At 43.9% G+C, this 264,687-nt stretch overlaps 6 protein-coding genes and 1 long non-coding RNA gene across 29 annotated transcripts; 2 read left to right on the top strand and 5 right to left on the bottom strand.

Moving 5' to 3' along the window:
• The first annotated feature begins 1,870 nt into the window (after positions 1-1,870).
• LOC139538060 (proline-rich protein 7-like) lies at positions 1,871-25,492 on the top strand. The gene is made up of 3 exons (XM_071340006.1): positions 1,871-3,210; positions 8,725-10,806; positions 18,785-25,492. The coding sequence occupies exons 1-2, from the start codon at positions 2,898-2,900 to the stop codon at positions 9,183-9,185; spliced, it is 774 nt and encodes a 257-aa protein (XP_071196107.1). The 5' UTR covers positions 1,871-2,897; the 3' UTR covers positions 9,186-10,806; positions 18,785-25,492.
• Positions 25,493-25,547: 55 nt separating this feature from the next.
• Positions 25,548-151,406, bottom strand: LOC139538059 (drebrin-like). 3 transcript variants are annotated; one of them, XM_071340003.1, is made up of 15 exons: positions 151,182-151,400; positions 55,771-55,826; positions 53,631-53,743; positions 51,387-51,461; positions 42,983-43,132; positions 41,680-41,757; positions 41,028-41,179; positions 40,883-40,940; positions 40,166-40,219; positions 39,659-39,773; positions 38,430-38,558; positions 34,770-34,883; positions 30,998-31,446; positions 28,574-28,664; positions 25,548-27,701 (listed from the first exon to the last, which is right to left on the bottom strand). In XM_071340003.1, exons 1-15 carry the CDS (start codon positions 151,262-151,264, stop codon positions 27,649-27,651), a joined length of 1,770 nt encoding a protein of 589 aa, XP_071196104.1. In that variant the 5' UTR covers positions 151,265-151,400; the 3' UTR covers positions 25,548-27,648. The 3 variants fall into 3 exon arrangements, with proteins under 3 accessions (XP_071196104.1, XP_071196106.1, XP_071196105.1); XM_071340005.1 differs by having other exon boundaries at positions 51,372-51,461; positions 151,182-151,375; XM_071340004.1 differs by lacking the exon at positions 38,430-38,558 and having other exon boundaries at positions 51,372-51,461; positions 151,182-151,406.
• A 14,296-nt stretch (positions 151,407-165,702) lies between these two features.
• On the bottom strand, positions 165,703-188,342 carry LOC139537496 (AT-rich interactive domain-containing protein 5B-like). Of its 4 annotated transcripts, none has more exons than XM_071338877.1 (17): positions 188,212-188,342; positions 187,972-188,041; positions 185,464-185,619; positions 182,118-182,222; positions 181,750-181,840; positions 181,491-181,571; positions 180,692-180,725; positions 178,359-179,717; positions 173,157-173,309; positions 172,770-172,877; positions 171,469-171,874; positions 171,070-171,188; positions 170,596-170,743; positions 170,322-170,374; positions 170,074-170,171; positions 169,608-169,773; positions 165,703-169,410 (listed from the first exon to the last, which is right to left on the bottom strand). In XM_071338877.1, exons 8-17 carry the CDS (start codon positions 178,377-178,379, stop codon positions 167,758-167,760), a joined length of 2,925 nt encoding a protein of 974 aa, XP_071194978.1. In that variant the 5' UTR covers positions 178,380-179,717; positions 180,692-180,725; positions 181,491-181,571; positions 181,750-181,840; positions 182,118-182,222; positions 185,464-185,619; positions 187,972-188,041; positions 188,212-188,342; the 3' UTR covers positions 165,703-167,757. The 4 variants fall into 4 exon arrangements, with proteins under 4 accessions (XP_071194978.1, XP_071194980.1, XP_071194979.1 ...); XM_071338879.1 differs by lacking the exons at positions 185,464-185,619; positions 187,972-188,041; positions 188,212-188,342 and adding exons at positions 183,537-183,747; positions 183,993-184,198; positions 185,132-185,457; XM_071338878.1 differs by lacking the exons at positions 187,972-188,041; positions 188,212-188,342 and having other exon boundaries at positions 185,464-187,965.
• A 787-nt stretch (positions 188,343-189,129) lies between these two features.
• LOC139537493 (BRCA1-A complex subunit RAP80-like) lies at positions 189,130-206,219 on the bottom strand. 13 transcript variants are annotated; one of them, XR_011667553.1, is made up of 18 exons: positions 198,970-199,283; positions 198,707-198,832; positions 198,264-198,342; positions 197,906-198,036; positions 197,444-197,767; positions 196,279-197,131; positions 195,969-196,096; positions 195,419-195,853; positions 194,821-195,171; positions 194,432-194,487; positions 194,116-194,294; positions 193,928-193,983; positions 192,695-193,016; positions 192,422-192,505; positions 192,097-192,220; positions 191,815-191,863; positions 191,647-191,695; positions 189,130-189,473 (listed from the first exon to the last, which is right to left on the bottom strand). XR_011667553.1 is itself a non-coding variant. In XM_071338866.1 (18 exons), exons 2-18 carry the CDS (start codon positions 198,809-198,811, stop codon positions 189,335-189,337), a joined length of 3,498 nt encoding a protein of 1,165 aa, XP_071194967.1. In that variant the 5' UTR covers positions 198,812-198,832; positions 206,198-206,219; the 3' UTR covers positions 189,130-189,334. The 13 variants fall into 13 exon arrangements, 12 of the variants coding, with proteins under 12 accessions (XP_071194967.1, XP_071194969.1, XP_071194965.1 ...); XM_071338866.1 differs by lacking the exon at positions 198,970-199,283 and adding an exon at positions 206,198-206,219 and having other exon boundaries at positions 191,815-191,899; positions 192,430-192,511; XM_071338868.1 differs by having other exon boundaries at positions 191,815-191,899; positions 192,430-192,511; positions 197,912-198,036; positions 198,970-199,284.
• Positions 200,133-204,257, bottom strand: LOC139537497 (putative nuclease HARBI1). Of its 5 annotated transcripts, XM_071338885.1 has the most exons (11): positions 203,117-204,257; positions 202,853-203,029; positions 202,701-202,762; positions 202,532-202,618; positions 202,403-202,444; positions 202,161-202,334; positions 202,046-202,081; positions 201,393-201,947; positions 201,208-201,323; positions 201,000-201,111; positions 200,133-200,905 (listed from the first exon to the last, which is right to left on the bottom strand). In XM_071338885.1, exons 8-11 carry the CDS (start codon positions 201,862-201,864, stop codon positions 200,535-200,537), a joined length of 1,071 nt encoding a protein of 356 aa, XP_071194986.1. In that variant the 5' UTR covers positions 201,865-201,947; positions 202,046-202,081; positions 202,161-202,334; positions 202,403-202,444; positions 202,532-202,618; positions 202,701-202,762; positions 202,853-203,029; positions 203,117-204,257; the 3' UTR covers positions 200,133-200,534. The 5 variants fall into 5 exon arrangements, with proteins under 5 accessions (XP_071194986.1, XP_071194984.1, XP_071194983.1 ...); XM_071338883.1 differs by having other exon boundaries at positions 202,046-202,444; XM_071338882.1 differs by having other exon boundaries at positions 202,161-202,618.
• A 15,890-nt stretch (positions 206,220-222,109) lies between the features above and the next one.
• On the top strand, positions 222,110-232,088 carry LOC139537498 (zinc finger protein 346-like). Of its 2 annotated transcripts, none has more exons than XM_071338888.1 (7): positions 222,110-222,296; positions 223,846-223,949; positions 224,048-224,143; positions 224,450-224,597; positions 224,804-225,049; positions 228,541-228,640; positions 228,858-230,942. In XM_071338888.1, the coding sequence occupies exons 1-7, from the start codon at positions 222,239-222,241 to the stop codon at positions 229,006-229,008; spliced, it is 903 nt and encodes a 300-aa protein (XP_071194989.1). In that variant the 5' UTR covers positions 222,110-222,238; the 3' UTR covers positions 229,009-230,942. The 2 variants fall into 2 exon arrangements, with proteins under 2 accessions (XP_071194989.1, XP_071194988.1); XM_071338887.1 differs by having other exon boundaries at positions 222,122-222,296; positions 224,801-225,049; positions 228,858-232,088.
• Positions 232,089-242,321: 10,233 nt separating this feature from the next.
• Positions 242,322-254,730, bottom strand: LOC139537499 (uncharacterized). Its single transcript, XR_011667555.1, has 3 exons — positions 254,604-254,730; positions 253,958-254,067; positions 242,322-242,784 (listed from the first exon to the last, which is right to left on the bottom strand). It is a non-coding gene; the product is annotated as an uncharacterized lncRNA (long non-coding RNA).
• Between the last annotated feature and the right edge of the window lie 9,957 nt (positions 254,731-264,687).

The raw sequence follows: 264,687 nt of genomic DNA on the forward strand, positions 1-264,687 counted from the left end.
TAAAAACTGTGCGATGTGCGCATCGAGCTCACAGAAAAAGACTAAACGAAATGGAATTCAAATAATTGAACCGACATTGGTTAATTAGTTGTTTAAAAAAAACAAAAAATAACCAACATTTTGGTTAATCGCTCAGCACTAGCTATCTGGGAAGGATTAGCAGGATTGGGTCCCATTTAGCACCCATATAAAGGGCCCTGTTTTCCCAAAGAGATCTATGTACTGTTCTGATCCATCCTCTCTGATGTGTGAAACTGATACTCACCCCTTGAGGTCACCATCATAATGATGCTTGAACAGCTGAGATCACTTACTAGAGAGACCCGTGTCCATGTTTCTGATATTGCAGCTGATATCTGATATCGTGTTTTGAAAATATTGCCTCTTTCATAATTGATAATGATGGTCACCTCCACCCTCTCTCCTCTCTCTGTTTGTTAAGCAGCGTAACATCGGTAGTACCCCATAAAGGTGCTAGAATCCATCGTCTGGGGTTCAGCGCACCAGAGGGGGGACTCGGAACGCGTCGGAACCTCGCGGAACTCAGCGTGAGTGTGTGGAACCCCTGGGTCTGGCCCTGTGTCCTGGAGGAGGCAGCTGTGGGACAGACTGGCGCGTCACGTGGCGCTGCTCTGCCTGACCCCCTATCCAGGACTCACCCCTCAGAGGGCCCACTCAGTCTGCCTGGTGGGGAGAGGAGCAGGCCCTCAACCTCAGTGGGAAGGAGGAGTAGTGCTCTGTGTTTTTTTGTGATCAGAGTTTTCTTAAGCGGTGATTTTTCAGGATACCTGGACGGTGGATGTGATTTAGACTGAGTTTTGCAGTGAGACTGGAGTGAGAATGTAGAAGATCACCTTGTTTTACCTCTGAAGAACCACAGGACAACTGATTTGAAGTGACCTGCAGGCTGGAAAACAACTGATCATACCTGGCCTTTGGACTAGAGAAGAGCCTCTGAGACAGTGCTGTTGTTGTGTGTGTGTGTAAGCACACTAGACACCCGGTCCACTAAACAGAATCAGGGCTGTTGTTGTGTGTGTGTGTAAGCACACTAGACACCCGGTCCACTAAACAGAATCAGGGCTGTTGTTGTGTGTGTGTGTAAGCACACTAGACACCCGGTCCACTAAACAGAATCAGGGCTGTTGTTGTGTGTGTGTGTAAGCACACTAGACACCCGGTCCACTAAACAGAATCAGGGCTGTTGTTGTGTGTGTGTGTAAGCACACTAGACACCCGGTCCACTAAACAGAATCAGGGCTGTTGTTGTGTGTGTGTGTAAGCACACTAGACACCCGGTCCACTAAACAGAATCAGGGCTGTTGTTGTGTGTGTGTGTAAGCACACTAGACACCCGGTCCACTAAACAGAATCAGGGCTGTTGTTGTGTGTGTGTGTGTAAGCACACTAGACACCCGGTCCTCTTAACAGAATCAGGGCTGTTGTTGTGTGTGTGTGTAAGCACACTAGACACCCGGTCCACTAAACAGAATCAGGGCTGTTGTTGTGTGTGTGTGTAAGCACACTAGACACCCGGTCCACTAAACAGAATCAGGGCTGTTGTTGTGTGTGTGTGTAAGCACACTAGACACCCGGTCCACTAAACAGAATCAGGGCTGTTGTTGTGTGTGTGTGTAAGCACACTAGACACCCGGTCCACTAAACAGAATCAGGGCTGTTGTTGTGTGTGTGTGTAAGCACACTAGACACCCGGTCCACTAAACAGAATCAGGGCTGTTGTTGTGTGTGTGTGTAAGCACACTAGACACCCGGTCCACTAAACAGAATCAGGGCTGTTGTTGTGTGTGGGTGTAAGCACACTAGACACCCGGTCCACTAAACAGAATCAGGGCTGTTGTTGTGTGTGTGTGTAAGCACACTAGACACCCGGTCCACTAAACAGAATCAGGGCTGTTGTTGTGTGTGTGTGTAAGCACACTAGACACCCGGTCCACTAAACAGAATCAGGGCTGTTGTTGTGTGTGTGTGTAAGCACACTAGACACCCGGTCCACTAAACAGAATCAGGGCTGTTGTTGTGTGTGTGTGTAAGCACACTAGACACCCGGTCCACTAAACAGAATCAGGGCTGTTGTTGTGTGTGTGTGTAAGCACACTAGACACCCGGTCCACTAAACAGAATCAGGGCTGTTGTTGTGTGTGTGTGTAAGCACACTAGACACCCGGTCCACTAAACAGAATCAGGGCTGTTGTTGTGTGTGTGTGTAAGCACACTAGACACCCGGTCCACTAAACAGAATCAGGGCTGTTGTTGTGTGTGTGTGTAAGCACACTAGACACCCGGTCCACTAAACAGAATCAGGGCTGTTGTTGTGTGTGTGTGTAAGCACACTAGACACCCGGTCCACTAAACAGAATCAGGGCTGTTGTTGTGTGTGTGTGTAAGCACACTAGACACCCGGTCCACTAAACAGAATCAGGGCTGTTGTTGTGTGTGTGTGTAAGCACACTAGACACCCGGTCCACTAAACAGAATCAGGGCTGTTGTTGTGTGTGTGTGTAAGCACACTAGACACCCGGTCCACTAAACAGAATCAGGGCTGTTGTTGTGTGTGTGTGTAAGCACACTAGACACCCGGTCCACTAAACAGAATCAGGGCTGTTGTTGTGTGTGTGTGTAAGCACACTAGACACCCGGTCCACTAAACAGAATCAGGGCTGTTCTGTCACACTGATATAAGAGGATTACAACTCAACAGAAGACTACACATTCAACCAAACTCCTCAGGAGACTGGAGCCCTATCTTTCTCTTGAATGTTTTCCCTTGTCTCCTCAGTGGCAGCCAGTGCTATTTGATTTAACGTATCTTCCCAAGTCCAGTTGGCTCCTCATTTCACGCACCTCGGTAGTTCCAAGTCAACTAGTTCCTCATCACCATGGTGATGTCCCAGGGCACGTACACCTTCCTGGCCTGTTTCGCTGGGTTCTGGTTGGTGTGGGCTCTCATCGTCATGCTGTGCTGCTTCTGTAGCTTTGTCCAGCGTCATCTGAAGAGGAGGAGGGAGGAGAGGCTGAGGGAGCAGTGTCTAAGGGCCCTGGAGATGGAGTCACTGGAGTGCCTGGGCACAGCGGGGTTGGCTGGGTACCCTCCATCCAGAGAGCCCCTCCAGTTCTGCCCCCCGCTGACCCTCTCCCCACCGCTGCACATTCCCCGATCCCTCCCTGAGGGCAGCTGGGCGTCCCCACAAGGTAAGGTACTCATTCTGTAACACTACTTTTTTACTTGAATGTTCTATCACACGAACGCACGCACGCACACACACACACACACACTATGACAAAGTAAGATCGCTATTAGACTACAGTACCTTCAATTCTTTGGCTCGTTCTTGCTTAAGTGTACCTACACTCTTATAAAAAAAGGGGTTCTTTATATTGGATGAGATTAAAGAAACCCTTTACTAAAAAAAGGTTCTATATAGAAAAGGAGTGACCTACGCTACTTTGAGTGTGGTATGATCGTCGGTGCCAGGCGAGCTGGATCCAGTATCTCAGAAACGGCCACCCTCCAGTGGTGTGCAGAATGGCATCTATGAATGTCGCTCCTTTTCACAGATGGGCTATTGCAGCAGACGACCACACCGGGTTCAACTCCTATCAGCTAAAAACAAGAAGAAGCGGCTCCAGTGGGCCTGCGATCACCAACACTGGACAATTGAGGAGTGGAAAAACATTGTCTGGAACATGACAGCGAGTTCAGTTTACTTGAGTGTCCTGGTCAGTCCCCAGATCTCAACCCAATAGAGCATCTTTGGGATGAGATGGAACGGGCTATTCACAACATGAATGTACTGCCTTCCAATCTGCAGCAACTGCATGATGCCATTGCGTCAGCATCGACCAACATCCCTGTGGAACATTTCCTACACTTTGTAGAATGACCTGAAGAATTTAGTCGGTTCTGGAGGCAAAAGGGGGTCCGACCCGGTACTAGATGGGTGTACCTATTAAACTGGCTGGTGAGTATATATCCATATTAATGATGTTGCATGATTTCACCTGGTCAGAAGAATAGCTGACGTCCGACACTGTTAGCTCTCTATGGCAAGATGAAGATAAACAACATTGTTGCTGAAGTCTGAGTGGCAAACATCAAAGTTCATAGAAATCTGTGCTGTTGCAAACTAACTGCTAGCTAAACGCAAGAGGAAATCATGTGTTTAATAAAAGCATACACTTAAGTGATAATGCACTCGAAGCCGGTGTTTGGAAGCTACTGTATATTGGCACTGGTGTTGTTAGCAAACCTTGCCAATATATCCTCCAAACACCGGCTTCGAGGGCATTATCACTTTTACACAACAGGTTACCAACATATTAAAATAATGATTTACATATTTTAATTTAAAACTTTATTTTGATTAATTTATTCACACTATTTCATCCTACCACATGATATAGTCCCAGCACAACTGTAGGGTTGCTACCCAAGGCTGGTCGTTCGTTCTATCGGTTCGGTTGTCAGCCGTTCAGTCTTTTTGTTCTGTATCTATGGACACGACATTTAACACACTGTTTTTCTCAGTCTGGCAGTAACCCAGAACTATTGGAGGCAGAGGATCTCTCTTTCGGCTGCTGCTGACAACAAAGGCAGTTGTTCTTCTACATCATAATAATTATATGGCTGCATAGCATTTTGTCTTAATTTTGTCAGATTAACTCATGCTTATTTGTGGAACCAGCCAAGCAGGTAGCCCAGCGGCTAAGGAGTTGGACCTGTGGCAGAAGTTGGACCTGTTGCCGAAAGGTGGCCGGTTTGAATCCCGGGCTGGGCGATGGAAAGAAACAGGAGAAATTGATCTGACAACTAGGGGCTGCTGGGTTCACATCCTCAAAACATTCCCCTACCATTGGGCCCTTGAGCAAGGCCCTTAACCCCACAACATGCTCTCCATCCAAGGCTTGAACCTGTGCTCATCTCAACTGTATGTTTGAGGTCTGCTGGGGGGGTGAGATGAGAGCAGAAGACACTTTTGTTGTTCACTGTAACTAATGGACAAAGTATATTGTATTGCATTGTATTGTAGAGAAGTCAGCCAGAGTTGACGTGGGCCATCATTCAAACAAACAGAGACCTCCCTGGCCACCAGTGCATATGTCCAAACTATGTTACTATATATTGACAATAAATTCAAAAAACTATGTTGGTACTCTTTTGTCCATTATTTAATAGTTAATTCAATTATATTCTTAGCTCAAAATATTACTATTCAATAGTAGTGGTCATTCATAAAGTGCACCATGCAGGGTTCAATATGTAACCATTTTAGTTCAGTCAAGAAGAACCTCTAGGGTTCTGATCAAAGATTTGGGTTCAATATAGAACTTTTATGGGTTCCATATATGAAGCAAGCAATAGAAGCCTTTTTGGTTCTATAAGGAACCTTTTTCTCTAAGAGTGTATGCAACTCTTTACAGCTTTCACATATTGTCCCTTTCCAGTTCAATATGAAAGCAACATAAATATACAAAGAGCATAACTCAGGAGACACCTGCAGTTTTCTGTACATTACAAGCTACAGCAGTGACAGCAGGGACTCTAAACGCTTTTTTCTGTAGGCTTTCATTGTAGCTTTCTGCGTTCCTTTGTGGGTGACATGGTGACAGTTAGCGCTGTAGCATAGGCAGTGCGTGGGCAGAGCAGTGACAGAGTTAGCAGCACAGCAGCCAGCGCAATGACAGACTGCTAGCAGCTCGACATTTAGTAGGCGCCAACAGCATAGCAGTCAGTCAGTGGAGTGAAAGGTAAGCTAGCAGCAACCATTGAAATAGACAGAGAGCGAGCAAGCACAAAAGCCAGATAGAGGAACTCAGTACCAGAGCAGCAGGACAGGGTGGTTAAGGTGAACACCTTAAAGTAGGAGGAATCTGCTCATTGGGAAGACAGCCGCTTATAAAGGGAAAGAAAATGTAGATTTTTATTTATCCAGGCAAGTAAGTTAAGAACAAATTGTTATCTACAATGACGGCCTACCCCAGCTAAACCCTAACCCAGACGACGCTGGGCCAATTGTGTGCCCCCCTATGGGACTCCCAATCACAGCTGGTTGTGATACAGCCTGGAATCAAACCAGGGTCTCTAGTAATGCCTCTAGCACTGAGATGCAGTGCCTTAGACCGCTGCGCCACTTGGGATCCCCTCCCCCAAATGACATAGCGCCAAGACATAAAATGGCCACAAAATGATTGATATTCAAGGCACAGCTTGTGTTCAGAAATGTAATTGAACAAGCTTCATTTACATTTTTAATTGCCATTTTCTCATGCTGAGATCCATCGGCCTCCAGCAGTGGAGAGGGCTTGTTCCAATAATACCTCCCACCCTGCAGCTGCTGCTGTGCTTACGTCATAGGGGCTGTCCTTGGCGACAGTGGTGGGCCCCGGAGCCCCAGGGCCACTGAGGCTGAGATTAGCAATCATGTCCCTAGGGGAGGTGGCTCCGCTCTGGGCTGTCCCTGAGCCGTGTCCCCCCTTCCACCACCCTCCACAGCCCTGCCACCCCTCTGCACTTGTTGGCCCTCTTTGTCCAGAGGCATTGCTGACACGGGAAACGAACATGACCACCTGGCTCATGAAACATTCCTTTCATCTCCCAGTGGAAATAGCTCCAGTGCTCTGGGCCTCTATTGTTACTGTATGGAAGCTTGCTTAGTGTTTATTTATCCATATAGAGGCTGGGGCTAAAATTACAAAGGGGGCCAGAGCAGGGCGTTATGAACATGTGGTGGAAAAAGGGATCATAACATTAATGTAATTGGTTGTGGAGATGTAGACATACACAGACATGTACATACAGCAGATCTAAACATTAGTGCCACCATGATGACACTTCCAACACATGCTGTGGAGGATTTCCATATCAGACGTTCTATATCCTCAACATCAATTGGTTGTTGTGTTTTTAGTGAGCAGCAACATTTCTTCCAGTGGAAAAACACTCAAGTGCAAAGTGGTATGGCTCACTGCCTGGAATAAATAGTAGTATAGACAGACTGTGGGTGTGCTTTGAAAGAAATGTAGGCTGGGAAATGGAGTTTATGATTAACCATGTTATCCATGTTATGACCATGTCTAAGCGCACACCACGCTGGGTTTCCACACATTACTAGAGAAATGATAACACTAGAGGAAGTACCAGGTGTGGTCAGAGGCTCTGAGACAATCATGTCTCGGAGCTCTAAATCAAATCACATTTTATTTGTCTCATACACGTGTTTAGCAGATGTTATTGTGGGTGTAGTGAAATGCTTGTCTACGGACAATTCCTTCGACCTCATGACTTGATTTTTGCTCTGACATGCACTGTCAATTGTGGGACCTTATATAGACAGGTGTGTGCCTTTCCAAATCATGTACAATCAATTGAATTTACCACAGGTGGACTCCAATTAAGTTGTAGAAACATCTCAAGGATGAGCAATGGAAACAGGATGCACCTGAGCAAAATGTAGAGTCTGAAAGCAAAGGGTCTGAATAATTATGTAAATAAGGTATTTCTGTTTTTATTTGTAATAAATTTGCCAACATTTCTAAAAACCTGTTTTCACTTTGTCATTATGGGGTATTGCGTGTAGATTGATGAGGAACATGTTTTATTTAATCAATTTTAGAATAAGGCTGTAACGTAACAAAATATGGAAAAAGGGAAAGGGTCTGAATACTTTCCAAATGCACTGCATATGAGATGATCAATAGCCCAAAACAATGAGATCATCTCTTGATGATATATTCATTACAATCGACATGATTTGTTTCCCCTGAAGAGAAATGTCTGATTCACTCTAGGGCAGGGGCACCCCGAACAGTATTGTCTGATTCACTCTAGGGCAGGGGCACCCCGAACAGTATTGTCTGATTCACTCTAGGGCAGGGGCACCCCAAACAGTATTGTCTGATTCACTCTAGGGCAGGGGCACCCCAAACAGTATTGTCTGATTCACTCTAGGGCAGGGGCACCCCAAACAGTATTGTCTGATTCACTCTAGGGCAGGGGCACCCCAAACAGTATTGGCTGATTCACTCTAGGGCAGGGGCACCCCAAACAGTATTGGCTGATTCACTCTAGGGCAGGGGCACCCCGAACAGTATTGGCTGATTCACTTCGGCACTACATTGTGAATCAGGCACAAGTCCACTACCCATCTACCCGCTCTCTTGTAATCTCCTCTACTCCCACCTTTTCTGTTCCTCTGGGTTTTCTCTCTGTGAGCTGTAAAGGGATTGAAGACAGATGATTGTGTTTTAATACATCAGTAAATTAGCCTCCCACTTGTGGCTTGAGTGTTCCTGTCAGACAAATATCCCATTAATCTCTTCACACCGTGTGTGTGTGTGTGCGCGTGTGCACGCTTGTGTGTGAAGCCATTTAGCACTATAAAAAAACTGTCCGAATTGAGTCATCAAAGAAGCCTTTACTGTAGGCCACTGTAGTAATCAATGGAATGCTCACCGCTCAACCTATGTTGATTCACAGTTTAAAGGCAAAGCTGTAAGTGTAGGACTTGGCAGTGGTATCAGTAACTCCAGATGTAAAGTCAGTCATTTGGGCTGGCTGAGGCGTCAAAGGAGTTACATTAACATTATGTAATAGCCGGTCAGTTTACCAATGATGATCTCCCACACAACCCTGTCCACAGGAACCCTTAGGTCTACTGTGTCGATGGGAAAGGGGGAACTAACATACGAGTGTCTGTTTCTCCCCAGAGACGGACGTGTTTGGGAAGCCCCCCTGCTACGAGGAGGCTGTTCTGATGGAGGACCCCCCTCCCCCCTACTGTGAGGTGCTGGCTGACAGCCGGGGGGGCACCTACACCAAGCCCACCCCCCAGACCTCCAGGCTGGAGCAGCAGGAGCCTGAGACCTCCAAGACTCCCCCTGTCACAGTGTTCTCTGAGCGGGGCTACTCCTCCTTGATCCGCCTGCCCACCGCCCGACGCTGGGACTCCCTGGGTCACCTGCTCTCCACAATGGACCTCAACCACAACACCCTCCCCACGGAGCCCCTCTCTCTGCAGGCCCAGGCTACCGTCACCATACCCCGCGAAGGCCGGACTCACACACACCCAGAGCTGGGGCTGAGAAGTATCCATGGGCTCAGGGGGCTAGAGCAGAGCTGTGGCTTTCCCACAGCCTTCCCTCTGCTGGGTCGCAGCACAGCCGTGTAGGCCTGACTAACCCTCCTGGAGGTGGGGGTCAGACTGGAGCTAACGACACTTGGTTGAGGTGGAGAGGCGTTGGGTTGGGTTTGAGGAGTTGCATCTGGGTGGTAGAGTTGGACTGATGATGAAGGGGATAGACGAGAAATATCCTTCAGACTCCCAGCAGCCAGAGGTGTTGACAGAGTGAGATGGGACACCCTTTCTAAAGATGGTCCCTCTTCCCAGCCTTCCTCTCATCCTCCCTCCATTATCTGTCTCTCTCTCTACCTCCAATTCTTTCTATTCTCTTTATCTCTTTAGTTGGATTGATCTCTCTATTCTCTGCAGTGTTGCAGCCTGATGCAGAGCAGCTATTATATGAGTCTGCTGTTGCCATAGCTCCCTGGAACTGTCTGTTGCCCATGACACCTTGGGCCCCTAGCGACCTCTCCTCCTCGCCGAGTTTCGAAAGACATTTTCATAGGCTTTCTTTGTATGACTGCAGGTTGAAAGAGGGGGAAATCTTTAATGACCTGCAGTAGCTCTGTGTTGCTGTTTCTCTTGATGTATAGTATGTACAGTGAAGGACCAAGAAAGACATGTTGGGGCATTCAGCCCAAGTAACTATCGCCCTGCTCGGAGCATTGCAATGTGCAATGGAAACTTTGTTTTGTATTGAAAAAGCTCTTCTTCAGCATTACTGTCATATCTTCAAGATGTTATGAAGTGGACTATGAATATCAATTTGATAACCCCCAGCTGGGGATTGTTGCTCCTCAGTGTACAGCGACTGCGTGTGTGCGTATGTGTGTGCCTGCGTGTGTCTGTCTGTGTGTGTGTGTATGTGGTTGCTATCTTTCCACGAGGGAAGTGTTTTATCAAGATTGTGAATCCATTTCTTTCTTTCTCTCCCTCCGTCATTATCCCTCTGTCTTCCTCTCAAGCTACTCATCAGGCTAGATGTGACTGTGAGACACTCTCCTTCACATTGCCATGGGGGTGCTACAGTACGTACATATAGCAGACACCATCACAAAAAATGTAATCTGTCATGGTAGAAAAACAAAGCTATCACCATGCACCCACCAAGCAATTGCAGAGATGGGATTTCTGTTCCTTTTCCTGATTTAAAAAAAAGTTTATTCAGCTATGAAATACTTTTGCAGAGGGAAATTAATCTATCCAATCCTGACCTCCCTTACTACCCCGGTAAGCCTATTAGGAACAGTGTTACCACCAAGGTCCACCGCATTGTTATTAGCTGTTATGTAACCCAATTCAATCACATTACATAATCCACTGAAATTAATGGAGTATTTGATGGCCTGGGCTTACTTGGCAGTACCCTTGAGATGCTCGGACAAATTAGGAAGCTTGTCAGTGCAAAGCTGAGGTGCTGTCCTCAAGGAGCTTATATAAATGTAGAGATAGGGAACATACAGTACCCAATGCCAGGAGAGAGAGAGATGAGAGGGAGAGAGAGAATGAGAGAACTACTTGAGGCTATTCCTGCAGATAGAGATAATGTAATTACTAAGAGGTAAAAAGTATTTCAGTTTGAATCTATACAGACAATGTCACAGTTTGTCCTTGGTTCTATTGATATATTATGGTAGTTTGTTGTTCTGTGTAACATAGCATTGAGACGGTCCTGTAACGGTTTTCTTCCAGGGGTGAAGGAGAGGACCAAAGTGCAGCGCGGCTAGTGTTAAACATGTTTAATAAAGAACAAGTAAAACACTACAAACAACAATACAAAATAACAAATGTGCAAAAACCGAGACAGACCTATCTGGTGCAGACAATCACAGAGACAGGAAACAAACACCCACAAAATCCCAACACAAAACAAGCCTCCTATATATGATTCTCAATCAGGGACAACGATTACCATCTGCCTCTGATTGAGAACCATATTAGGCTGGACATAGAAACAGACAAACTAGACACACAACATAGAATTCCCACCCAGCTCACGTCCTGACCAACTAAACACATACAAAACAACAGAAAACAGGTCAGGAACGTGACAGAACCCCCCCCTCAAGGTGCGAACTCCGGGCGCACCCCTAAAACTCAAGGGGAGGGTCTGGGTGGGCATCTGTCCGCGGTGGCGGCTCCGGCGCAGGACGAGGACACCACTCCACCACTGTCTTTGTCCCCCTCCTTAGCGTCCTTTGAGTGGCGACCCTCGCCCACGACCTTGGCCTAAGAATCCTCCCCAAGTCCCCCACATGATTTTGGAGGTAGCTCAGGACAGAGAGGTAGCTCAGGACAGAGAGGTAGCTCAGGACAGAGAGGTAGCTCAGGACAGAGAGGTAGCTCAGGACAGAGAGGTAGCTCAGGAAAGAGAGGTAGCTCACGACAGAGAGGCAGCTCCGGACTAATGGAAGCTCCGGACTGAATGGCAGCTCCGGACTGAGTGGCAGCTCCGGACTGAGTGGCAGCTCCGGACTGAGGGGCAGCTCCGGACTGAGGGGCAGCTCCGGACTGAGGGGCAGCTCCGGACTGAGGGGCAGCTCCGGACTGTGGGGCAGCTTGTTATGGGTGTAAGATGGCACAGTGATGCCATCTGTTGGTAAATGTTCATTACTGCAACTCGTGTATTTATACCGGGGTGCTTGAGATACCCGGGAGTGTCATGATGTACAGAACAAGGCTGGTTACTCGCATGAATGTCTCTGTCTCGTCATTTAACCTTCAAACATGGTGTCAGAAGAGGGATCACTAACCCTGCTTTCCGCAAATTAGAGAAACCTGTTCTGGTTTACCAAACAATTGTTTATTTGAGTAAAATTTCACCGGAATTGGATTAAGCTAGAGTGAGTTTGCTAGTTAGCTTCAGTGTTGTTAGCACCGGTTAGACATGGCAGCGAACATCCCCCCTCCCGCCGGTATGAAGCTCAGCGGGGATTGGAGCACCAACTGGGATACGTTTAGAGGTGAATGGGAGGACTATGCGCTAGCAACGGGACTTCTGGAAAAGGACGAAGAGGTAGTGGCTGCCACTTTGAGGACTATAATGGGAACTGAATGCCGACACGTATACAAACACAACCTGAACCTAACAGCACCTCAGCAAGGTAACGCTATAACTATTCTTGATGCTCTTGAACATTACTTTAAGCCAGCAAAGAACGTCATCTACGAGCGTTATGTTTTCGGTTGTTGCAAACAGGAGAACGGGGAGTCCATTGACAGTTTTGTCACTAGGTTAAGGGAAAAGGCAGCTACATGTGACTATGGGGCTTTAAGAGATGAACTGATCAGAGATAAGATTGTGCTTGGCATAACTGATGAGGGCACCCGCAGACGTTTGCTGAGAGAACGTGACCTGACTCTGGTCTTGGCAGTGGAGACATGCCGTGCAGCAGAGCTTACTGATATACGGATAAGGTCCATGGAGCTAGAAAGGCAACATATGGACAATGTCAATGCTACATTCAGGCAGCCAGTAAAGAAATTCCCCTTTGCTACAGCTAATGCTAATACTACAGCCAACTCTGCAGTAGACAACCCCAAGACATGCCGATATTGTGGCATTTCTCATGGACAAGGAAAAGAACACTGCCCAGCCTATGGAAAAATATGCAAATCCTGTGGTACAGCTAATCACTTTGCAAGGGTCTGCATGAAAAGCAAGAGAAAGGAGGGTAAGGTGCACTCCATTGAAACAAACACAGATGAAGGGAACAACAGCACAGAGGATGTATATGCTAGTGAGTGCATAGGGGCAGTGAAGGCAAAAGGAAAAAAGTGGTTTGTCACTCTGCTACTTAATAATAAACCACAGCAATGCCAGATAGATTCAGGGGCCACATGCAACGTTATGAGCCTTAAAGATAAAAGGAGGCTCGCGCCCAGAGACAATCTCACACAGAGTAGCACCAAGCTAAAACTGTATTCAGGCCAGTTCATGACCTCTTTAGGCCTGTTTGTGACAGAGTGTGTTTTACGTGGCCAGAAACACACCCTTGAGTTTGAAATAGTTGAGGCTAGTCAACAGCCATTACTGTCAGGTTCTACATGTGAGCGCCTTGGGCTTATTAACTTTACCATCCCAGCTGATCTTAACATTATAGACAAAGTCCAGGCTGGGCCCCTGAGCAAGGAGACACTCCTAAGCAAGTACCATGATGTCTTCAACGCACCGGTTGAGTCAGTTCCCGGGGAAGTCCACTTTGAGTTGGACGCAGCAATCCAGCCTGTCCAGTGTGCACCCCGCAATGTACCAGTGGCCATGAAAGCAGCTACGAAGGCTCAGCTTGACAAATACGAAGCAGATGGCCACATGATATCCGTCACTGAGCCTACAGACTGGATAAGTAATATGGTTATCATTAAGAAACCAGACAAGCTACGGATATGCATTGATCCTAAACACCTCAACCGGGCTCTGCGACGTTCACATTACATTATGCCCACGTTGGAGGATGTTCTTTACAAGCTCCCAAAGGCCAGAGTCTTCACGCTCGTGGACGCTAGAGATGCCTTCCTGCAGTGCAAGCTCGACGAGCCCAGCAGCTATATGACCACCTTCTGGACACCCTGGGGCAGGAAGAGGTGGTTGAAGCTTCCGTTTGGTGTCTCCGTGGCTCCAGAGGTGTATCAGCGGAAACAGCACGAGCTGTTGATGGGACTCAGTGGCGTGGAACCCATAGCAGATGACATCCTCGTAGTGGGCTGTGGGGACAGTGATGAGGAGGCAGAATGTGACCATGACGCCAAGCTGCTGGCCCTGATGGTCAGATGCAGACAGGTCAAGCTAAGGCTAAGCATAAAAAAGCTTCAGTTTAAAGTGCCAGAGGTCCGCTTTCATGGGCACATCTTGTCCTCCACCGGATTGAAGGCGGATCCTGAAAAAGTGAAGGCTGTCTTGGAAATGCCCCACCCATCTGACGTGAAGGGAGTGCAGCGCTTCGTCGGATTCGTCACTTACCTGGCCAAATTCCTACCGCGGCTCTCTGAAGTGTGTGAGCCACTAAGGAGGCTCATGGACAAGGACGCCATCTGGCATTGGCTCCCAAAACATGACGCAGCGGTGAGGGAAATAAAAAAACTGGTCACCCAGACACCTGTACTGCGTTACTACAATGTGTCAAAACCTGTCACGATTCAGAGTGACTCAAGCCAGTATGGACTTGGCTGTTGCCTCATGCAGGAGAGCCAGCCTGTGGCATTCGCCTCTAGGGCACTCACCCTAACAGAGCAGAACTATGCCCAGATAGAGAAGGAGTGCCTCAGCATTGTGTTTGCATGCCAACGCTTCCACCACTACCTGTACGGGCGTGACAATATTACCGCAGAGACAGATCACAAGCCCCTTATTGCTATATTCAGCAAGCCTCTTCTGAATGCCCCAAAACGACTGCAGAGCATGCTACTGGCCCTACAAAACTACAACCTTAAGGTGGTGTATAAGCCAGGGCCAGAGATGTATGTGAGTGACACGCTCAGCAGGGCTACTGCATCAGGCATTTACACACGCTCCATGCATGAACAACACGCAGTGTGCAGCTTACAAACAGAGCAAGTGGATGTTGAACACATTAACCAGGCTGACTACCTCAATGTTACGGACCAGCGCCTTATACAAATCAGACAGCACACAGACAGGGACGGACAACTCCAGGCATTGAGGTCTGTGATTATGATGGGCTGGCCCGACTGCAAGGAAGAAACTGCTTTAGCCGTCAGAGAATATTGGCCAGTCAAAGAGGAGCTCAGTGTTCAAAACGGAGTAATATTCATGTGTCAGAGAGTCGTTATTCCCCGGTCTCTGCGCCATGAGATGTTGGCGCGTGTGCACTCAAGTCACATAGGAGGTGAGGCCTGTTACAGACAAGCACGTGACACACTGTATTGGCCAGGAATGCAGAGTGAAATCAAAGACTATGTCAGTAAATGTTCAATCTGTAATGAATATGCCATTGAGCAACAGAGAGAGACGATGACGTCCCACGAGCTACCGATGCGCCCCTGGCAGATAGTAAGTCTAGATCTCTTCCAGCACAGTGGCAAAGACTTTCTGCTGGTAGTCGATCATTACTCAGACTTTTGGGAGATTGACCTCCTCCCCGACCTCTCAGCAGAGACAACGATCAAACGCTGCAAGGCTCAGTTTGCCCGCTATGGCCAGCCAGATAGGGTAATTTCAGACAATGGACCCCAATTCTCCGGAGCTGAGTTCCGAAAATTTGCTGCAGGATGGGAATTTGAGCACGTCACTTCATCACCACGATACCCAAAAGCTAATGGGAAGGCGGAGTCCGCAGTAAAAATCGCAAAGAACCTCTGCAAAAAGGCTCTGCGAGAGGGCAAAGATGCCTGGAAAGCAATCCTGCAGTGGCGCAATACCCCGACAGAAGGCATGGATAGCAGCCCGGCCCAGCGCCTCATGGCACGGCGCTTAAAAGCAGCTCTGCCAGTAGCCAACACTCTCCTGGAGCCCTGTGTGGTGACTGACGTGCTGGTGAAGCTACGTCACAGAAGACAGGTCTCCAAGTTCATCTACGACAAATCAGCAAAAGACTTACCTGAGCTCAGGGTGGGTGAAACGGTGCGAATGAAGCCACTACCAGGGGACCGGACGGGCCTCTGGAGACTCGGATCCTGTGTACAGAAAGTGGCACCACGCTCCTACTTGGTCGAAGTGAATGGATCTCTGTACCGTCGCAACAGAGTTGACCTTCGGATTGCTGAGCCAGCACCTACTCAGAACCCTGATGGTCAAAGGGGTCGCATGACAAAAGACGGAACTCCAGCAATGGGGCCTGAGGCACTGGGCGAAGAGCCAGGTGATCACAGGTCAAGTCACATGGGGCCTGAGGCACTGGGCGAAGAGTCAGGGGATCACAGGTCGGCTGCTCCCTCGCCCATCAATACTCCCCTTAGACAGTCAGGTGACACGCCTGTGCGGGAACCCGCAGTCCTCGCAGACAAGCCCCCTGTCTTTTCACGCTACGGGCGTTTGTCTCAGCCACCAAAAAGACTTAATCTGTAGGTTGCCCATCAGGGTTGACAGAAAGAGATAAAAAAATGTTTTAAGTTGTTACCTGAGAAAGAAAAAAAAAAAAAAAAAAAATACTAAGTTGTTCATGTTGGAAATTATTACTAGGTTTGTTTTGTTAATGAATTGACACCTGTCCTATTTTATTAAAGGGAAGATGTTATGGGTGTAAGATGGCACAGTGATGCCATCTGTTGGTAAATGTTCATTACTGCAACTCGTGTATTTATACCGGGGTGCTTGAGATACCCGGGAGTGTCATGATGTACAGAACAAGGCTGGTTACTCGCATGAATGTCTCTGTCTCGTCATTTAACCTTCAAACACAGCTCCGGACTGTGGGGCAGCTCCGGACTGTGGGGCAGCTCCGGACTGTGGGGCAGCTCCGGACTGTGGGGCAGCTCCGGACTGTAGGGCAGCTCCGGACTGTAGGGCAGCTCATGACTGTAGGGCAGCTCATGACTGTAGGGCAGCTCATGACTGGCTGGCGGCTCATGACTGGCTGGCGGCTCTGGACGCTCATGGCTGGCTGACGGCTCCGGCAGATCCTGTCTGGTTGGCGGTTCTGGCAGATCCTGTCTGGTTGGCGGCTCTGGCAGATCCTGTCTGGTTGGCGGCTCTGGCAGATCCTGTCTGGTTGGCGGCTCTGGCAGATCCTGTCTGGTTGGCGGCCCTGGCAGATCCTGACTGACGAATGGCTCTAGCGGCTCCTGACTGACGAACGGCTCTGACGGCTCGGGACAGACGGGCGGCTCTAACGGCTCGGGACAGACGGGCGGCTCTAACGGCTCGGGACAGACGGATGGCTCTAACGGCGCTGGGGAGACGGATGGCTCAGATGGCGCTGGGGAGCTGGATGGCTCAGATGGCGCTGGGGAGACGGATGGCTCAGATGGCGCTGGGGAGACGGATGGCTCAGATGGCGCTGGGGAGACGGATGGCTCAGATGGCGCTGGGGAGACGGATGGCTCAGATGGCGCTGGGGAGACGGATGGCTCCGATGGCGCTTGGCAGACGGATGGCTCCGATGGCGCTTGGCAGACGGATGGCTCCGATGGCGCTTGGCAGACGGCCAGCTCAGACGGCGCTTGGCAGACGGCCAGCTCAGACGGCGTTGAGCAGACGGGCAGTTCAGACGGCGTTGAGCAGACGGGCAGTTCAGGCGCCGCTGGGCAGACGGGCAGTTCAGACGGCGTTGAGCAGACGGGCAGTTCAGGCGCCGCTGGGCAGACGGGCAGTTCAGGCGCCGCTGGGCAGACGGCAGACTCTGGCCGGCTGAGACGCACTATAGGCCTGATGCGTGGTGCCGGAACTGGAGGTACCGGGCTGAGGGCACGCACATCAGGGCGAGTGCGGGGAGAAGGAACAGTGCGTACAGGGCTCTGGAGACGCACAGGAGGCTTGATGCGTGGTGCCGGAACTGGAGGCACTGAGCTGGAGACACGCACCATAGGAAGAGTGCGTGGAGGAGGAACAGGGCTCTGGAAACGCACTGGAAGCCTGGTGCGTGGTGTAGGCACTGGTGGTACTGGGCTGGGGCGGGGAGGTAGCGCCGGAAATACCGGACCGTGCAGGCGTACTGGCTCCCTTGAGCATTGAGCCTGCCCAACCTTACCTGGTTGAATATTCCCCGTCGCCCGACCAGTGCGGGGAGGTGGAATAACCCGCACCGGGCTATGTAGGCGAACCGGGGACACCATGCGTAAGGCTGGTGCCATGTAAGCCGGCCCAAGGAGACGTACTGGTGGCCAGATATGTAGAGCCGGCTTCATGGCACTTGGCTCAATGCTCAATCTAGCCCTACCAGTGCGGGGAGGTGGAATAACCCGCACCGGGCTATGCACACGTACAGGAGACACCGTGCGCTCTACTGCGTAACACGGTGTCTGCCCGTACTCCCGCTCTCCACTGTTAGCCTGGGAAGTGGGCGCAGGTCTCCTACCTGCCCTTGGCCCACTACCTCTTAGCCCCCCCCCAAGAAATTTTTGGGGTTTCTTCTCGGGCTTCCTTGCTAGCCGCGTACCTTCATAGCTTCGGTTCCTTTCTCCGGTAGCCTCTGCTCTCCTCAATGCCTCCAGCTGTTCCCATGGGAGGCGATCCTTTCCAGCCAGGATCTCCTCCCATGTGTAGCAACCCTTGCCGTTTAAGACATCTTCCCATGTCCATTCCTCTGTCTGTCTCTGCTGCTGTCGCTGCCCGTTGCCACGCTGCTTGGTCCGGGTTTGGTGGGTGTTTCTGTAACGGTTTTCTTCCAGGGGTGAAGGAGAGGACCAAAGTGCAGCGCGGCTAGTGTTAAACATGTTTAATAAAGAACAAGTAAAACACTACAAACAACAATACAAAATAACAAATGTGCAAAAACCGAGACAGACCTATCTGGTGCAGACAATCACAGAGACAGGAAACAAACACCCACAAAATCCCAACACAAAACAAGCCTCCTATATATGATTCTCAATCAGGGACAACGATTACCATCTGCCTCTGATTGAGAACCATATTAGGCTGGACATAGAAACAGACAAACTAGACACACAACATAGAATTCCCACCCAGCTCACGTCCTGACCAACTAAACACATACAAAACAACAGAAAACAGGTCAGGAACGTGACAGGTCCATTAAGTTTATTTCGGATGCTGATATTTAAGTTATTTTTTACCAAAAGTATAGTCTACAGCAGGTATTCCCAAACTGGGGCAATGTTGTCGGGGGTACGTGATTCGCATTCTATTTAAATACATTTTAAAAATACAATTTTCTTCACATTTTCAAACAGTCCATTTATATTTTCCAACTTGGCTATATATTTGGGTGAGTTTTTTTTTTTTTTAATCGCCTGAGTAGCCTCGTTACACTGTCAAAAATAAAATGTAACCATCTAGTGTTAAGCGAAATAACAACACAATGTCAAATACAGGTAGCCTAGTCAAATAATTAACATCTAATCACATTAACCATTACTCTCTCCCGGAAATTCCACTAACAGTCCGTATGTAGCCAAACGTAGCTGCTGCTCATTCCGTTTGCTCGAAAATGTATAAATGGTTAAAAAAAGTAAGGCTTCCACAAGCACATCCAATGCTAGCGTCAGTCATTCTACATTTTGTTGTTAGCCCATCTAGCATGGACACTGACAGTTGTGAATCTGATGCAGCCGAAGAGCTACTGTCCCCTTACCCGGGAAAGCACCGAACAACAGTTGGACGTTGGACCATCAAAGAGGTGCAAATATGATGAGAACTACATTGATTTGGGGTTCACTTATATTGAGAGTAGCCACAGTGTGTTATATGTGCAAAAGTACTATCTCACAACTCGATTAAACCTTCACTCTTGCGCAGACAAACAAAACAAGAAACAAAACATGCCAATTTTAAAAATAAGCCACAGGAGTTTTTTTGAGCGAGAATTAAGATGACTTTTAAGTAGTAAGACATGTATAAAAGCAACAGATACCATTAATAAGAAGGGGCTAGAAGCATCTTAAATGGTGAGCTACCGAGTGGCTAGGACAGGCAAGCCCCATACTATTGTGGAGGACTTAATTCTTCCTGCTGCCGCAGATATGGCTGGGACAATTCTGGGGGAAAAGGCCCAAAAAACTATAGAGACAAGGTCTTCATCAAACAATATTGTTTCACGACGCATCAGTGACATGGCAGGAGATGTTCTGAAATAATTACTGCTTTGCATACAAGCCAGTGAATTCTATGCATTACAGCTGGATGAGTCAACAGACGTGGCGGGCCTGGCACAGCTCCTGGTATGTGTCCGTTACGTTTATGGGGGTTCAATAAAGGAAGATATCCTCTTCTGCCAACCACTGGAAATCAGGACAACAGGAGAGGATATTTTTAAAGTACTGGACAGCTTTGTGACACAAATGGACTTTGGTGGTCGAGATGTGTTGGTATCTGTAATGATGGCGCAAAAGCTATGACAGGGAGACATAGTGGAGTGGTAATGCGCGTGCAAGCAGTGGCTCCCGACGCCACTTGGATACAATGCAGCATCCACCGAGAGGCTCTTGCTGCCAAGGGAATGCCTGACAGCTTGAAATACGTTTTGGACACTACAGTGAAAATGGTTAACTTTGTTAAAGCAAAGCCCCTGAACTCCTGCACTATGCAATTATATGGGCAGCAACCATATAACGCTTTTACAACATACAGAAGTGCACTGGTTATCAAGGGGCAAACTATTGACACGTTTTTTTGAATTGAGAGACAAGCTTAAAGTTTTCTTTACTGACCATAATTTTCACTTGTCTGACCACTTGCATTCTCACAGGACTGGCCTATCTAGGTGATGTTTTTTCTCGCCTGAATGATCTGAATCTAGGATTACAGGAACTTTCCGCAACTATAATCAATGTGCGGGACAAAATTGAGGCTATGATTAAGAAGTTGGAGCTCTTCTCTGTCTGCATTAACAAGGACAACACACAGGTCTTTCCATCATTGTATGATTTTTTGTGTGCAAATGAACTCAAGTTTACAGACAATGTCAAATTTGATATAGCGAAGCACCTGAGTGAGTTAGGTGCACAATTACGCAGGTACTTTCCCGAAATGGATGACACAAACAACTAGATTCATTATCCCTTTCATGCCCTGCCTCCAGTCCACTTACCGATATCTGAACAAGAGAGCCTCATCGAAAATGCAACAAGCGGTTCTGTGAAAATTGAATAGAATCAGAAGCCACTGCCAGATTTCTGGATTGGACTGCACTCAGAGTATCCGGCCTTGGCAAATCACACTGTTAAGACATTAATGCCCTTTGCAACCATGTACATGTGAGATTGGATTTTCGGCCCTCACTAGCATGAAAACTAAATACAGGCACAGACTGTGTGTGGAAAAAGCCTGAGACGCTTTCCAATACAATCCAACATTGCAGAGTTATGTGCATCCTTTCAAGCACACCCTTCTCATTAACCTGTGGTGAGTTATTCACAATTTTTTATGAACAAATAAGGTTTTATATGTCAGATGGCTAAGTAAAGAGCAAAATGATTAATTATTATTATATTATTATTTGTGCCCTGGTCCTATAAGAGCTCTTTGTCACTTCCTATGAGCCGTGTTGTGACAAACTCACACTCATTCTTATGTTTAATAAATGTATCGTATAGTGTGTGTATCAGGCTTACAATGATGACAAAAAACAACGTTTGAGAGTGCGCTGACCCTGGTGCTAGAGAGGGTACGCAGCTGGAGGTTGAATGTTTGAAGGGGTACGGGACTATAACAAGTTTGGGAACCACTGATCTACAGTATATAGAAAATTGCATTGAGACAATCATTTGAAAAACTTACAGGCTTTTCTTTTTCAGAACAATCAAAACAAACAAGTGAAGCTGATTATCATGGCTCCTGAATGTACTAATTCATGTTTTAAGTGTAACTGAAAATGAACACTATTTAATTTGATGTGTTTCTATCCATGCTTGAAGTAATGTTGAATATTATTTTGACAAAGGTTTTGTCTGTTTAATCACACAACTTGTCACATACAGTACTCTTGATTAACTGACAATTGCCTCCCTGAGTTGTCATGCATTGATTCCAGTTTATTTCATTGTACCACGTTTGTTTTGTTTGTGCTGTTTTTATGTTCTGTCTTTCCTCTCCCCCGCAACAGGAGAAGGAAAAGACAGAGGTGTATGCCACTGTCCTCCATCCTCCAGTGGCATACGTGTTGCTAGGTAACCACCAGGCCAGAGCACTAGCTAGAGTCTGTTTAGAATGCAAGGGAACATCAGCTGTGTGGCCAGTCAGAGCATACTCATTCAGAGCACATTGCGGATGGTGCACATGGCTAGGATACATGGCTTATATCTACTAGTGTAGGGCTGGGACTGTCAGTAGTGTCTGACGACTGACATCCACAGGGTTTCCCATCCCAGGGCTCGCTAAACACAGTTGGAACTGGAACTTTCTGTCTAGCTGTCAATGTGACAGCCATTTTGAGGAAATCGATAAAATGCCCTGATGGAGTGGACCGTTCCTGCAATATTGGATTGACATCACTGTGGGAGATCCATCATTTGAGGATATATCCAAATACCATCCAAGGGAGCATATCTGTCCAGATAGGCTACAGATTGATTTGGCCTAAAGCAGGAAATGGCCATGCTATAGTATGGACTATGTGACTGACATCCCACACATACTGTGAATATACAAACTGTTTTGCTGTGAATGAATGTACATACAACATGTAGCATGCAAAGTATTCGCTATACGTCTGACTGCAGGAGCTGTTCTCTGTTAGTCACTCCTACATCTGCTGCTACTACTGTACTGTATGGATGTGTAAATAATTGCACTCTATTCCCAATATAGTGCACTGCTTTTGATCAGGGCCCATATAGGCATTACGGTGCCTCCCGAAAGTATTCATACCCCTTGACTTATTCCACAATTTGTTGTGTTACAGCCTGAATTCAAACCAGATGAAATAAATAAAATCTCACCCATCTACACACAATACCCCATGATAATGACAAAGTGAAGACATGTTTTTCGAAATGTATTGAAAATAAAATACAGAAATATCAAATCTACATAAGTATTCAAAACTTTGTAGAAGCAAATTTGGCATCGATTGCAGCTGTGAGTCTGTCTGGGTAAGTCTCTAAGAGCTTTGCACACCTGGATTGTACAATATTTGCACATTATTCCTTAAAATATTCAAGTCAATCATTGCTAGACAGCCATTTTCAAGTCTTGCCATAGATTTTCAAGCCGATTTAAGTCAGCGCTGTAACTACTGTAGGCTACAAAGTAGTCACAGCTTTATTTGCACATTATAAACATGTCTTCAAGCTCTGTCAAGTTGGTTATTGATAACTGTTAAACAGCCATTTTCAAGTCTTTCCATAGATTTTCAAGCCGATTTAAGTCAAAAGTGTAACTAAACCACTCGGGAACATTCAATGTCGTCTTGGTAAGAAACTCCGGTATATATTTGGCCTTGTGTTTTAGGTTATTGTCTCGCTAAAATGTGAATTTATCTCCCACTGTCTGTTGGAAAGCAGACTGAGACAGGTTTTCCTCTAGGATTTTGCCTGTGCTTAGCTCTATTTAGTTTATTTTTATTTTTGAAAAACTCCCTAGTCATTGCCATTGACAAGCATACCCATAACATGATGCAACCACCATGCTTGAAAATATGAAGACTGGTACTCAGTGATGTGTTGTGTTGGATTTGCTCCAAACATAATGCTTTGTATTCAGGACATAAAGTTCATTTCTTTGCCACATTTATATTGTTTTACTTTAGTGCCTTGCAAACAAGATGCATATTTTGTAATATTTTTATTCTGTACAGGCTTCCTTCTTTTCAGTTTGTCATTTAGGTTGGTATTGTGGAGTAACTACAATGTTGTTGATCCATCCTCAGTTTTCTCCTATCACAGCCATGAAACTCTGTAACTGTTTTAAAGACACCATTGACCTCATGGTGAAATAACTGAGTGGTTTCCTTCCTCCCCGGCAACTGAGTTAGGAAGGATGCATGTATCATTGTAGTGACTGGGTATATTAACTACTTCACCATGCTCAAAGTGATATTCAATGTCTGCTTTTTAAAAATCCATCTACCAATAGGTGCCCTTTTTTGCGTGGCATTGTCACGCCCTGACCATAGTTTGCTTTGTATGTTTATATGTTTTGTTTGATCAGGGTGTGATCTGAGTGGGCATTCTATGTTGTATGTCTAGTTTGTCTGTTTCTGTGTTTGGCCTGATATGGTTCTCAATCAGAGGCAGGTGTTAGTCGTTGTCTCTGATTGGGAACCATATTTAGGTAGCCTGTTTTGTCATTGTGGGTTGTGGGTGATTGTCTAAGTGTAGTGTTTTTGTGTCAGCACTATTATTCATTAGCTTCACGTTCGTTAGTTTGTTATTTTTGTATAGTTTCGTTAAGCGTTCTCTGTGTTAATAAATATCAAGATGAACACTTACCAAGCTGCATATTGGTCCTCCGATCCTTCAAACTTCTCCTCCTCAGATGAGGAGGACGACGAGCGTGACAGGCATTGGAAAAACCTCCCTGGTCTTTGTAGCTGAATCTGTGTTTGAAAGTCACTGCTCAACTGAGGTACCTTACAGATAATTGTAGGTATGAGGTTGTATCGATGTGCACTGAGAGTCGGGAAGCAAGTTCAGGGAGTGAGTGTTTTAATCAAATAAATGGAACATAATCCAAAACAAGAAACACTAACAGCACACAGACATGAAACAGAAACAATGATGCCTGGGGAAAGAACCAAAGGGAGTGACATATAAAGGGAAGGTAATCAGGGAAGTGATGTAGTCCAGGTGAGTCTGACGACGCACAGGTGCGCGTAACGATAGTGACAGGTGTGTGCCATAAAGAGCAGCCTGGTGACCTAGAAGCCGGAGAGGGAGCACACGTGACAGAGGTACAGAGATGTAGGTAGTTATTCAAAAATCATGTTAAACACTATTATTGCACACAGTGTGAGTCCATTGCAACTTATGTGACTTGTTAAGCAAATTAATTGAATATTTATTGACAAATGTTTTATTAATTTGTAGGAATTTCTAAAAGCACAATTCCACTTTGACATTATGGGGCATTGTGTGTAGGCCAGTGACACAGCATCTCAATTGAATCCATTTTAAATTCAGGCTGTAACACAACAAAATGTGGATAAAGTCAAGGGGTGTGAATACTTTTTGAAGGCATAGGGTGCCTTTGGGATGCAGCCTATGTGTTCCATGTATACCTGTGAGGAGAAAGGGTCTTTACAGAACATTTCACATTTTATGTACAGTAGTGAGTGCATACATTTTCATACTGGTCCCCTGTGGGAATCAATCCCACAACCCTGGCATTGCTAGCACCATGCTCTGCCAACTGAGCCACACAGGACCATACCTGGATTATTACTAAGTCAACAGTGCCAACATCTCTTGAATAAAATGCAGTTGAATAAAATATAGATTTAAAACAAACATGACAAGTGGCAGTGACAGACTTTTAAGGTTGTTGGATGTTTTGTGTTCATTTCTGCTTTGAATGACTGAGATATTTTTTTGCAGAGAAAGCTTTGAAATGCATCAGTGAGCGGCCTGGAGCAATCCAGTACTTCAAGATGATAAATGATATGATCAATATAAAAAAAAGTGCACTTCTACCCTACAATATAATGATATGAGATTCTCTGACCAAGATGGCTGTCATTTTAGTCATGTTGCCAGGATGTCAATGTTCATTTTAGTGTTCTATTTAACTCTATGATGCTAGCACTTCAGCATACTATTGAAGTATTCAAGGATGCATTAGATTGGGGTGATACAGCCAAAAGAAAAGCTGTCAAATCAAAAACACTCAAGTCATCATTTGGAGGTTTTTAAGTCTTTTATTAACATACATCAGCACTTAGCATGTCACAAAAGATCTTGTGCTTATTTAAAAAACAGAGCGTGTGAGAAGCGGATGGGAAGATAAATAAAATATATTTTAAATGAAAAGAGAGATAAGACAAGGAACAGCTAAGCCTTGCTTTGGGGCAAAGAGGGTAGTAGTAGTAGAGTAGTAGTAGTAGTCTCCTAGTAGTGTGATCGGGAGAGAATAATAATTCCTACCCAGGAGGTTATCAGGGTGAAGAAGTATACATTGAAATCATGTAGAAAGGGTGTCAGTTATTGCTAAAGATGCAGGTTGGTCGGCTCTTACTAAGCATTCTTTCATTCTCATATACAGAAAAAGGCTGGTAGGGATATGGAATCACATTTCATATTTCGCTTCAAAGAAACTTTATTTAAACATCTCATTCAATCCCACAACAAGCCTAAATTCAAAGTGTCATAATCATAAGGGCCACAATGACAAAGTGTTAGACGTTCATTAGTTGTAGTTGTGTATTTCTAAAAAACAAACGCTATTTACAGGACAAAATACTAGATTGGTTAATTTTCTTATTGCTTGTTGGTTCCCACTCAGAATTGTGTGGTAAGAGCACATAGCTATAACAACATATAGCTGCTATAGAAGTGGTCTATATCTATGGGTAAGAATGCCTGGATTGATATAGAATCAGATCTAAGGAGTGGCATCTCAGGAATGAAACTATAACCTTGAAGAGTAATGATAAGAAACCTCCTGTAGATGAAATAATGGAAGACTGGTCTATAAGCCATGTGCAGAGGGATGCATCAAGAAGCTAGAACCTGTTTCTAAACATTAGAGCAATAATACCGTTGAAAACCAGGCTTGATGATCAAAAGCATTTAGAAGGGCACCTGGCAAAACTAATCCACCGGAATGGTTCTCATTTAGACTGTTAACAGTGAAATCAGAAACGAGATAACTGGGTGAGAGAATGATATCTGTGCAAAAACAACACAGAGGTAGTCCAACAATAGAATTACAATAGTATACAAAACGGTGCTGAGGCCATCTAGGGACGTGCATGTGAACTACATCATTTTAAAAGAAGGACAAGGGAAATAAATACACATGGAAAGCAAAAGGGTGCATTTGTGTCATCTACTGCAAAGAAGGTGTAGTGTTACAAAGCAGAGACTACTGCAGCAGCTCTAGAACCACCTTAGCACAAGACACACTGCTCCGTTCATAGTGCCACAATGTGTGATGAACGTCCTCATTCCCATCTGAGTGCTCTAGATACAGTCATTGCCTAGACAAAACAAGAGACTACCGCTATTGCCATGATTCAAAGATCCTGAATGTCAATTTATAGAACACTTCTAATAGGTAGAAAAATCATACTTATTTTCCCCATGTCAGATTTTCTGCTGGGAGAGATGCCAACCAACACAACGATAACAAACTACAATAGATATTCCTTTTCAAAGTGACTTGGTACAGCACAAAACAAGTATTTCGTTATACCTCCCTTATATGTATCAGGGTTTTACTATGGGGTAGTACAATGGTACTGCTATCCCAGCCTGTAGTCTGATGTTCGCCACGCCTTCATCTGCCCCCACCCTCCCATTGCCCCATGGCCAAACTGAAACATCAAAGACTACAGGATTACACTAGGCACCACTCCTCTCTGATCCCCAACTACTGTAGCTACCCAGAACGAGGGAGAACGGAGGGGGAGGGTTGCTATACATTCTAATAGGCTACCTGTCTGGTACAGGGTGTTTAGTCTGCTGTAGAAGACACATACATTCTCAAGAAAGTATTCCCCACCCCCCACTATTTACTCTGCATAGCAAAAAAAGGAGAAATCAAAGAAAAAGAAAAAAACACAAAACCAAGAGCTCATTATTAACGCATTAGCATCTTTAACAATAACTCAAAAACCTTTTCTGTGGCTAACATCAGTTTTTTCCCCTTCTAGAACATTATACCGATTTTTTTTATGCAAGACTTGTTGTTATTATTACTTTAAAAAAAAGTCTGTTTCGTTGTTGATGATGCGTTGTTTCTGCTTTCCACCGCCGGACCGGACTACTTCGCCATGGTCTAGTCGCTGTCTTCCATTACAGGGTCTGTGTCCCAGCATGTGATGTCAATCTCTGTACACACGCACAGGGCATAGATAAACATCCATAAATCCACTTGGTCAATGTTTGAAAAAACAAACAAACACACACACAAACTTTAATCTTTTTATCCAGGGTGTCTTACAATATGTCAAATAAATGGGCAGAAACAACCACATACTATAACAATCAGCAGCATAAGTCAGACTGTCTTCAAAAATAAGTGTGACAGCAGTTCTTGAATAAAATAGTAACAACATGATTAGCCAAGCTGGTGATTGTTAAGGTACCATTTGTAAAGGGTTTATAAAGAGTTTATAATGATGTCGTTAATGGTTATTAAATTACTTGTAAATGCACTATAAACCATTCATTAATGGGTTATAACGCATTGGTCAAAATAGTGCGATGTTGACCATTGGTCTGAAAACCAACCTGTTCTGTTCCTGGAGAGCACTAATGCATCACACCCAAGAAGGAGAAAATAACTATTGTTTAACTGTTCAACCATTGAAAATAAGGTTGCATGATTATACACAAGGGTGCATATTATAAGTGCATTTGTAAACGGATAATAACAGAAGGTAAATATTGGCTCACTTTTTGGTAAGCACTGACCAGTTAATTGCTCTATTTAGACCAAAGCGATATAAGTGTTTATTAATGGTTTATAATGCATTTAGAAATGATTAAATAACCCTCAATGATGTGATTATAAACTATTCAAACACTTTACAAATGGTACCTTATTTTACAGTGTTACTACTTTTTCAAATATTGATGTATTTCCAACAGAATAATCCTCACAGCTTTCAGGCAAAAAGGTTATTTTGATGTTTAATCCTGACATGACACGCTTTCTCTCTCTATCGCTCTCTCTCTCTCTATCGCTCTCTCTCTCTCACCTGGTGGCTTGTTATAAAACACTGATGTTGGGGTCATTTTAGCAGAGCATTTCTCCTCCTCCTGCGATTGGCTGAAGTAACCCTCGTTCGCCTGCAGGAAGGCAGGCAGGCAGGCAGAAACATTAGTTGATAACAGTATTGTTTCTATGCATGGAGACATATAGACACACTATGCTACTGCTGCAGTGCCTTCAGAAAGTAATCACACCCTTTGACTTTTTTCACATTTTGTTGTGTGACGAAGTGGGATTACAATTTATTTAATTGTCATTTTTAGTCAACAATCTACACAATACTCTAATGTCAAAGTAGAATATATATATATATATATTCTTTTGATTAAAATAAAATACTAATATATCTTAATTTGAAAAGTATTCAACCCCGAGTCAATACAATCACCTTTAGCAGTGATTACAGCTGAATACAGTCTTTCTGAGTAAGTCTCTAAGAGCTTTTCAAACATGGATTGTACAATATTTGCACATTATTCTTAAAAAATGTCTTCCAGCTCTGTCAAGTTGGTTATTGATCACTGCTAAACAGCCATTTTCAAGTCTTTCCATAGATTTTCAAGCCAATTTAAGTCAAAAGTGTAACGACGACAATGTCGTCTTGGTAAGAAACTCCGGTATATATTTGGCCTTGTGTTTTAGGAAATTATCCTGCTGAAAGCTGAATTTGTCTACCAGTATCTGTTGGAAAGCAGACTGAAACAGGTTTTCCTCTAGTATTTTGCCTGTGCTTAGCACTATTCAGTTTATTTTTATCCTAAAAAACTCCCTAGTCCTTGCCGATGACGAGCATACCCATAACATGATGCAGCCATCACCATGCTTGAAAATATGAAGAGGCGTACTCAGCGATGTGTTGGATTTGCCCCAAACATAACACGTTTTATCCAATATATATATATTTTTTTTTTTAAATCTTTGCCACATTTTTGCAGTATTACTTTAGTGTCTCATTGCAAACTGCATGCATGTTTTGGAATATTTTTTATTATGTACAGGCTTCCTTCTTTTCACTCTTCTTTTCACTCTATTTATGTTGGTATTGTAGTGTGACTACAATGTTGTTGATCCATCCCCAGTTATCTCCTATCACAGCCATTAAACTCTAACTGTTTTAAAATTACCATTAGCCTCATGGTGAAATCCCTGAGTGGTTTCCTTCCTCTCCGGCAACTGCGTTGGGAAGGGCGCCTGTAGCTTTGCAGTGACTGGATGTATTGATACACCATCCATTACTAACTGCACCATGCTCAAAGGGATATCCAATGTGTGCTCTTTCTCTTTGCGAACCATTGGAAAACCTCCCTGGTCTTTGTGGTTGAATCTCTGCTTAAAATTCACTGCTTGACTGAGGGACCTTACAGATAATTCACCCCCGCACATTGACTGGGTTCCGGTACCCACTGTACATAGCCTCGTTATTGTTATGTAAATGTATTGTGTTACATTTTGATTGATTTGATTTATTTTACTATATCTACTAAATATTTTATGAACTCTATTTCTTGAACTGCATTGTTGGTTAAGGGCTTGTAAGTAAGAATTTCACTGTAAGGTCTACACTTTATTTTATTCGGCGCATGTGACATTTTTTATTTTATTTGTATGTGTAGGGTACAAATATGGCGTACTCATTTAAAAATCATATTAAACACTATTATTGCACACAGAGTGATTCCATGCAACTTTGTATGTGACTTGTTAAGCACATTTATACTCCTGAACTTATTTAAGCTTGCCATAACAAAGGGGTTTAATATTTATTGATTGAAGACATTTCAGGTTTTCATTTTTAATTTGTAAACATTTCAAAAAACAAAATTCCACTTTGACATTATGGGGTGTTGTGTGTAGATCACAAAAATCTAAATTTGATACATTTTAAATTCAGTCTTTAAAGACATCAACATGTGGAAAAAGTCAAGGGGTGTGAATACTTTCTGAAGGCACTGTATATCACCGAGCCACTCTGTCCAAACAAATGCTACATGTACAGTACAGCCAAGGTTATCTGGGGGCAATTTGTACCATAGATCATTCAGTACTATACTATCTGTTTATGTGTTGTTCATCTTTGTTCCAGATCAGGAACACAGAACAAACTTCCATCCTCTCTCTCCCAGGTAACCAGTGGCACCCACTAGTGCTGATGTAGAATGCATTTACTGCCATCTTGTGGCACATAATATAATACTTATTATTTTATAAGGAATGATACAATACAGATAGTGCAGACAACATACCTTTGTTGTTGTGCAGCTGAGAAATTACATGCTGTATTGCTGTATTGGCAAAACGTCAACTTAATGGCATAAGTATAAGGGCAACTCCATGCATGTAAAGTACTGCCAAGTAATTTTGCTCAATATACTGTAATATGAGATAACATGACTACTGCTCCTCTCCTGACCTGAGTCCCTTCTTTGAGCAGGGTCTCCCCGTTGGTCATCAGCTGAGTATCATCTGAAGCGTGCTGCAGTGCTTGCTGGTAGCTCAGGGTCATATCGTGGGTCCCGGCCACATCCACTAGGCTGGAGGGCTCTTCCTCGACCCCCTCAGGACCCCCCGGGCAGAATGGTACATCCCCCATCTCGTCAAAGCTCAGCAGGGGCTGGGGTTGCCCTCCAGGGTGTGGGGCCTGAGAGGGGGCGATGCCGGTTGCAGGGCTGCTGTCCCATAGCTCCACCAGGGGGTCTGCGGCGGTGGGGGCAGGCAGGGGCCTGAAGCCTGAGAAAGGGTCATAGTCGTCCGGGGTAGAAGATGGGGGTTTGGAGTCTGTGCGGGTCTGGGGTGCCACGCTCTGAATGGGCTTGGTGGGGGTGGAGTCCTGGACTGGGCCTGGCTGTTGCTTGGGCTCACCTGGAGGGGAGGAAGGTAGAGAGAGAGGGAGGGGGACTGTTATTGATAACAGTCAAAACTTGTTATCAATAAGACCTGATAGGACACAAAGCGAAACAGTCAGAAGATCATCAGTATGCCCTGTTATTCTAGTCACACAGTTCACAGATAATAAACTCCACTTACACATCGTTGCAGCAATAGAAAGACCACACTGTTTATTGATGATCTTACAGTATACCTACAGTCCAAGATCTCTTAGGTCCACAACATGGTGGGCTGGTACAGCTTAAACTTCAGACAACACCACATGGACTCCTACACAGTGATCCCCTTGTGTTGTGTTCCTGTTACACTCATTGGTGTTCAGGTGGTGTACTTTAACACTGTCCACAGTACCAGAGTGCCACTGGGGACTAGAGACATGAGCAGGGGAAGCCCAGCAATCTATGAAGGCAAATTAGGCCTGGGAAAATACACACAGTCCCAGGTTGTGTGTGTGTGCATGCGTGTCACTGGCATAGCACACACCGCCGCAGCCCACGCACGACAGGGGACCAATGAGCTTTGGGGGCCCCCAAATGTTACATTTAATTTTGTTTTAGAGTCCTAAATTAACTGAGGGAAAACTAAATTGCTACTGTGTATACAGTGGCTTGCGAAAGTATTCACCCCCTTGGCATTTTTCCTATTTTGTTGCCTTACAACCTGGAATTAAAATCGATTTGATTTACACAACATGCCTACCACTTTGAAGATGCAAGATATTTTTTATTGTGAAACAAACAAGAAATAAGACAAAAAAACTTTGTAGAGCCACCTTTTGCAGCAATTACAGCTGATGTATCTTGGGGTTTATGTCTCTATTAGCTTGGCACATCTAGCCACTGGGATTTTTGCCCATTCTTCAAGGCAAAACTGCTCCAGCTCATTCAAGTTGGATGGGTTCCGCTGGTGTACAGCAATCTTTAAGTTATACCACAGATTCTCAATTGGATTGAGGTCTGAGCTTTGACTAGGCCATTCCAAGACATTTAAATGTTTTCCCCTTAAACCACTCGAGTGTTGCTTTAGCAGTATGCTTAGGGTCACTGTCCTGCTGGAAGGTGAACCTCCATCCCAGTCTCAAATCTCTGGAAGACTGCAACAGGTTTCCTTCAAGTATTTTCCTGTATTTAGCGCCATCCATCATTCCTTCAATTCTGACCACTTTCCCAGTCCCTGCCGATGAAAAACATCCCACAGCATGATGCAGCCACAACCATGCTTCACTGTGGGGATGGTGTTCTCGGGATGATGAAAGGTGTTGGGTTTGCGCCAGACATAGCGTTTTCCTTGATGGCCAAAAAGCTCAATTTTAGTCTCATATGACCAGTGTACCTTCCTCCATATGTTTGGGGAGTCACTCACTTGGCTCTTGGCAAACACCAAACATGTTTGTTTATTCTTTCTTTAAGCAATGGCTTTTTTCTGGCCACTCTTCCATAAAGTCCAGCTCTGTGGAGTTTACGGCTTAAAGTGGTACATACACTTAGGTTGGAGTCATTAAAAGTAGTTTTTCAACCACTCCACAAATTTCTTGTTGACAAACAATAGTTTTGGCAAGTCGGTTAGGTCATCTACTTTGTGCATGACACAAGTCATTTTTCCAACAATTGTTTACAGACAGATTCTTTCAGTTATAATTCACTGTATCATAATTCCAGTGGGTCAAAAGTTTACATACACTAAGTTGACTGTGCCTTTAAACAGCTTGGAAAATGATGTCATGGCTTTAGAAGCTTCTGATAAGCTAATTGACATAATTTGAGTCAATTGGAGGTGTACCTGTGGATGTATTTCAAGGCCTACCTTCAAACTCATCATGCTTGACATCATGGGAAAATCCAAAGAAATCAGCCAGGACCTCAGAAAAAAAATTGTAGACCTCAACAAGTCTAGTTCATCCTTGAGAGCAATTTCCAAACGCCTGAAGGTACCATGTTCATCTGTACAAACAATAGTATGCAAGTATAAACACCATGGGACCACACAGCCGTCATACCGCTCAGGAAGGAGACACGTTCTGTCTCCTATAGAGATGAACGTACTTTGGTGTGAAAAGTGCAAATCAATCCCAGAACAACAGTACAAAAGTATCTATATCCACAGTAAAACGAGTCCTATATAGACATAACCTGAAAGTCCGCTCAGCAAGGAAGAAGCCACCGCTTCAAAACGGCCATAAAAAAGCCAGACTACGGTTTACAACTGCACATGGGGACAAAGATCGTGCTTTTTGGAGAAATGTCCTTTGGTCTGATGAAACAAAAATAGAACTGTTTGGTCATAATGATCATCGTTATGTTTGGAGGGAAAAGAGGGAGGCATGCAAGCCGAAGAACTGTCACGCCCTGACCATAGAGAGCTGTTTATTCTCTATGGTGGTTGGAGCGTGACAATGACTAGGGTGGGTTATCTAGGTGTTTAATCATCTATGTTGGCCAGGTATGTTTCCCAATCAGAGGCAGCTGTTTATCGTTGTCTCTGATTGGGGATCATATTTAGGCAGCCATTTCCCCTTTGTGCTTTGTGGGATCTTGTGTTTGTGTAGCTGCCTGTGAGCAGCCCAGAAGGTCACGTTTCGTTTGTGCTTGTTTGGTGAGTTTCTATTTATTAAAATATGTGGAACTCTACGCACGCTGCGCCTTGGTCCATTCATTATGACGAGCGTGACAAGAACACCATCCCAACCGTGAAGCACGGGAATGGCAGCATCATGTTGTGGGGGTGCTTTGCTGCAGGAGGAACTGGTGCACTTCACAAAATAGATGGCATCATGAGGCAGGAAAATTATGTGGATATATTGAAGCAACATCTCAAGACATCAGTCAGGAAGTTAAAGCTTGGTCACAAATGGGTCTTCCAGATGGACAATGACTTCATGACAACAAAGTCAAGGTATTGGAGTGGCCATCACAAAGCACTGACCTCAATCCCATAGAACATTTGTGGGCAGAACTGAAAAAGCGTGTACGAGCAAGGAGGCCTTCAAACCTGACTCAGTAGGATGTTGTTCCTTTACATGGTGTAATAGCTGATACTTTGGTCTATCAAAATGTATATTTCAAATGTTGTTAATATTAAGACAAAATAAAAATGCTTGTGAATATGTGTGCCCGCTGTCTTTGTTTGTCTGGGATGAATGATATCCAACAGAGTAAGTGCTCTCAATGACTTTCAATGCTAACATTAGCCATGTACAAAGTAGCCTATAGCAACATAATCAAACAGAATTCAAGGATTTAAGTCCTCATAAGACCCTCAGGCTTACCCCAGTATTACCCAACTCTGCCTAATCTTACCCCACTCGTTCCGGCTGTCATCCTCCGCCTCCTGGATGGGTGTGGTGACTATTTTGGGGATTGGCGTTGAGGACGTTCCCATACTGTGATCTAAGCTCCCTTCATCATCGCCATCTGGAGGAATATCAGAAAGTGTACACCATAACAACTTCAAACCATCACCATCATAACATCACAATCATATCAATCCCAATCAAAATGGCACCAAACAATTAAATCACTAACAGAATGAAAATACTGTACCACCCAACAATCAAATCATCAACACATTCAAAATGTTACCAAACACAGACAAAATGCCACCACATAATCACATGAACACAATTAAAATAACACCATTGGTCACAATCAGCAGTCAGGCTAGCCTGAACACTGCATTCAATTTCACACTGATGACAATGGCGTGGTTATTTGTTTTCAGGATTGACTTGAATGGTGCAACAGCAACTGTAACAGAGTATTTCTGCTAAAGCTCAAATGTAGCTGGGGATGAGATCATGTGACGTAACATCACTGGTGATGGTGAAGCGTGGGTCCTTTCCATCAGGCATTTCAGCAAATACACTACATGACCAAAAGTACGTGGACACGTGCTCGTCGAACATCTCATTCCAAAATCATGGGCATTAATATGGAGTTGGTCCCCCCTTTGCTGCTATAACAGCTTCCACTCTTCTGGGAAGGCTTTCCACTAGATAATGGAACAATGTCTGTGGGGACTTGCTTCCATTAAGCCACAAGAACATTAGTGAGGTCGGGCACTGATGTTGGGCAATTAGGCCTGGCTCGCAGTCCGCGTTCCAATTCATCCCAAAGGTGTTTGATGGGGTTGAGGTCAGGGCTCTGTGGAGGCCAGTCAAGTTCTACCATACCGATCTCAACAAACCATTTCTGTATGGACCTCACTTTGTGCACGGGGGCGTTGTCATGCTGAAACAGGAAAGGGCCTTCCCCAAACTGTTGCCACAAAGTCGGACTGCCAGATGGTGAAGTGTGATTCATCACTCCAGAGAACGCGTTTCCACTGCTCCAGAGTCCAACGGCGGCGAGCTTTTCACCACTCCAGCAGACTGTTGGGACTTGGGACTTGTGTGTGGCTGCACGGCCATGGAAACCCATTTCATGAAGCTCCCGACGAACAGTTTTTGTGCTGACGTTGCTTCCAGAGGCAGTTTGGTACTCGGTAGTGAGTGTTGTGACCGAAGACAGGTGATTTTTATGCAATACGCGCTTCAGCAATTGGCGGCCCTGTTCTGTGAGCTTGTGTGGTCTACCACTTGCTCCTAGACATTTCCACTTCACAATGACTGCACTTACAGTTGACCGGGGCAGCTCTAGCAGGGCAGAAATTTGACAAACTGACTTGTTGGAAAGGTGGCATCCTATGACAGTGCAACGTTGAAAGTCACTGAGTTCTTCAGTAAGGCCATTCTACTGCCAATGTTTGTCTTTGGAGTTTGCATGGCTGTGTGCTCGATTTTATACACCTGTCAGCAATGGGTGTGGCTGAAATAGTTGAATCCACTAATTTGAAGGGGTGTCCACATACTTTTGTATATATAGTGTAGAAGTAACACAGTAGAGCAGTAGCAGCAGTAGTGTCAATCCCATGCATGAGCTGCAGCAACAGTTACTCCATATGGGCTATATCAGCTCTCCACTACAATACAGTACATGGACTTCAATAAGTACTGTAGCTAGAACTTGCCCCTAACCACTGATACAGGATCAGATATCCAATGATTATGGTTAGGAATGGTAAAGTAATCTGATCTGTGATTTGTGGTTCGGGGAATCTTCAGCACCTCAAGCAATACTACACTCTGATAAAGATCTTCACGGTGATGCTGTTTGTCTTGATTTAAACAGCGAATTCACTTTTGGGTGCAGCAATATTCAGTGCAGGATTCCTTCTGTTTATATGTCTTGACTGATTTAATCCTGCCTCAGTATACATTTTGGGTGTGTGTAAAGTCCAATAAAAGTTCTGGAGGCAGCTGAGGATTCTCTGCTGTCTGTACGTACTTTGCAAAGAATGAGGGCACATCTGGATGAGAAACAATGAATATCCACTCAACAAATAAACCCCAGCAAACACATTATACAGGCTGATTCACCAAACACAATTCCCTTCAATTCAATTCAATTAGGACCAGGAACTACAAACACAATAACAGAACATGCTCTAGTAATTACTAAGAGCCAAGGCATGAACAAGCAAACCAACGATAATGACCAACATCACTGTGACTGGAAACAACAGGACATAGAGATGAATGACCCTACGTGACTGCTCATTATATATATTGACAGCAGCATCTTGCTTGGGTGGACTTGCCATTTCCTTTCTAATCGAGGGGTCTTTAAATACTAAAGAGAATAGAGGAGGATAGAATATTTCCCCCTGTCCTCATCAACGCTGAACAATTTATAAACAGTTTCAATTTAAGGGGTCAATACACCGAGGTGAAAGGTCATGATGGTGGTATAGGAATCAATTTTAATTTAAACTAATTTCATGACTTAGCTGATGGATGGAACTACTAGGACCTGGTTGGATCTAGTAGGAGCTGGTTAGAACTAGCTGGAACTGGTTGGCCACCCTTACACAGACACAGACACAACATTAGGAAATAACCAGTACAGTTACAGTAACATTTTTAGTACAATACCCTACATAGGTTAGGGGTAACATCCATTTACTGTATGGACACACAGGGCCCATAACACAGTTCCTGAGATCACGGGCAGCTCGATAACGACGGCACACACACTCACAGGTCATTCGTCAGAAGCTACGCAAGGTGTGTGTGCGGACGGAGAAACGGTGCAGATGGGTAGATGGGGTAAAGGTGGATACGAAGTAAGATTGGCAAAACAAATAATGGAGCATGGAACCTATGCAGGTTTCTATTATTCTCCTTCTCTCCTCCAGGTGAAAACCTGCCCTATAGGGTTCACTATGACATTTCCCCTAACCATCCTACCCTCATCTCCACAACCCTGGATAAAAGTTCAGACTGATAAATATGGTGACCGAGAGGGATCATGGAGTTAACATCATTGGCGTGTGGAAGACTGAAGGCGGTTGACAAGATAGTGTGTTAGTAAGTTAGGGTAGTTAGTACACAGATGAATTTGTAAAAGGAGATATAAGAGGCACTAAGTAGTAGGCAGAACTAAGGGTCATGATCAACTCCGCTCTTTGATATAAGCTGCCATCATCAGCAAGACAACTAAAAGCAAACTGCATCAGAGTGGGAGTGTAGAGAGAGAGGCCAAACCAGGAGAGTGCTGACTGACTGAGACACAGGATCTGTCATCACACCGGAAGTGCTTTTAGCACACTGTACAGCCACCCATCTCCTACAGACAGTACCAATCTGGTCTACTTTACCATGGAGATATCTAATTCAGGCTCTACAAGGACTCAAAATAAAATAGAGCACGTCAAGCCCGGGTTAGCTAACAATAGGTAGCCACAGTTGTGCTCTAAGCTAGTGGGGGGTGGGGAGGGTGGTATGGTGCAGGAGAGGGGGCTGAGTTTGTTACAGCAGCTTCAGGGGATGATTTGGGGTGACAGGGGGCGTGTCCTCTACTGTGGTAATGTGAGGGTGGGTGGGGGAGGCCTCCCTGCTCCTCCTCCTGTCCAGTACCTACCGGGTGCAGTGGGCTGCAGCCTCGCGTGAGGTGGGGTGCGGAGGGGGGGCGGACTGGGCTCGCTGGGACTGTGCTGCTGCTTCAAAAACGGGCTGTCCAAACGGCCTGGTAACGGGCTGTCCAAACGGCCTGACAAGAGACAGGGCCCAGGGTGGTGACACACACACACACATAGATACAGACGCGGGGAGGACAGGGAAAGACGAGAGAGCGAGAGAGTGATAGAGGGACACAGAGAAAAGAGAGACAGGGGAGAGTAGAAGGAAGACAGGAAGGAGAAAGTCAAGATAAAACGAGGCAAGGCCCAGGAGGATCCCCGGTGAGAAGTGAAGGGTTGTGGGAGAATGGGTATGGTCCCATAGAAACCCAATAGTGAGGACAGAATAGAAGAAGAGACGCTCAAGAGAGGATCCAAAGAACAGAGGGAGACACCGGAGGAATAAAACGAACGGATGGATGGATGAATGGAGAGACGGACGACAAGACAAATGGATGCACAACCATGAATCAAATCAAAGAGACAGAGAGAAAGAGACATATAAAGAAGAGGGAGAGTTGTTAGTGTGGTAATGACACTGTGGACAAAGCAGGCAGTAGTAGAAGCACTGCACCAAGCTCATTAATGATGGAGGAAGGAACATGGATTCAGTTCAGTATGTTAAGATGGAATGAACACAGAGACTTTCTCCAATAGTGAAAATATCCTGTTGCTTCTAGACAAAAACAGATATTGTTTCAGGGAGATTCTTTGGGTTTGCAGGTGGAGAGGAGAGACAGTGTGTTGTCTTGTTCAGAGATCCTCACTGAGTCAGGCACTTGTTCCAATCTCCATCCACTCCAACTGGCTCCTTGGAGCCACTTGTTTTCTGTATCTATGTAGCCTGCAAGGGATAACTGCTACAGCTTCTGTCTCTCTTCTTCCATCTTCATCTTCCTCTGTCTTCAACTGGATTACTTCTCATCTTAGTCTGAATTCTACTCCAACTGTCTCCTGCCTTCCCTATCGCTGTGGAATACCCAGGTGTCTAGGTCCAACAGGCTCTGTCCACTCATACACAGTGATGACAGACACACTGGTGACGTACAGTAGAGTACAGGGACTGAGGCCTGTGAGGAGGTGAATGACAGGACAAATGGTGGTCAGATGACCCAAACCCTCTCTTCATCCCTCTCTTCCTCCCTCTGTCCCTCCCTCCCTCCTTCCATCTCCTCCGTCTTCCTGGTCTTACCGGTCCTGTGGCTAGAGACAGGGGAGATGTCCAAACCAGTAGCTACAGCCTTCTCCTTCTGCTTAAAGAACTCCCTGGGGTTGTCCGCCCGCTGGGCAATGAGGGCTTTCGCCTCCTGTCAACAAACATATATACAGTACAATGTTAGACACGTAGAGCACCACCCCCCGCCCCCCACACACGAGATACTCATCGCACATAGGTAATACACACACCACAAATGCACGTAAGAGCACACACACTCTTTCAGACAGAATTGACCTTACACACAGATAGCCAGAGACAAATATCCCAGTGTAGCCTGACTAGTCCCACTACCACAGATCCAAAGCCCAGGAGTGCTACTGTCACAATGACACATATACTGTATACAGGTCAGGAGTCTGGGCTACACTCTACTTTACTCTCTCAGTCTACTAACACTAGAGAGGCACAGAATATGATATACAGAGTTGATTTTCTGCATGCAATGAATCCCCCCATTGGGACTGATGGTCTGAAACCCACCTCCACTTCAGACTCCTTCTCCTTCTCCAGGTCCTCATAGCTAGGTTCTGCTGTCTGCAGAGAGAGAGAGAGAGAGAGAGATGGGTACAAGGAAACAGCCTACAAAGTAATTACATTCTCACAGCATGGCACCCATTACAAAATCACAGATGTACAAGCTGGCATTTTCAAAGTGATCTGAAAGCAGAAGTATTGTTTTCGAAGGAAGTGAGAGTCTTAAAATAACGATGGCTCTTGTGGAATGGTAAAAGGAAAGAGAGAAGTGAAAACATTGTGGGGTCCAATATTTGGAGAATAAATCTTCTTGTGTCATGTCGTGCCAGGGCTGAAATTATTAATGTTGATGCTACTATTGAATTAAAGTTGGATTTTTAAAAACAGGATAATGAAATAGAACTCTTGTTTCTTCTTAATATTTATTCCCAGACAATATCAATGATGCATTGTGACTAGTCTTGAAATGAGATCAGAAATGTTCTCTAAAAGCAGACTGCCTCTTTCAGTGGTGGCAAGACCCTCTTTGGCATGGAACAGAGAATACACATAATGCTCTGGCGCGCGCGCGTGCACACACACACACACACACACACACACACACACACACACACACACACACACACACACACACACACACACACACACACACACACACACACACACACACACACACACACACACACACACACACACACACTCTGAACACACACACCCACTTACTATGAGGGGCTGGTTCCGTGTCCTCTCTTTGGCCTCCTCTTCCTCCTGTATCTTCTTTCTGCTCCACACACACTGAGTTACCACATGGACTAAGCACCAGAGTTTATGTGATACAACACACTACCCATAAGTCACTGCGGCCCACCTGTGTTCCTCGATCTGCCTCTCCCTCTCGCGGTACCTCTTCTCTCTATCCTCCTGCTCTTTCCTTTCCAGCTCCATCCTCTCCTCCTCGAAGCGTTGCCTCTCCTCCGCAACCTTCTTCCTCTCCTCCTCCTTTCTCAACTCTTCCTCACGCTGGTACACACAAAAGACAGAAATATATTTCAATATTTGTTCAATACTTCAATAACCAATTAGTCACAACACAAAACATCAATGACTAAAATGCAAAACAGAACATCTGGCTTTGGTCCTTCCATTGAGCAAAATCAACACAAACTAACATGTAGAGGGCAAAGCAGCCCACTCACAATGATTCAAATTCAAATAACCTCAAGGACAGAGAGCAGTGGATGTCATATCTCATTTGAGTCTGTCTCATTGGCTTGTGGCGTTGCGTCTGGAAGACGGGGGACATGTTTTGACTTTGTTTTGATCCTACTCCTACACACTCCACTTGAAACCACTATTCATGCTATCATTCCTAGTCTGAGGAAAAGGTAGAGGGAAAAGATAACAGTGCTGCTCTTCTTGTCTCCAGAGTCCTTGTCCCAGTCAACCCCCCCCCCCTCCCGCCTCCTTACATCCCTTCTTCCCTCCCTCCTGACGTTAGCGGGAATCATGTTCATTCCTACCTTGGCTTGTTCCCAGAATTCCTCTCTATTGATCTTCTTCATCTCAATCTCTGCGTTGGTTTTGGTGTACACGGTGCCCTGGACATCCGCCCAATAGGGAAAGAGGAAAGGAGAGAGGAGAGAGGAAGTGGTTGGTTACAACCATTAGCCAGAGAACCATGGCACACACACACACACACACACACACACACACACACACACACACACACACACACACACACACACACACACACACACACACACACACACACACACACACACACACACACACACACACACACAGCTCAGGGTCAGCGTCTGCTATAGTACAATTACTGTGCCCTCCAAATCCTATTGCACCACACCACCCGTAACCAACAGGGTCAGACTAGACATATAGTGTCTGTTCATATTTCTGTTCGACACACAATTACTGTATCACTTATTGTGCACCATTGCCTGGATATGATTTATATGGAGTTATATAACTTTAACTTCTATATTATGAACAGCTTGTACTTGAACCCTTTAGGTGCGGGCCTTAAAGATAGATGTTATCCACAAGGTAGCCTGTTCAAAAGTGCCAGTGTGACATTGTAAAACCCTGTGACGCAATACATTTTATTAGTTTGTTAATCTACAGTATATATCATTCTTTAAACTCAAGGAATTTACCTCAGCTTAATGTCGTCATGTTTTGGTAGCAATACACTGTAGACGATCTATCAGAATGTAATGTACCTTTAGCGCAGCGGCTAGCCTAACGTCCTGGTTCAGTTGTGTCCAGATACGCAGAGAGAGAATGAGGAAGGAGCCTGCTAGCTGTTCAGCTGAGAGACTCATTTCTTATGGACCATCTGATACATAGTAAGGCCCATTGTTGAAGTTCCTAAACATTAACAATGCCTCGCTCTCAGAGGGCCTCTCCAACGCTCTCTCTTTCTCCCTCTCCCCCTCTCTTGTCCTCTCCCTTTATCTCTGTCGTCGTCTCTCTCCCTCTCTCTCCTCTAAAACAGTCACATGGCTGTGGCCTTGTGTCACACATCACACTAATAGAGAGCTCTTTCACAGACTACTTGTTTTGACCTCTGTCGTAAAGCCCCCTTCTCTCCTGCCAGGCTCCATCTCGCTGTCCCTTTAACCTTTCTCTCAAGGCATCTCTCTATCCCCCTCCACCTCCTTCTCCGTCATTGTATCCCTTCTCTGGTTCCATCTCTCTACTCCTTCCAATCCCCTCTCTCCATCTTATCCTCCATCTCTCCCCCTCCACCTCACACCCCCTCCATCTCTTCTATCCCTCCCCCCATCTGCCCCTCTCTCTTACCACTCCATCCTCTCCATTCTCCTCCTCTCTGGTTCTCAGCCGGCTGAGGACGGGGCTGGCCACCGAAGCCATCCCATTTGTCAGTCTCTGTCCAATGGCAGATGGTTCGATGTCCTCCATGGTGCTGGCGTTGATGATGACGTTGACTCCCTGCGGGCAAAAAAGCAAAACACGCACCTTCAATGGAAGTATACCTTTCCCTTTAAATGGCTTGTGTGAGATGGTATCCCAGGGTAAAGGGAGCAGGCTCCCAGAGGTTATGTGGAGGTTATATTTGTGTCAGACTGCAGGGCACACGGAGCACAAGCCTCCTCAAACTACTTTTGATTGGGGCAATGTGCACACACATCACTCACTAGCTTTAGACCCACAGAACACATGGCTGGAAAGAGAAAAGTGGTTATGTCATGTTCAGAGAGGAGGGAGAGGAGGGAAGAGAGAGAGGGACAGACAGATGGCCTAAAGGGATGCAAGAGAGAGAGAGAGAGAGACCTGCCTCACACAGCAGAGGAGCCCAGCTCAACCAGCCAGACTTCCCCAGCCCTGCCTGCTGCACCCCTCCTCCCCAACCCACAGAACAGCCTCCCACTGACAGTGGCACCGACACAGACCAGCCACACCCCAGCTCCAACACCCACCAGCCCCCCCTCTACCCCCCCCAGTCCAGAAGAAACACTGGCTGACATCGTCCTGTTAATGGACTCAAATGGGAAGTATGTTCAGGAGAAGAAACTTTTCCCTAGACACAAAACGAGAAAGGTGTGGTGCCCAACAACGCAGAGTGCCATGGAGCTGCTTGATAAGGCCCATCTCGGGTCGCCAAGCCACATAATCATACATACCAGAAGCAACGACCTGCGTGCTCAGCAGGAGAGGGTGGCGACTTCACTACGGGGAGTGATTGAGAAGGCCTCCGCAATCTTCCCCAACTCAAGAATCATAGTGTCAACCCTTCTACAGAGGAGGGACTTCCACCCTGCCACAATCCAAAGAATAAACGCCAGCCTATCCCGGGACTGTGCCCTGCGACCCAATGTACACCTGGCCCACCATCCCACCCTCGATCTGGACTGTCTCTATGACCATGTTCACCTGTACAGGGAGACCGTCCCCATCCTTGCCAAGACTCTCAAGGACGTCACTTTAAACCGCAGCCCGACCTCTCCACCCAGGAACAGCGGAGCAATCTCCACCCCGCCGAGATCACCGAGACAACACCCTGGACCAGCATCCTGGCCACGACCAGCCACGACCACAGCACCACCAACCTCAATGCCCACCACAGCCAGCGCAGCACAGACCACCCCAGCCCAGCTTCAGAGCCACCCAGACGAGGCCTCCCACCCCCCTGCCCCCCACCGCAGACCCACACTTGGAGGAGCCACAGCCCAGCAGGCAGAGCTACGCACAGGCTGTGAGAGGAGCAACTGGCACATCCCCCACCAACCAAATGAGTGACATTAAAAAAATGTCACACTACATCCACCCAAGTGGCATGACACGAATTCTATCTTAAATGATAAACAAATCACATTTGCAAAATAAGAGTTTACTTTAATTGAAAAATCCTATTTTAATAGTTCTTGTTGGATTGTGAGTGTTTGTCTCATTTTGAAGGTAAAGAGAAAAGAAAAGAAAAAGTTATGAAATCTTTTTACGTTGCATGTTGGAATTTACAAGGATTGAAGTCCTCTGCTTTTGGGCTAAAGAGTAGAAACCCAGACTTCCTGAAAGAAATTGATGATGTTGATATTGTAGTACTACAGGAAACATGGTGCAGAGGTGATGTTTCCACTGGCTGTCCACTAGGTTATAGGGAGATAATCATACCATCCACTAAATTAAAAGGAATCAAACAGGGCAGAGACTCAGGGGGAATGCTAATATGGTATACATCTGAACTAATTAATTCAATCGAATTGATCAAAACAGGAGAATTCTTTATCTGGTTAAAAATCAACAAGGAGGCTATCTTGACAGATAAAAACGTCTTCCTCTGTGCCATATACATTCCCCCCTCAGAATCACCCTACTTCAACGAAGAGAGCTTCTCCATTCTAGAGGGGGAGATTAGTCACTGTCAGGCCCAAGGCAACGTACTGGTCTGTGGAGACCTGAATGCTAGAACAGCAGAGGTACAAGACACTATTAACAGTCATGGGGATAAACACCTACCAGGAAGCAACAACCTTTCCCTCCCCACATACCCCCACAGCAACAACTATGACAAAGTGAAAAACAAAAGCTTCAGGAGTACAGCTCCTGAAGCTCTGTCGAACACTGGGTCTGTACATAGTCAATGGCAGGCTGAGAGGAGACTCTTTTGGTAGGTACACCTACAGCTCATCCCTTGGCAGCAGCACTGTAGACTACTTCCTCACCGACCTAAACCCAGAGTCTCTCAGAGCCTTCACAGTCAGCCCACTAACACCTCTCTCAGACCACAGTAAAATCACAGTGTATCTGAGAAGAGCCGAACCCAACCATGAAGCATCACGGCCCAATAAATTACATGGTACTAAACAGGCCTATAGATGGAGTGCAAAGAGTACAGACATCTACCAAAAAGCAATTAGTAGCCAAAAAAATACAATCTCTCCTGGACAACTTTTTAGCCTTAACATTCTCCTTCAGCAATGAAGGTGTAAATTTGGCCATTAGGAACATAAACTTTATATTTGACAAATTAGCCTCCTTGGCTAATCTACAGAAGCATAAGAGCAAACCAAAAATAACAGATAATGAAAAATTGATTGATAATGATTGCAAAAATATAAGAAAGTAATTGAGAAATATATCTAATCAAAAACACAGAGAACCAGACAACAGAAATATACGCCTACAATATGGGGAAACACTGAAGCAATACAAACGCACCCTAAGAACAAAAAAGGAACAGCACATTAGAAATCAGCTGGATGGAATTGAGGAATCCATAGAATCAAACCACTTCTGGGAGAATTGGAATAAATTAAACAAACCTCATCATGAGGAATTGGCTATCCAAAATGGGGATATGTGGAGAAATCACTTTGCAAACCTCTACAGCAATATAACAAAGAGCCCAGAACAAAAAGATATACAAGAAAAATTACAAATCCTTGAATTAGCAGTCAAAGACTATCAGAATCCTGTGGATACCCCAATTACAGAAGAAGAATTATTGGAAAAACTATGCACTCTCCAACCCAAAAAGGCCTGTGGTGCTGATGGTATTTTAAATGAAATGATCAAATATACAGACCACAAATTCAAATTGGCTATACTCAAACTCTTCAACATTATTCTCACTGCAGGTATTTTCCCCGATATTTGGAACCAGGGATTGATCACACCAATCTATAAAAATGGAGACAAATTTGACCCAAATAATTACAGAGGAATTTGCGTTAACAGCAACTTGGGGAAAATTTTCTGCAGTATTATAAATAGCAGACTACATAATTTCATTGATGAACACAACGTCCTGAGCAGAAGCCAGATTGTATTTCTAAAAAATTATCGTACAACAGACCACATTTACACCCTCCACACTCTAATTGATAAACAAGTTAACCAAAACAAAGGCAAAATCTACTCGTGTTTTGTAGATTTCAAGAAAGCATTTGATTCAATTTGGCACGAAGGTCTTTTTTATAAACTAATAGAAAGTGGTATTGGAGGGAAAACATATGATTTTATTAAATCAATGTACACTAAAAACAAATGTGCAGTTAAAATTGGCAACAAGCAAACAGACTTCTTCTCTCAGGGGCGGGGAGTGAAACAGGGCTGCCCAATAAGTCCAACATTATTTAACATCTACATTAATGAATTGGCAAAAACATTAGAAGAATCGTCAGCAACTGGTATCACCCTACACAACACTGAAATCAAGTGTCTGCTGTACGCAGATGACCTGGTGCTGCTGTCTCCCACTAAAGAGGGGTTACAGCAGCACCTAGATCGTCTTCACAGGTTCTGTCAGACCTGGGCTCTGACCGTTAACCTAAAAAAAACAAATATAATGATATTCCAAAAAAGGTCCGGAAATAAAGATGACAAATATAAATTCTGTTTGGACACAGTTCTATTAGAACACACCAAAAACGACACATATCTAGGACTAAATATCAGCAACACAGGTAGCTTTCACATGGTTGTGAATGAGCTGAGAGACAAAGCAAGAAGTGCATTCTATGCCATTAAAAGGAACATCAAAATCGAAATTCCAATTAGAATCTGGCTCAAAATTTTTCAAGCAGTTATAGAACCAATTGCTCTATATGGCAGTGAAGTATGGGGTCCACTCTCTAATAATGAATTTACTAAATGGGACAAACATCCAATTGAAATATTGCATGCAGAGTTTTGCAAGACTGTATTGGGCCAATACCCCCTCCTCATTCGAATAGAAAAAAGAGCCATCAAATTTTACAACCATCTAAAAACAAGTGACCCCAAAACATTCCATCACACAGCTCTACAATGTCAAGAGATGAAACCAGAGAAGAGTCCCCTCAGCCAGCTGGTTCTGAGGCTCAGTTCACCAACCCAAACCAACCCCATAGAGCCTCAGGACAGCCCTCAGAAAATCTGGCCCAACCAAATCATCACAAAACAAAAAGAAAAATATATCACCTATTGGAAAGACAACACAAAAAATCTAAGTAAACTTCAATGCTATTTGGCTCTAAACAGACAGTACATGGTGGCAGAATATCTGACCATTGTGACTGATAGAACACTGAGGAAAACATTGACTAGGTACAGACTCAGTGAGCACAGTCTGGCTATAGAGACCGGTCGTCACAGACAAACCTGGCTGCCCAGAGAGGACAGGCTGTGCTCACTCTGCTCCAGGGGAGAGGTAGAGACAGAGCTGCATTTCCTATTACACTGTGACAAATACTCAGACCTAAGAGAATATTTATTTCCCAAAATTATAATTCAATACAAAGAATTTGAAACTATAAAAGATGAAGAAAAAATCTAATATTTATTGGGTGAAAAGCCAAAATGTGCAGTTTTGGCAGCCAAATATGTGTCCTCCTGCCACAACCTGAGGGACAGCCAGTGAAAAGTGCAAAGTAATGTTGATAATATTTCCCATCTTGTTTTGTTTTGTCTTTCATACCAGGTCATGTGTCTTCTTAGTCATGTTGAGACTGGTCTACTACTGTTGCTTTACTGTATTGTTGTTCTGATTAATATTGTTGTTGTAGTTGTTGTTAATGGTAATCCCATGTCCACTACTACTATTATTATTGCTGTTGGTCCCATCATTTATTTATATATAAATATATATACACTGCTCAAAAAAATAAAGGGAACACTAAAATAACACATCCTAGATCTGAATGAATTAAATATTATTATTAAATACTTTTTTCTTTACATAGTTGAATGTGCTGACAACAAAATCACACAAAAATTATCAATGGAAATCAAATTTATCAACCCATGGAGGTCTGGATTTGGAGTCACACTCAAAATTAAAGTGGAAAACCACACTACAGTAGGCTGATCCAACTTTGATGTAATGTCCTTAAAACAAGTCAAAATGAGGCTCAGTAGTGTGTGTGGCCTCCACGTGCCTGTATGACCTCCCTACAACGCCTGGGCATGCTCCTGATGAGGTGGCGGATGGTCTCCTGAGGGATCTCCTCCCAGACCTGGACTAAAGCAGACATGATGTCCCAGATGTGCTCAAATGGATTCAGGTCTGGGGAACGGGCGGGCCAGTCCATAGCATCAATGCCTTCCTCTTGCAGGAACTGCTGACACACTCCAGCCACATGAGGTCTAGCATTGTCTTGCATTAGGAGGAACCCAGGGCCAACCGCACCAGCATATGGTCTCACAAGGGGTCTGAGGATCTCATCTCGGTACCTAATGGCAGTCAGGCTACCTCTGGTGAGCACATGGAGGGCTGTGCGGCCCCCCAAAGAAATGCCACCCCACACCATGACTGACCCACCGCCAAACCGGTCATGCTGGAGGATGTTGCAGGCAGCAGAACGTTCTCCACGGCGTCTCCAGACTCTGTCACGTCTGTCACATGTGCTCAGTGTGAACCTGCTTTCATCTGTGAAGAGCACAGGGCGCCAGTGGCGAATTTGCCAATCTTGGTGTTCTCTGGCAAATGCCAAACGTCCTGCACGGTGTTGGGCTGTAAGCACAACCACCACCTGTGGACGTCGGGCCCTCATACCACCCTCATGGAGTCTGTTCCTGACCGTTTGAGCAGACACATGCACATTTGTGGCCTGCTGGAGGTCATTTAGCAGGGCTCTGGCAGTGCTCCTCCTTGCACAAAGGCGGAGGTAGCGGTCCTGCTGCTGGGTTGTTGCCCTCCTACGGCCTCCTCCACGTCTCCTGATGTACTGGCCTGTCTCCTGGTAGCGCCTCCATGCTCTGGACACTACGCTGACAGACACAGCAAACCTTCTTGCAACAGCTCGCAGGATGTGCCATCCTGGATGAGCTGCACTCCCTGAGCCACTTGTGTGGTTTGTAGACTCCGTCTCATGCTACCACTAGAGTGAAAGCACCGCCAGCATTCAAAAGTGACCAAAACATCAGCCAGGAAGCATAGGAACTGAGAAGTGGTCTGTGGTCACCACCTGCAGAACCACTCCTTTATTGGGGGTGTCTTGCTAATTGCCTATAATTTCCACCTGTTGTCTATTCCATTTGCACAACAGCATGTGAAATTTATTGTCAATCAGTGTTGCTTCCTAAGTGGCCAGTTTGATTTCACAGAAGTGTGATTGACTTGGAGTTACATTGTGTTGTTTAAGTGTTCCCTTTATTTTTTTGAGCAGTGTATATATTTTGTATATATACATATATATTTGATTTGTATTTTTCGATATGTATACTTTGACAATGTAAGTAATAATGAACTTGCCATGTCAATAAAGTCAATTGAATTGAATTGAGAGAGAGAGAGAGAGATGAAAAGAGAGCGGGTGGATGGAGAGAAGGAGTCTGTAGAGAAATGAGGATGTAAAGATGTAGAGATATGAGGATTTAAAGATGCAGTGATATGAGGATGTAAATATATACAGATTAAGATATAATGATGTAGAGATATGATGTACAGATAACTAAAGGAGAAATATGTAGCTCTCCTGTGTCTATATTATATCTTATTACTGTGGATAGAAGCTATAAGGCATCCAAACATCAAAATGATAGTGTTGAATTAATTACAGGATTAATAACATATGTATATTCACTGTGGGAATCCTGTTGTGTGTGTAGGAATGATCTCTGAGACAGGACAAGCCATACACTGATTCATCTTCAAACACAAAGAAAACAAAGATAGAGAGAGAGAGAGAGAGAGAGAGAGAGAGAGAGAGAGAGAGAGAGAGAGAGAGAGAGAGAGAGAGAGAGAGAGAGAGAGAGAGAGAGAGAGAGAGAGAGAGAGAACTCCCAGCTCGATAGAGTATTCTCAACCAGCTAACCCCACATTAAATCCAAGGCCAGAGCCGACAGTGTGAGCAAGCAGATCAGTCTGATGGCCAGTGAAAAGAGCTGTTATGGAGAAGTTACTTGACACTTCACATCAATTGATTGAAGGAATCTGTCTAGAGATTCCTTAAGCTCCATGGCCTTCACAGTCAGGAGAAAAACTCTTCTCTTTATCTCCATCTCCCCCCCCCCCACACACACCCACACACACCCACACCCACACCCACCCCACACACATTCAGGAGATATCATAGATAAAAGGCAGAGAGGATTTTTATTCAGCTCGCAACTACTGCCGAGCGCCTTGTTCACAATAACCATAGAGAGTGCTGTGTTAGTCATACATACATATACACACGTGCATGCACACACACATAGACAAACACACACACACACACTACAGTACAAACACAGACACCGTGCATCATCAGCTGACTGCCAGGTAATGTACGCAGGCATGCGCACACACACTATCTCTACTGACCCTGTGGGCAGATCATTGGAATCACTCCTATACCCAGAGACCACTGAGGTGAATCTCAAGAGGAAGCTAGAAGCTAATGGCCTTATGGATGCTGCTCTGGTTTGGCTGGTAGAGGACAATACTGAGTCTTTCACTCTAGGTTGTAGATCCGCCATGTCACCCAAATGAATCACTGACATACCCTGAATGACAATCTGGGCCAATATTCATAAAACCTCTCAGAGTAGGGAATCAGTTTGGCTTTTTAGATCAGAATGAATAAGATAATGGACAGAGGGGAACTGATCCGAGATCAGCACTCTTCCCCTGAGATACTTTAAGAATACGGGCCCAGAGGGGCAGATAGCATTCATCAGACAACATCAAATATGTTTTAATTTAGCTAGTCATCCAGGCTAGTTTTAATAAACGTTTCAAAAGTCTTAGAGTAGCAGTTGGGTTTACCTCAGTGAGACTGACCTGGAAAAACTCTGCAATGTTAGCCACATGGCTGGCACACTGACACTTCCTGGCATCAGGCACATCCTCACCAACCTGGGAGAGGAGAGAGGGAGAGAAGAGAGGGAGAGGAGAGGGGGAGTGGAGGGAGAGGAGAGAGGGAGAGGAGAGGGAGAAAGAGAGGGAGAGGAGAAGGGGAGTGGAGGGAGAGGAGACAGAGATAGAAGAGAGGGAGACGAGAGGGGGAGTGGGGGAGGGAGAAGAGAGAGGGAGAGAAGAAAGGGAGAGGAGAGGGGGAGTGGAGGGAGGGAGAAGAGAGAGGGAGAGAGAGAAGCGGGAGGGAGGAGACTGGGTTAGAGCTACTGTGTGTTTCCGACTTCAAGAATACAGTAGTAGTGTCATCATCGCCGTCGACATCATCATCCTCAATCAAAGTAACCACATTGAAAGGATTGGATGTGCTCTTTGTATTCTATTCAAAATGTTGTCTTTGTGTCCAGTTTAACAGTAGTAATTATGAGTGAATGAAGCATTGTGTCTCAACAGGAACATTCCTGGTAGCATTACATTACCATGACCTATTCAAAACAACACAATGGCCACTGATTACATGAAAGGAATAGTGGAATAGTAATCAACCATAAAAACACATGGCTACTGAACTGGTACTGCTGCTACGGAATTATAAAATAATACAAATAATATCAATTCCAGGGCCATTCACCTCCTAGTTAATAACACATCTCTGGAGAACTTTTGTATTGAATCACATTAGAACTTATAATGAGGACCACAGGAAACATATATTTTCTGTTTTCTTTTTGAGAGGGGAGTTGATGGGCGACTGCAGTGCCTAAGAATTACAATAAACCCAAAATGGAGGTTTGTAATAATGGACAAGAGACACCAAATCTCACTCTAGAGCCATCCTCAACTGTGACAGAGACCAGTAGCCAGAGGGGATGCCTGTCACAACGATAGAGACAGTAAGCCCATTAGACTGTCTCAGACTGCCTGAGTTTCACTGGGCTGAATGGACACACACTGACAGGAGGGAGGGAGGGCTGAATGGACACACACTGACAGGAGGGAGGGAGGGCTGAATGGATACACACTGACAGGAGGGAGGGAGGGCTGAATGGACACACACTGACAGGAGGGAGGGAGGGCTGTATGGACACACACTGACAGGAGGGAGGGAGGGCTGAATGGACACACACTGACAGGAGGGAGTGAGGGCTGTATGGACACACACTGACAGGAGGGAGGGAGGGCTGTATGGACACACACAGACAGGAGGGAGGGAGGGCTGAATGGACACACACTGACAGGAGGGAGGGATGAGTGGACACACACTGACAGGAGGGAGGGATGAGTGGACACACACTGACAGGAGGGAGGGAGGGCTGAGTGGACACACACTGACAGGAGGGAGGGATGAGTGGACACACACTGACAGGAGGGAGGGATGAGTGGACACACACTGACAGGAGGGAGGGAGGGCTGAGTGGACACACACTGACAGGAGGCTGAATGGACACACTGACAGGAGGGAGGGCTGAGTGGACACACACTGACAGGAGGGAGGGAGGGCTGAGTGGACACACACTGACAGGAGGCTGAATGGACACACTGACAGGAGGGAGGGCTGAGTGGACACACACTGACAGGAGGCTGAATGGACACACTGACAGGAGGGAAGGCTGAGTGGACACACACTGACAGGAGGCTGAATGGACACACACTGACAGGAGGCTGACTGGACACACACTGACAGGAGGGAGGGCTGAGTGGACACACACTGACAGGAGGCTGAATGGACACACACTGACAGGAGGCTGACTGGACACACACTGACAGGAGGGAGGGCTGAGTGGACACACACTGACAGGAGGGAGGGCTGAGTGGACACACACTGACAGGAGGGAGGGCTGAGTGGATACTGACAGGAGGGAGGGCTGAGTGGACACTGACAGGAGGGAGGGAGGGCTGAGTGGACACTGACAGGAGGGAGGGAGGGCTGAGTGGACACACACAAACAGTTTACCTATAGAGGCATACAGATCTAGTTACACATGTACTGTACACACACATTTGTAGACGTACATATACTGTACTAACACACACACACACACACACACACACACACACACACACACACACACACACACACACACACACACACACACACACACACACACACACACACACACACACACACACACACACACACACACACACACACACACACACACACAGTCTCACCCAATTGATGAGGACGTAGCGCGGCAGTGCGGCCGTGGGCTCCTTCAGGCTGCAGAAGCCGTACATGACCCGGCCATTATCGAAGGTCACTGTGATCTCTGGTAGACCTCCAGCTAGAGGAGGAGGGGAACAGGGAGAAGGAGAGGAAGAGGGGGAGAGAGAGGAGGGGTAAGGAGAGTAGGAGGGGTAAGGAGAGTAGGAGGGGAGGAGGAAGACGAGGAGAGGGAGAGGAGGGTGGAATAGGAGGAAGGGAGAAAAAACTGATGAGAAGATTGAGAGGTAGAGTGTTTACAGAAAAAGACATCACTACCACTCTCAAGGCTGATCTGACCGTTCCACACTGACACAGTCTCTGTCCTCCTCCACATTATGTGGCCCAGTGCTCTTCAGTGACTCACAGTTCAATGCTCCTACTGTTCCAGGCACAAACTAGCCTGGTGGAACCAGCCAGGTTGTATGATAGCTCACATTCTATTACACTTCACGTCTCACCATAGGCAGCTCTATGCCCTATATGATCCTTACCGTTACCATCCAATATAATCATTCAATAGCTTGATAATGATAGTTCTGGCTGGTTGGTGGGCCGATGCATTTCCTTCATGACTTGCTGCAGTCTGGTAGCATTGCAGGCTTACGTCCAATGAAAATAGGCAACTTCCAATGAGCTGTTGTCAACTGTAACAATGAGCTGTTGAAACATTAAAATCTCATCGATGGTAAAGGTATTGAGATGGAGAGACCGCTGACTGTGGTTGGGTCAAGTAGGAGGGGGACTAGAGTGCAGACACATAAACACACACTTGCGTCCTAAACAGGGTTATGATGACCCCTGAGACAGACGCCCACACTCACACCTGACTGCTCCAACGCAACTGAACAGAGCTGACACCAATGCCATCACACACTCACAAACACACTCCAAACCCCATCTGTCCAATCAGAGTCAGGTCTCACTGGTCCAGCCCGTCCACTCCACCTACTCTACACCAATAGGATGACTGATAGGTCTGCCTCACCACAATCATAGGCATGGCAATAAATCATGCTTTGTGTGTGGGATGCTGTGTATCCCAGAGCTTTTCCAGGTTCCAACCCTCCACTAATAGTGGATCACACAAGACCAGGCCAAGCTGGTCTCCCAGACATGATTAACAGAGCAGTGAGAGGAGCAGCATGCACTGCTATGAGATCTGGATCACTGTTATTAACAGGCATACCACCCTGCATACCACTGCTGGCTTGCTTCTGAAGCTAAGCAGGGTTGGTCCTGGTCAGGCCCTGGATGGGAGACCAGATGCTGCTGGAAGTGGTGTTGGAGGGCCAGTAGGAGGCACTCTTTCCTCTGGTCTAAACAAAGATCCCAATGCCCCAGGGCAGTGATTGGGGACACTGCTCTGTGTAGGGTGCCGTCTTTCGGATGGGACGTTAAACGGGTGTCCTGACTCTCTGAGGTCATTAAAGATCCCATGGCACTTATCGTAAGAGTAGGGGTGTTAACCCCGGTGTCCTGGCTAAATTCCCAATCTGGCCCTCAACCATCACGGTCACCTAATAATCCCCAGTTTACAATTGGCTCATTCATCCCCCTCCTCTCCCCTGTAACTATTCCCCAGGTCGTTGCTGCAAATGAGAACGTGTTCTCAGTCAACTTACCTGGTAAAATAACGGATAAATAAAAAATAATAATCAACTTTGCGTAGCAGTTTAGAGGGTTGGACCAGCAACCGAAAGATCACTGGTTTAAATCCTCGAGCCGACTAGGTAAAAAACTTAACCCTAATTGCTCCTGTAAATGACTTAATGACTAAAATGTCAAATGTACAAAAATGTAATAATGATTATGCCTTCCTAATGAAATAGTTAGCATCTTAACAAAACATAATTTCCTTTTCATGTGATTGTTAACACCGACAACAATGGCTGGCTGTCACCTTCAATGGAGGCCTCAAAGCTAATGAGTATGCCCTCTACTGACACATTTCCCCTCCAGACAAACAGTCATTATTAGTCAGTTGCAGGCTCTTTACCCTCATCTCAATACATGTTATCAATGCAAGAGGCACAGAGAGTACAGTTGAAACAAATGAACCAGAACAACAGTCAATCATCTTCAGATTTCATGGGGGAGTTTGCTTACCTCCTGATGATGCCAGGGTCAAATCATTGCTGTTGCCCTCATATGAGAACAAGGCCCTGCATGAGAGAAACACAGAGAGCGAGAGAGACCGTCAGACATTTAGACTCCAGAACAACACAGCGTCCAAGCATAACAGCCATACTGTCTGTTACCATACAGTGGTAACTATATGAGCAAGGGGAGGAAGAGGGAGGGTACGGGTTGGAACACGCTCCACTCAAGGCCAATACTCTACACACCAGTTCACGGGTGCTGTTAGTCCTGAGGAGTGGATAGGAAAGAGAATGGCATCATCTATTCACTTAGCTGTGTAAGAAGGTAATGCCTGGAGCGATTAACTAGCTTTAGAAAAAAAATCCCATTTCAATTCATACTGCTGGTTTTACAGCATTAGATAGATATGTACTCAGGCTAAACTGCCGGTATTATTGTTCCCATTCTGAAGACAATGAGAGGAGATAGAGATATATAATTATTATCTGAATAGAGCAATGCAGTGAGACTCTATTACCCAGAATTCTATACACACAAAGAGAGAGAGAGAGACAGAGAGACAGAGAGAGAGATAGAGATGTGTGTGTGTGTAGGTAGATATGTGCGCACGAGCGTGTGAGACAATAAGCAGATTATAAACATGTTTCATTAATGACTGTGGGAATACAGTCTCTCTTCCGCCTGGATTATAGCGGGACCATCGTATACCAGCACTCTAGTAATAATGCACACACAGGCAAGGGGTGAATGAAGGTGAGTGGGATTACTGTATGCCAGGCAGCAACAGACATCCTACATTTCCAGATTAATCTGGTTGACCTTCCTCTATACTGTACTGTCTTTTCAGCCAGCCATGAGGCTTCTATCAGAAGGACTGGCTCAATCCCTCTCTGTTTCTCTTCATCACCTTGTGTCTCCAATCTCCTTCCCTCTCACTCCCTCCTTCTCCAATAGGTCTGGCAGGCCTTAATGGTCCTATCTCTCAGTCCGGCTGTCCTTTCTCTCCTCGTCTCCGCAGGCTCTCACTCACTCACTCACTCACTCACTCACTCACTCACTCACTCACTCACTCACTCACTCACTCACTCACTCAAAGTGATTGAAATAAATAATAAACAAAAGTAAAATAAACAATAAAAATTATCAGTAAACATTACAATCACAGAAGTCCCAAAAGAATAAAAACATTTCAAATGTCATATTATGTTTTATATATACAGTGTCGTAACGATTTGCAAATATTTAAAGTACAAAAGGGAAAATAAATAAACATAAATATGGGTTGTATTTACAATGGTGTTTGTTCTTCACTGGTTGCCCTTTTCTTGTGGCAACAGGTCACAAATCTTGCTGCTGTGATGGCACACTGTGGTATTTCACCCAGTAGATATGGGAGTTGATCAAAATTGGGTTTGTTTTCGAATTCTTTGTCGATTTGTGTAATCTGAGGAAAATATGTGTCTCTAATATGGTCATACATTTGGCAGGAGGTTAGAAAGTGCAGCTCAGTTTCCACCTCATTTTGTGGGCAATGTGAACATAGCCTGTCTTCTCTTGAGAGCCAGGTCTGCCTACGGCGGCCTTTCTCAATAGCAAGGCTATGCTCACTGAGTCTGTACATAGTCAAAGCTTTCCTTAAGTTTGGGTCAGTCACAGTGGTCAGGTATTCTGCCACTGAGTACTCTCTGTTTAGGGCCAAATAGCATTCTAGTTTGCTCTGTTTTTTTGTTTATGATTTCCAATGTGTCAAGTAATTATCTTTTTGTTTTCTCATGATTTGGTTGGGTCTAATTGTGTTGCTATCCTGGGGCTCTGTGGGGTGTGTTTGTGTTTGTGAACAGAGGCCCAGGACCAGCTTGCTTAGGGGACTCTTCTCCACGTTCTTCTCTCTGGGGGGTGATGGCTTTGTTATGGAAGGTTTGGGAATCGCTTTCTTTTAGGTGCTCTTTTCTGGATATTGATAATTAGCGGGTATCGGCCTAATTCTGTTCTGCATGCATTATTTGGTGTTCTACGTTGTACACGGAGGATATTTTTGCAGAATTCTGCATGCATAGTCTCAATTTTGTGTTTGACCCATTTTGTGAAATCTTGGTTGGTGAGCGGACCCCAGACCTCACAACCATAAAGGGCAATGGGTTCTATAACTGATTAAAGTATTTTTGGCCAGATCCTAATTGGTATGTCGAATTTTCTGTTCCTTTTGATGGCATAGAATGCCCTTCTTGCCTTGTCTCTCAGCTCGTTCACAGCTTTGTGGAAGTTACCTGTGGCGCTGATGTTTAGGCTGAGGTATGTATAGTTTTTTGTGTTCTCTAGGGCAACGGTGTCTAGATGGAATTTGTATTTGTGGTCCTGGCGACTTGTATTTGTGGTCCTGGCGACCCCTACACTTTTCCCTCTTACATTATTGAAGCCATACAAGTACTGTTTAAGGATCACTTAAAGCCTGTTGTATTCAAGCCATCCTTCAGTCTCTTTACTTTGTATCAACTTCCATCCACAGAAGGCAGCTATAGCAGAGCAGGGATATTTTTAAGCAGGCCTCTCTCTGGCTGGCCTAACCCTCCCTCCCCATCCCCCTCTCCTCTCCCCACCCCACCACACCCAGTAGCTCATCTACAGTCTGTCTGGGACACACCCAGGCCAATGAGCTGAGAAAAGACTGGGATGCAGGGTGACAATGGAGAGAGAGAGAATATAAGAGAGATAAGGGGAGAGAGAGAGAGAGAGAGAGAGAGAGAGAGAGTGGGGGGAGGAAGAAAGAGAAAGATAGGGGTGAAAAAGAAGGATAGACATGGAGACAGAGAGAGCGAAAGAAAGATAGAGACAGAAATTGGAGGTAGAGAAAGCGAGAGAGAGAATGTGTGAGCTAGTTCACGTGTAGCACTATAAATAATTCCCTTTAAAGCAGACTCCTTATATTATTCATAAAAGAATGGCATGACCTAGAAAAAGCTCTGCTCTGTGGAGCCTATGTCACTGGGCCTGGAGAGAGAGACTGCATGGCATACAGCAGGCATGGAGCTACTGCTGAGGGGGAGAGAGATGGAGAGAGCGACACGTGGGGGAGGGGTGAATAGGAGGGAGGGGTTAATATGAGAGAGGGGGGTGAGAGAGGGGGGTAAGCAGATGTAGAGGAAAGGGGAGAGAGGGGGAGGGTCAAAGTATATGAGTGGATGCATGGGAGCTGGAGTGAGGGTGTGAGGGAATGCAGGGGAGCGGGGGTGAGGGTGTGAGAGAATGCAGGGGAGCGGGGGTGAGGGTGTGAGAGAATGCAGGGGAGCGGGGGTGAGGGTGTGAGAGAATGCAGGGGAGCGGGGGTGAGGGTGTGAGAGAATGCAGGGGAGCGGGGGTGAGGGTGTGAGAGAATGCAGGGGAGCGGGGGTGAGGGTGTGAGAGAATGCAGGGGAGCGGGGGTGAGGGTGTGAGAGAATGCAGGAGAGCGGGGGTGAGGGTGTGAGAGAATGCAGGGGAGCGGGGGTGAGGGTGTGAGAGAATGCAGGGGAGCGGGGGTGAGGGTGTGAGAGAATGCAGGGGAGCGGGGGTGAGGGTGTGAGAGAACGCAGGGGAATGGGGGTGAGGGTGTGAGAGAATGCAGGGGAGCGGGGGTGAGGATGTGAGAGAATGCAGGGGAGCGGGGGGGAGGGTGTGAGAGAATGCAGGGGAGCGGGGGTGAGGGTGTGAGAGAATGCAGGGGAGCGGGGGTGAGGGTGTGAGAGAATGCAGGAGAGCGGGGGTGAGGGTGTGAGAGAACGCAGGGGAATGGGGGTGAGGGTGTGAGAGAACGCAGGGGAATGGGGGTGAGGGTGTGAGAGAATGCAGGGGAGCGGGGGTGAGGGTGTGAGAGAACACAGGGGAGCGGGGGTGAGGGTGTGAGAGAACGCAGGGGAATGGGGGTGAGAGAATGCAGGGGAGCGGGGGTGAAGGAGATAGAGAATGCAGGTGAGAGGGGTGAGGGAGTGAGGGTGCTGGGGCCCTCCTCTATTGTCTCCCAGGGTGGGAAAGAGGGAATGTTCGGGCTGGGACTGAGAGTCCCTCACTATAGACCAATTACACTTTAATATCAGAGAGGAGGACTAAAAACAAGAAAACAAGACTCCAGGGGGGAGAGGGGGCAGAGAATGTGAGCAAGAAATAGAAACAGAGAAAGGGATACGATGAAGATGGGGTAGAGACAGGAAATTAGAAACTAATAGAGAGGGTAGATAGAGAGCTGAAACACTGTGGAAAACCCAGCAGATAGCCTATTAGTGTGAGTCTCTCAGTCTCCTCTCTGCTAATAGTGCTGTAGATGGAGGGAGAGAGAGAGATGGAGAGATGGAGCGAGAGATCAATGGTATCAGAGGAGAAGAAGAGAGGAAGACAGACCAATCAGGCCGTCAGCAGTCAAATAGGTTTCATTCGAACCTCCCGCAACTCATTTCAGAACCATGTCATCGATGATCAAGCTGACGCTCGCCCCAGCACAAACAACTAATCTGATTGGCTCTCGGAGGGTCATGGTGTCCAATCAGGGCTGTTTGTCATGGCAAAGCTATTCCCTTCTAGGAAGGTGAGTCAACGTTTCCTAAACACCACCCGAAGCGGCCGGCAGAGACTAAAGAATCCAATACAGACGCCACATCTTGCTTTAATAAAAGGTTTCGTATGTTGAAAGCTGCTCTAATGTCCACACATGCGGACACGCACACACACACACACACACAATAACCTAAAAGGGGACTGAGCCAGGTTGTTTTTCCCAAAACGAGGTTGGGATACAGTGGGTCCGCTCTACAGCTCCCTGTCTCTCCCACAGAGAGGGAGAGGGGTGAAGTTGGCCGTTTTATGACGGTCCTAAATACCTTGTAGAAACTCTGCTTCATGGCTCTGCAGGATGGAGGGGAAAGAAACATTTTGTTACAAGGAGATTCCTCCCATCAAAACTCCAACATCAAAAGGCTGGATAATGAAACAATATTTCTATAATCCAAACATTGGGAATAATAACCATGTCCAACAGTTATTGTTTTGTGACATCATGAAGGACGGTATAACTAAATAACTGTACCTCTACAAATGTATACGTCCCAGTTATCAGATTCACATCTAAATGTTGTGGAACTTATATGATTAAATATGAAACTATTTGTGAGAAGACGTAATGTGATGTTAGCCTTCCAAATTAGAGAATTGTTTTTCATATAACGTCTTAACCAGTCAGTGACCACACCCACGTGAGCACAGACATTATGTTGGCGTCATGGAACGCCACTTTTGCCAGAGTGCATAAAACCCCTCGTGAAGAATTAACATATTAGACCAAGCAGGCGGACGGTGTTGAACCGGACGTCACGAATGGCTAGAATCAACGAGACCAGAAAAACGTGGAGTGTGGCTGCACGTTGAAATGGTAGGAATTTAAATCTCTAGAGGCCAGTACATTGCCTGTTTGCTACGGTTGTGTAAAATGGTTCAAGCTCTATATTAGACCAACGTGACCGACAGCGTGAGCTAAAAGGTACGAAATGGTTAGAAACTCTGAACCTCTCTTGAGCAGAAGAAGACTACACAGGAACATCCAGTCTGCAGCTGTTTAAGTACTTTAGTCTAGTAAACTCGACAGAGAACCACCGGTTGGTACTCTGAAAGATCCATTCTAACAAACACTTCCTCTGGAAGATTTGGTCTAACAGACACTCCGAGACAGAGAAGCTACAGCTACAAAGGACATGGTGACCTCTGTTGGACAACCACAAACTTACACAACCAGAGACTTTCTGTCTAATTACTCCTCGTAGATGGGTCGAGTGTTGTCAACAGAGAGACAGCAAAGACATACAGACGTAAATATGCACACTGCAATTATTTCGAATGAGCGGCCGTTCATGTGCAAAGTATTCACATTTCCATGAGCATAGTTATCAGCTGTATGTACGATAGTGGAATTCCTTTGGCTCTACCTTTCCCTCTCTTTTGAATCTGCCAATTTGTGTTCAGGCCGTCATATCGGTTTAGTCCACTAGGGACTTTTCATTGCATTGTGTAGTAATCAATGTGTAAGCTATCCTGTTTGTGTGTTTATGTAATTCTGTGTGATTATTTAGTTAGTTACTAAATAAATAATTACGCCAATTTGTATATCGCTGATTCATCATTTATTCTAGGGTTTGTGCAGATATCCAAGAGTTTTGCGACATTCAGAATGAGACTGATAATGTAAAAAAGAATGAATGAATTGACTGTGACTGACGTAAGAGATATTTATATCTTAGAGTTTAGTCGGGAGATAGTAACTTGTTAAATAACTTTTCCCGTGGTGACCCAGATTACTATTTAATTAATTGTTATATGATTAATTTAATCACGTAATAATTGAACGTGGAATGTAATTATTTTATAAAATAACAGTCAAACACATTAATGATAGTCATGACACGACACTCCCATTGGTGACAGATGGGTCATATAGGTGGAGGAGTTCTAACTGTGTGGCTGACTAGCACTGGCTCAGCGAGTTCATATCCTTTTGGATGGGGAGGAATTTTGAGATTGGAACACTGATTGTGTGTATTAACAGGTTGACCCCAGGGGCACCTTAGCTGTCAATCACAGTCAATGGGTCTCTATGGGAGGGCTTTACATTAACAGTTGAAGTCGGGAGTTTACATACACTTAGATTGGAGTCATTAAAACTATTTTTTCAACAACTTCACACATTTTTTAATTTGTATTTTTTTTCATTTATTTTACCCCCCCTTTCTCCCCAATTTTCGTGGTATCCAATCGCTAGTAATTACTATCTTGTCTCATCGCTACAACTCCCGTACGGGCTCGGGAGAGACGAAGGTCGAAAGCCATGCGTCCTCCGAAGCACAACCCAACCAAGCCACACTGCTTCTTAACACAGCGCGCCTCCAACCCGGAAGCCAGCCGCACCAATGTGCCGGAGGAAACACCGTGCACCTGGCCCCCTTGGTTAGCGCGCACTGCGCCCGGCCCGCCACAGGAGTCGCTGGAGCGCGATGAGACAAGGATATCCCTACCGGCCAAACCCTCCCTAACCCGGACGACGCTAGGCCAATTGTGCGTCGCCTCATGGACCTCCCGGTCGCGGCCGGCTGCGACAGAGCCTGAACTCCACACATTTCTTGTTAACAAAATATAGTTTTGGCAAGTCAGATAAGAAAACATCTACTATGTGCATGACACAAGTAATTATTCCAACAATTGTTTACAGACAGATTATTTAAATTATAATTCACTGTATCACAATTCCAGTGGGTCACACGTTTACATACACTAAGTTGACTGTGCCTTTAACTTCTCTAGGGTAGGGGGCAGCATTTTCACGTTTGGATGAAAAGTATACCCAAATTCGACTGCCAGCTACTCATCCACAGGAGATAAGATATGCATATTATTAGTAGATTTGGATAGAAAGCACTCTGAAGTTTCTAAAACTGTTTGAATCATGTCCGTGAGTATAACAGAACTTATTTAGCAGGCGAAACCCCGAGGACAAACTATTCAGATTTTTTTGAGGTCACTGTCTTTTCAATGAGTTTTCATTGAATAGGCACTCACCTAACATAATCGTTTGGTTTGCTTTCGTTGTAAAGCCTTTTTGAAATCGGACAGTGTGGCTGGATTTACAACAAGTGTATCTTTAAAATGGTGTAAAATACATGTATGTTTGAGGAATGTTAATTATGGGATTTCTGTTGTTTTGAATTTGGCGCCCTGCAGTTTCACTGGCTGTTGAAGAGGTGGGACGCTAACGTCTCACGTACCCTAGAGAGGTTAAAGCTTGGTCACAAATGGGTCTTCCAAATGGACAATGACCCCAAGCATACTTCCAAAGTTGTGGCAAAATGGCTTCAGGACAACAAAGTTAAGGTATTGGAGTGGCCATCACAAATCTCTGACCTCAATCCCATAGAACATTTGTGGGCAGAACTGAAAAAGCGTGTGCAAGCAAGGAGGCCTACAAACCTGACTCAATTAGGAGGAATGGGCCAAAATTCACCCAACTTATTGTGGAAAGCTTGTGGAAGGCTACCCGAAACCTTTGACCCAAGTTAAACAATTTAAAGGCAATGCTACCAAATACTAATTGAGTGTATGTAATCTTCTGACCCACTGGGAATGTGATGAAATAAATAAAAGCTTAAATAAATCCCTCTATCTACTATTATTCTGACATTTAATATTCTTAAAATAAAGTGGAGATCCTAACTGACAAAGACCGGGCATTTTTACTAGGATTAAATGTCAGGAATTGTGAAAAACTGAGTTTAAATGTATTTGGCTAAGGTTTATGTAAACTTCCGACTTCAACTGTATGTCGAATCTTCCTGAGGCAGAGGGGACATTAGGGCAAGTGTTAGTGTTAAAGTTCCTCCCTGGTTCCTCCCCTCAGGGAAGAGCTACAATGTCCTCAAGGGTGTGTTGGAGACTGCTGGTTCAATGACACACAAACACACTTGCGTGCACATATGTTCACACACACGCACGCACACGAGCACAGATGCACACACACACACACACACACACACACACACACACACACACACACACACACACACACACACACACACACACACACACACACACACACACACACACACACACACACACACACACACACACACACACACACACAATCTGACCCTCTTCAAAACAAGCACATGTACAGTAAAGCCACACAGCCACACTCAGGCTGCCCCATATTCAGATCAAGCACACCAACTATTTTGTTTCAGCAAAACAGAGCCAGTAAAAAAGACTGCTGAACAGCTAGTCAAATGGCTACCCAGACTGTCTGCACTGCGCCCCCCCCCCTTTACACTGCTGCTACTCTCTGTTATTATCTATGCATAGTCACTTTAACTTTACCTACATGTACATATTACCTCAATTACTTCGACTAACCTGTACCCCCACACCTTGACTCTGTACTGGTACCCCCCTGTATATAGCCTCGCTATTGTTATTTAACTGCTGCTCTTTAATTATTTGTTACTATTCTTTCATTCTTTTTTAATGGTATTTTTCTTAAAACTAAATCGTTGGGGGGCGCCATTTCGACTTTGTAAAAAAACGTTCCCAAATTAAACTGCCTCGTACTCAATTCTTGCTCATACAATATGCATATTATTACTATTGGATAGAAAACACTCTCTAGTTTCTAAAACCGTTTGAATTATATCTGTGAGTAAAACAGAACTCATTTTGCAGCAAACTTCCTGTCAGGAAGTGAGAAATCTGAAATCGGGCACTCTGTTCCAGGGTCAGTTTATTAATTTGCATGTAATCTATGGGTCGACATGCACTGCATACGCCTTCCCCTAGATGTCAGTAAGCAGTGAGAATTGGAATGGGGTGTCTAGGTAGATCTGAGGCCGTACAAAAGCTCTTGGAACCGGGTGTGCAGTCTTTTCAACGTTCGTCATGACGCAAGACAGACCTCAGGATTGCATTCTGAAAAGCTCTCGTTATAGGCGTTAGATATATCCGGCTCTGATTTTATTCGATATAGGTGTTAAAAACATCATAATGTAGTTATTTTAAACCGAGTTATATCAGTTTATATCAGTATATTGCGATTTTCGGTATTTTATTTGTGCTGCGTTATAGTGAGCTGGACACGTCTTCGCCACATGGCTAATGTTTGCTGCTAATTCCAAAGTTGAAGACGACAATCTACAACCGAGCAACGATTATTCTGGACAAAGGACAACTTGCACAAGATTCTGATGGAAGCTCATCAAATAGTAAGAACTATTTATGATGTTAATTCGTTGTTCTGTTGAAAAATGTTAAACTATTATTCCGCCATTAATTTCGGTGCGGTCTCGCTTTAACGCACGCTGTATGTCGTAGTAACGTTAATTTTAAAAATCTAAAACAGCGGTTGCATTAAGAACTAATGTATCTTTCATTTGCTGTCCAACCTGTATTTTTTAGTCAAGTTTATGATTAGTTATTGATTAGATTAGGTGCCTCTCCCAAGATTTCTCCCGACATTTTGTTAGCATTTTGGCTACTATTCATATTGTATAACCACGATTTGTGCCGCTAAATATGCACATTTTCGAACAAACCATATATCTATTGTGTAATTTGATGTTATAGGACTGTCATCTGAAGAAGTTTGAGAAGGTTAGTGAATAATTTTATATCTTTTGCTGGTTTATTCGTTATCGCTACTGTTGGCTTGAATCAATGCTGTTGTGTGGTTGGCTATTGTAGTAAGCTAATATAATGCTATATTGTGTTTTCGCTGTAAAACACTTAAAAAATCTGAAATATTGGCTGGATTCACAAGATCTTTGTCTTTCATTTGCTGTACACTGTGTATTTTTCATAAATGTTTTATGATGAGTATTTAGGTAATTCACGTTGCTCTCTGTAGTTATTCTAGTTGCTTTGGTGAGAGTTGTGATGGTGGCTGCAATGTAAAACTATGATTTATACCTGAAATATGCACATTTTTCGAACAAAACATATGCTATACAATAAATATGTTATCAGACTATCATCTGATGAAGTTGTTTCTTGGTTAGTGACTATTTATATCTTTATTTGGTCGAATTTGTGATAGCTACCTATGCAGTAAAAAAATGGTGGAGAAAAAAAAAGTTGTGTCTTTTGCTATCGTGGTTAGCTAATAGAAATACATGTTGTGTCTTCCCTGTAAAACATTTTAAAAATCAGAAATGATGGCTGGATTCACAAGATGTGTATCTTTCATCTGGTGTCTTGGACTTGTGATTTCATGATATTTAGATGCTAGTATTTACTTGTGGCACTATGCTAGGCTATGCTAGTCAGCTTTTTTACTGATGAGGGTGCTCCCGGATCCGGGATGAGTACAGTCAAATGGCTACCCAGACTGTCTGCACTGCGCCCCCCCCCCCCCCCCCCCTTTACACTGCTGCTACTCTCTGTTATTATCTATGCATAGTCACTTTAACTTTACCTACATGTACATATTACCTCAATTACTTCGACTAACCTGTACCCCCACACCTTGACTCTGTACTGGTACCCCCCTGTATATAGCCTCGCTATTGTTATTTAACTGCTGCTCTTTAATTATTTGTTACTATTCTTTCATTCTTTTTTTATGGTATTTTTCTTAAAACTAGATCGTTGGTTAAGAGCTTATAAGTAAGCATTTCACTATTCACTGTTCACTGTTCAATTCGGCACATGTGACAAATAAAATTTGATTTGATTTAACCCCTTCCTCAACTCCCCACTCTGGCTCTGAATCCTAATGGCCAAAGCAAACACAACATTACCGTCCATGGCTTGGAGAGATATTGGGAGTCCAAACAAAGAGTTTTTCCATAAGTACAGAGTGTCAAATATTTCATGACTATATAGGTAGCTAACTTTTTTGCCATAAACATAAGACCAAAGCACAAGCCTGGTCCAGTCTAAATATATTTACTCAACATACCAACAATCCAAGAAGACTTCTTCACACCAGCTAAGCATACTTTATTAATTGCATCTTGAGAGAAATGCGTGTTGGGAACTAAAATCATTCATATGTATGTCCGTCAAAATCATTAGCTTTGCTGTCTACTTGCTGATGGCAGTGGAAGAAGTTCTCAGGCTGTACTGTACCACAATGAGAGGTCAGCAGTCAGACCAGAACATATTCTACATATCAACGCTTTGCTTTCTCAGAACCAAGATTAAAAAGCACACTCGCACACACATACTGCTTGTAAATGAGCTTGCACAGCAGAACAGGCTGTCCCAGCAGATCTAGGCTACAGTAATTACATTACAGATATGAGAGATGGAGACTGGGAAGGAGGTAGAGGTATATGATGCTCATAGAGACAGGAGTGGTTTGTCAGGATTTATAGGTATCTGGTATAGTAAGCATTATGGCAGACAGACTGACAGGCAGACAGACGCGTGCGTACAAACACACACACACACACACACACACACACACACACACACACACACACACACACACACACACACACACACACACACACACACACACACACACACACACACACACACACACACACACACACACACACACACACACACACACACACACACACACAGAGATAGCACAGGTGGTTGAGAGAGAAGAGGATAGAGAACAAGCCTGGATTCTACCACCATATAATTATGTTGCTTTATAAAGTGGCCTTACATGGGCATACAGAGCTTTAGTTGCCCTACATGGGCATACAGAGCTTTAGTGGCCCTACATGGGCATACAGAGCTTTAGTGGCCCTACATGGGCATACAGAGCTTTAGTGGCCCTACATGGGCATACAGAGCTTTAGTGGCCCTACATGGGCATACAGAGCTTTAGTGGCCCTACAGATCTTTTAATTAGTGTGTGTGTGTGTGAGCGTGTGTGTGTGTATGGCCTGCATTTGACGTATGGAAGAACATAGATGGGTTTTTAATTGGAACACAGACCGATATGAGAGAAACCCTTAACATTTTGATTCTATTCTCTACAACACTGGTCTCCAGCAGCAGTGCAAGAAATCAAAATGGCCGTGTCATTGTGATCTTTGTGTTCAACCCCAAACTGTAGGGCTGCACAATTCACATCGGAATCACAATATTACATGTTACGTCCGTTTCTATACTTTACTCAGTTTGTCATCTCTCTCCCTGTCTTCTCTTGCGGCTCCCACCCATACCAAGCCCTGCACCGGTCACTCAAGTTCCTCCTCTGTTAGATTCACTATAAGTTTGCATGTTGTTCTGTTCGATCAAATGCAGTCACCAGTTGTTCCAAACAAAAACTATGCTGCTTTCCACTTTGCCTCTTAATATAAATCATTCTATTTCTGTGATTCTAACAGATCACCCAAGTATTTTGATCTATATTGCAAAGGGGGGGGGGGGGGGGTATTAGCATATGCATGTGTATTTGTGTATGTATGTATCTGTGTGTGTCTGACTGTGTGTGTGTGCTGTGTCTGCGTGTGTGAGGAAAAAGGGAATGAAAGAAGAAAATATGTCAGAGAGGGAGAGAGAGAGAAAGAGAGAGGGAGAGAGAGAAAAAGAGAGAGGCAGTAGAGAGAGATAGAGGGAGAGAGAGGGTGTAGAGAAAGAGAGAGGGAGTAGAGAGAGAAAAGGAGAGAAGGAGAGAGTGAGAGAGAGAGAGAGAGAGAGGGAGTAGAGAAAGAGAGAGGGGGAGAGAGAAAGAGAGAGGGGGTAGAGAGAGAAAAGGAGAGAGTGAGAGAGAGGGAGAGAGAGGGAGAGAGAGAGGGAGAGCGGGTGTAGAGAAAGAGAGAGGGAGAGAGAGAGAGAGAGATGGTGCAATCCTGATATGAGGAAATTGAGCTGAGAAACCTGGTGATAAAATCTGTCTTATGTTTCTGTTCTGGCTCCATAGTGAGGAGTACGGGTAGATAGCCTGAGTACTGAAGTCAGATACAACCAGCACGGTACTACTGAGACCTAGGGCTATATTCTCTTCTCACCCTGTACTTGTCCTTTTTATACTAAACCATTTTCTATATTTCTCTCCATTCTGGCCCTCTTGTCTTTCTCAAAATCCCTTCTCCCCTGCAGAGATCTTGACAATCTCCTGGACCCTGCTGTGTGTGTGTGTGTGTGTGTGTGTGTGTGTGTGTGTGTGTGTGTGTGTGTGTGTGTGTGTGTGTGTGTGTGTGTGTGTGTGTGTGTGTGTGTGTGTGTGTGTGTGTGTGTGTGTGTGTGTGTGTGTGTGTGTGTTACATCTCAATGACATTGAAATGAGGGCTTGGGGATTGTGGGCAGTGGCCTCACTGTGGGCTGCTGTCAAGGATGACAAAGACATTTCCCAAAGAGCCAGCCCCTGATGTGATGGTGTTTCACCCCATTCCAAAACCTAACTCTGTTGTGATGTAGGTGGTGAAAACAACCCCAGTTTTCCTCCATCATGGCCCCCAAACCACTAATTCACTTCATTCATTTTTCAAACGTCCAGATACTGCTGATCCTACAGACAGACATGGAGTAGAGGGAAAGAGGAAGAGGGGGAAAAAGAAGAGAGAGAGAGAGAGAGAGAGAGAGAGAGAGAGAGAGAGAGAGAGAGAGAGAGAGAGAGAGAGAGAGAGAGAGAGAGAGAGAGAGAGAGAGAGAGAGAGAGAGAGAGAGAGAGAGAGAGGAAAGAAACACAGGGTTTAAGGATGGAGAAAGAGAGAGATAGTGAGGGAAAGCAAAAGAGAGAGCGAGAGAGTGAGAGAGGAAGAGAAGGAGAGAGAAAGAAAGGGAACGAGGGAGAGCCCAGGATCCCTGACTTACTCATGACAGAAAGAGCCCATCTCTCTATTCTACACATCAGAGGCCAAATGGAAATCAATTCCACACTAATGCAAAGGTGCTGTGTCAGTCTCTGAACTGTGCCATAGTGGTAAACTGTCTAAAGAACCTGCACACACAAAAAACAGAATGTAGTGCATACATACACAAACACAACCCTTACAAAATACACAGACATACAGAACTGTACATGCATGAGTATGCAAACAGGCACACTGAAGTATATTCTCTACATACAAGTTCTTTCTCTCTCCCCTTCTACCTACATCATTTTCTTGTAGGGCAGTAAAACCTTGCTCACTGGTCTACTCCCCATGGTGCATCACCATGACAACCAACAGTATCCCCGCCGTTGCCTAGGCAACAACACTTCTTTCCCCGGAGGTGGGAAGTTGGGGGGTTGGGGTGTGTCAGGGGTGTGTATGTGTGCTGCTTAGCTGAAGCAGAGCAAGAGGAAACACAGTGGGATGCAGTGTGTGTGTGTGCTGCGTAGCTGAAGCAGAGCAAGAGGAAACACAGTGGGATGCAGTGTGTGTGTGTGTACCAGATAAGAAAGCCAAAAGAGCCTGTGGAACGGATGGACACAAACCACTTCAAAAAGCTGCACCACAGATCCAGCTGCCTTAGCCTCTCTCTGTCTGCTGAGAATATTCTCTTAGAAAACCAACCTTCTGTTCAGGTCAGTACATAATGACACAATATCACTGAGACAGCTTGTCTTCACACCTAATAAAATGACTTAGTGAGGCCCTTCCAGAGGACTCTATGACTAAGTAGAATAACCACTAGCTATAACTCATGTGTTAAAAGCTGAAATAGGCCTAATAGTCCTAAATATGGTCTCAGAATCTCAGCCTCATCCTGGGTCATTTGGCCTAATTACAGACTGAACCAGTGGACTAAAGTGCCCTCAGTGTATGTGTGTGTGTGTGTGTCGTCTAGCAGGGAGGGTTCCGGGCACGCTCACTGGAGGGCCATGATGATGTCCAGTCTACCACGCTGTCACTTCTCTTGAGCAGGTCCACATGGAGACAAAGACAAGGACTGGGCCTGTAAGGACACTAAGGAACAGTGTCAACACATACAACACCATCTGAGAGGCGGGGAGCCCGGCGAGCGTGTCTGGTACCTGGGAGACCCCCCCCCACACACACACACAAATGAACACACACACCCCATCCTGTACCAAATAGATGCCCCACTTCACCTTGACAATATCTCTTAAAATCTGACTTTAGAATCTGATTTTAAACCTAACCCTAGCCACACTGCTAACCTTATGCCTAACCTTAAATGAAATATGCATTTTTACAATATAGCCATGATATACTCTCCAGCTTTACTTCAACACTGGGAATGACTTGGCCTTTTTATAAGACTGCCTCTCTACTCAGAAGGGATGGAGGGCCAGAGGCTGAACATTATTCATATGTGTGGGGGAATTACAGTACAGTAGATTCAAGGGATGTACAGTATACATTTCATTTGCCTCCCAGTTGCCATGGCAACCTGAGCTACGCCTCCTCTTCTCTGTGAGTACGTGTGTGTATGCCTGCATTCATGCGTGACTATGTGTGTGTGTATCAAAGACTGAGAATGAAGTTAGCAAAAATGGTAGTTGTAAAGCCTCCAGTGTAATACCATAGAGATTACATATTGATTGAGTGTCAGATGAGATGTGATGTCATGTCATGGGGTGGGGGTGCAAATAAAGGTCAAAGAGGAGCAATTATAACTGAGCCATCTGTGCCACTATCTCGCATCACACCTCCAGTGATGTGGTGGTCGTCACTCACAAAATGGTATCTCACCTAATCTTCTTAGACCAGCTCCCAAACTGTAGCCTCCTCAACGGTGCATTGTGCAACATCAAACGTGGCTTTATTTCCCTGAATTCCATGAATAGAACAGGATGGGTGAGTGTCGGGGCGTTAATCCCATAGTTTAATATGATGAATTATCTTTCTTCGCATAACACTACATCATTCCTCCCTGGCTGTGTGTGTGTGTGTGTGTGTGTGTGTGTGTGTGTGTGTGTGTGTGTGTGTGTGTGTGTGTGTGTGTGTGTGTGTGTGTGTGTGTGTCGTGTGTGTCACCTGTGAGTAGCTTCTGTTTCCGTGACAGTGGTTGTCTTGGTGTCTTGACTGTAAGAGTGACAGTTGTCATGGGGGACTGGAGACCTACAATTTGTCACATGTAACACATGCAGCCTCTCGTGCTAGCAGAGACTGCCTTGATGCTAGAGCATCTGTGTTTGTATAAATAAGATTTGACTGTGAGCTAAAAGAGAGAGTGTGCCAAAAAGACAGTCACAGTGTATGTGTGTGTGTGTGTGTACGGTGCGGTCTGCTCAATGCATCACCAGGGGCCTGCCCTCCAGGACACCTACAGCACCCGATGTCACAGGAAGGCCAAAAAGATCATCAAGGTCATTAACCACCTGAGCAACGGCCTGTTCACCCTACTATCATCCAGAAGGGGAGGTCAGTACAGGTACATCAAAGCTGGGACCCGAGAGACTGAAAAACAGCTTCTATCTCAAGGCCATTAAACTGTTAAATAGCCATCACTAGCCGGCCTCCACCCAGTTACTCAACCATGCACTTTAGAGGCTGCTGCCCTATGTACATAGACATGGAATCACTGGTCACTTTAATAATAATGGAACACTAGTCACTTTAATAATGTTTATATACTGTTTTACTCATTTCATGTGTATATACTGTATTCTGCTGTATTCTAGTCAACGCCACTCAGACATTGCTCGTCCTAATATTTATATATTTCTTAATTGCATTATTTTACTTTTAGATTTGTGTGTATTGTTCTGAATTGTTAGATACTACGGCACTGTTGGAGCTAGGAACACAAGCATTTTGCTACACCTGCAATAACATCTGCTAATTATGTGTATGCGACAAATAACATTTGATTTGATTTCATACAACCTTTGGGGGAGAGGAGGGGTTGAGATGGAAATGGAGAGGGATGTTAAGAGGAGGAGGGAGAGGGGTGAGGACAGGGTAGGGTGTAGTCAAAACTATTTCTCTGGTCTCGGAATGCATTGTGAGTAAGGGAGTGAGCTGAGTAAGTATGCTGAGAAAACAAGCTGGGAAAATAGCCTTATATAGTCATGGGTACTGAGAGGTGCGTTAGTGTTGGGCTAAACGGGGTACTGAGAGTGGCTAGGCTAAACGGTGCACAAATCACAAATAAAGTGACTAATTTCAATGAGGACAGAGTGAGTGAGAGAGTGTGTGTGTGTGTGTGTGTGTGTGTGTGTGTGTGTGTGTGTGTGTGTGTGTGTGTGTGTGTGTGTGTGTGTGTGTGTGTGTGTGTGTGTGTGTGTGTGTGTGTGTGTGTGTGTGTGTGTGTGTGTGTGTGTGTGTGTGTCAGTGAAGGCTCCTTGGAGGAGGAAGGGGAAAATAGTGAAACATTCAAGAAGTTATTATTTTTAGACAAAACTATCCTAAATATATTCACATCACCAAAAAACAAATTAAAACACAGTTTTGCAATGAAAAAACCATATCCAGCTTATCCAACATCCTGACTCAAACAGAGAGGAATGCTATTTATGTTAGCTAGCTGGCTAAGGCTATCCAACACTGCAACTCTTCCAAGGTAAACTTTCGGTTTTACAAATTTATTGCCACTGTGGCCCACCGGTGTAACTGCTAAACTACTTATTGTACACACTGTACTGTGTGATTGTACACATGGATTGGAATGTGGGTTTATTAATGCGTTAGTTCTAGTTTGTTGACTATAACGTTAATATGGTGACAACGACATAGGCTGTGTAACGGTGATGGTATGAAGGTTTAGCTTGAAGAAGTTTTTACACTGCTGTTGTGTTGTGCACTGAAGTCCACAAGCGAAGGGAAAAGTTGAGAAGAGGAGAGCGGACAGATGCGAGAAGGAATTATACAACAACCAAAGTGATGATGCTGTATGTGGCCGCTATGAAAGTTAACTGTGTGTGTGCGGGTGATGAGGGGTGTATTCATTCCACGGATTCTGTTGCAAAACATTTCTTAAACAGAAGCAAACGGAACATGTATTAAGGGATGGAGGGAGTGACAGGGTGGGGGACATGGGCAGGCACAGATGAGGCTAGGACTAGCACAAGGGCTGGGGTAGGGTTCAGGCATGTGTGATTTTCTGCAACAGCAAGTAGCACAGCTGAAGCTGGATTTGTGACACCCCTAGGGAGTAGAGTGGCTCGTGGCAGCCGGGGCCGGGACATCTGTGACTCTGAGGAAGGGGGTCACACAAACACACACAGAAAAACATACACACATAAATAGGCCTACGCAAAGACACAGAGATGACACGCACACACACACACACAAAATACACACAGTAGACAAAAATATTAGCACACACACACAAACACATTACCCACACATTACCAGAAAAACCCTTTCTGGGAAAGAGGTCACACACACCCACTCTTTGCTCTTTGACTGCAGGTCACATCTCAACAAGAATAAGTGTCACCCCATCACACAGCTGTACTCCGCAAGCCACACATGTCCTTTACTATGCTGTACACACAAACACACACTAGTGATGTGCGGTTTGTCTCATAACCGGCGGTCCTCACAGTTATATCCACGGGGCGGCTGGTTTAGAGTCATGCAATATTGTGTGGATGAGAGGATGGAATAAAGAGAAAACAATGTAATAAAATCCCTAACTGTATCATTCCTGTGTATTTCATACTGCAGAGCCCCCGAAGCCTAGAACTTAGGGCTCAACTGTATCATTCCTGTGTACTTCATACTGCAGAGCCCCCGAAGCCTAGAACTTAGGGCTCAACTGTATCATTCCTGTGTACTTCATACTGCAGAGCCCCCGAAGCCTAGAACTTAGGGCTCAACTGTATCATTCCTGTGTACTTCATACTGCAGAGCCCCCGAAGCCTAGAACTTAGGGCTCAACTGTATCATTCCTGTGTACTTCATACTGCAGAGCCCCCGAAGCCTAGAACTTAGGGCTCAACTGTATCATTCCTGTGTACTTCATACTGCAGAGCCCCCGAAGCCTACAACTTAGGGCTCAACTGTATCATTCCTGTGTACTTCATACTGCAGAGCCCCCGAAGCCTAGAACTTAGGGCTCAACTGTATCATTCCTGTGTACTTCATACTGCAGAGCCCCCGAAGCCTAGAACTTAGGGCTCAACTGTATCATTCCTGTGTACTTCATACTGCAGAGCCCCCGAAGCCTAGAACTTAGGGCTCAACTGTATCATTCCTGTGTACTTCATACTGCAGAGCCCCCGAAGCCTACAACTTAGGGCTCAACTGTAGTGTGACAAATACACGCCAATTGCCAAATGCTTTTGGGAACTGGGGCAGAAAAAGTTAACATTGAGGCAAAAAGGACAATGTCGGGAGTTGAATTCAATAATAGAACATCGATGAAATGGAGAGTTGAAAATAAATCGAATCGAAGACCAGAACAGTAGCTTAATGTTTGGGAAAGATTTGGTGAAGTGGTAAAAGAAGATGATATGTTATGTGTGATGATTGTGAGGTGTTATACAAATTTCACAGTCACAAGATGGGGGCTTCAAGGTAACTGTACTGTTCCGATGGGTTAAATGGAATAGTAGCCTAACTGAAATCTGGACACTGACTTTAGGTCTATAACCTATCACATAGCCTAATTTAATATTAACTCCAGCAGAATTAAGCTTTTATTGCAGTAAAATTATACACCAAATGTAAAATTTGACTCGGGAACAGGAGTGGAGAAATATATTTTATTTCTTTCAGCATCCTGAGAGAATGAATGTAGGGTTAGGGACCATCTGTAAAGGTGCTATCTTTATCAGCATCATAAAAGCTGATTGTATTTCAACCACATAAAATATGCATCCAAGCTGAACTAAAATCTTATTAGAAAGATGTTGGGTCATTTTAATTGCTTTTTATTTCCTTAAAACCAGGGGGTGGGTTATTGCATTTTCTCCCCAGTCCCTAAAAGTCTTTGCAGAGCTAGAGAAGCAGAGATGAAAGAGGAAAGAGAAAACAAACTTTAACGTTGTCAACTAGATTGAAACATTAATTATATCGATTTATGGCACTCTGTTGAGCGGGATCGATATGACAACAGCCAGTGAAAGTGCAGGGTGCCAAATTCAAAACAACAGAAATCTCATAATTAAAATTTCTCAAACATACAAGTATTTCACACCATTTTAAAGATACACTTCTTGTTAATCCCACCACAGTGTCCGATTTCAAATAGGCTTTTCGGCGAAAGCACCACAAACGATTATGTTAGGTCAGAGCCAAGTCACAGAAAAACACAGCCATTTTTCCAGCCAAAGAGAGGAGTCACAAAAATCTGAAATAGAGATAGAATTAATCCCTAACCTTTGATGATCTTCATCAGATGACACTCATAGGACTTCATGTTACACAATACATGTATGTTTTGTTCGATAAAGTTCATATTTATATCAAAACATCTCACTATACATTGGCGCAATATGTTCAGTAGTTCCAAAACATCCGGTGATTTTGCAGAGAGCCACACCAATTTACAGAAATACTCAACATAAATGTTGATGAAAATACAAGTGTTATACATGGAACTTTAGATACACTTCTCCTTAATGCAACCACAGTGTCAGATTTCATTTTTTTTAACGAAAAAAGCAAACCATGCAATAATCTGAGTGCGGCGCTCAGAGCCCAAAACAACCATAAAGATATCCGCCATGTTGGAGTCAGAAGTCAGAAATAACATTATAAATATTCACTTACCTTTGATGATCTTCATCAAAATGCACTCCCAGGAATCCCAGTTCCACAATAAATGTTTGTTTTGTTCGATAAAGTTAATAATTTATGTCCAAATAGCTCCTTTTGTTAGCGCGTTCAATTCACAAATCAAAATTCATGATGCGCGTTCACTAGGAGCAGACTGTCACACCCTGGCCTTAGTATTCTTTGTTTCCTTTATTATTTTAGTTAGGTCAGGGTGTGACATGGGGAATGTATGTGTTTTTGTATTGTCTAGGGTGGTTGTATGGTTTAGGGGGTTAAGTAGAGTAGATGGGTTTGTGTTTAGTGTAGGTGTCTAGCTGTGTCTATGGTTGCCTGAAAGGTTCTCAATCAGAGACAGATGTCATTAATTGTCTCTGATTGGGAGCCATATTTAAGACAGCCATAGGCACTAGGTTAATGTGGGTAATTGTCTATGTTGTACGTTTGTAGCTTGTGTGCACTTACGTATTTAGCTTCACGATCGTTTGTTGTTTTGGTTTCAGTTTGCTAAAGTGTTCGTTGCGTGTTTTTCCTTTTTTTTCCTTTTAAAATAAAAGAGAATGTATTTTGCACACGCTGCGCCTTGGTCCACTCTCTCTCAGCAAGACGATCGTGACACAGACGAAAAGTCAAAAAGTTCCGTTACAGTCCGTAGAAACATGTCAAACAAAGTATAGAATCAATCTTTAGGATGTTTTTAACATAAATCTTCAATAATGTTCCAACTGGAGAATTCCTTTGTCTGTAGAAATGCAATGGAACAGAGCTCGCTCTCACGTGAACGAGCGTCATGAGCTCATGGCACTCTGCCAGACACCTGGCTCAAACAGCCCTTATGAGCCCCCACTTCACAGTAGCATCAAACAAGGTTCTAAAGACTGTTGACATCTAGTGGAAGCCTTAGGAAGTGGAACATGACCAATATCCCACTGTATCTTCAATAGGGAATGAGTTGAAAAACAACCAACCTCAGATTTCCCACTTCCTGGTTGAATTTTTTCTCAGGTTTTTGCCTGCCATATGAGTTCTGTTATACTCACAGACATCATTCAAACAGTTTTAGAAATGTCAGAGTGTTTTCAATCCAAATATACTAATAATATGCATATCTTAGCTTCTGGGACTGAGTAGCAGGCAGTTTACTCTGGGCACCTCTGGGCACCTTATTCATCCAAGCTACTCAATACTGCCCCCAGCTATAAGAAGTTAACCAACAATATCGTTTTAAGAAAATACAAAAAAAAGTAAGAGATAATAACAAATAATTAAAGAGCAGCAGTAAATAACAATAGCGGGGCTATATACAGGGGGTACCGGTACAAAGTCAATGTGCGGGGGCACCGGTGTCGAGGTAATTTAGGTAGTATGTACATGTAGGTAGAGTTATTAAAGTGACTATGCATAGATAATAACAGAGAGTAGCAGCAGTGTAGAAGAGCGTGGGGGGGGGGGGGGGGGGAGCAATGCAAATAGTCTGGGTTGCCATTTGATTAGCTGTTCAGGAGTCTTATGACTTGGGGGTAGAAGCTGTTTAGAAGCCTCTTGGACCTAGACTTGGTGCTCCGGTACCGCTTGCCGTGCGGTACCGGAGAGAACAGTTTATGACAAGGGTGGCTGGAGTCTTTGACAATTTTAGGGCCTTCCTCTGACACCGCCTGGTATAGAGGTCCTGGATGGCAGGAAGCTTGACCCCAGTGATGTACTGGGCCGTACGCACTACCCTCTGTAGTGCCTTGCGGTCGGAAGCCGAGCATTTGCAGTACCAGGCAGTGATGCAACCCGTCAGGATGCTCTCGATGATGCAGCTGTAAAAACCTTTTGAATATCTGAGGACCCATGCCAAATCTTTTCAGTCTCCTGAGGGGGAATAGGTTTTGTCGTGCCCTCTTCACAACTGTCTTGGTGTGCTGGGACCATGTTAGTTTGTTGGTGATGTTGACGCCCAGGAACTTGAAGCTCTCAACCTGCTCCACTACAGCCCTGTCGATGAGAATGGGGGCGTGCTCGGTTCTCCTTTTCCAGTAGTCCACGATCAAGTCCTTTGTCTTGATCACGTTGAGGGAGAGGTTGTTGTCCTTGCACCACACGGTCAGGTCTCTGACCTCCTCCCTATAGGCTGTCTCATCATTGTCGGTGATCAGGCCTACCACTGTTGTGTCACCTGCAAACTTAATGATGGTGTTGGAGTTGTGCCTGGCCGTGCAGCCATGAGTGAACAGGGAGAACAGGAGGGGACTGAGCACGGACCCCTGAGGGGCCCCCCATGTTGAGGAGCAGCGTTGCGGATGTGTTGTTACCTACCCTTACCACCTGGGGGCGGCCCGTCAGGAAATCCAGGATCCAGTTGCAGAGGGAGGTGTTTAGTCCCAGGGTCCTTAGCTTAATGATGAGCTTTGAGGGCACTGTGGTGTTGAACGCTGAGCTGTAGTCAATGAATAGCATTCTCACATAGGTGTTCCCTTTGTCCAGGTGTGAAAGGGCAGTGTGGAGTGCAATAGAGATTGCATCATCTGTGGATCTGTTAGTGCGGTATGCAAATTGGAGTCGGTCTCGGGTTTCTGGGATAATGGTGTTGATGTGAGCCATGACCAGCCTTTCAAAGCATTTCATGGCCACAGACGTAAGTTCTACGGGTCGGTAGTTATTTAGGCAGGTTACCTTAGTGTTCTTGGGCACAGGGACTATGGTGGTCTGCTTGAAACATGTTGGTATTACAGATTCAGACAGGGAGTGGTTGAAAATGTCAGTGAAGACTCTTGCCAATTGGTCAGCGCATGCTCAGAGTACACGTCCTGGTAATCTGTCTGGCCCTACGGCCTTGTGAATGTTGACCTGTTTTAAGGTCTTACTCACATCGGCTGCGGAGAGCGTGATCACACAGTCGTCCGGAACAGCTGATGCTCTCATCACATATAGTCGAGCAGTTGCGGATGGGTTATTAGCAATTGCGGGAGGGTGCGGGTGAACAAACAGCTGGCCCGTAAATCACTAACACTCTAACGTTCATATGCCCCATTTTTAATTGATCTAAATATAAAGTTACATCTATTTCATTCACCCCGTCACAGTAAGAGAGATGGACCAGGGCTTAAAAATAACTCAAGAGTACAGATGTTTCTATTCTAAGGTATAGCATCAGTAGCTACTGTACAGCTCCATGTCTCAGTAGACACATGAAACAAGCTGCATCTGTCTGAGGAATACAAGCCATAGTAAGGGCAAAAAATACTGTAGAAAGGCATCCTACTTAACAGTCTTCCTTCCCTCCTTAGTTCCTTCCCTGTTCTTGTTTAAGGTATTCACTGATCTGACATGGTACCTTGCTAGAACTCATCCAATCTCTAATACATCATTGAATATCTAAAGGAATAGGTAGGAAATAATCCTTTATATACATTCTACTACAGCCTAATACCAATATTATGTACACCTCCAAGGCAGATATCAGCCAGGTATCAGGTATTCCCCTGGTCTAGACTACATCTGCAGGCAAGAGAATCACTTTTCTGTTTTAATCAGTCTCTTCTTACCACTGCTAGAGACGGAGACAAAGGAGAGAGAGAAGGAGAGAGTGGGAGAACCATTTTTGGGATTCCAATCTTTTGAGGCTTTGTGGTTAGCTAGCGAGAAGAACATCATTCTTGTGAGTCATGCTCTATTTCTGAGAGCTGCTGATCCCTCTCTGTAAGAATGTGACACTGAGATTATTGAAATCCCTATGTTTGTCTCTGTCTGACATTTCTGTCTAACATCTCATGAGGCATATCTAAGCTTTCGATTCAGACTAAAGGCCACAGCTCAAAAGATAGAAATCTACTAGTGGTTTTGGAAAGCCACTGACCATTTTATTTTCTCTTTGTGAAACAACCACTACTGAATAGTGAATACTCCTGTGAATTCTCCTCTATAGCCCCAAAACACTTTGGGAAGTTTTCCAGAGCTTGTCCATGTCAAGGATCCAAAAGCACATTTCAAGTGTTCTATTCAGATGCAAGGCTACAGTTCTGGAATTGTCAAGATGCTTCAGTGCTTTTGGACTATTTCAGTTCTGTGAAACTACTTATGTCTTCAGTTTGTAATTGCAAACTACCTATTGTACTAAAGAAACCTGTCCATATCCAGGTTGGGTCAAACTCAGTGCTGGCCCATTCTGAGCCACCGTTCCATCTGTCCCACGCTCCACATTGCTAACATGCTAATGGATAATGGCTGATAGCTATAGCAGATGGAAAATTGCTGCCTGCCAAACCAGCGGTTGCTGAGGCAGGGAAATTGCTGGATGAACATTTCCACAGATAATGACTAGGGAATTTGGCCAGGGAAGCATGCTGCAAACGTCCCGCTGTACATCACTAAGCTCAGGACCCTTGGACTGAACACCTCCCTATGCAACTGGATTTCCACACGGGCTGCCCCCAGGTGGTAAGGGTAGGTATTGACAAGGGGGCCCCTCGGGGGTGTGTGCTTAGTCCTCTCCTGTGCTCCCTGTTCACCCACGAATGCTTGGCCGCACACGACTCCAACACCATCATTAAGTTTGCTGACGACAGAACGGTGGTAGGCCTGATCTCTGACGACGATGCGACAGCCTATAGGGAGGTCAGTGACCTAGCAGCAAGGAGGTCAGCCAATGTCAGTGAACGTCAGCAAGACAAAGAATCTGATTGTGGAATACAGGAAACGGAAGGGCGAGCACATCGACAGAGCTGTAGTGGAGCGGGTCAAGTTTTTCGGTGTCCACATCACTAAGGAAATAACATAGCCCACACACACCAACACAGTCATGAAGAAGGCACGCCTCTTTCCCCTCAGGAGGCTGAAAAGATTTGGCATGGGCCCTCAGATCTTCAAAATGTTTTACAGCTGCACCATTGAGAGCATCTTGACTGGCTGCATCACCGCTTGGTATGGCAACTACTATCCAAAAGCAAAGCGCTACAGGGGGTACTGCGTACTGCCCAATACATCCCTGGGGCCAAGCTCCCTGCCATCCAGGACCTCTATACCAGGCAGTGTCAGAAGAAGGCCCTAAATTGTCAAAGACTCCAGCCACCCAAGTCATAGAGTGTTCTCTCTACTACCGCACGTCAAGCGGTACCTATGCACCAAGTCTGGAACCAACAAGACCCTGAACAGCTTCTACCCCCAAGCCATAAGACTGCTAAATAGTTAGTTACATAGTTAACCAAATAGCTACACGGACTATCTGCATTGATCCCCCCCCCCTCCCCCCTTTGCACTAACTCTTTTGGCTCATCACATACAGTGTACGCTGCTGCTACTGCTTATCATCTATCCTATTGCCTAGTCACTTTACCCTTAACTATATGTACAGACTGTATCTACCTCAATTACCTCATACCCCTGCCCATCCACTCGTTACTCATACCCTGTGTATATAGCCAAGTCATCTTAACTCATTGTGTATTTATTCCTTGTGTGATTATCTTTATATTTTTATAGTTGGTGGTTGAAGATATCCCTCTAGTGGTGTGGGGGCTGTGCTTTGGCAAAGTGGGTGGGGTTATATCCTTCCTGTTTGGCCCTGTCCGGGGGTATCATCGGATGGGGCCACAGTGTCTCCTGACCCCTCCTGTCTCAGCCTCCAGTATTTATGCTGCAGTAGTTTATGTGCCGGGGGGCTAGGGTCAGTTTGTTATATTTTGAGTACTTCTCCTGTCTTATCCGGTGTCCTGTGTGAATTTAAGTATGCTCTCTCTAATTCTCTCTTTCTCTCTTTCTTTCTCTCTCTCGGAGGACCTGAGCCCTAGGACCATGCCTCAGGACTACCTGGCATGATGACTCCTTGCTGTCCCCAGTCCACCTGGCCGTGCTGCTGCTCCAGTTTCAACTGTTCTGCCTGCGGCTATGGAACCCTGACCTGTTCACCGGACGTGCTACCTGTCCCAGACCTGCTGTTTTCAACTCTCTAGAGACAGCAGGAGCGGTAGAGATACTCTTAATGATCGGCTATGAAAAGCCAACTGACATTTACTCCTGAGGTGCTGACTTGCTGCACCCTCGACAACTACTGTGATTATTATTATTTGACCATGCTGGTCATTTATGAACATTCGAACATCTTGGCCATGTTCTGTTATAATCTCCACCCGGCACAGCCAGAAGAGGACTGGCCACCCCTCATAGCCTGGTTCCTCTCTAGGTTTCTTCCTAGGTTTTGGCCTTTCTAGGGAGTTTTTCCTAGCCACCGTACTTCTACACCTGCATTGCTTGCTGTTTGGGGTTTTAGGCTGGGTTTCTGTACAGCACTTTGAGATATCAGCTGATGTAAGAAGGTCTATGTAAATACATTTGATTTGATTTGATATATATTTGATTGATTTGATGTTCATTGGGTTTCTTTCTTGTGAAGACTAAACACAAAACTATTGTCCCGTGTGGCTCAGTTGGTAGAGCATGGCGCTTGCAACGTCAGGGTTGTGGGTTCATTCCCCACGGGGGGACCAGGATGAATATGTATGAACTTTCCAATTTGTAAGTCGCTCTGGATAAGAGCGTCTGCTAAATGACTTAAATGTAAATGTAAATGTATGTAGAAGACAGCTTCAAGGTTCTATGTACAGGCACTGATGCTACTGTAGGTACTGATGCTAGGTACAGGCATTGATGCCAGGTACAGTACTGATGCTAGGTACAGGCATTGATACTAGGTTGCTGTTGCTAGGTACAGGTACTGATGCTAGATTTCTGATGCTAGGTACAGGCATTGATGCTAGATACTGATACTAGGTAGACTACTAATGCTAGGTACAGGCATTGATGCTAGATAATGATGCTATGTACAGGCATTGATGCTAGATAATGATGCTATGTACAGGCATTGATGCTAGGTACAGGCATTGATGCTAGATAATGATGCTATGTACAGGCATTGATGCTAGATAATAATGCTATGTACAGGCATTGATGCTAGGTACATGCATTGATGCTAGATAATGTTGCTATGTACAGGCATTGATGCTAGATAATGATGCTATGTACAGGCATTGATGCTAGGTACAGGCATTGATGCTAGATAATGATGCTAGGTACATGCATTGATGCTAGATAATGATGCTATGTACAGGCATTGATGCTAGGTACAGGCATTGATGCTAGATAATGATGCTATGTACAGGCATTGATGCTAGATAATAATGCTATGTACAGGCATTGATGCTAGATAATAATGCTATGTACAGGCATTGATGCTAGATAATGATGCTATGTACAGGCATTGATGCTAGATAATGATGCTATGTACAGGCATTGATGCTATGTACAGGCATTGATGCTAGATAATGATGCTATGTACAGGCATTGATGCTAGATAATGATGCTATGTACAGGAATTGATGCTAGATAATGATGCTATGTACAGGCATTGATGCTAGGTACAGGCATTGATGCTAGATAATAATGCTATGTACAGGCATTGATGCTAGATAATGATTCTATGTACAGGCATTGATGCTAGGTACAGGCATTGATACTAGATAATGACGCTATGTACAGGCATTGATGCTAGATAATGATGCTATGTACAGGCATTGATGCTAGGTACAGGCATTGATGCTAGATAATGATGCTAGGTACAAGCATTGATGCTAGATAATGATGCTATGTACAGGCATTGATGCTAGATAATGATGCTAGGTACAGGCATTGATGCTAGATAATGATGCTATGTACAGGCATTGATGATAGATAATGATGCTATGTACAGGCATTGATGCTAGGTACAGGCATTGATGCTAGATAATGATGCTATGTACAGGCATTGATGCTAGATAATGATGCTAGGTACAGGTACTGATGCTAGATAATGATGCTATGTACAGGCATTGATGCTAGATAATGATGCTATGTACAGGCATTGATGCTAGATAATGATGCTATGTACAGGGATTGATGCTAGGTACAGGCATTGATGCTAGATAATGATGCTAGGTACAGGCATTGATGCTAGGTACAGGCATTGATGCTAGATAATGATGCTATGTACAGGCATTGATGCTAGATAATGATGCTATGTACAGGCATTGATGCTAGGTACAGGCATTGATGCTAGATAATAATGCTATGTACAGGCATTGATGCTAGGTACAGGCATTGATGCTAGATAATGATGCTATGTACAGGCATTGATGCTAGGTACAGGCATTGATGCTAGATAATAATGCTATGTACAGGCATTGATGCTAGATAATGATGCTATGTACAGGCATTGATGCTAGGTACAGGCATTGATGCTAGATAATAATGCTAGGTACAGGCATTGATGCTAGATAATAATGCTATGTACAGGCATTGATGCTAGGTACAGGCATTGATGCTAGATAATGATGCTATGTACAGGCATTGATGCTAGGTACAGGCATTGATGCTAGATAATAATGCTATGTACAGGCATTGATGCTAGATAATGATGCTATGTACAGGCATTGATGCTAGGTACAGGCATTGATGCTAGATAATAATGCTAGGTACAGGCATTGATGCTAGATAATGATGCTATGTACAGGCATTGATGCTAAGTACAGGCATTGATGCTAGATAATAATGCTAGGTACAGGCATTGATGCTAGATAATAATGCTAGGTACAGGCATTGATGCTAGATAATGATGCTATGTACAGGCATTGATGATGCAATATAGAGATGATAAAAGTCAATAATAAGAGAAATGTGCTCTATTATGACAAGCTGAGCTCAGACTAGCACCCTGTGGGATTTAGCCTTTCCCAATCAGAGCATGTTTCTGTAGATTCTGAGTGACCTCAGTGTGCCAGTCTGTCAGAGCCACTATGTCAACACCAGCTAGGCAGCTACCCAGAGCACGTCGTCACCTCCAGGCTACCTCCCAAAACTCCTCAATCAGCACAGAGGGGCAGTGTCACTCTCTCTCCTCAACAGATTCTGTCTCAAAGGACACAACCAGCACAGCCACCGAGGCTGCCAAGTTTCAGTCTGACCTCACACCCAGACAGACAGACAGAGGTTAGATAGTGTACAACCAACTACTGTACTTAATAAGGGAATTCAGGTCCATTTTAGGTGACACAACTCGTTTTCATTGTCATTCTACAGCTATGAAACCAATGTGTTAGTCAAGTTAGACAGTAATAGCCCAAGCACTGCCAATATGAAAGAGTGGGAAGACTGAGGAACAAAGGGAGAAGCTGTGCTATTGTAAATACAGTATCTTATGCATTCTAAATTACGGCCCATTTGGAAAAGGAAAATGCAATAAATATTTACTCTGAGCTGCGCTTCGGTAGGTTGGTCGTAGATGCTGGCCGTGTTGGCCAACAGAGATCTTCCTGTCCTCGGAAGAATGTCACTGGTGGTAAATTGGATACGTTGTGGTATCGTCGTTGTGTGTTACGTCGTCCTTTCCTAGCCCACGTTTACAGCTGATGTTGCTAACTCAACGGCTAAGATGTCTTACTTCTTTAGTGAATAAGAGTTCAAAGTTTATACCATTCACAACCAAAGCTCACGCTGAGGTTGGCTTAGTTCTGTAGTTGACATGTTAGTCCTTTTCAACGTATGGACCGTCGTCCTATCGTCCTCGGAACAGATAGTTACGTTTTCGTCAAGGGCTTATATAGTGGAGGGAGAGAAGGGTGTGTTTCATAGTTTATAACCCTAGTCTCTTCACAGGGGCGGGCCACTGATTGAGCAGAGCTCTAACTTTATGAAAACCCAAATCTCTCATTTGGAAGATAAAATTACATTTAATCTTTTCACAAATAGTGTCATATTTAAACATTTAAATTGCACAACAATTCCATGTGAATCTAGAATGTGTAGACTTTCCCAGATACAGTTTATGTCGTCCTGTCATCAGTCATAATGTCTCAGATGACAACCGAACTGACTGGTTCTATTACCGAAATATGGTTCCTTTCCCCCCACTTGTTTGATGTTCCCAGACTCTCTATGTTTAACAAAGGCTATTCAAGAGTCCTTCAGTAGAGTCAAGAGAGAGAGAGGAGAGAAAGGTATTTATGGGGGGGTCATAAACCTTACCCACATGCCAACGTCATGACACTAGTGATCCATTTATTAAAGTGGCCAATGATATGAGTCTCTACTGTATGTAGGCAGCAGCCTCTCTGAGTTAGTGATGGCTGTTTAACAGTTTGATGGCCTTGAGATAGAAGCTGTTTTTCAGTCTCTCGGTCCCAACTTTGATGCACCTGTACTGACCTCGCCTTCTGGATGATAGCGAGGTGAACAGGCAGTGGCTCGGGTGGTTGTTGTCCTTGATGATCTTTATGGCCTTCCTGACATCGGGTGTCCTGGAGGGACACCGACACCTATAATCAATTCCAAGGTCTTAAAGGTATTCAGGTGACACATCCACTCTCAATGTGTAATCTGCAGTTTTGAAAGGTACTATAAACTGCTCCTGGCTGCAGAGAGGAGAGTGGAGAGAATGCTATCATCAGACTGTTCTGTCTGTATTTATATAATCCCATGGATATTTCTGGATCTGCCTCAGTCAGAACATTTCACATTAATGACAAATCCTCATATTTACCACAAGACAGAAAATCTGTTTCTGAATTCAGTATCATTGTACCAATGGAACATCCCTACATCATGTAAAATGAGGGTGAAGGAATAAAACAGAGGCAGATTTCTGGTCATGTTCTATACCTAAAATATTATGAGCACTTAAGTAAGTTAGTAATCTGAAAAATTGTAGTATGCAGTACCATAACACTGGAAAAATGAAGGCGTGTTATTTAAACACAATGCCCCAAGACCCAGTCCAGTCTCCATGGTGGTCTGGCCAGCAACAGGACTCCATTGTGCCCTAGATGTATATCACAGCCTTCCCATGGTGCCAGAGCCACTGCCCTGGCCATTTTCCTCCTCCTTCTGTTCCAATCAGATCTTGCGGTTGACCGCTGGAACACACACACACAATACACTGTTGCCATGCCAACTGTAAACAAAAGTTTGGGGGAAGGAAAGGAGAAGCAGAAGCCCAGAGTGGACAGGCTTGTCCCCACTATCGCAGGCCTGCCAAGAGGCTGTCACAGAGCTAATCTGAGTCTTCCCCTTCCCTTCGCCTTGGAGCCAGTCCCGTCGGCCAGCCAGCCACGCATGCACGCACGCACATGCACACACCGAGAAGGCCTGGGGAGGCCTCAGCTCACATTAACATCTCCATCGTAGCATCATAATCGAATTGAGACAGTAAAACACCAGCCTGCTGAACACAGCAACAATGTCCTCGCCTCTGTCTATGTTCCCGTGCTGGTCCTCCACCTCACCCCAACTACAGGACATGACATTGGGCCTTACAGACAAATTATTTAGGAGGGCATTATTTCTTTTATTCACTTGATTTGAACCATGATACAACAGTAATGTCATTACCAAATGTTATACACATTAACTGGTATATGAATGTCTTTAGGTATACTACATTATTGTTGGTAATCTAGTTCCAAATGGAATCTAATTGAACATTTCCCCAGTCATATCCTCTGGCTGTATAGTGTGTAGTTTCTACAGCATGTATTGGTGGAGGCTGGGCTGGCGTGCAAACAAAATGGATGTGGATCAAAGAGGAGCCTCCTCACACACTCGCTGCCCTTGGTGAGCTGAGTGGCAAGCGCTTCGGTCAGTTGGTCAGAGTGGGCAGTGTGCCAGTGAGCCTGAGACGTGGCTCCTCTCTCCCTTCACCCAGTTTCTTGTGATAGTGCATGGGCGTTGGACAACGTGCTAAACCTCACCACACATCACTACAATCCAGATCGCATTGCAAATTACAATACACTACAATCCACACATCACACTGTACAATAGCCCAGGCTATTACTAACATCCAGGCAATATCACACTGTACTGTTAAGTTCATGTTTTAAGTATCCCTATATTTCTGTTATTACGGGGCTATCACTCTGTTAAGAGTGCGCCTGCGCGGGAAGTTTGGCTGTTGATGGACCTAGCCTTGAGTGGAATGGCTACCTTGTAGTGTGTTCATACGGTATAATAAACTTTGTTAAACTGGAACCTTGTCGTTGTGACATTTCGAGTTAACAGTACAACAGTCCAGGCTACTACTACCCTCCAGGCTATATCAGACATCACACTGTACTACAATTTGAACAACAAGTCATGGAGCGGAGTAGGATAGTACTATATATCAACCACCAAGAGTCTCAAGGCCTTTGTGCCAACAGCATGCTGATCTGTAGGAGGATGGTGTCAGATACAATCCACCTATCTCTCCTCAATGTCCTCCCCCTCTCGCTGTTCTCTCTCTTCTTCTCTCATTTCCTCCCTCCGACTGCACCACTATGAACCAGTGTGTTGATGTCATCCCTCAAGAAGGCATTACAACAAACACACACACACACACACACACACACACACACACACACACACACACACACACACACACAAACAGATTTGTAGCTGTTCTGGACAGAGAAAGACTGCTAAACCCCACCAACACTCTCTTAGGACAGCTCCAACAACCAACACTGAATAATCTTTTTCTTTCTGTTAATTTTCCCCCTTTTACTAAGATTTGTTTTAGGACAGAAAGGCGATCTGTAGCTAGATCTCTATTCTCCAGAGACGAGGGTTTTCTACTAGCATTTCCAGGACTCCATCTGAAATGGCTCAGTCTGTGTTGATCATTTGGCTGCTGCTCCAGTGTCTCTGAAGAGCTTTAGATCACAGAGCTGAGTGCTTGGTGTGACTAACACAGCCACGGCTGCTGCTGCCTCTCGCCTCTCTCCCATGGGGAAGAATAACCCTTCTAGCAGCAGACAAGAGAGAAGAGAGAGACGTCATCCCAAAAGGTCACCATCCAGACAAAGGCGTAGAGTTCTGCTACTCCATACACCATCAAGAGCAGATATGATCTTCGGCTAATCTTGACACTGGAGTGCTTTAATGTCCGTGTCTTGAAATCTAAACACATCTTTTAAACAGATACGTCTGAGGAAAGCTACAGCGCCAGCCAGATGTCCAATGGAACTGGCTTGGATGGAGAAAAAAAATGAAAAATACATTTGTTTTATCTGTAATACAGCTCAACATACTGTATATCTGTAGGATGTCACAGCTGCGAGGGCTGAGTGGATGGCTGGTGAGGAGAGGGAGTGTGTGATTTAGCATGTGAAGGGGGAAATGGAATATGTGAAGGTAGAGAGAGAGAGAGCGAGAGAGCGAGAGAGCGAGAGAGCGAGAGAGAGAGAGAGAGAGAGAGAGAGAGAGAGAGAGAGAGAGAGAGAGACAGACAGACAGACAGACAGACAGACAGACAGACAGACAGACAGACAGACAGACAGACAGACAGACAGACAGAGACAGACAGACAGACAGACAGACAGACAGACAGACAGCAACAGAGAGAGAGAAAGAGAGACAGACACACCGAGAGAGAGACAGAGAGAGAAAGAGACAGAGAGAGAAAGAGAGAGAGACAGACACACAGAGAGAGAGACGTAGAGAGAGAGAGAAATAGAGAGACAGACACACAGAGAGAGAGACGTAGAGAGAGAGAGAGAGAGAGACAGAGAGAGAGAGAGAGTTTTTTGAGTTTTAAATGATCTGTATTGGGTCTGGGAGCCCACCACACAATAAATACTCATACAAAACCACAGTTACACATCAATTAAAAACAATTAACTCCAATTCCTCCTCCACAGTAACTAAACACAACAGCCTCTGAATACCCCATATACTCAAAAACAGATCAATATTGTTGACAAGTTTATAATAGGCAAACTCAACCCTCAGTCTCGCTGCCAACATTACCTCCAGCATTCCCACCACATCCACAGACCCTTGTCCCCGAATACTGTTCTTTCGGGTCTTCCATATCGCTAATTTTGCTGCCCCTAACACAAAATTAAGCAACACAACGACACCCTTTTGACTGAACCTGTACTTTGGCCCAAATATATACAGTTGGGAAGAGAAAACCTCTCCCAACGTTGAGAACCAGTCAGTGATCAGGTCAATCATCCTGACCAACCTGGGACACAGTAAAAACAGATTTAGACTCAGCACAGAATGGACACCCCTCCCCAACAGTAGGGTCCAGGTGTACCAGATGCATGTTGGTGGCTATAGCTCCATGTATTATCCTCCATTGGAGGTCAGCTGTCCTCTTATCAATCGGCAGTTTGTATAATGAGCGGCAAAAGTCTTTTGGGGAAGCACCTGGACCAAGCACACCCGCCCACCTCGTCGATTTGACCCCTTCCATGGAAGAGGCATGGGACACCCTTACACATATTCTGTACATGGCCTTCTTTCCCACCTCCTTGAACTCCCCCAGTTCCGGGGTATGGAAGGAAAGCAGCATCCCCACGTCCTCCTCGAATGCCCCCACCGCAGCACTAACAATCAGTGCAGGGAACACATAATCCAGACCGTCCTTCCACCGATCAGAACTGGAAGTGTCAGTCACATACTGACGATGAAGCACTGGCAAGGAGTCACAGACCTCAGCGACGACCTTCCTCAGTAGGCGAGATGATCGGATCCCTGCTCTTTCTCCCAGCTCCTCCAACGATCTGCTCCTGCTCCGCATCAGATGACCCAGCTTGGTGCACCCCACACCTAACAGGCATGAACGCAGGCTGGCTGAACCCAGAGCACGGGACTGGATGGTAGTGTTATAAAAAAGAGGCTCTTCAAAATGCCACATCCCTGGTGGCGTGCAGGCCTTACGGGACTTGACAAGAACCCTCCAAGCCTGCATAACAGACTCATAAAATGGAGTCAGGCCATTCAACTCACCCCCCTCCAGCTTTAAGAGGAAAAGATGCTTGTCTAAGCTCAAACAGCCCGCTCTCCTCATCAATGTGTAGGCTGTGTCAACCCAGCTAGAACCGTCACTGTACAACAGTCTCTGGGCTGCTTGAAGCCGGAAAGCCATGATCCTAGAGGAAATGTCCACCAGTCCTTGCCCACCCTCGTGCAGTGGCAGGTACAGGGCTGCAGCTTTGATCCACTGTTGTCCAGACCAGAAGAAATTGACAAGGGTCCTCTGAAGCTCTTGTATCAGACCCTTTGGTGGCTGCAAAATCATTAGTCTGTGCCACAGGGTAGAGGCAGCAAGATTATTAATTACCAGTACCCTTCCCCTATAAGACAACTGGGGTAGCACCCATTTCCATCTTGACAGTCTGGCACACACTTTCTCCACTACACCCTCCCAGTTCTTTTTCTGAAAGACATCAGAACCTAGAAAAACACCCAATGTCTTCATCCCATCTCTGCCCCACTGAAGCCCCCCATGTAACTGTGGAGCGGACCCTGTCTGAAGCCCCCCTGGTAACCGTGGAGCGGACCCTGTCTGAAGCCCCCCTGGTAACCGTGGAGCGGACCCCATCTGAAGCTGACCTGCCCACAGCGCTTCACTCTTTCCCCAATTGACTCTAGCTGAAGAGGCACCCTCATAAACCTTTAACCTTTTGTCAATAGGGGGAGCTGTTAGCATTATTTTTTTTTTTACATTTCCAAATTAAACTGCCTCGTACTCAATTCTTGATCGTACAATATGCATATTATTGTTATTATTGGATAGAAAACAGTCTATAGTTTCTATAGGAGTTGAAATTTTGTCTCTGAGTGGTACAGAACAATTTCTACAGCACTTTTCATGACAGGGTTCAGATTTCAGAAATTTTTACCTCTGATCTGGGGTCTGTTTATAAGGCCACAGTGAATGCTATGAAGAAACCGACACTACCTACGTCTTCCTCTGGGTGTCTGTACGTCATCACGTTTTCAATGAAGTCTATGGGACGTTCACAGCCATTATAAATGACAAAAATGTACAGAGACCCCTCTTTCTCAACGTGCGCCTCAAGCGTGAAGGCCATCGGACCTGCCTCGTTCCAAATCGTTTTCTAACCAGCAGTATTTCTCCGGTCATGTTTTCAGTCGTTATAGTTGTTAAAAACATCATAATGTAGTGAATTTGAACCGTTTTATATCAATTTATATCCGTTTAGTGCGATTTTGAGGAATTTCTTTGTCGTGCACTCTGAAAGTTTGGACACGCTTTAGGGTGTCGGTCGTTGGTGATGGACATTTCGAAGGACAGAGGACATCTATCGACCAAAAGACGTTTATAACATAGAAAGGATACATTGCCCAAGAATATGATGGAAGATCAGCTCAAAGTAAGCAATATTTAATATGATAAACCGTGTTTCTGTCGAAATATTTTAAACGCATACATCGCCATTTTGTTTGGTATAGCTTCACTTGGCCAACCCTGTATTGAAAAGTAAGGATAATTTTAAAAATGTAAATCAGCGGTTGCATTAAGAACTAATTTGTCTTTCGATTCCTGTCAACCCTGTATTTTTTAGTCAAGTATATGATTAGCTTTTAATTAAACTAGATCACTCTGATAGATGACGTCAGACATATTGAGGCTTGATTTCCTAGTATTTTCATTGTGTAACCACGGTTTTGTATGGCTAAATATGCACCTTTTCGAACAAACTGTATATGTATGTTGTAAAATGATGTTACAGGAGTGTCATCGGAAGAATTCTGAGAAGGTTAGTGAAAAAATTAATATCTTTTGGCGGTGGTTACGTTATAGCGCTCTTTGGCTGGAATCGATGCTCTGGTAACGTTGGAACATGTAGTATGCTAACTTATCGATTTATTGTGTTTTCGCTGAAAAACGCTTAGAAAATCTGAAATATGGTCTGAAATCACAAGAACTGGGTCTTTCCATTGCTATGCTTTGTCTATTTTTATGAAATGTTTTATGATGAGTAAATTGGTCATACACGTTGCTCTATCTAGTAATTCTAGTGGATTTGTGATGGTCGGTGCAATTGTAAACTGTGATTTCTACCTGAAATATGCACTTTTTTCTAACAAAAACTATCCTATACCATGAATATGTTATCAGACTGTCATCTGATGGTTTTTTTTATAGGTTATTGGCTATCAATATCTTAGTTGAGCCGAATTGGTGATAGCACCTGAAGGAGTAAGAAACTGATGGAGTTAGAATAGTGGTGTATTTTGCTAACGTGTTTAGCTAATAGATTTACATATTTTGTCTTCCCTGTAAAACATTTTAAAAATCTGAAATGGTGGCTTTATTCACAAGATCTGTATCTTTCATCTGGTGTCTTGGACTTGTGATTTAATGATATTTAGATGCTACTATCTACTTCTGAAGCTATGCTATCTATGCTAATCAGTGTGTGGGGGGTGGGGGGTGCTCCCGGATCCGGGTTTCTGAGGCAGTAAAAGTTAAAGCGTTTGAGAGAACCTTAACATCCTCAGCCCCTGTAATAAAAACTGTCACGTCATCTGCATACGCAGACAGTGCTATCATGGGACCCTTCATTACACCTGGCACAGAGAAACCAGTAAGCTTCGCTCTTAAAAAACAAAGCATTGGTTCAATCGCCAGACTATATAACTGCCCTGAAATTGGGCATCCCTGCCTGATGCCCCTTTGGACAGGGATGGGGCAACTCAAACCACCCCCCACCTTCACCATACATGAGGCCCCAGCATACAGTAAATTCATCCAAGACAAAAAACCATCCCCAAACCCAAAGGTTTTCATCGTTTTAAACAAGTACTGGTGGTCCACGCGGTCAAAAGCCTTCTCCTGATCCAAAGAAAGTAAACCCACATTTACATCAGACAGTTTACAAATGTCTAAAACATCTCTTATCAGAAACAGGTTGTCAACAATAGAGCGATCAGGTACACAGTAAGACTGGTCCTTGTGGACCAACAATCCCAGATACTCTTTCAACCTGTTTGAGAGACATTTAGAAACAATTTTGTATTCTGCGCACAGCAAAGCAACAGGTCTCCAATTTTTTATGAGAGCCAAATCCCCCTTTTTTGGCAACAGTGAAAGCCCCGCACGTTGACAGGATACAGGAAGAGAACCCTCATGAAAAGATTCACACACCACTTCATAAAAATCCTCCCCAATAGACCCCCAAAAGTGCTTATAAAACTCAGATGGTAAACCATCAATGCCAGGGGCTCGGCCTGCTGAGAGCTGCATAACTGCTGTGGACAGCTCTTGCAGTGTAATGTCAGAGTCCAATGCGACTCTCTGCTCAGGTCCCAATTGAGGAAGACCGTGTAACAACTGTTCAGTACACAGAGAGTCACAATCCTCCGCCTTATAGAGGGCAGAGTAGAAATCCATGACATGTTGACACATTTCACTGTCATCCGTGGTCACCTTCCCATCAGGGAGACAAAGGCAGACCATCTGTTTACGTTGTAATGTCGACTGTCCAAGTTTTTTTTTTAAAGCGCTAGGAGCATCCATATCCTTGAGGGAAGCGAAACCTAATCAAGGCACCCTTCACTCTTTCATGCAGAAACGACCTCAGTTCATGTCTCTTGTCCTGTAAGTTCATGACTAGTCCAGGGTCGTTCTGAGAGAGCAGCTTCAATTCAATTGATTTGATGTCCTTTTCAAGGGCCTTGATAGTCTCTTTAACTTCAATTTGAGACAGAGCAGTATACTGTTGACAAAATAATCGTATTTGGGCCTTCCCAACATCCCACCATTGTCTCAAGGACTCAAAATTCCCTTTTGTGACCCTCCATTTTTCCCAAAACAACAAAAACCTTTCACAAAACTTGACATCATGTAACAATTTAACATTAAAATACCAGTAAGGTGATGACCTTCGTGGACAGGACAAGTGAATATCAACAGTAACAATATGATGATCAGAGAAACCCACAGGAGTAATGGCACACCTTCCAACCCTACTAGATTAGTGATCAGATACGTATAACCTGTCTAACCTTGCTGCACTGACACCACCTTCATTAACTTTTAGCCATGTGTACTGCCTAAATGTTGCATTCCTTACTCTCCACACATCAGAAAGCTCAAACTCAGTTAATAGACCAGACAGGCAAGTGGCTGACCGCAGGTGAGGTTCTTCAGCAGTGCGATCAACAGTAAAATCCACTGTACAGTTCCAGTCCCCCCCTAAAACCATACTCCCCTTTTGGTCACACTGTCTTAAGGTTTATTTTATTTTATCAAACACAACAAGACGCTCTGTACCCTCATTAGGAGCATAAACATAAAAAATAAAAAAACATAACATCCACCTTGACCAATAAAACACGACCCTTGACAATCTCTGTTGTAGATACCACAGTCACCCCTAAACCTGAGGAAAACAAGATGGCCACCCCAGCACTGAAATTAGTACCATAACTGAGTATATGCTGCCCCTCCCACCACATACCCCAGTCAACCTCATTTTCCTCATCACTATGTGTCTCCTGTAGGAAAACTACATTAAGCCTTTTCTGTTTTATTACTTCTAATACCCAAGCCCTCTTATTCCTGTCCCTTCCCACATTAATATTGAGAGAACCTACCCTTAGTACCTCCATACAGAAAAGAGAAAAGAAAAGCAGAAGAAACCACAGAGAAACCAAAGAGAAAAAAGACACCCTATGAAGCATGATCATCATCAATATTTAATTTTTCTCTTATTAACCTGACCACGTTTCCCACCACCTTTTGCTGCTGCAACAGCAGTAACAAATTTCCTCAAGCGAAACCGCTTCTTCTCACTCAACTGGTCTAACCCCACCGTCTTCTGTAACATCACAGCTGACCTCACAAACTTATCAACATCAAAATAATCTGCCAATTTGACAGATTTCCCAAAAGTCTGATCCAGAAAACCATTTACCTCCTCTAGATCATAAATTGAGTCCTCACCAGCTGCTATCATATCAAAAGAGATATCCATTTCCTTCTCCTGATCCTCCTCAGCTGAGGCCACAGACCACCGACTCCCCTCTACCACATCCCTTTCAACACTCCCCACTTGCACCCCATCACTCGTGGTGGGCATCTCCTCCACTACCTGGGAGACTAGCCCCACCTGAACCCCATTACTCGTGGTGGGCATCTCCTCCACTACCTGAGAGCCTAGCTCCACATGAACCCCCTCCTGTACCCCATTACTCGTAGTGGGCATCTCATCCACTACCTGGGAGCCTAGCTCCACATGAACCCCCTCCTGTACTCCTCGTACTGGGCACCTCCTCACCAGTCTGAGGAACTGGCTCTTCAGATCCATCCTTACCTTCTACAACAATATTTTTCTGCTGCATAACATTTCCCTCTAATAAAAGTTGCAAACCCGTGCCCTCAACACGGATAACTTGTTCCTCAGCAACAGGTGCTTGTGGCTGCTCAACCACTGTCGGCCCACCTCTCCCTACATCAGTGGGCCCAGGCGTTACAATGACCACCTGCGCCCCTCCCTCTGCCTTCTCCCTTTTCGGGCAAGCATGGCCAACATCCCCACACTCAAAACACGTTGACTACCCGTACTAGCATAAGCCATATACAGTCTATTGTCATACTTGACTTTAAACGATAACTCTAAAGTCTGCTCCGGTGAGTCCAAAAACATAAACGCCTGTCGCCGAAACGACATAACCTGTTTCAACGCCGGGTGTTTGCAACCCAACGGGACAACGTTAATTGAACTTGCAAACTTCCCAAATCGCAATAACTCGCGCTCCAATAGCTCATTTGGAATAAACGGCGGTACATTTGAAATCGTCACCCTTGTTGACGGAGAAAAAAGCGGCGTAACTTGAATAAACATTCATTTAAGAAGTACGCCATGCTCAACCATACGATCTACAAGGCGCTCTTCTTTAAGAAATACACCCTGCTCAACCATACGATCTACAAGGCGCTCTTCTTTAAGAAATACGCCTTGCTCAACCATACGATCTACAAGGCGCTCTTCTTTAAGAAATACCACCACCGCTTTATTCATCCGTGACGCATAAGCAACATTCTCATATCCTACCTTCTCTCCTACGGCGACCAGAAACTCCTCCACCGTGACAGTAGCTTCAGTAACACACCTAAAGCCATGCCGAAGTGACAGGGACGGCATCCCCATTCGGGCTGCCATCCCCGCCAAAATCAGGGTAATTTCGATACGAAAAAAACAAAATACTTAATTCTACCACACAAAAAGAATAATAATAATCTTAATCATGCACAGAAGAAAACAATGAATGCCACCAAGAAAGAGAAAACCGAAAGAAAGTTCTGAATATCTAACTCTACACAACACACGCACTCCCTCGATCATACAATTCCCAGCATGCACCAAACACTCCCAGCATGCAGAGAGAGAGAGAGAGAGAGAGAGAGAGAGAGAGAGAGAGAGAGAGAGAGAGAGAGAGAGAGAGAGAGAGAGAGAGAGAGAGAGAGAGAGAGAGAGAGAGAGAGAGAATCAAACCTGTTCTACTAACACACTGAAGCCTCAGGACCAGAACATCCAATCAATCAGGATAAACCAAATTACAACACAGTCAAAACAAAACGATATTGCTTATTTGGGAAACACAAGCACAAAGCAAAATGCAGTGCTATCTGGCCCTAAATCGACAGTACACTGTGGCTAAATATTTGACCATGGTTACTGATCAAAACCTTAGAAAAACCTTGACAAAGTACAGGCTCAGTGAGCACAGCCTTGCCATTGAGAAGGGTAGACACAGGAAAACCTGGCTCCCTGTAGAGGAAAGGCTGTGCAACCACTGCACAACAGCAGAACCTGAGACGGAGCTGCATTTCCTGACAAAATGTAAAAAATATAAAACAATTAGAGAGTGTCATTTCCCCAAATTTGAAACTCTTATTCAAGGTTTCAAAGACCTCTCTGATGAGAGTAGGCTACCCGTCCTGTTGGGGGAGGACGCAGAGAGCTGTGGGCTGGCAGCGCACTACATTGCTGCCTGCCATAAGTTGAGGGACAGTGTCTGACAGACCAATCAACCTGCACATGTACTCTACTGTATGCTTATTGTTATTGTTGAATGTATGGTTATTTTGACACTTGGTTATAGATGTCACTGTTGTCCCATTGACAATTTTGATTCTCATTTTTTTATATTTTTATATTGTAAATATCCAAAATAAGCTTTGACAATATGTACATTGTTACGTCATGCCAATAAAGCAAACTGAATTGAATTGAGAGAAAGAGAGAGACAGACACACATAGAGAGAGACAGAGAGAGAGAGAAAGAGAGAGACAGACACACAAAGAGAGAGACAGAGAGAGAAAGAAAGAGAGAGAGAGAGAGAGAAAGAGAGAGACAGACACACAAAGAGAGAGACAGAGAGAGAAAGAAAGAGAGAGAGAGAGAAAGAGAGAGACAGACACACAAAGAGAGAGAAACTTAGAGAGAGAGCGTATAAATCCATGTCATGTATCCAGCCCCTCTCTCTCATGCACACCTGCACCATGCACCCAGTCACCCAGTCACCCAGTCACCCAGTCACCTGCTTCCTCCACCTTCAATTAGAACCTATCCAGTGTGTGGGTGTGCGTGCGTGCGTGCGTGCGTGCGTGCGTGCGTGCGTGCGTGCGTGCGTGCGTGTGCGTGCGTGCGTGTGTGTGTGTGTGTGCGTGTGTGCGTGCGTGCGTAGCCAGTTCCTCCAGTAGGGTAGCAGCCAGGTCTGTCTGTCTGTGTGCTGAGCAGTTCCATGGCATGGATACATACAGACATGCATATCAGAGACCTAACAGAACAACAAGATACAGGTGATGCAATATGCCATATTGGAGGTGTGATTGAGATTTACAGTGGATACCTTCGTGTTCCTTCTTTCTATTCCTTCTATGCCCCACTGATGGAGGAGGAGGCGCCTGTATTAAAATGAATTGTAAATGTGAGCATCCGTGCTTGGTGTCATCATCTTGACATCTGAAGAAGAGGTGGGTGGAGAAGCTTTCTGCTCCATTTTTCACAGGATGTATAAAGTCAAAATAATTAGGGGAGGGCATCTTAGGAGACAGAAATAGAAAAGAAGCTGAGACCTGACATTTTGACATTACATAATCACAGGAACAATTTATCAAACGCACTATGACTATATTACATCACTGAATGATATCTTCACAGCAGACTTTGATGCAAACCAAGGGCCCATTTCAGATCCCAGGTTCCCTGTTTGGCTTTCTCCTTGTTATTTCACTCTCAAGAAGTGGAACCATTGTGCCGGTCACTTCCCCTCCTGCAACGCGGAGGGAAGTGGCGACACACAGAGACTCTATGTTCCTCTGTGTGAAACGCACACACACAGAGCGGAGGCGACGGAAGGCCCCAGGAAGAAGAGGAGGTGTGAAAGCTTTCAAGCTGAACTCTGCTCCATATGGCCACTGAGAAGCTCCAAGAACAGAGAAAACAGGGCTCTGAGCCTCGATGCTACTGCTGGGGGACATTTAGCCCAGAGGACCTGCCAGGACAGAGCAGGCACAGCCACCAACTGGGCTGGGAGAATATGGTCTCCATTTTGGGTTTAAAAGAAATCTAGCTCTCTGTGGCGTGTCCATTCAAGCATTTTAGTTAACTGCTACCAAGACCAGGGACAATTATAGTCAGTGGATGTGGTACCATGGCTAACACAGTTGGAGTTAAAGCCTTTTGATTGAAAGCCAATGTAAAAGGTATAACTAGCCGCCATCCACTACTACACCAATATAACTAATAATGAGTGAAAGTCATAACTGACTACTTCCTGCACCAGAGGCCAATCTCTTTAACATATGAAATGCAACTCTCCATCAATCATTTCAATTGACTACTATGGATCAAGGTTTCCAGCTGATGCCCCATTGTGTCTGTCTCTGCCTCCCTGGTTCCCTCCCCTACAGATAGCGCCTAGGCTACAGCCGTAGCCCCCTCGCTCCCTAGAGCTTAGAGTGCACACTATAGATTAGCCCCTCAATATGGGCAGCCTTTAAACTCAATAAGCTATATTTATGGCAAAAATCAGACTACAGTTCCCAAAAATTGGGCACTAGAATTGCTGATGTTATTTTTTAAATTACTTACTTATATATTTCACACAATTTTATGAGTCAGAATACAAAACTCTCGACATTCCTAGGAGCTTCTAAAGCCCTGGTGTTGAATAAACATAATGTTGGCTCCAAGGGTTGGAAACGGTTCAGGGAACAGAACCAAAAACCAGAAAATAATGACATTTTTCAATGAAGAGAAACGGAACCTGGAACAAAAGTGATCCATACTGTTCTGGAACAGAAGCATGGGAACAGGTTAATAACATTATTTTACATTCCAGGCATTTTTTCCCCAGTCCCACACAAAAACACAACAAAGCGCCTAAGTAAAGCCCTCACTCTGTCACTCAGAAACTTATTCCAGTGTCTGCCTGCAAGCTGAAAATCTTTGACACTATGTGTGTTCAGGCTACCTGCCCCTCCCCCCTTCGAAGCACAGGCTACTGTACTGACGTTACAATCATGATTCAGAAGATAGTGGGATATATTTATAATTGGCTAGAGAAGAATGAATAAACTTTTTCAATGCTAGTTAAGGATACTTTAGGCCTAGTTATCACGTTTCACTATGGATTTATTAACTACAAAACGGTATAACGTGTTTTTAATTCTGGTGACGCTCTGCACACAACAAGCTTGTCAGCTAACTAGCTGAAAGGACATTCAAATTTTCTCCATAGAAGCCGCTCCTTCTAGGTAGCTATAATTCTGTGGACCTAACTCAGATAATGCATGTCATAACAAGTCTCTCTCTCTCTCTCTCTCCAGTTGAAGTCATACATTTACATACACTTCGGTTGGAGTCATTAAAAGTAATTTTTCAACCACTCCACACATTTCTTGTTAACAAAATATAGTTTTGACAAGTCAGTTAGGACATCTACTTTGTGCATGACACAAGCAATTTTTCCAACAATTGTTTACAGACAGATTATTTCACTTATAATTCACTGTATCACAATTCCAGTGGGTCACAAGTTTACATACACTAAGTTGACAGTGCCTTCGAAAATGATGTCATGGCTTTAGAAGCTTCTGATAGGCTAATTGACATAATTTGAGTCAATTGGAGGTTTAACTGTGGACGTATTTCAAGGCCTACCTTCAAACTCAGTGCCTCTTTGCTTGACATCATGGGGAAATCAAAAGAAATCAGCCAAGACCTCAGAAAAAAATGGTTCAATTTTCAAACGCCTGAAGGTACCACGTTCATCTGTACAAACAATAGTACGTAAGTACAAACACCATGGGACCACGCAGCCATCATACCGCTCAGGAAGGAGACGCGTTCTGTCTCATAGAGATGAACGTACTTTGTTGCGAAAAGTGCAAATCAATCCCAGAACAACAGCAAAGGACCTTGTGAAGATGCTGGAGGAAACAGGGTCAAAGGTATCTATATCCACAGTAAAACGAGTCCTATATCGACATAACCTGAAAGGCCGCTCAGCAAGGAAGAAGCCACTGCTCCAAAACCGCCATTAAAAAAAGCCAGACTACGGTTTGCAACTGCACATGGGGACAAAGATTGTACCTTTTGGAGAAATGTCCTCTGGTCTTATGAAACAAAAATAGAACTGTTTGGCCATAATGACCATCGTTGTGTTTGGAGGAAAAAGGGGTAGGCTTGCAAGCCGAAGAACACCATCCCAACCGTGAAGCACGGGGGTGGCAGCATCATGTTGTGGTGGTGCTTTGCTGCAGGAGGGACTGGTGCACTTCACAAAATAGATGGCATCATGAGGTAGGACAATTATGTGGATATATTGAAGCAACATCTCAAAACATCAATCAGGAAGTTAAAGCTTGGGTCTTCCAAATGGGTCTTCCAAATGGAATAACCCCAAGCATACTTCCAAAGTTGTGGCAAAATGGCTTAAGGACAACAAAGTCAAGGTATTGGAGTGGCCATCACAAAGCCCTGACCTCAATCCTATATAACATTTGTGGGCAGAACTGAAAAAGTGTGTGCGAGCAAGGAGGCCTACAAACCTGACCCAGTTACACCAGCTCTGTCAGGACGAATGGGCCAAAATTCACCCAACTTATTGTGGGAAGCTTGTGGAAGGCTACCCAATACGTTTGACCCAAGTTAAACAATTTAAAGGCAATGCTACCAAATACTAATTGGGTGTATGTAAACTTCTGACCAACTGGGAATGTGATGAAAGAAATAAAAGCTGAAATAAATCATGCTCTCTACTATTATTCTGACATTTCACATTCTTAAAATAAAGAGGTGATCCTAACTGACTTAAGACAGGGAATTTTTACTAGGATTAAATGTCAGGAATTGTGAAAAACTGAGTTTAAATGTATTTGGCTAAGGTGTATGTAAAATTCCTACTTCAGCTGTATATATGCATAACTTATATAGCTCTACCATAAAGAATGACACCTACAGACTTCCTTAACCTAAAATAAGTAGAGAAGGAATTTTGTGTCGTTGGCTCGACACATGGCATATGCTCAGAAGAAGGTTTCTCACAGGGCTTCTCCTCTTGTTGATACGGAGGACGCACACATTTTAACTATCCCTAATGTCATGATATGTTTGGTAAAGTACAAAAGCTGAAAAACATATGCATATCCAGTATTTTTTGCAGGTGCTGGAGTTATAGGTGACCTCTTGAAAAATAAACTACTGCTACATTATTCAAAATATTGCCTACTTGCTAGATTGATGAATTCAGCCATAGCGAAACAGTGCATAAGTGCTGTCAGCTCAATTAAGCAGCCTGTTATTGCGAGGGCATTTAAGGAGGGCATTTAAGTAGCCTGGGAAAGGGACAGAAAGGGACACAGGGTTCTGTTCTGTTCCAGGGACTTGATCAGTGACATAGTCTGCCAACGGCTTATGATGAAGACGCAACCAAAAGCAATAAATTTGTTAAAAGCCCAAATGGCCTAAAGATGTTATCGTTTAAGGGCCTAAAGATGTTATCGTTTAAAGGCCTAAAGATGTTATCATTTAAGGGCCTAAAGATGTTATCGTTTAAGGGCCTAAAGATGTTATCGTTTAAGGGCCTAAATATGTTATCGTTTAAGGGCCTAAAGATGTTATCGTTTAAGGGCCTAAAGATGTTATCGTTTAAAGGCCTGAAGATGTTATCGTTTAAGGGCCTAAAGATGTTATCGTTTAAAGGCCTAAAGATGTTATCGTTTAAGTGCCTAAAGATGTTATCGTTTAAGGGCCTAAAGATGTTATCGTTTAAAGGCCTGAAGATATGATTGTTTTTGGAATTATTGGTATAATATGTCCCGGGAAGGTATCATAACAAGGAAATCATCATATTGTTTTATATCAGCTGTTGGAAACAAGCTCTTAGTAATACAATCATGCCTCTCAAAGTCTGCAGTTAGTATAAATGTTTGCAGGAATAAAACCCAAGCCTTTTAGATACGGTTGATAACAGCCAGTTTATTCTCTCTGCTGTTGTTGCTGAGTTTCCAGTCTCAATCCATTTTCATGACTCTTCCCTCTGAGTGGTTCTGTCAATATATTCCCTCTCCATGTCACATCCAACAGTATAAACGCCATCCTCAATTTCACAGTAATCACTTCCTCTCTCGCAACAAGGGTCAACTTTTCCTACGCAGAAGACAAATTTGCAGTGCGGCTAAGTAGGGCTGCTTTGACAACTGTAATCATGTGGTGATCGCTCAGTGTCTGTGAATATCTCCAACCAGCAAAATCCCCAGGGACCTGCAGTGGGGTGATCGCTCAGTGTCTGTGAATATCTCCAACCAGCAAAATCCACAGGGACCTGCAGAGGGGTGGTCGCTCAGTGTCTGTGAATATCTCCAACCAGCAAAATTACCAGGGACCTGCAGTGGGGTGGTCGCTCAGTGTCTGTGAATATCTCCAACCAGCAAAATCCCCAGGGACCTGCAGTGGGGTGGTCGCTCAGTGTCTGTGAATATCTCCAACCAGCAAAATCCCCAGGGACCTGCAGTGGGGTGGTCGCTCAGTGTCTGTGAATATCTCCAACGAGCAAAATCCCCAGGGACCTGCAGTGGGGTGGTCGCTCAGTGTCTGTGAATATCTCCAACCAGCAAAATCCCCAGGGACCTGCAGTGGGGTGGTCGCTCAGAGTCTGTGAATATCTCCAACCAGCAAAATCCCCAGGGACCTGCAGTGGGGTGGTCGCTCAGTGTCTGTGAATATCTCCAACCAGCAAAATCCCCAGGGACCTGCAGTGGGGTGGTCGCTCAGTGTCTGTGAATATCTCCAACCAGCAAAATCCCCAGGGACCTGCAGTGGGGTGGTCGGTCTATCGCTGGGGCCCAGTCAGTAGTAGTGCTCGAACAGACGGCCGGGCAAAATAATAATGATTTATTATTATTCCCCGAAACACTGCAAACCAAACGACGTACGGCAGACCATTCTTTCATGAATGTACCATCTCATATTAATTCAAGGAGGAAATGGATTTTGGTTGCTTTACGCATGTACTGTATGTTTGAATGTGTGCATGCATATGTGAGTGTGTGTGGTAGTAATTTGGCCCTGTGAAAAGGGCTCAGGGTTGTGGGGTGGTTGATTCTATGTAACAGTTTAGCTTCCGTCCCTCTCCTCGCCCCAACCTGGGCTTGAACCAGGGACCCTCTGCACACATCGACAACAGCCACCCTCGAAGCATCGTTACCCATCGCTCCACAAAAGCCGCAGCCCTTGCAGAGCAGGGGGAACAACTACTTCAAGGTCTCAGAGCGAGTGACGTCACCAATTGAAACACTATTAGCGCGCACCCCGCTAACTAGCTAGCCATTTCACATCGGTTACATCTGCCCCTATGATGTACAATATTCCTGTAACAGAAACTGCCAACACTTCACTGGGTGTAAATGTGTTATCGGCTCTATTATCTTCGGCATTAAGAACATGACATGATGAAAGACAGGGGCCTGGCAGAAACATTGAACCCAGCTAATATGTTTTCTGCTTCCAAGCTGTTCCTCCAGCTATACCATCGTGCACCATCTCATTTAATTCAAGGCTTACATTTAGTATCGACACTGAGGAGAAATGCTCGATAAACACCTTCCCACTGAAACATCTCAAAACAGCTGTCACTGATTGTGACAGCTACCCACAGACATACTGTGTGTCACCTACACAAAACAGCAATAACACTTATGTGAACGGCCACACCAGCAACAACAGAAGGTAGGATGGTAATTGGATGCTAATTGGTTGACACAAAATCTAAGCCAAGAGCTAGTTCTTACATATAGGGACTGTGGCGAGATCTGCCTCTACTTTGTCTCCAACAACTGTACAGGAACTATGTGTAACTTTGTTAACCATGGTATGCATGTAACACAGCCACTGCTGTCTCATGGCTGTACTACTAACTACCATTTAAACAGTTTCCACCCATCTGATGTCTCTCAATGGTTTCCTGCTATGAAAAGGCCATCTGTGGAGTTCTGTCAGGGGAGTGGTCAGTGGTAGGGAGAGGTGGCCAGTCCAGATGTCCAGTGTAAGTAGACAGGGAGGGGGTCCCTCCCACCCCATCAATGAGGTCCTAAAAATGGGCAGTGAGGAACAATGAGGTAGAGATGGCAGATGTACTACCAGACACACATGCATGCATGCACACACACTTTATGGATTCTGCCAGGGCCTAGCTGACCCCATCAGTCTACAGCTCGGGTCACATCTGTCTTCTGTCTGTGTTAACTGTTTACAGCCTCTCAGAGCAGCAGCACAACAATACCACAACTACACAGCAACAATACTAACATGCTCTTTGATGAAGTGCCTACCAATAAGGACCCATCTGAACAGCTCAGTAGGCCTATACTCCTGTCAGTGCTGCTCTCTCTGGCACAGCACACTCAAAGAGACTGTTCTAGGTTCTCAGACAGGGGTGGAAACTGGGAAAATGTGACTAATTTTTTATCTCTTGTAAAATCAACATTTTTCAAAAATCCCCCCATTATTTCTTGACCTGAAATAACATATACAGTGGGGAGAACAAGTATTTGATACACTGACGATTTTGCAGGTTTTCCTACTTACAAAGCATGTAGAGGTCTGTAATTTTTATCATAGGTACACTTCAACTGTGAGAGAAGGAATCTAAAACAAAAATCCAGAAAATCACATTGTATGATTTTTAAGTAATTAATTTGCATTTTATTGCATGACATAAGTATTTGATACATCAGAAAAGCAGAACTTAATATTTGGTACAGAAACCTTAGTTTGCAATTACAGAGATCATACGTTTCCTGTAGTTCTTGACCAGGTTTGCACACACTGCAGCAGGGATTTTGGCCCACTCCTCCATACAGACCTTCTCCAGATCCTTCAGGTTTCGGGGCTGTCGCTGGGCAATACGGACTTTCGGCTCCCTCCAAAGATTTTCTATTGGGTTCAGGTCTGGAGACTGGCTAGGCCACTCCAGGACCTTGAGATGCTTCTTACGGAGCCACTCCTTAGTTGCCCTGGCTGTGTGTTTCGGGTCGTTGTCATGCTGGAAGACCCAGCCACGACCCATCATCAATGCTCTTACTGAGGGAAGGAGGTTGTTGGTCAAGATCTCGCGATACATGGCCCCATCCATCCTCCCCTCAATACGGTGCAGTCGTCCTGTCCCCTTTGCAGAAAAGCATCCCCAAAGAATGATGTTTCCACCTCCATGCTTCACGGTTGGGATGGTGTTCTTGGGGTTGTACTCATCCTTCTTCTTCCTCCAAACACGGCGAGTGGAGTTTAGACCAAAAAGCTCTATTTTTGTCTCATCAGACCACATGACCTTCTCCCATTCCTCCTCTGGATCATCCAGATGGTCATTGGCAAACTTCAGACGGGCCTGGACATGCGCTGGCTTGAGCAGGGGGACCTTGCGTGCGCTGCAGGATTTTAATCCATGACGGCGTAGTGTGTTACTAATGGTTTTCTTTGAGACTGTGGTCCCAGCTCTCTTCAGGTCATTGACCAGGTCCTGCCGTGTAGTTCTGGGCTGATCCCTCACATTCCTCATGATCATTGATGCCCCACGAGGTGAGATCTTGCATGGAGCCCCAGACCGAGGGTGATTGACCGTCATCTTGAACTTCTTCCATTTTCTAATAATTGTGCCAACAGTTGTTGCCTTCTCACCAAGCTGCTTGCCTATTGTCCTGTAGCCCATCCCAGCCTTGTACAGGTCTACAATTTATCCCTGATGTCCTTACACAGCTCTCTGGTCTTGGCCATTGTGGAGAGGTTGGAGTCTGTTTGATTGAGTGTGTGGACAGGTGTCTTTTATACAGGTAACGAGTTCAAACAGGTGCAGTTAATACAGGTAATGAGTGGAGAACAGGAGGGCTTCTTAAAGAAAAACTAACAGGTCTGTGAGAGCCGGAATTCTTACTGGTTGGTAGGTGATCAAATACTTATGTCATGCAATAAAATGCAAATTAATTACTTAAAAATCATACAATGTGATTTTCTGGATTTTTGTTTTAGATTCCGTCTCTCACAGTTGAAGTGTACCTATGATAAAAATGACAGACCTCTACATGCTTTGTAAGTAGGAAAACCTTCAAAATCGGCAGTGTATCAAATACTTGTTCTCCCCACTGTATGTTCAAATGTATAAATAGCACAGTGAAGGAGCCCAATCAGTGCATACCAAGGGCTATAGAGGGCATTTGTTGCCGGGATTCATGTATGTAATGATGTTCTCTGAACATGGGTGTGTTAAATAGACCACTACTACACTGTACACCTTCTGAAGTAGGCTAAAGACCAGCCATTGGCGGTGAATATCTGTGTGAGAACAAGAGTGGAATTGAAAGCTGTTAACGGAGTCCTTCAAGGTGATTTAGAAGACAGTTCTGAAGCTGCCTGGCAAGCAAATCTAATCAAGCTCAGAATTTCCATTAAAATATTCATATTTAGTACTAATCAGAAATGTCAATGTTTCATATACCCAACTCAAAACAATTGTTGACTGGGCTATAGGGCTTATTTAAAAAAAGATCCATAGGCTATCTGCATTCTCAAAACAGCTTTAGGTTATCATTAAAGATGACAGTAAATAATGAGGGAAAAACAAGAGTTCGCTGAATATGTGTGCATTATACAGGACATCTGACCTGGGCCATACTAAAGGGGAGGTTTTCTGCTGGGATGGACTTTTGCCAATGGCTCCCCAATTGATTTAGTCAGTGTCAGCAATAACAATTGTAATGGCTCAAAACAAACACGATTTGTACCACCCCTTCATAAGGAACAGAAAGTGAGAGGCCATCTGTTGTAGGAAAAACAACATGTTGAGACCTCATACAACTTGGCTCTAAGGGAAGAAATGCCTTTGCTATGTGTATGAGCGTGCTAACCGCTAATATCAAGGACAAACTGGCACACATATGGCAAGGGCCAAGCTATGTTTGAAAATGGCAAAAATGGAAGCAATAGTAACATTAGGCTATGTGGAAAGTGCAGACTGCCATACTGCCAAACATATGTCTAAAATCTAAAATGGCAGCTACAGTATGCTATTTCTTAAACTCCATGTCAAGTGCATGCAGACTGCCATCCACATGGCAGTTGCAAGCTACAGTAAATATAAAATGATGGCTACAGTATACAGTACAGGCCCTCCAAAGAGGCTGAAGGACACACATACAGTTGAAGTCGAAATTTTACATACACCTTAGCCAAATACATTTAAACTCAGTTTTTCACAATTCCTGACATTTAATCCTAGTAAAAACTCCCCGTCTTAATTCGGTTAGGATTACCACTTTATTTTAAGAATGTGAAATGTCAGAATAATAGTAGAGAGAAGGATTTATTTCAGCTTTTATTTCTTTCATCACATTCCCAGTGGGTCAGAAGTTTACATACACTCAAATAGTATTTGGTAGCATTGCCTTTAAATTGTTTAACTTGGGTCAAACATTTTGGGTAGCCTTCCACAAGCTTCCCACAATAAGTTGGGTGAATTTTGGCCTATTCGTCCTGACAGAGCTGGTGTAACTGGGTCAGGTTTGTAGGCCTCCTTGCTCGCACACGCTTTTTCAGTTCTGCCCACAAATGTTCTATGGGATTGAGGTCAGGGCTTTGTGATGGCCACTCCAATGACTTTGTTGTCCTTAAGCCATTTTGCCACAACTTTGGAACATGCTTGGGGACATTGTCCATTTGGAAGACCATTTGCGACCAAGCTTTAACTTCCTGACTGATGACTTGTGATTTTGCTTCAATATATCCACATAATTGTCCTACCTCATGATGCCATCTATTTTGTGAGGTGCACCAGTCCCTCCTGCAGCAAAGCACCCGCACAACATGATGCTGCCACTCCTGTGCTTCACGGTTGGGATGGTGTTCTTCAGTCTGCAAGCCTTCCCCTTTTTCCTCCAAACATAACGATGGTCATTATGGCCAAACAGTTCTATTTTTGTTTCATCAGACCAGAGGACATTTCTCCAAAAAATACGATCTTTGTCCCCATGTGCAGTTGCAAACCGTAGTCTGGCTCTTTTATGGCCGTTTTGGAGCAGTGGCTTCTTCCTTGCTGAGCGGCCTTTCAGGTTATGTCGATATAGGACTCGTTTTACTGTGGATATAGATACTTTTGTACCTGTTTCCTCCAGCATCTTCACAAGGTCCTTTGCTGTTGTTCTGGGATTGATTTGCACTTCTCGCACCAAAGTACATTAATCTCTAGGAGACAGAACGCATCTCCTTCCTGAGCGGTATGACGGCTGTGTGGTCCCATGGTGTTTATACTTGCGTACTATTGTTTGTTCAGATGAACGTGGTACCTTCAGGAGTTTGGAAATTGCTCCCAAGGATGAACCAGACTTGTGGAGGGTTACAATTTATTTTCTGAGGTCCTGGATGATTTCTTTTGATTTTCCCACGATGTCAAGCAAAAAGGCACTGAGTTTGAAGGTAGGCCTTGATATATATCCACATGTACACCTCCAATTGACTCAAATCATGTCAATTAGCCTATCAGAAGCTTCTAAAGCCATCATTTTCTGGAATTTTCCAAGCTGTTTAAAGGCACAGTCAACTTAGTGTATGTAAACTTGTGACCCACTGGAATTGTGATACAGTGAATTAGAAGTGAAATAATCTGTCAAGAAATTTATGGAGTGGTTGAAAAACGACTTTTAATGACCAAATGTATGTAACCTAAGTGTATGTAAACTTCCGACTTCAACTGTATCTCTCCACTTCCAGAGGTAATGGAGTCTCCAGTGACTTTTCCAGAACAGTCCGGGGGGGTAGATAAAAGGCTAGAGTCGTGTCTGAGTCAGCGACACAGATTCACTTTCTGGTCACCGAGTTCCCTGCAGCGCAGCTATAGGAATATGGGAAAAGAAAGGGGGATTCCTAAATTTCCTCAGAGATATTCCTTATTCATGTCTGAAATTCCGGCTAATTTCACAGCTGAAACACAGCTCATAACCGAGACGGGTGAGGGAAGGGGAAGGCATCGGACAGTTTCAATCCAAATGGCTCAAATTGGATTCTCTGAAGCCAAGTATTTACTTTGGCTATTAGATGCATATAAACTGCTTAAGTTCATTTCAGGGTCATTGCGCACGTGAAACAAGGCCAGTTCTTGTTTTGAAAAGCAGCTGTGAAATGCACCGTAATTTAGCCTGGGCCTCAGCTCAGTCTACTTAGCCTAGCCTAGCCATATCCATACAGTATATGGTGTGAGTGAAGCATGCCCACATCTTTACATTGACACCTATACCATGCATATGCCACTTTTCTTTGCACAGGCCTACACCTCCCATTCAAACCACATAGGGAGAATACCCGGCTATCCCATGTGCAGACAACAACGACAACAACACATTGTTTGTGGGGAGAGGGCTTTGGGTTAAGGCACATTTATCAATAAAAGGGCTTTAAGTCAAGAGAGGGAGCGAGGGTGTGTGGTTTGGCCTCAGCAGAGGTGAGGGTTGGTCAGCAAGCCACGTCAATCCCCCAAGTCCTCCAACAGCACAGTGACACAACCATCAGCCTGTCAACCCTAATGCCATTATGACAAGGACATTTATATTTCATATGAAGGGGCGGTCGGACAATGTATATTTCATATACTGGGAAGCAATGTGGTGGTGTACATAACTCTGCATCCTAAAAATGCAATGCAAGTGTGCTGGGTTTGCAGAAAATGCTGAATGTTGGGTTTGCTGCAAATGCTGGAGAGGAGAGAAATGGGAGAGATGAGAACAGGAGAAAGAAAACTTGGACAGAGAGGATAAGAGAATCTTATCCATCCCCATGCCTGCTAGCTAGTATACCTCAGATGCCATAAGGACTTCACGCTCAGTGGCTTGTCAACTCCAACGTGTTCATCATTCTGAGCAGTGAACAATAACTGGGGCATCAGCCCAGCCTCAGACCGACAGAACAGCACAGAACAGAATGGCTCCTGACGGCAATACTATGATGCCATATAACTATATCAAACAGCCACTACAGCAGCCTCCACAGAGGCCATAGAGAACGCAACAAAGCAGGATGAGATGAGGGGGAGGAGGAGGAGGACTAGCAGCTATAACATACAGCATCTACCCACCAATGTCCACTGGTACCATTTTCCCTTATCCAAGCCCGGAGTGTCCCGGGCTTGTGGCTGTCTAAAGCCATGCTGTTTGTTGCTGTTTCCATCTGCCCTACGGCCTGCCCTGTCTGGAACTGTGTGGACTAACAGCGTTAGCCTACGTTGCTACCATGTCATCCAAAGCCAAAGCCGGTAGGAGTAACGGAGAGGACTCTTTTTCTCTATCACAGGTGAAGGATCTTAGCAAAAACTCTTAGCAAAAACATTTTTTAAATGGTGTTTGACCAGATACAATGCTATTTCTTTGTAAACAAATTAACAACAGACTTTCAGCATGCTTATAGGGGGGCACTCAACATGAACTGCACTGACACAAATGACCGATGATTGGTTGAAAGAAATTGATAATAAGAAGATTGTGCAGCCTTTGATATAATAGACCATAACTTGTTGTTGAATTTTTTTTAATGTGTTATGGCTTTTCGACCTCATATCGTGGATTCAGAACTATCTATCTAATAGCACACAGTCGGTTTTCTTTAATGGAAGCTTCTCTAATGTTAAATGTGAAGTGTAGTGTACCGCAGGGCAGTTCTCTTGGCCCTCTACTCTTTTCTAGTTTTACCAATGACCTGCCACTGACATTAAACAAAGCCTGTGTGTCTATGTATCCTGATGATTCAACCCTTTACGCTTCAGCAACCACAGCTAGGGAAATCACTGCAACCCTAAACAGAGAGTTGCAGTCAGTTTTAGAATGGGTGGCTAGTAATAAACTAGCCCTGAACATCTCTAAAACTAAGAGCATTGTATTTGGTACAAATTATTCCCTAAATTATAGACCTCAGCTGAATCTGATTAGGAATAATGTGGCTGATTAGGAATAATGTCGCCTCCCTGCGGACCTGGCATCCTTTCACTCCCTCCTCTCTACATTCTCCTCTTCTGTCTCTGCTGCTAAAGCCACTTTCTACCACTCTAAATTCCAAGCATCTGCCTCTAACCCTAGGAAGCTCTTTGCCACCTTCTCCTCCCTCCTGAATCCTCCTCCCCCTCCCCCCCCCTCCTCCCTCTCTGCGGATGACTTCGTCAACCATTTTGAAAAGAAGGTCGACGACATCCGATCCTCGTTTGCTAAGTCAAACGACACCGCTGGTTCTGCTCACACTGCCCTACCCTGTGCTTTGACCTCTTTCTCCCCTCTCTCTCCAGATGAAATCTCGCGTCTTGTGACGGCCGGCCGCCCAACAACCTGCCCGCTTGACCCTATCCCCTCCTCTCTTCTCCAGACCATTTCCGGAGACCTTCTCCCCTACCTTACCTCGCTCATCAACTCATCCTTGACCGCTGGCTACGTCCCTTCCGCCTTCAAGAGAGCGAGAGTTGCACCCCTTCTGAAAAAACCTACACTCGATCCCTCTGATGTCAACAACTACAGACCAGTATCCCTTCTTTCTTTTCTCTCCAAAACTCTTGAACGTGCCGTCCTTGGCCAGCTCTCCTGCTATCTCTCTCAGAATGACCTTCTTGATCCAAATCAGTCAGGTTTCAAGACTAGTCATTCAACTGAGACTGCTCTTCTCTGTGTCACGGAGGCGCTCCGCACTGCTAAAGCTAACTCTCTCTCCTCTGCTCTCATCCTTCTAGACCTATCGGCTGCCTTTGATACTGTGAACCATCAGATCCTCCTCTCCACCCTCTCCGAGTTGGGCATCTCCGGCGCGGCCCACGCTTAACTTCCGGCGCCGAACAGGATGGCTGCCTCGCTTCGCGTTCCTTGGAAAATATGCAGTATTTTGTTTTTCTATGTGTTATTTCTTACATTGGTACCCCGGGTGATCTTAAGTTTCATTACATACAGCCGGGAGGAACTACTGAATATACGATTAACGTCAACTAACCACCCTTCCTACCAGGAATATGACTTTCCCGAAACGGATCCAGTGTCTTGCCTTCCACCCAATACAATGGACCTGATCCCAGCCGGCGAAGCTACACGACGCCGAAAAAGGGGCAAACGTAGCGGTCTCCTGGTCAGGCTTCGGAGACGAGCACATCGCGCTCCACTCCCTAGCATACTACTCGCCAATGTCCAGTCTCTTGAGAATAAGGTCGATGAAATCCGAGCACGGGTAACATTCGAGAGAGACATCAGGGATTGCAACGTGCTCTGCTTCACGGAAACATGGCTAACTGAAAAGACGCTAACGGAGTCGGTGCAGCCAGCTGGTTTCTTCACGCATCGCGCAGACAGAAACATACATCTTTCTGGTAAGAAGAGGGGCGGGGGGGTATGCCTCATGATTAACGAGACGTGGTGTGACCATCATAACAACACTCAGGAACTAAAGTCATTCTGTTCACCTGATCTAGAACTCCTCACAATCAAATGTAGACCGCATTATCTACCAAGGGAATTCACTTCGGTCATAATCACAGCCGTATATATTCCCCCCCAAGCAGACACATCGATGGCCCTGAACGAACTCTATCTGACTCTCTGTAAACTGGAAACCACACACCCTGAGGCTGCATTCATCGTAGCTGGGGATTTTAACAAGGCTAATCTAAAAACAAAACTCCCTAAATTCTATCAGCACATCGATTGTCCGACCAGGGCTGGCAGAACTCTGGACCATTGTTATACTAACTTCCGCGACGCATATAAGGCCCTCCCCCGCCCTCCTTTCGGAAAAGCTGACCACGACTCCATTTTGTTGATTCCAGCCTACAAACAGAAATTAAAACTACAAGCTCCCGCGCTCAGGTCTGTTCAACGCTGGTCCGACCAATCTGAATCCACGCTTCAAGACTGCTTTGATCACGCGGATTGGAATATGTTCCGCACGGCGTCCAACAACAACAATGATGAATATGCAGATTCGGTGAGCGAGTTCATTAGGAAGTGCATTGACGATGTCGTACCCAGAGCAACGATTAAAACATTCCCAAACCAGAAACCGTGGATTAACGGCAGCATTCGCGTGAAACTGAAAGCGCGAACCACTGCTTTTAACCAGGGCAAGGTGACCGGAAACATGACCGAATACACACAGTGTAGCTATTCTCTCCGCAAGGCTATCAAACAGGCTAAGTCCCAGTACAGAGACAAAATTGAATCGCAATTCAACAGCTCAGACACAAGGGGTATGTGGCAGGGTCTACAGTCTATCACGGATTACAAAAAGAAAAGCAGCCCCGTCGCGGATCAGGATGTCTTGCTCCCAGACAGGCTAAATACCTTTTTTGCCCGCTTTGAGGATAATACAGTGCCACTGACACGGCCCACTACCAAAACCTGCGGGCTCTCCTTCACTGCAGCCGAGGTGAGTAAAACATTTAAACGTGTTAACCCTCGCAAGGCTGCAGGCCCAGACGGCATTCCCAGCCGCGTCCTCAGAGCATGCGCAGACCAGCTGGCTGGTGTGTTTACGGACATATTCAATCAATCCTTAGCCCAGTCTGCTGTTCCCACGTGCTTCAAGAGGGCCACCATTGTTCCTGTTCCCAAGAAAGCTAAGGTAACTGAGCTAAACGACTACCGCCCCGTAGCACTCACTTCCGTCATCATGAAGTGCTTTGAGAGACTAGTCAAGGACCATATCACCTCCACCCTACCGGACACCCTAGACCCACTCCAATTTGCTTACCGACCCAATAGGTCCACAGACGACGCAATCGCAACCACACTGCACACTGCCCTAACCCATCTGGACAAGAGGAATACCTATGTGAGAATGCTGTTCATCGACTACAGCTCAGCATTCAACACCATAGTACCCTCCAAACTCGTCATCAAGCTCGAGACCCTGGGCCTCGACCCCGCCCTGTGCAACTGGGTCCTGGACTTCCTGACGGGCCGCCCCCAGGTGGTGAGGGTAGGTAACAACATCTCCACCCCGCTGATCCTCAACACTGGGGCCCCACAAGGGTGCGTTCTGAGCCCTCTCCTGTACTCCCTGTTCACCCACGACTGCGTGGCCATGCACGCCTCCAACTCAATCATCAAGTTTGCGGACGACACTACAGTGGTAGGCTTGATTACCAACAACGACGAGACGGCCTACAGGGAGGAGGTGAGGGCCCTCGGAGTGTGGTGTCAGGAAAATAACCTCACACTCAACGTCAACAAAACAAAGGAGATGATTGTGGACTTCAGGAAACAGCAGAGGGAGCTCCCCCCTATCCACATCGACGGGTCAGTAGTGGAGAAGGTGGAAAGTTTTAAGTTCCTCGGTGTACACATCACGGACAAACTGAATTGGTCCACCCACACAGACAGCGTTGTGAAGAAGGCGCAGCAGCGCCTCTTCAACCTCAGGAGGCTGAAGAAATTCGGCTTGTCACCAAAAGCACTCACAAACTTCTACAGATGCACAATCGAGAGCATCCTGTCGGGCTGTATCACCGCCTGGTACGGCAACTGCTCCGCACACAACCGTAAGGCTCTCCAGAGGGTAGTGAGGTCGGCAGAACGCATCACCCGGGGCAAACTACCTGCCCTCCAGGACACCTACACCACCCGATGTCACAGGAAGGCCATAAAGATCATCAAGGACAACAACCACCCAAGCCACTACCTGTTCACCCCGCTATCATCCAGAAGGCGAGGTCAGTACAGGTGCATCCAAGCAGGGACCGAGAGACTGAAAAACAGCTTCTATCTCAAGGCCATCAGACTGTTAAACAGCCACCACTAACATTTAGCGGCCGCTGCCAACAAACTGACTCAGCTCCAGCCACCTTAAAAATGGGAATTGATGGAAATTATGTAAAAATGTACCACCAGCCACTTTAAACAATGCCACCTAATATAATGTTTACATACCCTACATTACACATCTCTTATGTATATGTATATACTGTACTCTATATCATCTACTGCATCTTGCCATCTTATGTAATACATGGACCACTAGCCACTTTAAACTATGCCACTTTATGTTTACATACCCTACAGTACTCATCTCATAGGTATATACCGTACTCTATACCATCTACTGCACCTTGCCTATGCCGTCTGTACCATCACTCATTCATATATCTTTATGTACATATTCTTTATCCCTTTACACTTGCGTGTATAAGGTAGTAGTTGCGGAATTGTTAGGTTAGATTACTTGTTGTTATTACTGCATTGTCGGAACTAGAAGCACAAGCATTTCGCTACACTCGCATTAACATCTGCTAACCATGTGTATGTGACTAATAAATTTGATTTGATTTGATTTGATTTGGATTGCGTCCTACCTGACAGGTCGCTCCTACCAGGTGGCGTGGCGAGAATCTGTCTCCGCACCACGTGCTCTCACCACTGGTGTCCCCCAGGGCTCTGTTCTAGGCCCTCTCCTATTCTCGCTATACACCAAGTCACTTGGCTCTGTCATATCCTCACATGGTCTCTCCTATCATTGCTATGCAGACGACACACAATTAATCTTCTCCTTTCCCCCTTCTGATAACCAGGTGGCGAATCGCATCTCTGCATGTCTGGCAGACATATCAGTGTGGATGACGGATCACCACCTCAAGCTGAACCTCGGCAAGACGGAGCTGCTCTTCCTCCCGGGGAAGGACTGCCCGTTCCATGATCTTGCCATCACGCTTGACAACTCCATTGTGTCCTCCTCCCAGAGCGCTAAGAACCTTGGCGTGATCCTGGACAACACCCTGTCGTTCTCAACCAACATCAAGGCGGTGACCCGTTCCTGTAGGTTCATGCTCTACAACATTCGCAGAGTACGACCCTGCCTCACACAGGAAGCGGCGCAGGTCCTAATCCAGGCACTTGTCATCTCCCGTCTGGATTACTGCAACTCGCTGTTGGCTGGGCTCCCTGCCTGTGCGATTAAACCCCTACAACTCATCCAGAACGCCGCAGCCCGTCTGGTCTTCAACCTTCCCAAGTTCTCTCACGTCACCCCGCTCCTCCGCTCTCTCCACTGGCTTCCAGTTGAAGCTCGCATCCGCTACAAGACCATGGTGCTTGCCTACAGAGCTGTGAGGGGAACGGCACCTCCGTACCTTCAGGCTCTGATCAGGCCCTACACCCAAACAAGGGCACTGCGTTCATCCACCTCTGGCCTGCTCGCCTCCCTACCTCTGAGGAAGTACAGCTCCCGCTCAGCCCAGTCAAAACTGTTCGCTGCTCTGGCACCCCAATGGTGGAACAAACTCCCCCACGACGCCAGGTCAGCGGAATCAATCACCACCTTCCGGAGACACCTGAAACCCCACCTCTTTAAGGAATACCTAGGATAGGATAAAGTAATCCTTCTAACCCCCCCCTTAGAGTTAGATGCACTATTGTAAAGTGGTTGTTCCACTGGACATCATAAGGTGAATGCACCAACTTGTAAGTTGCTCTGGATAAGAGCGTCTGCTAAATGACTTAAATGTAAATGTAAATGCTGTTGAGCAAATTGAGGAGACTAAAATACTTGGATTCTAAACTGTCATGGTCAAAACATGTTGATTCAATGGTTGTGAAGATGGGGAGAGGTCTGTCCGTGAAGAAGAGATGCTCTGCTTTTTTGACACCACACTCCACAAAGTAAGTCCTGCAGATTCTAGTTTTATCTTATATTGATTATTACCCAGGCATATGGTCAGGTGCTGCAAGGAAGGACCTAGAAAAACTGCTGCTGGCACAAAACAGAGCGGCACTTCTTGCTCTTTACTGTAATCAGAGGGCTAATATCAATACTACCCATGACAGTCTCTCTTGGCTAAAAGTAGAGACTGACTGCATCACCTCTTGTTTTTATAATAAACATTAATGTGTTGAAAATTCTTTGCATAGTCAACTTACACACACACTTAACCCACCAGACATGCCACCAGGGGTCTTTTCACAGTCCCCAAATTTAGAACAATTTCAAGAAAACGTACACTATTATGTAGCCATGATTGCATAGAACTCCCTTCCATCAAAGATTGCTCAAGTGAACAGCAAACCTGGTTTCAAAAACCAGATCAAGTAACACCTCACTGCACAATGCCTCTCCCCTATCTATTTGACCTAGATGATGTGTGTATGTACTGATATGTAGGCGAGGTGAAACGTTTAAAATTAAGTAATTTTGTCCTTGGGCTGTTCTTGTCTATTAATGTTCTGTATTATTTAATGTTTCGTGTTTTGTGTGGACCCCAGGAAGAGTAGCTGCTGCTACCGCAATAGGTAAATGGGATCCTAATAAAATACAAAGAATGTCCCAATCTGGTTAACACTGTCGTAAAACACACACACTTGTGCACTAGCTCCTGAAAGGCGCAGCGGTCTAAGGCACTGCATCTCAGTGCAAGAGGCGTCACTGCAGTCCCTGGTTCGAATCCAGGCTGCATCACATCCGGCCATAGGGTGGCGCACAATTGGACCAGCGTCGTCCATTTCAGTATTTATTTCTCTCCTTATTTCAGTTTATATTTCTCTTTTTATTTCAGTATACATTTCTCCCTTTATTTCAGTATATATTTCTCTCTTTATTTCAGTATATATTTCTCTCTTTATTTCAGTATACTTTTCTCTCTTTATTTCAGTATACTTTTCTCTCTTTATTTCAGTATATATTTCTCTCTTGATTTCAGTATATATTTCTCTCTTTATTTCAATATATATATTTCTCTCCTTATTTCAGTATATATATTTCTCTCCTTATTTCAGTTTATATTTCTCTTTATTTCAGTTTATATTTCTCTTTATTTCAGAATATATTTCTCTCCTTATTTCAGTATATATTTCTCTTTTTATTTCAGTATATATTTGTCTATTTATTTCAGTATATATTTCTCTTTATTTCAGTATATATTTCTCTCCTTATTTCAGTATATATTTCTCTCTCTCCCTCTGTGTTTCTGTCTCCTTCATACCATTTATAACATTCAGGAGCAGAGCGTGCTCTCACAAACATGTTGTGAACACAACTAACAAGGGAAGAGTGTGTTTGTGTGTGTTTGTAATTTTGTGTGGGAGATGTCATCCTTCACACGCTCTTTCTCTCTCCTTCTCAACTCAATCACCACCTCGCCCATCACTGATGACATTCCTGCTCAGAACATTTCAACCTCTCTCTCTATCCCATAATAATCCCCTTGTGGAGGGGCACAGGGACACAGCCATGCCATGCCAAGCCTTGTTAGCATCCACTGCATAACAGCTATTGAGAGCTAATCCTAGAAATTATGAGATTTTCATTTGATAATGAGATTTATGGCCTAAAGCCGTAACTTCTGTTGTTCTAAGCTGCAGAAGTCGTCGAACAGGGCATTGAAGGCTGGCCAGGTCACTTCAGAACATGGCTACAGGAATATGTTTTGGGGTGGGAGTAATAAAGGCCTAGTGCAATTTCTTTATGAAAAAAAATATGAATCATTTTTTTATTGTGATTTATAAAGGGGGTGCTGGCTACGCTTCAGAACCAAACACAATACATTTGTTGCAGAATTTCACAATTCTAGGCCCTCTATGGATCCATAGCTACTGTAATGTTGATTCTAATAAAAGTCAACCTAATGGTTTTTTGCAGAGGTGGGACCAAGTCATTGTTTTACAAGTCAGTCTCAAGTCTTAGTACTCAAGTCCCAAGTCAAGACCGACAAGTCTCAAGTCAAGTCTCGAGTCCTAAACTTTGAGTTTCGAGTCCTAAACAAGTCATAATGTGCTCTTCACCAAATGTAATACCATTTCATATTTTTAACCATAGTAATAGTTAGTATATTACATTTACGCAAATCATGAATGCTTTAAAAAATATATATATTTATTACTTTCCAAATAAACTTTATATTTCCATGGAAATACATGGGTAGCCATGAGAAAGAACCCCCATAGCGATCGACTATCGAGGATCACTATGGGGGCAATCGTGCAATGTAGGCTTGTACACAATCACCCAACCTTAACACACACACACCCTCTCTGTGTGTGGTTACAGTAGGCTAACGTATGTCAATGGTTTTAGGAACAGCAGTAACATCAGGCAGGATTTAGGCTACCAACTGCCTAGCCAGTTGTAGCTCAATCTTGGGTGCAATGATCACGTTCCTGCACTGACTGACTGTGTGGAGGCTCATTGATTTAACGTTACGTTAGCCTACATGCTACACTGGCAAAGTTATATATAGCTGTTGGCTATATTAGCTACGACTTACCGTTCTTTGTGAAGCTTCAAATGTCGAACAAAGTCGGAAGTGGTTTCGCTTTGGAAGTTGTTGCGTTTTTTGTTGACTACGGCGTAGTCTTTATATCCGAAAATAATAATTTGGGGTATCATCTTTCCAAGGGCTCCATCTGAATTCACCCACCGACGTTCCTCTGCACTGCCATGCACAACTTTTTCTCAGCTGGCACAATTTGATTGACGGCTGTCTGAATCAAACTGTAATCTGTTAAATGAAGAGTTGATGCGCTGCACACTTTTTTTAATAGCATGATTTTTTTTTTTTTTGGGCTTGAGGGTATCAAGTCAGTTCGAGTCATAAGGTTCAAGTCCAAGTTAAGTCACGAGTCATTGGTGTTAAAGTCAAAGTTGAGTTGCATGTCATCATATTTGTCACTCGAGTCTGACTCGAGTTCAAGTCATGTGACTTGAGTCCACACCTCTGGTTTTATGTATTTCCTAATGAAAGAAGACACACTCAGTGTCAGACTAATGGGATGAACAGACATCTTAGCACACTCAGAACAAAACAAAAAAACAGCTGGGTGGTGTTCAGTAAAGTGAAACTGAGAAGTACTGCCAAAATGTGTCCAGTGAGAACACAGATATTAGTTTTGGTTGCAAAACCTTTTGTTATGTTGTGCCCTACTGAACGTGGCCCTGATAGTACATCTATGATGTAACCACCTCTCCTCCTTGGCAGGACCGTTTTACCTGGATTAGCACCTGTCATGAAGTTGGCCTGTTGGGGGAGGTTTATGGCCCCATAAATACCTTTCCCCTTTTCTCTCTCTCTACTTTATAGAGTTGACTCTTGTAATGACTTTGTAGCATAGAGTCTGGTAACATCAAAAGGTGGGAAACGGAACCATATTTCGGAAATCCAACCAGTTGTATATATGCGTTGGTACTTAATGAATATGATCTCAGATCAGTTGTTGTCTGAGACATTACTACTAATGACAGGATGACAAACTGTATCTTGGAAAATCGACACATTCTAATTATTAGATTCACATGAAATGGTTGTGCAATTTAAATGTTGAAACATGAAACTATTTGTGAAAAGATTAAATGTAATTTTAGCTTCTTAAATGAATGAACGGTTTGTCATAGAGAAACTCTGCTCACTCAGAGGCCCCTCCCAAGTGAACAGACATTGGTTGTAAACTATGAAACACGCCCTTCTTTCACCACTATATAAACCCGTTGACGAAAATTCTACTCCCTGTTCCAAGGACGAGAGGACGGCGGTCCCCACGTTAAAAGGACAAGATCACCAACAGAACTAAGCCAACCTCAGCGTAAGCTCTGGTTGAACGACAAGAACCTAACGAAATTAGCATAGAATTTCAACGTGAAGATGACGATCAACACGCCGAAAGGATGAATTTCGACTATACCAGCCAGAATATAGCATGAGCTTGAAGTATGGCAACTTGGTATGAACTTTGAACTCTTATTCACTAAAGAAGTGATACCTCCTAGCCATTGCGTTAGCAACAGCAGCTGTAAACGTGGGCTAGGAGAGGACGGACAGTGTATCCATTCTACCACGCTCCAGTTCACCACTAGACATTCTTCAGAGGACAAGAGATCCATGCTGGACAACCCGGCCTTCTATCTACGACCAATCTACCGAAGCGCAGCTCAGAGTAAATATTTATTGCATTTTCCTTTTTCAAATGTGAGGTTATTTAGAATGCATAAGATACTGTATTTACGATAGCATAGCTGCCTACGGCCCGATAGAGACACAAAATATTTTTGTTCCTCAGTCTTCCCGCTCTTTCATTCAAAACCCAACCCCCTGTGTAACCAGCCGTCCTATCTGTTCCGTCTGCTAGGGACGTTTTCCTTTATGACATAATTTGTAATCAATGTATGATCCATTCTGTGTAGATGTAATTCTGTGTGATTATTTAGGTATTTAGTAAATAAATAATTAAACCCAATTTTGTATTGCTGATTCAACTTGTTAGCCAGGGTTCGTGAAGATAATCAAGAATTTACAACTTTCAGATGAGACTGAATAAGGTGAGGATTGAATATTGACTGCTACTGATGTAAAAGATTACTAGGTCTTTAAGAGTTTATTCGGAAGATAACAGCTCTATAAACATTATTTCGTGGTGCCCCGACTTTCTAGTTAATTACATTTACCTGATTAGCTTAATCAGGTGATATTAATTACAGAGAAATTATTTTATAGAATAGCATGTCATATCACTTAATCCGGTATAGCCAAAGACACGACACATCTTACTACCCAGCAGTTGACAGACAATGGGAGACTGGACCCATTTTACTCTTTACCTTGGAGAGCCATCTGTCTGTTACTTGCTCACTCTCTCCACTTCTCTCACCCCCCCCCCCCCCCCTCATTTACTCTCTACTTCTCTCTCTCTCTGTTTGTTTCTGAGTCTTTATTTTGGGCATGCCTTTTTGTATTTTTCCTTTTTTTACATATTTTGTTTTATCACCATGTGAACAAATAATTATCTGCTTGGACTGGCCGACCGAGAGGTCAAGAAAGAGCTGGCCCTGGACCTAAGGTAAGGAGTCTGTCTCCTGGGTACATACAGTACATTCAACACCTAGTCACACATGCTTACTTCCCTATGTACCAAATGTTACACATACAGGCCTATCTAAATGAGCCTAAAGTGAAAAACCTCATGTGATTAGCATGACGTTGTAAGTAACAAGAACATTTCCCAGGACATAGACATATCTGATATGGGCAGAAAGCTTAAATTATTGTTAATCTAACTGTGCTGTCCAATTTACAGTAGCTATTACAGTGAAATAATACCATGTTATTGTTTGAGGAGAGTGCACAGTTATGAACTTGAAAATGTATTAACAAAACAATTAGACACATTTTGGCAGACTTGATACAACATTTTGAACAGAAATGCAATAGTTCATAGGATCAGTCTAAAACGTTGCACATACACTGCTGCCATCTAGTGGGCAAAATCTAACTTGTGCCTAAACTGGATAATACATTGTGGCCTTTCTTTTGCATTTCAAAGATGATGGAACAAAAATTTCTCCTACGTTAATTTCGCATTTCCACAAACTTCAAAGTGTTTCCTTTGAAATGGTATCAAGAATATTCATATCCTTGCTTCAGGTCCTGAGCTACAGGCAGTTAGATTTGGGTATGTCATTTTAGGCAAAAATTGAAAAAAAGGTTCCGATCCTTAAGAGGTTTTTTAAGTAGTTAAGTAGTTAATCAGTTCAAAGGGGAACACATACTTCACGGTGAGATCAATATTTTTTCCTTGCTATTTTTGATGCCACACAAATATTTATTTACCTTTTAAGGCTGGTGAAGTTTTCCTTTTTGCTGGATTATAAATTACTTTGAGTCTTGCGATCGTGTCACTGACGGATCGGATTACTATTGGACTGAGTGGCATGTTAGGCGGATTTGGACAATTATTGGTTGATTTAGTTACGGACTAATATGGTTGGGACTATTGTGAAAAGAACGTGTTTTCGGTTTTCCTTATCTGATCTTTGAGACAATATTATTTTGAGTGTTGCTTTGTACTATTGCTGTGTGATTATTTTGTTCCAATTTCATACATAAGGTATACAAAGAAATAGCAAAGGCTTCAGTTAGTCTATAGTTATTTTCCGTTTTTTATATTTTGAACACGTTTTATCTAGCATCTTATTGCTGTGAATCAGTGTGAACGTTACTCCACATTTATGCACACATCACATTAGGTTACAGACCATGTAGCTAAGCCTAAGACCCCTATACATAACGAGTGCAGCAAAATCAGTAGGCTAGTTATTGGTTTCTTAACACAACAGAATACGGAAACATGGAAAGGAGAGGAAGACAGCAGGAGAGAAAGACAACCTCTTCTGTGACCTACCACTTCCGTTTTAGATCACAGTCCCCCATCCTCTGTGCTTAAATTTAGCCTGGCTAGATATCTATAACCCCTCTGGAGCATCCATCACTGATGCTCACCTCACTGTCTCAGTCAGAAACCACAGCCCTGTCAGCTCAAAACCAGAAACGGGGATGTCTTTTACCTAGCATTGTCTAAAAGGCAGATGCAGGAAGACAGAAGATGATTCTTGATGAGAATATTATCAGGGTTTTACATATTACATAATTATTAGTATTTGCCTGGATCAGATCCCTCAGATTGATTTATATTTTCTTACCAAATAATAATCCCTAACATGCAGGTAAAGAGAGAGGAGAGAATGGAGATATGATGATAGAGAATGAGAGAGAAAAAGACAGAGAGGGAAACCAAAAACAGCAAGAGGCGTACAGAAAAAAGAAACAGAGAGAAATGGAAAGAGGAGGAGAGCCAGGAAAGAAAAATAAATAGCAAGAGAATGAGTGTGAACAAGAAAAAGGTACAGAGAGCAAGAGAGAGCAAAAGAGAGAGGGAGTGAAAGAACAAGCGAGAGAGAGAGAGAGAGAGAGAGAGAGAGAGAGAGAGAGAGAGAGAGAGAGAGAGAGAGAGAGAGAGAGAGAGAGAGAGAGAGAGAGAGAGAGAGAGAGAGAGAGAGAGAGAGAGAGAGAACACACAGAGGAAAGGCAGCAAGGGGATTGAAGCCGAGCCCATTCAGACTGATTGATGTCTGCATGGTATTAAAATTCCAGTGCTGTTCTGCAGTCTGCCTGGCCTCCCAGAACACAACACAGCCCTACCAGGACCTTGCCAAGAGTGACGTGAAAAGGACCCGGCCACTAGCTGCATATAGATCTACATCTCCTATAGCAACAGCAACAAAAACAAGGAAATCAAACCACAATCTGCATCACTATCATAGGTTACCTCATAGACATGGGAACTCCCTAAGCACCATTTAACATGACTTCTCATCTTCTGATATGCATAGAGGGCAGAGCAGATTGACACTGTGTATAATGGGCATTGGGTAAAATCCTACCCAAACAGACTGGTAGGAGGCAGGGACTTGTTAAGTCAATAGCAGCAGGATTTGTTTGGTATTAAACACAGCCTGAATAGAGCCAGCATCAAATCTAATGCTGCATAGAGCACTAGCATCCATTCTATCCTATAGTCAACAGCCCAGAACTGGCATCCACTCTGGTACTGCCCTGGATGCTGTAGTGTATGTATGTATTGAGAGAGAGAACAAACGCACGCACTCACAAACACTTACATGACACACACGTAGTAACACTCTGTTGGTACACAAAGCCTAACCCGAATCAGATATCTATATTGATCTACTACTGCAGCTATAGGCCCTGGAGCCATCCCCTGTCTGCAAAATAACACCACTAATCCACTGCACTTACCCTACTGTACTTTTAACAATTGACCTCCATTCAACCGGAAAACACACACAAGTGCGCATGCACACACACGCGCTGCCTTTCCTCCCTGTCCTCCACAAGGCTGCTGCGTCATCATGTGACTTACAGTCAACACAGAAGTAGTCATGACTGTATCAAACAGGAATCAAATCCAGAACTGTGGTGATGTAAAGCATTACGCCCCACCAACACAGCTAAATCCACTACGTTCGTCACAGTAACATAAATCCTCTTTTAAGTGTACAGCTGCTGTACCTTCCTCCTCGCATATCAGTAAGAACCAAATGAGGAGTACAGATAGGGGTGCTTCAGGAATAATGTAATATTTTATAAGTGGTGAGTCAAAGCATGTGTTGCTACGAGATCAAATACACCCTGGTTAAAACAACCTGGGAGAACCACTGTAAAGAACGACAATACAACATTCCTATACTTTTCACTTGACCCAATTGATATACCGGTAACAGTGAATCAAGGCCCGGTTTGAGTGCTGCTACAGTGGTCCTCCTAGTCTCTAGGTTTTGGTTCTCCTCCAACTGAGCCCATTAGAGATGCAGCAGGCAGGGAAAGGAGAGGACATCAAACACTGGCCATGCTCTGCAGCTCAGACAACCCATGGGCACAGGGATGGAGATGGGCAAGGAAATGAGCCTGGCTCCGGATCACAAACAGCCCTCTGTTCCAGTGAGATTGAGAAGTGTATAGAATGGAACTAGCCCAGGGGAGAGAGAACTATATAAAACCATATGGACTGAACTGTCCAGAGGCATAGAGAGAAAACCAGACCCAGGGAGTGAAACAGTCGATTTATAATCTGCTGTATCGCTTCCACACATCCATGTGATGACTTTCAAAGCGCTGGGCTTAATACTCTAAAATGGACTTATACCACAGCGATTGGACAGGAATTTGGGCTGCCCCTCAAACAGAAGGATAAGGAGTGAGGACACTAGGGACACACACTCTCATGCCAACAATAGTGGTATATAAAGAGGGGACGGGCACTCAGTCACTGATAGACACTGGTCATAACGTCAACTGGAGAGCTAGTGCTATACTACACTGTACATAAACAGATCTGATACAATCATACAGCCTAGAGTCCTCTCCTCCCTCCCTCTAGTCTGCCTCCCCAGTAATAGGGTACCCAGAGCCTGTGCTGCCAAAGTTGCCTCTAACCACTGATACAGGACCAGATATTTTCTCAATCCCCTAATGATTACATTTAGGATTGTGTCTTGAGCAATCTGATCCTAGATCTGTGTTTAAGGGCTGCTGTGACCGACTATAAGCCCTCGATTTTGTGCACCTGGCACCATGTTAGACAAACTGACAGACAGAGATATGAAAGCAGGACTAATGGAATGAGTTCTGCCCTGGGCATCAAACGATCTTTACAGTGGCCAGTGGCACCGTGCACCTGCACCTACCCACACTCTGATCACAAGTCTCACCAAGACAAATCTCTAAACTCTAACTAAGCATTATGTTCATCTAGATTGGGACATAGTCAGATAATCTATGTGCTCATATCTGTATATGGTAATGACAGAAGAGGAGCCATCTTGGAAAAATACACTGTGCGGATGTGATGCAAAATCTGAACGGTAACACACAAATTCAGGTCATGTTTTCTCTTCGTGACAGCTAAAGCTTAATCGTGCAGAGAGAACCTAGACAGCACGAGAGAGAACAATCCTGTCTATGTACAGTATGTGCCTGGTATATTTACATCTGATTTATATCTGAAAGCTATGGTCCTATTGTCAGAAAATATGAATTGTACTAAGACAAAGTAATACATACAGTAATACTAAGTACATTACATTAATACATAAAACAGCTGCATATTGTCACTCTGCCACAAATATTTCTCTCTCTCTCGGCAGTATTGTGTGTTTTGTGTTTGGTGCGGGAGAGGAGAGGAGAGGACTCTATGAGCTCATCCTTAATCTCCTACATCAGCTGACAGCAGAGCAGTCTCCTCTCTGCTCCTGGGATTGGGAATTAATGAGAGCGAATGGTGTTTATGAGAGAGAGAGAAGGGGATGAGGGGAGAGAGAGAGAAGGGGGAGGGAAAGGGAGAGAGCGGGCAAGAGAGGAAAAGAGTGTTAAAGGGAGCAAGGAAAATGGGAGGTATAGCAAGGGAGGTAGAGGAGACGGAGAGAGAGAGGTGGGCGAAGCAGGACGCCAGATGGAGAGGAGTGTGGGGCCCTTACTGTGCCCGTAGAATTCCATCAACAGAGTTATAGACAAGCAGCAGTTACCAAAAGATTACCCTCACAGCATGGGAGGAGAAACCCAGACAATTACTGTGCTGTACAGTCAAACTCCTTGAGGATGGAGGAAGGCCCATTGGGGCCATAGTGAAGCCTACACTCACCCCCCTCTCGTCTTAGCTGGGCCTAAGCTCTACCCCTCTCCTCCCCTGACACTGTTCTGCAAATCATTTCATATTTTCCACAAATCCCTAATCTTCATCCTCCATGCATCATATGAGATGCAGGCAGGTCTCGGCATCGCCGCTATTGGTTGGATATAAATACAATTTTATTCAAGGGATTATAACTTGATTTTCCACAAGGTTTTCATTTTGTGATGTGCCAAGTGGAGCCTTGACTTAAAACATGATATTTCTGGGGAGAATATGAGTAAGGCGGCCTAGTACAGGCCTTTCACATTCATCGAACCAAGCTGAGAGGAAACATACACTGTGCTGGATCTTTATACTGTCTGCAGCTCTCTCGTAAATCAATTGAAACATATTTTAATCTGACAGAGAGGAGAAAACGAAAAAGAGAGAAAGGAGATGGAGAAAATAACAAATAAAGGGAGAGCAAAAGAGAAGGAAGAAAGAAAGCAAGATCGATAGAAGAACGAAAGAGACAGCAAAATAGAGACAGAGGGAGAGATAAAACAGTTTGAGCTAGCTCAAAGGAACACAACAAAATTAGACAATTCTTGTTAAAAAGGCGGCATTCAAAGAATGCAATTAGCAATGTGCATACCCCGCCCACCTGAGGATCTGTTTTTTTCAGCCATCTATTTCCTGTGTTTGAAGGGCGCAAAATCCACTTGTCACTTAAATCTCACTGGATTGATTGCGTTCATTTTCCTCATGTGACTCTTTCATACTCCTGCTTGTGCCTGTCCTTTTCCCCCGTTAACGTTACGGACGCAGAAATGTTTGTAATCACCTGTCAAACACAACCTGGCAATGGCTGAAATTGGCTCAATGGAATACATTGTCTTTAAAAATCAACAGTCAGATTATAGTGATATTATGTCTGATCTCACAAACAATGTAAAGTATGTATAAATAGGTGTAACCTAGATCCAATCGTGTTGGATTTTTTTATCCGAGGGTATCCTGCTATTAACACACTTGAATGAGACAGTCTAGACAGCATAGTTGAGTGCAGGTAGGCCTAGACAGACAGAGCAAGTGTTTTGGTGGTTGCAGCCCTGTTCCACCCCTTTATGTTAATGTATTCATATATGCAAATACACCCAGTGTATTTATGCAAATGAGGCATATATATTTTTATTTGAATTACCTGATACCATTACAAAATGTATATATGAGTGCATTTTAAGATTTAAAAAAAAAAAAGTGAAATTTTACAATAAATACCTGAATTCCTACCATAATCCCTGAAATCTATTAGAATTGTTTTTAAAACCTTTTAACAATTGATAACTGTTGCTAGTGCTATGGTTTCATCTGTGTTGTCAATTCTGCTAATATCCCGGAACACCTCAACGAACTCTCACAATCACAACAACAGATAGCAGAATCAGATGGAGAGACTCTTTGGGAAATAAACAGCCCTATTATAATTGCTCTCCTCTATCTTTCTCTCTCCCAGAGTCTGGGCAAAGGGCCCAAAGTGCTGGTAGCAGTAGGGTTACAAATGCAGCATGCACAGGCAGGGGAGAGAGCAGAGCGCAGTGAGCAGATCTCAATACCCCGGTCACTACAACATGTGATGGATAGAACTGTTTTGGGAAAAACAACACTATGGACATTTCAACCTTGGTGGGTCAGACGGACCATTTACATTTACAGTGCAGCTCAATAGGAATGCCCTGAGAGCACCCCAGAGCATGGTCGTCATGATAAACGACCTGAATATGATTTAAATAAATCCCCTCGGCAACAACAACTCCCCCCTGCTCTCACATTGGTTGATTTAATGATCCCTTGTTAGAGGTGGGGGACTGCAAGGGGGGCCAATGGCGTGTGGGGGAAGCATTCCAATAAAAAAAAACATAATTCCAGCACTGAGGTGGTTGAGAATGGGTAAATTTTGCCTATGTAAGGCCATTTTTTGAATATTTTTTGGGGCTTTCGGATGTATCAATATATTTTTGGGTTTGTTGCAGTTTTACACTTTTGCCTTAGGGCAACGCTGTGCCAAAAGGGTACTAAAAACACCAAGTAAAATCGGATATATTTAAAACATTTATTATGTGAAATATAGTAGAAACAAGCACTCTTTTCATAAGAAAATACAATATGGGCATAAACTTGTATTTCACTGCCTCTCAAACCTGCTTCTGGTATCCATTCTTCCTTGCGGTCACTGTCCTCAAGCACACTGTCGTCACTATCAGAAGGGGAAAAGGGTTTTCTGTTGCATGAGAGCAACAATGTGCAGTAGAGGGTTTAAAAGGATAAATAAGGAGACACGGAACGCTAGCTTCTCTGTTCTTTCACAGGGTTTCTTCCAGCGGTCACTGACCAACGTATGAAGACATGCGCGTAATAAATCATTATTTTTAAGACACTTGAATTATGATACTTATGTAGGTCATGTTACTTTTTTACAGAGTGGTATTACAGAGTTTGTAATTCCATATGTGGAAACATTGTTACTGCAACATGTTAACACCACCATTTCACATGTGAGGAGAATAAAACTATTTCACCAACACATGTGAACTTGCAATTCCACATGTGAACATGAAAGTTTTAACACGTGAAACCTCCAATTTCACATGTGCAACTGCATTTCCCATGTGAGGTGAAAACATGTCTTTCCTCTCACCTGAAAAGGTGGTGTTAACATGTGAACTCTACATTTAAAACATGTGAAAATATGGTTTCACATGTGAAATGTAAGTTCAACAGTTATATTACACTTAAAAAATACGATTTCAAAATTTTTACAATTTTGTTGTTGTTGTAAGGGCTCCCTGTGCTTTTCTGCTTCTCAGTGCTTTTATCAAGTGTTCTGATGGTACAAAGGAATGGAATATATAACTATTTGAAAAACAAACCCTGCAAACAGTAAAGAAGAAAAAGAACAGCAGGTTCACATATAATGTAACCAAAGAAGGTTAATAATACATATGAATGGATGCATGTGGGTACCATTGGAAGGGTGAAAAGAATGCTACTAGTACTTACAATGTAGAACAAACAGACAAACTGCAGTTACTAGTGATAATTTAGCAATTCATAATTTAATGGTCATAAATACTGTATGTAACATCAAATGTATTTTAAAAGACCCCAACCCACTTCTTCATTGTGTCTTGGAACCCTGTTCTCTCCACTCGTCATCACTGGTGTAGCTATCACCACTAACATACCATGACTACATTTCATCATCATGACCTACAAAATACTACATCCATTGAATTTGTGGCAAACCATATAAACGCAGAATAAATAATTCACTTCAGGCTAGTGAACAGAACCGTCATGATTTAAATGAATAATTCAGCTTTGATTGTGTTCTTTAAGTTGCTTGGAGATAGGATTGCTTTTTTCTAGTGCAGGTCCACGTGATTGGGAGTCCCATAGGGCGGCGCACAATTGGCCCGGGTTTGGCCGGGGTAGGCCGTCATGGTAAAGAAGAATTTGTTCTTAACTGACTTGTCTAGTTAAATTAAGGTTAAATTTTTTAAAAAATGGCTCTGGAGCAGCATGTGTAGGCCTAGAGTACATGCTGTGTCTGTGTGGAGTCTGGAGTCTCTAGGGCAACGGGCCTGCCTGTTTGGTTAGTGCTACATGGGGTCCTTGGCTAATCCCTAACCAACCATTTTAAAATGTCAATGTCAATTGGGTAGGGACGTCCCAAGGATCCCCGATAGCATGGACCCTGCATGCGCTGCTCGTAGAAGACGGGGGAAGAGCAGACGGGCCGAGAATGGAGAGGAGAGAAACACAATCAACAGCCAGTACTGTACAAATAACTCATCCAAAGGGCTTTGACTTCTCAAAGCTAACACAATATGATACCCCATCACCTTATTAATTCAGCCACTTAACGTTACTTAGATAACTAGCAAGTTAAACGTATGGCTCGGGTTAACTCAGAATTATGCGCTTTTCACGCAGGAAAAAAATATTAAACGCAGATCTAAAATGCTTTTTCTGTAATTTCTGCACGGCATCACACAATTGTTGTGCTTCAGTTGCATTTCTCCACTCAGATGAGAATTCACATCAGCACACAACGCTCCGACTGATGTGTAGCTAGTTTGCTCCGACACTTTTCTCGGTGTAGCCAGCTTTCTTTTCTCAGGTAAAATGAAAGATTAACTTTAAGCAAAACATTAGGAAATGTAGCTGGCTAAATTTTTTCTTGTCACGCCCTGGCCTTAGTATTCTTTGTTTTCTTTATTATTTTAGTTAGGTCAGGGTGTGACATGGGGTATGTTTGTGTTTTTGTCTTGTCTTGGGTGGTTGTAGTGTCTAGGGGGATTTGTTAGAGTGTATGGGTTTGTGTTGAGTGAATGTTTCTAGGGAAGTCTATGGTTGAGTGTATGTGTCTAGTTATGTCTATGGTTGCCTGAGTGGTTCTCAATCAGAGACAGATGTTTTTCATTTGTCTCTGATTGGGAGCCATATTTAAGGTGGCCATAGGCATCATGTATTTGTGGGTAATTGTCTATGTTGAACGTTTGTTGCTTGTCCATGCACTTACGTCATTTAGCTTCAGTTTTGTTTTGTGTATAGTGTTCGTTTTCGTGTTTTTTCCTTTCTTCTAATAAAAGAAGATGTATTTTGCACACGCTGCGCCTTGGTCATCTCTCTCTCCACAAGACGATCGTGACATTTCTATGATAAACATTAGACATATATATGATGGCCATGCATCGTTTTTGCAAAAAAAGACATTGCTTTTTCATTGTGAACTCATATAAATGTGTGGCTGCCAGCCAAATAGCAAAGCTATTTTCTGCCAAATGTTTTGCACTAATGTATTTTATGTGAAGGAAAACATTAGTTGCACGTCCCTGATCACTCTATTGAACCAAAAAAACACTTGACTTTCAATATAAAACACAACCCCTGTCAATAGGCTACACTGCTGGACTCACCTGCTCCCTCCTGCCTTCTCCTGTTGTGCTATTTACAAACAAACACGTGACTGGCTCAACTGTTCTGAGGAACCACAGTAAGTTTCAAAATGTAAAATAATGTGATGTGTGAAATGAAGAACGCAATCTGCTTCATCTCCTAACGTATTGCACAAGTTGACTGCAAGTATGTACTTAAAGTAGCTACACACATTTATTGAAAAACTTCAAATAAATAGTCTCAATGGTATTGACAGTATTAAAAAAACATCCAGTGGCTATTTCCAAATACCCTGTTATACAGTATATATGGTATACCGCCCAAGTCTAGAGCACAGACAAAGACCCTGAAACTAAACTGAACACAGGAAATAGTTGTTACAGTAAAGAGTAGAAAGGGCCAAGCCACTGAATAGCCTTGACTGGATAGCCTTCAAATCCCTGCTAAGCAGTCTTCTGTTCTTCCTTTCTGAAGGAAAGATATGCAGGAGGGAAGGAGTAGTGCCAGGAGAAACAGGGCTGGAGACAAAGAACATAGTAACACAGAGGTTGCCAGAGCCACCACCTGGGGTAAGCTTTTAGCTGCCGGACCTATTTTAGAAGGAGTGTTTCCTCATAGGAAGTCCCATTGGGATAGAGAGCGAGCAGTGGGATCCACCTGAAACAGCGTAAGAGAGGACACGGAAACACACACAGATCAAACAGCATTACACACACACACTTCAAACCACCGCCAAACAAAGTACACAAAGGCCAGTCTTCTGCTTTGGTTTCACCACCTTGTAGTATTTTTCAGAAAAGGCCTAAATAAAGCCTTTTTGTTCATATTTCATCAAATGCTATTTTTCATACAACTTCATATAACTTCCGGTGCCGACCGAGATGGCCGCCTCGCTTCGCGTTCCTAGGAAAATATGCAGTACAGTAATCCCTCGTTTATCGCGGGGGTTACGTTCCGAAAATGACCCGCGATAAGTGAAATCCGCGAAATAGAAAACTTTTTTTTTTTTACAATTAGCAACTATTACATGTATACAAATACAGTGACTCACGTGTAGGCCGTTTCGTCGACATTATGGGTTTAGGAGATGTTCGAAATTACAAGATAATTTGGCCAATTTAATGTAAATTTGCCAAGCTGTTTTATGTACGTACACATAACTGCACGAGACGACAAAATGATAGCACAATTCGTAGCATGTTTTGATACAAGAAGCGGGAGTGAGTTTTTAGCGAATCAGAATGCAGAGCACAATGCACCAAAAAAAAAAAAAAAATGCATTATGAAAATCCGCGAAATAGCGAATCCGCGATAAGTGAACCGCGAAGTGGCGAGGGATCACTGTATTTTGTTTTTTTATGTGTTATTCCTTACATTGGTACCCCAGGTAATCTTAGGTTTCATTACATACAGTCGGGAGGAACTACTGAATATAAGAGCAACGTCAACTCACCATCGTTACAACCAGGAATATGACTTTCCCGAAGCGGATCCAGTGTTTTGCCTTCCACCCAATACAATGGATCTGATCCCAGCCGGCGACCCTAAGCGACGCCGTAAAAGGGGCAAACGAAGCGGTCTCCTGGTCAGGCTTCGGAGATGGGCACATCGCGCTCCACTCCCTAGCATACTACTCGCCAATGTCCAGTCTCTTGACAATAAGGTTGATGAAATCCGAGCAAGGGTAACATTCCAGAGAGACATCAGAGATTGTAACGTTCTCTGCTTCACGGAAACATGGCTCACTCAAGAGACGCTAACGGAGTCGGTGCAGCCAGCTGGTTTCTTCACGCATTGCGCCGACAGAAACAAACATCTTTCTGGTAAGAAGAGGGGCGGGGGTGTATGCCTTATGATTAACGAGACGTGGTGTGATCATAACAACATACAGGAACTCAAGTCATTCTGTTCACCTGATCTAGAATTCCTCACAATCAAATGTCGATCGCATTATCTACCAAGGGAATTCTCTTCGATTATAATCACAGCCGTATATATTCCCCCCCAAGCAGACACATCGATGGCCCTGAACGAACTTTATCTGACTCTTTGTAAACTGGAAACCACACACCCTGAGGCTGCATTCATCGTAGCTGGGGATTTTAACAAGGCTAATCTGAAAACAAAACTCCCTAAATTCTATCAGCATATCGATTGTGCTACCAGGGCTGGTAAAACCTTGGATCATTGTTATACTAACTTCCGCGACGCATATAAGGCCCTCCCCCGCCCTCCTTTCGGAAAAGCTGACCACGACTCCATTTTGTTGCTTCCAGCCTACAAACAGAAACTAAAACAACAAGCTCCCTCGCTCAGGTCTGTTCAACGTTGGTCCGACCAATCTGATTCCACGCTTCAAGACTGCTTCGATCACGTGGATTGGGATATGTTCCGCATTGCATCCAACAACAATATTGACGAATACGCTGATTCGGTGAGCGAGTTCATTAGAAAGTGCATTGACGATGTCGTACCCACAGCAACGATTAAAACATTCCCAAACCAGAAACCGTGGATTGATGGCAGCATTCGCGTGAAACTGAAAGCGCGAACCACTGCTTTTAACCAGGGCAAGGTGACCGGAAACATGACCGAATACAAACAGTGTAGCTATTCTCTCCGCAAGGCAATCAAACAAGCTAAGTCCCAGTATAGAGACAAAGTAGAGTCGCAATTCAACAGCTCAGACACAAGAGGTATGTGGCAGGGTCTACAGTCAATCACGGATTACAAAAAGAAAACCAGCCCCGTCGCGGACCAGGATGTCTTGCTCCCAGACAGGCTAAATAACTTTTTTGCTGGCTTTGAGGACAATACAGTGCCACTGACACGGCCCGCTACCAAAACCTGCGGGCTCTCCTTCACTGCAGCCGAGGTGAGTAAAACATTTAAACGTGTTAACCCTCGCAAGGCTGCAGGCCCAGACGGCATTCCCAGCCGCGTCCTCAGAGCATGCGCAGACCAGCTGGCTGGTGTGTTTAAGGACATATTCAATCAATCCTTATCCCAGTCTGATGTTCCCACATGCTTCAAGAGGGCCACCATTGTTCCTGTTCCCAAGAAAGCTAAGGTAACTGAGCTAAACGACTACCGCCCCGTAGCACTCACTTCCGTCATCATGAAGTGCTTTGAGAGACTAGTCAAGGACCATATCACCTCCACCCTACCTGACACCCTAGACCCACTCCAATTTGCTTACCGACCCAATAGGTCCACAGACGACGCAATCGCAACCACACTGCACACTGCCCTAACCCATCTGGACAAGAGGAATACCTATGTGAGAATGCTGTTCATTGACTACAGCTCAGCATTTAACACCATAGTACCCTCCAAACTCGTCATCAAGCTCGAGACCCTGGGTCTCGACCCCGCCCTGTGCAACTGGGTCCTGGACTTCCTGACGGGCCGCCACCAGGTGGTGAGGGTAGGTAACAACATCTCCACCCCGCTGATCCTCAACACCGGGGCCCCACAAGGGTGCGTTCTGAGCCCTCTCCTGTACTCCCTGTTCACCCACGACTGCGTGGCCATGCACGCCTCCAACTCAATCATCAAGTTTGCGGACGACACTACAGTGGTAGGCTTGATTACCAACAACGACGAGACGGCCTACAGGGAGGAGGTGAGGGCCCTCGGAGTGTGGTGTCAGGAAAATAACCTCACACTCAACGTCAACAAAACAAAGGAGATGATTGTGGACTTCAGGAAACAGCAGAGGGAGCACCCCCCTATCCACATCGACGGGACAGTAGTGGAGAAGGTGGAAAGTTTTAAGTTCCTCGGGGTACACATCACGGACAAACTGAATTGGTCCACCCACACAGACAGCGTTGTGAAGAAGGCGCAGCAGCGCCTCTTCAACCTCAGGAGGCTGAAGAAATTTGGCTTGTCACCAAAAGCACTCACAAACTTCTACAGATGCACAATCGAGAGCATCCTGTCGGGCTGTATCACTGCCTGGTACGGCAACTGCTCCGCCCACAACCGTAAGGCTCTCCAGAGGGTAGTGAGGTCTGCACAACGCATCACCAGGGGAAAACTACCTGCCCTCCAGGACACCTACACCACCCGATGTCACAGGAAGGCCATAAAGATCATCAAGGACAACAACCACCCAAGCCACTGCCTGTTCACCCCGCTATCATCCAGAAGGCGAGGTCAGTACAGGTGCATCAAAGCAGGGACCGAGAGACTGAAAAACAGCTTCTATCTCAAGGCCATCAGACTGTTAAACAGCCACCACTAACATTTAGTGGCCGCTGCCAACATACTGACTCAACTCCAGCCACTTTAATAATGGGAATTGATGGAAATTATGTAAAAATGTACCACTAGCCACTTTAAACAATGCCACTTAATATAATGTTTACATGCCCTACATTACTCATCTCATATGTATATGTATATATTGTACTCTATATCATCTACTGCATCTTGCCATCTTTATGTAATACATGTATCACTAGCCACTTTAAACTATGCCACTTTATGTTTACATACCCTACATTACTCATCTCATATGTATATACTGTACTCTATACCATCTACTGCATCTTGCCTATGCCGTTCTGTACCATCACTCATTCATATATCTTTATGTACATATTCTTTATCCCTTTACACTTGTGTGTATAAGGTAGTAGTTGTGGAATTGTTAGGTTAGATTACTTGTTGGTTATTACTGCATTGTCGGAACTAGAAGCACAAGCATTTCGCTACACTCGCATTAACATCTGCTAACCATGTGTATGTGACAAATAAAATTTGATTTGATTTGATAAGGTCAACTCAGCAGGGCCACTCTGAGGCCTGGGGCGAGGCCTGCTGTATTTTGTCAGGCAGGGGAAGCAGCGCTCTGATAAGACCACACTGCTGTCTGTTTTTGTTATCACCAAAACTACTGGCACAGCCAGACTTATCTAGGAGGTGAGATGTTTAAAATTGGAGATATGCTGTTTACTGTTGGGGGATTAGCAGGCCGATTACTTCCACAGAGCTGATTATCAAGTCCAACTGAAGCCCAGTCCGGAGGGTAGGGGGGGGGGGGGGGTAGGAACTAAAGCAGGATGGGGACATCAGTAGTGGTTGTAAGGGGCTGGGGGGAAGATGAACTCACAAGGAGTTGAAGCAGAGTAGGGTCATTGGGGGTGGATTGGGTGGAGGGTAATGGGTGAAGAGGGATGACAACACTGAAGAAGGGTTGGGATGAAGTGTAGGAACTGAATCAGAGTGGGGGACGGTGTTAGCTAGCGAACCTCTCCCTCTAAGCTGCACCCAACTCCTGCACCCATAATCCTCAGTGGCTTGTTAGCAGTGGCATCATCTGTAGGCACTCAGGCCTGACCTGGACAGAATGCCTACCTCTTCCCAACCTCCACCCCTTCATCTGCCCCACACGCCTATCTTTGCTCCCAAGTCAGCGAGAGCATGCTGGGCTGGTGTTGGATAGAGATGCTAGCTTGTCGATACACTATTTATGCTAATGCCCGTTAGAATCAGAAATAGCCACGGCTGCCTGAAGCGAGAGAGCGGGCACTGCCAGATGTGCTTTAATGGGCAACTGAGCCGACTGCTGCTACTGTAGCTGCTGCTGTGTTCAGCACACAAGATGCTTGAGAGGAGGAATTCCATTTGCTACGGGTAATGCTAGCTGGCGCAAACGGTTAGCCTAACATTTCCCACAGCAAGATGAAAGGTCCTGTTGATGCTGAAAGCAAATAGTGTTTATTTTAACACTTTAGAGGGGACCAGAATCCTTTGTATACTTTCCTTTGGGACAAAACTGTGCATTTATTATCAGATACTGACAAACTAATACACCTTTCAAACCAAGACGTCTTTATGCCAACTTTAGCATCCCAACAACTTTTTTCAGACTTTTCTTTATATATGAAAGGTAACGTAAACTCATGTAAACTCGTACATCGCCTTGGTCCGTACAATTGCCCTTATTTTAGCGCCCCAAAAACGTAATACTTCCAGATCAACTGTAATGTCAATACCATTGTAAAGCACAATTTCTCCCCTTTCCAACAAAATCAATTACATGACCTAAACACTGCCTGTTTCTGCATAATTCAAGCAGGCAATGAGCCCCGTCGGGTCTTTTTAAAAATGGCGGGTGGGGAAGCGAAACTAATGCGCGATAGTGAGAAGGACAGATGTCGTGTGGGAAAATTGCTTTTTTCACTCAATCTGTCCAACTTATCACCTTATCGCCTCTAAAATGTAAATAAAACACTATAAAGAGTTTATATAATGTGTCATTACATACCTATTTGAAGGTTTGTGTCGAATTTGAATCGGGTTTTTAGGGTGGTGCTAAAGTGATCTTAGAAGTAAACAGCGGCTTTGAGAATGATGATCGCATGCAATGACGACGCAAAAAATTACTAGGTATCCCCCTTACCCCGTCACTGTCCATTTCTTGTTTTTAAACGATGAGAGAAGTGCTACACCTGGTGGAGAGATTGTAAGACAGAAATAGTTGCTTTATGCCTGCTGTACGTTACGACATGACACGTCAAGATGTAACGGAGGGTCAGTTTTTTCAACTTTTCTCCAATACTATAGAGCCATTACCATGTCGATCAACGCTTGAATAGAAACCTAGTTCACACCCCCGATTTTGAAGTCAACACAGTCGCTACAGTTTCATTAGTTTTCTTTGTAGCCTCGTTTGAATGTCGCGGTTACGCACATTTGTACGGAATGGGGTGAGTTTACGTTATTGCAGGAGACAAAGCCTCTACTTTTATTTCCGCCAACCGACCTAGTCATGATTGCGGTAAAGTTCTGCCTACAGCTTAGTATAAAATGTAGCCGTAATGCTGAGGAGGCATTGGCACGCACTACGCTAGGCAGCACCCATTACTATTATCCACACAGACCTAGCCCCGCCCCTTGTCACTCAAGGAGCGCATTTGTTGTTCCTCCTTGACCTGGAGATACTTGAGTTGAGTCTCTGCATGGTCAATGCAGCACATGCAACAATGTTGATGACAAAGATACTTAAAAAAATATTTTACCTTTATTTAACTAGGCAAGTCAGTTAAGAACAAATTCTTATTTACAATGACGGCCTACCCCGGCAAAACCCTAACCTGGACGACGCTGGGCCAATTGTGCGCCGCCCTATGGGACTTCCAACCACGGCCGGTTGTGATACAGCCTGGAATCAAACCAGGGTCTGTAGTGACGCCTCCAGCACTGAGATGCAGTGCCTTAGACCGCTGCACCACTCGTGAGACAATGCTGTTTTCACATTGCTTCCTAATATAAATCGACTAGCTCTCTATAATTACACTATTAGTTTGTGTTTCTTACATCTGCAAACAGCTAGTCTTAGCCGTTAATGCTATGTTAGCCGCTAAAGCTAATCGCTAGCTAGCTAATAAATGTGCTGAGTCAGAGCAAACGTAACTAGAAATACAGCCTGATAATAACAGTTTTGGTGTAGACCTACATCTGCATGTTTTTTGTGCAACAGTATATTCTAAATCAAAGGAATACGCAACGCAAAAATATGTTAGCTACATCAAGTAGCTAAGATAACATTCAATGTAGCCAAAGATTATAGGGTCCCTTAGAAAACACTTGTCAACATTTTGGTTCCTACCCTGTCACAATGACAACTCCCTGGCACTTTATTTTGTTGTCATGTCAAACACTGTATTCAAAGTGCCCACTTTTATATTCTAACTGTAGAATTAGAATAATCATTCTATTTCCATGATTCCAACAATTCACTGTTTCAAAATATCACTTGTTTTATACATGGGCGTAGCCAGAAATGTTAGCATTTTTGTAATAATAATGTATTAATATATCATTTTTTCTCTCAATCTGATTGGGTTGGCCTGGCAGGGCCTGGCTTCCCAGTATGCCTACGCCTCTAGTTTTATATGACAGCGGTTCCACACGTTGCTGTGACGCAAGTTTTGTGGGAGAAATATTATTTGAATTGACTGCCTAAGTGTGTCTTGTCTGTTAAATTAACAAAATAACTATTGATTTCATGTGCATGGCGCAGCCATGTAGCATATAGGCTGCAAAAACCAGTAACATAATTCAAATCAATATCTGCCATTCTATTATTTGGAAAATACATTTTCAAAGTGTTTTCAAATGTTTCTTAGGGCCTGCCTATAACAAATTAATAATGGATTTCTTTGTGATGGTGTATATTCAATGGGTTTATTAAAATGCTTGTCCACCCACATCGGCCCATGTCTACTCCCACTCCTAAATTTGCCGGCATCTGCACAGGAAATATAAAAGGCTTAAACTGGCAAGAATGTGGTAAAAATGGGACTGTATGAATTGGGCTCTAAAAAACATGCCAGATTTGTTTTAAAGGCAACATACCGTAAAGTCTGTCTGTAAAGGGCATAAGAAACCTGATAAATGTTCAAAGGTCACTCATAAACCCATTCTGAAGGATTGTCAAGCACTGTGACGTGTTCATAATCACAATAAGCAGCAGAAGGCTGAGCTCCAGACAGAATAACAGTCCAGTTCCTACAACTGAGGCTATGCCAAAACACACAATACAATGACAGGATTATTGTTACTGTCTCACACACTCTGGTCTGTGTCTGACGCTGATCTGCTAACTGACAGTATACCCAAGTGCCAAATAATCAGCATTTTCATCACAGTGTTGTTCCGAAAGAAGGGAAGGAATTATTTGACTTATTATACAGGCATCCATTTCCACAGTGAGGATTATTTTCTCTGTCCTCTCCTAGGGTCCAGAGGTAGCAGAGGGAATGTGATGTGGAGGAGCGAGGAGAGGAATATTTGCTATGACTATGAATCTTTGCTAGAGACTCCCCGAAGAGGATCTGTTTCAATGCAACATACTGGGCTGTAGAAGTCATTAAAACAACACACAGGGACAAACACTTACAGATTGTATGTACAAACAAACTTCATGGCCACCATCTGTAAAATACTAGTCAGTAAATTAGACTCAAGGTCAGAATGGAAAGGGTGGGAATGAAGAAGAGAATAACAGTATCAGGATTTTTTTTGCATTGAATTCCAATTCAAATCAAGTCAATGTTTAGTTGGTAAGGCATTGTGCCTCTACCACATAGGACCTCTCCAAATAGCACATCACTCAGTGGTATTAAAGCCAATGGAGTCCGAACTCAGTTTGGGGAGGTTGTCATGCTTGTGATTTGGTCAATACCAGTAATCAGAGGCTGAGAGGAGCTGATGGGATGAGTCCTGTCTGTCTGTCTGGCCTAGAGGCCCCCCCACCAATACCCCCCCCCCCCCCCCCACACACACACACACAAGGCCCAGACTTCCCAGTCTCTCTATCAGACTTCCATTCAACCAGCGACCTTGGAACTGTGAATAGGGAGCCGAACGCCACGTTGTCCTTCACAATATGCCTCTGTCTCCCCGCACACAGTGTGACAACAGACACACTGTCAGCCACGACCAGTCCGTGAAACCACTTCATATAATAAACATTTTCCCAGAATACATCACCGTCCCTGTACTGTACAGTAAACCTGTGACGGCATAGCAGATTTCTTCTTCAACCTGCTCAAGCCGTTTGTATAAATTAAAGTCATGTCTCCGGGTTTATGAGCAAAGAGAACTCTCCCCGGGGCTCCCGACCGGTTTGGAGAGCGATCAAGAGCCGAGTGAATCCAGGAGTGAGGTCTGAGTGAATTAATGAGACTAGTAATTCAATGGGTTTGGATTTTACACAAAAAAATCGCTTCAAAACTGTGTTTTTTTTTAAGTGACTTGCCTATCGGTCACATGACTTTCCAGATTCTTACTGCTCTCGCTGGTTTCCAGGTCATTTCTTGGCAGCAGAGAGCAAACAGTAGAGTTTCCAGTCTCGGCTGGTGTTTCTCTGCCTTCCTTTTTGATTCGACTGACTGACTGTTTGAAGGAGCTGAGCAAACCAAAACCGTCTTTTCAAGGTCTACTTTCTAGCTTTGGGCTCCATAAACAAAGGATAACTTCTTTCTCAGAGGGAAGTATCAGCTCTGCCAAGGGCCAATGAAAGCTTTTCTGTCCTCCATTTGCAGAGCATGCTAGATGGATGTTTTTATACTGTTTTGTCTTTGTGATCTTGGAGCAGTCAAAACGCAAGACCATGAAAAAGTCAGTGAAGGAAACTCATCCATGACTTCAGGCAGACAGTGTCCAATCCATCATTTTATTTGTGCTGATCACCTTAAAATAAGTTATCTAGCATGGAAAATGACAGAGTAGACAGCCTTACACGGAACCCAAACCGGCTGCACCATCGTGCATACATTTATTTTGTCCCCCTACACCAAACGCGATCACGACACGCAGGTTAAAATATCAAAACAAACTCTGAACCAATGACATTAATTTGGGGACAGGTCGAAAAGTATTAAACAGGTATGGCAATTTAGCTAGTTAGCTTGCACTTGCTAGCTAATTTGTCCTGGGATATAAACATTGAGTTGTTATTTTACCTGAAATGCACAAGGTCCTCTACTACGACAATCAATCCACACATAAAATGGCCAACCGAATCATTTCTCTCCTCCATCCAGGCTTTTTCATCTTTGAACTTATATGGTGATCGGCATCTAAACTTTCATAGTATTACCACGACAACCGGCAAAACAGTTCGTCTTTCAATCACACACGTGGGTATAACCAATGAGGAAATGGCACGTGGGTACCTGCTTCTATAAACCAATGAGATGGGAGAGGCAGGACTTCCAGCGCGATCTGCGTCAGAAATAGAAAGGAGTTCTATTTTAGCCCTTGGCATCGCAGACACTCATTGGCGCACGCGAGCAGTGTGGGTGCAATAATTGAATAACATGGATATCGACGTGTCCGGTCTGGTCAGCATGTTAGGTCTAGTTGTGCGACTTATTGTTAGACAGCTGTTCTGCCGATTGACTGCATGGCTTGTCTTTTCTATCCAATTGAATCTTCATCCCCATGGCATGAAAGTGCAAGTGGAGTGCAAATGATTTCCCAAACCAAATTTTGACATTTTGTCTTAACTGGAGGGTTATATAGCATTTATTGTAGTACAGTGCTCTCATAGTCAACTCGAAACCCCAGAACACCTGGACCAGAACAGAATTCTTGCATAATAACGTTATTGAATTTAAAATTAGCAGTTTGTGGATTTTTCTTGCTAATTACATGAATGAGGCCAATTCAACTACACTATGCGAGCTCTTCCTGCCTTTTCCCAGACCACTATTGCCCAATATACAGTGTTGGAATTGATTCCCATTCTCTCAATGACACAAGAGTGTAAAATAAGTTGTAGCTATACCTCTCTTTCTCTATCTGTGTGTTTGCATGCATGTGTGTGTGTGTTGTCCCCAGGACCATGTGTGGTTGACTTGGAGGGGGATGGGCATTTTTTATTTAACTAGACAAGTTAATTAAGAACAAATTCTTATTTACAATGACGGCCAACCTCGGATGACGCTGGGCCAATTGTGCACCGCCCTATGGGACTCCCAATCACGGCCGGTTGTGATACAGCCTGGAATCGAACCAGGGTCTGTAGTGACACCTCTAGCACTGAGATGCAGTACCTTAGACCACTGCGCCACTTGAGTAGGAGTGGGAGGAGGAGGCAAGAGATTGAGGGAGGGGGAGGGAAAGGAGAGAAGAGGTCAGGCTACTTACACACAAAATGCAGTGAAATAGTGAAATAGCATTGCAACAAAGTCAATAACAGTCGAGACACAGAAACACAAAGATTGACACCTTAACTCATGTTGTACTTTTGAAATGCACAATAATCCTGATTTATGTAGCCTAACTGAAATAACTGAAAATACGGGGTGAAATGAAAAACTAAGACAAATTTGAGATTTATTGCACATTTTGTTATTGTTTGGATGGAGCATGCTTTTAGCGGGCTAGCAGCTTTTAGCAGGCTAGCAGCCAGAGGTGGCCATGCAACCAGGTGACTGACACACTGATGACTTCCAGGAGAATCCTCTCTCCTGAGACAGACAGGAAGTCAGGGGCCAAACCTGCTGCTGATTGGACAGAGAGGAGTCTGGCTGTCTGTCTGAGAACTACAATATTCCTTCCTGTTCAGAATATGATCTATACCGGTGATGACAGACGGAGAGCAAAAAAATCTGACTGAGCAAATTAGAAGAACATTGTTTTTAATTTTTATGGACAACTGATTGCAAAGGACAGAAAAAATTATATTTTTGTCTTCAGATACTAAGTTATTACACTTGTAACAAAGCCTTTCTGCTGAAGCAACCAACCAGGACCTATCTAATCCAAGTAAAAGGATTGCCTTTTACCTGCCCTGTCTGTCTAGTTGATAACCCAATCAATGCAGCCTGATGGGTAAAGGAACAGATCATCAGGACCAATAGGAAACATGTCAGGTAATGACTTTCTGAGAGAGCTAGGGGTCAAAGGGTCAAACTTATAGCTCCCGGTGAATCAGCAACAGCCACCAGCCACCGCTCTACATGGAACATTCCAGATGTCGGTGTGTGTTTGATATTGGATAACCCTTGTGACATTCTGGCTCGTGCATCACGTCTTCATGGTGGAGTTCAAAAAGCCTACATTTTCTCTTGCAGGCACTGAAGGAGAGCCTCTCAAGAGTCCTCTAGGCTCTAGCCATAAATGTCACTGAGGCTCTGGCTGGCCCTCATTGAATCGAAGGACACTATAATATAATTCATCATTCACCTGGATTCTTTCTGCAATAGTTATTACTGGCTTTGTCTGCCTTTTCTGAACCGTTTTGAAAAATGTCTCGTCATGCCATGATCAGACAGGTAGTGTATGAGGTATTTGCCACCAGCGTTTGATTGTTATAGCTCCCACAATGCAGAACTAGCTTTGTATTCAGGTTTCAGAGACATGGTTGGAAAGATTAAAAAGGCATGATGGGAGGGGTAGGAATATATACTGAACAAAAATATAAGCTCAACATGTAAAGTGTTGGTCCCATGTTTCATGAGCTGAAATAAAAGATCACAGATTTTTTTTCATAACCACAACAAGATTATTTTTCTCACATTGTGTGCACAAATTTGTTTGCATTCCTGTTAGTGAGCATTTTTTCCTTTGCCAGGTGTGGCATATCAAGTAACTGATTAAACAGCATGATCATTACACAGGTGCACCTTGTGCTGAGGACAATAAAAGGCCACTCTAAAATGTGCAGCTTTGTCACACAACTCAATGCCACAGATGTCTCAAGTTTTGAGGGAGCCTCCAATTGGCATGCTGACTGCAGGAATATCCACCAAAGCTGTTGCCAGAGAATTAAATGTTGAATTTCTCCACCATAAGCCACCTCCAACGTTGTTTTAGAGAATGCAGCAGTACGTCCAACCGGCTTCACAACCGCAGACCACCTGTAACCATGTCAGCACAAGACCTCCACATCCGGCTTCTTCACCTGCAGGATCGTCTGAGACCAGCCACCTGGACAACTGATGAAAGTGTGGGTTTGCACAACAAAATAATTTCTGCACATACAGTACTGTCAGAAACCATCTCAGGGAAGCTCATCTGCGTGTTCGTCATCCTCACCAGGGTCTTGACCTGACTGCAGTTCGGCGTCGTAACCGACTTCAGTGGACAAATGCTCACCTTCTATGGCCACTGGCACGCTGGAGAAGTGTGCTCTTCATGGATGAATCCCGGTTTCAACTGTACTGGGCAGATGGCAGACGGAGTGTATGGCATCGCGTGGGCCAGCGGATCGCTGATGTCAATTTTGTGAACAGAGTGCCCCACGGTGGCGGTGGGGTTATGGTATGGGCAGGAATAAGCTACGGACAACGAACACAATTGTATTTTATCAATGGCAATTTGAATGCACAGAGACACCATGACGATGACCTGAGGCCCATTGTCGTGCCATTCATCTGCCTCCATCACCTTGTGTGTGTGTGTACATATTTTCCTACCTTATCAGGACCGCAATGTCCTGACAAGTCACCAGAATGTCCCGACAAGGTAGAAGAAAAAAAAACATTTTAGAAAAGTCTGGACATTTTCAATGTCCTGAATTTGTTCAAATGCTATTTTAGGTTTAAGGGTTAGGTTTACGGTTAAGGTTAGGTTTAGAGTTAAGGTTAGGTTTAGGGGTTAAGGTTAGGTTTAGGGGTTAGGGATGGGAATACATTTTTACTCCACAAAAAGTCCTGAAAAATGCATGACAAGGACAGTGGTGCTCAGTGAAGAAGGAAGGTCAGTTATGTGAACAGAAAGCCCACAATGAATCCACCACTTACTGCTATTAGGGGAAAGACACCTGTGTGTCAGAGGCATTGAGGGCCCATGAAGAGGGCTCATATTTTTGAGGGGGTATGATGGGGTATGATACATTTGCGGTATGTGCATGTGTGTGTGTGTGTGTGTGTGTGTTGGGGTGTGTGGGTCCCATGTGGCTCAGTGGGTAGAGCATGGCACCACAGGGGACCAGTACGAAGAAGTATGAAAATGTATGCACTCACTACTGTAAGTCGCTCTGGATAAGAGCGTATGCTACATGATTAAAATGCAAATTAAATAAAGTGCCAGTGCGTGTGTGTAAGTGCGTGCATGCGCACTTGTGTGTCAGGGGGCAAGGCAGCCATGATGTTATAGATGATGAGGTATTATATGGACAGGGAAAGAGGGGGTTAGATTGAGGTTGTTTAGGGTCAGAGATGGTTGAAAGCCCTGTCTTTGTTCAGCTCAGTTCAAGTGCGAGTAATGGGGGCAAGCCTGAGGCCCTTGCATTATCAAGCTATTCTTTGCTATAATCTGATAAATAAGTAAATAAAATGGGCCCTTGCAACATTTAAACACAGCCTAAGGAAATATTAACCTTTGTGAATTATATGGGTGCAACCCACTTGAACAAAAAGCAGAGAGTGATATTCAACTTCAGGTACGAATTTCTCTAGTAGTGTGGCTACTGACTAACAGGCAGGTTGAGGGTGGATGCCTCCTCTCAAAAGACTAGGCTAGCCTTCTATCATTTAACAATATAATGTTTACAACACGATTATAATAAAACAGCATGGTAACACGTCTCATCATCACACATACAAGCTGTATCTTCATAAATTCTTAATATAGAATATGTCATTTCTATGTACAGGAAAATCTCACTTTGCTTTGCATCCATTTTGTGGCTTTTGTGAACCTGTTCCAAGCAGACACGGGCTGAAATGGGGGTTAGTGGGGCTCTACAGGGCATGGGCAATCCAACAGGCTGAAATGGGGGTTAGTGGGGCTCTACAGGGCATGGGCAATCCAACAGGCTGAAATGGGGGTTAGTGGGGCTCTACAGGGCATGGGCAATCCAACAGGCTGAAATGGGGGTTAGTGGGGCTCTACAGGGCATGGGCAATCCAACAGGCTGAAATGGGGGTTAGTGGGGCTCTACAGGGCATGGGCAATCCAACAGGCTGAAATGGGGGTTAGTGGGGCCCTACAGGGCATGGGCAATCCAATAGGCTGAAATGGGGGTTAGTGGGGCTCTACAGGGCATGGGCAATCCAACAGGCTGGTGGTAGACCACTGAAGCCCAGTCACGACATGCAGATAATGCCATTTAGGCATCATTAAAAGGCTACATCAGTATTGAAAAATAAACAAAACAATGGTGACAGACTGATAAAATATATTGTTTCTTGGATTATGGCATCTTTTATTATTAAAGAGACATTACAATAGTGATGTTGTAGATGATTCAATAATTCAATCAGATCAACTCTATAGGCCTATAAGGCTATAAAGATAAACTCCAAAGGATAACACATGCTCTAAAAATATATTTTTTATATTGTCTTGAAAGATAGCAATTGGTTATCTTTAGTTGGAAAAATATGATAATTTAAGCTGTTTAGCATAGAGTCAAAGGCCTATCCATCTTCAAAACAGAGAAGTGATCATCAGTGGACTTCAATGGATGCAGCCTTTCAGAATGTCTCACTCTCTCTTAAGGCTTAAGGCCAGATGGTTTTGTAGGTGAACAGATATTCCACTGACCCTGTGTATCCATTTCCACACAAAGGGAAGAGAAACGCCTCCACATTGACACAAGGCCCGATGGAATGTGTGGATAACTCGAATGGGACCATCACATTTGCAACTTTTCCCCTCCCAACAGGCCAAAACAGCAGTTACATCGCGAATTTGTAAGTCGCTCTGGATAAGAGCGTCTGCTAAATGACTTAAATGTAAATGTAATGAGAGGAAGAGGGAAGAGGGAGCAGAAGAGAACAGGGCCGGTCACATTGAGCGTTTTTAGATTGACACTACTCGCCTCGCCCATATCATCTCAGCCCTCGCTAGTCGGGATGCGAGAACGCTACATGTAAATGTTTTTATTTAAAATTAGGAAAACGAGCGGTATGCTATTGCAAAGGGGGAAACGTACGTAAATTCTCTCAATATTCAAACCTTTTCAGGGGCTCCCCACTACGTACACTGGCTATGACAGACAGAAACACAGTGGTCGGTGGTCCAAAGTAAAAACTCGCTCTGAGCAAACAATGAATCACCCTTCTTCTTTCTCAATATTTGATCAATGCGCACATTGCCTGCTGCTTTTCTGGACTAGGAGCAGCCAGTGACCGGTGTGTCAGTCGGTCTGCTGTGAAGAGCCGCACATTTCAGCACTTTTAACAAGTGGGATTTTATTGTATGAAAAAAAATCCCCCTGTGGGCTGAACGCCCTGCATCTGACAGCTTTGGATTGGAACCGTTACATTTGATGCATTTATGAGTAGATCATCCCGCATCATGGATCGTTACATAGGAGCCTATAGTATCTATGATTTCCCTGCGATTTTTGCCACAGTGCTTTTTGCACTTTCATTTGTAGGCTTACTTCGTCATTTCTCCCATCCTGTTCCTCCTGCAAAAGACCAGGGGGGTGCTGCGTAGCCTATCACAAAAAACAGCCTGCAGACGGTACTGCAGGGGGGATGTGCATATCCCGTCCTGTGCATCCATCCGCATCCCCAACAACCGTACCCCCCCCCCCCCCACACACACACAGACACACACACTCTCTCAACGATTAAACCCTGCAATATATCCACTTAATGCCAATGAGCCATGATAGATAAGGGAAGTTCAATTGACTTACCAGTCAGTGGACGAGGTCTCGTTGATAACATCCTGGTAGGCTGTTAGAAGGGCCAGTCTGTTCTTGCCGAGATTCACAGCCATGTTGCTGTCTCTGCAATCATCCAGACCGGTGTAATACTGTAATGGAAGTAAAGGAGAGTATAGAGAGAGAGGGGGAGAGAGACACTGCGGAGTAGAAAGTGAGAGGGGGAGAGATTCTGAGTGGAGGAACAAAGACAGTGCAGCGCTACAGCCCCACAAACTGCGTGGTCCTAGTGCGAAAAATTCACAGGCCTCTTAAGAACACTGCTGGGTCCTAGCGCCTTATAGAACGTCACCGTCAGCAGTCAGCACTAAACATGGAATGACTCGTCAAACCAGCACCTGACAAAGACCAGGGAGATTAAAAATAATTTATTTAGAATTTATTTCGTCTGTACTGTATGCAGATTGGGCAGAGAGAGAACAGTTTTGTTGCCTGATAATTGGGATAAAGATCATAGAGCCCAGTTTGGGTCTACAGTGTATTTTTTAGTATAGAGTAAGAATAAATTACTCAGGCTAAGGTCAGTTTTGTTATTTTTTTCTCCTTATGGTTATAGTTACAGTTTGGGAAGGGCAAACTGATCCTGAATCTGTGCCTACAGCAGACCCAACTCCTACCCAAACAGTGTTGGATGGAGCCTCAGGGGCAGCCTCAGTGCCGTGCACCCAGGCTTCATTGGCTCAACACCCACATACACCATATATACAAAAGTACGTGTACACCCCTTCAAATTAGTGGATTCGGTTATTTCAGCCACACCCGTTGCTGACAGGTGTATAAAATCGAGCACACAGCCATTCAATCTCCATAGACACACATTGGCAGTAGAATGGCCTTACTAAAGAGCTCCTTGACTTTCAACGTGGCACCGTCATAGGATGCCGCCTTTCCAATAAGTCAGTTTGTCAAATTTCTGACCTGTTAGAGCTGCTCCGGTCAACTGTAAGTGCTGTTATTGTGAAGTGGAAACTTCTAGGAGCAACAACAGCACAGCCACGAAGTGGTAGGCCACACAAGCTCCAAACTGCCTCTGGAAGCAAGGTCAGCACAATAACTGTTCGTCAGGAGCTTAATGAAATGGGTTTCCATGGCTGAGCAGCCGCACACACACAAGACTAAGATCAACATGCGCAATGCCAAGCGTCGGCTGGAGTGGTGTAAATCTTGACGCCATTGGCAGCATGCTTCACCATCTGGCAGGCTGACAGACGAATCTGGGTTTGGAGGATGCCAGGAGAGCGCTACCTGCCCGAATGCATAGTGCCAAGTGTAACGTTTGGTGGAGGAGGAATAATGGTCTGGGGCTGTTTTTCATGGTTTGGGCTAGGCCCCTTAGTTCCAATGAATGGAAATCTTAACGCTACAGCATACAATGACATTCTAGACAATTCTGTGCTTCCAACTTTGCGAGCCATGCCTAATCGCCCAACATCAGTGCCCAACCTCACTAATCCTCTTGTGGCTGAATGGAAGCAAGTACCTGCAGAAATGTTCCAACATCTAGTGGAAAGCCTTCCCAGAAGAGTGGAGGCTGTTATAGCTGCGAAGGGGGGACCAACTACATACTAATACCCATGATTTTGGAATGAGATGTTCGACGAGCAGGTGTCCACATACCTTTGGTCATGTAGTGTACGTCTGCCAGCCCTACCATTGCCAGGGAACTGTCACTCAGAACACAACACGAGACAGGCCATGTTTCTAGCATCCATGAGAGAAAGTGCTATGGATAGTGCCACTTTACATTACAGCATAAACTAAACTGGTAATAACATGGTAATAGAATGTCTCTTGTGTACATTTAAGGTTTCATAATGCTTTATTTTCAGGAGGGGGAAGAGCAGTAATCCTTCATCAGTCTAACTGACACAAATCACAGCAAGCCACTAATGTAGAAATAGATATGAGTGTCAATCATTCCCCCCAACACACACACACAATACACACCTCTACACTTACATATGCTCTTATTCTCTTTATCTAACAATATTCCATCTCCACATCAATGACCCCCCCACACTCACCCCTCCTTCCTTGCTGTCTCATCCAATGAGGATCTGTGTTTGGCCCAGAGCAGCCCTCCTCCCTGTTAAGTGGGTTAACATGAATTATTCTCCTCATCCATCCGGTCTTCAGCGTCTCCTGCAGATGGCTAAGGTACCAATTAATTTCACTGGTGATGGTGATTGTTCTCAGGGAAGACATCTGTCCAGCAAAGAATGGGCTGGGATCCAATGTCCAGGATTCTCCAGCAGTGGCATGCATACATGGGGGGTGGGTGTGTGTTTGTTTGGGTGGGGTGGAATCGTGGTATGTGTGTGTGTTGGCTTCAGTGCCCAAAACTCACACCCTGTCTTAAATGGAGCGGCAGGGGATTGAGCCAGTAGCTCCATATAGGACTCTGACACCAGGCTCTCAGTCTTTCAGTGGCCAAATTACTCTACTGGGGCTGAAGGGAGGAGAATACAGCAGCTTTTGCATCAAGCTCAAACTGAATTACACAACACAAACTAGTTCCTATAATCTGTCAGTAGGGTCGAAAGTAGACCAAAACACCATAGCATTAGAATGAGGAATTGGAATTAATTTCTCGTATTTGAACAAAGTAACATGATTTCTTAGTCATTCAGAGTACTTTCAAACTGGGCTGGAGAAACAGAGGGAGACGGAGGACAATGAGCAGCTTGTTCTGAGTTCATAAAAGAGTAGTATTGATTTATTGATCTGGTTCTATTTTAGGAAGTCTGTGGGGTGAAGGGGAGTGAAGGCAGGTGGACAAAGACAAAAGGCTTTCGTTCCAACTCACATCTTCACTCTAGTACTCTGGTCCCAGAACTGCACTACTCAGAATGGGGCTGCAATGGACAGCTGGTGTTTTACAGGCTCCGCCTCTCCCCTCCATTCTATTGGCGAACATACAATCACTGGAGAACAAACTGAACGAGCTCCATTCGAGACTATCCTATCAATGGGACCTGAAGAACTGTAATATCCTATGTTTCTCGGAGTCATATCTGAACAAGGACATGGATAATATACATCTAGCTGGTTTTTCTATGCATCGGCAGGATCGAACAGCGGCCTCGGGTAAGCTCAAGGGGGAGGTGTGTGTCTCTTTGTTAACAACAGCTGGTGTGGGATCTCTAATATTAAGGAAGTCTCGAGGTTCTGCTCGTAAGAATTAGAATACCTCATGATAAGCCGTAGACCATACTATTTACCAAGAGTTTATCTATATTTTTCGTAGCTTTCCATTTACCACTCCAAACCGATGCTGGCACTAAGACCGCACTCAACGAGCTGTATAGGGTCATAAGCAACAAGAAAATGCTCATCCAGAGGCGGCGCTCCTAGTGGCCGGGGATTTTAAATGCAGGGAAACTGAAATCCATTTAATCTAATTTCTACCAGCATGTCACCTGTGCAACTAGAGGAGGCAAAACTCTAGATCACCTTTACTCCACACACAGAGACACATAAGAAGCTCTCCCTAGGCATCCATTTGTCAAACCAGAATTCTACCAGAATTCTATTCTATCCCCCGATTCCTGCTTACAAGCAAAAACTCTAACAGAAAGTACCAGTGACGCGCTCAATAAAAAAGTGGTCCAATGAAGCGGATGCTAGACTACAGGACTGTTTCGCTAGAACAGACTGGAATATTTTCCGGGATTCATCCGATGGCGTTGAGGTCACCGGCTTTCCTAATAAGTGCATTAACGACGTCGTCCCCACAGTGACCATACGTATACAGTACCAGCAAAAGGGGTTTTCTTTATTTTTACTATTTTCTACATTGTAGAGTAATAGTGAATATATCAAAACTATGAAATAACACTCATGGAATCATGTAGTAACCAAAAAGGGTTAAACAAATCAAAATATGTTTGAGATTCTTCAAAGTAGCCACCCTTTACCTTGATGACAGCTTAGTACACTCTTGGCATTCTCTCAACCAGCTTCATGAGGAATGCTTTTCCAACAGTCTTGAAGGAGTTCCCAAATATGCTGAGCATTTGTTGGCTTTTCATAGTTTTGGTGTCTTCACTATTATTCTACAATGTTGTCACGCCCTGGCCTTAGTATTCTTTGTTTTCTTTATTATTTTAGTTAGGTCAGGGTGTGACATGGGGTATGTTTGTGTTTTTGTCTTGTCTTGGGTGGTTGTAGTGTCTAGGGGGATTTGTTAGAGTGTATGGGTTTGTGTTGAGTGAATGTTTCTAGGGAAGTCTATGGTTGAGTGTATGTGTCTAGTTATGTCTATGGTTGCCTGAGTGGTTCTCAATCAGAGACAGATGTTTTTCATTTGTCTCTGATTGGGAGCCATATTTAAGGTGGCCATAGGCATCATGTATTTGTGGGTAATTGTCTATGTTGAACGTTTGTTGCTTGTCCATGCACTTACGTCATTTAGCTTCACGGTCGTTTGTTGTTTTTGTTTTGTTTTGTGTATAGTGTTCGTCTTCGTGTTTTTCCTCTTCTAAATAAAAGAAGATGTTCTTTTCACGCGCTGCGCCTTGGTCCTCACTCTCTACCTTTGACGATCGTGACAAATGTAGAAAATAGTAGAAGTAATGAAAAACCCTGGAATGAGTAGGTGTGTCCAAACTTTTGACTGGTACTGTTTCTCCCAACCAGAAGCCATAGATTAGAGGCAACATCGGCACTGAGCTAAAGGCTAGAGCTGCCACTTTTAAGAAACGGGACACTAATCTGGACGATTATAAGAAATCCCGCTAAGACCCCCGACGAGCCATCAAACAGCTAAAGCGTCAATACAGGACTAAGATCGAATCCTACTACGCCGGCTCTGACGCTCGTCGGATGTGGCAGGGCTTGCAAACTATCACGGATTACAAAGGGAAACCTAGCCACAAGCTGCCCAGTGACGTGAACCTGCTGGATGAGCTAAATGCCATCCATGTTCGCTTCGAGACAAGCAACACTGAACCATGCATGAGAGCACCAGCTGTTCCGGGCAGCTGTGTCATCACGCTTTCTGTAGCCATTGTAAGACATTTAAACAGGTTACCTTTCACAAGGCCGCAGGGCCAGACGGATTACCAGGATGCGTACTCAAAGCATGCGCTGACCAGGTGGTTAGTGCCTTCAGTGACATTTTCAATCTCTCCCTGACCCAGTCTGTAATATTTACAAGCAGGACCACCATAGTCCCTTTGCCCAAGAACACTAAGGTAACCTGTCTAAATGACTATCGCCCAGTAGCACTCACATCTGTAGCCATGAAATGCTTTGAAAGGCTGGCCGTGGCTCACATCCACACCATCATCCTAGAAACCCTGGACCCACTCCAATTTGCATACCGCATCAACAGATCCACAGATGACACAATCTCTATTGCACTCCACACTGCCCTTTCCCACCTGGACTAGAGGAACACCTGTGAGAATGCTGTTCATTGACAACAGCTCTGCGCTCAACACGATAGTGCCCTCCAAGCTCATCACTAAGCTAAGGACCCTGGGACTAACACCTCCCTTTGCAACTTGATCCTGGATTTCCTAACTTCAGATGGTGAGGGTAGGCAACAATACATCCGCAACACTGACCCTCAACACGGGGGCCCCTCAGGGGTGCGTACTTAGTTCACTCCTGTACTCCCTGTTCACCCACGACTGCGTGGCCGCACACGACTTCAACACCATCATTAAGTTTGCTGACGACACGATGGTGGTAGGCCTGATCACCAACGACGAGACAGCCTATAGGGAGGAGGTCAGAGACCTGGCCATTTGGTGCAAGGACAACAACCTCTCCCTCAACGTCAGCAAGACAAATGAGCTGATCGTGGACTACAGAAAACTGAGGGCAAAGCATGCCCCCATTCATATCGACTGGGCTGTAGTGGAGTGGGTTGAAAGCTTTGTTCCTCTGTGTCCACATCACTAAGGATCTATCATGGTCCACACACACCAACTCAGTCGTGAAGAGGGCACGACAATGCCTCTTCCCCATTAGGAGGCTGAAAAAATTTGGCATGGGCCCTCAGATCCTCAACAAGTTCTACAGCTGCACCATTGAGAGCATCTTGACTGGCTGCATCAACACTTGGCATGGCAACTGCATGGCATCTGACCACAAGGGGCTACAGAGGGTAGTGCATAGTGCCCAGTACATCATTGGGGCCAAGACTCCATCCACCCAAGTCATAGACTGTTCTCTCTGCTACCGCATGGCAAGCGGTACCGGAGCGCCAAGTCTAGGTCCAAAAGGCTCCTTAACAGCTTCTACCCCAAAGCCATAAGACTGCTATACAGTTAATCAAATGGCTACCCGGACTATTTGCATCGACCCAGTTTATTATCTATGCATAGTCACTTTACCTCTATCTACCGGTACCCCCTGTATATAGCCTCGCTATTGTTATTTTATTGTGTTATTTTTATTGTATTTTTTAATTTAAGTCTGGAATCAACAGGACCCTGAACAGCTTCTACCCCCAAGCCATAAGACTGCTAAATACACTGAATACGTACTGCCAAATTCTCGAAAACCAAGTTGGAGACGACATATGGTAGAGAAATGATCATTCAAATGTCTGGCAACAGCTCTGGTGGACATTCCTGCAGTCTGTAACGGATTTCCTCTTCGTCTGAGGAGTAGCAAGGATCGGACCAATGTGCAGCATGGTAAGTGTCCATAATGAGATATTTAATAACTCAACAGAACACTGAACAAAATAACAAAAGTACAAACAAACAACCGAAACAGTCCCGTATGGTGAAAACAATAACACAGGAAACAACCACCCACAAAACACAATAGAAAACAGGCTACCTAAATATGGCTCCCAATCAGAGACAACGACTGACACCTGCCTCTGATTGAGAACCATACTAGGCCAAACACATAGAAATATAACAACAGAACAAAACATAGAAAAACAACATAGAATGCCCACCCCAACTCACGCCCTGACCAACTAAAATAAAGACATAAAAAAGGAACTAAGGTCAGAAAGGGACAGTACCCCCCCCCCCCCACCAAAGGTGCGGACTCCGGCCGAAAAACCTGAACCTATAGGGGAGGGTCTGGGTGGGCATTTCACCGCGGTGGCGGCTCTGGTGCGGGACGTGGACCCTACCATAGTCTTGGCCCACTTATGTGGCGCCTTTGGAGCGGCGACCCTCGCCGCCGACCTCGGACTGGGGACCCTTTTAGCGGGCCCCAAATAGACGGGTGACTCTGGCTGCTCCGGACTAGAGGGAGACTCTGGCTGCTCCGGACTAGAGGGAGACTCTGGCGGCTCCGGACTAGAGGGAGACTCTGGCGGCTCCGGACTAGAGGGAGACTCTGGCGGCTCCGGACTAGAGGGAGACTCTGGCGGCTCCGGACTAGAGGGCGACGCTGGAGGCTCCGGACTGACATCCTTCGTTGGAGGCCTCATGCCATGGATCCTCACTGGAGGCTTCGTGCCATGGATCCTCACTGGAGGCTTCGTGCCATGGATCCTCACTGGAGGCTTTGTGCCATGGATCCTCACTGGAGGCTTCGTGCCATGGATCCTCACTGGAGGCTTCGTGCCATGGATCATCACTGGAGGCTTCGTGCCATGGATTATCACTGGAGGCTTCTTGCCATGGATTATCACTGGAGGCTTTGTGCCATGGATTATCACTGGATTGGAGAGACACACAGAAGGCCTGGCTCTGGGAGAAGGCACAGGACTCACCAGGCTGGGGAGACATGCAGGAGGCCTTGTCCTTGGCCGAGGCACCGGATGCACTGGACCGTGGAGGCGCACTGGTGGTCTCGAGCGCAGAGCTAGCACCACTCGTCCTGGCTGGATCCCCCCTGTAGCCCGGCAAGTGCGGGGAGTTGGAACAGGCCGCACTGGGCTGTGCTGGCGAACTGGAGACACCGTGCGTAGGGCTGGTGCAATATACCCCGGGCCGAGGAGATGCACTGGAGACCAGATGCGCTGAGCCGGCATCATCCCTCCTGGCTCGATGCCCACTCTAGCCCGGCCGATTCGAGGAGCTGCGATGTAACGCACCGGGCTATGCGTGCGCACTGGGGACATCGTGCGCTCCCCCGCATAACACGGTGCCTGCCCAGTCACTCTCTCGCCACGGTAAGCATGGGGAGTTGGCTCAGGTCTCCTACCTGAGACCGCCAATCTACCCGTGTGCCCCCCCCCAAAAAAAATTCTGGGGCTGCCTCTCGTGCCCGTTACCTCACGCCAATTCCTCGTAGTGGCACCGCTCCGCTCTAGCTGCCTCCAGCTCCTCATTCGGACGGCGATACTCCCCCGGCTGTGCCCAGGGTCCTTTGCCGTCCAAATTTCCCCCCATGTCCAGGAGTCCAGAACCCTCTGCTCCTGGTTACCATGCTGCTTGGTCCTTTTCTGGTGGGTGGTTCTGTAACGGATTTCCTCTTCGTCTGAGGAGGAGTAGCAAAGATCGGACCAATGTGCAGCGTGGTAAGTGTCCATAATGAGATATTTAATAACTCAACAGAACACTGAATAAAATAACAAAAGTACAAACAAACAACCGAAACAGTCCCGTATGGTGCAAACAATAACACAGGAAACAACCACCCACAAAACACAATAGAAAACAGGCTACCTAAATATGGCTCCCAATCAGAGACAACGACTGACACTTGCCTCTGATTGAGAACCATACTAGGCCAAACACATAGAAATATAACAACAGAACAAAACATAGAAAAACAACATAGAATGCCCACCCCAACTCACGCCCTGACCAACTAAAATAAAGACATAAAAAAGGAACTAAGGTCAGAACGTGACACAGTCAGCATGCCAATTGCACACTCCCTCAAAATTTGAGACATCTGTGGCATTGGGTTGTGTGATAAAACTGCACATTTTAGTGGCCTTTTAACGTCCTTATCACAAGGTGCACTTGTGTAATGATCATGCTGTTTAATCAGCTTCTTCATATGACACACCTGTCAGGATTATCTTGGTAAAGGAGAAATGCTCACTAACAGGGATGTAAACAAATTTGTGCACAATGTTTTTGAGAAATAAGCTTTTTGTGCGAATGGAACATTTCTGGGATCGTTTATTTCAGCTCATGAAACATGGGACCAACACTTTACATGTTGTGTTTATATTTTTGTTCAGTATAGTTAGTCAAATTGCTACCTGGATTATCTGCATTGACCCTTTTTGCACAACTTTGTTGACTCATCACATAAACAGTTGCAACAGTGTATCTATCCTGTTGCCTCGTCACTTTATTCCTAGTTATATGTAAATATCTACCTCAATCACCTCGTACCCCTGCACATCGACTCAGTACTGGTACCCAATGTCTATAGCCAAGTTATCGTTACTCATTATGTATTTCTTTATTTCTGCATTGTTGGTAAGGGCCCGTAAGTAAGCATTTCACAGAGTTTGCACCTGTTGTTTACAAAGCATGTGACAAATAAAATGCAATTTATTTATGCTTTAGCCAACTTCTCTGTCTATGAGGGATGAGGACCACATCCTTGGAAAGGACACATACGCAGGCATGCACAAACGGCTGTATCCTATCTCTGAGTTAGCCTCACATCTGACTGTGTTCGTTTCCAAAAGGAAAACAATTGTGTGGTGTCCTAAAGTCTTACTCAGACACAGGCCCCCTGAACACGCACTCTCTTTCTGCTGCCATGGGGAACAGACAGATGGTTGATGTGCTGAAAAACAAAACACACCAAATAAGCACTTAAGGGCCATTGTTGCAACCCCCTGGAGAAAAAACAAAACACTTCATTTTAGTGAGACATTCATTCTTCTGTGCTTTATTTTTCACATAATGAACAAAGACTAACATCAAAAGGAGAGGATAAAAGGCAAACTTTTTGTGAGTTCATTTGACACACTCTTTTTAGAGGGAGGCAAGGTGCTCTGATCTTAAGTGGGTTCAAGGTGCAAGAGTTAACATGTAAATCTCACACTACCTCTTAACGCACTTAATAAAGCATTTAGTGTTTACTTTAGTCAACACAACCTTGGTCAAGTGTGGAGGAAATACGTGCGGTTTGAGTGTCTCACTCTGAGACAAGGCGGCCAGACTTACAGAAAAAATATTTATGACTCCCAAAGGGTTAACTTCTTGCTGTGCAGAAAAAAATACTATCCACATACCAGACCAGTGAAGCCTGGACCCATGGAGAGCTTTTTAAGTTGGAAAACAGAATCGGACCACCGATAGCAGCTGAATGACAGGAATTTCAGTACTTTACAAAAACGTGTCCAAAAATGCAGGTCAACCAGGCTCTCTGCATGCAATCCCGGTCACAGAAAGAAAGACAAAGTGTGACCCCAGTCCATGACATGGCTAAACAGACAATAACACATCTCTGCCCCGACCTGAACCACAGTTACCTCTTCACTGAGCGGCGACCAGCACAACAAAGCAATGTTCTGGTGGCTTCTGGAATGTGTTAATTTCCTCTTTGGTGTGATTGTTCAACTAATTGTCAGGCCTGGCTAAAGCATTGAATACAGGAGCTGCTTCCATCAACAAGAAACCAGTGTGTTTGATATGTAAAAGTATGTAAGTATTTGTGTGCTTGTGGGATATTGAATGAATTCACAGGGGTGGATGAACAATACAATAAAGCAAGACTAGGCTACTGAAAGCACATTTTATATGTTTAATAAGATTGACTTGTCCCCCAAACACACATCCATTTATCTGGAAGGTCTCAGTAAATGGTTTGTGATTCCTGACACATGTAGGCCTAGCAGTTACCATAACACTTTCTCAAATTATAGCTGAAGGTCGGCATTTTGACACATGCCCAAGTGCATGGCCCACTGAAGCTCATATCTATTCAAGATCTCTGGGCTGTTAAATGATGGAATGTATCTGCACGGATCTGTTTAGCTCTGAAGCAAACTCAGCACTTACTTCTGTAGGCTAGTGTAGAGTATCCTTCCTCCCCTTTAGAACTGTAGAATGCCTTGCCAGGCCTGTCATAGGACAGTGCTGGTGTTTTGTCTCCATCTAGTAGTCATTTTAGGAAACTGCAGGTCTCTATACATCATGCCCCGTGAAAGAGACTTATTTCACCTTTATTTAACCAGGTAGGCTAGTTGAGAACAAGTTCTCATTTACAACTGCGACCTGGCCAAGATAAAGCATAGCAGTGTGAACAGACAACAACACAGAGTTACACATGGAGTAAACAATAAACAAGTCAATAACACAGTAGGAAAAAACCCAAAATGAGTCTATATACATTGTGTGCAAAAGGCATGAGGTAGGCAATAAATAGGCCATAGGAGCGAATAATTACAATTTAGCAGATTAACACTGGAGTGATAAATCATCAGATGATCATGAGCAAGTAGAGATACTGGTGTGCAAAAGAGCAGAAAAATAAATAAATAAAGGGGATGAGGTAGGTAAATTGGGTGGGTTGTTTACAGATGGACTATGTACAGCTGCAGCGATCGGTTAGCTGCTCAGATAGCAGATGTTTAAAGTTGGTGAGGGAAATAAAAGTCTCCAACTTCAGCGATTTTTGAAATTCGTTCCAGTCACAGGCAGCAGAGAACTGGAAGGACAGGCGGCCAAATGAGGTGTTGGCTTTTGGGATGATCAGTGAGATATACCTGCTGGAGCGCGTGCTACGGGTGGGTGTTGATATCGTGACCAGTGAACTGAGATAAGGCGGAGCTTTACCTAGCATGGACTTATAGATGACCTGGAGCCAGTGGGTCTGGCAACGAATATGTAGCGAGGGCCAGCCGACTAGAGCATACAGGTCGCAGTGGTGAGTGGTATAAGGTGTTTTAGTAACAAAACGGATGGCACTATGATAAACTGCATCTAGTTTGCTGAGTAGAGTATTGGAAGCTATTTTGTAGATGACATCGCCGAAGTCGAGGATCGGTAGGATAGTCAGTTTTACTAGGGTGAGTTTGGCGGCGTGAGTGAAGGAGGCTTTGTTGCGAAATAGAAAGCCGATTCTTGATTTGATTTTGGATTGGAGATGTTTAATATGAGTCTGGAAGGAGAGTTTACAGTCTAGCCAGACACCTAGGTATTTATAGATGTCCACATATTCTAGGTCGGAACCGTCCAGGGTGGTGATGCTATTCGGGCGGGCGGGTGCAGGCAGGGAACGGTTGAAAAGCATGCATTTGGTTTTACTAGCGTTTAAGAGCAGTTGGAGGCCACGGAAGGAGTGCTGTATGGCATTGAAGCTCGTTTGGAGGTTAGATAGCACAGTGTCCAAGGAAGGGCCAGAAGTATACAGAATGGTGTCGTCTGCGTAGAGGTGGATCATCGAATCGCCCGCAGCAAGAGCAACATCATTGATATATACAGAGAAAAGAGTCGGCCCGAGAATTGAACCCTGTGGTACCCCCATAGAGACTGCCAGAGGACCGGACAACATGCCCTCCGATTTGACACACTGAACTCTGTCTGCAAAGTAGTTGGTGAACCAGGCAAGGCAGTCATCAGAAAAACCGAGGCTACTGAGTCTGCCGATAAGAATATGGTGATTGACAGAGTCGAAAGCCTTGGCCAGGTCGATGAAGACGGCTGCACAGTACTGTCTTTTATCAATGGCGGTTATGATATCGTTTAGTACCTTGAGCGTGGCTGAGGTGCACCCGTGACCGGCTCGGAAACCGGATTGCACAGCGGAGAAGGTACGATGGGATTCGAGATGGTCAGTGATCTGTTTATTAACTTGGCTTTCGAAGATCTTAGATAGGCAGGGCAGGATGGATATAGGTCTGTAACAGTTTGGATCCAGGGTGTCTCCCCCTTTGAAGAGGGGGATGACCGCGGCAGCTTTCCAATCCTTGGGGATCTCAGACGATATGAAAGACAGGTTGAACAGGCTGGTAATAGGGGTTGCGACAATGGCGGCGGATAGTTTCAGAAATAGAGGGTCTAGATTGTCAAGCCCAGCTGATTTGTATGGGTCCAGGTTTTGCAGCTCTTTCAGGACATCTGCTATCTGGATTTGGGTAAAGGAGAAGCTGGGGACGCTTGGGCGAGTAGCTGCGGGGGGGGAGGGGGCGGAGCTGTTGGCCGAGGTTGGAATAGCCAGGTGGAATGCATGGCCAGCCGTTGAGAAATGCTTGTTGAAGTTTTCGATTATCATGGATTTATCGGTGGTGACCGTGTTACCTAGCTTCAGTGCAGTGGGCAGCTGGGAGGAAGTGCTCTTGTTCTCCATGGACTTTACAGTGTCCCAGAACTTTTTGGAGTTAGAGCTACAGGATGCAAATTTCTGCTCGAAAAAGCTAGCCTTTGCTTTCCTGACTGACTGCGTGTATTGGTTCCTGTCTTCCCTGAACAGTTGCATATCGCGGGGACTATTCGATGCTATTGCAGTCCGCCACAGGATGTTTTTTTGCTGGTCGAGGGCAGTCAGGTCTGGAGTGAACCAAGGGCTATATCTGTTCTTAGTTCTGCGTTTTTTGAACAGGGCATGCTTATCTAAGATGGTGAGGAAGTTACTTTTAAAGAATGACCAGGCATCCTCAACTGACGGGATGAGGTCAATATCCTTCCAGGATACCCGGGCCAGGTCAATTAGAAAGGCCTGCTAGCAGAAGTGTTTTAGGGAGCGTTTGACAGTGATGAGGGGTGGTCGTTTGACCGCGGACCCGTAGCGGATACAGGCAATGAGGCAGTGGTCGCTGAGATCTTGATTGAAGACAGAAGAGGTGTATTTGGAGGGCAAGTTGGTCAGGATAATGTCTATGAGGGTGCCCATGTTTACGGATTTAGGGTTGTACCTGGTGGGTTCCTTGATGATTTGTGTAAGATTGAGGGCATCTAGCTTAGATTGTAGGACTGCCGGGGTATTGAGCATATCCCAGTTTAGGTCACCTAGCAGAACAAACTCTGAAGCTAGATGGGGGGGCGATCAATTCACAAATGGTGTCCAGGGCACAGCTGGGAGCTGAGGGGGGTCGGTAGCAGGCGGCAACAGTGAGAGACTTATTTCTGGAGAGATACATTTTTTTAATTAGAAGTTCCAACTGTTTGGGAATGGACCTGGAAAGTATGACATTACTTTGCAGGCTATCTCTGCAGTAGATTGCAACTCCTCCCCCTTTGGCAATTCTATCTTGACGGAAAATGTTATAGTTGGGTATGGAAATCTCAGAATTTTTGGTGGCCTTCCTAAGCCAGGATTCAGACACGGCAAGGACATCAGGGTTGGCAGAGTGTGCTAAAGCAGTGAGTAAAACAAACTTAGGGAGGAGGCTTCTGATGTTGACATGCATGAAACCAAGGCTTTTTCGATCACAGAAGTCAACAAATGAGGGTGCCTGGGGACATGCAGGGACTGACACATTTTCATACACCAGGGGTGGTTCCCAGATAGACTAAACCTAGTCCTGGACTAAAACACAAGCTCAATGGAAAATCTCCAAGAAACAGATTTTAGTACAGGATTAAGTCTAATCTGTGTCTGAAATTTAAAAAAGCCCCTAAAAGACATATACACTCATACAAAAATCTGCAACCCCCACCTTTTAACAGATACATCTTTAATATAAATATACAGTGTTAAAACAAAAATGGTTGAAATTACCATATAATCAATTGTCAGAGTACAGGAGTCAAGATGTGCATGGCACTGGTCTTACTCTCACAAACAGCAAAAGGAATACCAGAGACAGATGTCTGCCATGAGCAAGATGAGCTCAACTGATACACAGGTTTAAATAGATATATAACTACATGACATTAACTCTGTAGCAGTTGTTCAAGTAATAAAAGGGGGAAAATAAGAGACAGTAGATCGGAGTCAACTGCAAATCAATTCCATATGCTATTTCTTCTTTTTCTAAGAATATTTTAAAGACATTCTCTGGTACTTTGGCAACTAAGAAAGTATTTTGTAATCCTTCCGCTTTGGGATGGATGTGTCAATGTGTAGTTCATACATGCATAATTTATGAGCAGAATTACTGTTTTACCTCAATTAGCCACAAAATCTCTAGTGGGCCAGCCCCTTAGCAATGTGACAGCTAGCAATAGGCCTGCCCAGTGTTCTCCAATGAGGTTGCAGGGCGGGTCCAACAGCTCAGTGAGTGAGAGAGATTAATAGAGAGAGTGAGTGCGAGCAATGAAGTGGCGCAAATATCTGCATATGTGACGTAGTACGCAATCTTCCGGGACTACTTTTGGCTCATAAGTGCTACTTTCAGAACTACTGGCTAAAAAGTATAAAAAAGTAGCAGAGAATCTTTTTAAGTCCACCATAGTTGAATGAAGATAGACTCTTGTTCCCATTCCAGAAGTAGGAATACTGTGAACCAACTCTAATACAGTACCAGTCTGACCATCTGCAAAGCACTAAAGATACAAAATCAACTTAATATTACTGTTGCATTATTGAATGTAAACATTTGATTTTAAACTCTAAATGATCAAAATAACATCAAAAAGCTACACAAACAATAATTTAACTAAATACCTAAACCCTATTCAACTCGATGAGGAACTTATCAAACCAAAATTATGTGTAGCTCAACTAGAACATTTTGCCCACTCACCCAATGTGGCCCTTTCACCAAAGGTACGCTGCCCCTTTTATACATAAAGAAATACATCAGGCTGCAATGAGGATAGACACTCAACACTAACAGGATGAACCACAAATAGCTCCAATTTTTGATCTAGATATATAAGATATATCAACAGGGATATATCTTTAAAATTATTTAGAAAAATCTATAAAGCACAACTGAAAACTTGTACTCTCTCTATTGAACGAGTTATGAAAGGCCTTTGGTTCTTGTAGTCAATAGAATTCCCCTGCTACTCTAAATCAGATCGGAGTACACCCCAGGTCCATACACAAGATACAACATACCAACTGTCTGACAGACTTACTGGGGTCAAACTCTGATCAAGGCACCAAGGACTAAAAACCTCAAGTGGTGTCAGCATTGTTTCTCTAAACTAGACACAAACATTAAAATACCACAAAATTGGCATCAGAGGAAATATTCATAAATGACTGCCTCATAAAAGAAAGAAAAAAAGGAACAAGTACAGTAGGTGTGCAAATCCTGTCAGTGTTTAAGACTCGCAAACAGGAAGTACATATAGGACTCAAACACTGTTTCCTGGGGTGTATTCATTGGTGCACATTGTAGCAAAGCATTTCGCAATGGAAAAATGGTTTGCAATGACAACTACAGTTGCTATTGTACAAATTCAGATAGGTCCCTTCCCATTTTGTTCCATTTGGCAATGAATACACCCCTGGCTGTTGTACTGTGTGAATGACTAGAAATCAGAGCGCAACAGATTTAAGGCACATCTTTTATCCAATCCTTTTCAGGAAATTGGTGGATTGTTGTAAGCACTCTAATTTTTGTGTAATAAAGTTAGAAGCACGAAAGTTGTATGATGCATACAGAACAATATAATGGTGTCATCTAAAGGCAATGGCAGTGTTTCAAAGTGTGTGTGTGTGGGAGTCGTTACGGAGTTTATAGGATTAGTCTTTGATTGTGTGTTTGAGAGTATCCTCCCATAAGGTAGAGTGGTGTAGTGATTGTTGGTGTTGGTCATGAGTCTGTTATGTGCAGTTGAGGTTGTGTGCAGGTGTTCAGGCAGCTTGGCTGGGCCTGGGTTGGGGGTAGGATAGGACTGGGCAGCCCTTTGATAGATGCCCCAATATCACATTCCATCTCCTCATCATCCATTGGCACTTGCTGGCCCCCAGAGTCACTGGCAGAGTGGGCTAAGGAATCCTCAGTCCCCTTCACCCTCTCTGATATGCCGTCGCCCATCTTTATGGTATTACACTGTTTTTCTATCCTCTCTAGTTTCCTCCCCTCCATCTCATCTTTCTCTGATTGCGTTTGTACACCATCCTCAATGATAACGGTTTCAACCTCCTCCCTCTTCTCTTCTTCCCTATCCATCTTTACAGTTTCTCTCTCTTCCACTTTCGCCTGCTTTGTCCTTACAGAGCAGTCTTCCTCAGGCTCCACCAAGCTGCTCTCCCTCAGGTCCTCTTCCACCTTCACCTGGATTGCTGGCTCAGAGTCAGACGTCCTGCCCTGGTTTTCCAGGAGGGTGTCTCCCCAGGCCTCCCCAGACTTGGTGAGGAAAAGCTGGGTAGGTGTAGTAGAGGTGTCTGGGCTGGTGGTGGTTGTGATGTGCTGGGGCAGCTCCAGGAGGAAAGCCCTGGCCCTGCTGGGTGAGCTCAAGTCCTCAGCCTCATCACACGACTCCACTCTACGACTTTTAGCTAAGGGGAGTGTGGAGTCACCATTATCCTGATCCCCTGAAGACATCCTGTAGTCAGTTTCATCAAAGGCAGATCTTTTGGTGGTGTAGCACTTGCTGAGGTTGAGGGGCAGGGCCTGCTCTGGGGGAGGGGTGACAGGCAGATGTGGCTTGCTACTCAGGTCCTGGGCTAAGACCTCCGACAGCCGCTTGGTGAAAGAGTGGAGCTGGGCCGAGCCCAACCGCGTACGCATCAGCTGGCGCACCTGCAGGCTGCAGTCCAGGTCCAGGGGGAGGACCCGGAGAGGGGGCAGGGAAGGTCTACTGCTACGGACCTCCCTGGTGCTGCTGCTACCCCCCCTCTGGGCTTCCTCATCCAGCCCGCACCCCCAGCACTGGTGGTGGGACTGATGGTGAGACTGGGGGTGGGGCTGGTTCCCATTGAGAAGGGTGGTGTTTGGGCTCCCTGTCTTGGCCTGGAGGTAAAGGCTGGAGGGCTGGTGGGAGGCAGGGTTCTGGGGGGTTAGACCAGGGGTGTCCAGGCTAGTGAGGCCCAGTCGGCTCCTAAAGAGATCAAGGGTACAGAGGCCTTTAGTGGGGCTGAACCCTCCGAAGGACCCCCCTGTGTGGAGCCTGGGGAAAGCAGGCAAGAAAGTGGCAGGAGACAGAGTGGGTGATGGTGCTGGAGAATCCCCGTTCTCCATCTTTACCTCCCTTTCGGTTTTGGGCAGGAGGAAGGGGGCAGACATGGGAGACAGGTCTGGGGTTAGTGGCAGGTTGGCCAGGTTTAGTCCCTGGAGCACAGACAGGGACTCGAGAGAGGGGGCCTGGAGAGGGGGCTGGGCCACAAGGTCCAGGCTAGGTTTAGCTGGGGGAGACAGTACCACTGGACTGGCCTTGGAGACTAGGAGTTTGACCTGGTTCTTTTTGCCTGGAGGTCTACCACGGCCTCTCTTCACTACCACCACACCGTCTGGAGAAATAGTCTAGTGAGAGAGATGCCATACATGAGGAATTCTCATTTTAGTCTCTATAACATCATAGAATACACTCATTTACATCAGATTCAGATCAAGACATAACGAGTGATGACTGCATATTAAATATCAAATGACTGACATGTACTGAGCAAGTCAAAAATGATGAACTGTATGTAGAGTGAGAGATTAGCAGACAGACTCACTGGAGGGGTAGGGGTTACAATCTTCTCCTGGTTGGTCTCTGCTCCTCTCCCCTTCACCAGCGGTCTCCTCCCACTCATCCCCCTAACCCGGGTAGGCCCAGAGGATGCTGGGAGTTTTAGTTCTGCACCACCTCCGTTTCTGTGCTCCTCGTAAGGAAGAATCAGCCTGAGGGAAAAACACAAAGCCAAAAGTTTCAGAATAAAAAACAAGTTTTGTAAGGAAACACCAAGGCCAAGAAGCCTCAACTGCTGGTGATTCCCATCAAGTACATTAACGGCATCATTCTAGAACTACAATCTTTTGAAAACTTTTAATGAATAGTTTCAGCCCTGACTCAGTGTTTCTCACAGCTGAAGCACGGGTAATAGTTGTGCACATGGTTATCTTTTGTCACAAGAAGAATATACATACTTTAGGTGGGGCACAATGTAAACTAGTCTGGCACCAGCAGTGTTCCTGCCTTACCTCTCATAGTGCCTCCTGGTGCAGGTGGCAGCGCTGGTGCTGCCCGGGCATCCTCCTAGTTCATTATACACTTTCTTCCACAGACGCTGGGACGTCACCTACAGGAGAGATGGTAAAGAGTTTAAAAGCATTTTTTAGACAATTACATTTTTTATAAATGGTTCTAAGTAATTTGCTCAGACATTGCGATCTATCCACTATTGTATAAGATATGTGGCTGATAAAGAACGACGGCTTTCACTACTCACCCTCTCATGGCCCCCCAACTGTTTGACTACAGAGTACATGACAAACAAGTCAACTGTGGACACACACAGGTAAGAGTGTTAAAGCATACTATAGGTCCTAAGAGCTGTGACTGACTGTCTGGTTTACATCACTGACAGATAAACAGCTTGTTCAAAGACATAACCACATGGTGGGAACATTTTATTTAGTTCCGTAGGGAAAACGCACTTTATATTCAAAGTCTTTGGTATGAATGTTAATGGTTGTTGATGTAGTCATCAGTGAGTGACTCACTCTTCTTGAAGCCGAGGTTGGGCACCTTGCTGATGGGTGAGCCGCAGCGCTCCATGTAGCAGTAGAGTTGATCCAGGAACATCTGCTCCTCAGGGTGGGGGAGACAGCCCCCCTCTCGTTGCATCTCCACACTGCCCATCACATTTTCCTACAGGATACATAATGTTTTCACCATACTACATGTGGTAATGCTGTACAGTCCCATTTCTTTTCCCCCCCCTTTTTTTTTTAACAGTCCCATTTCAGTTGGTGTCCATTAACAAATTATGTGGAATTTTCATTTCTAAGAATAGTAACTACTTGGCATAAATAGTGTGTTGTGATGCATTTCATAACAGGAAAACCTCAAGGTAATTACTAGGATATAAAGTGATTTTTAAGTGAATATGAGGTTAATAATAAGACATATGAAAGTAACTGGAAGAAGTTGGTATGTAGCCATAGCAAAACTTTATAGAACAAAACAAATTGTACCGTTATTCTTTCTATCCAGGACTCTGATTGGTTGAGGGCTGGTGGCTCCACAGCTTTCTGGCCTTCTGGCCTTCCTCTTCTCTTGAGGGGTCGCCCCTTCAAGTTGAGGGAGGTGCATCCTGGGAACGAGACAGAGAGGCATGTGCCTCAAAAAAATATTGTATTTTTGTATATCCCATAACTTCAGCACATTATGTCCACAACATACAGTAAATTAGTCAGTCAATAAGATAACAGTTTAATATGGCATTAATTAATTAAAATGTCTTTGTCATCACATTTTAGATGCCATTGCCCAATTAGATTTATAAAATCAAATCACTTTGGCAATGGCCACACAATGGCCACATTTACAGTTCATCAACATAGAGAGATCAAGTTCCCCAGCCAGCCACTCACCCAGCTGTGTCCAGACACTGGTGTTGCTATCCAGGGTGGGGTGGTTGAAGGTGTCCCTGCAGTAGAGGACCCGGGTGTTGTGTTGGGCCACCCTGATCCCCCCCAGGGCCAGCAGATGGGGATCCTGCATCCCCAACACCATCCCGTCCTGAATGCGTCTCTGCAGGGAGCGGAAGCGGCAGTACTGGGGGTAGCTGAGCACCTTGACTCCCAGACGCGCACTCTCACCCTTCTCTTTGAGTGATGCTGGGGGTCCATTGGTAATGATGGGGGTAGGTTTGTGATGACTGTTAGTCTCGCTGGACTTCTGGCTTCCTCCTTTCCATCCTGGAGGTTCAGGACAGGTCCACCTCACCAGATCCTCCACCCGCACCACTATCTTCTTAGAGACGGCCAACACCTCATCCTGAGGAACACACACACGCACTCTTTAAATTGGTGCATAACGTAAAAGAAAGGGCCACCAAACATTTTAAGAATCAAGGAAATACTTCACATGATATAAGTCAGAGTGTCAATAGCCTGTGGCACATGAGGAGCCATCAGACCCCCTACTCCTCCCAACGCATTGTTATTAACATAGGACTGTAGCGAAATAGGAATCAACTTTGGAAAATCTGGGATTCATAACAACTCATTATTTACATCACAGCAACAACCACCTGGGAAAATAAATACATCTCATGTAACTAGTCTTTGCCATACTTGTGCATTATTAAAACTGAAAGTTTAAAAAACCGACTTGAATGAAAATACATTTAACTACACATGAATTGTCTAGGTTAATAACAAAATGTTTCACTTGAATGAGGGGAGAAGTGACACAACAATCTAAGGATTCCTGCTCAAAGTTATCGGTGGTTAAACAAGTCGGCTAAATGCCAGGCACACACAATCCATTATTACGTCAACCCAAGCCACATTTTTCCTAAGCAAGGAATGATCTTGCACAATACAGTATGTCCTTTCATGAGTTATGCTGTGTATGATCTACTAGTCTAGCAATGACAGATATGGACTGTAATTTTGTGTGATTCTAAGTACTTCTACGTTGAACAGAGAAAATGACACCCACATTCAGTGTTTACAGTAATGTAGATTTGAATAGCAGAGTTGTGAAAATTATTGAAAATTCCTAAACGATGAAAACGATATACATTCATTCTTTCTACAAAAATAAATATTTTGAATGTATCTATCAGAACCCCCCCCCCAAAAACTTGTGAGGAAACACCAGACCCACACCCCTTGGTTGCCCCCAAATTATGTCTACATTATAGAGCTCAGTGGCCCCCCCTAACCTCTCCATGCTCTCTGGTCCTGCCCTTGGGAGTATCCTCAGGGAGGAAGTAAAGTCTGGAGCTGGCCAGTAGATGGCGTTGGGCCTGGTCCTCCCACAGTAAAGTCACCTGAAATAAGAAATACAGTTATTTAGCAGATTATTTTATCCAGAGCGACTTACAATTAATACGTAATCAGTACATGTGACAAGAAGGAATGAAACTCAAAACTCTGGGTCTTGTTTAGGAGGTTGCAACGTTACAGACTGCTCAAAATCAGGTAGAAATCCTCAGTGAAGAACAAATGATTATGTATCCATCTGCAACGTTTTGCACATTTCACCACCCTGAATACACCCTGGTATGGAAGTATCATGCGCTAACTAACGGAGCTATGGGAAGTCGTACCTCAGCAATGCACACAGGTTCTTGGGGGCCACAGCGGACATAGTAGAACTCCCCCAGTTTCCAGACCAGTGCAGGGGCCCCAGCCAAGGCCTCACAGCTCACTGACTTATAGAAGGCAAAGGATCCACGCAGGCAGGAGGGAGCACCTAACCACTGAGAGCAATTTTCACAAAAAAAGAAAGAGCGGTTAGTCATTTAACCATTCCCGTCTGTTCAATGTAACTAGGCATGTGATTTGAGTCAACCTCGGACCATAATGTACACTGAACAAAAATATGAACGCAAAATGTAAAGTGTTGGTTTCATGAGCTGAAATAAAAGATCCCTGAAATGTTTCATATGCACAAAAAGCTTATTTCTCTCAAATTTGTGCACACATTTTTTACACCCTTGTTAGTGAGCATTTCTGCTTTGAAAAAGATAATCCATCCACCGGACAGGAGTGGCATATCAAGAAGCATGATCATTACACAGGTGCATCTTGTGCGGGGGACAATAAAAGGCCACTAAATGTGCACTTGTGTCACACAACACAATGCCACAGATGTCTCAAGTTGAGGGAGTGTGCAATTCAAATAAAATGTTTGTCACATGCGCCGAATACAACAGGTATTGTGAAATGCTTACTTACAAGCCATAACCAACAATGCAGTAAAAACTACAAAAAATAAGAAATAAAAGTAACAAATAATTAAAGAGCAGCAGTAAAATAACAATAGCAAGGCTATATAAAGGGGGCATGCTGACTGCAGGAATGTCCACCAGAGCTGTATGTTAATTTCTCTATTATAAGCTGCTTTCATTTAACAGCAAAACCATGTGTACTGTCCCCATTTATTTTCCGCAATAATCCTGTGACTATGTCTTGTACAGCCCAACTGACATCTGCTATATAAATCAACTTAATTTAAACAGAAAATACTTAATTTGATTAGTACAACTAACTTGTGCCCCTCACAAATGTCTGTAACAGACAAGGAAAGCATAATTTACATTTCAAAACGCAAACTTTTTTCAAGTTTGAATTAAATATAGATGTTATTTATCCCATCAATGTGTACATTCTGACTATCAAACACAACTCCTTACACACAGACACCCCTTCACATCACACAAATTATTAATTTGGCCATGAACATACACCTTCAGATTCTACCCAATGTTCTTGGCAAAGGCCTGCATTACTCCCCATTTATCAACATTAGTTAATATGTACAGCGCATTTGGAATGTATTCAGACCCCTTCCCTTTTTCCAAATTTTGTTATGTTACAGCCTTATCCTCAAACTGATTAAATATATATAAAAAATGTCATTAATCTATACACAATACCCCATAATGACAAAGTGAAAACCGTTTTCAGAAATTTTAGCAAATTTATAAAAAGTAAAAAACAGAAATTGCTTATTTAGATAAGTATTCAGATCCTTTGCTATGAGACTCGAAATTGAGCTCAGGTGCATCCGGTTTCCATTGATTATCCTTGAAATGTTTATACAACTTGATTGGTGCCCACCAGTGGTAAATTCAATTGATTGGACAGGATTTGGAAAGGTACACACCTGTCTATATAAAAGGTCCCACAGTTGACAGTGGATGTCAGAGCAAAATCGAAGGAATTGTCCGTAGAGCTCCGGGACAGGATTGTGTCGAGGCACAGATTCGAGGTAGGGTACCACAACATTTCTACTCTATTGAAGGTCCCCAAGAACACAGTGGCCTCCATCATTCTTAAATGGAAGAAGTCTGGAACCACCAAGACTCTTCCTAGAGATGGCCACAAGGCCAAACTGAGCAATCAGAGGAGAATGGCCTTGGTCAGGAAGGTGACCAAGAACCTGAAGGTCACTCTGACAGAGGGGAGAACTTTCCAGAAGGACAAACATCTCTGCAACACTACACCAATCAGGCATTTATGGTAGAGTGGTCAGACGGAAGCCACTCCTCAGTAAAAGGCACATGACAACCCGCTTGGAGTTTGCCAAAAGGCACCTAAAGGAGAAACAAGATTCTCTGGTCTGATGAAGCCAATACTGAACTCTTTGGCCTGAATGCCAAGCATCACGTCTGGAGGAAATCTGGTACCATCCCTACTGTGAAGCATGGTGGTGGCAGCATCATTCTGTGGGGATGTTTTTCAGCTGCAGGGGCTGGGAGACTAGTCAGGATTGAGGGAAAGATGAATGGAGAAAAGCACAGAGATCCTTGATGAAAACCTGCTCCAGAGAGCTCAGGACTGCAGACTGGGGTGAAGGTTCACCTTCCAACAGGACATCGACCCTAAGCACACAGCCAAGACAATGCAGGAGTGGCTTCGGAAGCTTGCAGCGTCATACCCAAGAAGACTCGAGACTGTAATCGCTGCCAAAGGTGTTTCAACAAAGTACTGAGTGAAAGGTCTGAAAACTTATGTAAATGTGATATTTCAAAAAAATATATATACATTTGCAAAAATGACTACAAACCTGTTTTTCCTTTGTCATTAAGGGGTATTGTGTGTATATTGACATGGATTTTTTTTTTTAAATCCCTTTTAGAATAAGGCTGTAACGTAACAAAATGTGGAAAAAGTCAAGGGGTCTGAATACTTTCCAAATGCACTTTACAAAAATAAATGCAACATGCAACAATTTCAATAATTTTACTGAGTTACAGTTCATATAAGGAAATCAGTCAATTGAAATAAATGTATTAGGCCCTAATCTATGGATTTCTGGACAGGGATGTAGCCATGGGTGGGCTGGGGAGGGCACAGGCCCACCCACTAGGGAGGCAGGCCCAGCCAATCAGTATGAGTTTTTCCCCCACGAAAGAGCTTTATTACAGACGTGAAACTGAGGAGTATTTCTCAGCTGTCAGGGTGGCTGGTCTCAGACGATCCTGCAGGCTTAGAAGCCGGATGTGGAGGTCCTGTGTGTTTAGATTTGGTCTGCGGTTGTGAGGTCGTTTGGACGTACTGCCAAATTCTCTAAAACGACATTGGAGGTGGCCTATGGTAGAGAAATTAACATTCAATTCTCTGTTGGACATTCCTGCAGTCAGCATGCCAATTGCAAGCTCCCTCAAAACTTGAGACATCTATGGCATTGTGTTGTGTGACAAAACTGCACATTTTACAGTGGCCTTTTATTGTCTCCAGCACAAAGGGCACCTGTGTAATGATCATGCTGTTTAATCAGCTTCTTGATATGTCACATCTGTCAGGTGGATAGATTATCTTGGCAAAGGAGAAATGCTCACAAACAGGGATGTAAACAAATTTGTGCAAAACATTTGAGAGAAATAAGCTAATTGTGCTTATGGAAAATTTCTGGGACCTTTTATTTCAGCTCATGAAATATGGGACCAACAATTTACATGTTGCATTTATATTGTTGTTCAGTATAGTTTGCACAGTCTATGTCTCTATGTGTGAGTGACCTCGCTGCAAGTGGCCATAAATTACAATGGCTAAATACAGTGCCCTTCTGCTCGCCACTCTATCATCATGCCACTTTAGCATTACCATGCACCAAAACAAATTCCAAAGTATTCATCTACTTAGTAGGCAACTCATAGATATGGGCCTCCATGCATATTCTATAGTTTTTTTGGATGGGTATAAAATAAAAATTATACAATTTATCTATGCAAAAAAAACTTTTTGGGGTGTTTCATCCAAACTATGAAGAAACGTGCTGTAATAATGTTTAATTTATATAAAGTTTTTTTTTTTTTTTAAATTGTTTAACTTTGAAGGCCTAATCTAAAAAATAGAATAAGTTGGTCCATTATCTTTGTTCAGGATCTTCTAAAATTAACACCACTGTAGGCCTATTATAGGGCCTAGCCCAGATGCCTAAATGCGGAAATGTTTCAAATTCGCACCCTTCGTCCTCACCCCACCCCACCCCCTCTTGTGGGCAACCCCGTCCCCTACCTAGTGTAGCAGGAACAGAACACGTTGATCACTTGGCCAACTAGTGGTGAAAATTAAGTAAGGTTGATTCTACAGTAAAGGCACAAAATATAAAAGACTGGGTTTTCAATTTTTAGAGTGGATTTTTAAGTAGAAACACTAACCAACAGATAGGATTACGTCAATGCTCGTGATGAAATTAGAATGGCACTGCTGTTCCAGGAAGAGAGGAACTAATAGAAAATGTGTTCTATCTGCAAAAGAACATTATGTGACCTTGGATATCATAATATACAAATGATCGTTTACACAATATTACAACATTCTAAGGGGTACAAAAGTACATTATTGGATTTATTTAGAACAGAGGAGGATCCGAGGGACATATAATATTAATGTAGAGAAAACTATGCTTGCTAGGCCTATAACTTAAATACCATCATTAATGATATAGCTTTAATATTTCTGATATTAAATATAAAACCAATGTAGGTTTATTGTTATTGAAGTCTTTCAATTCGACAAACAAAATCATCCTGTGCGTTTTTGTAGGCCTGGTATGATACAATAAAAAATAATCCTCACAATTTCAAGTAAAAAGTACAGCGATTTCCATCACGAAAATCCTCATTCCATTTTGAGCAATACCAAATACACACGAGACATAACGTCTGCGTTTTCTTTTCTATCCATATGTTGGCTATTTGTTCGATAAATAAATTGCTCCACCTAGTTGCATCGATGATGTTGTAATCTTTAATATCACGACACTGTAAATTTAAGATATTTGTTTTCGAATTACTCAAGACAAGGTTAAACTACACCATTGATTTAGTTGAAAAACAAAATAATCTTAATATTGTCGAATCGTCAGATAAAAACGTCCTTTAATGTGGGGGTGGGGGTAGAAAACGTAGGTAGTCGACACGACACAAAGAAATTAATCATTAACAGGAAGAAAATATAGAAATATTGAAGTTGAATTACATTGCAAACGCTGGTAAATAAAATCGTAAAATCCTGTTAGCGAAATTTGGGGCTTTCAAATATCATAGCGATCTATTTTCTTCACTGGAAAGTTGTGACTCATTCAGCTAAGTTGCAATTGCAAAATACTTGTTAGCTTGATAGGACAATCAAGTCTACATTCTAAACAAAATTACAGACTTGAAAACCGCCAAACTGATATCAAAATAAGACCGAAATAGTCGGCTTATTCCCGATGTCAACATGTAAAAGTGGCATGTGTGCGCATAGAAAAATTAGTATTTATCTCTAAACAATATAGTGAGTGTCGGTTTTACCTGTATTGCATTCTGCTCCATTGCAGCCCCACATTCCCTTATTCCCTCTCGAAGCCCCCTATCAAGTTACACAGCCGGGTACTCACCGGCACACAACAAATGCACAAGAAAAGGCTCCTCATTTTTATGAAAATAGGACAGGATCTAGGTGTGGCCAAAACTGTTTGCGAGTGGCCTAACTTATTGTTAATATGAAAGTGGATATTTTTAATGGGAGGACATTTTTCCATTCTGAAATCATTGTTGTTCATGCTTACAAATGTCCTTATTTTATTTTTCACGATGGTGTTGAAATTAAGTTGACAAGTTGAAATTTGTAAGTGTAGCCTAATATCAATCTTTGAGCTGGTCAGTCCGGCTCCTCGGGTATAACCATGGTACCTACATGTGCCTGATGATCATTTTAAGTAATCGTGACTTGTATTTTACACTATACCACACTGGGAGAAAAGGTGAGCAAAGACGTGATAAGTGTTATGGCTTAAGAAGTGCAACATAACTACTAGCCTACTGCGGGTGCAGGGAAATGTACAGTGCAACATTGTATCAATATCAAATGCTAGCCATCTTTCATTTGCAATAAATTTTGAACAACATAACACGTGTTCAAAAAGGTGTCTGTTGTTTAAGAGTGACTGAATATTCTAAAGTTGTATAATTTTGCTGAAAACATTGATTTAATGACCTGATGTTCCTCTGTAGTTTCTCCAACAGGGGGGGTGAGCATGTGTCTCTTTCCATTCTGTGGAACTTGGCTTGACCATGATATTCATAGATTTTTACTTCAAGACTAATTGTATCACCAAGCTGCCATTCAAATATAGCTGCAGTGATGTCCAAGTATCAAATATCTGGTCTCTAAATATACAGCGAGACTTTACCCATTAAAAGTTTTCATTCTAGTATAAAATAATGTAACATTTCTTATACATAATACATATTTCACACAGAAGTTTCAGAAAAAAGGTAATTTCCTCACTGAAAGTTAACCATGTACAATAGAACATTTATTTTTAACGGTAGCCTACGGTAAAAAAGTTCATTCATCACTTTCCACACAGTAGGAGAAAGTGAGTGAGCTGTTTAGCATGTACCGTACAACAAAAGCATTTGAGGGGGACATTTTTATGGTGCTGCATTTCAAGTAGTCTTTCCAGTGTGCCTCCTCTGGCCTAACATTAATTTCCATCTTCCTCATCCTCCTCTGCTGTCCTCTAACAGTCGGGGCTTCATGGCCAGCTTGTGCCACCGCCGTTACCATGGCAGTGCCCTTTTCCGCTGCCATGCTCCGTGACGAGGAAAGTGATGTCACACTTAGGGACCAGGATTCTTACGGTCTCCTGGAGCTGCTTACTGAAGCTGGAGGGAAGAGAAACAGGGGGATAACAATGTTGAGAGAGACAGGGAGATAGCCATACATTGATTTGACTACCTGCACACCTGATACTGACATTGGTCCTCCTGACAGTGCAAAGGAGTGAATAAGAGAGATACAACCTCCATGGACAATTGGAAAATAAGTATTCTATGAAATAATATTCCATCATGTGAAATTCCTGCATTTAGACAAACATAGTGGAAAGGCAGGGATAAGGTTGAGGGAGGGGTGTAATTAACTTTAGGATAGTGGTTAGACCGACATATTACTGAGATTCAGTGACTTGTGAATACACTGAGGAAACAAAGGCAGGAAATCCACATTGTTATTATGGCAGCACAAGAGGATATTCTCCATTCAATCAAGTGACAAGAATATAAAAAGCAGGATTTATCTGTAACTTTCCACTTAAACTGAAATAACCCTGTGGACCATTTCATAACATTTCTATCTGAGGTGAACATGTTTTTACGATATATCGTATCGACATTATCACAATATAGTTTTTGCGCTAGTTGCCTGTACCAAAATTCCAGTATTTTTCCTTCTTCAGCTTCTTTTTAATAAGGGAGCTAATTTGTTTTCAGCACTAACAATATTTCTATGACTGATCAAAACGCATTTTCTCATGTCCCTTTGCAGCAGACATATGGTGAGCAATGTTTAGAACGTTAAATTGCCAAAAAATCCCAGTATCGAATTGCAATACATCATATCGGCACCTAAGTATTGTGATAATATCATATCACAAGGTCCCTGGCAATTCCCAGCCCTTCCATTTCTAGTCGATTTTACAATATATAGTTGTAAAGACAGTTGCGCTCATTTCTCTCAATCTTACCCAGTAGTAGCTTCTGTATTATGTAGCACATTGATAAAAAAAAATAACTGCTATATTTAGGATCTGTGTAACTAGAGATATGACACATAAGAGCATGGTGTGTCAGTCACTTACTCCTCTACCTCCAGAGATGAATCTGGTCTCAAAGCTGTCCTGGACAAAGTCACAAAAGAACAGAGTTAAGTACACAGATAAATTGACCAGGGTGAATGAGGTTTGGCCTGTATTCGGCAAATGAAAGTCAAGAGAGTCAAACATAGAAGTTATGTATTTTTATGTACTTTAGCTATGTACTTTTGACTGCTCATTAATTTGATGGAGAAACACATACGCATGCACGCCTGGGTTGAGTAAATCTCGATCCACCACCAGGTCAAACTCAGTTTGGATGTCCCATCGTCTACAACACCCCCCAACCCTTGTCGGTCACCTTTCGGTTACTGACCTAACGCTCCTACCTGCTAGGCTACCTGCAAATACATACATCCTCCCCGCCCACTCTCTTCACGTTATTTATCTAATCCACGTAATATGCGTTTGTCCCCGTCCCTGGGGAGGCAGAGAATCTTACACAGAAATGAATGCAACATATTGCATGCGCACACAAAAACACAAACAAAACCCCGTTTCTATCATCTCCAGCAGAGGGAGCCATTGCATTGTGGAAGTGCTAGAAATGGCCCTAAACTACATGATATGTTTCAAGATAGGACTCCATGGTTATCATTAACATCCCTAACATTGTGGCAAGCAATTTGTAATAACATGATAATATGACTTATATATGGTTACTACAGTCACCCTCTCCTTCACTTGCTAGGCTAAATGGGGCATCTTATGCCTTTATTTGTGTTCTTTCCTCTAATGCTATGTTTGCAGTAGTGTGGCTGCAGTACAGATAGGTACTACCTACCAATGATCATGTCAATCTCACAGCTCTGGTCCCTGTATTCACAGCTCATCATGGTCCTCACAGTGTCATTCACCATTGCAACTGAACCAATGTCATAGTCCAAGGGGGGGAGAAAGACAGAAATAAATAAACTGGTATAACAACTTATTTTATAGGCTCTACTAATGTAGTAATAACATTCCAAATGCATATCCCATCAAAATAACTGGTTATTAGAAAGTGGTGGTAGTCGGATGGTAAAAGAGGCCTACAGACTCACCTCTCTGCTGTGGATGGCTTCTCTCAGTAGCCTGACCACATCCACTCCTAAACAGTTAAAGAAAGCCTTTGGTCCAACGGATCAGGAGACTCTGGAAGTCGAGGTCAGACAATGAGTGAGATTTGACCATCACTTACTATTAGCCCTTGACTCTTTCTGACAGGGTTGTCAAATAGACTGTCCAAACAAGTGTAAAGACAATTAAATGTTCAAACGTCATGACTCTGAATTAGTCCAATGTTGAGAAGTAACCTGGGCTTGGTATTTTCTACTAATATCAGTCCTGGCTGCATGAATGGATCCTTTGTGTATTCATGTGTGTGTGCCTGCGCATGTGTTTGTGTGTGTGTTGGCTGACTGTGACGAACCTTGTCGATGTCTTTCTGCTCGAAGGAGAAGGTACAGCCCAGAGGTAGCGTCTGACCCTTCAGCTCCAGGAACTCAGCCAGGCAGGCCGCAATGTGGTAAAACCACTGGACAGGGAAAGACATCACAATGAGTCAACATTTTACAACTTAGTGCGAAAATCCAAGAGACGGGTCTGTAAGGGGATTCATACCTATTCAGGCTGGGGAATCGTATGCTTTATCTCTAGAAACTGAGCATGGCTTTTAGTGATCAAAACCTGGCAAAGTCACAGCCCTCATGAGTCACCAAGATGTATTACCTTGAGTATGTCTATGTTAAATTTTCTGACTTGTGTTTTCCTGATCAGTCACATGAGTAGTTTAAAAAGGACTTTGTGGCTGATAGACAGTTTTCCAGTCAATGTCCCATATTTGTAGTTTGACTTAAAATGAACCATTGAAAGTCCATGCTTAGAAAGTAAGACATTGTAACACAGGGATTTACAGGCACCGTTTCTACCTGGGATTAGAAAATGATGCACAGCTCAAACTTGTTGAGGATGGCTCATTGAGCCATTGTCAGGCTCAAAAAGTCTCAAATTTGCCAGGATGGCCACCAATTTTTCAACTCTTGTATTGGTCAGCCTGTTGCGTGCTTTGGTGTGTAAGTTCCCAGACAAGGACCAGTTGCACTCGGAGGCGGCTAATGTTGGTAGGATTTGGAGGATGATGGAGGCAACAGGGAAAAGAGCCTCAGATCCACAAAGTCCCTTCCACCAGGTGGCTGATGAGATATGTTGGCACAACTGCCATATTGCATCTCCATCCCACAGCCTTTGCTTGGAAGTGTACTTCGCCAGACTGCCAAGAACCTTGCCCTCATCCAGGCCAAGGTGGCGAGACACGGTAGTGATAACACCATAGGCCTTGTTGATCTCTGCACCAGACAGGATGGTCTTGCCAGCATACTTAGGGTCCAACATGAACGCTGCGGCGTGTATGGGCTTCAGGCAGAAGTCTTCACGCTTTTTGATGCATTTCAGAACTGCAGTTTCCTCAGCTTGGAACAACAGTGAAGTGGGCAGGGCAGTAAGGATTTCTTATCTTACATCTGCAAGCAGAGTGGTGCTCGTATTCTTTTCACTTTGCTTGGTGAGGTAGATTGCTGCTATAACTTGACGACCCTTCACATACCTAACCATTTCCTTTGCTCTCTTGTAGAGTGTATCCATTGTTTTCAGTGCCATGATGTCCTTGAGGAGCAGATTCAATGCATGAACAGCACAGCCAATGGGTGTGATGTGAGCAAGCAGCCTTAATGTTTTCAGTGCCATGATGTCCTTGAGGAGCAGATTCAATGCATGAGCAGCACAGCCAATGGGTGTGATGTGAGCAAGCAGCCTTAATGTTCGCAGCATTGTCTGTCACCAGTGCAAATACCTTCTCTGGTCCAAGGTCATTGATGACTGCCTTCAGCTCATCTGCAATGTAGAGACCGGTGTGTCTGTGCTCTTGTAGAATACTGGTTGCGGGGTGGAGATGATGTAGTTAATTATTCCTTGCCCGCGAACATTCGACCACCCATCAGAGATGATTGTAATACAGTCTGCTTTCTCTATGATTTACTTGACCTTCACTTGAACTCTGCATCCTGCAAATTAGTAGATAAAGCATGTCTGGTTGGAGGGGTGTATGCTGGGCGAAGAACATTCAGAAATCTCTTCCAATACACATTGCCTGTGAGCATCAGAGTTGAACCAGTTGCAAACACAGCTCGAGCAAGACATTTATCAGTATTTCTCTGACTACATTCCTCCACTGTGTCAAAAAAAACGTTGATTCCAGGAGGACCATGAGCTGTTGCTATCGATAAGGTGTCTGATTCATAATTTTCACCTCGAATAGAAGTAGAGGGACTTTTGTCAGAGGTAGCTTGTTGTGAGCGCTGAGGGAACATTATGCACTTGGCCAGATGATTGTGCATCTTTGTTGCATTCTTCACATATGATTTGGCACAGTATTTGCAAATGTACACAGCTTTTCCTTCTACATGAGCTGCAGTGAAATGTCTCCACACATCAGATAGTGTCCGTGGCATTTTCCTGTAAAGATTAGAAGAAAAAAAAAGAAGAAAAACCCAAATACAATTCCATGTACAGATAAATAGTTCAGCAGTTAGATTAAACAACTTCTTTGTAAGATAAATGTTTTACCGTAAATGAAACATGTATGGAAACAGGTGAATTAACACTCCTCAGTTAGCAGGCTCAAGCAAGCTAAAACCCACATAGTTTTTGCTACCAACAGGCAGAAATTGTTAACAAGTTAGAAATTATTTAAACACATTTTGCTGCAGGCTACTATTTACTAGTTAGCAAAAAATATTGTATGTCATAAAATATATTCACCCCACCTAGTACTGTAATCAAAACTTCCCAGAAAGTATTTAGTCCTAGGCTCAGACAGTGTAGTAGTATGGGCTCAAAAGCATCTCAATAGTGTGCAAGATCTTGAGAATCAGATGTACATGTGATGGAAGAGTGCACTGCACATGTGATGGAAGAATGTACTGTGCATGCAGAGGGTTGCAATTCCATTGAATTTGAGATATTTTGGTTAAACTATGCCTCAAGACCTAGAATTGCCTTTGTGTATCCCACAAAAAAAGGTTCACTGTTATAAGCTAACTTTATTGATGAATTTAAGCAGAATTCCCAACATTCCTGGGCTTAACTTCCTATAGAAAAAGTTTCCCCACCCTTTGCAACCCTAGTCTCCACACACATAGGCTATTGATGTATTCAAGACAGGGCCATTTTTATTGATCTCAGATTCTCAGTGTCAAAGTAGGCTGTCATTTCGATCATTTGTGAGCTATTACAAAAAAATCTGCAAAGGTCTTCTGTCATCTAAAATGATTTCTAAACATGCAATTATATAAGGCCTCTACTGCTCTATGCCAGTATGCAAAAGCGATGATAATGCATGCAATGCTTTGTTATAAAGATACTTTTTTTCTTCATGCGTTGCTGTACCTCAGAGCCAGGTCACCCCTCCCAGGCTCGCTTTTTGTTCCCGGTACCTCCCAATTTACAAATTAAGCACAGAGTAAATTGGTTAATAGACCAATGATAAAGATAGTTCCAAACCTCTCTGCCAATAACAGCTAGTTTTCCCCTTTCCACTCAGACCACTCCCAGAAAGTCCTAGCAAAATTCTTGCTTGAGGAATAGTTTTTTGCTAAAAAGCCATTTTTGCCAATTTTAAAGGAATTCTATTACAGTAAGGTACTTAATAGTTACGCAAACAATATTTGATATTAATATAAAAACGGTTGCATTGGGCCTTAAGGAATACAGTACAGTACCTGTCCCATCAGGTGTAGACCTCACAAAAGTGGGCAGCATCTTGACTGGCGCTCGGCGGTTTGCGTGTTTGCCCCGCCTTATGATCAGGTCCTTCCTCAGGCGAGACGACACCTCCCGCAGCTTCTCCACAGAGAGACAGAAAGGCTGCAGACACTCTACCAATGGGAAGGTTTGTTATTTCTATTTCAGGACAAGGTTCCATTGTCCATGTCATCTGGTATAACACCTGTATACCATCTATAACAGCTATAACACTATTATAGATAATGGCATAGTCAAAGATGACCAGTGGGATTATGACATGTTATTCAGAGTAACACAACAGTCAGAATAGACAAAAATAAGTATTTCTCCACAAGGTGACGATGTCCATGCATATGTAATTCTCCGTCAGAAATATTCCATCTCCAGTGAAAGTCATGTATCATTTTAAGTTAACTTGACGAATCCCTAGATCCTACTTTTCTGTTCTCTTCAAATATGATACTGTAATCTTAAATCAATGTTGTAAAGCAGATCTGCTCATGACAACACTGATTTCTTTTCAGGAGGCAACCAGCCCTATACCTAGCACTGTATTTACATCTTAATTCATCCAGGTCATATATCATTCATCCAGGTTCAATTAGGTCTCCCTTGCTAAATATATTTTTATCTCAATGAAACCTGGATAAATAAAGGTTAGATCATTTTTTTTATAGCAATGTCCTTGACTTGAAACATGGACTAATTGACGACTTTATTAGGGGGTGTAAACTGACCTACACGTCAGAAAACAGGCAAAAAAGTTCCACAGGAAAGGAACTGGTATTGTTTGGGTTGAACACAGTCAGCCATAAACAATATTATAGACCTCTGAAGATAGAAACATTTTAGAGGATTTTTTTTCTTGTTGTTTGGGGCCTGCCTGGCAGAGTAGTGGCATTCCCTCAACGTTCCGCCCTGTTGAAATACCTTCGACAAGTTTCAACATTCATCCCTGCTGTTTTTTTTTACTGTCACTGGTTCCTTCTAGGGTTGGGATACTCGTTAGTATAGTGGAAAGGAAACAAAACGCAAAGCAGATTTAACTTCTTTAGGAAAACAGCCCGAATGTTGGAAACAAACATCATTATGTTGTCATCCAGCATCACATTTATTAATTTTATTTTCCAATAAATAAACCTGGGGGCGGCAGGTAGCCTAGTGGTTAGAGCGTTGGACTAGTAACCGAAAGGTTGTAAGATCGAATTCCCGAGCTGACAAGGTAAATATCTGTCGTTTTGCCCCTGAACAAGGCAGTTTTAAATTAAACCACTGGCACAGCCTCTGCATCTGAGCTCATGGCTGCTCATGGTTTTGCGAGGAACGTGGATGGATTCTCTGTTTCTTCTTCTGCGACACTCTCCCCTTTCACACTAACTTCAGTACTTTTCCTGAGGTCTCTCTTGGAGTTAAAATTTGCAGGTGTTAAAATCTTAGTGTGGAGGTAAGTGTTGTGAGTGTTATTCTAGTGGAGTTAACACCAGTGGGAAAAATCAGGTGTGAATCAACACCGTGTGGTGTTGTTACTCAACTGAGCCGAGTTCATTTCTGTTAACTCTGAGTGAAAAAGATGTACTAAGGAGGGGCCTCAACACATTTCCCAGCATGCTTTGTTGCAGGTTGATTTTTAGAATAGTACTACACAGACATAAATAACAAATCTAAACTAATCCAAAGAAATATCAAAAATAAACTAATCCAATCTGTAAGTGGTTAGATTTATTGAATCCATTACGGAGATGGTTGTTCCAGTTTAGATGGTTTAGGTATTCTTCATTAGCTAGTACTTTACCAAAGCAGTCATTCTGAATGCTGGTTGTGGGTGATAAAAATAGTTGAATATCCTCCCTCTGGCTGGATTCCAATAGGAATTACAAATCACTTCACAAGCCAGCATATTGTGACTTGCAGATGTTATATGGCCTATGAGCCAGGATCATCAGACCACAATATTGGGGAAAACTAGGCCTTACAAAATGTATAATATATCTATATAAATAGTTTACTTTTAATTAAAAAACATTCACTCAGGCAGCCACTTAGTGTTGACTGCAAAACCATGTCTCTGTTACTAACAAAACACAGTCATGGGTGGGTATCACTAACATTCAAAATATATACATTTCATTAAAATATTCTATTTGTTTAAATTACAAAATGATCACTCCTTTCAACTACCTACCTCCCTTCCATATATCATATTACTAACAAAGCTGCTGGGAAATACGCAAATAATGCTCTACACCCTACAATGCTAAAACAACACTCCATGAATGACTGTAAAACTACTAAGTGTTATTTTAAGTCAGAATTTGCAACACCAGTGTTACGGACCCAATTTGCAACACCCACGGTGTTACAGACCCAACACTCTTAGGGTGTTAGTTTGTCAACACTTTCAAAAGTGTTAGTTTTACACTCTTTCGGTGGGTCACATACACACACTAAGAAAGTGTTACATTTAACAGTGAGTTAATACTCGCCTTTCCAGACGTATCAACCTCCTCATGGATGGTGTAAACATCTTTCATCCTGCTGATCCTCCACTCCTAACTTCAAATAGAGGACACATAGGTTAGTCCCTCCCAGATCTAGTGCCAGGAAGTCACCAGTCTCTGTTGAAGCCAACCAGAGTAGCTTCCACTTTCCTTGAGTACACAACATTTCAGTCCACATAAGACATTTTCGCTGGACCACATCGAGACATGTCTCTTTTAACATACCTGTGTCATTAGGTGTGGTCCTCACAAAGGTGTGAAGCATCTTAAGGAGGAGCCTTTTGGTGTCTTTGCCCAGTCATTTATTCAGATCTTTCTGCAGGTGAGATGACACCTCTCTTAGGTCCTCGTCCTACTCAGAGACGGAAAGGCTGGGAGACACTTTCCCCTGCAAAGGAAGGATGAAACGCAGCGATAAGGTCACACACGCACACACAGTAGGTGTACCATGTGGAAGGTATCTGCGGATATGCATATGCTGACTGGGTCTGAGGAATCCTGGCTAAGTTTGGCCCTCTTGGTCTTCTTGCTGCTCATCTGGGAGGATATAGAATCACTGGAATGGTACACAGATGGCAAAGAGCTTAGATGCTAATAGCAGTGTTAACTGTACTTCTATAGCACATTCCATGGATTTAATCACTTAAAACTTGATATGCTTGTAGTGTTGGCAGAAGGACACGTTTTCAGCATACGTTGGAAGGAAATACTTCACGCAAGATCAGGTGTAAATAGCCCTACCATATACTTGACACATCATAAAACTCGACAGAACGTACCTAAATACACTACAAAATAAATTGAAGAAATGTTTACCTGCAATTGACAATCAGTCCTCACACTGGTAGCACTGTATTTCTAGTACAATCATACAGCCACAGTGGCACTGATGAAGGCTGCTGTAACCTGATAGTTCTCCCCCCTCCAAAATACAACCCAATAATGTACAATGAGGATGGTTTGGTTCGCTGTGACTGTTTGGTATGCAGGCATTCTTTTGGTTGGTCTGCAAAAGTGAATGGACTCTTACATAGATTTCTGTATGCATTACTGCAAGAAATAGTTTAGAACTACACGTATACCTCATGACATCCACATCAACATAGTAACAATCCAACAAACATGTCTCCCAACGAAAGTAGATAAAATAAATCAGTATAATTTAATACCATATTAATAACACACATTTTTGTCATTCAATTCAGTGTAACAAACAATACAAATAAAAGATATGCAGGGGTATAAAAAGTGGTTGACAGTAATTTATATTTTTTGTAAACTATTGATTTAATCTCTCTCTTTGGCTGGGCCTGGAGGAGGAAGAGGAGGTAGTGGAAGAGCATTTGCGTTAGAAGTCGATAAGGCAGTCTGTGGCTTCTGAGACAGGGGTGAAGGATTGGATGGGCAAGGTGCTCACTCTAAAACCTGGGGCGTTGAAGTCTCCTCTTCCCCCAGATTCTGCTGTGTCCAGATCATCAATCAGGCCACTGGAATAAAAGTAACAGTTATACAGAGCAGGATCATGTTCATTGGGGTAGACCGTAGGAAAACATTATTCAACGGAGAGTGAAATTTTGCATTTCTTATTGGACAAGTGCAGGTGTTACATACACACTGTTATACAGAGAGGTTATGGGCTTCAGAGGTAGATTGATGATATACAGTGGGGAGAACAAGTATTTGATACACTGCCGATTTTGCAGGTTTTCCTACTTACAAAGCATGTAGAGGTCTGTAATTTTTATCATAGGTACACTTCAACTGTGAGAGACGGAATCTAAAACAAAAATCCAGAAAATCACATTGTATGATTTTTAAATAATTAATTTGCATTTTATTGCATGACATAAGTATTTGATCACCTACCAACCAGTAAGAATTCCGGCTCTCACAGACCTGTTAGTTTTTCTTTAAGAAGCCCTCCTGTTCTCCACTCATTACCTGTATTAACTGCACCTGTTTGAACTCGTTACCTGTATAAAAGACACCTGTCCACACACAATCAAACAGATTCCAACCTCTCCACAATGGCCAAGACCAGAGAGCTGTGTAAGGACATCAGGGATAAAATTGTAGACCTGCACAAGGCTGGGATGGGCTACAGGACAATAGGCAAGCAGCTTGGTGAGAAGGAAACAACTGTTGGCGCAATTATTAGAAAATGGAAGAAGTTCAAGATGACGGTCAATCACCCTCGGTCTGGGGCTCCATGCAAGATTTCACCTTGTGGGGCATCAATGATCATGAGGAAGGTGAGGGATCAGCCCAGAACTACACGGCAGGACCTGGTCAATGACCTGAAGAGAGCTGGGACCACAGTCTCAAAGAAAACCATTAGTAACACACTACGCCGTCATGGATTAAAATCCTGCAGCGCACGCAAGGTCCCCCTGCTTAAGCCAGTGCATGTCCAGGCCTGTCTGAAGTTTGCCAATGACCATCTGGATGATCCAGAGGAGGAATGGGAGAAGGTCATGTGGTCTGATGAGACAAAAATAGAGCTTTTTGGTCTAACTCCACTCGCCGTGTTTGGAGGAAGAAGAAGTATGAGTACAACCCCAAGAACACCATCCCAACCGTGAAGCATGGAGGTGGAAACATCATTCTTTGGGGATGCTTTTCTGCAAAGGGGACAGGACGACTGCACCGTATTGAGGGGAGGATGGATGGGGCCATGTATCGCGAGATCTTGGCCAACAACCTCCTTCCCTCAGTAAGAGCATTGAAGATGGGTCGTGGCTGGGTCTTCCAGCATGACAACGACACAAAGCACACAGCCATGGCAACTAAGGAGTGGCTCCGTAAGAAGCATCTCAAGGTCCTGGAGTGGCCTAGCCAGTCTCCAGACCTGAACCCAATAGAAAATCTTTGGAGGGAGCTGAAAGTCCGTATTGCCCAGCGACAGCCCCGAAACCTGAAGGATCTGGAGAAGATCTGTAGGGAGGAGTGGGCCAAAATCCCTGCTGCAGTGTGTGCAAACCTAGTCAAGAACTACAGGAAACGTATGATCTCTGTAATTGCAAACAAAGGTTTCTGTACCAAATATTAAGTTCTGCTTTTCTGATGTATCAAATACTTATGTCATGCAATAAAATGCAAATTAATTACTTAAAAATCATACAATGTGATTTTCTGGATTTTTGTTTTAGATTCCGTCTCTCATAGTTGAAGTGTACCTATGATAATAATTACAGACCTCTACATGCTTTGTAAGTAGGAAAACCTGCAAAATCGGCAGTGTATCAAATACTTGTTCTCCCCACTGTATAGTTACTGGAGTGCTGTGGAATCCCCAATCAAGTGTAGACCAGCACTAAACGCTGCAGTCTGCTTACTACCATCTAATATTGACCCTCGTTTTTTTTAATGAACTATTAAAATCAGCAGAAAATGGCAAATTAATACCTACTTAAATAGGGGTATACTAACAGCCTTAGTCCACTATAGACAACTATGAAGTCTAATAAGCATGTAATAGACTTGCTATGATGCTTCAGAATACTAACTATCAGGGTATATCCTTGACAGGGTCCGCTTATCAGACTCCCCTCCCTATCCCTATCCTACCCCATCCTATGTCACCGGGGGTGGGTACTACAGTAACAGTCAAATGGAGTTTCCCCCCCAAAATCCATCACTATTTCCTGTTGTTTTGCTTACCTTTGTTGGTTATTGAAGGTAGTATCACATGGTTCGGCCTCAGCAGTCCCTAAAAAGAGACCAAATAGAGTGAAAACATTGGCTCTCTTTGCTCCCATTCAAACATGGTGGAAAGAGGCTTTAGGAAAGTGTAAAACAAGCCAATGACAGAAAGTGAGAGTACAGTACCTGAATATATATGCTCTGTCTGGTCCAGAGCACTCAGCAAGTCTCCACTCTGGAAGATCGTCCCACAGACAGAAGACCAGAAGAGCTACAGTCATTTAGCAGTCACTCTTATCCAGAGTAACTTGAAGTCAGTGCATTCAACCAAGTTTAGTAAGAAAAACAACCACATATCAGTCACTGCAAGTAGACCCTTCTTTGAAATAGCCGCTATCAGCAGAATCAGTGCCAGGAAGTAGAAGAAAAACAAGTACTAGTGTGTGTAGTACTGCTAACCAGGAGTACCTGTCCGTCTCTGGGTGCAGCCTTGGAGACCTCTTTGTTCTTGATGCAGTCCTCTACATGCTTCTCATGGTTCTTGAGAGGAAATAGTTGCTGACACAGGAAGCACTTCTCTCCCTGTACCACCCTGCCGTGGAGACAACACACGTAGAAAAGGTATGAACATCAGTTGCTTGTCTTCCATTAATTCATATTTGTTAACATGTATAGGCATTATAGGAAAGAGTAAGGGAAATTTACTTTCAACACCTTAGGATGGGACACACAACAAAATCCCAACGTAACCCGAGTAAGACGTGCTGCTAGACCAAGGTAAATACTGTCATACCTACTTACTTGCCAGAGCCAGAAGAGCTGGGCTGCTCCTCTCCAATGATCTCTCCCCTTCTGGTCCCCTTCCTACGAGCCTTGACTGAAATTACCGGTACATATCAACAGGACTGTTTTACTGTATGTACATCAGTCCTGAAATAGTATAAAATACCATTTGTGGGTACTGTAAAATTTGGCGACATTGACAAGTTAATAATTTTCAGCATGCTGGTCTGCTGTGCCTACTCAGAATCAGATCTATTGTCCTACAAAAGGAAAATAGTATCACCCTGCGAGTGGCTCTCCTCTGCCATTTCCTCCTCCATGATACCGGTGGTACCGTCACAGTAGGCAGCGTGCATCTCAATCTCCGTCAGGGGGAAGAGACGCATGCACATGGGACAGTCCATGCTGGGGCTCCGAGGGAAGGAAGGCTCTGGGATATCCTCCTCCATCCGAACATCCTTTCCTACAGCAGGGATCCCCACAGGGCTACTCCTCCGCCCCTCCTCCTCTCCAACCACCAACATCCCCTCTTCACGCTGTTCCAGAGGACGGGGTGATGAAAGAAATGTCTGGATCTGAGGCAGGGACTGGCTCTCTGGCTGGGGCTACAGGTTGCCAAATCAATCATAGACATCAACAATCCTCTTTCGAAAACTTCTGAAACCCTACCTCTTCAAAGAGTAAATAAATCCCACAATGCCCCCCACAAAAAAAACCTGCACTTGTCTTTTCCTGCTAGCACTGACTTTGCTGATAACTTCGAGGGAAAATGTACTTCCTACGACTGTGATATGTGGTTGTCTCACCTAACTATCTTAAGATGAATGCACTAATTGTAAGTCGCTCTGGATAAGAGCGTCTGCTAAATCAGGGGTTCCCAAACTTTTTCACTCAGGCCCCCCTTCCTGCATTGGGGAACCTCCCACGCCCCATATTTCCATGGGTCCAAGCACTGTTCATGACAAACTGTTCACACCCATTTTGTTGGCAGAGAGGACATTTTGCAAGTTTAAAGCTTATTTCCTGCAATTCTATACATTTTGCCATGTCTAATGTGTATTCATGTCATATTTGAGTGACTTAAACATCACAACAAAATGTATAGGGTAACAATCTAGCAACAAAAAAAATGCTTCCTGACATGGGTTAGTTGATCTGGACATTTGACAAGTTATAAACAGCCCATGAAGGTATGCAATGATAAGAGGAATACTGATGATGCACTCCCCAATTTCGAAATAGTACCTTGTGCATTCGATTCTACTATTACAACTTTCAAGAGTAAGTTGACAGCCGGACAGAGTATTCTTTTTTGGGGGGGGGGGGGGTCCCCGGGGCAAGCACCACAGTTTGGGAACCACTGTGCGAAATGGCTAAAATGTTAAACCATAGCCTCACAATTCTATGCACACACTCATTATTTCTAGGTGTTGGGTAAAAGAAGGAGAATCATTCAGAACCGTAGTCAAAATGCTCTATATACGAGTGTCTTTGGTAGTGCTGAAGTGACTCTAACCTGTGCAGGGCTGATGACCATGAGGTCTCGAGTGCTGTCATCACTGAGTTGGGTCTCTGCCATCAGAAACAACAAGTAGCGGCATGACAATTACAGCTACATATGAAGCTCACAACATTAATTATTCAAATCTAAATGGAACCATACATACCTACTGGTTTATGGAATAATATCATAATTTCTTATACCTGGAACTTCTAAGCCTCCGACATCCACTTCTTCCCCCATCCTTTCTTCCTCCTCCCTCTTCTCTCCACCCTCTTTATCATCCATCTGTTCTTCCTTCTCGTCTTCCTCCCTCTCCTCCAGTAAGTCAGGTGGTTGTTTTTCTGCTAGTCTTTCCTCTTCTCTTCTAAGGCCAAGTCTCCTGATAAAATGAGAAATCAACTCTGAATTCTTTATACATTTTTTTCATTCTTGTGCACAATTAATACACTTGTATCATTGAGATTAAAGACAACCTAGGTCCATACGGTATGATTTAGCAGTTTACGCCTCCCTTACCGTTTAAGTAGAATTAGCTGACTGGTATCTGCATGAAATACAGGGTAGGGAGATTTCTATGGGAAGACAAAACAAGACAAATTTGCTGGGGGAAAAACATCAAGTGGATTGACCTTTCTACATAATAAAATGTGTCTATCCCAAAAAAACACACTTAAGCCCGTATTATAATAACACATTGGGATTGTAAATTGTTGATAGTGCCATCTGGTGGTTAGATAGTGTAACAAGGAACTTTTAGTAAGTACTGTAGCATCATCAGAGCCTTTGATATGATTGACACATCTAAAGAAAAAAAATATATATATTAATACAGCCTACGAAAATACATAAATGCATTGCTCCAAGCTGTCTATAATAGGCATTTCTAATTATTAAGCAATACTCACTTCCTCTTGTTCAGGAGAGGACACAAACAGATCCTGGCAGTCCTTCCACTCCTGTCTTCCTCTCTTCCCTCTCGCTTCCACCCCCCCCCGTGACCGCTGTCTCGCCCTCTTCTCTCCCTCCTCTTCATCATCATCATCCTCTACCACCTCCACTAGCTCTTCCTGACGTTTCCCCCCTCTCTCCTCTTCCAGGAGTTTTGGGGCCCTGCGTCTCTCGAGGCGTCCCCTCCTGGAGAAGGGTTTCTCTGGGGGCCCAGGGAGGACTGGCTCCCCCCAGCCTGCCTTCTTCAGCAGACCCCTCTGGGCCTCCTTCAGGCTCTTCTCATACACCTCCAGCTGGGACAGGATCACCTGTAAGAAAAATCATGTAATTTCTATTAGACACTTACAGTTAGAAGTCATGACATCTAACATTAGATCAATGAAATATTACAAAATAATGGATGGAACTTTTCTTAAACAATACAATAGCACACAGTATTCATACCCCTCACTTTTTGTGTTCCCAGATGTCAGTTACCCACATTGACTCATAATCCAGAAAATGTCTGTGTGAGAGAAACATGAATGAAAACTACATCAGACCAAGAAGGATCACCTGTGTGTAGGCGTCTGGGTCCTGCCCTCGTGGACAGAAAGGCACACCCCAATAGTAGCACACCACTCCCCCATCACCCTGGCCGTCTGTGGGGGGAGAGAGGGGGCTGGAGGAGGCCAGGGGCTGGTGGGAAGAGGTGCTTTCGGCTTTGGCCTCATCCTGGCTCCTTCTACCGGCAGCCTGTCTGAGAAGAGAGGGAGAGGGGGCTCCATACATGCCCTTGAAGGTGAACTTCTTCTGGATGCACTTGGACTGGCTCTCCCCCTCCTCGCACGCGGCGCCTTCGAAGTTGTGAGTGCGTTTCTTGGGGACGAGGCAGGGGCTGTGTCTGTGTTGGGGGGAACGGTGGTCGTGGGTGTTTGGGGAGAGACCCTGGTTGCTTGGCTGAAGGAGGTCATTCTCCTGTGGGAAGACTGGGCTGGGCGAGTGAGCTGACTGCAAGAGAGAGAGAAAGATGTTTTCACAATACACTGTAAATTAGGTTTCAGGTGAGGCCAAAAGCTATATAACAGTACTGGTGATAGACAATATTGTAGTTCCCTGGCTTCACCTTTTCAGGACCATTTTCCTCTTCGTCATCATCTGACCAGCGTAGCGCCATATTGCTGGTTAACTCCTGCATTGGATGAGTCTCCAAAGCCAATGTAAGTTCCTCTGAATTAAGGTCTTCTTCTGTAGCTAAAGGGAAGAATCATGTCAATACATACATTGAATCTGAACATAAAAAGCCAAAAGGGCAGGCAGAGAGGCCATTTGAACCTGCCATAAAGGTATTTATTGTTCTTATTCAAACTCAATGTATGATCGTAACATTGCTTTGTATGTATGACAGTGGTTAAAACAATGGGGAAAAAACATACCCAACTTTACAGGCGTGCTAATCCTGTTTACAGTTCTCTGCGAGGATTCACCCTCACGTTCCTCTTGGTCAACAGCTTTGTCTGAAACTCCAGCAGTCTTCCTTATAGGCACAAATCTCTTGTTCAGGGACAGGGTTGTTCTGGGGCGTGGTGGAAGGCACTCGGAGGCATCCCCGCTCTTCACAGCATCATCTCGGTCTCCACCCTCATAGTCTCCTGTTGTAGAGACACGTTCAACACAGCTCTGTGGACCCTGGTCCCTTATCTGATCAGTTCTGGAAAAGACTGGACTTCCGGAGAAGGTCTCTTTCTCTTCTAGTCCTCTTTCACTCTTAGAGATCATGGTGCTTTTAGGAGAAGTTGGACTCCCTTCTTCTTCTGCCTTTCCTCTATCAGTCTTGAAAAAGACCAGGCTTTTAGGAACGGTGGGACTGGCCTCTTTTTCTTCCTCTCCTGAATCACTATTAGAGAACATGGCGCGTTTAGGAAAGGAGGGACTACTTTGGCCTGGTTCCACACCTCTCTCTGTTTTGGAAAACACAGGGGTATTGGAGAATGTGGGGCTCTTGGGCTGATAAAATTGAGATTTCTGGGACTTTGTGGGAAGTGTTAAGCTGGGATGACCCTTTAGTAGGAACCCAGAGGCCTGACAGTCTACTAGGAGGTCCTGGCTAAGCTTCTCCAGGCACAGGACAGGTTTGTTGGCTTGGGAAGCCGTAGTGGAAGGGAAACCAGGGGACTTGATCCTGAGTTGGGACTGGGAGTCACTCTTTGTGGAGTTGTTGTAGTCCTGAGATTCTATTGCATTGGCTGAGCGGTCTCCGAAAAGGTTCCTCTGAGAAGACCCCTCCTCCTTAAAATGGCATAGAAGATGTTATCATTAAAAAAAAATGAACTGATCTGGCATGCATTCTTAGCCTGTGATGAGTGTAAGATGATGCTAACATTGTTGTTAAAAACACATTTAGATCTAAGTAAGTAGTTGGTTCTTCTACCCTGCTGTCACCAGAACTTAACACCTACATTAGTTAAGTCTTAAGGTATGAGCGTAGTTAGTTAGATCTGGGCCCATTGAAGCCCCTGAAGAAATGCAGAACAGCAGCCAGGGTTGAACAGGCAATGACAGATAAATAATGGCGTAGGTCTGTGTGTGTGCACCACTGACCTGTGAGGATGGGAGAGGCACTGAGATGGAAGCTTGGCTGAGGGGGGAGGACTGGGAGTAGACCTTCTGGGTCTGAGACAGGTCAGGCATATCTAGTAATGGGCTTCCCTCCTTCTTCCCCCTCCTGTCTGAGGGAGCCACCCCTACATGAACACCTCCACCGCGGGCTCCCTCCCTGTCAGCCACACCATGGTTAGGGTAGGAGAGTTTATGCCTGGGGGGCTGTATGCTGCTCTCTCCCTCTGGAGGAGAATTTTGACATTGTTGGGTAGGGCTCCCTGACCCGAGCGAAGATTCTGAGTGGGGATGAGTAGGGCTGTCTGCCTGAAGGGATACAGCAACACTCATGTATCACAGGAATAGATAGAACACAATACAAATGGTTGGATTGATCTGAAACAATGGTGAGGACTGATAGAGGAAATCTCCAGGCGACATTTGATTTCTGTCAGTAATACCTACACTTACGGAGAGGCTTTCAGCGATGGCCTTCCTCACGGCCTCTTCCTCCTGTCGTTGCCGGAGAGCCGCGCTGCTGGCCTCCTGTTTACTCAGTCTCATGGCCAGGTCCAGCATCTCCTCCTCTGTCATCTCTGAGAAGAGAAGGGACAGTTTCAGTACAGTAGGTTAAAGTTCCATCTTACAGTGCTTCAATAGTTCAATAGAGCAGCCTGTCATTTCGCTACACTCGCATTAACATCTGCTAACCATGTGTATGTGACTAATAAATTTGATTTTTAGTTGCATTCTGGTGATGTGGTACATGAAAATTATGAGTCTAATTAGCTACAAATAAGGAGACATGTGTTGGTCAGAATACCGTTTGATCGTGTTCTACTCTCCTTGTCCCGTTTGCTCTCCCCTCTTGATGATGATGATGTCGGTCTGAAGTCTTCATCCTGGGTTAGAAGAGAGATGAGTAGAATATGTAGAATATAAAGACTGCATGCTATGCTTGATAAGTGTCGGCCAAGCAGTATCTGTTTGTATTTGGCTCTCTAAGCTAGGCATCCAGGTTTGTATAATATTATTATTCAAGCCTGGAAGCCTAGCTTAGATATCCAAATACAAATTGTTTGAAGGCCGACAGTTATCAAGTATACCATACAGTCTTTATATTCTAGCTAAGATTTAATGAAAGGTCACTTTACACAGAAATATACCTAGCTCGGTAGTTCTGCGTCTAGTGTGGGAAGATAGTTTGCTAGAAATTCAGTGTGCTACCAGCTAGCTAAATACAGTAACGTTAGTTCAGCTGGTTACCTCGTCGCTGTCTGAGTTGACAACATTGCCCTCTTCCTGAGCTCGTCGTCGTTTCCTGGGACAATCATCAATGTCTCTGTTCTCTCGCTTTTTCCGAGGAGGCATGTTGTTCGGTTGACTTTGGTGCTTAAATCGAGACAGATTTGTTAGTTAGCTAGCTACTGTAAGCTAACGTTAGCTATCTTAAATTACGACAGTTGAGATCTGCTGCACACCCATCTTCCTGAGAATCATGAAAAACCGAAAGTAGAACGGTTACTTACGCATAACGATTTCTGAGATTCAAGTTACAAACCCTTCAGTCCAATATTAACACTCGCATTCAGTTTTAGGTAGCTATACTTTCTACTTTTAGCAACACATTTGACAAAATTCGTTTCAAGAAGCCATTTTCTTCAACCACGTGACTCAAAGCAGGGCGAACTTTTTGATGGAGGGGTGAAATGTAATGTGCTATCTTTGGAATGCTCATTTCAAACAGGTAACCTTAGAACCCAAAACGGATGCGCGCGTGCGCTATCGTGCATACATTTATTTTGCCCCCCCCACACCAAACGCGATCACGACACGCAGGTTAAAATAGTGTAAGGACCCTGGGTTTATAAGCGCGGGAATCGACTCTGCCGCACGAGCATGCTTTTGCGGCACAGTCGATAGCGCGCCGGACCTCGGGCTAGAAGGTCGAGGGTTCGAGACCTGGGGCCTGTTGCACAAAACTAGGATAAGGGATTAAGCCAGGATATCTTGGTGATCCTGGCTCAATTGATCCGTAATCCGGTTGCACTAAAGATGGATAGGGGGCAGGAGGATATGTTATGGTATAAATTACCATGGAGATTTATTCTGTGGAGCTAGCCTGCTCCAGACCAGGCTAAATTCCAGGATCTATTTAATCTCATCCCTAATGTCAGTCAGCAGTCACCACAAATGGAAACCAATAGTTATTTCACTGCTCACTATACATTGTTATCACATATAACTAGACCCACTGTTATTATTTAAACGTTTGTGATCATTAATTTCAATGATTTTGGATAAAAAAATGATTTTTAGATGATGTTGCTATCATTAGATAATTTACAGTTTCCCATAGACTATAAGGCTATATATAAAATGATAGAATATTAGGGCCACAGAGGGGAAAAAAACACAAGTCATAATATTGTAACCAGTTGTTTTAAAGGAGGACAGTTGTTAAAATGACAGATGTGGGGCATTTCGTGAAATTGTACTTCAGTATGGTTTCATAAACAAAGACATGCTGATGTGCCAGAATATTAAGTATCACATTGTCATAAGTATCAAAACTGTAAAAACAATATGTAGCTTTTCTGCAGAAAGAACCAGCCTCATAAATGTATGACTTTATCCTTTTTCTTCAGTGTGGCCCTAGTACTCTGTCATATAAACAAATACACATTCCATATGAATATAAAAACACAATGTGTAACATTATGTTCCTTTATTGAATAAGGACAAAACAAAGCAGGTAAACCATCAGCTCCTTTCGAAACTGAAGTCACAGTGACTCTACAAGATGGAAAGCACAGAATCCAAGCATATTATACAAAATGATACATACACATTCAAAGGTCTGTATATAACACACCCTGCATGTCTGCACACTAAAATAAATGCAGGACAAATCCATACACATCAACTGAACAGACAAATGAATGGATGCAGTAGCCTCCCTGCAGCCTTGTATTACACACAGTATACCGCACAAACATCATAAGAGGCCAAATTCGTCAAAAAACGAACCCAAAAAAAAACAAATTCCTCTGCCACCGCAGGACATATTTAACCAAAATTGAAAGCACACATACTAACTAAAATAATTCAACACATATTGGTCCCTCAGCAGCCGACCACTGTCGTCATCAGGGAAGATTGCCGGATTGTCCCAGTCCATGGCTGGTGGCACTCTGGGGGCCCTCTCCTTCCTCAGGCAGGCCACATTGTGGAGGACAGCACAAGCCACAGTAATATCACATGCCCTAACAGGGCTGACCCTTAATTTGTGAAGGCAGTGAAAGCGTGCCTTCAGGAGGCCAAAGGTCATTTCAACTCTGGCCCTGGTCCTGGCATGGGCATGGTTGTAGGCCTGCTGTGCTTCCTGGGGGTCTGTGAAAGGTGTCAGGAGAAAAGGCTGGCAGCCATACCCCCTGTCTCCCAGCAACACACCAGAGAATTCACCTGTCAACACAAAATCTCATCATTACTACCTCATAAACACAGTGATATTCTTGACACAGCCATGATGGTTATAAATAGGGGTTGTGTGGCTTACCTTGTGATAGGCACTGATAGATTTCAGAGGCCCGAAAGATTCTGGAGTCATGGACTGAGCCAGGCCATTTTGCCACAACATTGCTGATCACACAGTCAGCATTGCAGACCATCTGAAATCATAAGATGAGGAATATTACACCAATCAATGCACATCACTGGCAATGCAGAGTGTTCGTCAATGGACAATATCAAAAAGTTATGTTCACCTGAACATTAATGCTGTGAAAGGATTTCCTATTCACAAAATCGGCCTCATGGGCACCTGAGGGGGCTTTTATCCTTATGTGTGTGCAGTCCACTGCACCAATGACATTGGGGAAACCTGTCACACAAAGTAACGAGTATCCTACTATGTGTTAACAGTTGTCCTGTAATTTGTAGATCCTCTTACCTGCAATCCTATAGAACTCCTCTTTGATGTCACAGAGTCTTCTGTGGCCAGGGAAGGAGATGAAGACATCTGCTAATGCTTTGATAGCCAGACACACACTCCTTATTGTGCGGCAAATTGTGGCCTTGTTCAGCTGTTCTGCATCCCCCACTGAGTACAGGAAGGCTCCACTAGCAAAAAAGCGCAAGGCCACACAAACCATTTGCTCCACACTCAGTGCATGGCTCCGTGCAGTGCGGTGCTTAATCCTGGGACCCAGTAGTCTGCATAGATACCTGATGCCATCTGCAGAAAACCTGTATCTTTCATATAGATGGTCATCAGGGAAGGCCAGTGGGTCCAACCGGTCCCTGAAGACCCTTTCTCGCCTGAAGGCTCTCCTCAGCACAAGTGCTTCTTCATCCACCACATCTCGCACGAATGGGCATGCCATTGTCAGAGCAGAAAGGAACACACAATTTTGGGCCTTCATATAGGCTAGTGGCCACACCTGGTGCTGGGGGGGTGGGCAAAAGAGGGCGATGCCTTATAACGATGACTTGGTTGTACTGATTGCTGGGAAAATAAAAAAAAACTTAGAAAGATGCCACCGTCCTGTGTGCTCACAATAAGAGCTCATATGTCATGGCTCACTTGACTTTACGAGAATATACCTAATTTTTATTTTGAGCTGTGTCATCTTCTTGGAGCTGGGGGAGGAAAGAAAAATAATGATTAATACATTTGTGTTACAGTTAGCATACAGTGTACATTGAAGGCATATCTCACCTCCCTCTCAAGTTTTTTTATTTCAAGGTCCAGTTTCCTAATTGTCCTCTTTTTTATTTCGGACTCCAGTGCAAGATTTTCCATCTTTTTCTTCTTGTACTGAATGTCTATGTCTGCCAGTTCTATTTGGCGCCGGAGGTGGTTGCCATACAACTTTCTGATAGCTTGTGAGCTCTGTGAACACAATACAATTAGCGCAGCTGGAATTTGGCAGGATGTGGTGTCCTTTTATTAATACGCACTATGTTGCCAGGCTGGTTTTCCCACTGTATAGCATCTGGGTCCTGTAAAAGAAATTAGATTTTTTGATTTTGATGAGGACTCCTCACCATTGTAGAGTAAATAGTACTTTCACAGTCTTAACATGATACCTCATGCCTTCTGGAATCCAGAGAGATGGTCTCCTCCTCATCATCGTCTCCATCATGTGCTGTTGCTGCTGCACTGGGGCCTTCACCCTATCACATTTAATCGGATTCATATTGAAGCTAGTAGACAAGACATGCCAGGCCTACAGTATGCCTTTGATGGAGTACTCACTGGATCAGCATCGTCTGGTGCTTGTGCTGGTGGCTCTAACAGGAACACAGTGCTGCCAGACACTGCAAGGCAATAGGTAAACCAAAGTCAGACAGTCCAAATTGATTCAATATGAATGTGGTTGTATCCCATGTAGAGATGGAAGGACATACCTTGAATGAAGCGGGTGGCATCTTGGGAGGAACCTATGCTCGTCTCTTTCCCCCCAGGGATCCCCTCTAAGACGGGCCTGCCTTTATTTAGCTCCAAGGCCATGTCCTCTGCTGGGGTAAGGTCAGCCTTTGGTGACCCACCACCCGTGCCTTGTCTGTGGGTATTCTTTTTCACTGCTAAAACAGTACAGACAATGTGTGAGCAGGCACCTTCTGGGTACAATATATGCTTGTGCTTTGTTAAATATTAGTCAGGGACCATACCATTCTGCAGAATGTTCTTGTATTTGATTTTGACCTGCTGCCATGTCCGTTTTGGCCCGTTCATGTTTAATCTACACACACACACACACACACACACACACACACACACACACATTTAATGGAGTCACACTGCAAAAAATTACTTGGTATTTTTGTCTTGTTTTCAGTAAAAATATCAAAAAATTTATCATAGCTTTATACAGTGTGATGGAGTTACTTTACACAATTTCACTCATATCTGCAGTGCATTTCAATTAAAAATTTAACCGTTTCATAATTACAGTACAACTGCATTTTTGGAGATGTGAATTAAATATTTGAATTGTAATTGTGATGTTTCAGCGGAGCGGTGAGTGTGTAATTGTGCACTACTTACGCATTCAGGCGGTCTGCAATACTTTGCCACGCTTTTTCTCTTTGCTTTATCACTGTGGCGGTGTTGCCTTTCTTCTTAATTATATATTTTACCTCCTCGTATGCCTCCATGAGGATTTGTGCTTCCGACCGGGAAAAGTACGCGGCTCTAGTTGCCATGGTAAATCAGTTAATCTGTGATCTGTAGGGGAGGACTAGACAAGACTAGTCATTCAACTGAGACTGCTCTTCTCTGTGTCACGGAGGCGCTCCGCACTGCTAAAGCTAACTCTCTCTCCTCTGCTCTCATCCTTCTAGACCTATCGGCTGCCTTTGATACTGTGAACCATCAGATCCTCCTCTCCACCCTCTCCGAGCTGGGCATCTCCGGCGCGGCCCACGCTTGGATTGCGTCCTACCTGACAGGTCGCTCCTACCAGGTGGCGTGGCGAGAATCTGTCTCCGCACCACGTGCTCTCACCACTGGTGTCCCCCAGGGCTCTGTTCTAGGCCCTCTCCTATTCTCGCTATACACCAAGTCACTTGGCTCTGTCATATCCTCACATGGTCTCTCCTATCATTGCTATGCAGACGACACACAATTAATCTTCTCCTTTCCCCCCTCTGATAACCAGGTGGTGAATCGCATCTCTGCATGTCTGGCAGACATATCAGTGTGGATGACGGATCACCACCTCAAGCTGAACCTCGGCAAGACGGAGCTGCTCTTCCTCCCGGGGAAGGACTGCCCGTTCCATGATCTCGCCATCACGGTTGACAACTCCATTGTGTCCTCCTCCCAGAGTGCTAAGAACCTTGGCGTGATCCTGGACAACACCCTGTCGTTCTCAACTAACATCAAGGCGGTGACCCGTTCCTGTAGGTTCATGCTCTACAACATTCGCAGAGTACGACCCTGCCTCACGCAGGAAGCGGCGCAGGTCCTAATCCAGGCACTTGTCATCTCCCGTCTGGATTACTGCAACTCGCTGTTGGCTGGGCTCCCTGCCTGTGCCATTAAACCCCTACAACTCATCCAGAACGCCGCAGCCCGTCTGGTGTTCAACTTTCCCAAGTTCTCTCACGTCACCCCGCTCCTCCGCTCTCTCCACTGGCTTCCAGTTGAAGCTCGCATCCGTTACAAGACCATGGTGCTTGCCTACGGAGCTGTGAGGGGAACGGCACCTCCGTACCTTCAGGCTCTGATCAGGCCCTACACCCAAACAAGGGCACTGCGTTCATCCACCTCTGGCCTGCTCGCCTCCCTACCTCTGAGGAAGTACAGTTCCCGCTCAGCCCAGTCAAAACTGTTCGCTGCTCTGGCACCCCAATGGTGGAACAAACTCCCTCACGACGCCAGGTCAGCGGAGTCAATCACCACCTTCCGGAGACACCTGAAACCCCACCTCTTTAAGGAATACCTAGGATAGGATAAAGTAATCCTTCTAACCCCCCCCCTTAAAAGAGTTAGATGCACTATTGTAAAGTGGTTGTTCCACTGGATATCATAAGGTGAATGCACCAATTTGTAAGTCGCTCTGGATAAGAGCGTCTGCTAAATGACTTAAATGTAAATGTAATCTGTGGCGGGGTCTATTTGAGTGAGCCGTGAGCGCGCACCTATCCAGGATTGGTTTCACCTGGCTTAATGAATCCGTGTCTGCTCATCCTGGCTTGGTCTTTGTGCAACCAATTAAGCCTGGACGCACATGTTTTGGCTTCATTGAGCTCAGCTGAGTCATTTATCCCGGATGTCTTAATTCTACTTTTGTGCAACAGGCCCCTGCTCCCTGCTGTTTCATTACAATATCAAAACAAACTCTGAACCAATGACATTAATTTGGGGACAGGTCGAAAAGCATTAAACATGTATGGCAATTTAGCTAGTTAGCTTGCACTTGCTAGCTAACGTTAATTTGCCCTATTTAGCTAGCTTGCTGTTGCTAGCTAATTTGTCCTGGGATATAAACATTGAGTTGTTATTTTACCTGAAATGCACAAGGACCTCTACTCCGACAATTAATCCACACATAAAACGGCCAACCGAATCGTTTCTAGTCATCTCTCCTCCATCCAGGCTTTTTTATCTTTAATTTATATGGTGATCGCATCTAAACTTTCATTGTATTACCACGACTACCAACGAAACAGTTCGTCTTTCATTCACCCACGTGGGTATAACCAATGAGGAGATGGCACGTGGGTACCTATTTCTATAAACCAATGAGGAGATGGGAGAGGCAGGACTTTCAGCGCAATCTGCGTCAGAAATAGGAATGAGTTCTATTTTAGCCCTTGGCGTCGCAGACGCTGGTTGGCATGAGCGAGCAGTGTGGGTGCAATAATTTAATAACATGGCTTTCTAAATTTATTTTGCAACGCTCGCGCACGCGACGTGTCCGGTCTGGTCAGCATGTAAGCAAACATGCAAGGTAAGCGATCTTACAACACTAGAGAACCGTTAAAATGTTCACAAATGAAACTCCAGCAAGCTGTGTAAAACTACCCTGTCAAAATAATGTCATAACTTTTTAGCAGCGCCACGGCTAAATTAGACAGGTTACGTAAATTAGCGAACTACGGCACACTCACACACCCCTTTCTTGTTTTCTCAACCAAAGGTCATCAAAGTTTAATCATTTGCTAAGATAACTTTGCTAGCTCAGAAACAACTCAAATTAGTTATTTTGACAAGGCATTTGTTTGTAGAAAAGATAAAGGTTTTACCCGGTTGTCAAAGAGGATGGATCCTGTTAAGGTTACCACAATCTTTGCTGCAAATTATGCCGCGTTGAAAACTGGAGAATCAAAACTGCTATAATTATATATATATTTACATATAAATAAACCACACGTATTTAAATAAATTAGCAAGGAAATACGGAATAAAATAAATGAATGTTCTCTACATATCTAGGTATACATAATTTATTCATTGTATAATTAATTGTATTCATTTATTTCTGTATTTCTTCCGCCAATATGACGGGGGTGTCAATCAAACGTCTGTGGGTGGTATCTAACAAACCATTGGTTGATCAATGTCACTTGTTGCTCAATAGTGTTTGCCTGCTTTTGCACTACATATGTGAAACGAGCCACAATAACGATTTGCCACAATAGTGTAATTTCAAAATAAAGGTTCTGCATTGAAACTGATGTAAACGCATACAAATAGTCGAATCATCCCATATGCATAACAAGTTTGGAATGTTATATCAACTCAACAAAAGACAATTAGTTAATTTGTGACAACAAACCAAAAAAACTGTTGAAAGCGCACTGTGGATGTATTAGACTTCAGAATTTAATTGGGGGAATACTGTATGCTTGGAACAACGTTACCTGTGGCTCTTGGGTCCATGAAATGTTCACAACTGAAGATTTTACGAATTTTTAGCTATGTAACTCATATTGCAGGACTTTGACACCACTGAAGTTAAATGACTAAAATGTAAATCACCTCACTTCAATTTATTGTGCGTATTGAACATTCATATTGCAATGTTTCCCTATGGATCTTGGGTCCATGAAATGGGTTATCAGCCTACTCAGCGACACCAGCAGAACACAACTGTGATTTTACACAAATATGAGCGGTGTAGCTCATATTGCAGGACTTTGACTGTGGAAAATCACCTCACCAGTCAGTCTAATGTGCGTATTGGACATTTTATATTGCCATGTACAGCCTTAGCCTATTTCATGGACCCAAGATCCATAGGTATCAGCCTACTCAGTGAAACCCACAGAACACAGTGTGAAGAGTTTACACAAATATTAAGGTCGTAGTTCTTATTGCAGGACTTTGACACCACTGTGAAATAAGCCACATTAGCTCACCAGTCAATAGGCTGAATAGTGAAGTGATTGACACAGTCAAAGTCCTGCAATTAGAGCTATGATGCTAATATGTGTGTACACTCTTCAGTTGTGCTCTGTGGGTGTCACTGAGTAGGCTGATACCAGGGATTTTGTGCTGACGTAGTTCTCCCTCACTTTTTTCAATTTCAGAATAGACTTGAGCTGGTAAAAAATATTTCTGTAAAATTCATTCTGAAAGATTATATTTAATTACCACACAAATTCAAGGAAAATGATGGCATGAATATGTAGGCCATAGAAGCCTATAGGTACAGTAACAGTCAAAAGTTTGGACACACCTGCTCATTCCAGGGTTTTGCTTTATTTTTACTATTTTGTACATTGTAGAATAATAGTGAAGACATCAACTATGGAATCATGTAGTAACCAAAAAAGTATTAAACAAATCAAAATATATTTTATATGAGATTCTTCAAAGTAGCCACCCTTTGCCTTGATGACAGCTTTGCACACTCTTAGCATTCTCTCAACCAGCTTCATGAAGTAGTCACCTGGAATGCATTTCAATTAACAGGTGTGCCTTGTGAAAAGTTAATTTGTGGAATTTCTTTCCTTAATGCGTTTGAGCCAATCAGTTGTGTTGTGACAAGGTAGGGTTGACATACAGAATATAGCCCTATTTGGTTAAAGACCAAGTCCATATTATGGCAAGAACAGCTCAAATAAGCAAAGAGAAACAACAGTCCATCATTACTTTACGACATGAAGGTCAGTCAATCCGCAACATTTCAAGAACTTTGAACATTTCTTCAAGTGCAGTCGCAAAAATCATCAAGCGCTATGATGAAACTGGCTCTCATGAGGACCGGCACAGGAAAGAGATACCCAGAGTTACCTCTGCTGCAGAGGATAAGTTCATTAGAGTTACTGGCCTCAAATTGCAGCCCAAATAAATTCTTCAGAGAGTTCAAGTAACAGAGACATCTCAACATCAACTGTTCAGAGGTGACTGTGTGAATTTTTTATTTTATTACTTCACCTTTATTTAACCAGGTAGGCTAGTTGAGAACAAGTTTACAACTGCGACCTGGCCAAGATAAAGCAAAGCAGTGCGACAAACAACACAGAGTTAAACATGGGATAAACAAATGTACAGTCAATAACACAATAGAAAAAATCTATATACAGTGTGTGCAAATGTAGTAAGATTAGGGAGGTAAATCAGAATCAGGCCTTCATGGTCGAATTGCTGCAAAGAAACCACTACTAAAGGACACCAATAAGAAGAGACTTATAGATGACAGGTGCGCCTTGTGGATGCCAAGGTCTTGGCTATAACTGCATTCCCCGCACCTACCACCAGACGAGAGCTACGCCGCTTTTTAGGGATGGTTGGCTACTACCATAGTTTCTGTAAAAACTTCTCTGCGGTAGTTGCTCCATTGACCGATTTGCTCAGTCCGGCAAGATTGTTTGAGTGGTCCCCTGATTGTAAGGTAGCTTTTGATACTGCTAAAGCACTCTTATGTAATACCCCTGTACTTGCTGCTCTGGATTTTGAACGACCGTTTAAACTTGAGGTAGATGCTAGTGCCAGAGGTGCTGGTGCTGTTCTACTGCAGCAGGACAAGAGTGGAGTGGATCATCTTGTTTGTTATTTTTCACGAAAATTTTACAAATGTCAGGGAAACTATGCAACCATCGAACAAGAAGCTCTAGCTTCTTGTTGTACTTTGAAGTATATATTGGTTCCAGTGCCCTACCAGTGATCGTATATACTGACCATAACCCCTTAGTGTTTCTCCACCGGATGTACAACCAGAACCAGTGCCTTATGCATTGGGCGCTTATTTTGCAAAATTATAATTTGGAGATCCGCCACAAAAAGGGTTCTGAAAATGTATTGGCAGATGCATTGTCTCGTGTGTAAAAATTGATGATTTTTGTATGTTTCGTGAGGTTGCCTTTGTTTGTTGATCTTGTGGGTATACTTTGGTAGCAATCCATATAGGGTTTCTCTTTTAAGGGTGGGAGTGTTACGGATACAGGTATCCTGTGTGTGTATTTTCTTTCCTTCTGCCCTATCCACAGGTGCCGCCAATCAGTCGCCAATCAGAAGACACCTGCTCCTTTTCCCTTACCCAATCACATCTCCTCCTAGTCAGTTGTTTTCGCTGTGTCTTTGGATTGAGTTGGTTTTTGCTCCTACATGTCACATGTCACATTTGTCCGGTATTATGTGAGTATGTTTTGTTATGGTGTTTGACTGTTTGTTTGATGGTGGGAAAAAGGGGTACCAAGCCAAGTCGCCCATGGGCATACATTACCCGTAGGAATACTTTGTCTAAGAGCACTAGTTAGAACTGGGCGGACCACCCGCTGTATTTTATTGGTTAGTTAGCTAGCTGTATTGAAGCAGGCAAGTCTAGCTTAGGGGTGTTTTTGGATATTTATTCTTTCCTTGGGTCCAGCTCAGCCCCCCCCCCCCCCCCCCCCATTACCGTGTGTTTAAAAAATAAACCATTAGTGTTTGATGGTAAATTTAAGTTGTCTGTGGTTATTAGTTCTCACTGTTCCTTTTCACTATTATGATTTGTATGAGATGTTACGGGTCTCGTTTCCATCTCCCCTAGACTGCAGGGCCAAAGGGATTCGTAACATAAGTGGGATGGTTTAGATGGTTTGGGATGAGTTGGACCGCAGGAAAAGCAGCCAACAAGTGCTCAGCATATATGGGAACTCCTTCAAGACTGTTGGAAAATCATTCCAGGTGCAAAGTTGTCATCAAGGCAAAGGATGGCTACTTTAAAGAAACTCCTAAATAAAATATGTTTTGATTTGTTTAACACTTTTTTATTATTTTTTTGGTTACTACATGATCCCATTTGTTATTTCATAGTTTTGATGTATTCACTATCATTCTACAATGTAAAAAATAAAGAAACCCTTGAATAAGTAGGTATGTCCAAACTTTTGACTGGTACTGTAGGCAAATTATGGTTTCTTCCCTGTTTTCTCTCTGTCCGTGGCTTGACCACTGAGTGTGCCAAATCCGAAGTAACTAGAACAGCAACAGATCAAAAATTCTACCAGGGGTTGTTTAAACGACTGTCCTCAACAGTTTGCTATGGAATTGTGGCTCCTGTAGGCCTACAACACACTTGAACTTGACCTAGTGTCTGATTGCTTAGCTTACAGAAACGTACCACATCTATTGCCTATGCAGACAAACTGATCAACCATAAGAACATCACACCAATGAGGTCTAGGATCCAAATTCCCAGCGTGTCTGCCTTGATGTTCATAAAACTCCACGGGACCTCTCTTGCGCAGTGGAACCCAGAACGATGTGACACCTCTTGGTTACGGTGTTGTCCTTTCACCACCATGATTCGAAGGGCGCTCAAATCGCTTAAAATAACCCTCAAGCTCTGTTGCCTACGCCTAATAGTCCTACTCCTCACTTATTACAAATATAAGATTCACTTCTCACAATGGTGCTCATTTAGTAAAGATAGATCAAAGCTGAATCAATGTCTCGTAAGATCACAATGATTGTGTATTTAACATAACAGAACCAAATATAATAGTATGAAGACTACTGTAGCATAGTAGGCCTATATTACACCAAAAACATGTAATTTCTTATCTGAAGCTGAATAGTCACATTTATTTCCTCATGCAGCCCAAATGTAACAACGCGTGCAACCAGGCAGGGTAAGCTTGGATTTCAACAAAATAGGCCTACAAGAAAACCTAATAGTTTAATGCCATCTGCCTTAATTTGCCTGCGGAACAGTAATTCAAAAAATAGAAAAACATTTGACTGTGTGGGCATAGGTAGAAGACATTGCAATTGGAGGTTGCATTTTATGCATAGGCCTAATGTACAATGATATTCAATAGGCTATACCTGTCAGTACGAACTTTGATATTAGATCATGTGCACTCCCTCACCTAAAGAAAATTGCACTACACCACTGGCTGATACCCCATTTCATGGATTCAAGATCCCTAGTAAAGACTGTACATTGCAATATGAAAGTTCAATACAAATAGTAGGTTGACCGGTGGGATAATGTGTCTCATTTCACAATCGACTGACTGGGGAGGTGATTAACCAGTCAAAATCCTGCAATAAGAGCTAAAATGCTAATATTTCTGTGAATTCTTCACATGTGTGTTCTGTGGGTGTCACTGAATAGGCTGTTACCCCATATCATGGACACAAGATCCATAAGTAAGGCTGTACAGTGAAATATAAGTACACCCCCAATGCAATTATGAAGTCTAATACATCCACGGTGCGATTTAACTGACTTGTCCTTTTTGTCAAATTAACTAATTGTCTTTTGTTGAATTAATATAAAATTACAAACTTGTTAAGCATTATTTAGTCCAAATTTGGCATGATTCCACTATTTGTATCCGTTTGCATCCGTTTAAATGCGGGACTTTTTACTGTTTTGGCTAAACGCTGCTGAAAACACAACTCCAGATGACATGCTTTTCCGTGTGGAGGCATGCATCAAAAACTTGGGTCAGCAAGCTGCTACAAGGGGGACAGGTGTATGAATATATTTGCTAGCTATTCATCTGATTGATAAAGCTGATAATGCCATTACTAGCCAGAAAGCTGCTGGGGTAAAGCTAGCTAACATTTAGTTTACTCCATTGTCAGAGTTCAGTTTAGCTACTGTACAAAATAACTAGCTATGTAATTTGTAGCTATATTTTAAAGACTAACTAGTTACTGACTATTCAACCATTTTTGACAAACTACTTTGTTCCCCTGCCTGTTAATTGGTGATTGAAAGTTGACAAGAAAAATGCCCCTCCTAATTTCACTGCAACTAGACTGTTACCATATAATTTGGAAGATTAGGCTTGTGCACATTTTACATGAGTGTTTCATTACCTACAGTGAACAAAAATATAAACGCAACATGTAAAGTGTTTGGCCCATGTTTCAAGAGCTGAAATAAAAGATCCCAGAAATGTTTCATAAGCACAAAAAGCTTTTCTCTGAAATGTTGTACACAAATTTGTTTACATCCTGTTAGTGAGCATTTCTCCTTTGCCAAGATAATCCATCCACCTGACATGTGTGGATATCAAAAAGCAATATGATCATTACGCAGATGCACCTTGTGCTGGGAACAATAAAAGGCCACTCTAAAATGTGCAGTTTTGTCACACAACACAATGCCACAGATGTCTCAAGTTTTGAGGGAGTGTGCAATTGGCATGCTGACTGCAGGAATGTCCACCAGAGCTGTTGCCAGATAATTTAATGTTAATTTCTCTACCATAAGTCACCTCCAACGTTGTTTCAGAGAATTTGGCAGTACGTTCAACCGGCTTCACAACCACAGACCATGTGAGCGGTTTGCTGCTGTCAACGTTGTGAACAGAGTGCCCCATTGTGGGGTTATGGTATGGGCAGGCATAAGCTACAGACAACAAACACAACTGCATTTAATCTATGTCAATTTGAATGCACAAAAATACAGTGATGAGATCCTGAGGCCCATGTGTTTTTATGTATTTATGAACAACAGATGCATCTGTATTCCAGTCATGTAAAATCCATAGATATAAATGTATTTCAATTGACTTATTTCCTCATGAACTGTAAGTCAGTAAAATCTTTGAAATTGTTGTATGTTGGGTTTATTTTTGTTCAGTATAGTTAACCAAGTTATTGACTGACTAAGATAATTCTTATGTTTTTGTTGCATTTCAGGTAGAGTGGCATTGCTGACAGGCTAGCGATTCACAAAGAACTTCAGAGTAGGAGTACTGATTTTAGGATCCATTTTACTTTCACAATTATATTGACATTGGGGAGGTTATCGTAGATCACTCCCTATTCTGAGACGCTTTGTGAATATGGGCCCTGGAAGAAAGCTGTTGCCCAATACTTTGCACAGCAGTCACTTAACAGTAGGCAACCCTGATCCTGGAGTGCCGCAGGTATTGCAGGATTTTGTTACAACTAGGCCCTAAACCAGGGGTGCGTTCAGTTCGCTTGAACGTTTTCTACATTGCACAACGGTTTGTGCTGAACAACACTTTCCCAAAACGTTCTTAAACAGTCTGAGATATGTTTGCTCTGTTCAGTGGGTGTGCCGGGGTGTGGCTTGACGCAAGGAGTGACGTATTTAAAGGGCTATGGAGCATTTTGAACCCACAACCCAACCGTTCACCGTTTTTCAACTGGTCGTTCTGTACAGTACTGCTATCATGTTTTTATGTACTGAATGCAGCCCTGACCAACTGAGATAATTGATCAGTTCAGTAATTGCGTAAATTCAATACACCTCGTCTTCCAGGTTGGTTAAATTAAAAACACGAAGTGCCAGGATTGCCTCCCCCGATTTGTCAATGCTTATGAACTGAATATTGTGTGTGAATTTCCATATCAATGACACTAACAAAATGGTTGCATTGTTAAACATGTAGAGTAAATGTTAACATGGCTTTGGTGATTTAAAGGTGCATAATGCATTTGTCATCAGGCCACTGCATGCGGTGACGTGTACCTGGATGGTTACACTGCCTGACTGAACACTGCGGCCTTCAGTGGTACTGGACGCAAGGGCCTTACCAGAGAGTACAGCAACTCTCTCTCAGCCATTCTGGCAACATGTATTGTATGTAGCCAGTCATTCATACAAACTGTTAGGGATGCAATCACTGACTTCTATTCACTTTGTCTACTTGTCCCATTCAATCGTGTCTGGGATATACAGTTGAAGTCGGAAGTTTACATACACCTTAGCCAAATACATTTAAACTCAGTTTTTCACAATTCTTGACATTTAATCCTAGTAAAAATTCCCTGTCTTAGGTCAGTTAGGATCATCACTTTATTTTAAGAATGTGAAATGTCAGAATAATAGTAGAGAATTATTTATTTCAGCTTTTATTTCTTTCGTCACATTCCCAGTGGGTCAGAAGTTTACATACTAATTGAGTGTATTTGGTTGCTTTGCCTTTAAATTGTTTAACTTTGGTCAAATGTTTCGTGTAGCCTTCGACGAGCTTCCCACAATAAGTTGAGTGAATTTTGGCCCATTCCTCCTGACAGAGCTGGTGTAACTGAGTCAGGTTTGTAGGCCTCCTTGCTCGCACACGCTTTTTCAGTTCTGCCCACAAATATGTTATAGGATTGAGGTCAGGGCTTTGTGATGGCCACTCCAATACCTTGACTTTGTTGTCCTTAAGCCATTTTGCCACAACTTTGGAAGTGTGCTTGGGGTCATTGTCCATTTGGAAGACCCAAGCTTTAACTTCCTGACTGGTGTCTTGAAATGTTGCTGCAATATATCCACGTCATTTTCCTACCTCATGATGCCATCTATTTTGTGAAGTGCACCAGGCCCTCCTGCAGCAAAGCACCCCCACAACATGATGCTGCCACTCCGTGCTTCACGGTTGGGATGGTGTTCTTCAGCTTGCAAGCCTCCCCCTTTTTCCTCCAAACATAACGATGGTCATTATGGCCAAACAGTTCTATTTTTGTTTCATCAGACCAGAGAACATTTCTCCAAAAAGTACGATCTTTGTCCCCATGTGCAGATGCAAACCGTAGTCTGGCTTTTTTATGGCGGTTTTTTGGAGCAGTGTCTTCTTCCTTGCTGAGCGGCCTTTCAGGTTATGTCGATATAGGACTCGTTTGGCTGTGGATATAGATACTTTTGTACCTGTTTCCTGCAGCATCTTCACAAGGTCCTTTGCTGTTGTTCTGGGATTGATTTGCACTTTTCGCACAAGTACATTCATCTTTAGGAGACCGAACGCGTCTCCTTCCTGAGCGGTATGATGGCTGCGTGGTCCAATGGTGTTTATACTTGCGTACTATTGTTTGTACAGATGAACGTGGTACCTTCAGGCATTTGGAAATTGCTCCCAAGGATGAACCAGACTTGTGGAGGTCTACAATTTTCTTTCTGAGGTCTTGGCTGATTTCTTTTGATTTTCCCATGATGTCAAGCAAAGAGGCACTGAGTTTGAAGGTAGGCCTTGAAGTACACCTCCAATTGACTAAAATTATGTCAATTAACCTATCAGAAGCTTCTAAAGTCATGACATCATTTTCTGAAATTTTCCAAGCTGTTTAAAAGCACAGTCAACTTAGTGTATGTAAACTTCTGACCCACTGGAATTGTGATACATAAGAGAAATAATTTGTCTGTAAACAATTGTTGGAAAAATTACGTGTCATGCACAAAGTAGATGTCCTAACCGACTTGCCAAAACTATAGTTTGTTAACAAGAAATTTGTGGAGTGGTTGAAAAAAAGAGTTTTAATGACTCCAACCCAAGTGTATGTAAACTTCCGACTTCAACTGTATGTGGCAGGGTCTATAGGAAATCACGGACTACAAAAAGAAAAGCAGTCACGGACACCGACGTCACGCTTCCAGACAAACTAAACACCTTTGCCCACTTTGAGGATAATACCCCTCCCCTTCTCTGTGGCCGATGTGAGTAAAACATTTAAACGTGTTAACCCTCGCAAGGCTGCTGGCCCAGACGGCATCCCTAGCCGTGTCCTCAGAGCATGCGCATACCAGCTGGCTGGTGTGTTTATGGACATATTCAATCGCTCCCTATCCCAGTCTGCTGTCCCCACATGCTTCAAGATGGCCACCATTGTTCCTGTACCCAAGAAGGCAAAGATAACTGAACTAAATTACTACTGCCCCGTAGCAGTCACTTCTGTCATCATGAAGTGCTTTGAGAGACTAGTCAAGGATCATATCACCTCCACCTTACTGGCCACACTAGACCCACTTCAGTTTGCATATCGCCCCAACAGGTCCACAGACGATGCAATCGCCATCACACTTCACACTGCCCTATTCCATCTGGACAAGAGGAATACCTATGTAAGAATTAATTGACTACAGTTCAGCATTCAACACCATAGTACCCTCCAAGCTCATCATCTAGCTGGAGGCCCTGGGTCTCAACCTCGCACTGTGCAATTGGGTCCTGGACTTGAACAGGTGTTGAAGGTAGGAAACAACATCTCCACTTCGCTGACCCTCAACACTGGGGCCCCACAAGGGTGCGTGCTCAGTCCCCTCCTGTACTGCCTGTTCACCCACGACTGCGTGACCATGCACGCCTCCAACTTAACCATCAAGTTTGCAGACGACACAACAGTAGTGGGCTTGATTACCAACAACAACGAGACAGCCTACAGGGAGGAGGTGAGGGCACTTGGAGTGTGCTGTCAGGAAAACAACCTCTCACTCAACGTCAACACAACAAAGGAGACGGTCGTGGACTTCCGGAAACAGCAGAGGGAGCACCCCCCATCCACATTGACGGGACAGTAGTGGAGAAGGTGGAAACTGTTAAGTTCCTCGGCGTACACATCACAGACAAACTGAAATGGCCCACCCACACAGACAGGCTGTGTCTCAGGAGGCTGAAGAAATTTGGCTTGTCACCCAAAACCCTGACAAACTTTTACAGATGCACAATTGAGATCATCCTGTCGGGCTGTATCACAGCCTGGTACGGCAACTGCACCGCCCTCAACCGCAAGGCTCTCCAAAGGGTGGTCTGCACAACGTATCACCGGGGGCAACTACCTGGCCTCCATGACATCTACAGCACCCGATGTCATAGGAAGGCCAAAAAGGTCATCAAGGACAACAACCACCCGAGCCACTGCCTGCTCACACCGCTACCATCCAGAAGGCAAGGTCAGTACAGGTTTATCAAAGCTGGGACCGAGAGACTGAAGAACAGCTTCTATCTCAAGGCCATCAGACTGCTAAACAGCTATCACTAACTCAGAGAGGCTGCTGCCTACATTGAGACCCAATCACTGGACACTTTTTAATACATGGATCACTAGTCACTTTAAACAATGCCACTTTAAATAAGCCACTTTAATAATGTTTACATATCTTATAATACTCATCATATGTATATACTGTATTTTATACCTTCTATTGCACCTTGCATATGCCGCTAGGCCATCGCTCATCCATATTTATATGTACATATTCTCATTCACCCCTTTAGATTTGTGTGTATTAGGTAGTTGTTGGGAAATTGTTCGATTACTTGTTAGATATTACTGCACTGTCGGAACTAGAAGCACAAGCATTTCGCTACACCCGCATTAACATCTACTAACCATGTGTATGTGACAAATAACATTTCATTAGATTTTTGCAGAAAATTAGTTTAAGGAAAAGGAAAGTAGACAATGAATGTAGGATGTTCCAGCAAGAGTGGACATCGAAACATTTCTTTTTTGAGGTATCAGGGAAAGCTGTGTGCTTAGTGTGCAAAGAGAGCACCGCTGTCTTGAAAGACTACAACTTGTCCCGACACTTCCAGCCGAAGCATGCAGAGAAATATAGGAATATGTCGTCTGAGCAGAGGGCAAGTGCATCGAAACAGTTATTTTCTCAGTTGCAAAAGCAGAATTGCGATAGCTAGCTATGTACTGTCCACAAAATAGCTAAACATAGCAATCCATTCGCTGAGGGCAAATTCATTAAAGAATGTTTAATTGACTCTGCAGCAATACTTTGCTCCGACAAGAAAGAGCTGTTTGAAAATGTTTCCCTGTCAGGATGAACAGTGACACGCCGTGTCGCAGAGAATATGGAACAACAGTTGAAAGACGGTAAAGTATTTCACCTATTTCTCCTTGGCCCTGGATGAGAGCAGTGATGTACGTGACACGGCGCAGTTGTTGATATTCTTACGAGGCATAACCCCAGACTTTGAAATTACAGAGGAGCTTGCTTCAGTGCAGTCAATGAAGAGCACAACCACAGGGAAAGATTTTATTGGAGCAGGTTAATAAGTGTGTGACAAAGCTGCGACTGAGTTTTGAAAAGTGTGACCACTGATGGGTGCCCAAACTTGACAGGAAAAAGCGTTGGCCTTTTGAAAAGGATACAAGATCAAGTAGCTGAGCTGAACCCAGATCAGAAAATTATTTTCCTGCATTGCATTATTCACCAGGAGGTGCTCTGGGAATGTGTTCTGAAAATGAGCCATGTTGTGGATACAGTCACTAAATCTTTAAACCACAGGCAGTTTGTCTCACTGTTGGAAGAGACAGAGTCGGGTCATGCAGATCTCCCCTACCACACATCAGATGTACAGCCTTGTCAAGCCTTATAGGGAAAATTACTCTTCCTGACCCGCCAAATAGAAGCCAAAAATCTCACCCACCTTCCGACACTACTAGTCTGTTCCCTATCAGATGATCAGCAGGAGAAGTATCCTTTCACCTTCAATGTGGATAACGCTCCCACTGACCTGCAACTTGAGATTATCGATCTTCAGTCTGATGCAGTGATTAGAGAACTATTCAAAACAATGTCACTGACAAGGTTCTATGCATTTCTCGATTAACAAAACTTTCCAAAGATTAGGAGTCATGCTCAGAAGATGTTTGTACTGTTTGGGTCAACCTATGTATGTGAACAGACATTTTCAGTGATGAAATTAAGTCAAGGCACAGATCATCTCTTACTGACTCTCACCACTCAGTAATCCTGCGCATTTTTATTTATTTTTATTTTACCTTTATTTAACTAGGCAAGTCAGTTAAGAACAAATTCTTATTTTCAATGACGGCCTAGGAACAGTGGGTTAACTGCCTGTTCAGGGGCAGAACGACAGATTTGTACCTTGTCAGCTCGGGGATTTGAACTTGCAACCTTTTGGTTACTAGTCCAACGCTCTAACCACTAGGCTACCCTGCATAGCGACGTCAGAAACTATACCTGACTTCATTGCTCTAGTCAAGGCCCATCAGAGACTTCACTCCTCACACTGATTTGGTAGTTTAAATGTAATGTTGAGCTCTCTCTCTTTCTTGTGTTTTTGGTGCATACCCATTTTAAACTAGAGCAGGCCTGGGCAATTATTTTCCGTGGAGGGCCACAGAATATATTTTTGCCATCCCGGGCCAGAATCATATTACAGGATTATACATCATGTGTATGAATATGTTGACAGATATATCTATAGTACATAATGTCCAGATATGCTACTTATTTTACTTTTTTAACACGCACAGAAATAAACCACATCCATGTTCTCCTTTTGGTAGGTATTTTCATTATTAAACACAGAGGGGAAAGTACTGTGCATTCTGGCCGTGGTGCTGAACTCTTGTTAAGCGATCTAAACCTCAATCTGCCTCTCTTGCATTATCCCCAGCCCATACCCCTACAATTAACACATACCACTACTTTCCCTAATGCTACACATTCCTTTGTCTCATGCCCTTCTGCACACTTCTCACACCTAGGAACCTCCCTCCTACACACTGCTGCCATATGCCCATAAGCTTGACACCTGTAACAACGTAATGTATTTGGTACAAAAGCTCGTACAGGATAACTTTTATATATCCAAACATCACTTTGTCGGACAAAGACTCAACTTCAAAACTCAAAAGAACAGACAATGACTCTTCTGTTACCCTGTCTGCATTGCACAAAACAACGAGCATCACAAATACCAGGAATCTGCCCCTTCAGTTGGTCAACTTTTACATTTACTGCTACCCCAGTAATCACTCCTTTCAATGGAGTCCTTTTCTTGAGAGCGAAACAATTCACATTTCTTGCCCCCATTCGTTTAACGCCGAGCGTCTTCTCCCTATGACCAGTAGAAACACAAACAATTATACCAACTCTGTTTTCACCCACCCTAAAACCACAAATGGATCAGCCAAAAGGCAAGGGTCCACTTTTCCCAAAAACTTCACTCCTAATGTCACAGACTCTTTATCCTGTCCCTCGGTGCAAGCCTCGGGTTCCAAGAACTTTACCACACCTACCACCTCCGATACTTCGCCCTCATTCATTTCCATTTCTCCTCCTGTCTTCAGCTCACTCTGCTTACACTTTCTACCGTTCTTCTTCAACAAACCATCTCCCTTTTTCCTGCCATTTTTAACCGACTCAAGCTCACCATCTTCCTCCCTCAGACCTCCTCTGCTTCTCTTTTTCCCTCCATTCCTCCTCCGTATTCGTCTCCTTATGATAATACTGCACATCTGACATACATCTTGTTCTTGCTTTCTCAAGGGACGCCATTTAACCGGCTGTCACAATCTCCATACAATCAGCACGAACTCCTCAGGATGTAGCGCTCAACAGTGCATCCCACTTATTTTTATTTTTTTTATTTATTTTACCGTTATTTTACTAGGTAAGTTGACTGAGAACACGTTCTCATTTGCAGCAACGACCTGGGGAATAGTTACAGGGGAGAGGGGGATGAATGAGCCAATTATAAACTGGGGATTATTAGGTGACCATGATGGTTTGAGGGCCAGATTGGGAATTTAGCCAGGACACCGGGGTTAACACCCCTACTCTTACGATAAGTGCCATGGGATCTTTAATGACCTCAGAGAGTCAGGACACCCGTTTAACGTCCCATCCGAAAGACGGCACCCTACACAGGGCAGTGTCCCCAATCACTGCCCTGGGGCATTGGGATATTTTTCAGACCAGAGGAAAGAGTGCCTCCTACTGGCCCTCCAACACCACTTCCAGCAGCATCTGGTCTCCCATCCAGGGACTGACCAGGACCAACCCTGCTTAGCTTCAGAAGCAAGCCAACAGTGGTATGCAGGGTGGTATGCTGCTGCTTCGTCTTGATGTTATTCTTTATCATGCAATCACTCAAAGCGCTGTGGCATTGATCAACCAATGGTGTTAGATAACACCCACATACGTTTGCTTGACACCCCCTCATCATATTGCAGGAAGGAAAAAAAAGAAAAAATTCATTATTAATGATTTATCTATGTGTGGATTCATCCATTTAGTTATGTATTGATGCATTTGTGTGCGTTCATTCATTATTTATTAATGCATTTTTATTCATACAAAGCAACTGCGAACTCGGCAATCTCCGACTTCAGTGCATTCGAGACAACTGGGAACTCGGGGGGAAAAAACGAGCCCCGACTGGGAAAAGTCGTTTTGAACCGTCATCCAACTCGGAATTCCAAATAGGGGAACTCTAACCTCTTTCTAAACCTAGAGCTCCGACTTTCCGTCCTGAAGATCACCGACGTCATGATTTTACCTAGTTTTTTCCGATTTCCAGTTTATTTTAATTTTTTATTAACAACAAATCAATACAGAAAGTACATAAGGGAACACAAGTATATATAGATTATATATAATGGACAATCGAGCTAGGGGGTACAATATCACATTACAATTACACAAGGACCTTAAGGGACATACATACACTTACAATTCTAACAGCTTTTTTGTTAGTAGAGTATTTAATAGTCTTAAAATACAGTTAAATGTATTTTTGTAGGGTAAGAAAATGTGTTTTTTTGTTAGTAAATTTACATTTGTGTATATGAAATTTGGCCAAAAGAATAATGAAATGAATTACATAAAAATGTTTCAGCTTATTTTTATCGTATGTAAAGAATCCAAGCAGTACATCTCTCCACAATAGTGTAAAATCTTCATAAATGTGTTTAATTATAAATCTATTGATGTCTTGCCAGTTTTCTTACATGTATACAATGCCAAAAAAGATGCAACACTGTTTCTGGGTGGTCATTACAAAAGGAGCAATTTGAATTGATGTTTTCCTTAAACTTCTTCATATAGTGGTTGGCAGGATAATATTTATGAATAATTTAAAAGGAAACCTCCTTAATTTTGTTAACAAGTAGGTATGTGTGTGGCAACATCCAAACTTTTTTCCAACAGATATTATCAATAAATCCATTCCAATAAGGCATGACATAAGGTATAGATACAACATCCTGCTGAAACAAGGTTCGTATCGCTCTGTTGTTGAATGGGCCAAAAGTTTCCGATTTCCAGTTGTCTTGAAAGCTAGCTCTTTGGTGTCGTCACGATTACGCGTGTGCCCGCTGCTGCTGACAAGACAGAAAACATGGCGCTCGAGGAACCAAATGGAGATTTTCCATATTTACCTTCAGGGGCGGCGGAGGGTAAGCTGATGTTTTCCTTTGCTCAATATAATGGATATCCACTTTGGTCTAGTATGCATTATTTATTATAGCCAAAACCAAGGGCTACCACCATAGCCCGTGTGAGCAGAGCATAAACAATCAACGCTAGCAATACCTACATCTGCACGATTCTAGCTAGCTATTAGCCATTTGAGCAGCAAGTTCCAAGGTCGATGCAATGCATTAGTGAAGGAGTAATGTTACCTAGCGGCAAGCTATTTTCAAAGCCACCTTGGCCTTACGAAGGACTGCATTGATTTGTATGTACTCTTAGTATTTATTTATGTGTCTGAAGTAAATTGGCCAAATCAGTAGCTAGTGTAGTAACGTTAGTACCACTAAGCTAGCTAACGTTCTAACAACAACCACGCATAAAGCAGTACTCCAATTTAAAGGTCCAATGCAGCTGTTACCTCTATCAAAAACAATTTGGGTAACAATTTAGTACCTTACTGTGATTTCTTTCAATGAAAATGGTTAAAAAAGAAACCGCTTCTTAACAAAGAGCAATTTGTCAGTTAGAACGGAGGGGAGGGGTATGCTATTGGCAGAGGTTTGGACTTCTCTTTCTTATTACATGCTGACCACACCGCTTGCGTGCGTGAGCGTTGCAAAATACATTCAAACACATGTTGTTCAATTAATTTGCGTCTGCGTTGCTAAGCGTTAAAATAGAAGTCAGTTCTATTTGTGACGCTTAACACAGTGCAAGTCCTGCCTCTCACACTCCTCACTGTTTATAGAAGCAGATACCCACATGCCATCTCCTCATTGGTTATACCTACATGGGTGAATTAAAGATTAACTGAGTTTGGTCGGTCATTGTGGTAACTATAAAAGTTAAATGCCAATCGCCATATAAAGTCCAAAGAAGAAAAAGCATGAAGGAGGAGAGATGACTAGAAACGAAAAGGTTGACCGTTTTATGTGTGGATTAATTGTCGGAGTAGAGGAGCTTGTGCATTTCAGGTAAAATAACAACTCAATGTTTATATCCCAGGACAAATTAGCTAGCAACAGCAAGCTAGCTAAATAGGACAAATTAGCTAGCAACTGGAAGCAATCTAGCTAATTTGCCATAAATGTTTAATGCTTTTTAACCTGTCCCCAAATTAATATAATTGGTTGAGTTTGTTTTGATATTTCAACCTGCGTGTCGTGATCGCGTTTGGTGTGGGGGGACAAAATCAATTGGCGCGTGACCGGTTTGGGTACGGTGTAAAACTAATTTACTGCATGGTGACGTCACCATGGAAGGCCAAAACTCCCTCCTACCAAAACAGGCATAAATGTCAGGTGGTCTTTTCAAACAGCTCTTTCGCTAAAAGTGAATTATCATTTTCAGTTATTATTCCAACCTTTCTGTATAAAACAGAAAAATCACTTTTTTGACTGCACTGGGCCTTTTAACTTAGCTGTGAGCGCTTCATCAAAGGCCGAAGAGCATCATAGTGATACCACAGATGGATGGATATATACAGATCTTTGATGTCTAATTTTTGAAATCAATATTGACATTATTTTTCAGTAAACAAAATGATAAAGGAGAATGGTGACCTGTTTTCTGATGCCCTGTGCAAAGTCTGCAGTGCTGTCCTGAATTCTGACTCCCAGAAACTTGCACATTATCAGGTCGGTGATCCCACTTGAGTTTGATATTTATTTATGGTCATCTTCTTGACCACTATACAGAGCAGCGTCTGATGTTTTCATTCTGTCATTCTTTTCAGAGCAAAAAGCATGGCAACAAAGTGAGACGCTACATGAGCATCCACAAAGAAGAGGAGCCCACCATCAAAAGGTTCAAGTCGCCTTCGGGAGACAGTGTAAGTTTATTTCTCAGCTAGACATTTAGATTTTTTGTTGTATTTTTTGTCATTGAGCAGACATCCAGAGCGACTTACAGTAGTGAGTGCATTCATTTTCCTACTGGTTCCCCATTGGAATCAAACCCACAACCCTGGCGTTGCAAGCGCCATGCTCTAAAAACTGAGCCACATGGGACCAGCTAGAAAAGGTTTTATCCAGCCCTGCTCAGCCCAGTATAAATAGACAGCATTCATGGATAGAGCGCCCTTAACCTTTTTGTGTCCTCTGTTGTACTTTGCTGTATTCTTCCCCCCCATCTCCAGGCCAACAGTAATGGCGAGACGGACCGCTCCAAAGCCTGTCATATATGTAACATGACATTCTCCTCTCCGGTGGTGGCTGAGTCCCACTACCAGGGCAAGGTGCACACCAAGAACCTGAGACTGAAGACCTTTGGCAACCAGCCCCCAGGTAATGGGCCATCTAAACTTATGGCCATATATGAGAAAAGCCTGTTTTAAATTTTCTACCCCATTTGCACGCATTTTCTTTTTCTCCTCATTCTGTGTTATTGCTCTGTCGTATACCTGTATTTGTCAAATGTGTAAAAATATAACTTAAACTCCCCTTTCCTGTCTGACGAACGTTTCATATCCTGCCTCCTACCTCCCCAGTAGCACTACCTCAGGCCGTGGCCCCAGTAGTGAAAAAGAAGAAGAAGAAGAAGGAGGCTCAGTCAGAAGAGGCTAGCAACGTGGCATCGTCAGGCCCAGCCGAGGACGACCAGGGCAACTTCTGTTCCATCTGCCGTGCCTCGTTCAACAACCCCCTCATGGCCAAGCAGCACTACGAAGGCAAGAAGCATAAAAAACAGCTGACCCAGCAGAAGCTTATGGAGACCTATGGGCCATCCACTGCACCAGGTAGGACAGCCTCGTGTGGCCAGGCTTTTCTCTTTTTGTAAGCCTAGAGAAGTTCTCCTTAGGAAGACGATAAAAATGGGTGGAGTCGAGATGGAAATATTTATATACACAGAATATACCAAACATTAGGAACACCTTTCTAATTTTGGGTTGAGGAATAGCCTGTGCATTGTTGATTCCTGCTATGAATCTATCTGCATGTCCCTGTTTTGCTGTCTGCTACTGTGAGCGAGCCACTCCCTCTCCCCACTGAGCATGGATGATGGAGAGATGCATTATTAGAAGCACAAGCATTTGACATTGCTCAAAATGCAATTGCGGGAGAGACAGTTTTCAACGCAACTATAGTTTATTTCTCACCTCTTAATATTTAGTTAATTGCACCACTTTACAACCGGAGTAAGCTGTAGTATGGTTTAGATGCGCTCGTGGCGCAAAGCGCACCATTTGCAGTGACTAGGCCTACATCAAGTGGCCTAGTCCTAACACTGAAAAGTTTTGGTAGGATATAACCTACATTTACTGATTAATCAATAAGCCTACATGGTTTATATAGCAACAATATCATATTTAGAGTTAGCTAAGTGTTTTGACTTACCACTTCCTCAGGTGGTGAATAATATAGCCAATAGTTACAAATATGTCAGCAATTTCTCTGAAGAGCCAAAACTATATATTTCAGGATCCTATTTTGACAGATTGCACATCAAAATATCAATCATGCATTCCCTGGATAGGTTCGAAATGGCTTTTTTATTTTATTTTATTTTTTAAATCATGGGCTACCTTCTGTCTTACTTGGCACTGCAAAAAAATTGTCTAGAGCCTTACCGCTAATGTAAAGTAACTGTCCATGAATTTTTTTTATTTGTCGTTGTATTTATTATCGAGCTAAATACTTTGAATCACAATATGACTTTTGTCCATATCGCCCAGCTCTACCGACATGGTAAGGAAATGTAAAACAAGGGAAAACAAAGAAATGCCTATACTGAAGGGGAATGTAATTTCTACTCCCAGCCAATCAAATGCGAGCGTTAATAGCTAGGTAAGACCTAGCCGCTGCCGAGGCCCCAACAACTGGATGTTCCGGTTTGTCAGGGGAAATGGAAAGCGAGCCTGTGCCTTCCACTTTAATTTTTTTAAACTATTTTCAACATTGTAGATTAATAGTGAAGACATCGAAACTATGAAATGACACATGGAATGATGTAGTAACCAAAAAAGTGTTAAACAAATTCTTTAAAGTAGCCACTCTTTGCCTTGATAACAGCTTTGCATAATGTTGGAATTCTCTCAACCAGCTTCTTGAGGAATGCTTTTCTAACTGTCTTGAAGGAGTGTCTTGAAGGAGTTCCCCCATGCTTTTCCTTCACTCTGCGGTCCAACTCATCCCAAACCATTTCAGTCGGGTTGAGGTCGGGTGATTGTGGAGGCCAGGTCATCTGATGCAGCACTCATCACTCTCTTTCTTGGTCAAATAGCCCTTACACATCCTGGAGGTGTGTTTTGGGGTCATTGTCCTGTTGAAAAACAAATGATAGTCCCACTAAGCTCAAACCAGATGGGATGGTGTATCGCTGCAGAATGCTGTGGTAGCCATGCTGGTTAAGTGTGCCTTGAATTCTAAATAAATCACTGACAGTGTCACCATCACACCACCACCTCCATGCTTCTCGGTGGGAACCACACATGCAGAGGTCATCCGTTCACCTACTCTGCATCTCACAAAGACACGGCGGTTGGAACCAAAGATCTCAAATATGGACTCATCAGACCGAAGGACAGATTTCTACCGGGCGCACTCGTGTTTCTTTGCCCAAGCAATTCTCTTCTTCTTATTGGTGTCCTTTTAGTAGTGGTTTCTTTGCAGCATTTCGACCATGAAGGCCTGATTCACGCAGTCTCCTCTGAACAGTTGATGTTGAGATGTGTCTGTTACTTGAACTCTGTGAAGTATTCATTTGGGCTGCAATTTCTGAGGCTGGTAACTCTAATGAACTTATCCTCTGCAACAGAGGTAACTCTGGGTCTTCCATTCCTGTGGCAGTCCTCATGAGCCAGTTTCATCATAGCGCTTGATGGATTTTGCGATAGCACTTGAAGAAACGTTCAAAGTTCTTGAAATGTTCCAGATTGACTGACCTTGATGTCTTTTAAAGTAATGATGGACTGTTGTTTCTCTTTGCTTATTTGAGCTGTTCTTGCCATAATATGGATTTGGTCTTTAACCAAATAGGGCTATCTTCTGTATACCACCCCTACCATCTCACAAATCAACTGATTGTCTCAAACTCATTAAGAAGGATATACATGCCACAAATTAACTTGTAACCAGGCACACCTGTTAATCGAAATGCTTTTCAGGTAGAGGTCGACCGATTATTCGGAATGGCCGATTAATTAGGGCCGATTTCAAGTTTTCACAACAATTGGTAATCGGCATTTTTGGACACCGATCATGGCCGATTACATTGCACTCCACGAGGACACTGCGTGGCAGGCTAACTACCTGTTATGCGAGTGCAGCAAGGAGCCACGGTAAGGTGCTAGCTAGCATTAAATTTATCTTATAAACAACAATCAATCTTAACATAACTAGTGATTAACTACACATGGTTGATGATATTACTAGTTTATCTAGCTTGTCCTGTGTTGCATATAATCGATGTGGTGCCTGTTAATTTATCATTGAATCACAACCTACTTCGCCAAATGGGTGATTTAACAAGTGCATTTGTGAAAAAGCACTGTCGTTGCACCAATGTGTACCTAACCATAAACATCAAAGCCTTTCTTAAAATCAATATACAAGTATATATTTTTTAACCTGCATATTTTGTTAATATTGCCTGCTAACATGAATTTATTTTAACTAGGGAAATTGTGTCACTTCTCTTGCGTTCTGTGCAACAGAGTCAGGGTATATGCAGCAGTTTGGGCCACCTGGCTCGTTGCAAACTGTGTGAAGACCATTTCTTAATAACAAAGACAGGCAACTTCGCCAAACGGGGATGATTTAACAAAAGCGCATTTGTGAAAAAAGCACAATCGTTGCACGAATGTACCTAACCATAAACATCAATGCCTTTCTTAAAATCAATACACAGAAGTATATATTTTTTTAACCTGCATCTTCAGTTAACAAAAAATTCATGTTAGCATGCAATATTAAACTTGGGAAATTGTGTCACTTCTCTTGCGTTTATTGCACGCAGAGTCAGGGATTATGCAACAGTTTGGGTCGCCTAGCTCGTTGCGAACTAATTTGTCCGAATTTTACATAATTTTGACATAACATGTTGTGCAATGTAACAGCATTATTTAGACTTATGGATGCCACCTGTTCGATAAAATACTGAACGGTTGCGTATTTCACTGAAAGAATAAACGTTTTGTTTTCGAAATGATAGTTTACGGATTTGACCATATTAATGACCTAAGGCTCGTATTTCTGTGTGTTATTATAATAAAGTCTTCTGTGTCTCCAGCTTCCACAGTAAAGGGCTACCCATGTATTGAATGCAACATCGAACTGAACTCTGTGGAACAGTATCAGGCACACATCAGCGGCTCCAAACATCAGAACCAGTATGTATCCCTCTCTCTCTCTCTCTCTCCAATCCCCAGTGAGCCAGTAGAAACAACAACCACTGCATGCGTACACCAGTGTATACCCCACTATTTGCCAAGCTAGTTTGTTTTGATTCCAAACAGCAGTTAACGTATGCAGAAAATACTTGTTACTGATGATTTTGTTTCTATGTTTAGTGGCTTTGTTCTAATCAATTTCAATATTTTTTTTCAGTGTCAGAGGGAAGAAAGCGAGCAGCCCGATGTTCATCAGCCCATCGGAAAACAAGTACACAGCAGAAAACCAGCAGTCAGAGTACCAGTATACGCCTGAAGCCGAACCAGTACAGGAGGACTGGGGTGCTTTCAGCCAAGATTACGAGTGACGAGCCTCCCAGTACCCCCCATCAACACCACAGTTCCCTCAGTTAGGGCCAGAAGGATCACCTGACCAGGAAAAACTCTAGGTCCTTGTTACAATACAGGTTACAACTAGGATCAAGTTTTTTTTCCTGTTCATGTCAGGAAAAATCCCTGGACAGAGGGCAAGCCTATATGTGGTGTTCTTCTTTCTGTGGTGTTGTATCTGCCTCATGGATGAATCTCAACTCCAGCTCTATATCATTCTGTCTACTCCATGTCTAAATCCCAGTACATGTTCACTACCGGTCAAAAGTTTTAGAACACCTACTCATTCAAGGGTTTTTCTTTATTTTGACTATTTCTACATTGTAGAATAATAGTGAAGACATCAAAACTATGAAATAACACATATGGAATCATGTAGTAACCAAAAAAGTGTTAAACAAATCAAAATATATATTTATATTTGTTGAGATTCTTCAAATAGTCACCATTTGCCTTGATGACAGCGTTGCACACTCTTGGAATTCAATCAACCAGCTTCACCTAGAATGCTTTGACAACAGTCTTGAAGGAGTTCCCACATATGCTGACCACTTGTTGGCTGCTTTTCCTTCACTCTGTGGTCCGACTATTCTTCCCAAACCATCTCAATTTGGTTGAGGTCAGGGGATTGTGGAGGCCAGGTCATCTGATGCAGCACTCCATCATTCACCCATACTGTGTCTTTGCGGTTGGAATCTAAAATTTGGAATCCAGACCAAAGGACAGATTTCTACCGGTCTAATGCCCATTGCTCGTGTTTCTTGGCCCAAGCAAGTCTCTTCTTATTGGTGTCCTTTAGTCCTGGTTTCTTTGCAGCAATTCAACCATGAAGTCCTGATTTCACGCATTCTCCTCTGAACAGTTGATGTGTCTGTTACTTGAACTCTGTGAAGCATTTATTTGGACTGCAATTTCTGAGGCTGGTAACTAATTAACTTATCTTCTGCAGCAGAGGTAACTCTGGGTCTTCCATTCCTGTGGCAGTCCTAATGAGAGCCAGTTTCATCATAGCACTTGATGGTTTTTGCGACTGCACTTTCAAAGTTCTTAATGTTCTGTATTGACTGACCTTCATGTCTTAAAGTAATGATGGACTGTTGTTTTTCTTTGCTTATTTGAGCTGTTCTTGCCATAATATGGACTTGGTATTTTACCAAATATGGCTATCTTCTGTATACCACCCCTACCTTGCCATAACACAATTGATTGGCTCAAACGCATAAAAAATTCCACGAATTAACTTGTAACAAGGCACACCTGTTAATTGAAATGCATTCCTTGTGACTACCTCATGAAGCTGGTTGAGAGAATGCCAAGAGTGTGCATAGCTGTCATCAAGGCAAAGTGTGGCTGCTTTGCAGGATCTCCCATTTGTTTTTGGTTATTACATGATTCCATATGTGTTATTTCATAGTTTTGATGTCTTCACTATTATTCTACAATGTAGAAAATAGTAAAAATATAGAAAAACCCTTGAATGAGTAGGTGTTCTTAAACTTTTGACCAGCAGTGTGTGTTGGTTGTGTTTCTAGTCGGTCAGACCAGAGAGGAATAGAGGCTCCTGCACATGTTATCTCTCATTCTGTTCAGTTCAAAATGATGTCATAAATATTTAAAATTCCAGACAATACAGTACAATGATATGACTGTGGACAGAATTTCCCTGGATGTTCGTTTCATTTGTGCGAGGGACTTGCAGTTGTGTTCTGGTTCTATGGAAATTGTTTTGTTTTTTTACCACCTTTTCTTTTCCATTTAGGCTCCTTGTTCCCCCCAACACTCGTTCTTTTGATCCCTCTCGTTTTAAACGTTTCTCTTCGACTGGCTGAGGAGAAACTCCAACATATCCTGTACAGAAAGTTAATTCTAGAATTGTTACTCGTTCTATTAGTTATATTTCTTTCAGTTTGCTGTTAGCAACATGGAGAGTGACTTGGGATGTGTTTATACAGGAAGCACAATTTGGATATTTTTCCACTAATTAGTCCTTTGACCAATCAGAATGCTATTTTGACAATAATTGGACAAAATATCAGAATACTGCTTGTGTAAACACGGCCTTGGACGTTTTTATATATATATATATATATGTTACATTTTCTGCACCCACCAACCTCTGAGAACCTAGATTGATGTCTATTTTAAGTAAAAGACTGGCAGATAAGCACATCCTATAACCGTTTTATTATATGCACATGGGCTTGTATCAGTTTACAAACTGCGCTGTCATACTAACAATATGCCGCAGCAGAGAAGTAATGTCATATTCTAACTGTGCTCTTTATTAGGAATGCGCTGTCGGTACCAGGACTTAAAAAGCAATGTATTTGTGTTTTGGTCACACAGAAAAAAGTATATGAAACAACTTACTTACAATGTGACATATACCTTTACTAGACATCTGCTGTACTATGTCATAGTTGTAGAATTCATGCAATAAGGTTTTGTTCTATAGTTGTCCATCTGTGCTGGTAGGGCCAGGAAAGATTGTCAGAATGTTGGTCAACATTTTGTGAGTCTGATGGAGTGGTATTTGAATGGAATTTGTCTGATGTGATTGTAATGATCTGAGATTGTTTCTTCGGTAGTGAAACTAAAATAAGCTATTTCAAAGGCTGTGTTTTGTCTAGTTAGTGCTGATACTTTCTATATTTTTGCATTTATTGAAAATACAAAATATCTACTTGGACATGGTTCATAGACTGCCTGTATCAGATAAGTGAGGGATTGAATGTGTGGTGCATTAGTTACTGACCGATGGTAAAGGATCCTAGATTTGTACTTTATTTACTCTTTCAAATGAAAGGGTGATATATGGATCTATAAAGGCATTAATACATGTTTTGATAAGAGCCCATCCCCAAGTATTTAATTTGTGACTAGTTGTTTTGGTTATGTGCAATTTTGGCATGTCTTAAGAATAGTTTTTTTAGCATCAGACATGACAAGTTGGATATTTTAGTATTGAATGTGTGGCCCAGCCTTTGGCTGAAGAAATGTTGCATTGATTTTGGATGTAATTCATTCGAGGGCTTCTAAATAAATACATTAAAACAAACACTGTGTTGTAAATTGAGATGTATTTTCAATATAAACTATGTATGGCTTAAAGTGCTAGAAAACGTATCTAGGTAAAATGTTTGAACAAAAGTCAGATTTCCTGTATTTTTATTCTTAATTCTATTTACTCAGTGTTCCTCTCACCCAAATGTGTTTGCGCCTCAATCACATTACTGTACATTTGAATTTGACTTTTTATGGGCTTGCCACTGTATGGCGCACTTACTCCTTTCTAGCCTGAGCCGTAGAGCATCTGTCTCGGAAGCCTCTTGCCAGGGTTGTACATCCATACAGACAAGCAAACATCCAGTGAACACTCAAATTATTTCTCAAGAACAGTTCAGCTTTTCAACATGTTCTGTATTGTTATCACACTATAATTATACACATCTGTTTCATGTGGTTCTCAACTAAGAGTTAACCACATGTCTATTTGGGTGATGGTTTTCTGTTTTTAGCTCACATTTTATTTGACGACATTATTTTCTTATGGCTGAATTTTGAGGTGTGTGTGGAGCTCATTTTAAAATGGGCCATCTTGTTTGAGTGAAGTACACATTGATCAAACTGGGAGGGAAGTTATTAGCTGACACAAAGGCTGCTTTTGACTTTATTTCTCCCTGTGTCTATTCAGGACATTGCTCCTGTGCCAAAGAGGTCAATGAGCTTGATTTGGCTTAGGTACAAGTTCCATTCATAAAGTGTGTGTGTGTGCGCAGGAGGTATGGGAGTTTAGTCTTTTCGTTGATAACTTCTATTTACTGCAATGGGGAGGTGTCCTGGGCCACAATTCATAGAGCTTGGCACTACTAGGTCTCTGTCAGAGGTGCCAAGATTTATTAACACTGCAGACTCACGTAGGCCCCCTGTTGTGGAGCAGAAGATAGGATGGCAATGCTGTATGGTTAAATCTTTACATAAACATTAACAGGCTGCATAGTGTGTTTACCCTCGTGCTGTCATTGCGTGTAACTGTGCAGGCCGCCTGATGTTGTCAGGATGGCCATAACACAACCAGACAGGAGGATTTGTCTTGGTCAGGATGAATGGGCTGTTCTTCTTTTGGAACAAGAGATGAAAGCCAGCACTAACATGATAGCAACCCAAAATATACAGTTGAAATGAATATCTCAAATAAACCATGGTACCTTGTCATATACATTGGAGATACAGAATTGAGAAGTTTGGAGGTTGTCAAAATGTATTTTTCAGTGTTACATACTGTATATTGGAGTCTGAGCCTCTATCCTTATATGGTTCTGGGTCCATATTCATAAAGAATCTCATAGTAGGAGTGCTGATCTAGGATTAGGGCCCCCTGTTTATAGAATCTTATTCAAAATTAGCGAAACAGATCCTAGATAAGAACTCCTACTCTGATATGCTTTATGAATATGGGCCCTGATATTCCTGAGATGCAACAGCACCAGACATTAGGTGCAATGTGTTAAGTCCTTTAAATCTTTTACAGCAACAGCGGAGTTAATATTTGTCTTATCACATTTAAATCATCCAAGAGAGAACATTAGAGTCTGATCTCCAGCTTGTGTTGTGCAGGAAAGAGGATTCTGATTTGAAATCTAGACCATTGCACCATGTTCGGCCATTGGGACAGTTTCTGCTTTACTTGGCTTGGATTCACTCACAAAGCAATAACACTGAAAAGTACAGGTCATGAACCTTGAAATGCCAATGGAAGCAACTTGAGATCTTTAAAATGTTCTGCTCCCTAATATGATTCTTGAAATATCGTTTGTAAATTAAAAAGAAAAAGCCAATATAGCCAGGTTTAATGAGTAAGGAGCAGTCCACCTGCTGGGGGTTAGGTGTGGGGAGGGAGAGGAAGCATAAGCCGCCATACTCTCTTCCTCCTGTATTTACAGAGAGGAAGGTGCGACACGAGAGGGTTCACTCCCATTAAAATCTGTCCACGATAAGCAGAATCATAGATGACCTACCTTCCTGCCTTTGGGACAACGACTCCCATTGTTAGGGCGGAGACAAGTCCATCTCGTCATTATATACAGTAGCTCTGGTATTACCCTCACTGTGTGGAGACCATATAATTACAGATCAGATATGCCAAACCTCCCAAGCAATTAGGCTACCAAAACCTCAGCCAACTTCCAGGCAGGTGGCCACCAGCCTGACAAACTGTGAAACAAGGTCACTACCTGGTCTGGGACTGTGGGCTGGGAGCCAGGCGGACTGGGATGTCAGGGCCTGGGATGTCAGGGCCTGGGGATGATGGTGGTTGGGTGTGGTTGGTTACAGAATAGGTAGTTACTACCCTAAACAGAACCACCAGTAAGTAGCCTTTTCTCTTATTAACCTTTGACCACTTATTCACCATGGCCATGCCTATTGATGACAGGTCTGTTCATTGTCTACGCCTATCTGAAAAATGCCAATGATGCTAGTTGTTGGAGTGGGCTACCTACCCTCATTTCGTCTTGAGCATGTTACAGAGACAACAGAGTCCAACATTCATCTCATTGCTATTAATAAAGCCTGAAAATGCAGATACAGTACTAGCAAAGTGGAACATTGGGAATATGTTGTTGTTTTTAAGTCCCTGTACAAGACTTGCACACTTTCACATTTTCCAGAACATCTGATAATCTGGAAGATCATTAGTGCAGGCATGCAGTTTTTTTTGCAATAAATGGTACTAGAGTAGGAGTATTTAGTAGGTCTATTTGGTTCATCACATTTTCCATTGCATGCTTACCTTTACATTTAATGATCCATAATTTCCTGCCTAAATGCCTTGGCATACTTAAACAATAGTTTGTTTGTGAATGTCTGTGTATTTGATACCCATATAGTACATTGAAGGTAATTGCGTGTTAAGGGTGTGGCAGATTTAATTTCAGTTATGCTCCATTTACTATTTTCACATGAGTACTATCAAGAATGCTCTTGTCATTTAATTATAGAACTATAGCACATGCTGCACAACTATTATAACATTCAATCATATTATGCATTAATAGACTGCCAACTCTGGTTTAAATGACACACTCACTCACCAATGAGTCAATATTTGCAGTTAGGGACTCAAAATTAACTGGATACATTTCCAGGAAAAACTGGCACCCCCTGGTCTATTAGAATTACGTTGAACAGTACAGCATACTGTACAGGACAGTAAAAAAACAGGGAAGAGGAGGTCAAATCACTCAGAACCACTCCAGTACTGCTGTCAGAAATGGTGTGTGTGTGTCCAGGATGTGGGTTGGGGGAGCTGTCAAATCCTACATCTCCCTTGCATGCACATGACCTAAGAAAGAGTGTGTGTGTGTGTGTGTGTGTGTGTGTGTGTGTGTGTGTGTGTGTGTGTGTGTGTGTGTGTGTGTGTGTGTGTGTGTGTGTGTGTGTGTGTGTGTGTGTGTGTGTGTGCTCGCATGTGTGTGTTTGTTGAGGCTGGCTGAGGGATGGGGTTGATGAGGGCCTCGTTCACAATGTTTTGTCTCTGACAGTTTTGGGTGGACATTGAATGGAGACATCCGGAGGCCTTGTGCATTTCAATATTTGAGCAAGGAACAAAACCAAGGCCCTTCCTCCTCCCACCCGTTGGAGGTTGGAGTGGGAGACACAGATAGCAGGGAGGCAGATCCCTATGTAAATTTGTTCTGGGCTTGGTGGGTGCAATGCAATTTGGTTGTATTTCACGGATGACCTCCCCTTGTTTGGCATTTAGGGGTGAACTTGGAGCTCGCAAGGACATGACTGAGAATGACTGAGGGAGAGTTTAGACTAGGTAATGAAACCATGGTTAGGAGTATCAGGAAAAGAGAGCTGTTTTGTTGCCCACATGGTTTTTACATCCACGTGATTCCGGTTTGCTTTTTGCAACCAGAGCTTGGTGGATTTTGCCTGTTCTATGTCTTGTCTTCCAAAGAAAACAAAATATAAGCAATATGTTGGATTTGCGCATCAGCATATTCTTTGAAAACACTCTTGGTTGTTTTTCTTTCAATGCTTTTGTCAACAACAAAAAACTTAACCTTAACCACTCCAAGCCCTGGGGTTACTAATAGAGCCCCACAGTGGAGGTGTCATAATACCCATAAAACCTAGCAGTCAAACAGGGAAATGGTTCCAATCGTTTTTCAACCATACATTTTTTAGAAACTCTTAAAACAAGGGCTGTGTTTCGTGTAGGCTTACCCTGGCTTTACGTTTGATAACCATGTAAATCTCTCTAGGACAAGGTGACTTTATCAATATATTCAGCTCTATTTACTCTCAGATTCGAAAATGCTAATTAGCATCAATGTAGACATCATGCAAGACTACAAATCCCTGAAAGCTCTGGCACGTCATCTCTAGCTGACACCTTTGCTAACAGGTTTTGTGTCAATTTAAAACTTGCACAACACAGTTCACATAATTTTCCATTTAAAGAAATGTTGCCAATTTATGAATTACAAAATGTTGTTAACATTAGATAGTTAATCCAGAGAGTCTTACCTTTGCCTCGATTTGGCAGTTTTGTTCAGATCATCACAGCATTTGTAGTTATTTATGATAGCCACATTAGCAGCTAATTAGCATTTCATTTTGGGGGGGGGTAAATACAGGCGAATATATTGATAAAGTCACCTTGTCCTAGAGAGATTAACACGGTTCACAAAACGTCACGCCAGGGTAAGCGTACACGAAACAAAGTGCTTATTGTAAGTGTTACTAAAATCCCCTATGGGAAAAATTAATGGTGGAAAAACGATTTCCCTGTTTGCCAACTAGGTTTTATGGGAATTATGACTCATACTGTTGTACTCTATATGCAATCTATGGGAATACTCCTTTGGGTGCACTAGATTTGGAGTGTGGTGTCAGGAAAATAACCTCACACTCAACGTCAACAAAACAAAGGAGATGATTGTGGACTTCAGGAAACAGCAGAGGGAGCACCCCCCTATCCACATCGACGGGTCAGTAGTGGAGAAGGTGGAAAGTTTTAAGTTCCTCGGTGTACACATCACGGACAAACTGAATTGGTCCACCCACACAGACAGCGTTGTGAAGAAGGCGCAGCAGCGCCTCTTCAACCTCAGGAGGCTGAAGAAATTCGGCTTGTCACCAAAAGCACTCACAAACTTCTACAGATGCACAATCGAGAGCATCCTGTCGGGCTGTATCACCGCCTGGTACGGCAACTGCTCCGCCCACAACCGTAAGGCTCTCCAGAGGGTAGTGAGGTCTGCAGAACGCATCACCGGGGGCAAACTACCTGCCCTCCAGGACACCTACACCACCCGATGTCACAGGAAGGCCATAAAGATCATCAAGGACAACAACCACCCAAGCCACTGCCTGTTCACCCCGCTATCATCCAGAAGGCGAGGTCAGTACAGGTGCATCAAAGCAGGGACCGAGAGACTGAAAAACAGCTTCTATCTCAAGGCCATCAGACTGTTAAACAGCCACCACTAACATTTAGCGGCCGCTGCCAACATACTGACTCAACTCCAGCCACTTTAAAAATGGGAATTGATGGAAATTATGTAAAAATGTACCACTAGCCACTTTAAACAATGCCACTTAATATAATGTTTACATACCCTACATTACCCATCTCATATGTATATACGGTACTCTATATCATCTACTGCATCTTGCCATCTTTATGTAATACATGTACCACTAGCCACTTTAAACTATGCCACTTTATGTTTACATACCCTACAGTACTCATCTCATATGTATATACCGTACTCTATACCATCTACTGCATCTTGCCATGCCGTTCTGTACCACCACTCATTCATATATCTTTATGTACATATTCTTCATCCCTTTACACTTGTGTGTGTGTATAAGGTAGTAGTTGTGGAATTGTTAGGTTAGATTACTTGTTGGTTATTACTGCATTGTCGGAACTAGAAGCACAAGCATTTCGCTACACTCGCATTAACATCTGCTAACCATGTGTATGTGACTAATAAAATTTGATTTGATTTGATTTGATTTTCCCCTAGAAGCTGAAGGTATTGTGTCCTTTGGGCTATGGTTATTCAAATTCAATTCAGTACAACTTATTTTATTAACCCTCTGCTCATTGTAGCCCGATCAATTGAATAACTGTCTAACTTTCTGTCTCTTTCCTGTGAATGAACACTGTGGGAATGGGACTGGGAATGCTAGATGGGAATGTATGTGGCCTGGGAATGCTGAATGACTGATGAGGAGGGGAGAGGAAATAACAACACACTTGTGAATGATTTTCAACACCGCTGTTGTTTCAACAAGGTAGCATGGGCGGGTGGCTGTAGGGGTGGTGGCGTGGGAGTTGTTGTGGAGCAATAGGATGGAAACCCGATCCCATCCACTCTATCTGAGACTAATGTTAACACCTGCATGGCAGGGCATTCCACTGCTGCTTGGTACATTCCCTTATTCCCGGCACTCTGAACATTCAGCCAATCAGAGGGATCACAGAGGGAGGGCAGGACGAGTTGTCATCAGCTCGTTCCTCTGCCACCACTATCTCCTATCTCATGCCGGTCTGTCAGTCAGTCACTCAGCTAGGGACGTTACAGGTTAGCCTGCCAGGCCCAACACCTGCCTCCTTTGTTAGTATTGTGGGGTCTCTGTGCAGGTCGACTGTGTGAAATTAGGATTAAATGTATTTTCTGTTGTGAATATTTGCCATGTACACATGTATGTTCTATGTTTGGAAGAAAGGGATAGGGGGATACCTAGTCAGTTGTACAACTGAATGCATTCAACTGAAATGTGTCTTCTGCATTTAACCCAACTCCTCTGAATCAGAGAGGTGTGGGGGCCTGCTATAATCGACATCCACATCTTCGGCGCCCGGGGAACAGTGGGTTAACTGCCTTGCTCAGGGGTAGAACGACAGATTTTTACCTTGTCAGCTCGGGGATTCAATCCAGCAACCTTTTGGTTACTGGCCCAACGCTCTAACCACTAGGCAGTGTTATCCCCAAAGTGTTTGTTCAAACTTGTAAGCTATGAGGTTAGTTAGGCCCGCTGTTGTGTTATAAAGCCAAAGGGTGGATTGATCTAATGGTGAACAAGTGAGCAGAGGGTTAAGCTAATCCCTTGTGATTAGACGCTCCATTTGATTTCACACTAATCCCTGTCAAACTTTCTCTTGGCACTTGTTGCATAATGGGGGCTAGCTGCACATACTGTAGTCTGCATGTGACTCTCCTCCAGTGAGGATTAGCGATAGCCTAGCGCAGAGTGGGGTAATTCGTGCTGCTGAGATAATGGACCCATGGACTCAATTTCCTGGGCTCTCAGACCAGTGCAGGTGGCTGGGGAGCTCAGGTTACACACCCCAGTGAAAGTTCCTCTCCAGCTCCCCCACCCCTCTGACAATCCCCCTTCCCGCTACTCCCTCCTCTTCCCTCTTCACCTCCTATTGCCATCCCTCACAATCTGAAAATTCCTGCGGATTATCCCTAATTCTTCTGACAGATGGACACACTTAATCTACCTCAGGCAGGCTGGGAATAAGTGGTACAACCTGTGAACAGGCAGCTCAGACAGCCACCTGTTAGGAACCCCTGTCACATGATAGGCATGGTATCGCCACACTATCTGGTTTAAGACTGGAGAGAGAAAGCTGGCTCATCCAAATGCTTCCGCTTTCTGTTTCCTCCCTGCCATTCGGACAGATTGTCGAGGGTGTCGAGTTAGAATAGGAGGTCTATTCTCCGAGGAAGAATTGGCTTAGAATGGTTACAAGGGGAAAACTTATCATTCATTTGATTTATGTGGCACTTTTGCAAGGGCTTAAAGGGCTTTACATTGTAACTCACCTATTTCTGGCAGGAATATGTAGACTACATTGCAAGAGATCTCTGCAATGAGAGGGGAGGTGGTATACAATTAAATAAAACAATCCAATCAGGGTAAACTTAAACATAATCAAGACCTTAAAACACAGCATGTGATTTTAAAAAGGTTTTCTCCAAACCTAAAGGTTTCCACCTAAAACCTGCATGGCCCAGCTGCCAGATGGCCATCGTTGTTGAACTGTGAGTGTTTTACGTGTCCAGGGAACCTGAGAGTGCTTCCATGAGACCAGGACCCTGACCAGACAACAGGTGAGCGGTTACGCTCACAGGCACATCTCATTGATATTCTAACCTATTGCACTTTCCCAGAGCACCATTCCCCCTGTGGACACACATTATTGCATTACAGGGCCTTTGGCTTTGATCGGCTGAATGTGAAGCAGATCGTAGGCAGCCGCGGAGGGCTAAACGGGAGCTAATGTAACCAGCGTGGCCATGAGGAGAAGAGAGAAAAGAGTGGGGCTCAAGCCTAGCACAATGATCTCTTTCAGAGCCTGTTGGTCGGGCTTAGAAGAGAGAGGCTTGTACACAGCAGCAGTGAAATGAGCCGCTTTCCGAATCCAACACCTCTGTTTGGCAGTTCCAAGGGCATTTAGGAGGCACGGATCACTGCCTTATACCCTGAACTGGAGCAGGCCGGTCAGCGGAGGTACAATCTATTGGATAGTCCCTTTATCTCTGCCTGGGTATGAGGGGCTTCTTCCTCTATATGGAACAGCAGGCTTCTCTGAGAGCTGGTGAAGGATTTCTGCCGTACACTGCTTTAGGTATCCTACGTGTTGTGGTTCACAGCAGTACTTGAAAGTGAAGTTCATGCCATACAGAAACTCCTTTGGATTAATGTTGGCAGATCCCAATAATAATCTTTAATATGTCCTAGAATGCAATGAACTCACATTAGTTAAGACCTACCATCTACCTTTCACCATCATGTTGAGCTCAAGAAGAAGCATTTGTGTTTTAAATAAGGTGGAATAATAGACAATATTAGGCTTCTTAGCTGCCATCGTAGGGGTTTAAGAGGGAAGGGATCTTTTCCCCTTTGCTGCTTGTAATCAGTGACTTCTGTTTCTGCCGCACAAAGGCAGCACTGTTGGCCCTTTCTGAAGGAGTGGAGGCCGGCCACACAGCCTGACGGCCCTCCCTGACCATCCCCGCAGTCTGCTCAGCCACCAATAGGCTGGGCCGGAGCACAAAAACAGCCACACTCCATCCCCAGCCCCTCAACCCTGGCAAGGCTGCCCCATAAGAGGCTTATGTCCCCTGCAAGGGGGAGAAAGAAGGAAGAAGGGGATGAATGGGTGGAGGAAGGGATGGGCAGGAAGGATGAGGGCATCCCCAATCGACCATTACTCAGAAGCATCACAGGATCTTTCAGAGGGATTTCGGAAGAAAGTCAAACATCAGATAAAGGGGTGAGAGTGAAAAGTGACCTTCTAGAATTCTTCTAGTCTAGTGACAGTAGTCAAGTGTTTTGAACCGAAACTCAAACGACTGAAAATTACGTTTAACCATAGCTCTGCTAAAAGTAGATTGAAAAAACAACACACTGATTATTGGCAAGGAGTACAGATTCAAAGTTTAAATAAATGCTCTACCACCATCTACCAGGTGTCGTCTGCAACTTGCCTCCGGCATCTTGCTTTCAAGCTTTTGATGGTTTATATAAAGAAGTCTCGTGATTCTTTAAAGATTCGCAGAATCTTCCAAACTGCCCATGATCATGGGGTCTGCATCATAAGGGGTCACCAATGGGTCTGTTAAAGGAGGCTTTGGCAGCTGATGGAGCAGAGCAGAGCACAGCACAGTGACTGACTGGATGAATGAGTCCACACATGAATACAAGGGTATCCCACCACACAAAGGGGTACAGCTGGGGGTGTCTTTGAAACTGGAGGTTAATCTGGGGGAACGCCTGGCAGCAGACACTCCTGGAAAAAAGACCCCCAAAAACTCCAGACTTCCGAAAGTTCTAGGGGGGAAAGGAACGGGGGACGTTTGGGATGGCAGACTGGCTGGAAGTCAGCATCAACCCATTAACTGGTCCTGACAGCTTCCATGCAAGTTAAGAACCGATGAAAAGAGCTCTGTGGACAGGATTTTCCAGGGTTGCCGTTAGGCTGTGTTTGATCTTGAGGCGGCCGCGTTTGAAGTGCCCACCCCACGTCTCTATTTGCTTTTTTAAGTCCTGTTGTGTTTGGTGGCAGTGCTGCTGCAGCGGACAGTTCCATTAACTCGCCAACGCAGCTTATAAATACACCTGATAGGTCATCCATCTCCACCAACACACACATCAATACTACATCATCACTAACGTCCGTCATTGCTTTGCAATGGATTTCTGAATTGTGATCTGGGCTCATAGATTACACAACCTCGATTTCTGAAAATACAAGAGTTTCATTCTTTATTGTGCGGCGGAGTCTAACTTTTTTTTGTGCCTTAAGCCAGGAAATCCTGGGTTGGAGCCGGCTTGGCTCCCTGTCTATTGTCTGGCCCCAGCCTCACTGGCCCCATTGATGTTCTCCATCCAGCTGTAAAATTGGGCAGGGACGAAACCCCCTCTGAAAACAAGATGTTGCCCCCCTCGGCTGGGTCAGTGCGGACTAGAATGTGCGGGGTGGTGGGGGGTGGGGGGATAAAAAACATGACATGTTTGCTTCCTCTACTGTATCCCTATTCTTCCTGCCTGGACCTATTGAGTTTCATGGTGCATTTCCCCAGTCCACCACAGACATTCTGCAGCATTTAACAAGACCAGATTAGCATAACAGTCTTTGCAGGAACGTAGCCTGTCAGCACCCGAGACATTTCTTCAGGAAGTGAGTTTCTGCATAATCTGTACCTCCCACAACCCTGAAACAAAGTAAAAGGGGGAGAGAAAGAATGAGTAAATGACAGGTTTGATCTGTTCTGAGAGTGAACCAGTGCTATCAGAGGCACAGCCAGGCGAACAGAACAGGTGTATCGACTGAACCATTTAACACACTGCTGAAGTGTCTGCAGCTAAATGCCTTCTGAGGAGAATTCAACAGGGTGTCTTGGGTGTGTTCCAGATACACACATTCTGTACTGCTGATCTGTGTACAAGACCAAGATCCTTTCAAGATCATTACATCATATTGATGTGGTTCCTGGGATGTTAAACACCTCTCCAGGCATTGTAAAGATCTGATATTCTGTGCAAGACTGCGCAACATTTGTATATCTGGAAAGTGCCCCTTAACACTCCAGGAGGGTGTCTGGAACCAAAGCAGTATCAAGGTCCTCTGTTTAGATGCTACAGATGCCTAGTGTTGAGAGGAAACAGATTTGAACTATGGCCCAAGTAAATACTTGGTTTGTAATTCACCCTCTTGCGGATTTCGCAATAACGGATAGATTAGATTGGACTGGAGACTGGAGCCAGATTTAATTAACACATTTATCATATCTGGATATCGTGCTTGCTTTTCCACAGAGCCTTTTTGGCCTATTTTATTTCTGTCCGAAATTTATTCTTGCATTTTTCAAGCCTGGCCTTGGCTTGATTATTATTTATTCCCAAATGAACATAGAATTCACCAGCTCTATGGAAGAAGGTCAGTTTGTAGTAGGCCTTAGACACAAATAAACTTACAGTTTGAAAATAAGTTTACTTCTGTAGTAATTATGATATGTGGACTTTGAACAAATTAAATCACAATGTGAGCATGGCAAATGTTTTACTTAAAAAATCTTAATGTATACAGTTGAAGTCGGAAGTTTACATACACTTAGGTTGGAGTCATTAAAACTCATTTTTCAACCACTCCACAAATGTCTTGTTAACAAACTATAGTTTTGGCAAGTCGGTTAGGACATCTACTTTGTGCATGACACAAGCAATTTTTCAAACAAATGAATTCTTACATCATTCTCTCTACTATTATTCTGACATTTCACATTCTTAAAATTAAGTGGTGATCCTAACTGACCTAAGACAGGGAGTTTTTACTAGCATTAAATGTCAGGAATTGTGAAAAACTGAGTTTAAATGTATTTGGCTAAGGTGTATGTAAACTTCCGACTTCAACTGTCGGTCAGTCTTTTGTCATCAGCCTTTTCCCAATCATTCAATGACCACGTTTACATGCTCACAGTATTCCGGATAGTAGCTCATATCCTGGTTAAGGTCTTATTCTGGATAAACTGTTTACATGCAACTTTGATGTCCCGCTCATGAGTATCTCTGTATCTATGAATAAACAGAATATTCCTAATTTAAGTATATGGGTTAATTGGAATAGTAACTGAAATATGAACACTGACTGTAGGCCAATAACCTCTCACATGTTGCGTAATAGTAACTCCTGCCGTTCTTGCAGTGAAAGTATACAAATGTTAATTTTGTCTTGAGAACAGGAGTGGAGAAATATGATTTCTTTCATTCAGCAAGTCTTGAGAAAATGTGAATGTGCGTTTAATCTGTTATCTTTGACACTGTTATGCAAGTAGACAGTATTTCAACAACATAAAATATGCACCCAAGATGAACTGAAGTCTTATCAGAAATGTATTTTGTAATTTTCTCAGCTTTTCATTTCCTTAAAACCGGTCAAGCAGATGACCTTTGAACATTTTGCACAGGACCAATCTTTCCACTGTTATTGCATTTTCTCCCCAGTCCCTAAACGAAACAGACACATTTACCAGTGTTAACTAGATTAAGACATTATTCTGGTGAACACTACTTTAATTAGTCTTCTGGGGCATCAAGTTATGACAGAAGAAAAGCTGCATGTATCAAACTATAGTTTACAAATGGCCTACCAAATGTCAGAAATTATTATATGGCCTACCAAATGTAGGAAATTATTATATGGCCTACCAAATGTAGGAAATTATAATCAGAAACTTAATTTAAATTATAGTAAATGACTAATAGTAGGCTTAATTATTATGGAATTATTATGGTGGACTGAACTGCACAGGCAGCCTACTTTTTGAAGTGATTTGTTTGACAATCAGATGAAAACATCATCACACAACACCTATGATATGCGAAACTGAGCCTGCGCAGACCATAAAAAAACAGTAAACGGGATAAGATGTTTACATGCCACAGTATCCCGTCTTAAATCAGCATATCCCATGCATCTTCTCCGGGTTTCTCATAACCGGGATACAAGCTTTATGATGTTTATATGCATCAACTCAAAAAAAGAAAACTTGAGTATCCTGAATAATAACGGGACATTGGTGTTGATGTAAACGTAGTCAACGTTGAATGTGAGATGCTGTGTTAGCAGGAAGATGACCTCATTACATGCACCAGTTCCCTCAGGGAGCCTCTGTCCCCTGCCTGTTCCATTGTGAGGGCTCCTGGTGGGCTCATATGATGAGTCAGTTGGATACTTCCTGCTCACCGCTACCCCCCAGTCACAATGTGCGGCGGTTGTCACTGCAAGCCTCCCATTAGCCCATATGGTCTGACTGGGCCACATAGGAAGATGAAGTTCACCATTAGCCTCACCTTTTTTGTGAAGCGAAGCTAATTTACAAGTTACTTTACACTAATAATATGGTCCTATCTAGCTCAGTTGGAAAGCATGGTGTTTGCAACGCCAGGATAGTGGATTCGATTCCCGGGACCACCCGTACGTAAAATGCACGCATGACTATAAGTCGCTTTGGATAAAAGCATCTGCTAAATGGCATATATATTATGATGTTCTTGAATTCAAAAACATTTGCATATCCTGTGCATTATAGAGAATAAGCCAACTCCTACTCATAAATTTCTGACCATCGCAATCTTAGTGAGGTCAAGGTTCTCCAGTTCCACTGACATGGCCTTTGAAATGGCTTCTGGGGACAAGTAGCCTTTGTGGCTGTTTGGGTTCAAGGGTCATGGTGATGGGTCACCACTTGCCAGACACAGACACACCTTATCGCCAATCCCTGCGATGGGGGACAAAGCCCACATTCAGGCTGTGCTTGTCCTATTAAGCTGGGATGATAAACCGAAAATTATCAACACCGACCGTACCGACCACTTATCGTAGGCATTTAGCTGATATCGCTCTAGCCTATACTAGAGGAATGTGAAGTTTGAAATGAAAAAAGTTTGCTAATATGTGTGATTGTTACTTGGACAATTGATGGCTACAACAATCAAACTAGTAGTAGTAGTTTAATAAAGGGTAATTTTAAAAAACTGTGGTACAAATTGTTAAACTTATCGTTCTATTTATCATTATCGTATCAATTCAGGCAATTTATCTCAATATGGATTTTTGTCCTTATTGCACAGCTCTATGCTCCTGTATGTTCCAATATGGGTCCTTCATGGTCCTGAATGGGTCGTATTTGGTCCTTTCCTTATTCACATTATTGGGCCGACCCAAACCATACTGTGCTGGCTCTGATATTTTTGTTTTACATTGTCCGTTCTAGTGCAGATCCAGCAACTATGGTGGATGCGTAAGAATGCCAGCGCGACTTGGATTTGCATGGTTTGGCCATATAGTGTGATTCAGGCTTATGAGTCCTGTATGTATGGGTCTTGTATGGGTTCTGTATGTATGGGTCTTGTATGTGTCCTGTATGTATGGGTCTTGTATGGGTTCTGTATGTATGGGTCTTGTATGTGTCCTGTATGTATGGGTCTTGTATGGGTACTGTATGTATGAGTCTTGTATGGACCCTGTACGTATGGGTCCTTATATGCATACTGTACATATGGGTCCTTATATGGATCCTGTACGTATGGGTTTTGTATTGGTCCTGTATGTATGGGTCTTGTATGGGTCCTATATGTATGGGTCTTGTATGGGTCCTGTATGTATTGGTCTTGTATGGGTCCTGTATGTATGGGTCTTGTATGGGTCCTGTATGTATGGGTCTTGTATGGATCCTGTACGTATGGGTCTTGTATGTACTGTATGGGTCTTGTATGGGCCCTGTATGTATGGGTCTTGTATGGGTCCTATATGTATGGGTCCTTATATGGATCCTGTACGTATGGGTCTTGTATGTACTGTATGGGTCTTGTATTGGTCCTGTATGTATGGGTCTTGTATGGGTCCTGTATGTATGGGTCTTGTATGGGTCCTGTATGTATGGGTCTTGTATGGATCCTGTACGTATGGATCCTGTATGTATGGGTCTTGTACACTGAATCTACAAAACATTGGGAACACCTTCCTAATATTGAGTTGCACCCCCTTTTGCCCTCAGAACAGCCTCAATTCATCAGGGGATGGACTCTATAAGGTGTTGAAAACATTCCACAGGGATGCTGGCCCATGTTGACTCCAATGCTTCCCGCAGTTGTGTCAAGTTTGCTGGATGTCCTTTGGGTGGTGGACAATTCTTGATAAAATGTTGAGCATGAAAAACACAGCAGCGTTGCAGTTCTTGACACACTCAAACCAGTGTGCCTGGCACTTATTACCATACCCCGTTCAAAGGCACTTAAGTCTTTTGCCTTGCCCATTGCCCCTATGAATGGCGCGTACACAATCCATGTCTCAATTGTCTCAAGTTTTAAAAATACTTTGTTAACCTGTCTCCTCCCCTTCATCTACACCGATTGAAGTGCATTTAACAGGTGACATCAATAAGGGATCATAGCTTTCATTTGGATTCACCTGGTCAATCTATGTCATGGACAGAGCAGGTGTTCCTAATGTTTTGTACACTGCTTGTATGGGTCCTGTATGTGTGGGTCTTGTATGGGTCCTGTATGTATGGATATTGTATGGTTCCTGTATGTATGGGTATTGTACGGGTCCTGATTGGGTCTTGACCTGCATGCCTTTATCCCAGCCTCCAAAACAACAGCTGGTGTGGAGGAAGGGTGGGAGAGGGGTTCATGAGAGGGGTAGGAGAGAGGGGTGGGATTGCCCAGCCTCCCCTGCATCCATGGTCAGGGGGAGACCTGCTGTTCCTCAATTGTGTCAGGACTCTTATTCAGCAACAGGGGCTCACATGTAGGCCCAGTGTGATTGGAAGCAGGGCATTGGGAGGGTCAGACATACTGTGCCAGTCAGTCAGAGGAGAGAACCCTTGGTGCCCTTTTCAATGGAACCTTTTCAAGGGTACATTAATATGGAGAGCATGGTAATTATTAGTCAGTTCTGATTGTTATGCAACTATGCGACCAGAAAAGGACCCTTTGCAAACAGTGAAGACATTGGTCTGTAGTGTGATTTTCCTTTGGAATACAGATTTAGCTCTGAAATATTGGCCAATATTTGTTTTGCTGGGTATTTTGAAGGGAAGCTAGAAACGGGTTACAAAACATCCATATATTTATACCTTTCTTCTATGTCTCGCTCTCTGATTTTCTTCCCCTCTCACTTCCCCACTCTCTCACACACACACACACACATCCAGTCTCAGCTTAAAGATGTTTTCAGCTGTCACTGCTGGTAGTATAAGTGGTCCTTTGTTCCCTGAGAGCCGTGAAAGGCCAGGCTTTAGGCCTCTCTGCTCACCCCCTCATCCCCTGCCTCCCCCTGCCTCTCAGGAACACATGACACAGTACTGTAACGTGAGGTCACCCCTTAGCCCTATAGCTACCTGAATCCAGACCCTTTGTCTCACCACCACTCTCTCTCTGCCCCCACAAATCTCTCTTACAATCTCCGCCAGGGTGAGCCTGACATCGGATCAATGAGTTCCTCCGGCATTTGATCCTCAGGGTTGTTTTTACCGTCAGAATACCACTTGAGAGAATTCAGGGGCAAAGTACCCGCCCTCGCAAGGCAATAAAGCAGTCAAAGGACAATTAAAAACTTTGGGTACATTTCGCTAGACTGGGTTTGTGTGTACTTAGACGTTTGTTCACTATTGATATTCCTCTAGGAGTTATTGATTACTGGCTTTATCAAATTAGCACACAAAAAAGCAGGCATGTGGTTGAAGGCTGTAATCTGCGCAGATCTTTCATTTACACACTGTGTGTGTGCGTGCCTGCCTGCTTGCATTTTAGGAGGTGTGTAATTATTTTGCTAGTGTGCTTTCTCCTTCGCCCCTGGCTAAACCACTGATCTTCTCTTTCACACCCCTAAACGATTCCTGTTGCATGTCCAAGAGCCTGAGTGGTTTTGGGTGGGAACCAAATTTCACATCCAAATGATTTTGCCATGAGTGAGAGTTTTTGGGGTGGTGGGCGGGTGGAGGATGGGGCAGGGATGCCGTGTAACCAGATATCAATGTATATCTTTCATTTAATTAAAGAAATAAATCTGGAGTGAGTGGATGGATTAAAACCTGCTCACTTTACGGGAGTGTAATGAGTGTCTCTCTGCTGGTGTGAAACTGAGACTAGAGCAGGGCAGCATCGGGATAGATGATAAAAAATTGCATCATATTTAGGTTTAAAGGGGGTTGGGACAGGCATAATATATGTTAATGGTTTGAGGCATACGTAGAGGAAGTAATATCAACCATGTTTCCATCCACAGTTTTTATGTGAGGAAAGTCATATCTTAAAATTGCATAAATGCCGACAGATCATTTGTTCGTTCGACATGGTTGGATCTTTTTGTGTCTGTACAATTAATTGCGAGAAATGGAGGTGGAAACGCCATTTTGAAGTAAAATTGGAGTCACACGATGACATGGTGTGTAGTCCCCCCACTACGACTCTGTAAACTATGCAGATTATTAAAATACGGATTAAATATATTATGATGAACTTCACAGGGTGGTGAAAGTGCAGGTGATCTTGATGCTCCTTTCCAATAAATATTGAGGGTCTTATTCTGGTGACATGGTGGTCGATGCTTGACTGCCGTTTGACAAATACAAATGTTCTTGCTCTTATCCATAATAATCTCATCATGTAGACTAGCCTACCCGCACAGTTTACCCACACTCGGTACATGAAAACTTAAGCAACAAAGTACATTTTGTGTGCACTACGTCATCACACACTGATTTTTATCTGCAACAAGTCAGTTTGGTGGAAACACACGACTGGTGGGAAAATGTGCATATTTTTTAAATGCGGATTTTAAAATATTGGAATGAAAATCTGTCGCCAAGTTGTTCCCTGAATATGCAAAACACAAGGAAACGTTGTTGTGTTGGGGGGAGGGACCTGAGGCCAGAGTCTCAGAGCTGGGCCAATGTCTAAATGTAAGGCCTCCGGGGGCATAGAGGGTGTGACACGAGTATGCCAGTGAGTCAGGAAGAGGGACCCGAGGTGCTGACAAAAACAAACTCTTAACACCAAAACCAGAGGTGAGAAAACAATGATTTATTCATGACAAGAATATCTGGGGCATTCTATGGTCTGGAGGGAGACAGTCACTACCTGTCAGAAGCAGGGAGCGATTGGGTGGGGCGGCAGTGGTCAGTGGAGGGGTGGATGATGGTGGAGGATGATTCAGCAAGAAAAAAGTACTGTGAAATGTATTTCTGGGAAGAGTTGGGAGAGAATAATGAGATGTGCGAAAAGTTAAGAAAGTGTTTCCCTTTCTATCATGGAGCGAGAGATAGAGATAGAAAAAGGGAGAGAAGAGAAGAAAGTGTGAGACCAGAGAAGGCCCCTGGGGACCCAGGCCCTGGTAATGGCTTTTGACGCGCAATTTTTCCATAATTTGACGATTAATGTGTGGCAGATGCGCGTAATGCTTCTGTGCGCGGAGCCAAGCCAGCAGAGGATGGAGCGGGAGTGCTCTGGGCATGAGATAATGCCACAGAGAGGAGCCAGGGTTTATACGGCTGCCTGCTGCCACTCTGTGTGAGTATGGGTGTGAGTGTGTGGGTGGGTGTGTGTGTCCAAGTCCAACTAACGGATGTTTAACATCCCCTTTCCGCACAATTATTGCATCTCAAGGTCAGAGCACAGATAGCACACAGAAACACTATATATACAAAAGTATGGGTACACCCCTTCAAATGAGTGGATTTGGCTATTTCAGCCAAACCGTTTGCTGACAGGTGTATAAAATCGAGCGCATAGCCATACAATCTCCATAGACAAACATTGGCAATAGAATGGCCTTACTGAAGAGCTCAGTGACTTTCAACGTGGCACCGTCATAGGATGCCATCTTTCCAACAAGTCAGTTCGTAGAATTTCTGCCCTGCTAGAACTGCCCCGGTCAACTGTAAATGCTGTTATTGTGAATTGGAAACATATAGGAACAACAACAGCTCAGCCGCAAAATGGTAGGCCACACAAGCTCACAGAGCTCTGAAGTGCGTGGTGTGTAAAAGTTGTCTGTCCTCGGTTGCATCACTCACTACCATGTGCCAAACTGCAACTGAAAGCAGCGTCAGCACAATAACTGTTTGTTGGGAGCTTCATGAAATGGATTTCCGTGGCCAAGCAGCCGTACACAAACCTAAGATCACTACGCTTAATGCCAAGAGTCGGCTGGATTGGTGTAAAGCTCGCCGCCATTGGACTCTGGAGCAGTGGAAATGCATTCTTTGCAGTGATGAATCACGCTTCACCAACTGGCAGTCCGACGGACAAATCTGGGTTTGGAGGATGCCAGGAGAATGCATAGTGCTAACTGTAAAGTTTGATGGAGGAGTAATAATGGCCTGGTGCTGTTTTTCAATGTTTGGGCTAGGCCCCTTAGTTCCAGTGAAGGAAAATCTTAATGCTACAGCAAACAATGACATTCTAGACGATTCTGTGCTTCCAACTTTGAGGCAACAGTTTGGGTAAGGCCTTATCCTGTTTCAGCATGACTATGCCCCCGTGCACAAAGTGAGGTCCATACAGAAATGGTTTGTTGAGATAGGTGTGGAAGAACTTGATTAGCCTGCACAGAGCCCTGACCTCAACCCCATCAAACACCTTTGGGATGAATTGGAACACCAACTGGAAGCCAGGCCTAATCGCCCAACATCACTATCTGACCTCACTCTCACTAATGGTATTGTGGCTGAATGGAAGCAAGTCCCCGCAGCAATGTTCCAACATCTAGAGCAAAGCTCTTCCCCGAAGAGTGGAGGCTATTATAGCAGTAAAGGGGGCCCAACTCCATATTAATGCCCATGATTTTGGAATGAGATGTTCGACGAGTAGGTGTCCACATACTTTTGGTCACGTAGTGCAGCTATACGCAGCATTTGTCTTTCTACCCTTATGTTGGGCAAGATCGAGACTTCCATATTGTTTTCTATTTGAGTATTTCTAAGAAAATGTTACTCACAAAATACTCTGTTTCCTGTGCCCATAAAAGGACATAATGAGCACCTCTTTCTCATAAATACTAGCTCTAAACCCGCTCAGGTCGTAAACATTATTGTGGCATTATTGGCTAGAGTGGGAGCTAATAGCATTGTTTTCCTTTCTCCTGGCCCATAAAATAGATCAGTAAACATTTTCTCCCTCCAGCAACACTTTTTACAGAGATTTGAACCACATACCTGTGATTTGTACCACTATATGTGTCATTTGGGCTTTGGAGGTGTTTATGTGTGTGTGTGTGTGTGTCTGTCTGTGTGTGTGCTTGGATGCATACCTACAGTTGAAGTCGGAAGTTTACATACACAACTACATTTAAACTCTGTTTTTCACAATTCCTGACATTTAATCCTAGTAAAAATTCCCTGTCTTAGGTCAGTTAGGATCACCACTTTATGTTAAGAATGTGAAATGTCAGAATAATAGTAGAGAGAATTATTTATTTCAGCTTTTAATACTTTCATCACATTCCCAGTGGGTCAGAAGTTTACATACACTCAATTAGTATTTGGTAGCATTGCCTTTAAATTGTTTAACTTGAGTCTTACGTTTCGGATGGCCTTCCACAAGCTTCCCACACTAAGTTGGGTGAATTTTGGCCCATTCCTCCTGACAGAGCTGGTGTAACAGAGTCAGGTTTGTAGGCCTCCTTGCTCGCACACACTTTTTCAGTTCTGCCCACAAATCTTCTATAGGATTGAGGTCAGGGCTTTGTGATGGCCACTCCAATACCTTGACTTTGTTGTCCTTAAGCCATCTTGCCACAACTTTGGAAGTATGCTTGGGTCATTGTCCATTTCGAAGGCCCAAGCATTAACTTCCTGACTGATGTCTCGAGATGTTGCTTCAATATATCCACATAATTGTCCTTCCTCATGATGCCATCTATTTTGTGAAGTGCACTAGTCCCTCCTGCAGCAAAGCACACTCACAACATGATGCTGCCACCCCCGTGCTTCATGGTTGAAAAAGTACGATATTTGTCCCAATGTGCAGTTGCAAACCGTAATCTGGCTTTTTTATGGCAGTTTTTGAGCAGTGGCTTCTTCCTTGCTGAGCGGCCTTTCAGGTTAGCGTGTGCGAGCAAGGAGGCCTACAAACCTGACTCTGTTAATCCAGCTCTGTCAGGGGGAATGGGCCAAAATTCACCCAACTTAGTGTGGGAAGCTTGTGGAAGGCTACCCGAAACGTTTGACCCAAGTTAAACAATTTAAAGGCAATGCTACCAAATACTAATTGAGTGTATGTACATTTCTGACCCACTGGGAATGTGATGAAAGAAATAAAAGCTGAAAGAAATAATTCTCTCTACTATTATTCTGACATTTCACATTCTTAACATAAAGTGGTGATCCTAACTGACCTAAGACAGGGAAGTTTTACTAGGATTAAATGTCAGGAATTGTGAAAAACAGAGTTTAAATGTATTTAGCTAAGGTGTATGTAAACTTCCAACTTCAATTGTAGATACTTTTGTACCTGTTTCCTCCAGCATCTTGTCAATTAGCCTATCAGAAGCTTCTAAAGCCATGACATTATTTTCTGGAATTTTCCATGCTGTTTAAAGGCACAGTCAACTTAGTATATGTAAACTTCTGACCCACTGGAATTGTGATACAGTGAATTATAAGTGAAATAATCTGTCTGTAAACAATTGTTGGGAAAATGTCCTAACCGACTTGCCAAAACTATAGTTTGTTAACAATACATTTGTGGAGTGGTTGGAAAACAAGTTTTAATGACTCCAACCTAAGTGTATGTAAACTTCCCGACTTCAACTGTACGTGCATGCCCGCTTGTGTGTGTGAGCTTATCTGTGTGTGTGTGTGTGTGGGTGCACACGCTTGCCTGTGTGTGTGTACACATTGAGTGCATTCCCCCGCAGCGAGTTGCCGGCCAGGCTCCGGATCTGCGAACAGCCCTCTAATCCAGCCTTCCTGTTTTGTGAAAGTGCTGCGCTGCAGAGGAGGAGATTAATTTATTTGATAATTAGGCAGATAATACCTTACAGCCAATTACCTGAAAGGGAAGCAGGAGGGGGCGGAAGCAGGATAAAGGAATAGAGGATGGGCTGGGAAGACTGTGGTTGAGCTAGGTTGGCTGTGAAGGATGGCGGACTGAGGGGACGGGGCTCTTTCTGTGAAGAGGAAAAAGGAGTGGGGCACATGGGGATGTTTAGGGCTGATCTCTCATAAGTAACACTACTGCAGACTAGGTTCTCTTTGCTCCTAACAGAACTCAGCTAAGCGCACAATTGTGTTTGCATTCTACCTTAAAAAGTAACTGTTCAGTGCTTCCAGATTTCTAGGAAATTGTATGTTAAAAAACTGCTTTTTTGGGTTAGAATGGTGTGGGCGTACCTTTGGACACAAATAGCAGTGTAGGACAAGTCAACAACATTATTTGGGTTAACAGAATATGAACTTTTAAAAGTGAGATTTTTCACTGGACAGTTACATTAAAGAACTAAGCTTTAAAAAAGCACCAATATTACCAAGCCAAGCCAAGCTCAAAGTTGTTGTCGTTGTTCTTCACCATGTTGAATCCACAGAGTTCAGGTTGAATCAAGATGAATAAGAAACTTGTATCCTTGCCGGACCACTCTCTGGTTGAATGAAAACAAACACTTCATTGAAGAATCCTGTCCATAGTTCCCACCTCTACAGTTGACCAATCACAGATGAAGGGGCGTAGACTTCGGCTACCGAACTTCAACCTGCCTCAAGAAAACATTTTGTGTGTGCGAACAGCCGGAAACAAAATCTGTCGAACAGAAAAACGTCACAAAATTTCATTGGAATAAATGGGCAAAATGGCCCGCCACATTTCAACTCGATAGAATGCGGCGGCCTTTAGAGGAACTGTTTTAGTGAGGAGAGAGAGGGAGAGAGACAGACAGACAAAGGGAAATAGAGAAACTAGAGAGAGAGAGAGAGAGAGAGAGAGAGGGGAAAGAGAGAGAGAGAGAGAGAGAGAGAGAGAGAGAGAGAGAGAGAGAGAGAGAGAGAGAGAGAGAGAGAGAGAGGGGAGAGAGAGAGAGAGAGAGAGAGAGAGAGAGAGAGAGAGAAAGAAAATAGACATATGGTATGTCTGCTACGTGGAGAGAGAGGGTGTAGGTTTGTGACTGCCTAGTCTGTACTCTGACAGTAATTAGCTATCTAATGCAGACCTGTCAACATCCAGGAGACACCAGAGTCTCTAGCAGAGACCCAGAGAGTCTCTGTGGCTTCCCCAGTCCTGCACCAAGTCCCTGAGGCCCAGCCCACGACGCCTCCTGAGCCCCAGCCCACTATCAATTATACTGCACACATATGGCAACAGGCTCCAGCGCACCCCACAAAAAATACTGTCCCATCTGCACATGGTTTCTAATGTGGTCACATAAAGCACTAGCAGGCACTGTGAAGGATTGAGGCATCCTTCAGGGACTCAAGCTTAAAGGTCCAATGCAGCCGTTGTTATTTCAATATCAAATCAATTCTGGCTAACAATGAAGTACTTTACTGTGATTGCTTTAAATTAAAATTGTCAAAAAGAAACAAAAATAGCTTCTTAGCAAAGAGCAATTTCTCAAGCAAGAATTTTGCTATGACTGTCTGAGAGTGGTCTGAGTGGGGAAGGGGAAAATGAAAACTAGCTGTTATTGGCAGAGATGTTTGGACCTTTCTTAAAAATATCTTCTTTTCTTATTGTTTTATTTTCTATTACATTTTTTTTTACCTTTACCCCTTTTTCTCCCCAATTAGTAGTTACAGTCTTGTCTCATCGCTGCAACTCTTGTACGGACTCGGGAGAGGCGAAGGTCGAGAGCCGCGCGTCCTCCGAAACACAACCCAACCAAGCTACACTGCTTCTTGACACAATGCCCACTTAACCCAGAAGCCAGCCAGACCAATGTGTCGGAGGAAACACTGTACACCTGGCGACCGTGTCAGCGCGCATGCACCCGGCCCGCCTTTGGAGTCGCTAGAGCGCGATGGGACAAGGACATCCCTGCCGGCCAAACCCTCCCCTAACACGGATGATGCTGGGCCAATTGTGCGCCGCCCCATGGGTCTCCCGGGCGCGGCCAGCTGCGACAAAGCCTGGACATGAACCAGGATCTCTAGTGGCACAGCTAGCAACTGCGATGCTGCGCCACTCAGGAAGCCCTCTTATTGCCTGTCACTAGGCAGGCCAAAACTCTATCCCACCAAAACAGGGGCATCTACACTACAAGGGCATCATCATAATTTTCACAATTTCACAGTATTATTCCATCATCATAGTGTGGAAATATAAATAAAACACATGAAAATCATGTTTTTGACTGCACTGGGCCTTTAAAGTCAATCAAATTAATCATTCATTGACATTTTTACGCGGTGAAGGGAGTCTGAGTCTTCCTGGTAGTAATACGATAGAAGTAATAATAGTAGTATTAGTAGCAGTAGTCGGTTTTTACAGTACCCAAAACCTACTGTAACCTATATAATTAATTTGACTATGGGAAAATTAACTACTGTGTTGTACCGCAGACCAGTTTTGATTCACATGATCCCAAAAATTACTCTAGCCCAATGAGGCTGTTATTAAATAATTTGGCTTTGGCTGTTATTAAAGTACCACAACCCTAACTAAGATAGCTGGGCTATATTTGTTATGATTCCTATCCTGATGGTGAGGTCAGAGATAGTTGATTGCATGCTAATGCACTGCGTGTGAAGATAAGTCATGTGTGCTGGTATGGGAGGAGCAGTGGGACCTCCTGTCTCAGTAACATTTGCTGTTTATGTTTGTTCTTTTCACCTTCCCTGTGAGGACTTCAGCTGGCCGAGAACTTTACAGATGGTTTACCCAGAGAGCCTGGTTGCATCATACAGACATTCTCCCTCCTTCACTAAAAGTTACCTTAAGTAAACACATTATTTAAGGTTCCACTGTTGCGTCACACTTCCACCAATTTTTTTGAGAGTGACCAAGTGTCTGGGCCTACTTGTCATTCTCTGGAGGTTAAAGTACTGGATTTAGTTAACTTAGTCCAACAGATAGTAAAATAGGTGCCCTAAAAATGGCGAGACCCAGCGTTGATATATTTATACCACTTATATACACCCTAAAGAGATCTGGATAGTTTGTGGGAAGTCAATTTTCTCTCTCTCTCTCTCTCTCTCTCTCTCTCTCTCTCTCTCTCTCTCTCTCTCTCTCTCTCTCTCTCTCTCTCTCTCTCTCTCTCTCTCTCTCTCTCTCTCTCTCTCTCTCTCTCTCTCTCTCTCTCTCTCTCTCTCTCTCTCTCTCTCTCTCAATTCAATTCAATTCAATTTAAATTCAGTAGACTTTAAATTACTTACATTGTCAAAGTTAATTGTTAACAACCCTCCAGGCGAGTTCAATGCCATACAACTCTCCTTCCGTGGCCTCCAATTGCTCTTAAATACAAGTAAAACTAAATGCATGCTCTTCAACCGATCGCTGCCCGCACCTGCCCGCCTGTCCAACATCACTACTCTGGACGGCTCTGACTTAGAATATGTGGACAACTACAAATACCTAGGTGTCTGGTTAGACTGTAAACTCTCCTTCCAGACTCACATCAAACATCTCCAATCCAAAGTTAAATCTAGAATTGGCTTCCTATTCCGCAACAAAGCATCCTTCACTCATGCTGCCAAACATACCCTTGTAAAACTGACCATCCTACCCCATTATTTCTATCTCTACTTTGCACATTCTTCCACTGCAAACCAACCATTCCAGTGTTTTTACTTGCTATATTGTATTTACTTCGCCACCATGGCCTTTTTTATATTTTTATTTATATATATATATATTTTGTTTGCCTTCACCTCCCTTATCTCACCTCACTTGCTCACATTGTATATAGACTTATTTTTCACTGTATTATTGACTGTATGTTTGTTTTACTCCATGTGTAACTATGTGTTGTTGTATGTGTCGAACTGCTTTGCTTTATCTTGGCCAGGTCGCAATTGTAAATGAGAACGTGTTCTCAACTTGCCTACCTGGTTAAATAAAGGTGAAATAAAAAAATAAAATAAAAAAGTGTACACATAACAACAAATGGTGGGACCATCAGCAATAAGGCATCAATAATAATAGTAGTAGTGGAAATGGGATTACCATTAACAGCAACTGCAACTACAATATTAATGAGAATAACAATACATTAAAGCAATAGTATTAGACCAGTCTCAACATGACTGAGAAGCCTCATTATGTGGTATGAAAGCCAATGATCACCTGATCCCCATCTTTCTCTGTCTCTCTCTCTCGCTCTCGCCCTCTCTTTCTCGCTCTGGGATCTGTTCCAGAACCGTTTCCCCTAAACGGAGGCAGCCATTTCCTTGAGGTTTGGGTTGAATTGCATTATTGGCACTTTTTTTCTCTTTTGGCCCCTGATTCACACACAGAACACGACACGTTCTGAGCACGAGGCCAATGGTATCATGGCGTCCTGGCGTTTGACAGTTTTACAAATGTTTACGTGACCTCCATTGTACCCTGGCGGTGGAGCGACAGGAGTCGCTCTCACGGGTTGTCAGTGTTTCAGTTTGGCTCTCTGGTGCCATCACAGCTCCGTGCTGCTCACATTGCCTGATAGAGCGAGGCCGCAGAGCCAGGATTACCGCAGGCTGTGTGTGAATAGGTGGCAGCCGGGCCAGATCCCCGCTCAGATTGCAGCAGGCCCTCCCGAAACATTTCTCACACATACACACACACACACACACACACACACAGGCATGCACATCCACATATATGCATGCACACATACATACTTACACACACACACACACACATTCATGCTCAAACACATTCAACCACACACACACTTAGACACACACACTTAGACACACACACTTAGACACACACTTAGACACACACGCACGCACGCACGCACGCACGCACGCACGCACGCACGCACGCACGCACGCACGCACGCACGCACGCACGCACGCACGCACGCACGCACGCACGCACGCACACACACACCCACACACACACACACACACACACACACACACACACACACACACACACACACACACACACACACACACACACACACACACACACTTCCCCTCCCCTCTCCATATCTCCCCCCAGAACCATGCGTGAAATCCAAGCCAAATCAATTACTATCTCCCCTGGCACCTTCTCGAAATTACAAAGCAATAAATAAGCCTGGTGCTGGAGAAACTGTGAAGGAGATATGGGGCCTCCTGTCTATGGTCAACTGAAGACGGTGACCTCCACCCCAACCCCTCTCTACCACCACCCCCAACCCCTCTCTTTCCCATTCCTTTCCCCTCTCTCTCACACTGCCTATCCCTCTCTCCCTTCTTCATGCTCTCTCCTTCTCTGTTACATCTCCCTCTATCATTCTCTCCTTCCCTCTTTCCCTCCCTCTCTCTCATGGTAACCATAGCTGTGGGTCCCCTGATCTCCCAGTCGTGCGTTGGGGCTCCTGTTTCTGTGGGCTGTGTTGTCTGTGACCTTCGGCCCCGTTTCAGGTTATGTGATCCAGTGTGTAGCAGGCTCCCTTCCTCTCCCATGGCACGCTCAGGGAACCAGGCCTTTATCCATCTTCCCACAGTGAAATCACTCACGTCACCCTCTTCATGCTATTGTTGTCTGGGCTGGTCTACCTGCCTGTTTGGGAGAACAGTGGTGGTAGAATTATTAATATCTTTTTCCTTCATCATTGGGAGCCTTATTCGTCTCTCTGTCCCTCTCTTCCCCTCAAATGTTTTCCATAATTCATATGATCTATTATGAAGCTCCCAGACTTCAATAATGTATTTTGGGTTTGCATATGTCTTAATTGGTGGTTTTGGCATCTGCTAATGTGTTGAAACTCAGCTAAAATTATTATGCCTTTTGGTCGACTTTTTCCCTAGCTTATGTATTTAACCACTTATCCAGCTGTGCGATAGCCAACCCATGGAATTTACCACACTTTCAAACACTGTCACATTTTCTCCATTCTCCCAGGCCATAAAGTCTTATAAACCAAGCTCTCTACTTTGAGAGCAATATGATGTCATCTTCAATTACCTGACGCCTCCAAGGAGTGTGTGTGTGAGCAAAGTGAGGGAATGTAAGTGTGAGGTAGAATCTCCAGTTGATTTGAATATGCGTGGCCATCCACTACTTAACACCTGTCCACTTTGTGATTGATAGTGCTGTGTTATTTTAGTGTTGACCCCACTTCCTGTGTCCACACACACTCAGGCCTTATCAGTCCGGCCTCTGTGTGTAGACAAGTATAAACACATACTGTCCCAGTATTTCCTGATAGCTTCCGGGTATACAGAGATAGTGGGACAGGAGATAGTGGGACACTAACCTCATTTCCAGACACTGGTGGACCAACGTGCCAAACTTGGCCTGCGTTAGCCAATACAGATATCACGGCTCAGGCTAAGACCCAGATGCAGACACAGGAGGCGGATAGAAAGAGTCTCAGAGTTTATTACGGTACAAGGGGCCGGCAATCGGCAAGGGGCCGGCAAGTCGTAATCCAAATCAGAGTCAGGCAGAATCAGTTGTCAGGAAAGGCAGAAAGGTCAGAACTGGGAAGACTGGAAACAGGAGACAAAGGGCTGTGAGACAGGGGTTTAATAACCTTTTCTCAATAGGGGGTGCTGTTTACACTTTGAAGATTTTTCGTTCCCAGATTAAACTGCCTCGTACTCAATTCTTGCTCGTACAATATGCATATTATTATTACTATTGGATAGAAAACACTCTCTAGTTTCTAAAACCGTTTGAATTATTTCTCTGAGTGAAACAGAACTCATTCTGCAGCTCACTTCCTGTCAAGAAGTGAGATTTCTGAAATTGAGGTCTCTGTTCCAGGGTCGGTTTATAAATTCCCTTATAAGCTATGGGGCTACATGCACTGCATACGCCTTCCCCTAGATGTCAGTAAGCGGTGAGACTTTGAATGGAGCGGATAGCACCATCTGGGGGAGTATAAAATCTCTTGGAACGGAAGTACCGACCTTTTCGACGAGGCGCCTGACGCATGAGCTACACCGGCATGGCGTCTTCAAAAGCTTTCGGTTTAGCAGTTCTATATCTCCGGCTCTGATTTAATTTGTTTTTTGTCTTAAAAACTTCATAAGGTAGTTCATTTAAACCGACTTATAGCAGTTTATAGCAGTTTATTGCGATTTTCTGGAGTTTCTTAGTCAGTCGTTATCACGAGTTGGGCACCTCTCCGGTACATCGGCGTTAGCAGCTAATTTCTACAGGAATAGAGGACATCTTTCAACCAAAAGACGATTGTTCTGGACAAAGGACCACTTGCCCAAGATTCTGATGGAAGATCATCCAAAAGTAAGAGCTATTTATGATCTTAATTCGTATATCTGTGGAAAGATGTAAAATTATTAGTCCGCCATTGATTTAGGCATGGTCTCGCTGTAACGCACGCTGAATGTCGAGTAACGTTAATTTTAAAAATCTAACACAGCGGTTGCATTAAGAACTAATGTGTCTTTCATTTGCTGTCCAACCTGTATTTTTTAGTCAAGTTTACGATTAGTTATCGATTAGATTAGGTGCCTCTCCAAGATGGCGCCGGCCAGATTGCCTGAAATGTTGCTACTAATCACATTGTATAACCACGATTTGTGCTGCTAAATATGCACATTTTCGAACAAAACCTATATGCATTGTGTAATATGATGTTACAGGACTGTCATCTGATGAAGTATATCAAGGTTAGTCAAAAATTATATATCTTTTGCTGGATTGTTACGATCGCTAACCTTTGCTACTGGTAAACGGCTTGTGTTTCCGGCTATTGTGGTAAGCTAATATAATGCTAAATTGTGTTTTCGCTGTAAAACACTTAAAAAATCTGAAATATTGGCTGGATTCACAAGATGTTGGTCTTTCATTTGCGGTACGCTGTGTATTTTTCAGAAATGTTTTATGATGAGTATTTCGGTATTTGAGGTTGGTCTCTGTAATTATTCTGGCTGCTTCGGCACTATTTCAGATTGCAGCTGCAATGTAGAACTGTGATTTATACCTGAAATGTGCACATTTTTCTAAAAAAACATATGCTATACAATAAATATGTTATCAGACTGTCATCTGATGAAGTTGTTTCTTGGTTAGTGGCTATATACAGTCGTATGAAAAAGTTTGGGCACCCCTGACAATTTCCATGATTTCCATTTATAAATAATTGGGTGTTTGGATCAGCAATTTCAATTTGATCTATCAAATAACTGATGGACACAGTAATATTTCAGTAGTGAAATGAGGTTTATTGGATTAACAGAAAATGTGCAATATGCATCAAAACAAAATTAGACAGGTGTATAAATTTGGGAACCCCAATAGAAAAATCACATCAATATTTAGTAGAGCCTCCTTTTGCTAAAATAACAGGCTCTAGACGCTTCCCATAGCCTCTAATGAGTGTCTGGATTCTGGATGAAGTTATTTTGGACCATTCCTCCTTACAAAACATCTCCAGTTCAGTTAGGTTTGATGGTTGCCGAGCATGGACAGCCCGCTTCAAATCATCCCACAGATTCTCAATGATATTCAGGTCTGGGGACTGGGATGGCCATTCCAGAACATTGTACTTGTTCCTCTGCATAAATGCCCGGGTAGATTTTGAGCAGTGTTTTGGGTCGTTGTCTTGTTGAAATATCCTGCGCCGGCGTAACTTCAACTTTGTGACTGATTCTTCAACATTATTCCCAAGAATCTGCTGATATTGAGTGGAATCCATGCGACCCTCAACTTTAACAAGATTCCCTGTACCGGCACTGGCCACACAGCCCCACAGCATGATGGAACCCCCACCAAATTTGACTGTGGGTAGCAAGTGTTTTTCTTGGAAGGCTGTGTTCTTTTGCCGCCATGCATAACGTCCCTTGTTATGACCAAATAACTCAATCTTTGTTTCATCCACAGCACCTTATTCCAAAATGAAGCTGGCTTGTCCAAATGTGCGTTTGCATACCTCAAGCGACTCTGTTTGTGGCGTGTGTGCAGAAAAGGCTTCTTCCGCATCACTCTCCCATACAGCTTCTCCTTGTGCAAAGTGCGCTGAATTGTTGAACGATGCACAGTGACACCATATGGAGCAAGATGATGTTGTAGGTCTTTGGAGGTGGTCTGTGGGCTGTTTTGGACCGTTCTCACCATCCTTCGCCTTTGCCTCTCCGATATTTTACTTGGCCTGCCACTTCTGGCCTTAACAAGAACTGTGCCTGTGGTCTTCCATTTCCTCACTATGTTCCTCACAGTGGACACTGACAGCTTAAATCTCTGCGATAGCTTTTTGTAGCCTTCCTCTAAACCATAATGTTGAACAATCTTTGTTTTCAGGTCATTTGAGAGTTGTTTTATGGCCCCCATGTTGCCACTCTTCAGAGGAGAGTCAAAGAGAACAACAACTTGCAATTGGCCACCTTAAATACATTTTCTCATGATTGGATGCACTTGTCTATGAAGTTCAAGGCTTAATGAGCTCACCAAACCAATTGTGTGTTCCAATTAATCAGTGCTAAGTAGTGACAGGTATTCAAATCAACATAATGACAAGGGTGCCCACATTTTTGCATAGCCTATTTTTCACATCTGATTTAATTTCATACAACTTAATATTGCTACACTAAAAATCTTTGTCTGGACAATACCCCAGTACTCAGATTTTATTAGAAAATGAATGGCATGCCACTGTGATCATTTTCTGTGGCGACAGAGTAAATTATTATGCAGCCTCAGAGGGGTGCCCAAACTTTTTCATACGACTGTATATCTTTATTTGGTCGAAATTGTGATAGCTACCTATGCAGGAAAAAAATGGTGAGAAAAAAAAGTTGTGTCTTTTGCTATCGTGGTTAGCTAATAGATTTACATATTGTGTCTTCCCTGTAAAACATTTTAAAAATCAGAAATGATGGCTGGATTCACAAGATGTGTATCTTTCATCTGGTGTCTTGGACTTGTGATTTAATGATATTTAGATGCTAGTATTTACTTGTGACGCTATGCTAGGCTATGCTAGTCAGCTTTTTTACTGTGGGGGGTGCTCCCGGATCCGGGATTGGGACATGGAAAGTGTGATATATACGGTGGGTGCGGGGCAACAGAAGGCGAACAGCAGAGGGGCTAAGGACCTTAGAGATGGGGAAAGGGCCGATACAACGGGGGGGAAATTTGCGGGACTCCACCCGGAGGGGCAGATCCCGAGTGGAAAGCAACACACTCTGCTCAAGACGGTAGTGGGAGCAGGGGTCTGGTGGCAGTCCGTCTGTCGTCGATACCTGGAGGTGGTCCAGGCTCTCTTTCAGGTACGGCGACAGCAACTGACAAACATCTGGGCAGAAGGTATGCTGACCTCTTCCTCTTGCTTCGGGAAGAGCGGGGGCTGATATCCCAGGGAACACTCAAAAGGCGAGAGACCAGTAGTAGAACAGGGAAGGGTGTTGCAGGCATATTCCAACCACATGAGTTGCTGGCTCCAGGTGGTGCAATTGGTGGAGACGAGGCAATGAAGAGTCGTCTCCAGGCCCTGATTGGCTCGCTCCAACTGGCCGTTAAAT

Source organism: Salvelinus alpinus, chromosome 13 (assembly GCF_045679555.1).
Source record: "Salvelinus alpinus chromosome 13, SLU_Salpinus.1, whole genome shotgun sequence".
Classification (NCBI taxonomy): Eukaryota; Metazoa; Chordata; class Actinopteri; order Salmoniformes; family Salmonidae; genus Salvelinus; species Salvelinus alpinus.

Bases quoted from the DNA above. Each gene is read 5' to 3' on its own strand.
- LOC139537493 (XM_071338866.1), bottom strand. From the start codon at position 198,811: ATGCCTCCTCGGAAAAAGCGAGAGAACAGAGACATTGATGATTGTCCC. The intron at 194,488-194,820 runs GTGAGTATTGCT...GTCTTCCCATAG, and splicing joins CCTCTCCTGAACAAGAGGAA to AAATCTCCCTACCCTGTATT. The intron at 193,984-194,115 runs GTATAAGAAATT...TTCTGATGGCAG, and splicing joins CGGAGGCTTAGAAGTTCCAG to AGACCCAACTCAGTGATGAC.
- LOC139538060 (XM_071340006.1), top strand. From the start codon at position 2,898: ATGGTGATGTCCCAGGGCACGTACACCTTCCTGGCCTGTTTCGCTGGG. The intron at 3,211-8,724 runs GTAAGGTACTCA...GTTTCTCCCCAG, and splicing joins CAGCTGGGCGTCCCCACAAG to AGACGGACGTGTTTGGGAAG.
- LOC139537496 (XM_071338877.1), bottom strand. From the start codon at position 178,379: ATGGAGCAGAATGCAATACAG. The intron at 170,172-170,321 runs GTGAGTAGTGAA...TCTCTCCTGTAG, and splicing joins AGTTGGGGGGCCATGAGAGG to GTGACGTCCCAGCGTCTGTG. The intron at 169,774-170,073 runs GTAAGGCAGGAA...TTTTTCCCTCAG, and splicing joins ACCAGGAGGCACTATGAGAG to GCTGATTCTTCCTTACGAGG.
- LOC139537498 (XM_071338887.1), top strand. From the start codon at position 222,239: ATGGCGCTCGAGGAACCAAATGGAGATTTTCCATATTTACCTTCAGGG. The intron at 225,050-228,540 runs GTAGGACAGCCT...CTGTGTCTCCAG, and splicing joins TGGGCCATCCACTGCACCAG to CTTCCACAGTAAAGGGCTAC. The intron at 228,641-228,857 runs GTATGTATCCCT...ATTTTTTTTCAG, and splicing joins GGCTCCAAACATCAGAACCA to TGTCAGAGGGAAGAAAGCGA.
- LOC139537497 (XM_071338885.1), bottom strand. From the start codon at position 201,864: ATGAAGGCCCAAAATTGTGTGTTCCTTTCTGCTCTGACAATGGCATGC. The intron at 201,324-201,392 runs GTAAGAGGATCT...TTTGTGTGACAG, and splicing joins GGAGTTCTATAGGATTGCAG to GTTTCCCCAATGTCATTGGT. The intron at 200,906-200,999 runs GTAAGCCACACA...TTGTGTTGACAG, and splicing joins CTATCAGTGCCTATCACAAG to GTGAATTCTCTGGTGTGTTG.
- LOC139538059 (XM_071340005.1), bottom strand. From the start codon at position 151,264: ATGGCTGTGAATCTCGGCAAGAACAGACTGGCCCTTCTAACAGCCTAC. The intron at 55,827-151,181 runs GTAAGTCAATTG...TCTCTCATGCAG, and splicing joins GAGACCTCGTCCACTGACTG to GGCCTTGTTCTCATATGAGG. The intron at 40,220-40,882 runs GTAAGTGGGTGT...CTCTCTCTGCAG, and splicing joins CACGGAACCAGCCCCTCATA to ACAGCAGAACCTAGCTATGA.